The 245,658-nt window shown below is 50.3% G+C and overlaps 1 protein-coding gene and 2 pseudogenes across 1 annotated transcript; 2 read left to right on the forward strand and 1 right to left on the reverse strand.

Annotated features, from left to right (window-relative positions):
* Window positions 1-60,015: 60,015 nt before the first annotated feature.
* LOC149747203 (actin-related protein 2/3 complex subunit 1A pseudogene) lies at window positions 60,016-66,504 on the reverse strand (annotated as a pseudogene).
* Window positions 66,505-66,972: 468 nt separating this feature from the next.
* Window positions 66,973-241,441, forward strand: GALNT2 (polypeptide N-acetylgalactosaminyltransferase 2). Its single transcript, XM_022553181.3, has 16 exons — window positions 66,973-67,292; window positions 161,868-161,961; window positions 182,910-183,063; window positions 206,480-206,578; window positions 206,879-206,946; window positions 207,204-207,269; window positions 213,448-213,569; window positions 215,657-215,744; window positions 218,882-218,969; window positions 220,025-220,128; window positions 223,051-223,177; window positions 227,990-228,082; window positions 228,417-228,500; window positions 230,367-230,493; window positions 234,634-234,753; window positions 238,982-241,441. The coding sequence occupies exons 1-16, from the start codon at window positions 67,167-67,169 to the stop codon at window positions 239,135-239,137; spliced, it is 1,716 nt and encodes a 571-aa protein (XP_022408889.1). The 5' UTR covers window positions 66,973-67,166; the 3' UTR covers window positions 239,138-241,441.
* Window positions 88,618-94,375, forward strand: LOC149747204 (mitochondrial import inner membrane translocase subunit TIM14 pseudogene; annotated as a pseudogene).
* Window positions 241,442-245,658: the final 4,217 nt, after the last annotated feature.

The following is a 245,658-nucleotide window of genomic DNA, read 5'->3' on the forward strand; positions in this document are numbered from 1 at the left end:
GTGCTTATTACATGTCAGACATTGCTGGCATTATTTTTAGAATTTTTATTGGAGAATAGTTGCTTTATTTATTTATTCTGTTAGTTTAGCATATATGTGGAACCTAGAAAAATGGTACAGATGCACCGGTTTGCAAGGCAGAAACAGAGATACAGATGTAGAGAACAAACGTATGGACACCAAGGGGGGAAAACAGGGTGAGGGTGGTGGTGGGATGAATTGGGAGATTGGGATTGATATATATACACTAATATGTATAAAATAGGTAACTAATAAGAACCTGCTGTATAAAAAATAAGTAAATAGGGCTTCCCTGGTGGCACAGTGGTAGAGAGTCTGCCTGCCGATGCAGGGGACACGGGTTCGTGCCCCGTTCTGGGAAGATCCCACATGCCGTGGAGCGGCTGGGCCCGTGAGCCATGGCCACTGAGCCTGCGCGTCCGGAGCCTGTGCTCCGCAATGAGAGAGGCCACAACAGTGAAAGGCCAGCGTACCACAAAAAAAAAAAAAAAAAAGTAAATAAAATTCAAAAAATATATAAATGCAAAAAAAAAAATTCTGTTACTTTATACTTTACATACAGCATTCATTTTTCTTTAATTTTTTAAAAATTTATTTTATTTAATTATTTTTGGCTGCATTGGGTCTTCGGTGCTGCGCACGGGCTTTCTCTAGTTGCGGCGAGTGGAGGCTACTCTTCGTGGCGGTGCACGGGCTTCTCACTGCGGTGGCTTTTCTCGTTGTGGAGCACAGGCTCTAGGAGCACGGGCTTCAGTAGTTGTGGCACGTGGGCTCAGTAGTTGTGGCTCGTGGGCTCTAGAGCGCAGGCTCAGTAGTTGTGGTTCACGGGCTTAGTTGCTCCACAGCATGTGTGACCTTCCCGGACCAGGGCTTTAACCCATGTCCCCTGCATTGGCAGGCAGATTCTTAACCACGGCCTCACCAGGGAACTCCCAGCATTCAGTTTTGACTGAATGGAGATAAGGGAGATAAGGTTTATGATGAAAAATACGGACTTGCCATAGAGTTATTCTTGTTGCATTTATTTAGAATCAGACTACCTGTGTTTGAATCCCTGCTTGCACGTTCGCCATCTCTGTGGCCTTCAGCACTTAATGTACACAAACTCTCCAGACCTCATAGCAGGTGCTGTAAGTATCCTCATTGTATAGACTGAGCAACAAAGGCTTAGGAAAAGTAGATGACTTGTTCAGGATCACAGAGTTAGTAAAGAATTTGATCCCAGGCCGTCTGAGTCTGAAGAAACGTAACCAGCATGGGTCCTGGAACAGTTACAGTTACAGACACACCCTGTCTTAGTCCCCTGGGGCTGCCATAACAAAGTACTGGCTGGGGGGCTTAAACAATAGAAATTTATTTCTCACTCCTCTGGAGGCTGCAAGTCCGAGATGGAGGTGTCAGCAGCGTAGTCCCTCCTGAGGCCTCTCTCTTTGCTGTGCAGACGGCTGCTCTCTTAATGTGTCTTCACATGACCCTCCTCCCGTGGCTGCGCTTCCCTGATGACTCTGTGTGTTCAAATTTCCTCTTCTTATAAGGACGCCAGTCAGACTGGATTAGGACCCACCCTGATGGCCTCATTTTAACTTAATTACCACTTTAAAACCCTGTCTCCAAATATAGTCACATCCTGAGGCACTGGGGGCTAGGGCTTCAACATACGAATTTTGGGAGGACACAACTTAGCCCATAACACCCCCATTTCTCCGATGAGGAAACCAAGGCACAGATAAGTTCAGTCACACAGAGAGCAGTGGTAGGACCAGCATTTGGATGTGGGCAGAGCAGTTCCAGGGTCCCACTGTTACCTCCACACCAGCCCCTCGTGCTGGGTCAGACCATCCCTTTACGTCTTTGAGGCCATGACACTGGACGTTAGAAAAAGAGGATGCTGGGACTTAGGAGGGCTGGTAGAGTCTAGCATCGGCACCCTATACCCAAGGCAAGAACAAAAAGGTGCCTCAGGAGATTAAGTGCCTGATCCAAGGTCTTACAAGAAGGTCTGCAGGGAGAAGAGAGGTTTCCAGAAGGCAAGCCCTCTGGGTCAACTTCTTCCAAGGGGCCCAGGTATCCAGACCCTAAAACCTGGTCCTGTTGAGAGCTTAGGCTGGAGTCAGACCAGGTTTCTACCAGCCTCGGGGCTGATGGTGAGTGTGGCCTGAGCTAACGAGGTTCCAAGCCCTGTGCGCGATGCCCGTCGACCACGGTGCGCTCTCGTGACAGTGAGCCCACGTCCCAGGCCCCCTTCCGGTGCAGCCGAAGGAGCTGGGAGAGCGGCGATGCCCAGGCTGTGAGGAAGTGGCTTCAGGCTGCGGCCTCGAGCCTTGATCTAAATCACAGCCTCCCCGGGAGTGAGGAACCCGAGGCTGACTCTCCTGCTTCCAACCTTCCCGGGGCCGCAGGCAGAGCCAGATCTGCTGAGAAGCTTAAAATTCCAGATGGCTTTCTTCTCTCCAGTGGTTTGCAAAAGCTGTGAGTTTGAAAAGAAACAAACTCAAACTCTGAGAGCGAGAGGGGGCAGTGGGCCATGGCGGGGAGGTGTGGGGGGAGGAGGTTGATGGAATTTTCTCAACAAAGAAACAAGTGGCACAGGCAGTGTCCCAGCCTTACTCTTGCACTGAGGGGACAGCAAGATTGCTTTGGCCTGGAGCCGAACTAATCCTCGTTTCCTGCCTTGGAATCGCAGTGGGCCGGAGCAAGATGCTGGTCCACGCAAGAGAAGGAGGCAGCCCCCTGGGGGCTGTCCCCGAGGGCCGTGAATTGCGATGGGACCTCCCTGTGCCCCGGACTGAACAAGAGGCGTCCTGCCTGGGCTCTAGGCAGAGCGGGGTCTCCAGGTGATTGCCTCGTGGCCCAGGGGAGGCCCTGTATCTCCTTCCCCGGAGGAGCACCTCTTCGTCTAGGAAGCCAGGTTGATGAGGCCAGCACTGCCCACACATCCTGACACTGGCAGCTCTAAATAAGATGGAGTGAGTGCAAGAGACTTGTGAAAATAACGAAAAGGTGCTCCACAGAATCCAAGATGCTCCTGTGACCTGGTGCTTGGGCATCCTCCAAGAATGCAGCCCAGCCATCTGGGCCTCCCCACATACCCAGTGCAAGCTGCAGGGCCCTAAACAGTTTAGGGTGCCTGAAATAGTCAGCAAATACAATTGTCGTGAGCTCAGGGCCGTGCATTTTCCTTTATTCTCTCCCATAGGAAGTGGGTAAAAATAATGACACAAAATAAGATTGTTATAATCACAAGCTCCATCAAATCAACAAACATTTATTGAGAAGCAACAAGATATAAGACCAGGCTGTTTACTGCAGAGGACTCCAGAATAGAAGTGGCTTGCACTATACCCATTTGTCCATTCTTCCTTTATTCAGTCCATAAACATCTATTTATTACCCACTGTCAAGCACAGTGCCAAGTTCTGGGGCCTCACACACTGTGATACAATCATACATGAACATGATAAATGATTTGATAGATGAACAAAGTACCAAGGAAGAATACAGAAGGGAGTTAATCCTGACTTAGGAAATCAGAGAAAGCTTCCTGGAGGAGGCACCACTTGAGCTGGTCTTAAGTGATGCTGGACTTTTAACACCTAGAGACAGAGAAGAGCTGTGCAGACAGAGGGAAGTGTCAACACGAGCAATGAGTCAGGAGGGCCCCTGGTGCCTGTCGGGGAAGAGCAGGAGATAAGACAAGAGCTCAGGGCTTCCCTGGTGGCGCAGTGGTTGAGAGTCCGCCTGCCGATGCAGGGGATGCGGGTTCGTGCCCCGGTCCGGGAGGATCCCACATGCCGCGGAGCGGCTGGGCCCGTGAGCCATGGCCGCTGAGCCTGCACGTCCGGAGCCTGTGCTCCACAACAGGAGAGGCCACAACAGTGAGAGGCCCGCATACAGCAAAAAAAAAAAAAAAAAAGACAAGAGCTCAGGGTTTTCAGTCTGCCTCAGCTCCCCCCATCCTCCATCCCCTCGCTGGACCCTCCTTCTCTCTTTCCCCAGATTCAGCTCTGCCCCAGTTCCTGCCACAGGCAAGAGGTGAAGAAAGGAATCGTTCACCCCACTGCCCTCCACCCATCACCTCTGGTTCCTTTGGGGACCTGGGTCAAGCCCTCCTGCTGGGCTCTCTCCACGGGCCCTCACCTGACTTTGCATCACTACCTCCCCGGAAACTGAGGGGCCACGTGGGTGCCCCTCGGCTCCCAGAGCTTGTCCCAGCTTTCTGGACGCCCCAGCCCTGGGCCTGCCTGGGTCCAATTTGCTGTTCCCTCTCCGCCACTACTTCAGGCATCTCAGAGTGGAGCAGGTGAGAGCCTGATCTCGGAGAGATGGCAGTGAGTGGTCCTGAAGCAGATCTTACTTCCCTGGCCAGGAATTGAACCTGGGCAGCCTGAGTGAAAACCAGGAATCCTAGCCGCCGGTCCACCGGAAGCTAGAGGTGAGAAGCAGAGCCGCCCTGGCTCTTGTGTCCTTATGAAAACAAGAATTTTTCAAGGAGACAGAAGCTGTAAAAACAGGTACAAAGTTCATTATTAGAGACACAGTACAACGTGCGGGAGAGCACACAGAGAAGTAGTTTATTTATTTAAGACGGGAATACACACTCAAAGAAGGGTGTGGGCATCCTCTCTAATGAGGAGAAGTGCAGTAAAGGGGTGGTTAAATCACTTATATGGGGCAGGTCTTCCAGTCTTTGTTCTCCCCTGGCCAATCATCTCACTTCCTTTCCCACATCTGACCTGCCCTAAAGCCCTCCCCTATATGCGTGCACATCTTTTTGCCAAGATGGATTCCAGCACAGAGGCTAATGGGAGGTTTGAAAACACATGTTATGGGATGGCTCCCCCTTCCTTTTTGACCCCTGAGGAGCCTTCCTGCGCATGTGCAGTTGGGGAGGTTTCCCTGACCTCAGGAGTGGTAGATGTGGTCGTCTTATCTCTTCGCTCCGGCAGAGCTCAGCTCCTGCCATTAACTTGGTCCTGGGAGTGTCGTTGGAACACAAAGCTTCACTTTACTCTGCTTGACAAGCTCCAGCTGCCCAGCCCGGGGGCCCGTCTACCTCCTACCTCAAGCCCACCTGTGCCCCTCCTTAGAGCACAGACCTGGGGCAGTATTATGCTAACGGAGGAGCAGTTTCTTTCCTCCCTTCTGCCAAGTCCCCCACAAGGAGCAGGTGAGGGAAAAAGCCCTGTGCTCACCACACATGCCATACTGATCTCCATCCCAGATTGACAGCATCTCATAGACAGATCTTAGGAGCCATGGAGGGGATCTGGGCAGGGCAGGTGCACTTTCTGAAGGTGACTTGGAGTCCAGGGCCAATAGATCAGGGTCGGGGAAGGAGGGAGCAGGCAGTAAGGCAGTCTGGAGGCTTCCACGTTATCCAAGGGAGGCGTGGTGAAGAGCTGTACTCAGGAAAAGCCAAATGGCACGGAAAGAAATGAAGACGTGAGAGAGGCATCCTGGCATTGCCACGGCCTGCGGTTGGCAGATTCGGGGGAGGCAAGGGTTACAGACCAAGCTGAGGTTTTTGAGGCTGGAGGATGTTTGTACTGACAACTGAGTAAGGAAAGAAAGGGAAGGAGGAAAGCCTGAGTGTGTGTGTTGTGGGGAGAGGGGGCGAGGCAGTAGGCAGTTTGGTTGGGGCCCAGCTGAGGTGGAGCAGGTCTCGGCCATGCTCTGGAAGAGGCTGCAAGGTTGGTTGGATGGCCCACCTGGGGCCATTGGTTCTCCACACTCCGTACAAGGTCAAGCCACAGGCCGGGGAGGAGAAATGGGGAAGGCCAAGGTCGCTGGGCTTCAGCACTGGCGATACCATGTCCCTGCCCTCGGCCTACCACGCAGAGGGAGCTCCCAGCAAAGTCTGGTGTCCGAGAAGGCTGCCCAGAGCTCTGTGACCCCAGACCAGACCAGAGCCATTTCTGCCCATCACAGATGTCTGTCTTGCAGAGTCACATTCAGCACTGGGATTTTCCTATGGACTCCAGTGTGAAACTACAATTCTAGATAATGAAACCTCTTTCAGGGAGACTCTTTGGAAAAATGGTGAGTCACCATTGGGTTGGTCCACATGGCATGAGGACCAAAATTCATCAGCAAATCCTAAAAGACGGCAGGTTAGAAGCAGACAGAATACTGAGTTTTGCGGAAAGTGGGCTGGACGTGACAGGCGTTCTTATTTCTTCCCGGGGCTGGTTGTCGCCCATAGTGTTTGTCGCCATTCGGCCTCAGACAGCAATGAGTCATCTAAACTTCCTGCTTCTCGGCCTGAGCAGATGGCCTGAGGGAGATGGGAGGACCTTAGCTTTCCTTTACATCTTGGGTGAATGTCCAGCTCAGAATTGAAGGTAGGGGAGGCGAACTTTCTCCCCACTCCCTGGCCTGGCCCCTGACTGTCCCCCAGGACTGCGTGCTTTCACCAGTCACCAGCCTGGAGGAGCCTGCCCTGTGGCCCCAGCTCCCCAGGTGTGGCCTTTGTCCTCCCATGTGCCCCGTCCCCCCACCCCTGGGGTCCATATCCCTTGTATTATTAGTCAGCTAGGGTAACAGGGAAGAACAAACCTGACTCCACATTGGACGTTTCTTTTACATTAACCTTTGTATTCTATTGCTTTTGCTACAAGTTAAGAATGTTGCCTGTAGCCTGAAATATACAGGGTAGCCCATTCTCAAGGCCCTGACCTTTAAAGGTGTAACACTTTCCATTCATATAGAGACATAAAGCTGCAGAGCAGAGAATTACATTTGCCTTGTTGGAGGTTTACAGGGACATGGTGACCTGACCCACATGGCCGAAGATTCCCGCACCAAGAATACTGCACCAACGAACCCAACCACACTTCCCCTGCTTTTAGTATAAAAGAATCCTGAATTATTTCTCAAGTAAGATGGTTCTTTGGGACACTAGTCCACCATCTTCTCCGACTGCTGTCTTTTTGAATAAAGTCACTATTCCCGGCCCCAAGGACTCATCTCCTGATTTATTGGCCTGTCAAGCGGTAAGCACTGCAAGCTTGGACTTGGTAGCGCAAGGTGTTGGTAACAGAGAACCCCAGACTGGGTGACAACAGAAATTGACTCTCTCACAGGTTGGGGCACAGAAGTCGGAGACCAAGATGTCGGCAGGGTTGGCTTCTCCCCAGGGCTGAGGGGGACGTCTACCTCAGGGCTCTCCCGTAGTTTCTGGGGATTTGCTGACCATCCTTGGTGCTCCTTGGCTGTGGAAGCAACACCCTGATCTCTGCTTTCACCATCGTGTGGTGTTTTCCCTGTGTGCATGCCTGTGTCCAAATTTCCCCTTTTTATAAGGACACCAGTCATACTGGATTAGCGGCCCAGCCTCGTCTTAATGAATGACATGTGCAACAGCCCTACCTCTGATTAAGGTCACATTCTGAGGTACTGGGGGGACTTCAACATGTGAATTTGGGGGCTCACAATTCAACCCATAACAGCTCTCCTCTCTCTCTTTCAAAACCTTTTCTCAAAGCCCTCATTCCCAGCAGGAATAAAGGGTTGCTAACAGCCACAGTGCCCCAGTCCTTCCCAGTATTTGCACACTAAAGGGGGACCAGAACTTTCCAGCCACTGAAGGAAGCTCCAGGTTGGAAACTTAGGCACCTGTCAGGGCTTATCTGAGCTTTGGGGAGCGCCAGAAACCTTAATGCACCAGCACGTTGCTAGACCAGCTGTGCTTCCCTTCTCTGGAGGCCTTAGAGGCAGGACCCACATCCAGGATTATTTCCCCTGAGAGAATTTCAGTCAGTCCTGGGTTCAGATGTTTGCTGGTCTATCCACTTAAAATATCCCTTTGAGTAAATATGATTCAAAGAAGACTTGGAGCTTTGGTCAGTGTAAAAGGACAAATAATCTGTTCCTGGAGTTTTCTGCTAATAAAACGGTTTCCCCTTCTTCTTCTAAACTGCCTTCATGTTTGGTACCCTCCTCGGACCCCCTCATCCATGAGATTTCAGAAGGACACCCTGTGGTTCGGGGCAAGGAACTTGCATCTAGCAGCAGCTGTCATCTTAACTCAGAAGGCCGTCTTCGGAGACATGGCTCGTGTGATGCCTGCGGAGAGCCCAGCCCCAGAGAGCCTTGCTAGAATTTCTATGCAGACCGAGACCAGTTTGCTGAGCACCCCCCGCCATCTCCAAAGGAAGCTCCAAATTATCTATGGGGAGGGGGGATTTGGGGTGGCATCAGTGCTGGAAGGCACAGCTGGGGATTCATCTTGAAGCCACATTTGCATAGCAAACACAATGGTTTTGGGTGCAGAATGTTCTTCTTTGTCTGACAGGTGTTTATGGAGGGAGTTCAAGGCCACAAGAGCTTTGGTGGAGCGGTGGACCCCTCTTCAAACTGGGCTTTCTTCTCAGTCTCCAGCTCTTCCCTGAGAGCCTGAGACCCAGAGTCACAGCTGCCTCTCACAGTCAGGCTGATCGACTGTTCCCACGCCGTTCTCCCCTGCCCTTCACCGCCTTTTGCAGGCCACACCCAGGCCCACGCCTAAGAGTGTGGACACAGCGTAAAGGGGTGGTCCCTTGGACCCCTGCTGAAGGCATTCCTCCACAGGTCACCTTCCTGCTTCCTGGGAAGAAATGCTTTCTAGATCTCTACCCTCTGTTCTCAAACTGCTTGTCTCTGGCATCTTAAACTGGTTTTGCCCAGTTTAGGTTTGCCAGTCAGCTTCTTATTTCCACTGACTAGGAGCCCCACAGGACGTGGCCTGTAAGCCCCTTACTCTGCAAGCAAGAGCCCAAGCAGCACGAGGTGACCCATCTAAAGCTGGGACACTGCTCACCGGTCCATCCCAGCTCTCTGAGACTTGGACTCGGTGACTGCAGCCACCCCAGTTTTCTCAAGTGTAAAATGGGGATCAGAATAGCATTCGCCCTGCAGGTCGTAAGGATGATGAAATGGGCGCATCCCCGGAGAGCCCCCGGTGGAGGGCCTGCTGTGACACCGCTGCTGCGTCATCATCACTGAATACCACCGCTGCTGTCAGGGCGGCTCTCACGCTCGACACGGCCGTGCCAGAGCCTTAGGGACGGGGACCTCCAAGAGCATGCAGTTCTGACCGGGTTCCCTGCAAGGCAGACCCTGAGCCAGGTTCCTGGGCGTGGTTGTTTGTTTGGGTGTCGACCCAGAGCAGGCGTGTGGGAAGGAAGACCCATGGCGGGGGGCCCCTCTGTGAAGCTGAGGCTCCACCCACCCACTTCCCCATCAGCGTGGCTCCTGGGGGCTTTGAATCCCCCGGACTTCAAACTCAGGGCATCAGTCAGGGTCTGGGGTAGAAAGCAGAAGCACACAGGCCTGCGGCAAAACTCCAGGGTGGGCCGGTGGGCGCTCTAGGGGCGACCGCTGCAGGGCCTGAGACCCGAAAATGAGGCCACCATCCCCACAGCCGCTGAGTGTGTATATGGGTGAGCCTTTACTTCCTTATTTTAGTTTATTTGCTTTATCTTGTTTTACGAAAGAAATACACGATCATAGTAAAATTCAAATCATTTATAAGATTGTCAGATGTAAACCAGGTACAAGATGCCTCTCTTATCCAAATCTTTCTTCCCACTCTCTGAAGGACCTCATTTTACAGTTTCTTGCATTCCCTTCTCGGTGCTCTATGCACATAAAAACACAAATACCTGTGTCTACCCACTTTTGTTTTACCCAAAATGAATTCCAACCATACATACTGCTCTTCTCGTGAGATAGCATCTCCAGACCCTATTTCACGTCAGCACATAGAGATCTGGTTCATTCTTCTTAACAGTTGAATTATTATTCGTCCATCGTGTGGTTCTACCATAACGTGTGTAACTGTTGCCTATTAATAGACATTTGGGTGGGTTCCAGATCTTGCTATGATAAACAATGCTGCAAGGACCATTCTTATGCGTATATGCTTGGCTTGATTCTTCAAATATCTGTATATTTGAGTAAAATCTTGGAAATTGTTTCATGAAAGCTACTTTTATTTAAGATCTCGACATTCATTTAAAAGCTCTCTAAACAGGGACTTCCCTGGTGGCACAGTGGTTAAGAATCTGCCTGCCGTTGTGTTTTCATTGTTATTTGTTTGTGGGTATTTTTTGATTTCCCCTTTGATTTCTTCAGTGATCTCTTGGTTATTTAGTAGTGTATTGTTTAGCCTCCATGCATTTGTATTTTTTTACAGATTTCTTCCTGTAATTTATTATCTAGTCTCTTAGCGTTGTGGTCAGAAAAGATATTTGATTTCAATTTTCTTAAATTTACCAAGGCTTAATTTGTGACCCAAGATATGATCTATCCTGGAGAATGTTCCATGAGCACTTGAGAAGAAAGTGTATTCTGTTGTTTTTGGATGGAACGTCCTATAAATATCAATTAAGTCCATCTTGTTTAATGTATCCTTTAAAGCTTGTGTTTCCTTATTTATTTTCATTTTGGATGATCTGTCCATTGATACAGCCACTGTGGAGAACAATATGGAGGTTCCTTAAAAAACTAAAAACAGAACTACCATATGATCCAGCAATCCCACTACTGGGCATATACCCTGAGAAAACCATAATTCAGAAAGAGTCATGTACCACAATGTTCATTGCAGCTCTATTTACAATAGCCAGGACATGGAAGCAACCTAAGTGTCCATCGACAGATGAATGGATAAAGAAGATGTGCCACATATATACAACGGAATATTACTCAGCCATAAAAAGAAACGAAACTGAGTTATTTGTAATGAGGTGGATGGACCTAGAGACTGTCATAGAGTGAAGTAAGTCAGAAAGAGAAAGACAAATACCATATGCTAACACATATATATGGAATCTAAAAAAAAAAAAAAAAAAAAGGTTCTGAAGAACATAGTGTCAGGACAGGAATAAAGATGCAGACGTAGAGAATGACTTGAGGACACAGGGAAGGGGAAGGGGAAGCTGGGACGAAGTGAGAGAGAGGCATGGACATATATACACTACCAAACGTAAAATAGATAGCTAGTGGGAAGCAGCCACATAGCACAGAGAGATCAGCTCGGTGCCTTGTGACCACCTAGAGGGGTGGGATAGGGAGGGTGGGAGGGAGGGAGACGCAAGAGGGAAGAGATATGGGAACATATGTATATGTATAACTGATTCACTTTGTTACACAGCAGAAACTAACACACCATTGTAAAGTAATTAAACTCCAGTAAAGATGTTAAAAAAAAAAATACCCTTCTTCCCAAACGCTTCCAAATGCTGAATTCTAATAATGCTCCAACTTACCAGGACCCTCTCAGTCCCATGGGGTTCTGCCCAGTTAGGTTGTTGCATTTTCCCTAAAGCTGGGAAGAACCGATTGGCTGCAGACAACCTCCACTCCCAAACTGCCCGAGGGTGACTGCCTTTACTTCCTGCGACTTTGCCACTTGCACTGATCATCACAGATTGCCCCTTTGCGAGGAGGTCAAGGTGGCTGCTCGCAGTGACCTTTTCTTTTTTTAAGTCACTTTGGATGAGGAAAAAAAATGGCAGTCTTGCCTCTAAGATGGTGAAGGCAGAGACAGGAACAAAGTTTCTTACACTCAACTTTCAGGTAGCTTCTTACAGCTCTGCACGTGACCTTTTAGTTGACGGGACTCCAAAGTGAGGATGGAGCCTTGTTTATCCCTGTCCTCCTTTCCAACATTCCGACCCCCTCCCCTGCCCCTGCTTAATTTTTCTCCATTGCATGTATCATCCTGGAGCATACTGGACATTTTATCTAGTTATTTATAATCTTCATGAGGACAGGCATTTTTGGTCTGTTTTATTCACCATTATCTTACCAACACTTAAAAGAGTTGCTGGCACAGTTTACATGCTCCATAAATATTTATTGAATGAACAAATGTTGAGAATATTGCTCAAGTTCTCTCTGTGTTTGTTTCACATGGAGTATTTCTGTAGATTTACTTCTTTGCTGATAAATTTCCTTCTTCCGCATCCTTTGTGGCAACTTGCTCTTTCCCTGTGGGTTCAGTTTCCTTGCTCCTGAAACGTATATTTAGTCATTCTTTCAGCGAGTTTCTGTTAACAGAAAACCATTTTAGGGCGTCCCTGGTGGCGCAGTGGTTGAGAGTCCGCCTGCCGATGCAGGGGACACGGGTTCGTGCCCCGGTCCGAGAGGATCCCACGTGCCGCGGAGTGGCTAGGCCCGTGAGCCATGGCCACTGAGCCTGTGTGTCCAGAGCCTGTGCTCCGCAACGGGAGAGGCCACAACAGTGAGAGGCCCCTGTACAGCAAAAAAAAAAAAAAAAAAGAAAGAAAAAAAAATCATTTTAGTCCTTGTTTGTCTGGAAATATCTTTGTTTACCCTGATTCTTAAATAATGTTTATATTGACATAGATTTCTAGGATATCAGTTATTTTCTTTTAGTACTTTGAAATGAAATTCCAATGTATTCTATCTTCTGCTGTTGCTATCGAGAATTGTACTGTCAATCTAATAGTACTTACTTTTTATACTAGGTGTCTATTTTCTCTTGTTTTTTAGAGCTTTATATTGGGTATTCTGTAGGTTCTGTATGACGAGTCAGCACGTGAATTTACTTCTCCTGATCTTGCATGGGACACACTGTACGTCATGAATCTGAAGATGTGTGTCTTAAATCAATTCTGGAAAATTCTCAGCCACTTTTCTTCAAACATCAATCTTTCCCTCTTCTCTCTTGAAAGTCCTATTAGATAGAGTTAATTCTTGTTATTTGCGGTAGTCACATTCTGCAAAGTCGAGAATCACTGCATTAGTGAATACTGAATCATTGCTCCCAGGGAAAATACAATTAGGTTCCTGCGAGCCTCTGGTCACAACATTTTCGTCAACTGATCAACACATAATTTTGCTGTCTGTGTGTGTGTGTTTAAGGATAGTTTACTAAATATTTTTGTGTATTCATTAAAGTTGAATTCACAGCCAACAGTTCTATAACTCATGCCTGAATGAGGCTTATCTAACACATGTATTTTCTCCATAAGGCATGTCACAGCTCTGTCACACTTAGGAACACCAGACTGCACTTCAGCATGACAGTTGGGAGCCATTTTAAACAACGAAAGCAACAACACAGAGCACTTAAATGTGAAAATGTAGCACTAAACAGACTGTAGAAAGGACACCTGTCTATAGTGTGAGAGCCTAGACTAGAGCATCACCCTGATCAGCCTCAGCTGGACGTGCACACAGGGTGACTCACATTTTTTTTTTTTTTTGCTGATCTGTACACATCTGAACATGACCATGGGTGCTCCCCAAGTATTGATTTGGGAGTTACAAATAAATTCTGCAAATAAGTAAATTAGCAAGTATGGGATACACGAATAATGAGGGTCAACTGTAGCTATTTGGTTTTGCCTCTGGGGAGTTTCCCTAGTTGCTTGAAAGCTTGATTATGCATTTCAATAAACAGTTGTGTTACTGAACCAAACGTGGGTCCACTCGCCTGCAGGAAGTAAAACCAGTCTACTGACAATGGGTTGTGGTGAAGGAACGTGCAGCGTTTATTCCAGTTGCCAAAAAAGGAGTCTTGGCAGCTGGTGCTCGAAAAACCGGAACTCCCTGACGGGCTTCAGGGAAGCATTTTTAAAGGCCATGTGAGGGAGGGGGGGCGTCAGAGGGTATGTGAGCAGCTCATGCACAATTCTCTGATTGGCTGATGGAGAGGTAGCAGGGTGGTGTCACAGGGGTTCACATCATCAATCCTCAGGCTCCAGCCGGTCTGCTGGCTATGTGCTCATGGTCATCATGCAGTTAACTTCTTCGATCTGGTGGGGGTTTTAGCACCTGTAAAACAACTCAGGAATGTGCACCAGACACTGTTACCTATGTTCTTCAGGGAGGAAGTAAAGATTCTGTGACTGCTATATGGCTGATCTATAGTTTAAATTGTTATCATTTCTCCTGGCCCAACTGCTGTTTTTTTGTTGTTACTATGTGTTCACATTCTTTTGACCATTAATTCTTGAGCCAGGCTTTTGTGACTCAAGGGAGGCCTGGGAGACTAAGGTTTTCTAGAAGCAAGAGGCAGGTGGAGGATATGGGGTCTCTGTCCTGGGAAGGACCCACAGGGTTCAGCTTGGTTACAGTTGTAATATTTTGATCATTGTTTCCAGGACCTTCTATAAGCAGGAAAGTCTTCAGGTTGTCTAATCCAGTATATTGCCAGAAAAGAAAGTCTTTGCTATCACAAGTGAGTAATGAACAAATGCATCTTGGTTTCACTGTATCTGAACAAGCCACACAGGAAAGTGTCTTGCAAGTCAAGTGGGCCCACCCATAAAATAATCCGGAAGGTCTAGCCATTCCCCTCGGCAGGCTGCATCTGCTCATTCAGCTGTGTGTGAATGACAGCAAATGTTCACTGAGCACCTACTACATACGAGGCTCTGAGCTAGTAACTAGGAAAAAAGAAAATGCTGTGCATCCTTGGGGTCCTCACAGCCTAGCTGTGAATATATTGTGGAGACAACAGTGAATCAAATCACTTGGGGAACACACGGCCTGAGCAGCTCACTCTGGGAAGTTGAACTTGGAATTGCAAGCCTGGGTTCAGCACCTACTTTCCTCTAGGTACTACACTGGGCCTGGCAACAAGGTATAAATCAGGAAGACCCAGTCTCTTTCTGGAAGATGCTTCGGGTCCAGTGGGGGACCTGGGTCAGGCGTATCTCCAGACCTCTCGGTTCCGACATCCCCTGGACCTTCCAGGGACGGACCCACGGTGAACTGCCCTGGGGATCCAGCTCTCTCCCTGGGTTCAGAGTTGATGTCTTCTCTTGCCACTTCCAGACATGAGGTAAAGGCCACCACACTGGTCTGAAAGTCCAGCTTCAAGTGGCCGGACCATGCAGCCCAGGGACCAGTGGAGAGAGAGCAGGGCAGAGACCCCACGCTCCCTTGTCTCTGGGTGGCCTGTCTGGCAGCAGTGCTGTGCTGGGGGCGGAGCAGGGGCTCCTGCTGAGTGGCCGGCTGTGTCCCCTGAAGTCCCCAGAAGCTGCCCCAGTGAGCAGTGCATCACTGGGCACATGACGCCTGCCCCCCACCTCTCTTCCTTTCTCTCTCTCACTGCCTCGAACTTGTACCTCCCGAATACGTTGCCACTAAATCTTGGCCTCGTTCTGTTTTCCAGGGAACCGAAGCTAAGGCAATAATCTTAACTTGTGCTGGGTTCTCTGAAAGAAATAAAGGGAAAAGCCTTCCCTGACCATTGCCTTCTCCAAGGAGGTGACTTTTAGGCTGAACCTGGAAAGAGGAGAAGGGTGGAGCTAAGAGGAGCAAAGGTGTGTTAATCGTGTTTTTTAGTTTCTGTTTTCTGATGTGTTGACATCTGGGCCTTGCTGACCCCAGAGGCACTGCCCCCTGGGCTGCCCATTTCCTACAGAGTGGACAGCTCTCCTGTAGGGCACCTTTCAAATGCAAACCAACCACCCAGAGCCCACAGCCCACCACCTCCTCTGTGGTTCTCACTCTCCAGGCCACTGTCCCCTGCCCTAAGCACCAGGGCTGGGTACCAGACAACCAGGGCCAGCTCCTGTGCCCCAGAGCCTGAAATGATCCAAACCAGCCAGTCCTGAGCCTGCTGACCCTGCCTCACCTGTTCCTTCCCCCAGAAACCACAGTAAAGGCTCCTGCCCATGTTTCCCCCCTCCCTCTGCCCCCTGACCGACCCTCGTGCTTCCCCCACATGCCCCCCACTCACCCATGGCATGGTGTGCCCCCTTCTTTTGGGATGTGTGAGTACAACTGTCTGGGTATATCTGTCTCAAGGCTGCTATAACAAAAAACCACAGACTGGGTGTCTCATAAACAAGAGACATTTACTTCTCACAGTTCTGGGGGCTGGAAGTCCAAGATCAAGGTGCCAATAGACTCAGTGTCCCGTGAAACCTGCTTCCTGGTTCCTCTCACTGTGTCCTCAGATGGAGAAGGGGTGAGGGAGCTCTCTGGGGTCTCTTTTTTCAGGGCACTAATCCCATTCACGAGGGCTCCACCCTCATGACCTGATCACCTCCCAGTGGCCCCACCTCCTAATACCATCGAACTGGGCATTAGGTTTTCAATATAGGAGTTGAAGGAAAGATACAAACCTTCAGTCCACAGCAATAGCAGACTCTTTTCAATGGCAGTCGTCTCCTGATCTGTTGGCCTCACCATACTTGAATAGTGATGAAACCTACAGCTTAAAACAAAGGGAGGAGAGCACTCCTGACACTGAGAGCACTAAAATCAAAGAACCTGGTGGGTTCCAGAAACTACCAAGCCCAGTGGGGTTGCAGCAGGGAGAGGGGGCTTCAGGGGCCCATCCCTGGCACCCGGCAAGGCCCAGGCTTAGATGAGACCAGGGGCCTCAGGCCCTCTTGTTATCTTTCTGCTTCTACCACATTCCGCTATTTGCCAGACTCCGGCGACCTTGTGTTTCCAGGGGCCCTTCGCTATGGGACCTCGCTGGGCCTGTCCCAGCCTGGCCCCTGAACCCATTCCCCCTCCCCCCAGAAAAGTCTGTGACTTTTGTCCCACCACTTGATCATGGATTTCTAGGGTGAATGCATCCAGGCTAATTTATTGTTGGGTACCACTGGGTTACTATCACATTGCTGGTCCAGGAGACACATCCATCCATCCTTTCAAAGACTATGTAATGTATTTATTAAACATATACTATGGGAGGGCTATACCACAGTTACAAGAGGGCATTTCAGAAAAAAAAAAACCGTAAAAACAAAAAACAGCTGCATTCAAAAGAGTGACCCTAATGGGAAAAGAATAAGGACACCACAGGAAGCTGTCAGCGCAGAAGCTTTGGGGGCAGACACCTAAATACGCCAAGGGGCTGCCCTGCTTACCACAGTCCACTGCTCATGTTATTTCCAGGAGGCCCAAGTCCATCCTCTGGTCATTGTGGATCCTCTGTATCTCTACTTGTCTCCTTTATTTAAAAAGCAAACCCACCATCATCCAAAAGTCTACAAACAATACATGCTGGAGAGGGTGTGGCGAAAAGGCAACCCTCTTGCACTGCTGGTGGAAATGTAAACTGATACAGCCACTATGGAACACAGCATGGAGGTTCCTTAAAAAACTAAAAGTAGATCTACCATGTGACCCAGCAATCCCACTCCTGGGCATATATCCGGAGGAAACCATAATTTGAAAAGATACACGCATCCCTATGTTCATTGCAGCATTGTTTATAATATCCTGGACATGGAAGCAACCTAAATGTCCATCAACAGAGGAATGGATAAAGGAGATGTGGTACATATATACAATTGAATATTACTGAGCCATAAAAAAGAATGAAATAATGCCATTTGCAGCAACGTGGATGGACCCAGAGATTGTCATACTGAGCGAAGTAAGTCAGACAGAGAAAAGACAAATATATGATATTGCTTATATGTGGAATCTAAAAAAAGGGTACAAATGAACTTATTTACAAAACAGAAGTAGAGTTACGGATGTAGGAAACAAACTTATGGTTACCAGGGGGTAAGCAGGGGGAGGGATAACTTGGGAGATTGGGACTGACACATACACACTACTGTATTGAAAATAGTTAACTAATAAGGACCTGCTGTACAGCACAGGGACCTCTGCTCAATATTCTGTAATGATCTATGTGGGAAAAGAACCTAAAGAAGAGTTTCTACACGTATATGTACAATGGATTCACTTTGCTGTACAGCAGAAACTAACACAACATTGTAAATCAACTCTACTCCAATAATTTTTTTTTTAATTTAAAAATAAATAAATAAGTAAAAAGCAAACTCTTTACACTGGATGTTGCCTCAAACAGGGTGCATCAGAGGGCGCTGTCAAGCTTGGGTACCATTGGGTCTCCCGGCTTCTCGTCTTCTTCGGATGAGAAGAGCCTCTTGGCCCCGACGAGAGGTTCGGGTTTCAGTGGACAGGAGTCGATAGAGAGCCATGGAAGGGTCTCAATCCCAGGAGTGGCTTCAGGAAGCTCATCCGGGCAGCGCCTCAGAGCGTGTCCTAGAGGAGAGTGGTGAGGCGTCAGAGAAGGCGTGTGCTGGGAGGCAGGGCGGGGCGCGGGCGCGGGGCGTGAAGAGGAAGCGGCAGAGTAGAGATGGGAGCTGAGTGTGGGTGACGCCGTGAACGATGGTGGCATTCGTTAAAAGAGAAAAAATAGTAGGAGGATATTTAGAAAAGAGGGCAACAAGTTCAATGTGGGGCAGATTGAGTTCGAAATGTCTGGGGGACATTTGGTAAGAGATGTAATAGGTACTGAGCTTTGAGGGCCTGGAGTTGCATGGAGAGGTTCCGAGTCATGGCCTGAGGTTTGAAAATTGTAAGGGAGCCGCAGGCAGTTAGAGTCAAGAGAGCAGACAAGAAATACATCTAAGAGGCAGAGAATTCGGGAAGGAACAGCCTATAGATGAGAGGAAAGCAAGGATAGCTTCGGCCCCAGGAGCCGGAAGAGTCCAATAAAAAGGAATTTAAAGCTCTGCATTGGATGTAACAACTGGAGGGACTGGGGGGGGACAGTTTCAGAGGACGGTGTTGTGGGCCAGCGAGCAGGTGGGGTGAGCCAGGCACCAAGGACGCGTGTGTGATGTGGGGAGTCTCCAGGTTCTCCAGGTGGGAATGACGGGGTGAAGGGAGCCGCAAGGGCAGGCCGACTGCAGCAGGAACGAGGTCAGAGGAGGACTGCTTTCCCTCGGCATTGAGAGCATTCCTCTGTAAGGGGGAGTTTTCTTCCCCTCCGCTGTGCCTTGGAGATACAGTCGTCCTTCCCTCATGCCAAGGAAGGATAATGAGAAAAGTCTGAGAAAAGAGAGAAAAAGACAGTCTCGTGCAACAGAATTATGCTATGAATATTAAGGAAAGAAAGCTTGAGGGCTTCCCTGGTGGCGCAGTGGTTGACAGTCCGCCTGCCGATTCAGGGGACACGGGTTCATGCCCCGGTGCGGGAAGATCCCACATGCCGCGGAGCGGCTGGGCCCGTGAGCCATGGCCGCTGAGCCTGCGCGTCCGGAGCCTGTGCTCCGCAACGGGAGAGGCCACGGCAGTGAGAGGCCCGCGTACCGCAAAAAAAAAAAAAAAAAAAAAAAGCAAGCTTGGTCTGCCTTATGTGTGTTTCATCTGGAGGCTGCACCACGATGAGCCATTTTCCTCCATCCCCTCCCTCCGCCCTCAGGATCCAGCCCAGGAGGGAGACCAGCTGGCGCTCCAGAGCCAGCACCCTGGCCCCAGGCCCAGAGCCAGGAGCTGCAGGACCTGAGGGCGGAGGGCCACGGCCAGGGGAGGGGTAGGATGGAGGGGCCAGAGGGTGTCCTCTCGAGGTGGGCTGGACGGGCCGGGGGCGGGAGGCTGCCCCGCCCTGGGTCGTGGGTCTCCTGACTGCCAGGCACAGCTCTTCTGCCGTTAACACACCGTTCTTTCCTGTACGTGCTCCCCAGGCCAGGTGCTCACGAGTTGAAGGGAATGCGGCGGCTGAGAGAGGGGTCCGGGGCGCAGGCCCTAGGCCGGAGGAAAAGAACCTAAAAAAGAGTTTCTATATGTATATGTACAATGGATTCACTTTGTGTACAGCAGAAACTAACACAACATTGTAAATCAACTATAATTGAAAAGATACATGCAGGGGGAGCAGGGGGGAAGGGAGGACGTCGCTTCCCGATGGGCCCCGCTTTCTCTGCGGAGTAAGACAAGGCATGGGGAGGTCTGAGGAAAGTGGCGAAGCTGGAAATCCTGACGGGAAGCGGTGAGAGAAAGGAGACGGGCAGGGCCCGCGGGACCTGGACAGGTGCCCACTGCCTCGGAGAGGGTGAGGGCAGGAAGGACGGGCGTAGAGGGGGACCGAGTGGGGAGGGAGGAGGGCGGAGAGGCCGGGAGGGGGACCACATACTGCCCAGTGCATCTGAGAGCTGGAACCAAAGCTGGAGAGGAGGCCAGGGTTGAAAATTCCCCCCCCCCCAACTCCAAGAAGGCTCATGAGATGTCACTCCTTGGGGGCGATTTCAGTTTAGTGTCAGGGCTAACAATCAATTTAATTTTTTCAATTATAACTTGGTGACATCCTGAAATTTGGGGATTAGTGGTTTGTACCTCAGCATTCTTGCAGATTTATTATACACCCTATTCTGCATAATAAATTCTTTCCGCTGTTTCCTGGAAAATGCCAGTTTTTTATTGATTTCCTCTTTGGAGACAGGAAGGTCAATTCTGCTGTACTTGCCGTGGGGATGATAATGATCATATAGGAAATGGTCTGGAGTTTAAAAAGTCAACACGGGTTTTAGGGCAGCAGGGTGAGGTGACAGGCTCCCTGCGGCCCCAGCGTCCTCATCCTCTTCCAAGCAGCACACTTCCAGCAGGACCCACACCCACCTGGGGTGGGCGAGTTAGAACCTGTGGGCAGGGGCTGCGGGGAGGGGTCAACGCGGCAGAGCGGGAGTGCTCATTTGCACATACCTCCCCCATCCTCTGTGAGGCTGATTGCCCATCCCTCCATCACCACCTTCCAGGTGAGGACCACAGCTCTAACCCAACACCTCCAGTTTACAAGGGAGTGAACGGAGACCCAGAAGGACGAGGTGACTTCCCAAAGTCGTCAGACCAGCCAATCAGGGAGCCGCGAGGGACTCCAGGCCTCCGGATCCCTCCAGCCTCTGGTCATCTCCACAATGTACCAATTCAGCCGACAGTGAGAACCCTCCCTTACTTCTACCCAGTGCATGTGGGGTACGGAGGAACAATAACGGCTTGGGTTGTACCCATCTTATTTCCAAACCGAGAACGCATTGGGAGCAAGCAGGTTTGAGCGTCTCTGCCCACCCCCTGGCTGTAGGTGCCGCTCACTCGCCCACCTGGGCTGATGGGATGTGCACCAGGGCCGTGGTTTTGCCTTGACAGCAAATACCCTCCCCCACACCCCTGAAAGGTGTGGAATCCTATGCATTCTAAGAAGCTTCAAATAGAGGCTTTGGGGAGCTGGGACCAGGACTTCCACTAGGGCAAGGGTCATAGAATCAGGCCCCAGGCTTGAGCCAGCTGTGTGTGTGTGTGTGTGTGTGTGTGTGTGTGTGTGTGAGATCCGGCTGACTGCCCCGGGGGCAGCTCGGAACCTCCCCTGGGCTCCATCTGAGAACCCTCAGAAGCGCCTCTGCTCCGGGAACTCTGCTGCCCATCCACCTCCCAATCCACTCCCGAATCAGCCCTGACAGCGAGGTGAGCATCGCCGAAACCGAGGAGAGACTCATTCATTCTCCTTGAGTCTGCCTTCAAGGGCAGTGGCTCTGCGCCTCTGAATCAAAGTTGCGCACACGCAGGCCAGCTCCTTGATCCACCGCAACCTGCCAGCTCCCCCCACCCCCTCTTTCTTCTGGTGCGTTCACAGCTCTATTCAGAGGCTCCCAGCATGCGCTGCACATTCTTGCCTCGCGGCGGTTGCTCTCCTACCCGATCCAGATCAAACACACAATAGACATCTGTTGAGCAAATAATTTTTTAAATGAGTGAGTGAGCCCTGAAGAGATGCTTCCTCATCCTTATAGGTTGAAACTCCTCACGCTGCCCAGACGTTACCTCGTTCTCAGAACTCATCCGACACCCACTGCCCAAATTTATCCTGTGACCCCTTTCCAACAGGGCCGTGCGCACCACGGAGTATGCCCTTGGGTGTCCTGTGTTCCCTGAGCTCTGCCAGTGCGAGGTGCCCCTGACACATGGTCAATTAGCTTATACAACTGCTTTCTATGACTGTTTACTGTATAACCAGTCTCCTTTGATAAAGAATAACTAACATCTGTGGAGTGCTTTACTGCTTATGAATGGCTTGGGTTTTTGACCCAGGTGGTGCCTGTAACCACCATGATGGGTAGGAACGGGTTCCCCACTGGCTAGATAAGAAAACTGAGTATCCCATAGGGAGTCATAGATTATGAGACAGACCTTCCAGGGGCAAAATTCACTGCCCCTTCCACCGGACCAGGACTGTCAGATTAAGCCTGTTAGGACCCAAGATGGGCACCCTAGCTCATTCTCAACATCCTTGCCAGGGTGTCACCGGCTCTCCTGTCTGCCTGGGCCAGGGGTTCCGGTCAGCGAGTGGACACCTCATTATTCCCCAGCAGCGAGGTAACCCAGCACGTTCGTGATCTTCCCCCTGGATTATTCCCTCTGCTCCAAAGGGTCGCTCCCAGCAGGGAATGATTATTGGACGCTTTGAAACTACTAATTATTCCGGTAAATATATATTTTCTTATTTGTAATACATTATGCAGAGGCTGGAAATCCTGGATGTCCATATTGCGTTGATTGCTTTACCTGATTGTTTTAAATTAGATTAAGTTTTGCACAGTCAGATGGAAGGTAGTAATAAATTGATTGGCTGACGAGGTTTAGACTTGACAGCGGGTAGAGGAGAGGAGTACAAGGACACAGAAATGGTATCCATTTACATTGGCTTTAGTTGAGCCACTCAAAAAAGGGAACTCCCAGTCATTTTTATCTAGAATCATCCTGGGCCACAGGGAGTAGATCAGCAGCTGAGGAAGCCTGGTGAACCCCGAGAGTCTGGGGGCCCGAGGGAGAGCTCCTCCTGTCAGACAAGTCTTGGGTTTGATGGTTTGGGACAGTAAAATGCAAAGTCCCTAGGAGTGGCGACACCTAAGGGTATTATCAACAATCCTCTGGCCTTGGTGGGAGGTGGGGTTGGAGCCCCTGAGTTTTGCACATCAGTCCAGATCGGCGTACACCCCTTCTCAGTGGTACCCAGCCTGCACCCTAGAAAGATTAAGAACTAGGCCCTAATTCACTAGAAAAATTGTACTAATGAACCTATTTGCAGGGCAGGAAAAGAGACACAGATATAGAGAACGGACGTGTGTACACAGAGGGGGAAGAATGGGATGAATTGAGAGAGTAGCACGGACATATATACACTACCTTGTGCAAAACAGATGGCTAGTGGGAAGGTGCTGTAGAGCACAGGGAGCTCATCTGGGTGCTCTGTGATGACCTAGATGGGTGTGATGAGGGGGTGGGTGGGAGGAAAGCTAAAGAGGGAGGGGATATACGTATACATATGGCTGACTCACTTTGTGGTACAGCAGAAACTAACACAACATTGTAAAGCAATTATACTCAAAAAAAAAACTAGGCCCTAATTCAGTTTAATAGTTTTCCTTCAATGCTCTCATTTTATGAAGCCTGTGGAGGAAAGGGGGTGTCATCATATTCCTTCTCTTCCAAAAGCCATTTAAAGAAGGGCTGGGCTTCCTGGCTTGCGTTTCCCTGGTGTCTTCCTGGACCTTCGTTTGCAAGTCTCGGTGTGCACGTCTCTGCCTCTGGAGAAAGCCTACTGCTCTAGGAAATTCCACGTTTGTTCGCGACTTTCTACTTAACCGCCTGCTGCCTGGAGTCTCAAAGGCCCCCAGGTGGGGAGCAGGGAAGAAAGCCTGGTTCTTCCGGGTTCCGGGTGTCCCAGGAGGGCTGATTCCCCTGTTAGCAAATGACTGGGAACTCCCAGGCACTCCCGAGCACTGGGTCTGGAAACCTGGGTCTCAGGGACACCCAGCCTGTGCCCAGCATGGGGGATGATCGTTTTTCTCACCTGGCCACTCAACAGCTTGGTTCTCTCTCAGTCAACCTCACACCACATTGATTTAAGGAAATCTCACTGTGACATATTGCCCCATGCAAGAAGCAGAACCCAGTCCTCCTAAGGTCACCTCAAGGCGGAGGCCCACCATGACCACTGTCAGTTTAAGCTGTGCCCCATATTCTACCTTAGGAGTAAGCCCTGCCCAGAATGAATTACCTACTTCCTTGCTCTGGTATTTTCTGTTTGCTAACACCCTGTTCTGCATCTCAATTCCCCTGATATGCTGGTGACCAGACTGGTACAAGCAGAAGTGCTGCATCCTTACAATTTCCCCATGTGCAGGGCATCCTCCAACAGCTGCCACCCTGTGCTAGAGAGCCCACGCTTTTATATTACAAGGAGTTGCCAGTAAGTCCGGAAACCCTCAAACAACCCCCAGGGAAGATTTCGTGTTGTTTAAGTCTTTCATTAGCCAGATCTTTTCCCCCCGGTTTTATTGAGATACAACTAACATAAAACATTGTATTAGTCCAAGGGGTACAGTGTAATGTTTTGACATATTTATGTGACATGAAATGATTACCACAGTAAGTTTGGTTAACATCTATAACCAAGTTACAAATTCTTTTTTCTTGTGATGAGAACTTCTAAGATCTCTCAGCAACTTTCAAATATACAATATGGTATTGTTAACTATAGTCATCATGCAGTATATTACATCCTCAGAACTTATTTCTCTTATAACTGAAAGTTTGTACTTTTTGATCACTGTCACCTATCCCCGCCCCAAACACCCATTCTGGCAAGCATCAATATGTTCTCTGTAGCTATGAATTTGATTTTTTAAGGTTCTATATGTAAATGAGATCATATAATATTTGTCTTTCTTTGTCTGACTTATTTCACTCAACATAATGCCCTCAGGATCCATCCATGTTGTTGCAGATGACAAGATTTCCTTCTTTTATGGCTGAATAATATTCCATTGTATATATATGCCACATCTTCTTTATCCATTCTTCCATTGATAGACGCTTAGGTTGTTTCCATGTCTTGGCTATTGTAAATAATGCTGCAAAGAGTATAGGGGTGCAGATGTCTTTTTGAGATAATGATTTCATTTCCTTCATTTAAATACCCAGATGTGGAATTGCTGGATCATATGGTAGTTCTATGTTTAGTTTTTTGAGGAAGCTCCATACTGTTTTCCATGGTGGCTGCAACCAATTCCCATTCCCACCAACATTGCACAAGGGTTCCCTTTTCTCCACATCCTCTCCAACACTTGTTATCTCTTGTCTTTTTGACGATAGCCATTCAGACAGGTTTGAGGTGACATATCATTGTGGTTTTGATTTGTATTTCCCTGATGTGTAATGATGCTGAGCATCTCTTCATGTACCTATTGGTCATTTGTATGTCTTCTTTGGAAAAATGTCTATTCAGTTCTTCTGCCTATTTTTTTTTTATCAGATTGTTTGTTTTATTGCTATTGAGTTGTATGGGTTCTTCAATTTTTTAGATATTAACCCCTTATCGGATACATGATTTACAAATATTTTCTCTCATTCAGTAGGTTGCCTTTTAATTTCCTTCATGGTTTCCTTTGCTATGCAGAAGCATTTTAGTTTGATGCAGTCCCACTTGTTTATTTTTACTTTTGTTACCTTTGCTTTTGGTGTCAAATTAAAAAAAACAAAAATCATTGCCAAGACCAATGACAAGGAACTTACGCCTATGTTTTCTTCTAGGAGTGTTACAGTTTTAGGTTTTACGTTCAAGTTTTTAATCCATTTTGAGTTGTTTTTGTATATGGTGTAAGATAGCGACCCAGTTTCATTCTTTTGCATGTAGCTGTCCGGTTTTCCCAACACCTTTTATGGAAGAGACTATCCCTTCCCCCAGTATATTTGTGGCTCCTTTGTTATAAATTAATTGACCATATATGTGTGGGCTTACTTCTGGGCTCTCTATTCTGACCTATTCATCTATGTGTCTGTTTTACACAAAAACCACACTGTTTTGTTGAGAGATTTTATAATGAATGGATGCTGAATTTTGTTAAATATTTTTTCTACATCTATCAAGATGATCATATGATCTTTATCCTTCATCTTGTTAATGTGGTATATCGCATTGATTGATTTGCAGGTATTGAACCATCCTTGCATCCCTGGAATAAACCCCACTGGATCATGGTATATGATCCTCTTAATGTATTGTTGAATTCAGTTTGCTAATATTTTGTTGAGGATTTTTGCATCTATGTTCATCAGGGATATTGGCCTATAAATTTTCTTTTTTTGTGGTGTCCTTGTTTGGTTTTGGTATCAGGGTAATGCTGGCCTCATAAATTGAGTTTGGAAGTGTTCCTTCCTCTTCTGTTTTTTGGAAGAGTTTGAGAAGGATTGGTATTAATTCTTCTTTTTTAAATGTTTGGTAGAATTCACCAGTGAAGCCATCTCATCCTGGACTTTTGTTTGTTGGGAGGTTTTTGATTACTGATTGAATCACTTTACCAGTTAGTCTGTTCAGATTTTCTATTTCTTCACGATTCAATCTTGGTAGGTTGTAGTTTCTAGCCAGATCTTATCTCTGATTACTCTCTGATCTAATCTCTGATTTCTACTGGGCTTTTTAGGAAGTCTTTTAGAGACCTCAAGGCTTATTTTCCCCTCTGAACCTGAACATTGCCTCAGAACTCTGGCTATTACTAACCGATGTGGACATGGAAATTGAAACCCATTTTCCTTCTTTGAAATAACCTCTTTAATGACTAGAAGGACTCAGTCACCATGGCCAGAGAAATGTATTTTAGTACCATATGGTATAAAAGAGTAATTTTTTTTTTTTTTTGGCTGCGTTGGGTCTTCATTTCTATGTGCAGGCTTTCTCTACTTGCAGCAAGCGGGGACTACTCCTTGTTGTGGTGTGCGGGCTTCTCATTGCAGTGGCTTCTCTTGTTGCAGAGCATGGGCTCTAGGCACACGGGCTTCAGTAGTTGCAGCAGGTGGGCTCAGTAGTTGCGGCATGCGGGCCCTAGAGCATGCAGGCTTCAGTGGTTGTGGCGCACGGGTTTAGTAGTTGTGGCGCACGGACTTAGTTGCTCTGTGGCATGTGGGATCTTCCCAGGCCAGGGATCAAACCCGTGTCCCCTGCATCGGCAGGCAGATTCTTAACCACTGCTCCCCAAGGGAAGTCCTTAAGAGAGTAATTTTTGCAAAGAGGCAGTATATTATCCAGAAGGAAGGTAAACGTATAGATTAATGTTAGCTTATGATAAATTAAGAACATACATTATGATTCCAAGGGTAGCCACTGAATGAATAGAAGCAGACTGCATAACATCCCAACTAAAAGAAGGAAATTGTGAAAGCCTGACAGCTGGAGACTGAGCTCTAATTGAATAAGAGGTCAGAAGTCAGAGGTCAGAGCACCAGCAAATAAATTGGACTATGAGGTGGATGGTAGCCATGTTGCTCTTTGGGATGGGAACAAAAGTCATAGGGAAACAGGAAATGTAACTGGACAGCTGCAGCTTCCCCGGTCTCTACTTACACTCTATTGCCCCTCTGGATGTGTCACTAATAGCCAAACAGGCCTATTCCTTTGGTCCTAAGACGCCTTCAGCAAGGCGGTTGCTGCTGGTCTCAGCGTGGGCCCGTGCTCTCAGAAACAGTTTGATTTTGGAAAAATCTTAAAGGGTCATTTGCCAGGAGTTATTTTCTCGTTTATTTTTTAAAAATTTACCGATATCTTCACTTTCTGACCCAGAGCTTAGAGCTCAACGATTACAACTACTACCCCCACCCCATTAGAATCACAAATGAGAAGACTAATCTTAGGAAATAATTCCTGATTGTACCAAATGATAGCTAGAGAGCGTCTTCACAGCTTTACATGCAAATATGGAAAAGGGAACAGTTCAGACAAATGTGATTCATGTGTGCTGGCATTCACTCAGCTAACACTCACTCAGTGGCTACTATGTAAAATTTTAACAACTAGCATTTATTGAGCACTTACTATGCTCCAGACACAGTTCCAAGCATATTACATACATTGATGCATTTGGTCCTCCCCACAAACCTACGGAGTAGGTCTTATTATCATGTCCATTTTACAGATGAAAAACTGCGGTACAGAGAAGTTAAATAATGCACAGTATAGTAATGGGGCAGACCTGCAATTAAACACGGACTCTCTGGCATTGTCCTTGTAGTGTCCTCCACACTGGACAGTCTCTGCCCTCAGCAAGCTTTTGGTTTAGTAAGGAAGTAAGCAGGTACACGCACAACTCTAAAACCAGACAGGATGAAAAATATAAAAGAGTTACAGGTAGTGTAAGAGCAAGGGAGGGACCATGAACAATAAGGAAGAGAATGGCTTCGGGAGAAGAAGAGGATGTATTTCACCAGCCTCATCAATAAATATTAGCCGTAGAGTCAGTTGTATGAAGACATGGGGCAAGCACGCCAAAGGTAGAAAACTGTGAGCAGAGGCACAGATCAATAACCAAGCTGTGTTTGGGAAATGGCCAGTACAGCTGGTTCGCCTGGAATGTAGCAGTAAAAACAGCGATGATAATACATGCAATTAATACTTCCAATGTATCAGGCACAAATCTAAGCACTTCAAGTATAATGACTAAGTTAACCCTCTCCACACCCCATGAGGTGGGTTCGGTTTTTATCCACATTTTAGAAATGAGGAAGTAAATACAACAAGGACAATAGTTGCATGAGGTCATAAGACTAGACATAAGGCAAGTTCAAATCCAGACAGATTGGCTCCTGCAGTGCGATGCCTGCCCCTCTTCTGGAGGGTAGGTGGACGTTAGTGAGGGTCACTTAGGAAAAGAACACATGCTTCACTGATCTGAATTCAAAGACCCATCTATTAGTGATGTGACCTTGGGTAAGTGATGAAACCTCTCTCAGTATCAATTTCCATACTTATAAGCTGACAATAAGACAATACCACCAGCCTTGGTCCACTGTAAGGAATGGTAAAGAGCCTGATACATAACTAGAAGAAGGGTCTTGTAATGCCACGTTTGGAAATAAATATCTAATTCAGTACATGCTCTTAAAGGCCTTCCGCAAAGGACGGGATTGCAGCTGAGCCGTAAGAAGAATTATTGGAAAGTTTATTAGATGCACAGGCTCTTAATTGGGATGTCCTAGACCTTCAAGGGATATTCAGAATCCTACATTTATCTTGTCAAAAATTATAGCATATCATCCAGGAATTCATCCTATGGAAATAGAGATGTACTGAAGATAAATATACGAGGATGTATTATTTATGAGCAAATAAATAGAAACAACTGAAACATTTTTCAAAAAATAGGATCTGGGTTATAATGTCTTTAATGCTATAAAGACATTAAAAATACTATTTTGGAGGACTATATGATGACTAAATGCTCACAGTGAATTATTAAAAGAAGCAGATTATAGAACAGCATATATTGTATGACCTCATAAACAGGTAAATCTGTGTACATGTCCATTAAAAAAACTGAAAAGCTATAAAATAATGGTGACAATAATTCTTCACCAGTGGAATTATGGGTATTGTAGTTTTCTTCTGTGTATATTTTCTGTTTTCCAAATTTTCAGAGGGAATATTTACTACTTTTTATATTTAAAAAGTGTTTATATTTTTTAATGTATTAAAACCTTGGGTATATAGCTTTAGTTGGGAAATTTTTAGTAACAGTAATAAACCCATAAGAGGGAAAGTGATTCTGAAACATATATCTGATCAATATGGCAGGATAACAGGTGTTTTGTTTTGCTTTTACCTTGTTGTTATATGTTAGTTATCTTTGTTTTTAGGGTAAGGATTCAGAATTTGAAATTTTTTAAAAATAAATTAGCTAGGTCAAATGCAAATACTGAAATCCTTTTTCTTTGTTAAACTTTTCAAGAACTGGTGCTTTCGTCCTGATCAGCCAGGGAGGAGACGGGCATCCCAAATCAGTGCCCTGGTGTGAAGAAACTCTGCACAGCAGAGCAATATCAAGGTGACAGAAGAGGCATTATTTCTGCTGCCATGAAAATGGGGGAGATGTAGGCTTCTTCTTACCGCGGGCTTTCCCTCTGTTTCAGAAAATCTTAGTGTCACCGCAGAAAAAAACATTAAATTATTAAAGTCTGTGCTTCAGGAGCTGAGGAGAGGTGTTTTATGAACACCACTATGACCATTAAATCCATTTGACTGTGGACAGTGATTTTATTTTCTTAAACTCACAGTGACATGCTCCTTTGACTCATGTAGGGTAGCTGGCACATTGCTTTATGAAGTATTTTCCTGGTTTGCAGAGCAGCCTGGAACCCAAAGAAGAATGGATAGCAAAGGGAGGCTTGCTTGTCTGGACAAAGGTCCCAGCGGGCATGTTGTCTCATGATCATCCCTGCACCTGTGCTAAGGGCTGAGCTGGAGAAGGGATGGAGCTGTCATGGGGATGGGGACAGGGGTTGCAAGGCGCATTAATGCTGTCATATTATGGGGGTGGGGGTCTCCTCTATGTGGCTGTAAACCTTACACTGGATTAGATTGGAGGGTAGTGAGTATAAACTTTCATTGGACTTGCAACACTAACGTTCATTTGATTTTTACTATAATCATGTATTGATATCTCTCACACATCCCGTCTAGTTATACGGTATATACTGGGTTTAAATTAAAACAAGTTTAAACTCCTTTCTCTTAAGGTTTTCTTTCTATCCCTTGACAATTTAAGACACCCTGGGGTGCCAAGACTGGGTTGGGTCTGAGTTGTCATACTTGGAAGTGGTGAGTGAGATCCTGTGAGGGGAGGCATGTGGGATCTTCCTGGACCAGGGCTTGAACCCGTGTCCCCTGCATTGGCAGGTGGATTCTTAACCACTGTGCCATCAGGGAAGCCCGAGGTATAATTTTAAAGCCAGTTAGACCCACCAATTTTAAGTGTACATGCTGATGACTGTTGACAAATGTGTATATACAGTCATCCCTAAGTATCCTCGGAGGATTGGGTCCAGCCCCTACCCCCAACCCCGGACATGCTGGAGTCCCTTAAATAAAATGGCATGGTATTGGCACATAACGTACAGAATCTCTGTATCCTTTAAATCATTTCTAGATTACTTATGACACCTAATACAATGTAAATGATGTGTAATTAGCTGCCAGTGTGTGGCAAATTCAAGTTTTGCTTTCTAGAAGTTTCTGGAATTTTTTTTTCCAAATATTTTGGATCCAAAGTTGGTTGAATCCAAGGATGCAGAACCCGTGGATATGAAGGGTCGACTGTAGTTGTATAACTGACACCGTAATCATGTTACGGAACAATTTCATTTTTCCAAAAAGTTCCCTTGTGCTCTTTTCAGTCAATCCTCTGTTTCCTAGCAACAGTGATCTACTTTTTGCCATTATAGTTTGGCCTTTTCTAGAATTTCATGAAAATGGAATCATGTTTTTTGTATGTGTGTGTTTTCTTCTGATTTTCTCCACTTAGCATAATGCTGTTGACAGACATCCATGTTGTTGTGGGTTTCAGCAGCTTTCTCCTTTTTCTTGCTGGATAGTATTCCTTAGCATGAATATACCAAGAGGTGTTGATCCATTCACCAGTTGATGGATATTTGGTTGTTATCAGTTTGGGGCTATTATGAATAAAACTGCTAGAAATATGAGAACATGTGGACATATTTTTTTCATTTCTCTTAGATAAACACTTAGTAAAAAGATTTCTGGGAATAAGTTTACATTTAACTTTACAAGCAATTTGCCAAACTGTTCACAAAGTGACTGTACAATTTTGCATCCCCACCAACAATGGGTGAGAGTTCCATCAAAAATATTAAGTTTTGGCAAAGAGCTACACATCTTTGCTAAAACTTGATATTGACAACTTCTTTAAATTTAGCTTTTCTAACGGGTATGTAGTAGACTATTACTGGGATTTTAATGGGCATTTCCCTACTGATAAATAATTTGAACATCTTTTTATAGGCTTATTTATATGTCTAATTTGGTGAAGTGTCAATAAAAATTGCACCCACTTTTTAATTGGGTTCTTTGTCTTCTTATTATTGAGTTGTAAAAGTTCTTTGTATATTCTAAATTCAAATTATTTATCAGATCTATGCTTACAAATATTCTTTCCCAGGCCGTGGATTGCCTTTTCATTTTCTTACTAGCATTTTTAAAATAGCAAAATCTTTAATGTTAATGATGCTCGGTGTATCAACTTATTCTTCTATGGTTCATGATTTTTCCTATTTTTCCCTTCTAGGAGTTTCCTCTATAATTTTACATCTTAAATTTTGGTTTATTGTCCTATTTGAATTAACTTTGAATATGGTCCTAGATTCATTTTTATGTGATGTCCTAGTATTTGTTAAACAGACAATCCATTCCCCATTGAATTTATATCTTTGCCCCAAATCAATTCAACATATACATATGGCTGCCTTCCTGGTCTCTATTTTTTCTCTTTGATCTAATCATCGATTTCTACAGTTGTATTTTAAATCAGTCAAGAGAAAAAAGAGAATTAGAGCCAGAAAAATAAAAGTACATTTATATAGTCTTTTATATTTACTGCATAGTTACCTTACTGGAGCTCTTTGTTTCTTCATGTTGATTTGAAGCCCTTTTATTTCAGCCTGAAATGCTCCCTTCAGTAGTAGGGTGGGTTGGCTAGAAACAAAAAGCCTCAGGTTTTGCTATATGAGAATGTCTTAATTTTTCCTTCATTTTTGAAAGATTACTTTGCTACATACAGAATTTTTTTTTTTTACTTTTTTTTTAACATCTTTATTGGAGTATAATTGCTTTACAATGGTGTGTTAGTTTCTGCTTTATAACAAAGTGAATCAGTTATACATATACATATGTTCCCATATCTCTTCCCACTTGCGTCTCCCTCCCTCCCACCCTCCCTATCCCACCCCTCTAGGTGGTCACAAAGCACCGAGCTCTTCTCCCTGTGCTATGCGGCTGCTTCCCACTAGCTATCTATTTTACGTTTGGTAGTGTATATATGTCCTTGCCACTCTCTCACTTTGTCACAGCTTACCCTTCCCCCTCCCTATATCCTCAAGTCCATTCTCTAGTAAGTCTGTGTCTTTATTCCTGTCTTACCCCTAGGTTCTTCATGACATTTTTTTTTTCTTAGATTCCATATATATGTGTTAGCAACCCAATCCAAAAATGGGCAGAAGACTTAAATAGACATTTTTTTTACTTTTTATTTTTGGCTGCGTTGGGTCTTCGTCGCTGCACGAGGGCTTTCTCTAGTTGTGGTGAGCGGGGGCTGCTGTTCGTTGTGGTGTGCAGGTTTCTCATTGCAGTAGCTTCTCTTGTTGTGGAGCACAGGCTCTAGGCACACAGGCTCAGTAGTTGTGGCACACGGGCTTCAGTAGTTGTGGCTCGCGGGTTTCAGTAGATGTGGCTAATGGGCTCTAGAGCGCAGGCTCAGTAGTTGTGGAGCACAGGCTTAGTTGCTCCGCGGCATGTGGGATCTTCCCAGACCAGGGCTCGAACCCGTGTCCCCTGCATTGACAGGCAGATTCTTAACCACTGCGCCATCAGGGAAGCCCCATATAGAGTTTTTGATTAACAATCTTTTTCTTTCAGGACTTTGACTATGCCATCCCACCACCTTCTGGCCACCATAGTAAGAAGTACACTGTTGATCTTCACGCGGTTCCATACCGATGAGTTGCTTATTTTTTTGCTGCTTTTGTGGTTCACTCTTTGTCTTTGACTTTCAGTGGTATGATTATGAGGTACCCAGGTGTGGATCTCTTTAATTTATCCTACATGAAGTTTGCTGAGCTTATTGAGTGTGTAGATTAATGTTTGGCATCAAATTTGGGAAGTTCTCAGCCACTATTTCTTCAAATATTCTTGCTGCCTATTGCCTTCTCTCTCCTCTCTTTCCGAACTCCCATTATGCATATGTTAGTATGTTTGATAGTATCCCACAGATCTCTGTGGCTCTGTTCATTTTTCATTCTCTTCCTCAGACTGAATAATCTCAATGAACATATTTTCAAGTTTGCTGATTCTTTTCCTGCTCAGATGTGCTGTTGAGTCCGTCTAGCCCTTCATTTCAAGTGTTATACTCCTTGATTCTAGAAGTTCTATTTGTGTATATATACATATATAATTACACTAGATATATACATACATAATTGCATCTCTTTATTATTATTCTCTGTTGAAACATTGTTCTCATACTTTCCTTTAGTTCTTTATATGCAATTTCCTTTAGTTCTTTGAACATATTCAAAATATCTGACTTAAAGTCTTGTCTATGGGGCTTCCCTGGTGGCACAGTGGTTGAGAGTCCGCCTGCTGATGCAGGGGACACGGGTTTGTGCCCCGGTCCGGGAAGATCCCACATGCCGCAGAGCGGCTGGGCCCGTGAGCCACGGCCGCTGAGCCTATGCGTCCCGAGCCTGTGCTCCGCAACGGGAGAGGCCACAGCAGTGAGAGGCCCGCGTACCGCAAAAAAAAAAAAAAGTCTTGTCTACTAGGTCCAAAGTCTGGACTCCATTAGAGACGGTTTTCTGTTGACTGATTTTTCTTTCCTGTGCATGGGCCATACTTTCTTTTTTCTTTGCATCTCTCAAAGCTTTTTGTTGAAATGATATAATGTGGCAATTCTGGAAGTCAGAATTTCTCTCTCTCTAGGGTTTATGGTTGATGGTTTGTTTAGTGACTTTTCTGAACTCATTCTGTTGAGTCTGTATTTTTTTTTTTTTAAGTCTGTGTTGGGTCTTCGTTTCTGTGCAAGGGCTTTCTCTAGTTGTGGCAAGCGGGGGCCTCTCTTCATCGCGGTGCGCGGGCCTCTCACTATCGCGGCCTCTCTTGTTGTGGAGCACAGGCTCCAGATGCGCAGGCTCAGTAATTGTGGCTCACGGACCTAGTTGCTCCGCGGCATGTGGGATCTTCCCAGACCAGGGCTCGAACCCGTGTCCCCTGCATTTATAGGCAGATTCTCAACCACTGCGCCACCAGGGAAGCCCCGAGTCTGTATTTTTTGATCATGTGTGCACTCTGAAGTCTCTGCTTGGTCAGCTTAGAGGTCAGCTCATCAGAAATTTCCTTAAATGCCTAGAACCGATGTCTCCCAGTCTTTGCTGCGGAGTTCTGTGTGTATGTTGGGGAACACATTCAACACTCAGCCAGACAGTCTACATTTCTGCTTTGGCCTTCACTTGCTGCTTGCACACAGCCTGAAGGTCAGCCAGAGGTGAGAGCAGAGAGCCTTCTCAGGTTTTTCCTGAGGATGCACATAGCTCTGAGCATGCATACAGCCCCACGTGGGCATATGTCAGAGCTTTTCAAAGCCTCCCATGGCCATCTCACTGCTCAGCTTTTAATTAAAACTTTTGGGGAACACGTTCTTTCCCCAAATGCTAAATCACTCCTTCAGACAGCTGCAATGTTAAACAATTGCTTCTGACTGTCTCCAACAAACGTCCCTGGGGAAAAGGCTTTTTGCACTGGGCAAGCTCCTAGTCAGGTCAAATGAAGAAAAAGCTTGTGAGTGGTCTCTTTTAGGGAGCCACCAAATGGGTCGAGTAATGATAATCTCTGGGAATGAGGCTTCAAAAGAGTTCCAACCCCATTCTGCCCCGTCTAGTGGCTGTCAGGCTGCCGGTTTCCACTGTGATTGTGGGCTGTGTGTTTTCAAAGCTACTGAAGGGTTGGGGAAATGGGCATGGAAATTGGGTAAGTTAAAACATCACAGAGGCTGTGTTCTTACAGAAATTCAGCTATTTTTCTTCATAAAGACTCCCCGATTTGCTGCAAGTCTTTGGTTAATTTCCAGGGATAAGAAAATATTGAATCTGCCACATATTCCCAGTGGTCTCATTGTCCTTATGGAAGAGAAGAGTTTCAGAGGTTCTTACTCTGCCATTCTTGCTGCCATCCTGTCTCTTTGATCTATATGCTTATCTAAACACAAATACTGTATCTTTACAGTAAATCTTAATATCAGGTAGCACGGGTATTCCGACTCGGTTCTTATTTTTCAAAATGGTTTCGGCTATTTTAGATCATTTGCATTTACACATAAATTTTAGATACGACCTGCCAATGTTTACCCAATGAGCCAGCTGTGATTTTGAATAGGATTCTCTAACTCTATAGATCAATTTTGGGAAAAGTGACATTGAAAAATATCAGGACTTCCAACTCATGAACATGATATATCTCTCCATTTATTTAAGTCTTCTCTAATTTTTCTCAACACTATTTTGTAGTGTTCAGTGTACAGATCTTGCACATATTTTCTGAAATATATCACTGAATGTTTTTGATGTCGTTATAAATGGCATTATATTTTAAATATAATTGTTCATTGCTAGTATATATAAATACAATTGATTGTTTTCTATCAATATTGCTAAACTCGCCTAATAGTTTAACTGCCATTTTTGTAAATTCATTAGTATTTTATACATGTACAATCGTGTCACATCATCTGTGAATGCAATCAGTTTTATTTTTTACTTTTGATGTCTATGCATTTGACTTCTTTTTCCGGACTTACTGAACCAATGAGCACTTCCAGTATGAAGTGAAATGGAAAAAGCAGGAGCAGATATTCCTGTCTTGCTCTAAATCTTAGGGGGTGAAGCATCTGGTTTTTCATCACTAAGTATAATTGTTAGAGGTATCAGGCTGAGGAAATTCTCTTCCATTCCTGCTTGCCTGCTTTCTATTCCATTCCATTTATTTCTGAATTTTTCAGAATCATAAATGGGTACTAAATTTTGTCAAATGCTTTTTCAGCATCTATTGAGATGATCAAATGGTTTTTCTTTTCAAATCTTTTAACGTGGTGAATTCCATTGATTTTTACATGTTAACCAAACTTTGCATTCCTAGCATAAACCCCACTTCGTAATGATGTATTCTGGACCATATTACTAGATTTTATTTGCTAAACACTTGTTAAGAAATTTTCGGGACTTCCCTGGTGGTGCAGTGGATAAGACTCTGTGCTCCCAATGCAGAGGGCCCGGGTTCGATACCTCGTCAGGGAACTAGATCCCACATGCTTGTTACAACTAAGGATCCCATGTGCCACAACCAAGGAACCGGTGAGCCGCAACTAAGGAGCCCTGGAGCTACAACTAGGGAGCCTACCTGCCACAACAAAGGAGCCCATGTGCTGCAACTAAGGAGCTGGCAAACCACAACTAAGGAGCCTGCTTGCTGCAACTAAGACCCAGCAGATATAAATAAATAAATAAATAAATAGAAATTTTCCTATGTTCCTGAAGGATATTGGCCTGCAATTTTCTTTTCTTGTAATGTCTTTGTATGGTTTTGTTATCAGGACAACACTGGCCTCACAGAATGAGTTGGAAAATGTTCCCTCTTTCATTTTCTTGAAGAGTTTATATAGTATTGGTATTATTCCTTTTCTAAATCTTTGTCAGAATTCACCAGTGAAGCCCTCTGGGTCTGGAGTTTTCTTTATAAGTGTTTTTTTTTTAAAAAATACACTTTTTATTTTAGAATGGTTTTAGATTTACAGAAAAGCTATGAAGATAATACAGAGAGTTTCCATATACTCCACATCAAATATATCTTACCATTAACATTTGCATTAACATGGTACATTTATCATAACTATTAGCTGATATTGATACGCTATTATTAACTAAGGTTCATAATTTATTCATATTTAAATTTTTTTTACCTAATGTCCTTTTTTTGTTCCAGGATCTCATCTAGGGCACCACAGTACTGCTAGTCGTCGTGTCACTTTGTGATCTTGTTGGCTATGACAGTTTCTAAGACTTTCCTTCTTTTTGATGATCTTGAAGGTTTTGAGGAGTACTGGTCAAGGTACTTTATAGAATGTCCCTAAATTGGGACTTGTTTGATGTTTTTTCATGATTAGACTGGGGTGATGAGTTTTGGGGAGGAAGACCACAGAGGTAAAAGTACCATTCTCATCACATTATACTAAGGGCACATGCTATTAACATAACTTATCGCCATTGATACTAACTTTGATCACCTAGCTGAGATAATGTTTTTCAGGTTTCCTCACTGTAAATTTACTCTTTTTATTCTTAGGAAGTTTTAAACTATAAATTTAATTTCATTAATAGATATAGGGCTATCAATAACTTATCTCTTCTTAAGTTAGGTATGTGTTTGTCAAGGACTTTGCCTATTTTATTTAATTTGTTGAAGTTGTTGATGTAAATTGTTTACACTATTCCTTCATATCCTCTTCATGTTTTTAGAATCTGGAATACTGCCCCTCTCTCATTCCTAATATTAGTAATTTGTGTCTTTTCTCTTTTAATTTTCTCTGTCTTTTCTTATCCTTTTAATGTCTATTTATCCGTCAGGCTGAGGGGGTTATAAATTTTACAGATCTTCTCACAGAATTAGCATTTGGTCTCATTGATTATTCTCTATTGGTATATTTTCCATTTTATTCGTTTCATTTTGTTACTATTTATTTCCTTTTATCTGATTACCTTGGCCTTAATTTGCTCTTCTTTTTATAGTATGTTCAGAAGGAAGCCTAGTTCATTGATTTTTTTGAGCTATCTATATCATATAAGCATATGATGCTATACATTTTCCTCTAAGCACTGTTTTAACTGAAACCAACAAATTTTGATGTGTTATATTTCCCCTTTTTTTCCTCAGATATCTTCTAATTTCCCTTGTGATTTCTTCATTGACCCATGGGCTATTAAGTAGTATGTGGTTTAATTTCTAAATGTTTCTGCATTCTTCATTCCTTTGTATTGAGCCAAATTTCCATCTGGTACCATTTTCTCCCTGAAGAATTAACTTCCTGTAATATTTCTTATGGTGCAGGTTTGAGAGTGATAAATAGCTCCAATTTTGTTTATCTGAAAAAGTTTTTATTTCTATTTCACTTCTGAAAGCTATTTTTCTTGGGTATGAAATTCTAGATTGACAGTTTTGTTTTATCAGTGCTTTAAATACATCATTCCAGGGGCTTCCATGGTGGCACAGTGGTTAAGAATCCACCTGCCAATGCAGGGGACATGGGTTCGAGACCTGGTCTGGGAAGATCCCACATGTTGTGGAGCAACTAAGCCCATGCACCACAACTGCCGAGCCTGCGCTCTGGAGCCTATGAGCCACAAGTACCGATCCTGCACTCTGAAGCCCCCAAGCCACAACTACTGAGCCCACGCACCACAACTACTGAAGCCCGCGCGCTCTAGGGCCCGTGCTCCACAACAAGAGAAGCCACTGCAGTGAGAAGCCTGCACACTGCAACAAAGAGTAGCCCCCACTTGCCACAACTAGAGAACACCCACGCACAGCAACGAAGACCCAACGCAGCCAAAAAATAAATTAATTAATTTTTTAAAAAGAAAAAAAATTTTTTTAAATATGTCATCCCAGTGTCATCTGGCGGACATAGTTTCTGACAAGAATTCTTCTGACATTTTTATTTTTCTTTCTCTCTGTCTTTTTCTTTTGGCTACTCGAAAAAATTTCCCTCTATTTCTGGGTTTTAGCAATTTGATTATGATATTCCTTCACGTACTTTTCCTTGTTTCTTATGTTTGGGTTTTGCTGAGATTCTTGAATCTCTGGTTTACAGATTTCATCAAGTTTGGAAAATTTTGGCCATTATTTCTTTTCTTCTTCTCTCTCTCTTTTCCACAATTTCTGGGACCCTACTTACATGTTTATCAGACTGCTAGATATTTTCTCACACATCACTGATACTCTGGGGTTTTTTTCCAATCTTTTTTTCTCTCTGTACTCGATTTTGAAGAGTTTCCATTGCTATATCTTTTTTTTTCGGTGGTATGCGGGCCTCTCGCTGTTGTGGCCTCTCCCGTTGCGGAGCACAGGCTCCGGACACGCAGGCTCAGTGGCCATGGCTCACCGGCCCAGCCGCTCCGCGGCACGTGGGATCTTCCCAGACCGGGGCACAAACCCGTGTCCCCTGCATCGGCAGGCAGACTCTCAACCACTGCGCCACCAGGGAAGCCCCATTGTTATGTCTTTACATTCACTAATATTTCTTTCTGATATATCTAATCTACTGTTAATTCTAGTGTGTTTTTAAATTTTGGATATTGTATTCTCCATCTTTAGAAGTTCCATTCAGATATTTTTATATTTTCCATTTCTTGCCTCATCATACTTGTCTTTTCCTGTACTTTCTTGAACAATGAAGCATATTTATAATTCTTAATAACCTTGTCTATTTCTATCATATCTGTCATTTCCAGGTGTGTTTCTACTGATTATTTTTTCTCCTAATAATAGTTCACATTTTCCTGTTTTTTGCATGCCTAATAATTTTTGGTTAGATAGTGGACATTGTGATTTTTACATTTTGAGGGTGCTAGATTTTTTGTGGTTGTTGTTCCTTTAAAAAGTGTAGGACTTTGTTATAGAAAGCTGTTAAGTTCCATGGAGTATCTTTGTTCCTTTCATGCCTTGCTGTTAAGTTTTCTTAGGGCAGATCTCAAGCAGTCTTTAGTCTAGGTCTAATTTATCCCAACTACTAAGGTGTATCTTCCTGGGGATTGTACCTGATATTCTGCATGTTACAAAGTCTGTCCAGTCTCACTGTTGAAAACACAAGTTATTCTTGTCCACATGTGAACTCTGAGAATGTTTAGCTTTTTGTTTGGAGGATTCTTTTCCCATATTCAGGTAACTTCCTTTCACACAGAGGCAGATCAGCATTCATCGAGACACTGGAGTGGTTCCTTCTACAGATATCCAGAACTCTTTCTCTGGGAAGCTCTTTTTTTTTTTCCTTCAGCACTCTGTCCCACAAATTCTAGTCACCTTGCCTCCCACCTCCCCCAGTTCTGATCTCTTTATCCTGAACTCAGCATGATTGTCAGATTGTTTGGGACCCCTTCCCTGCAACACCACCTGGAAATTGTCTGCAGGCACGAAGCTGGAGCAATTGTAGGGCTAATCTTGTTTGGTTCCATTCTCTCAGCAAGATCAATCACGTATTGCCTGCCGTCTGATTTCTAAAGAACATTTAAAAAATAATTTTGTACAAATTTCTATGACACTTTGCTTAAAGCATGAGAGTAAATCCAGTTCCTGTATTCTATAATGGGAGAAAGCAGAAGCCCATGGTATTCTTTTAAGAAATTTTGTGTTGGAGGGGGGAGAAACAGTAGCTTAAAATTTAGACAGAGGCAAGGGAAACTTTGTCTTTCTGTTGGAAAACATGTTTCCTTCTGTGGGCAAGAGAGAATGAACAAAGGATAAATACCATTAGAGCTAAAGTCTGCAAGTAAAAGAAAAAAAGCAACAGTTTTTCTCTACCCTCACAGTACTTCTGACACTGTACATTAGACAATTCTCACACTAACTACCCGGAATCAGCACAGACCCCCCAGGTTAAGGGCTGAGCCCCACAAAGCTGTCCCCACTTTAGACACCAATTGCAAGTCTCACGTTGTGACCTGCACTTCTGACCAAGCAACTGTAAATCACGGCTCCCACAATTCCCTCCTTGGGTTCAATAATTTGCTAGAAAAGCTCACAGAACTCAGGGAAACACTTACTTACGTATTTTATATATTATAAAGGATACAACTTGGGAACAGCCAATGGATGAGATGCATAGGGCAAGTCTGGGGGTCAAGGTACACAGAGCTTCCACACCATCTCCAGGTGTACCACTCTCCCGACACCTCACTGTGGTCAGGAACCTGGAAGCTCCCTGAACCCCTTCGGTTAGGGATTTTATGGAAGCTTCATGACATAACACAATTGATTAAATCACACTATCAGTGATCCATCAACTCAACCTCCAGCCCCTCTTCCCTTCCTAGAAGTGAGAGGTGGGGCTGAAAGTTCCAACCCTCTAATCGTATGGTGATTGCAAAGAGTCCCCCATCCTCAGAGACCAGGCATAAGTCACCTCATTAACATAAACTCGGGTATGGTTGAAAGGGGGTCCTTTCACCTTGATCACTCCACTCCAAATATTATAACCAAAGATGCAAGAGCATCTTATCACTTAGGAAATTACCAGGGTTTTAGGAGCTCTGGCCAGGAGCCAGGGACGAAGACCAAAATACACATTTCTTATTATATCACAATATCACAGCAATACTGGGCAGAAAGTTCCAAGATGCTCGTTTCTGGTGACATTTATTTTCTCTGTGATGTGGGAGTTACAGTAATCCAGTAAAAATGGTAAAAGACGTAAGGTTTACAGAGCAGCTGGTGGAGGCACGGCGTGCAAAGTAGAGCTAATTAGGGAAGATAAAAACAGACTGGTGACCAGACTAGAGGACCCGTATTGGAAACCGTACATTTGTAACGATGCCAATCAGGGAGAAAGGTAAGTTGGCCGGCAGGAGCAAACCCTGTTTGAAATGATGTGCTTGACTGTGGAGATCACTGCTCAGTAAACCCAAGGTTCACATACGCTGAGTGCTAATGAAAGTCGCTCTCAGGGCTGCCTCAGCCACCAGACACCCAAGCAAGGGCGATGCACCATTATTGGAAGGGGCTGCATTCCCAGCCCCATTCTCAGGTCTGGCTGTAAAGCCTTCCTGGGGTTCCCGGCTCTTGTTACTCTACTAAAAATAGAATAGAGTTCATCCATGGTCAGACGTTGAGGTCAGAAACACACCTTTAACTCTTGGGAGAGAGCACGCACTGCGGGGGTGGGGTTGGGCTGCTGGAGCTTTCAGAGAGGTGCTGGGTGGACAGGCCAGTTGGCTTCACCTGTATGAACCACAGACGAGACCTTTCCTCTGGGCCTAGTTTGCCTGGTAGTCCTCCCCAGCTCTAGCTTTGGATTTGCCTATATTCTCAGTTTATTACCCAAGGTTTGCCCCAATTTTATATGACAAGTGTCTGAGCATCCCCAGCCAGGTCCCCATTCTTTCCTTCACAAGCTAAGGTCTGGCCTCCCATCAGGGGCTCTTCCAGACCTTGCATATGAATTAGTAAAATGTGCCCCTTTTTTATAAGTGTGCGTAGTCCCACGTGAGGGCCCCTAGCTTCACAGGTGGAATGGAGGTGAGATCTCAGCCCCTGCCCACCTCCTTGGCCAGTTGCCCTGGCACCGTGTATGACCCACACACCTGTGCACAGCGGCCACGTGCCCTTGATCTTTTTACCTTGTTTTCCTGACTTCTTTCTTGCTATTAACAATTCATAGTGGCTTTGCCTGCCCAGCAGGTCCCTGGACTCTTAATTTGCTGGTTGTTGTTAGTCAGTTCATTTGATCCCCCAGGCTGGCCCCAATCCCGCCCAGGTTTCCAAATGATACCTGCGGCCTATCTGCTTCGTACTGCTAATCCTTGAACCAGTGCTGGTCAGGACAAGAATTGTCTTAGGAGAAACCGCCTCTCCACTGGGGGCGTGAATCTAGTGTCTGCCAGGGTCTGCCGTCCAGGTTGCGTGCAGTGACCTGAGTTCCTGGGACCACTTATGGGAACTGAGCTGTGGCTTCCCCACCCACCCCACCCTCAGCTGTCAGTCCACACGACCAGCCAGGCCTTCCCCCCTTCCGTGTTCCGGCTAGCCACTCCCATTTCCAAAGGAGCCCAGACCATGCCCTTCAAACCCACGCTGATCAGCTGGCCTTGTTCTGACCCCTCCCCCGCATGCTGCCAGGCCTCCCCTGACCCTGAGCCTGACCCGCAGGGTCTTTGTGGGAGGACTTCATTGCTTGTGGGGTCTGGGCGTCCTCCTGAGCCCAGCATTTGCTTAGGGATCCTCCCCTGCTCCTGAGCTCCACCCTAGCGCCTGGGAGTGTTGACACATGCAAACGTGAAAGTCCAATGTCAAACTTCAGTTCTTTGAGAAAGTTCCAGTAGGAGAAGAGTCTGAAGCTGATAGCCAAAAACGAGGCCTGGGAATGGGCCAAGGCAATATTTCTCTATCGTGTCCTTTTGACGCAAAATGAATCAACAATAGACCTAAGAAAGAAATGGACCATTTTATTGGCGCCCGCCTGAGGCTGTAACCCGGGAGACAGTCTTTCAGAAAGCTATGAGGATTATTCTGCCCGCTAGAGGTCAAAGTAGAGTTATATAAGTTTTTGAGACAAAGGGTTATATCAATACATCGAATGACATACTGACAGCTTATACAATCCAGCTCTGTGTGTATAAAGCGAGGAGTGGCTCATCGTGAGCCCTTGGAGGATTAAGAAGGAAGGATATCTCCTGAGGAGGTCTGGTTAATACACACTAAAGGGGAGGGAGGAGGCCCAAACAGGCAGAGAAAATTCAATGCTTAAATTAAAATTCTATGCTTAAATTTTTCTCGTCTTGCCATAAAATATGAATTTCATTTTGTCAGTCCTGTGAAACACTAGTTCCACAGGGCATCTTACGGATGAAAAAAAAAGAATCCATCTGGTCAAATATATTTGAGAAATCTGAAATTAGAAGCGGCTAAACAGACTCCTTTGCTGCTGGACTTCTCAGGGCTGTTATTACGCTAATACCTGTAATACACCTGCAGGGGAATTGGAGCGCAGCAGTTCCCAAACTTACCTGATTACAGAGCATCTGCAGAACACTCTTGGGGAAAGTTGGGGCGTGGATCTTCGTCTTGCCTGTTTCCCGTTGTTGCTTTATCAGGGATTGTCACGAGGGAGCCCTCAGGTGAGGGGGAGCTGCCTGGGCCTCTCTGCGATCACGTCGGCGTCTGGTGAAGCTGAGAAATAACACACAGGACGGCGGCTGCTGCTCTCTGGATGCAGCCCCTTCAGCACCAGGCCTGGGTGATCTCTGTTTACATGCAGCGTTGATTGTCTCGCTTTTGCCTTCTCAAACCTGCCGTAACAATGCTGTTCTTGAAATGTGCTAATACATGCCTTTGAAACAACTGGCCTGCTCATTTCAGAATGATGGGTTTTCTCTTCCAGCCCTTATTGAACTCTTTGATTAAAGCTGTCTTTAAGATAAGTCCTCTTCTCAGTTCTCATCCCCACCCCACCCCACCTGTGAAAGAACACATCGGGGAGGAAAACCTTTTAAATCATGAATCACCACTTCCACCCCAGACTGCGTGCTCGTCTGATCCCACTGGAGGCCGCTTTCCACAACAAAACAGGTCTCCCACCCTGCGTCGCTCCATCTGTAATGAGCAGGTGAGGGCTCTGCTTCCTGGGATAAAGATGCTCCGTGGTGACTGACCTCTAAGGAGAGAAGTGCTCACGGGGGATGAAGAGCGTCCAGGGAAATCTGGAGGCCTGAGACCTCAGCACTGTGCAATAGACTTAAAAAAACACAAAAAGTTGAGATGTTCGTATTTCCATAGCGCAAGTTCTCACAAAACAGAGTTTCTGGTAGACCAGGCTTCAGACTCCCAGGAGGGGCTGGAATCAGGAACTTGGGGGACTGGGTGTTCAGCAGCCCCTCTCTCCTGTTGGGTGCACCACGGTCTGCAGGAAGGGGACTTGGAGATGTGCAAGGCAGGGCCCTGGCCTCTTCCAGCAGCACTGTCGGGGAGATGAATAGGTACAGGAATAGGTACCATAGAGTAACATATGGGCTATATGCACGCATGCTGTACCAAGTAGGCAGAATAGAGCTGGGAGGAGAAAGAGCCCCGTGGGGACGTAGAGAACAGACTGGTGGTTGCCAAGGGAGAGGAGGGTGGGGGAGGGATGGACTGGGAGGTTGGGGTCAGCAGATGCAAACTATTATATACAGAATGGATAAACAACAAGGTCCTACTGTATAGCACAGGGAGCTATATTCAATATCCTCTGATAAACCATCATGGAAAAGAATATGAAAAAGAATACATATATATATATATGTATAACTGAGTCACTTTGCTGTACAGCAGAAATTAACACAGCATTGTAAATCAACTAGACTTCAATAAAAAGAATAAAAGAAAGCCCCATGGCTGGGTCTGCAGCAGGGCTTATGCCAGAGGCCATCTCTGAGCTGAATTTCAGGTTTCGTGGGCAGCAAAGGCACTTCTTGGCGCCTCCCCTGCCCCCATTTCCCTCACATTTCCAATTCCTCACAGAAAACCGATTTAATTCTGGCATCTGTCTCTTGCCAACACAGTCCGTGTGCTTTGGGAAATGTTTGACTCTCCTTAAGCCAGTCAGCAGCTTCCGTTTCCCTGGCCGTATCATCGTTTTGGGGTGGGGAGTGTGCTCCATGTGGGTCTAATCAGGGTAAGTTTCTAGAGTCTTGCTTGGGATTCTGGGACAGAAGCACTGCTTCTCCCACTGGACACCAATGAGAAAAGTCTGCCGTCTTCTTGCACATGTGAGCCATCCAACAACCACAGGGGAGCCCCCTAAGCTGGACAGCTAACTGGAGAAATAGAAAGTCTCCAGTGCCACCCCTGAGCCTCTGATGAACTAAACCTGAAGCCTCTCTGTCTGGTCAGAGCTCCCTCCAGCTCTCAAAGGAAATAAAATCTTAGACAATATTCAGAAGCCCAGAAAACGCTGGGAAATTGGGTCTGTGGTGCATTTCGAGACACAACTCCCAGCACTCACTCCTCTGAGGGACTGGTGTGAAGGGAGCTGCTATAACCGTCAACCCAGGCCACCCCTGCCCAGGCCAGCAAAGTGGGTGCCCAGCCTCCGTCCACTCCACACACAGGAGGCCTCAGTTAGGGATCAGATCAGCCAGGGTTGCCGAGGACTTTGCCGATTCCAGCACTGAAAGTCTCACGTACCATCAGTGCCAGGGAAACCAGGACAGCTGGTCACCCACCATCCAATCGAGTCTGCAGGAGAGCACAGCTGACTGGCAGAACCCATGCCAGCCAGCAGGAAGGAGGTGGTTCCTCTGGGTTGCAAAGGTGGGGTTCACTGCCTGAACAAAAATCAAAATGCGGGGAGGGTGTTTGAGCGCTCTTGTGCAGCTGAGAATGACAAAAGTACAATAAACCACCATCTCCAGACTCCCCAGGTCTGTGAGCAATAGCCTTAGCCGCTTCTAACTGGGCTCACAGCCAGAGCATCCCACCTGAGCCAGGAGGCTTTCTGGCAGCTTGAGCTGAATTGCGAGTGGTTGCCCCAGTGATATTCACAAGGGGGTAGGTCACGTGGCTTTCTTCCTGGGATTGCAGATCTAGCACGTTGTACCTTGGGGCGCTGGGACAAAGGAGTGAAAACTAAGTTGAGTCGATAGAGAGGGAGAGTCATAAAATTTATTTTATTTATGAAATGAAACGAGATTTAAAGTTTTAACCCTCGATGAGAGTGAGTTGGGCCACCTTTCTGTGACTATGGTGTTTTGACTCTGGTGCCGAGGTCCAGACGACCAAGCAATAAACTCGAAGACCCTGAGCACAGATCTACATGAACCAGCATGTGAGCGGAGGAGGGGCGCAGGAGGCGGGGTCTCACAAATGGTTTATAAAACTGTCTCGCGGTGCATTCACCAGCTGAAGCATGCCCATCAGCGTCATTTACAGTTGCTGCTGAAATACGCGTGACAGGACCAGTCCCCTGCAGGCCTGGGCAGGCAGCCACCCAGCCTGCAGGGCAGTGACACCCCGTATGAAGCCCCGTTTGGGGCTCGTCTGATGGGACAGCAGCGAGTCTCCCGCCCGCAGCCGGCCACCACCTCTGACAGCAGCGGTTGTAGCACAAAAGCCACCAGGGAATGCCATCTCAGGGGCAGAAGGGCTGAGGGACGGATGAGCTCTGCTCTTTGCCAGATCCTTCTACCATGCTCTCAGGTAGCACAGGTGAGTGTCAGGTAGCCTGGCAAGGCAGGCAGGACAGGTAGTGTGATATCCGTTTTAGAGACGAGTAAACTAAGACTCCAAGGGAGTGTGACTCACCATCATCTACAGGGAGTAAGACGAGGCCCAGTGAGAAAAGATTTGTCACGGGTGACTCTCTGCCTTTCACGGGTTAGAGGCAGAGAAAGGAAGCAGAACTCATCTTATTTGCTAAAGTTCAATCAGCAACAGCAAAGTCCATCATTTTTAACTGTTTGAATATCTCCGAATATTCCCCTTCTTTGGGCAGATTCATTTCACTCTGCAGTGGATTGATTTCTGCTTTAGGGCCGAGCTGTCAGTATTTGATAAACGCATTCTCTGTGGCATTTTTTTTTTCTTTTATTCCACAGAGAAAGAACTAAGTGGCCTGAAGTTGCCCGACATATTCTAAACACAGGAAAGGAGCAATACCAGAGCAACTTGCCCGTATCAACCCCTGGAAAGTGTCTGAGGCCCCGTGCACTTCCCTGCCGTTCTGCCTCAGGCTGATGCACTCACGTTCTATAGAACTTCACCACCTGCCTAAATCATCTCGCCAGCGGAAACTTCACTCTCCTTTCTGCGCGTTTCTGGACCCCCCCTCCCATACCATTCAGAGCCATCTTTGCTGCCCTCATCCCTCACCGGCTGCCATCTGCTCTGCACAGGGGCTCTTCCGGGTTCCCTGCCAGTGCCCAGCTCTGACTCCTCCCCGCCCGCCCCCGCCCCTCCCCTCACTGGCAGGGTCCTTAGAGTCCTGCCCACACCGGCCCTCACCGAGGGCATCCCAGGATGGACCCTTCAGCCATACTTGTATTCCATGTGCTTAACTGTTTGGGGGAGGGGGATGCATTTTTCCCAATCCAGCCAATTGGATTTTCAGTTCCTAGGGATCTGGAATTGAGCCTCAGAGATCACCCCTAAAATCTGCTAGGTGGCAGGACTGGGCCTGGGAGGGCCACGGCTAGCCCATCAGCCCTGAGGTAGAGGGAGCAGGGACTTTACTTGAGAAGTGTGAAGCAGACCCGAGAGGCTCTGAGAGGTGGTGGCACGCCGGGCTTGTGGAGATCTCCGCCCCGAGAGCCAGCCCCTTTGCAGCCTGGCCCCATTGCCTGTCTTTGCCCTTATTGCCTACTTATGCTGGGGGATTTCTGTGTCTTGTCCCCATAACCATTGCTGCTGTCGACCTCACTTTTAATTTGGTGGGAAGATGTAGCTGACGGCCTCTGCCCCGTCTTAACTGCAGCTTTCTCCGACTCTAGCTTTGCCTTCTCAGGGGGAAATAGGATCTAATCTGATCTCTATGTGTTATGGGCTAAATTATGTTACCCCAAAATTCATGTATTGAATTGGTTCCTCAGGATGTGACTCTCTTTGGAGACAGGGCCTTTAAAGAGGTAATTATGTCAAAATGAGGCCATCAGGGTGTCCCTAATGCAATCTGACCGGTATCCTTATAAGAAGAGGAGATTAGGACATAGGCAAGCGCAGAGGAAAGAGAACAGGAGGATTTTGTGAAGACACAGGGACAAGATAGGCATCTACACACCAAGGAGAGAGGCCTCAGGAGAAACCAGCCCTGCAGACACCAGGATCTTGGAATTCCAGCCTCCAGAAGTGGGAGATAATAGCTGTTTAATCCCCTGGTCTGTGTAGCTTGGATGGCGGCCCCAGTGGACGCAACACTATAGATCTCCGTCTTCCTTGCCTGGGGCTTGCTCACATCATTCCTCACGAGGCCGGCCCCTGGCCCTTCAAGGAGGCGCTGCCCCTCCAACGTACCTGGGAGCCGTCACCCTGCCAGGCTCTTCTGCCCCGTCTCACGCCTTTACCTCCCTGCCCAGGTGAGGTGCCGGCCGGCTACCGTGCGCGGCTTCCATTTTCTCTCACCCTACAGACCCCGCCGGTGGCCTCGGTGGTACAATGCCCTCCTCAGTTGAGCACGACGCGGTTGACCTTGACTGACATTCCCACCGAGAGGGCCTCCCGCCAGCTCCCCTAACAAATGCCCGTCACCAAACACAGCATGAGTGTCCGGATTCCTAACTCTCCCATCACCCCGCTTCCTTGGCCTTCCTTACTGCAAAGCTCCAAAGAGTTCATTAAATCCTCTCCCTCATTTCCCCTCCTCCTTCTCTCTCTCTTTATTTGATGTTAGACTTCCAGCTGTATCTTATTGTGTTAGAGCCCAGAGCTCGGTCCCTGGCCACCCGTGCCCAGCTTCACTGCGTCCTCGGTGTCCTCAGCCGTCCCTCCGTGCCTGGGACTCACACGTCCATCTCAGGCCTCGCCTCCCTCCCAAACTGCAGACACTCACATCCACGGCTCCGTGACGTCTCAGGGGAGTCTCTGCAACGCCTTGCACTCAACACATGCAGCAAGCAGCCCCTGGTCGTTTCCCAAGAACCGGCCCTACCTCCCGCCTTCCTGCTCTGCTGAGGGCAGCTCGGGGCAAAGTCCTCAGTGTCAACCTTAGCTTCTTTCTCTCTCCCAGATCCCACTTTCCACCTGCAGGAAATCTTGTTGGTTCTACCCTCGAAACACACAGAAGCAGACCCTTTTCACCTCCTCTGCTATCCCCACCCTGGTCTGAGCCACCTCCCCGTCTCAGAACCTTCCTGAAAGATCCTCTTGCTCCTGTCCTGCGAGCGCCCCGCCATCAGACCTCAGCACAGCAGCCAGCGTCCATCAGGTCTCCTCTGCCCCCAAATTCCCCGAGGTTTTCGTTTTACGCAGAGTAGAAGCCAAGTCCCTACGGCAGCCCGCGGGGGTGCCACGTGTCCAACTCGCTGCAACCTTTGACCCGGCTCTGACCTCCTTCCCTCCACTCCCGTTTTGTTCCAGAAACACCGGCCTCCCCTGTTCACCCCGCAGGCCAGACAAGCTCCCGTGGGGAGCTTCCAGCTTCCTGCCTGGAAGGCCCTCCCCGGGGCTTGTTGGCTAATTCTCTCACCCCCCTCCAGTCTGGGCGCGGTGAGGCCTGCCGGGTCACCCCTTCATGCTGCAGCCTGACACCCCCCGTGCCCTCCCGCACTCTGCTTGCCCTTCCGTCCGCCCCACTTCCACCTTCCAACGCAGTGTTCACTAAGTGCCTTACTCGTTCCGTGTCATCTCCCGGTCAGTGTCATGGCTCATCTCATCGCTGTGCTGGAACGTAAACTCCCGAGGGAACCCGGGCCGCTTGGGGCTCTGATGCCACCCAAGTTCCCGGGACAGCGCCCAGCGCCGGGCCTGCACCTCAAAATACTGGTTGAACAAGTAAGCAGAACTCTTCACCCAGGCCACCCACCACTGTCCTCCAGGCCTGCAGAAACACCCTCCCCCGTGGGGACCAGCCCCCACTTCTCCACAGCCTGCCCTTGACACTCCTGCCTGGGAGCCCACCCAAGGTCAGACGCACTGCAGCCGACCCTGACAGGCGCGTAACCGCAGTATGTCCTGAAGTCATCTATTAATCTTTTTGAAAACCCTGAGCTGCTTTTAGTCTGTCACTCTGCCCCCCATGCCCATTGGATCAAGTTCAGACTACAGGCCTGCAGGCCTGCCTCCACCTACGGAGGCCCTCCATCCAGGGGCCGCCTGGAGCGCAGCTGTCCGCACACCTCCGTCGCCGCCGCCTCTCTGCCTGTCACCTGTCCCACTTTTTGCGTCCCCCATCCTGCACTCCTCCTCCCAGAATGCTCACACTTTTGGCTAAATTATACTCATCCTTCAAAGCCCAACTCAAACTCTCCTTCACGACCCTTCCCGGGCACTCCAGTCCACACTCACCTGTGCTTTTTCTGAATTCTCATAACCTCAATTGAGGGCGGCTTCTGATTTAAAGCCAGATCAATGCAGCGGCCAATTAAGGACAGCAAACCTTTTCTCGTTTGGAAACCCAAAAGAGGCTTTGATAGAAACCTGGCTTGCTCTCTATCACATACATTGCATTTAAAACTTTCTGTTGACCTCTTAATTGTCCTCGCCCAGCATTTTGCCACTTTATTTATTGCGTTCCTAGCTATTCCTTGTGTCTGTGTTCTGTCTTTCAAACAAGGCAATAAGTTCCTCGAGGGTAAAGGGTGTTTTATAGAGCGATACCTTGATTAGAAATTCCTCAGGAGCAAAGTTCATTTATTCAAAGTCGACTATGTTCAAAAATAAAAACAAAACCTCTTCAGGACTTCCCTGGTGGCTCAGTGGTTAATAATCCGCCTCCCAGTGCAGGGGACACGGGTTGGAGCCCTGGTCCTGGAGGATCCCACATGCCGCGGAGCAACAGAGCCCGTGCACCACAACTACTGAGCCTGCGCTCTACAGCCCGCGAACCACAACTACTGAACCTGCGTGCCACAACTACTGAAGCCCAGGCGCCTAGAGCCTGTGCTCCACAACAAGAGAAGCCCGGGCACCGCAACGAAGAGTAGCCCCCGCTCGCAGCAACTAGAGAAAGCCCGTGCACAGAAACAAAGACCCAATGCAGCCCAAAATAAAGAAATAAATTTATTTTTAAAACCCCCCCAAAACAGAAAACCCCGTCATAAGTCATTCTAAGCAGAGCTGCCTGCTTACAGCTGCATGTCAGAGATACTTCAGTGCTCTTTCTGCTTGTCTCTACCCGTCCTGGAGTCAGCAGGGCCTGCTGAGGGGGTGTGGGAGTCTGGAGGTTCGCCCTGGATGCCTGGAACCGCTCCGTTCTCAGCTGCAGCCTCAGCAGCGCCCTCTTCAGGCCTCTCGGGCTGATCTCCGGGACCCACCTTCACCTCCCCACTCCACAGCCCAGTCTGGAGCAGAGGGACCTGGGGGGCTGCCCTTTCTGTTTGGTGATGAATTGAAACCCATTTCCTCTGCCTTGTACACACTACACTAGAAGGTATGAGATTTTTCTGAAGGCAGAGATTTTTCTCTGTGTTCTTCATCCATGTTCCCAGTAATCTAGAATAGAGCTTGGCAAAAAGTGCATAGTCACAAAAGTCTTTGCAGAATGGGTGACTCGGCTCAGTGGGAGTTTATACTTTGAACCCTTTACCCCCCATTACTCAATGAAATGCTCAGGAATTATCTTCTTGGGGGAGAAATGTTCTCCCTTCCTGTACCTCTTTAAGCAAAAATACCCCCAGAAATGACCCCTAGGCCTGTTCACCTGATCCTGTAGCTGGCCTGACCGGGCCGGGGGTGAGCTGATTCCCAGACCAGCTGTGGCCGCCCCCACCACCAGCCGAATCACCAGCCTGCAGGCTCGTTAGGCCTCTCCCTCCGGCCCTCTTCTCTCCAGGACTACCCCGTCCCTCACCCCTACAGAAGTCAAACCTTTCTTCTGTTCCTTCATCCTTAACATTGACCCAGCTCTGCCCTCACCTCCTTCCTGGGACCTCTAGACACACCACGGCACGTGTCCAGCACCTTTGGCCTCACTTGGGATCTGATTCGAGAATTACTTTAGTATAACCTCTCTTTTCTGACATTCTGGAACATCCTGGATTATTTCTCTTCCTGGTTAAGAAGTTTCTAAAAAGACATTCTTCTTGGGGATGAAACATCTTTGCTAACAGAGGTATGGATAATTTAGGTGCTTTGTGTGAACCTCCAAAGGAATTAGATCCAGAGCAAAAAAATGCTGTGGAGCTGAGTTTAATCCTTAGCAGCTCGAGAACAGGAACCCCATAGCGTACATTTTTGGTTCCCTTTCACTCTTTAGAGAAGTTCTAAACCCAGCACAGACCTGTGATAAACAAGTGTTGAGTAACTGACTGACAGACAGCCGGATGTTTCTGTCTGTCTGCAACGTGTGAGTTTTTTTCTTCTTTTTTTATTTAAGGAAAAATTGTGATTATGTTCACTGCAATTATCCTTCAGATTTCCCTTCTTTTTTCTTTTTTTCTCCCGAGTTTTCAGTTTGAACATTTTTAAATAAACAACGTTGAAAGAACAGGATAGTAACCCCATTAGGCTCTCCACCTGGATTCAACAATGAACATGTTTCCGTATTTGTTTTCTCTATATATGTTTATAACTCTATATGTTTATAAATACTTCTTCGCTGGGTCATTTGAAAGTAAGTTGCATAAATAAATTTATTTTTAAAAAAAGAAAGAAAGGTGCAGACGTCGCGACACTTCACCCCTTAAGTACTTCAGCCTGCATCTGCTAAGAATCAGCCCATTTGTCGACGTAACTACAACGGCATTATCAGAGCTAAAAAGTAATCACCATTTCAAAATATAATCTAATATCCCTTCATTTACTCTTCAAGTGGAGACGTTTGCCTTTTGATTACACAATGACTTTGTTTTCCAAAATTGAATTCTACTCACTGTTCCCTACAAATTCACCAGATTTCACAGGGGTGGGAAAGACCTATAGTTCATTGCAGTCTCTGGTTCTGGGGTGATAACGGGTTAGTCAAGCCCAAAGGATGGGTTGTTTCTGGAACAGGCCATGTCCATCCTCAAGTACGAGCAGGAGTGTTGTTTTGGGCCACTGGGGGCTGCCTGGATCCCACATGGCTGTCGCAGCCTCTGAGCCCTACAGCTGTAAGTGTACGACCTCGCTCTCTCTTCAATCTGTTACGAGTGTCCTTTACCTACTTGCCTTGCAGAATTTAAACACTGTAAACGAGCCAGCTCCCCTCTTGCCAATTCTGATTTGGTAGGTGTGGGGTGGGAATCTCAGGACATTTTATTTTCACAAAGCTCCCCAGGATTAGAAGTCTGGCGGGGGGAGAGGGGGGATGGAAAACCCCCATGACACGGTCTGCCCACACGACACTTCTCTCTACATCTTACGTGTATGTGTTTGTGGGTTTTGTAAGATGATTCCAATTATCTTCGGATGTGAGTGGTGTATGAACTATAAATAAATGAGAGGCTTTCCCAGCACACCATGCACACGTTCCAGTCTTGGGACTCTGCAGCTGAAGCAGGGAGGGGGTGTTGCTGTGAACTCAGAGTGAACGACCTGGTTCTGCACTTGACCCTGCTAGGTTGTAGTTGCATGGACGATTTGGAAAACTCACCTGAATTCCCTGAGCCTCAGGTGGTCCTCCAAGATGAGCAGAGCAATACCTCATGAGGAGTCAGTGAGATGTGCCTGTGAAAGCACTTTATAAAAGATGCAGTAGGAGTCCAGTCGAGTTGGAAGTCTATTCACCCAGACCCCAGGTGTATGCAGGGGACCGCTAGGGCAAGTGTGCCAGGGGTTCAAGCACCCCAGGAACCGAGCCCTCCTGGGAAGAAGCCCGTCGTAAAGGAGGGCAGCAACCGTGGGCTGGAGGGGAGGAGGGAGAAGAGTACTTCTGAGGTTAGGGGAGTATAGCTGCTGGCCGCCAGAAGGTTCTCCCCCAAGCCCCCGCTCAGGATGTGCAATACAAGAGTGTACAACAACTCGTCATCTCTGTGGAGTGTGGACAGAGCAAGGCCCGCAGTGCTTCCTCGGCAGCTCTCGGGCTCACTCTAACCACGGGCAGCCCGCCCTGCACATGCTCCAGCAGAGATGGCACTGCGGGGAGCGCTGGTGGCACCGCCACCCCCGGGACGGGTTTTCTGGGAGCCCTGGGTGAGAGGATTCACATGGGCAGGAGGCGGGCGAGAAGAACACCCTGGGCTGACAACAGGGCTGTCGTGGCGATGTTCTCCTTGTCCCAGGCACTCAGTGGGGGAAGAGCCATCTGGAACGAAAGCGGCCATTGTGCTGACTCCCCAGCTCTAGTCTGGACCAGGAGAGGCTGGGGTGACTCCCGGCAGAACGATCCAGAATGAAGAGCAGGGATGAGGCGTGTAGCCTCCCCATGGCTTGATGTTCCCCTAATGTGGGACGAGGAGGCCGTGTGGACGCTTCCGGGATGCTCTGTTCCTAGAGGGTGGGTTGTGATGGCTGTTGAGGACGGGAAGTGGTGACGGGGGCGGCGATGCTGCCAGGATTCTGGACGGAGGCTGATGAGCGGGGCTGAGTTTCACTGACGTGTTACAGAGACTGAAAGGGAGGCAGTGATTCCTCATCCTTTCTGATTATGTTACTAAAGCATAACTTGCATATAGCAAGTGCATCTGTCATAGGTGTCCAGTCCATTGGACTTTTTCACAAACTCAGCACATCCGGTAACCAGCGCCCAGACCCAAACCCAAAAGGTCCTCAATTTCCCCAAAGACTCTCCTGCTCGCTGAGCTGGCTTGGGCAGGTAATACAACAGCGCTGGGCCGCACGATAAAACTGGAATAATAATAGTGTTTATTTCATCCGGCTGTTGTGAAGATTAATAATAATCACGGAAAGTAATACACGAACAGCACTTGGAACAACGCCTGGCGTGTAGTAAGCACATCGTTAATGTTTACATCTTCAGGGCAATTGAATTCTTTAACCTAAATGACATCGATGAATTATTTCTCAGTCTCAATTCAAGTCAGGAAATTTCTGGGAAGATTATAGCAGGTGGTCAGTGTATGTATCCACTGGGTATGGGAGGGACAGCAGTCCTCGACTCACCGTGGATGGGACTGTTGTACTTCAAAGTGTCCCCTCGCATTAAAGCCAGCTCGTGGGAGGACCCAGGCAGCACTCTTTAATATCTTCTTTTTACAATAGCCTCTGTATAAACACACTTCAAATTTTGTGGGGGAAAGAGTTCGGATTATCCAATTTCAGTGTATAATATTTTAGTCCTATTTAAGCAGTTAAAAGTTTGTTTTTCTTTTCTCTCCTAATTTCTCTCCTTATTTTCCTCCTATTAAAATACGTTAGAAAAAGGAAAATTGAACAATCAGATTACAAAAAAGGTTCTTGTTGCGTAAAGACACGATATACCAGCAAATTGTACAGGGCTCCTGACATCTCTACCAAAAACAACTGGGACGATGAACGGCTGCAGAAGTACCTCTGCCGCACTGATGTGTTGCTCTGAGTAAGCGCTGTTCCTGCTGTATCATACACTCAAGAAAAATGTCTGAGGGCTTCCAGCAGAAAAAGATGACCTGGAAGAATGACAGCCACAGAGCCGCCCAGGCTGAGCAGAGGACAAGGCAGCACTTAAGGAGAGTTTGCACTCGGCCCATCACCGAGAAAAACACAGGACCTGTGCACAAGCAGGTGTGTGGAGGTGTGTCGGGAAGGTAAACAGGCAAAAGAAACGGAAAGGAACCTTGCCTAGGGAACCAAGACGCAGTGAAGTTTAGAGGCCTGAGTTGGGTAGCTTTACCCAAATGATGTCAGGGTTCTGCATATTTCCTAATTTGTAAAATGCAACGAATCATCAGGCTCAACCACACTGTCAATTAAATCACTTTTTAAAGAAAATAAATCAGACTTGCAGGAAATTTGCCAAAACAATTCCTATACATTCTTTACCCAGACTTATCACCTTTAAAAATTATGCCATAGCTGTTTTGTTACCCTCTGTCTATATTTTTCCTGAGGGTGGCTTCTGTTTATCATGTCACTTTAACCTTTGATACTTCAGTTCCTATTTCCTAAGAACAAGAGTCTCCTATGTAATCCTGTTACAGCTATCACAACCAGAATACGTAACCCTCTACGTAAGCTGGCACATGCTATAGCATTGAGCTATGCTATCACCTATTCTGCATCTCTCATCCACTTTTGTTCTTTTGTGTGTGTTTTTTTTTGTAATTTATTACTATTTAATTTTGTCGGCATTCTTGAATAAGCTGAGGACGTCTAGGTGTATATCTTTGAATTTTACAAAGAGAAAGACAAAGGTGAATAAGACAAACCAAGATTTGACTAAACTTTACTTCGTTTTCATCCATTTTAAAACCACAGCATTCTTTCACATTTCCAAGAAAATTCCTATTCCAAAGCCATATTATCTCATTCCAGAACCCCAAAAAGATGCAAGGATTTTTCAAATCATACTACACAGTACCAAAACTCTTACTCTTAAACCTGATAAACAACAACAAATATGTGATCCATGTCATTTATAAACTTGGATTCTGAATCTAAAGAAACATTCTAGTAAAAGAAACAACATTTGAAACATACTAGTGTAAAACAGGAACGCAAAGAAGATATACATTATGATCTTTCCAGCCCCAGCTTAGCCTCTCACTACTTAAAAGATTGGCAGCGTTGGTCAAACACAAAGTGAAGAAGCTGCCTCAGACCTCACTAAGGGTGGGAGGAACTGCTAGACATGACCTTGGAACGCGCACTTGTCTCCTCCACTTTTGTAAATTGACCTCGTCACGTTTTCAGCCACTTGTAGGGCATCACGTACTCATGCAGTTATCCCGTCTCCTTAGGTCCACTAGTCTGGACCGGCTCCTAACCCTTTCCTTGTCTTGCATCATAGTGACATTTCTGAAGAACACAAGCCAATTATTTTACAGACTGTTCTTCAATTTTGTTTTTTTTTTTCAGTATTTATTCGCTATGAGATTCAAGTTATGTATCCTTGGCCAGAATACCAAAATGGTGTGCCGTGTCCTTCTCAGGGTATTTCTGCAGACACAGGATGTCCACCTGACCCTCACGAGTGAGTCATTTGATCACCTGACCAGGGTGCTGCCCAGTCTCTCCACTGTACAGTTACTGGTTTCCCTCTGTAACTAATAAGTATTCTGATGAAAGACATTTGCAGACCTTGTAAATATCCTCCCTCTCATCAAACTCCCCTGTTCCTCCCCTGCAAGCCCTGCCACACACACACACACACACACACACACACACACACACTTTAGAATCTATTGATGAGTCTTCTCCAATCATTACTATGATGGTTGCAAAACAATGATTTTCATCTTCACCTTCCCTTCACCTTTATCAGTTGGCATTCTACTGAAAGAGCCCTCCCATCTCCTCTATTTATTTATCTATTAATTATCAGCATGTACTCATAGATTTCTATTTTATTCAATATTTATTGTGACACATATATGTCCTAGATTTAGCCAATGGGTGCCCTTCAAGCTGGCTCCTGTGACCTTTTAACCAGCCCCTCCCCCTTTCTTTTTGGCTGCGCGCGGGCTTTCTCTAGTTACGGCAAGCGGGGCCTGCTCTTCTTTGCGGTGCGCGGGCTTCTCATTGCAGTGGCTTCTCTCGTTGTGGAGCATGGGCTCTAGGCTCGCGGGCTTTGGTAGTTGTGGCTCGTGGGCTCTAGAGTGCAGGCTCAGTAGTTGTGGTGCATGGGCTTAGTTGCTTCGCGGCATGGGGGATCTTCCTGGACCAGGGATCGAACCTGTGTCCCCTGCATTGGCAGGCAGATTCTTAACCACTGCACCACCAGGGAAGCCCCTCTACCTTTTTAAAACTCTTCCTAACTTTCTATTACAAGATGTTCTAGGCTTCTCTATTACCTTCTAAGCTCCAGTCATGGATCAAACGCTGCTCCAAGGAAACCTTCTTATAGTGGAGATCGGTATTTAGCAACCAAGATCTGCTTGCCAGGTGTGCTCATTGCTACCAGTGTATCATTGCTCTGGGCTCTTTCAGTGGGCAGATCTAGGAAATATGTACATATGGTATATGTAGAAATATTTGTTTACATGTGGACACATAGATGAGCATAGATATGTGTGTATATGTACATGTGTATATAAAACAATGAGTTCATACTGTTCTGATTCCAAATCTACTCCAAAGGAATCTTCCTTGCCTTCTCTCATTCCATACTGTATGTCCCTTCTTCCATGATGAAAACCCTAGATCTCTGAAACAAGGCATTTTCTGATTTGCTCAGTTGCACAATACGCATAAAATAGTTTAATTGAGGCAACGATAACACTATGAAAAAAGCCGTAAAGAAGAGTTCAAAAATTGTTTGTAGTTCTTTTGTTCTCTGGGCTGAGGGTATATAGCCCAAGTACTTTACTTAAAAGTTATTCCTATTAATCCCTTTATCCCCTTTCAATCTAGTTATATTATACATTTGCAATATAGCTGGGTTCAGGCATTTCTGTTTGGATTCAATTATTTAGCGTTCCCCCCATAGTTTTGCTGTGTTTACTTTAATTTTTTTTTTTTTGTTGCGGTACGCGGGCCTCTCACTTCTGTGGCCTCTCCCGTTGCGGAGCACAGGCTCCGGATGCGCAGGCTCAGCGGCCATGACTCACGGGCCGAGCCGCTCCGCAGCATGTGGGATCTTCCCGCACCGGGGCACGAACCCGTGTCCCCTGCACCGGCAGGCGGACTCTCAACCACTGCGCCACCAGGGAAGCCCTTACTTTACTTTTGGATATGTAGGACATTAACATGTTTCCAGAAGTCAAGCCTAGAAGAAAGGTGACAGGTGTCAGTCCTCCTGTCCCTTCTGCCTCTTCCTACCACTCCTTACAGGTAACTCATTTCATTGTTTTCTGGTTTATCATTGGTGTGTGTGTTGCCCAAATAAACAGATATTTGTATGTTTTCTTATTTTCTCTTCTTTCTTACACAAAAAGTAGCACGAAATATATAAGCTATTGCACTTTGCATTTAATATTTCATTTCATATTTAATAATATATCCTCTAAATCACTCCATATCTGTTCACAAAAGTCTTCCTTAGTCTTTTTTATACCCCTGCCAATACAGTATCTGGTCAAGTTTTCAAATTTTTGCCAGTTTGTTGGGGGGGATAACCCGTACCTCTGTAGTTTTAATTTGCATTTCTTTTATGAGTAAAGTTTAACCTCTTTTCACATATTTATGAACTCATAAGATCTTTACTGTGAATTGTCTGTTTATGTGTTTTGCCCATCTCAATGTTTAACTTCTTTATATATTAGTGATATTACCTTACCCCTTTATCTATGATAGGTGTGGAAACAATTTCTTCCAATTTGTCATGTCGTTTTATTGTGGTAAAATATACATAACATAAAATTTACCATTTGAATCATTTTTTAAAAATTAATTAATTAATTTTTGACTGCGTTGGGTCTTTCTTGCTATGTGCCGGCTTTCTCTAGTTGCAGCGAGCGGGGACTACTCTTCGTTGCGGTGCTCAGGCTTCTCATTGTGGTGGATTACCTTATTGCGGAGCATGGGCTCTAGGCACCTGGGCTTCAGTAATTGTGGCACGTGGGCTCAGTAGTTGTGGCTTGCAAGCTCTAGAGCACAGGTTCAGTAGTTGTGGTGCACAGACTTAGTTGCTCTGTGGTGTGTGGGATCTTCCTGGACCAGGGCTCGAACCCGTGCCCCCTGCATTGGCAGGCAGATTCTTAACCACTGTGCCACCAGGGAAGTCCCTGAATCGTTGTTAAGTGTACATTTCAGGGACTTTAAGCATACTCACATAGTTCTGCACCAGAGTCTATCTCCAGAACTTTGTCATCTCCCCAAACTGGAACTCTGTACCAATTAAACAATCACTCCCCCTTCCTCCCTCCCCGCCCCTGGCAACCACCCTTCTACTTTCTGTCTCTGTGAATTTGACTCCTCTAGGTACTTCATGTAAGTGGGCTCATAGTTTTTGTCCTTTTATGCCTGGCTTATTTCACTTAGTATCATGTTATAACTTACGTCAGAATTTCCTTTCCTTTCTTTCTTTTATTAGACATTAGAAATTATTTAATTATAAAACTTTGAAAAACAGAATCCAAACTTGAATTTAACTGAAAACATAGTTCCAGTCACAAATTATTCATGAAGAATTGATCATAAAACATGTAAAGACAGAAAGTAGGTCTCTCATTATGTAGGGCTAGGGGCAGGAAGAGGGAGTCACTATAAATGGGTACAAGGTTTCTTTTTTGGAAGGTTAGAAATGCTTAAAAACAGATTTTGGTGATGTTTGCACAATCCTGTTAATGTACTAAAAATCACTGAACGTTACACTTAAAATGAATCAATTATATCTCAGTGAAGCTGTTAATAAAAAATCAGAGCATTTTAAACAAAGGCAACTTGTCTTCTAAAGGGGTGTGTGGCCATTGAGCTCTTCTAATGGCATGCATTACTTTTTTTTTTTTAACATCTTTATTGGAGTATAATTGCTTTACAATGTTGTGTTAGTTTCTGCTGTATAACAAAGTGAATCAGCTATATGTATACATATATCCTCATATCCCCTCCCTCTTGCGTCTCCCTCTCACCCTCCCTATCCCACCCCTCTAGGTGGTCACAAAACACCAAGCTGATCTCCTTGTGCTATGCGGCTGCTTCCCACTAGCTATCTGTCTTACATTTGGTAGTGTATATACATACGTCCATGCCACTCTCTCACTTCGTCCCAGCTTGCCCTTCCCCCTCCCCTTGTCCTCAGGTCCATTCTCTACGTCTGCGTCTGTATTCCTGTCCTGCCCCTAGGTGCATCAGAACCATGTTTTTTTTTTTAATTTCCTTTCTTTTTAAAGCTGAATAATATTCCATTGTAGGTCACATTTCACTGATCCATTCATTTGTTGATGGACACCGGGCTGCTTGCATGTTTTGGCTCTTGTGAATAACGGTGCCATGAACATGGGAGCACATGTTCAAGTCCTTGCTCTCACTTCTTTTAGGTATATACCCAGAAGTGGCATTGCTGAATCATATGGTAATTCTAGGTTTAAGTTTTTAAGGGACAGCCAAAGTGTTTTCCACAGCAGCTGTACCATTTTGCCTTCCCACCAGCAACACACAAGGGTTCCAATTGCTCCACATCCTTTTCCTCTTTTTTTTTCACATTCAGTATTTTCATTTAAGTTTTTAGCAGACAATTTACATATTTCCCCTACCCCTTCCTTTAAGCTAGTGTGACAATTTTCCATAATATACTACTTAAAGAGAAGCTTTGGTCAAGAATGGAATGAAATAGCAAAACAAAAAAAAACAAAAAATAAAACCCAAATCACTGCTGCTTTTAAAAAACCGATACTTTCACCAATTATTCTCAAACAAAACACAGAACAAGGTTTGCGCCATATGTGTCTTCAGTATTTCCTGGCGGCTGGCTCTCCTCCCCATGATGCGAATGGCGGAGCTGCCCGGCGCAGCCTGTCCGTCCTCATGCTGGATCTGGGAGGCTCGCCCTGGATAGAAGACTCTAAGGTCTTGAAATCCCAAAAGGTCATGGCTCCATCGATGCCAGTAGTGCAAAATTTGCGACAATCTTGCCTGTCTACCTCATAAATAGACATTTGAGTGATACTGTCCTGGTGCAGCATCTCCAGGGCCGGGTTGCGGTCCTCGGTCGTGGCCTGCTTGTCCATGTTGCAGAAGCACTCCGTGGCTGACACGTTGCGCTGGATGCTCTGTTTCGGGATGTCTAGCTTGGAGACAAAGGTCAAGCAGCCGCGGTCGGTGCAGCTAAAGAGCATGGGGCAGCAGTCATGGCCAGCAGCCAGGACGCTGTCCTCCGAGATGAAGGACACACTCAGGAGGGGCAGGAACTCTGTCTTCAGAGTTGAGATCTGCATGCTTTTTGAGGCATCGGCAACAGACACGGTGCCCTCGTGGCTGACCCAGGCCAGGCAGCTCCCGCTGGCGGAGAAGCTGACCTTGCGCACCCAGCCGCCAGGGCCACTGCCACCAAACTCTGACATCAGATGACCAAAAGGCATCTTGCTGCCCCAGGGCGTACTGGCTGGCTTTTCATCCACTTCTTGAATGTAGGCAGAAAACACTCTGCATTTGAAATCACAGGATCCTGCTGCCAGCAAGACGTTGTTGGGATCCAATCCAAGCTGAGGACTGTGGAGCGAATGGGTTTTTTAACGTGCTTGCTTACCCACCGGTCATTTTCAGACTCGAAGTAACAAACAGAAATGAGTCATGCTCCGCTGCCCACAGCAAATTTGTTCTCTAGCGGGGACCACTTGACAAAAGTGGCTGCACAGTTAATACTCAGAATCACCAGGGTTGGCTTCCAGACACCATCCTCCTGACCCCAGACGTAGGCATTGTGGTCAACCCCGCAAGTGACGACGCGGTCACTCTTGGGAGCCCAGTCGATACCTGTGATGTGTCTGTTGTGCTCCTTGAGTTCATGAGTTTTCACCCACTACCTCCCGTTCTTCTCATAGATGTGCATTTCGTGGTTATTGGGGCTAAGGGCAATGGGTACGATCCCTGTTCCAGGCATGACAGGTGATTGGCTCTAGCAAAAATTGAGGCAGGGACATTATTCTTCGTGTTTTCAAAGGACAGAAAGCTGGGGGTCGGGGCCATCCGGATGGGCTCGGAGTGTGAAATTCCCGGATTCTGGTCAATCAACGTGAACAGGCTCCAGAGGGCGTGGGCAGAGGACCGAGGCCCACATCCTTTTCAATATTTGTTATATTCTGGTTTTTCATTTTCGTTTTTGCTTTTTAAAAAAGAATAGCCATACTACTGGAGATATCTCATTGTGGCGTTTGTTTTGTTTTGTTTTTTGCATTATCGATGTTGGAGGTAGGTTCCAGTTTGCCCTCATGGATTTTAGTGGCTGTCACGAGGTCTACTTTATTCTTGCAGTTTCTTTGTCCTTACGCTTCCCCACGTCACTTCTAGCCTTTCTTCTGACTTCAGATTTACAAACTACAGTGCTTCAGACCCACTGCCATGCACAATGGAGTTGAAGCTTTGGCCATAGATCGTCCTTCTTCACCTCGGATGCTCTTTAGCCTGTCCTACTTTGTTTGATACCAGGATCACAGCTTCTGCTCTTTTAGAGTTGGCTTTTCCTTTATGACCAAATTTGGAAATCTTTTAACAGGCAAATTAAGTGCATTTGTAAATTCATACACTGGTATGCTTTGGTCTCCACTCTGTCCTGTTCTTTTCTGTTATAATTACTGCATGTATCATGGTATACTTATTGTGTTTCTTTCACCACTTGGTGTGTATTCTTTGCTATTTAAAATTTTTTTTCTTTTAGGGTTTTGGAACAGGGTTTCCAATATTTATGTTCTGCTTTAGTGGTTAAGTTTCTATATTTTTACATTAATTCTTTTCTTTTTTCTTAACCCTTTAACATCTGGCCTGTCCATTTTATATGGTGTCATTTGATCAGTAACCACTACCTATTTAACAGTCAGTTGCATGATTATGTTTCCCCTTTTCGCTCTCCCTTCTCCTTCAGTTTTTTTCAGTTGCACCTGTTCTATTTGATTAGAAAGTATGTGTATCTACTAGTCTTCCCATCCGTCATTTGGTGGTTCCCTCAGTTAGCTCTTGTTTGGGGGAAGCTCATTCCCCAGGAAAGGCATAGGATGCTCTCTAAATTTCTGTACTCAGTCCTCATCTGTTTGTCTATAGCTTTGATCCTTAAAGGCTGGACACAAAAATCCTTGGCTGGTACTTTCTTTCCTTAGTGTCTTGTAAATACTGCTCCACTGTTGCGTTGCTCTGTATGTTGCCAGCCTCAATATTTTTATTTCTATAAGTAATTTGCTCTTTTTGCCTTTAAAATCTAATAGTTTTACTAAAACATGTTTTGGAGTTGATTATTCCACTCAGTTTTCCAAGGTACATGGAAGGTACTTTCAATATATAATTTAAATTTTCTCTTATTTCTGGCTTATTTTCTGGGATTATAGTTCCCCCCCTAGTTTTATTGAGATATGATTGACATATAGCACTGTGCACAGCATAATGACTTGACTAACATATATTGTGAAATGAATATCACAATGTTTAGTTAATATTCATCATCTCATTTAGATACAAAAAAAGGAAAGAAAGAAAAAATATTCTTTTCCCAGTAATGAGAACTCTTAGGGCGCACTCTGTTAACCTTCAAAAGTACCATACAGCAGTGGTAACTATCGTCATCATGCTGTATGTTACATCTGGGATGACGGTGTTAATATTAATTTTGCTTCACTGTTTAGTGTTTCTACTTTAGAGACTCCAGTGACATGTATTTTGGTTCTTCTTTCCTGGCTTTCATTTCAACCACTTATCTCTGAAAGCTTCTTACTCCTTTATTTTCAACTTCTTGAATATTTTCTTGCCATTCTTCAGTGTCCTTTTACATATCTGTATTTGATATATTCTCCCTTGGGCGTCTTGTAATTCTTCTTTGTTTCTGGGATAGTTTTGTCTTTATTTTCAATTTCTATCCTGAATCTTATCAACTCCTGCTGTATTTTTTCCTAATTTTTGCCTAATATATTCTTAGGTTTTGAATTTCTGATTCTATCTGTGTGTGTGTGTGTATGTGTGTGTGGGGTGTATCCAAATATATGATACTTTGTTCAGCTTGAGAGTTTGACATAAGGTCTTACAATTTTCCTCTGCTTTGTCGTTTTATTGATGGGGGGATTTTCATCAGGGGAAATGTTATGATTCATCTTCTCATCATAAGAAATGTATTTTTTTCTTTTTGCAGTAGATTTATATACAGCTATTTTGATGTTTTAGTGCTACTAGGCATTTTGACACAGGGTTCATAGTTCAAGAATGTCCTCACTGTATACTGAAGTGCAGTTTTTAATAGATAACCACACTGAGGGAGGGATTGGTTGTCTTTTATTTCTGCGGATCTATAATTCTCACTTTTCCTTCACCACAAGACCTCCGAAGGGCATTGCCCTTTCTCTATTTATCTGACTTTTCCCAGAAGCAAGGCTTCTTCAAGGCTGCCACCTCCTGTCCCATTCTCTTTCAAACCTCTTCTCTTTTCCACTCAAGTATCCAACCTGTGTTCAGTATTTAGTCCTTGGTGTTGGACTTTCTCTTCATAGAAGGATTTAAGCCTGGGTTTCACTTAAGTCCTTGGCAACAGTGGAGGGAGCTCTGTTGGAATTTGAGGTATTTTCTTTCTTCTACTTAAGAAGTAATTTGAAGTTCAGTTCGTGGCATTTGCTCTCCTAGTAGAGCGGAAGGCTTGTTTGTTTGTGCTTGTGTTTTATTGAGGATGTGAGTAGAGATTCAGATGCAGGCAGCTGCTTTTGTCCTCTGGACTGGTCAGCTTCCGGAACCCCTTTTAAAATATCAAGCGCTAAGTAACATTTCTTTCTTCCCTAGGAACACTGGAAACTTTGCTGTTACAAGGGCATCGTCAAGGTTACACAGATTCTGTTACAAGACAGGTCTGTCTTCTTGCATCTTTAAAGCTGCTTCGTGTGCTGCCTCTTCTTTCTTCTTTTAATACAGCAACCAGTCACAAAGAAAACAATTTAAAAATATATATTGCCTTCCTTCTTCCTCATTTCGTGTTTAATTAAAAACAAAAAAGAAAACCCTGCTATTCAGCACTCCGTACATCCCTGGAAACATGCTCCCCTGAAAAATCACCTCTCGGTTTCTACCTCCAGGCGGCCACCTCTGCCTAAATAAATAAATAAAATGGGCACCTGGGGATCCATCCCCACCAGGGATGTTTTGCTGCAAGATTAGTAAGAAAACTGCAGCGAGCGGCAGCCAAGTCGGGTCCCGGAGGGGGATTTGCACCAAAAAACTCAGGTCGGTGGGCCAATAACAGCGAGCCTGCCAGGGGGCTGGGGTGGTCCCAAAGACCGAGGACCGCGGAAGTGGCGCTCCCGGCCGGGCAGCGCGCGGCAGCAGCGACCGGGGGTCCCTGGTGCGGGCGCCCGTGTGTGTGTGCGCACATGTGCGCGCGCCCCGCGGGCGCCCGGCGGCCACCTGTCACTCACGGGGGTGGCGGGGCGGCGGCCGGCGGAGGCCCTCCCCGCGGGGCCGGCGCGCCGCCGCGGTGGAGACGCGGTAATTCCCTCCTCCGCCCGCGCCGGGCCCCCGCAGCCGCCGCCGATTGGTCGCCCTTTGCTCCCTGACCCCCTCGCTGCCTCCGCGGCCGCCGCTTCCTGCTCGGGCGCGGCTCGGCGCTCCCGGCCGGGGCGGAGCTCGGGCGCCGGGCGCGCACCGCCCTCGCCGCCAGCCGCGCCGGAGGAGGAGCCGCCGCGCCCTTCCCCTTCTTCCGCTCCTCCCCGGCCCGCGCCCGCCGCGGCCCCAGGCAGACTCGCGAGCAGCGGCCGCTGCCGGCGGCCGAGTCGGGAGGATGCGGCGGCGCTCGCGGATGCTCCTCTGCTTCGCCTTCCTGTGGGTGCTGGGCATCGCCTACTACATGTACTCGGGGGGCGGCTCCGCGCTGGCCGCGGGCGCGGGCGGCGGCGCCGGCAGGAAGGTGAGTGGGGCGCCCGCCCGCGGCCCGGCCCCGGAACCCCCGGCGCCCACGCGCCCCGGCCGCGCCGCGGGGCACCGAGGGGGGGTTCCTGGCCCCTCCTGCCCTTCTCCGCCCGGACCTCCGCTCCGGCCACCCGCCCCAGGTCTCTCGGCCATGTCCCCGAGGCTGGGGGCGCCCCCGGCCCCTCTGCGCTCGCCTGGTTCGGGAGAGGGCGACCCGGCGCAGCCCCCGGGACTGGGGCCGCCGACGCCTCTTGTCGCCCCCCGCCCCAGCTCTCCGCTCCACGTAATTTGAGTTGAGTTTCGTCCGGCTGCCGGGAGCCCGGTCCCCTGCGGTGGGACGTTTGGGGGTGGGGATGTTGAGAAGCACAAAAGCGGGTGGGGGGGAGGGCGAGAGGCGGCCGCCTTTGCGACGTGTCACGTACCTGGGGAGACAGGAGTCCAAGTTTCTTTTCAGCCCTTTGATACCAGCCGCCTCAATGTCCCCTCCCCCTTGTCGCCGCCCCGCGGGGAGGGGGCACTTCTGGGTCTCGGCCCGGTACCTCTGGGGACGGGGGCGCCGCCAGCCCCGCGCTCGACGGAACGGACCTCCCCGGTGATGCAGGCGGAGGGCCCCCGCGCCCCTGCGCCCCGGACGAGGCCGGCCACCCACCCACACCCCGAGACCGTCCCCTCCGGCCCCCGCGCCCGACTCGGCCGGCCTTCCCGCGCGGCCCCCGGCGCCCGCCTGTCCCAGCCCCACGCCCCCGTTCCGTGGGGTGGTCCCTCTGCTGTGTGTGTCCCGGAGGGCTCCAGGGGCCGAGGGGTGGGCCGTGGGCACCGCGTGAACCGCTCTGGACGGCCGGGAGCCCTCGGGAGGAAATGGAGCGCCCAGGGCGCCGGGGCCCTGCGATCCCGCTGGGAGAGCGGGGCTCTGGGCTGTGCACTTGCCGCCAGCGGTGTTTGTGGGGTTTGGTGGCAACCAGCCTTTGAAAGCGGCCTCCACACGGTGTAACCCCTCTGCTGTGACATTTGGTGTCACCGCAAACCCAGGAAATTCTGAGTTAATGGAGGTGGACCGTGGGTTGGGCAGGAACCAGGGAACGGTGTCCTGGAACAAGCAAGCCAGAGTAACTGGATGAAAAGACTTTAGCCCTAAAGTCAGACCATAAACGGCAACGCTGAGGTTCAGCTGCTTCCGAGGTTTCCTTCCTTCCTTCCTCCTTTCATTCATGCTTAGCTGAAGGTGTTAGATTCATGGTAAATTTCGTAGGCTTGCTTTATCTAGAGGGGCAGAAATGAAAAGTCTTTCCATGTGCAGAATTGGCCTAGCTTATTTCTGAGCTGACATGTGCTGTTAGCCCTGTTTTTTTCCCTATTTTAATCCAGGGAACTGTTGTTCACATGCATGAAGTCTCCGTTCATCCTTGAATGGTAAAGAGCAGTGCGCCCAGCGGAAGCAGTGCAGCCCTTTGAAAACCGTGGCCGTGTTAAACTGGAATTATTTCAAAAGCTTTGCTTCCCAGTAAACTGTGCCTTCGCAGGTCCACGTAGCCTGGTGTGCTGGTGAGACCTGGCAGAGCTTCCTGCCTTTCATGTGAAAGAAAACCGAATACATAAGCCATGCTTAGTGTTGCCTTTCCTTGGTCTGCCGCTTTCATTAGCACATGTGATTGGAAACAGCAACAGGGTGGCATTAGCATCCGGAAACAGCAACAGGGTGGCATTAGCATCTGGAGAGGTTGGCTTCTCCCTGGTGGGCTTCAGCTGGTGGATGGTTCTTGAGGGGTCTTCCATTTGATCCTTAGTTAAAAAAAAAAAAAATCCGAGAACTCCTTGTGGCCTGGTGGCAGTAGGAAGGTACAGAGACCTCGTAGAAAAAAGTGTGCGAAATGAACAGTTATCCATGGATTGGTGATTTGTCAGTTGGGGAAGAGGTGTGTACATGCAATAGCTTTTGAAACTGGAGGAGACTCGTTAACGTAGTGTTGACCCTGGTATTAAAGTAACCGCCCTGAGACTGTCTCCGGAGGGGGGTCAGTAGAATCTGCTGTCCTGAATTTCCTAATCTAGAGTATAAAGCCGCATAGTCTTTCTTCCTCCTGAGTTGTTTCCATGGATTCAGAGACCAGAAAGTCTCTTCAAATTTAGTTCATCCTCGTGATAAAAGGAAATATATAGATTTTCTAGCTTGTAAAGTATGGACATAAAAAAGATACGGTAGCATGCGTGTAAAGGCAGAATTTGAATACTAGCTGTCGTTTTTTAGGTGTAAGTGGACTTATATTTCTTCTCTCGTTTCATACCGTTCAGGTCAAGGGTCTAATTCCATATTTAGCCGGTTTCTCTTCGCCCTGATGTTTTTCACAGGGTGCCAGGCTTCAGTGTTAGGCTTTGGGGGGTTGTTTGTCTGATGGGAGCCTGACTAGAGTTTCTGCTGCTTCAGCACCTGGCCGGGGATTGTCACTGTTAAATTACCCTGCCTGTTAAATTCCTCCCCTCAGGATGGTTATTTATTTCGTTTGGCGAAACTTAGAGAGCCCACTCACCTCACACTGCAGAGTTCATAAACTCAACAGGGGCAGGAGCTGCCCTACCCAGGACTCAGCGCTGAAGTTCGGGGTGTGCGGTTAATCATTTGATGGCATAATATTGTTTGAAATTATATTTTATTTACATTGGCAGAGAGCCTTCCCTCCCCCATATTTCACTCTTTCCCCCTAAATTGATGATTTGCACTTCAAGGATGCCTTTCCTTTGAGCATCCTTAAATGCTTTAAAATTTTAATCATGTCACGTCTCCCCTGGGCCTTGGTATGTTGGCAGTGGATGGAGCTGCAGAGAGAGGAAGAGATTTCTGTCGAAATAAACCTGCCTCTGGGTGAAGTGTGGCTCTTTAGGTTGGAGAGGGAAGGGTTTTCCAGTATGTAAAGCATGGTCTCTCCTGAGAGAGAGTGTGTGACGCCCAGGACCCCTTGTCTGTGCTCCCACCGCACGCCCTTGGGAGGCAGGGAGAGCATTCCCGAGGGGCACGGCCAGGGCCCGGTTACTCCCCCGCCCTTCCTCGATGAGTGGATGCTGGAGGCCTTTGGGTAAGACCTGGAGGAGGCCTTCTGGGAGAGCGGGCTGGGCCTCTTCTTGGGGCAGTGGAGGGCCTCGCTTGGCTGGAGCGGGTACGCGTGGAGGATACAGTTGGAGGAGTTTGGGACTAAATCATAGAGGGCCTCGGATGCCAAGCTGGCTTGTTGGTTCTTCTACTGACCACAGGGAAGCACTGGTGTTTTTTGAGCTGGGCGGTGGATACTTAAGGGGAATGGTGTGGATACATTTATCGACATTAAGACTAGCTTTCTGCTCCTTCCTGCTTAGTGACCTTTACTAATTTACCGAACCTCTCTGACCCTCAGTTTCCTCATCTTTATAGTGGGGATAGTTCTTGTAGCCAAAGACCAACTGCCACTAGGAGGTGTTGGCAAATAGTAGGCGCAGAATAGATGCTGTTTGGAGGGCTGGGGGGAAAGGAAGAAAGCCTAAATATCTACTTGAAAATGGAGTGAACTGTGACGCTTAACTGTCTTCTTCTTGATCTCTGGAATTTTTTTTAAATCCCTCATCCGTTCCTCCCAGGTCGATTTGGTTGGTTCGTTTGGGCTGGCAGCGTGACCCCGACTCACATCAAGGACTGCCTTTTTGGGAAGTGACCCGGACGTCTTGCCGGCTCTCTTGTCCCCAGCTGTGGTGTCAGAGCGGGGTTCCCGTCAGTGGACAGCCAGCGGGAAAGTGGGTGCGGGACACACCGTCGTTTGGTGGCCGTGTGAACCATGGGCGTGTTGCTGGTCACGTCCCTGAGTGGGGCTCCCACGGTTGGGAGGCCGGCCTGCCGCCCACTCCCTCCAGGCTCTGGGCACCCAGTCGCCCTCTGCCCGCAGCCTTGCCCCTCCTGGTGGGAGAGGAGGTGGCTCTCATCACCCACGCGCTTTCGTGGGCATCAGCAGATCTGTGAATGGGTCTGCTGGGGGTGGCGGTTGGGAAGGGGGACCTAGGCCGCACCCGGCCAGCTAGAGTCAGTTAAAAAAATTCCAGTTGAAAGGAGAGTTTGAAGTTGAGGTCGGGAGTGCAGTATTGGGGGAAAACCACCGCAGAGCCAGAGAAGCTGACAAACGGCCCTCTATGAGAAACTTTTCTCTAAAGAAAATAAAAGTTTCGCTCTTCTGGAGTGATGCCATGCTGTCTCCGGGGCTCACACATGGTGGAAGCCGGCTGTGACTGACGGCGCACAAGTGATGGGCTCTTCCCCCAGCCCTCTGGTGAGAGTGGGGAACACTCTCCTGCCGCCTCCTGCCCCCAGCACCGAGGGGGCCAGCTTGCCTGGGCTGCGGCAGACCTCGGGGTGGAGTCCGGGGCACCCAGGGGGCCGGTAGTGGTGTGGGGAGGCTTCAGGCCCCCTGTGACTCTCCCCACCCTAACTCCTGGCGAGCGGTGGGTCCCCTGTTTGGATCAGAGGAAGAGGTATTTGAGAGAAGGCCAGAAAAACAATGGGACGGTGAGCGGGGAGACACATACATACATATGTAGTTTCATGTGTATAATTTCTCGTTCCTGCCATTCATGTTTCTGAGATCTTTGGGGAGAGAGAAGTCACTTTGGGAAGGTGTGAGTTTCAAAGCGGGCAATGCCCCGCTGCCTAACTTCCAGCAGATCCAGCGGCTGTTGGCTTAGTGGAAGGAGGGGCGTGGTGAGGCTGCCTGGGGCAGAGACCCGGCACGCACAGGAGCTGACTGCCCAGGTTCTGGCCGGGATCCCGGAAGAGGCAAGGTGTTCCTGGGAGAAATCTGTGAAGTCTCCTCGCTGGCCCAGCAGAAATCATGGGGTGAGAAAACAGCCAAACCTGGCCGAGCCCACGTCCCCTTTCGGTTCTTCCACTTTTCTCCTCATGGACCCTCTCCTGGAAGCTCTGCTTGTGTGGGTGATGCTGAGACATACAAGCCGGGCGGATGTCCAGGTGGAAACACACCCACAGGCACGCTGTACACATGCCATGGTGAGATCCTTCCGTACGGATGTTAAATAAACGCCACTCTCTGGGGACCCCCAGCCCCCGGCAGCCCTGTTCATCTTCCCTTGGGACCCCCGCTCCATGGTCTCCGTCCCCACTGCAGGGCCTCCTGGACCTGGCCTCCGTGCCCGTGCCACAGTGGTGCTTAGACACGCTGAGCGTGGCTCCTGTAGAGATGCTGCTTGAATCAAAGCAGGTGTTGGCCTGGTCTCACTGGCGTGACCTGAAAGGTGGCCTCCCCCTCGAGGCCACCTTTGCCTCTGTGTTGCCGCCGGGGACCCTCGTTCCAGTGCTGTGGTCTTGGGCCCTTGCCTCCGCACTGCCCTATGGTGCGGTTTCTTCGGGAGGACCTCCTGGCGCTTCCACAGGCAGACCTCCCAGGTGGGATCTGGCACAGGCCGGGCCTGGCAAGGAGCCCTTCTCCGTGGAGCGTTACGCTGAATGCACTGGTGCAAGCCTCCCGTGGACACTCCTGCCCTCGCAGTAGAACTTGACCTTGCTTTCTAACTGCTGTGAGGACGCTCTGACCTTTGGCCACGTGCTTGAGCTTAAGGGTGAACCCCCAGTGTGGAGGTTCCCGTTTATCTGTCCAGTCGGGAGAGCCTCCCCCATAGGCTCGAGGAGCCAACGAGTCCTCCCCTGGGGGGCACCGCCCCCGCCCCCCCCGCCCCCCGCGTCCCTTGCCCGAGGCGGGCGGGTCTGGGCCCCTGCTCGCATCTATCTGCCTCCTGCGGGGCAGGCTGAGGCACTTGGCATTTCTGCATTTAGTCATGACCGGTATCTTAGGCCCGGGAAGCATGTGTCATTGTGCACGGATTGAATTTCTCAGCGTGCTGGGACGAAGACGGCAGTGATTCATCGTGGCTGGATTTGAAAAAACCACACATGGTCACATTGAATCTCACTCCTGGCCTTCCATTTACATAGCTTTCCTCGGCTTTGGGAGTCCTGTGGCCCTTGTTACGGCTCTTACGGGGGCTGCCTGGTCACCCGTGGCTCAGCCTGCCCTTGGGCTGCCCGCCCCGGCCCCCCAGGCCCCTCCTGCTGGCCACCTGGTCCTGCCTGCTGACTCTTTGGGAGGAGGAATGGCCTGGACGGCTGGAGATAGAGTCGCTGAATTCCCAGAGCCCAAATCATGACCAGCGTTTTGGCAGGGACGAGGGTGCTTGGGGGGGCAGCGGTCACTCTAGCTCAGGGCCTCTCAACCTCCACATGGTTGACACTTTGAGCCGGGCAATGTTTGTTTTGGGGGCCGAACCCCGTGCCCTGTGGCCATTTAGTAGCTTCCACTGGATGCTAGGGGTACCGCCCGCCTCAGTGGCAGCCACCGACATCATCTACAGGCATTGCCGGGTATCCCCAGCGGGCAGGGTCGCCCTCACTTAAGAAGCACTGCCGTAGTCAGTGTTAAGTGTGATTTCTTTTTGTTTTCTGCTGTCTTCCTGGAGCCGGACTGCCTCTCTGTGTGGTCTGGGGTGGACCCCTTGGAAAGGGTTTGCACTTAATAAACACACTATTAGCCTCCACTGTGTGCCAGGCGTGGTCCTAATACTTTACAGATACTAATTCATCGACTCCACATCACGGTCCTTTTATTCCTCCCACTTTACTGATGAAGGCTGAAGCACAGAAAGGTTCAGTCACTTTCCCAAGGTTGCAGAGCTAGCGGGTGGCACTCCCAGGGTGGTCTGGGCGGCCAGCGGGGGGGATGGGGCTCGCTCTGGCTTCCCAGGCTTCCCGTGCCCCTTCCGTGCGCCGGCAGTGCCCGTGTCCTGCTGATGGTGGCGGGACATTCCTGGAAGGCGTTCTGGAGCAGATGCGCCCACAGTCATCCTCTCATGGGAGGGTCCTTTCTCCGTCTTAACCCTGTGCTCTGTGGAAGGTCTCACGTGTTCTTGTCCTCAGGTCTCTGCCTGTCCTGAAGTCCTCAGCTGCCCCCTGGCAGGAGCAGACATGCAAACAGGCTGGGGTCCCTTTCACATGTTCTTTCAGTGAGTATTATCGAGCACCTACTATGTGCCAGGCACTGCTTGGTGTTTGGGGTGCAGCAGTGAATAGAACGGAGACAGAATCTCGGCCCCTGGGGAGCTTTCCCCCTGGGCGCAGCTGGATTAAGCACCATAGGTAGTAAGTGACGTAGTGTGAGAAGGGGCTGCGTGGGGGCGGGAGGGGTCAGGAGCAGGGGAGGGGAAGGTTACAGTGAGCGCAGGGCCCGTGGGCGCCGTGGGGAGGGGTGGCTTGAGCAGGTTGCAGCCGAGACCCAGAGCAGGTGAGTCCCTGGCTCACTCTGCCCGGGTGCAGCCCCCGGCTTCAGGGCGTCCAGCCTGTTGGGTGCTCTCTGTGTTCCTTGGTTTCCTTTGCTAAATAAATGAGCCACTTTTCTTTCCGGGAGTCTATCGCCTCTGGTCTCCCAGTGGTGGAGTTGCCTCCATCCCGTGGCAACGTGGGGTCTTACATTCTTGCCCCGCACGGAGTCCTGGGCGAGGAGCGTTCTCATCCTGGTTAATAGCGCGGAATGCACACCCCCAGGCCACCCGCTCCCACCTGGGGCCCGGGACTGCTTTAGGTGCCGCAGGTTAATTTGCTGCTTCACTTTGTGGAATGTGCTTGTGGAACGGTCTCGTGGTGTGATTTCTGAGCTGATCTCTGCAGGGCCGGGCTGGACTGGGCGAGCATCCGTACCCTGTTCACCGTCAGGCACGCCGTTCAGTCACATGGCTCGTTTGCAGGGTGCTTTCCACACACAACACCATTTAATGAGAAGTCCCGCTGGTCCCCACTAGGATGGCGTCTCGGCGAGTTGCTGTGGTGATGGGACTTGCGGGTTTCTCATCTGCAGGAAACCGGAGGTCAGGGGCCTGCCCGGTCCCTGGGCTCTGGAGAGGTTGTTCTTGGCAACGGGGTCGTGGTGAAGCACTGCGATTTGTGATGTTTGTGGGAAATAAAATGGACGTGTGACTTCGTTGCCCACAGCCCCTTGAGGGAGTGGGATGGCGGGAAATCGCAGGTCCTCCTGTTTCTCAAGGGCGAACATCCAGCTGCTTTTCATAGTAGCCACCGGCGTTTGTGAGGGGCCATCAGATGCCTTATTGGGGTGTGGTGTGTGCCGTGCGTCCAGCGTGTTTCTGGATCAGAAACGAGAAGGTGGCTGTGGCTGCAGAGAAGAGGTCCTTTTAAAGGCCTCAGACTCGGGAGCCCTTCGAGGTTTCCTCGTCTCCGCTTCAGGGGCCGGCCCAGAAAGGGAGCACATCTCTTCCTGAAAGGGTCCTGTTCCAGACGGGGGACACCCTTCACACGAGTCACCCTGCGGGCGCGCAGAAGCTGACGCACAGTAAAGGCCTGTGTTTCAGCGACGCCCGTAAATTAACACTGACTCTCGTGTGGGGGGCTGTGTGTGACTGTCCTGGATGCGGAACCGGCTGGCCCGGCGTGGCAGCCTTCAAGTCAGCGCCCTGGTCCTTCCTGCCTCAAGGGCTTCCCCATTGACCGAGACCCTTGCTTTGTGACCTTCGAGGCTTGTCCCCTTCCTCCTTTCCCTCCGCCCCCCCCACCAGTTCCTCTGTGCAGTAAGTGATGCACCTGTTTTTCTTCCTGTCTCACTTTGGATGATCACTGACGTCCCCCTGCGTCTGGAATATACCCTTTTTCGTCAAATCTAAGATGCCATTATTTGTAAAACCATCATTTTATGTACCACTAGGAAAGAAAAAACACTGTTGAACTGTGACGCAGTGGTTTCTTATCAATGTTTTTACTTTCTACTTATTTAAAGAGCTCTTTTAGACTTAATTAGACATCGATTTTTCCATTTATCCCTCTTGTGCACAGATAAAAAGGAAAATATACGTGAAATACATCGGGTAGTGTGGTCCTTAAAATTTTCGAGTGTCTGCTTTTTGCCTCAGAGATATTAGTGCCTGTTTTCCTGAGACAAAGTCTTCCTTCCCCTGTGCCACCAAGCTCTTTGGTGGAGGCAGCATTTCCTACGAGCCCTGAGTTCTGGGCTCTCACCATCGCTTGGCATTTTATAGAGTTGGCCACCTTTTGACTCTTCTGGGAATTTTGCCTAGCTCCCCAATTCACCGTCCACTTCTGTCCCACTTGATTTGCTGTCTGGGATTACTAGTGCTTGAGTGTTGCTTCTGGGATTTTCTTCCAAGGCACCAACATGCATTCCACAGACTCTGCTGCTGGCGTGTTTTGTGTTTGAGGTAGTGCTGGTCATGACGGTGCGTCACGGCCCAGACCTGGCCGCGGCATCAGAAGGTGTCACGAGCTGCACCCCAATTGCATGTCAAACTGTGAAAAAAAAGCGCATCTTAGAATTCGTGAGTTAGGGTCTTTCTTTTTCTCAAGTGTCAGTTACTTCCCTCTCTGAGATCCCAGCTCCAGGCCCCCTGGCCTTGATAAAGGGAAATGGTAGCCTCATCAAAATGTGTACATTCGCATCTGTTCACTCCCAATCCATGTAAGCAGAAGGACTTCCTGGTTTTTATTGTTGAGAGATTAGCAGCTGGTGAGTCTGAACCCGTGTCGAAAGGTTTTTAAGCATTTTCTGGCTACAAGTTACCCTCTTGAGTGCTGGGATCTGCAGAAGTGAACACGGTGCTCCGTCACCCTTTAAGGAGCTCACAGTCACTGACCAAACCAACTAGAGAAAGATCTAAAAAAATAATAATTAGGGGTAAGTTGACTAGGGACTGGATAATAGATGAAATTTAAGGCATTGTTATTAATTTTATTGAGTGGCAGTAATGGCCTTATGCTTATGTTTTTGAAAATCCTTATCTTTTGTATTGCTTGGCCAAAAAGTTTCTTCAGGTTCTTCCGTAAGATGGTACGGGAAAACCCAAATGAACTTTTTGGCCAACCCAGTAGATACAAACTGAAGTATTTATGGGTGACGCTGAGCCTGTGGGAGAATTATGAGGGAACAGGATTGGCCGAGTGTGTTGTTGAATGACTGATGGGCATCTGGAGTTCATCATGCTATTTTATTTTTGCCTACTTAGAAAATTTTATTTAAAAAGCTAAAAAAGTTTATAGATGTATGTAGCTTAAATTAGCAAAGCAGCAGAAAACTAGTATTTTTTTAAAAAGCTAATTTAAGGCTTTGTAATATGGTCAGTGAAAGGTTTCTACTCCCAATTTCAATGTGTGTGTGTGTCTGTGTGTGTGTATGTGTGTGTGTGTGTGGTGGGGGCTGGAGGCTTCCCCTGCACAACCAGTCAGTGCTCAGACACCAGCTGAGTGTCCTGCAGTTCAAGCCAGTTCTGACACTATCCACCCGGAGATACATCAGGTCCCACAGGTCAAGGGCTCAGTCCTGCAAGACTGCCCCCCCGCCCTCCCCGCCCCTTCAGATGCCCTTCGCAAGCACAGGTGGTCACCTCTAATTCTGACCAACAGGCTGTCAATCAGAGGTTCCCATCAGCCCCTCCTTGGGTTCGATTAGTTTGCTAGCGTGGCTCAGAGAACTCAGGAAACCAGTTTATTTATTAGATTTCTGAATTGTTACAAAGGATATTCAAGGATACAAATTAACAGTCAGATGAAGAGACACACAGCAGCTTGAGGTACCTCGTGGTGCTTGGGGTCCAGCATGGTGGCACATGGACGTGTTCTGGCTCCCCAACCTGGAAGCTCTCTGAACCCGTCCTTTTGAGTGTTTACAGAGGCTTCACTCCATAGGCATGATTAATCAAGTCATAGGCCATTGGTGATTGAGTCAACCTCCAGCCCCTCTCCTCCCAGGAAATCAGGGGGTGGGACTGAAAGTTGCACCCCTCTGTTTACGGTTGGTTCCCCTGGCAACCAGCCCTCATCCGCAGGTGCTTCCAAAAACCTCATTGACATAAGCCCAGTAGTGGTGGAAAGGGACTTGTGAATAACAAGACACCCGTGTCACCTTTGTGGCTCAGAGGACAAGAGACCAAGTAGAACAAAAGATGCTCCTGTGGCTCTTACTGCTCAGGAAATTCCAAGGGTTTTGGGAGCTGCGAGCCAGAATCAGGGAGAAAGACGAAATACACATATGACAAATATATATTTGGTTACATCTGAATGACCAAATATATATTTCTCATAAATCAAAATGTCACAGTCAGTAAAAACATACATCAGCCTCAATACCTTCTGTAATTTAGGAATATCCAGCGATGATTCTTTTAAAAGGATACTTCAGAGGTGGCCTAAGATCCTGAATTGTCAGCTGTATCACCAGGAAAATATTCTTACATTTGGTACTGTTCCTTCTCTAAGAATTACCAAAGTTCTTTGGAAATTGCTACTTCTCGTGAACCTTTTGATGGTAGAGCAGCAATTTAGGTAGTTTGTCGGATTGCTTACTTTTGACCAGACCTCTTAGTGGCCCGGAGACCCTGTCGCACAGCAGCGTTTGGTGTTGGATGTTTTATTACATTGCCGACCGCTTCTCATGTGACAGGTGTCCGGAAGGCGGAACACACACGCCTGTACATTCACACATCGCAGGCAGTTTGCCTGCTGTCATACGTGACCCACTCGGGCTGTGGATGATTTGGGAAGCCACAGTGGGAGACCTGTAATAAATATATATTATTCCTTTCTGTTTCCCCAACAGGATATTAATGTGAAAGCCTCATAGTTTACATTGTATTTGTAAATGAGAGGTTTTTGACAGATATACGGCGCTGCATGTTTTCTGTAAGGTATAAATTCCTGGTGCCGCAAATTTACACCAGCGCCGTCTCCGAGACACCTGATTGGAGCTGCCGCTCGTTCACCTCTCCTCCCGGCCCTCTGCACTCACACTGCAGTGTCCTGTGGACCCCGAGGTTCTTAACTTGCTCCACCGGTCATGTGGTAGCAGGGCTGGGGCTGGAATGTGTTTTTTAACATCTTTATTGGAGTATAATTGCTTTACAATGATGTGTTCCTTTCTGCTGTATAACAAAGTGAGTTAACCGGGCTGGAATGTTAACGTTCCCCAAACTGCCTTCGGCCCTGGAGAAAGTCCGGCTGCGGCCGTCCTGGTCTCAGAACTGCAGTCCTGAGTCACCATCAGCTTACGAATGGCAGGTTTCTCTCTTGCTGTTGCAGAGCTGCCACTTCAGCCTGGAAGGTGCTGATTACCTGGGCCGGTGATCACTCCTTAACCTTTATATTGCAAAGTGCTGATGTCAGGATCCAGCCCGAGCTGTTCTTGGGTGGTCTGAGCTGTGGGTCTGAGGCTGGGTGGCAGAAAAGGCCACCCAGATGGGCCCCCCAGCGGCGGATGAGGCTCACGAGGAGCCGCCTGTGCAGAGGGCTGCTGAGGCCTGTCCTCCGTCTATGCTTGGTGAGTTGCAAGGCCCCAGGCCAGTCTGCATCAAGATGTGACTCTTCTGTTTTCAAAAGAAAAGGAATGTAGGTGAAGTATCCCATCCCTGGGGAGTGAATCTAACGTGGCTGTAAGTGTTTGTACTTGAGGTATAATTTTTAGCTGAAAGAGTTTTTCTCGGTCCCCAGTGGAGAGGCTGTGGTGGCATCTTGTCCCAGAGGGATTTCCTGATCCCTGATGACCTAACGCTCCTTCCCGCTGCACAAGGGGCGTTTGAAAGTCAAGCTTTCCTGCTCCTGGGAGAGTTTAGCTGAGGTTTCTGCCGGGAGAGGGAGGCTGCCTGCGCCATGAGTCCGATGCCCTAGGCGCCCCCGGGTGCTGAGGGGCAGCTCAGCGCCCCCATGCCGGGCGTTCGGAGACCGTCCGGCTGGCTTCTGGCTCCGGCGCAGGGGTCTGCCAGGAAAAGCCCAGGGCGATGCTGCCAGGTGGGTGGCTGGCTCAGGTGATGAGGCCGAAGGGGCCCACAGGATGCATCGCCCAGGGGCCACCGCCTGGGTTTGAATTTGCCTTCTCTAGTTGGCTCTGTAAACTCAGGCAAGTTACTCGAGCCGTCTGCGCCTCGGTTTCCTCATGTACCCATCTCCTCACTTTTTTCAACGGGGAATAAATCAGAGCAGGGCCTGGTACCCATGGCATACGTGTGGATGTGAAGTCTCCTGGCGTCAGGGCAGGAGAGGCTGGTGCCCCGGCTGGCTGGGCCATCCTCTGGTTGGCATCACCAGCCCAGGGCATCTGGGCCCACTGAGCCAGCCCTCCTCGGCCGTGTTTAAGCCAAGAGCCTCCTTTCCCAGGAAGCACCTCCACCTCTGTGGACCTTGCCTGGGGCTTTTGCCCTGGACCGAGGGTGAGGCCAGGGGGCCTGCAGCCCTTGCCCCTCTAGTGAGGAAACCGAGCCCCAGAGAGGGTGGCTGAATGCCAAGTGGACCCCAGGTCTCTGTAGGGAGAGACAGGAAGCTGTAGGCCAGAACCCTCTCGATGCCCCCCGCCCGCCCCCAGGACATTGTTTCCCAGTTTTACCCCTTAGTCTCTTGTCTTTGAAAATTGTTCCGGGACGTGGTTTTTCACTACGTGGCTGTGTAATTAATTTTTAAAAACTAATTGGCGATTGGTTGTTTTCTGTATCTCGAGCTGTTATTATCTGAATACGGCATGTTATTTGGAAACTTTCCCACAAGGTTTTAATCAGTAAATATTCTTTTAGTTTCATGTGTTCAGTTTCTGACTTGCTTTTGAAACCGTAGGTGAGTGACAAGTGGAAGACAAATTAATAATCGTGGCAACACCGCAAAGCACCCCTGTGAGGGCCTTGGACTAGTTCTGTCAGTTAGATCACTGTTCATGGGATTTCTCTGATGGCCCTGATTAAGACAACTTAGAACTAGATTGCAGGTTAATAGATACACTGTGTGATGATTTCAAGGAGAGAAATCCACATGAAAACCTGGTGTTTGGTTATGATAATCCAAGGAGCCCGGCTGTGACGTCAGACCCGGATGCAAATGCCGCTGTTACTGCCTGTGACCCTTCGTGTCTTTGTCTGTGAGAAGGGGGTTGATGGAAATGAGTGAGTTGGTGGGGACGATGCCGGTGCAGTTTAATGAGGGCTCCTTTTATTTTCACTGGCGCGTGTACTCACCCTTCTTTCTCATAGATGCTTCTGGGGCGACGCTGGGCCCCTCTGGCGGAGCAGGGGCCTGGCTGGGGGCAGACACGCAGGTGGAGGGTAGCTTCGCGGTGTGCATCGGTGACTAGAATGTAAATCAGGGCAGAAGGCTGAGGAAGGAAGCTCTCCCGCCCTCTGTGCTCTCCCTCCCGCTCTCGGACCTGCCGTGGACCCGGGGAGCTCCCTGTTTTTGTTCAGGTTGAAGCTGTGGTGCTGAGCGGGGCCAGAAATGTCACGTTTGGGGCACGTTTAAGAGAGATAGACTGTACTTGGCCAGAGTGCAGTGTACGTTCCCAGGGACACCGAGAGCAAAGCAGACCTAATGCGTTAATGGGCGTGATGGAGCAAGCTGGTAGGATGGTAGTTTCGTGGGTGTCTGGCTTCAAGTCCTGCCTTTGCAGTTCGCAGATGTTCCGGCGGGCAGTCTCCTCCCGGGGCCTCAGAGCCGCCCCCTCCATGGGATCCCCGTGCTCCATGCCCCTCCCCCTTAGTGCTGAGCGGGGGGACAGTCTGGCTCTGGTACCTTCCGTATTTTCTTGGTTACTTATTTATTCCGGGAAGGGAGTGCTGGAGCTGTGAGGAGAGTACTAGTTTCAGAGGTCTGCACACGTAGAAACAGTGGACAAAGCCTAGAAACCTAGCCGTTGCCCCAGCTGACAGTCAGGGGCCTATATGCACAGACCATGCACTTTTTTTTTTTTTTTTTTTTTTTTTAATTTTTGGCTGCGTTGGGTCTTTGTTGCTGTGCGCGGGCTTTCTCTAGTTGCGGAGAGCGGGGGCTACTGTTCCTTGCGGTGCGCGGGCTTCTCATTGCGGTGGCTTCTCTTGTTGCAGAGCACAGGCTCTAGGCGTGCGGACTTCAGTAGCTGTGGCACGCGGGCTCAGTAGTTGTGGCGCACGGGCTTAGTTGCTCCGCGGCATGTGGGATCTTCCAGGACCAGGGCTCGAACCCGTGTCCCCTGTATTGGCAGGTGGATCCTTAACCACTGTGCCACCAGGGACGTCCCCAGACCATGCACTTTTAAGTGCTAATTAGGGACCCGGGATGTTGGAGCTGTGGGTGGGCCTGAGCTCTCTCCATCAGCCCTCGGATGTTGGGCCAGGTGCGCGTGGGTGGGGGGGTCTGCATCTCCGGGATCCTGCTGGTTCAGCAGAGAGCAGGGCTCGCAGCCCTCCGTCGTCCTGGGTCCCTCACCAGGTGCCGCTGTTGACCCCCAGGACTCCGCAGGCTGCTGGGCATCTGCATCCACTAGACTGTGAGCGCCTTGGGGGCTGGCACCTGCTCAGCCCCTCCCCTTTCAGCTCTGCTTCCCCACGGAGATGCAGCAGCAGCCGCAGTGATGCGCCTGCCCCAGGGCGGTCAGGGGAGTGAGGCAGATGAGGGCCTGGGAACGTGTGTTCTGGGAGGGGTGAGCGTTGGCGGCCACCAAGGCAGCATTGGGCAGCTCTACGTGGAGCTCCAAGGGAGCTCACAGACTCATCACAAAGGACCGAGGAGGGCACCTTTGGGGGAGAGCTCATGACTAGAAGGATCCAGCCATGAGGATGTGGTGGAAGACTGTCCAGGCATGGAGAACGTCATGTGCAAACGTCCTGGGGCCAGAATGAACTTGGTGTGCTTGGACAGTCTAAAGCAAAAAGGTCAGCGAATAGAAGTGTGGTGGGCAGGGGCCACACAGGGTCAGAGGGTGCTCAGGGCATGGTATGCATTTAGGAATTTATTTGTGCATGTCGCCATGTTCCCTGGGTGTGGCCTGGCACCCGGCACATCATTGGTGCTCTGGTTGGTGTTCCGTAATATCGGTAAGTGAGACGAGGCTGAGACTGGTGGGGTCGTGGTGGTGAGAAGGGCCACGAGCCTGGGCTCAGCAGAGGGTCTTCTGCACTGTTGTGAGACGTCCTGGCCCTGCCATCCCTCCCCTCTGGGCTTTGCTCCTGCCGCCTGTTACAGCCTGGGGTTAGAGAGCCACTGTGCCGCTTTCACACCGAGCCTCCCGTCCGCGACAGCCGTGGTCTGGCGGAAGTGCTCAGCGTAGGGAGTCGCCGTCATTTCTGGGTGCAGATCTGGCTTCTCTGCACTTGCAGCGAGAATGTGGACCTGAAGACAAGGACAGCGTCCACCTTTCCCTCCGGAGGCGCTGCATTGATGCTGCAGCTGCGTGGGCCTGGCTCTATTTGTAGGTTAAGCTTTTAAATCATCGCCCCTTAATTGGTGTTGGTGCCACTTCACCTTGTCTGAGGACAGGGGGCTGTGCAGGGACTCTGGGGACAGGAGAGAGGTCGCGGGTGATAGGATTTAAATTGTGTTTAAGCAGCCTAGTCCCTTCCGGCTGTGTTTAGAAAAGAGTTTTTCGTTGTTAACCCTCCTTCCACTGATTCATCATCGTAAAGCGCTTCTACATTTAGACGGTCATCTCTGGACAGACACCTGGTTACAGTGGGTTCTGAGCAGCCTGGCCTGCCTGTGTGGGGACAGACCGCTAGACTGGGGGCTAGGCGTCTGATGTTCTTGTATCATTACATTCCTGAGTGTTTGGAGCGACCCCTGGCTCGTCATTTTAACGCTCTGTGCCTTGGATGAGCACTTGTAAAACTGTGGATATACTACTGGCTGGCGGTGTAGGGGCTTGGAGCTGCAGGGACATTGGACAGACAAGATGGAGGTGGATTTATGTTTGTGAAGTGTTGGGGCACCTCTAGGCAACACTTTGAACCCATGGGGGTGGGCACCCAGTCCGCACTTCAGGCAGTGCCCCTAAAGTCATTTGCGGAAGGCAGCGGGCCCTTCGGTAGCATCTGTCGGAACGCCGCAAGCGACCTGTGAAGGGTCTGAAGCCAGCCTCCCAAGTTGAGGGAGGAACGCGGGTGCCGCCAGACCTGTGCCGAGGGACCGGCGAGATTTGTCCACCTTCGTGGACTGTAGAGAACCAGTGATAGGATTTATCCCGGGACTTGGCGTTCTGAGGTGCGAGAGGAGGAACTGAGGAGATTGTGCCCTCAGTTATTTGGAGAGGGGGGCACAGAGTCCTGTGAGCCGACGGCATCTGGCGTCGTTGGAGCGAGAATTTAGCGAGAGGGCATTATGGCGGTTAGTGATGCAGTAGCGTCACTGCCCTGGGCACTGAGTGGCTAGCTCGGCCTCTGAGAACTAGCAGGGCTTCTCCTAGCTATTCTCCCAGTCCTTTGGTCGTGGGCATGGGGGTTGGAAAAATGCAGAGGTCCAGGGGAGAGACGGGAGGGCAGCATAGGAGGGGAGGACTTCCTACAGCAAGACAACTCATCCTTTGGACATCAGGCTTTCTCTCTCTTACATTTTTTTGGGGGGGGGGTTTCTTCATCGGCCGAGGAGGAAAAGAGCTTGAAAATGAGTGGGTTTCTTTGCGTGCTCAGGAGATTTATTTTCCTTTTCACCCCTTGTTCCTCCTCCTTCGTTTCACCCACATACAGCGCAGAACTTTTGCAGCGACAAGGATTCAGTTGTAGCCTGGCTCTCTGGGCGGGATCTCTTGGAGCGGGTCATAACTTGTCATTAATAACGGCTTGCTCAGGGCACAGCCCTGTCTTCCCAGCTGTGTGTCTGCCCTGCTGTGGTGCCTGTGGGACACTGAGTGTGCCCTGGGGGAGGGGGCGGAGGGCGCCTGGTCCCTGGATCCCCCTGGATCCAGTCTCAGCCCTCCTTCCTGCTGTGTCCTCGCACAGGTGCCCTTCCAAGACAGTGTCACCTCATCTGTGAGGTGGAGACAGGAACAGGGCCTACTTCACGGGGCTGTTACCAGGATTAGGTGAGGTGTTGCCTCTTAACCCTTTGCCCATCGGTAAAAGTGTTCCGGACATTGTGTGTGTGCAGGGGTGTGTGTGTGTGTGTGTGTGTGTGTGTGTGCGCGCGTGTGTGTGCTTGCACCTTAATTCAGCTGCTGGAAAGTTGTTTTATGTCTGCAGCTAGAGACACGTACACGTGTGCACACAGATGCCGACACGTGCATGCCTCTTTCCTTCTTCCTGGCCAAAAAAGGCGTACACGGCAAATTTCGTTAGAAATGCAAAGTTGTTTTGTGGAGGTCAGCACGTTTTCTTCCATCCCAGGGAGCCACATTGTTTCAGCTGGGAAGGTGCCGGCAGAGGTGCAGGTGGAGGCCCCCAGCTGGGTCCTGGTTTCCGCGCTCTTCTTTCACGTGCCGGACGCACAGCCCCTTCGAACCCAGCACACAGGCGTGCTTAGGGTTCATATTTTAAGAGCTGTCTCATCTGACGACCAGCCCTAATTACTGAATTTCACAGATGAAAAACCTGCAGGGTGAAGGACTTTGCCTGTTGATTGCACTCACATTGCTGCATTAGAGTGAAATCTCAGGACTGCAGTAGCCTCAGACCGGCTGCTGTCACCTTCTCTCTTCTCGCCCTGGTCCTTCTCCCCTGGGTCTTCGTCGGTTTTCCTTGCAGCTTGTGTCTTTCATCCTTTTACCCCCCTTCCCCCGCCCAGCCTGGGTGCTGCGCCCCACTCCCCCCAATTCACACTGTAGACCAGTGGTTTTCAATCTGGCCACATGTTAGAAACAACTAGGGAGATTTTAAAAATACAGATGCCTAGAACCTACCCCAGGCCAGTTAAATCAGAACATCGGCTCTTGAGCTGAAGCGTGTTTTTAAAAACTCATGGAGTCCAGGGACTTCCCTGGTGGTCCAGTGGTTAAGACTCCGCCCTTCCACTGCAAGGGGCATGGATTCGATCCTTGGTTGGGGAACTAAGATCCCGCATGCCAGAGGGGGGAAAAAGAAAGCGCATGGAGTCCTCACATATATATTTGGTCTATTTTGTAGGGCTTTGAGCTTGAGTTTGGTCTTTCTTTTGGAAGACTTGGGTGCTTGCTTTTATATTCAGGGGTGAATATTGATGGGTATACAGTGAAGTGCCCGTTGGATTACTGAGTGGTGCTCTTGTCATAAGCACTTATTCAGGAGGCTCTGAGAAGCTTACTGTTTACAGTAAAAGTAACGAACAACAGATATGAAAATGACAGTTTGGAGCGTAAAGAAACTACAGCTTCCTTACTGGACTGAATGAGTATTGGGAGTGGCTTGAGGTGTTCGGTGGTCGAGCAATCTTGGATTCTATTCTCCTATCTTATTTTAATCTGGGGTTGCTTTGTTTTCGTTGTTGTTTGCAGGGGGAGGTATGACCCTATGTGTGAGGGTCAGTGGCCACGTGGATGTAATTCTCGAGGAAAACTCTGGGTCAAGTACCAGCTGATTGGAAGGAAGCACTGGGAACTTTTTCATGATTAGAGGGCTCTGGTCATTAGTGTCCTGTGAGCCACTCAGGGAAATGAACAGAGCCATCCCTTCCAGTCTGACCTGGAATCGGTGGGTGACGCGCAGCGCCCCGCACGGCACCCCGTCTGCTCCCCCCGTAGCCCTGCACGTGCCCCCTTGAGTGAAACTGGAGGCTGTCCAGCAGGGTCCTTTGCCCAGTAGCCGAGACCCTCGCTCGGGAAGGATCAGGTGGTGCGGGCTGGACATGAGGGGGCGTGTGGAGTACCCGCCCTTCCGAGGTTTCTGACGTCCCTGGACTTGGGCTCATTCCTCTGTTGGAGGATAATAAACTGCACAGAATTTACAAATGGCGAGGTAGGTTTTCCAGGGGGAAGTTGGAGTTCTTTGTCTGTTTTCTTTACTTCTGTACCATTGTGTGTGTGTAACACATTTGTAGAAACAGTCGAGGCTTACGTGATTATTTTCTTCAAAAGACTTCTCTTTACCCACTGGTCCGTTTTCCAGTGGGTAAAGAGAGGGCCAGCGAGCTGTTTCAGACAGAACTTAAAGAGAGAATCACCCTGGGTCTCTGGGTTTCATAGGTTTGGAAACTAGATGGTATTCGTTCATCTAGAAGGTTATCAATCAAAGCCCGGGGTTTCCATGAACCAGTATTGTAAAATGTTGGTAAACAAGGATTCTGGGTCATGAATTGCTGATGGGAGCGGAGCCTGGGGGAGAGGGCTCCGGGGTGCGTGTGCTCAGGAAACCAGGGCGAGCAGCTGTTCTAGGCATGTTTCCCCTCCCTCTGTGGAAGCTGGATCTGCCTTCATTCTGGGGATGTTTCTGTGCATAGAATCAATACCCTCTCCCTAGGGTGCTGATGGAGATTCATTTTTCAAAAACCCAGTGCGTAGCTTGTTAAACTGTTGTCTCAGCTCCAAATCCTTCTAGGCTCCCCTCTGTGCCGCCGGAGCTAGGACTCTGCACAGCGCGTCTGTGCCCTCCGGGGACGGGTGGCGGTCCAAGCACCAGCCCGGCGGTATGCAGGGAAGGGGCTTGGTCCCTCCTCTCTGTTCCCCCGCTCCGGAGCAGCCCCCGGGGACACGCCTCCCCCTTAGCTGCCCCAGAGAACCCGCTGTGCCCTCCTCCCAGCACAGAAAGAAACAGCCTCATCGCCATCCTAGAGACCCCAGCACCAGCTGAGCAGACCCCCTTCTCGGGGCGGCCTCAGGCCCTCCCTCTGAGTTTGTAAGGCTCACTGATTCCACTTCTTCCCTTGGTTCCCTCCAGCCCAGGGGTGGTGGCTGCTTCCTGCACTTGCTGCCTGCCTGAAGCCTTGGAGTTTTCCTCGTGCCCTTTCAGTTACCTAGTTAACAGCTTGATACCGAGTTAACGATTGACGGTGAAGCCTCTGTTTAAAAGCTTGTCCGTTGTCTGAATTCTAGAAATCGGATCCTGACGGACGCATCTGGCATTCTTCTTAACATTCTTCAGTAAGCAGTCAGCAGAACTATTTCCCAAATGTATTATAGTTAGATTACAGCCTACCTTACATTCCTTGGGTGTTTTGCTTCAATTTTTCTTTGCGATTAGAGTGAGCTATTTCCTGGAAAGATGGCCACAGATGGCTCGCATCATTCATTCCTTTGGTTCTCTTTGGCTTTATTTTTGGAGGGCGACATCGTACCACCTTATCTCCCACTTCTGTGTCCATTATGGAGCAGCTCTGAAATTTCCTTCCACTTCTAGATGATGGCTGTTGTGTACTTAAGCTCCGCATACTTCTAAAAAGATTTGAGGCACTTTATGGGAAAAAAGCATATTATGTGTAAACACAGATTCATTAGAACAAGAGTTCAAAGATCTAGGGCCGGCCTTGTGGTAGAGGTGTAGAGTTGGTGGGTGGGCTGGGATGAGCCGCGCTCCAGGTGGTGCCTGGGAGCCCAGTGGGAACCACGGCCAGTACAGTGGTAGCAACTGGACTGATCGTTGCTGCTGCAGGAGTTGTAGGCCGTTACGCTTTGCAAGCCATGAAGCCATGGAGCCTCAAGTAAAACAAGTTTTTCAAAGTCTACCGAAATCTGCCTTCAGTGGTGGCTAGTACAGAGGTGGGTTTGAGCCCCAAATGGCAAAGCGGGAAGCAGCATTAATACTAGCTGTAAGCCCTACTGCTAATAAAGGAAAAATAAGAGATGCTCATCGATGAGTTGTGCTTTTAAATCACCCAGACAAGGGAGGATCTCCTTATATAGCAGCCAGAATCAGTGACGCTAAAGATTTACTAGAAGGTCAAGCTAATGAGTGAAGTCAATGTATGATGAATTTTGAGTTCTTATTCATTTATGTATAGGAGTACCAGCTTTTTATAATAAAATAAAACTACAAATTTAAAAAATGATTTAGCACAAGCTAAGTCAAAACCTTGGTATAAATTTGAGGATTTTAAACTGGATTATAGAATATTTATAGGTTAATACTCAAGAATTATGGATAAATGCATACCAAAAAAAAAAAATCTAGGGCCATATAATGGGGGAGAGGGGTAGGGCGGGCAGAAAAAGGAGAAGAAGAAAAGAAGAGGATGGAGAAGAAAGGGTGAAGGGGCACCCGTACTGAGTGTCTCCCTGGGCAGGTCCTGGGGGTGTTCCCGTCTGTGTTGAGTCTGGTACTCAGCGTAACCCTCGGGGAAGGGTTGTTGTGGTCCCCGTTGACAGAGCAGGAGCCCGGGCCCCAGAGAGCCGGCCGAGCAGGGCTGTGTACACATGCCTCTCAGCGGGCCTGCACCCAGGAGACCAGGACCGGTTCTTCAGTGCAACGCGAACTTGTATCTTGGTAGCCGAAGCACATGGGAACCGTGGTGGGTTGCATAGCTTTCATTTTCTAATAAAATGAAGCATTTCTTGTGAACAATAAACATTTTCTTAGCCCTCATACTTGATAAGAATCTCGTAGACTTTAAGATCAGTGAACAACATCCTAATGGCGTTGGGGAAAAAAATACCAAACACCAGATGGAGAGATGCAAACGTGGCCATTTATTTAAATCAGTACCTATACTGATTTAATAAAATCAGTATTTTATGTTATGTATGTTTTACCACAGTTTTTTAAAATTTTTAAATATTTTGAAAATGAAAAAAGGTAAGGAAATCTACTTGGTTCACTGAAAACTGATAATCTCAATATGATAAAAATAAAGACCTCCTTATCAGCCGAGCCGAGGCCGGGAGCGTCGGGTCATTGTCGTGTGAAGGCAGGTCTGTGGAGGGGAGACGGTGCCTCTGTCAGTGGCCAGACCCGCAGCTCTGACCTGGTCAAGGGCAACGCGGGCTGCGTCCCTCAGCCTCCATGTCACTTCACGCCTCACAGGCAGCAAAGCATGTTGCTAAGAGGGCAGGCTTTTGAGAAGTGGGTTTGAATCCACCCTGCACCATTTATTGGCCACGTGAGGTGCTTCATCTCTCTAACCTTAGCTTCTCCACTTATTAAATGGGGGCGATCATAGCGTTACGGTTCTTTGGATCGAAATACATGTGCTTTTCCCGAAACATCTGGAGAGCTTATGTTCAAAGGAATATATATGGTAGAGCTAAAAACTATCAGAAGAGACATAAACAGAGCCCGACAATTTGGGGAGGAGCGATAAAGATGGGGCGGGCGGGGGCTGACCCTGAGTGTGGTTAGGTGCCTGGTACGTGTTATTCCGCTTTTTAGACTGGGAAACAGGCTGAGACATGCAGAATCTAACCCTGCGTCCGGTGTGCTTGCAGCCCCCTTCGTGGTGGCGAGGATTAAATAAAGAGATGCAGGTACGGCTCTCGGGCTGGAGCCCCTCGCAGAGTCCGTGGTCCCTGGGTTTTCATGGTGACCTACGCTGGCGCCTCTGTTCAAGCTGCTCTGGCTTCTGAATCGCCCCTCCGCCTCTGGTTCCAGGGGTTGGGTAGAGCCTGGCTCTTCCCCAGGCCCCCAGCGGGGGGGGGGAGCTGCTGCAGCAGGTGGCCCCCGGGTCTGTGGCTGCCCTTGCTGCCCTGGATGGGCTTACGTGTGACCCCTGCAGCGGCAAATGAAAAGCAGCGCTCACTGCAAGCAGGGCCAGCGCCCGCGTGCTCTTTAAAGCTGTGTGTGTGCGCGTGTGTGCGCGCGTGTGCGCGTGAGCGCATTTAGTCCTTATGAGACTCTGCGAGGTGGTGCTGTCATCCCCAGGTTGTGGATGAAGTGTCCGCGGGGTGGAGAAGGCTATATGGGCTGCCTTGGCACTCGCGTGGACGCAGTGGGGTTGGAGCCCACCCGTGCCGGCCCCGGATCGACCCTCTCCGCTGCGCTCTGCCCGGCGCCCACTCAGACCAGCCGCCCGCTGGGAGAGCTCTGGGGGGAAGTGGCCTACGGGACACGGCCACGCCGGTGCCCATGGTGGCAGAGGCCATCCGGCCCTGTCCCAGCAGCCCCCTCTCCCCCCGGCCTGTGCGCTCTGCCCGCCGCTTCCCCATCCATCAGCCTTCTGGTGGCTTCCTTGCTCAGTGGCTGCGGGGGGGCGGGAGGTGGTGTGACCCCAGGCTGGCGCGGCCCCGCCGTGAGAGGCCTGGCAGCCGCCCTTTGCTCTCCTGGAGCCCAGCCGCCGGCCTTGAGCCGTCCAGGCTGCTGCACCAGAGAAGGGAGCCTCCGAGCTGCCCTGGGGTGAGAGGGGCCCCCCGGAGGATGGAGCAGAGGCTCCGCCCCCGCCAGGTGCCACCCCAGGAGGACAGGGTGGCCCCAGGGCCCTGAGAGGCAGGAAACCGCGGCTGTTTTCTCGCAGTAGAGTGGCACGCACCGTGCAGAGCGAGGACCCTGCTCAGCCTTGTGTCAGAAGGAGTGTTTGCTGGAGTGACTTCTCACTGAGCCGTGCCAGCTCCTGCCCCGCTGGCTTTCCGTTTTAAGAAGAACTACACACCAACTACATCTGTGGAGTTTTCTCATTCTAGGACCTGCCAATTTAGGTTGAGCCGTGGTAGAAAATTATCCCCTTTAAGAAGATTTTAATTACTGAACCAAACATATTAAAAACGTACTTATGTGTGATAATTATGACTAAAGAACTCCTTATCAGTGCAGATCAGTCATTTGCTTAAGTGATTTCTTTGTGATGTTTGTTAATATGAGGATCTTGTCAACGTGAATCCCTAGCGGCAGGTGACTGTGAGAAGGGATGGCTGCTTACTGCTGAGGGCGGGGATGGGGCTCACTCCCCTCCTCCGTCCCTCCCTCCCTCTGTCCCTCCCTCCCTCCCTCCCTCTTGCTCACCAGGACCTCTTAAATGTTTCTGCCTTTGACCCTCATCTTATTTGAAGTTTTTTTTTTATCTATTAGGCAAAGTCCTTCTTAATTCCCAATTAATTCCATTTTTCCAGCCTTCCCTGGTAATCCTTAGCAGCCTGGGGGTGCCGGGCTGGGAACTGCTGCCCCTGTTGAGTCTCCTTAATATCCCTTCTCTTCTCAAAGATAGACTCGGTTTGGTCTGAAGTATGTACAATCACAGAATCAGAGATTTGAAACCTCGAAGGCATTTTTTCTTTTTGGGTCTAATTCATGCAGAGGTCCTCCAGTTCAGTGAAGACTTCCCTTCAGCAGCAGATGGTAAACAGATTCTGTAGGCTGAGTAATTCGTTCATTTCTGTCTGAATGGTTTGTTTAGAAGCAAACAGAATGATTCCCTTTTCTCATTAAATATGTTATGAGAACATCAGGATCATACTGAGTTACTGTCCAAAGTTGCGTCTGGGAAGGGGGGAAGGAAAGTAACCAAAAATGAAAGGGCTCGTCTGGCATTTCACAGCTCAGACCCAGGATCACGGGAGACCTTACACACCAAACTCTTAATTTAATGAACCATTGATCCAAATTGTTAAAACTCTGTGTACTTGCTCAGGAGATACTTTTTTTTTTTTTTGGCTGAGTTAGATCTTCGTTGCTGTGTGCAGGCTTTCTCTAGTTTCGGCGAGCGGAGGCTACTCTTTGTTGTGGTGCACGGGCTTCTCATCGCGGTGGCTTCTTTTGTTGTGGAGCACGGGCTCTAGGCGCGCAGGCCTCAGTAGTTGTGGCACGCGGGCTCAGTAGTTGTGGCATGTGGGCTGTAGAGCGGAGACTCAGTACTTGTGGCGCACAGGCTTAGTTGCTCAGCGGCATGTGGGATCTTCCCGGACCAGGGCTCGAACCCATGTCCCCTGTATTGGCAGGCGGATTCTTAACCACTGCGCTGCCAGGGAAGCCTCGAGATACAATTTTTATCATATTGAGATTATCAGTTTTCAGTGAACCAAGTAGATTTCCTTACCTTTTTTCATTTTCTTTTTAAAAATATTTAAAAATTTACAAAAGTTGTGGTAAAACATACATAACATAAAATATTCCTTAACTGTTCTTAAGCGTGCAGTTCAGTGGCATTAAGTAGGTTCACATTATTGCTGCAGCCATCACTACCATCCGTCTCCAGAACTTTCTCATCTTGTAAAACTGAAACTCTGTCCCCGTTAAACACTAACTCCACATCCCACCCCGGCCCCTGGGAACCACCACTGTACTTTTTGTTCCTATGAATTTGACTATTAAAGGGACCTCATATGAGTGGAATCGTAGAATATTTGTCCTTTTGTGATTGGTATATTACTTCATTTAGCATAACGCCTTCAAGGTTTATCCATGATGTAGCATGTGTTAGAATTTCCTCTTTAAGGTTGAATAATATTTCATTGTATGTATCCATTCATCCGTTGGTGGACAGTTGGCGTAGTTCCGCCTTCTGGCTATTGTGAATATTGCTATTTCTTATATTTTAACCTGAAAATGAAACATCATAGTTTAATCTCTCCTTGGTATCAGCAAAGTTTAGAATATCTTTTTAATAGTGGAAAGTTACAGTAAATTACCAAATGTACATCGTGTCACTGATATTTAACTGGCTGGCAATTTCGGGCAGCTTTTACATTTCTGAGTCGTTAGGTTTGGCATCGATAAAACAGATAATGATACTAATTCTACTAAGGTTTCAGGGGTAAAAATGAGTTAATATGTATGAGTGTATCATGTAAAAAGGAGTACATAATTCTTAGTAGTTAATACCAGAATAAATTCTGAATTTTCTTGTTTGTATTCTGGTGAGCAGGTGTTCATAGTAGAGATTTGGAATAACTTCCTTCTTCCAGAAACTTCAAACCCTTACACTCTTTTTAGCACAGACTTGAACTGCATGGGGGTAGTTCGTGGGATTGGGAGGTTTGGAGGCCTATCTGGAGGCAGTGTAGGTTTCTCTCGAGTCAGCCCCCGCCGAATCAGTCTTCGTTCTTCCCCGTCACTTGGTCTGTCTGCTGTTATCCAGTGTGCGGCCCCTCCTGTGAGACAGCATCTCTTTAGACTTCGTGGGCGTGAGTTGTGTAGCTTGTGGATTTGCCGGGGTGTTTCCAGGAATCTGCTTCCTGAGCCCAAGGTGAGGCAGGGCGGTGGGCGGGGTAGCTTTCACTCCATAATGGGGCTGCAGTTCTAGCTGAGCTGGTGTCTAGACCCAGTCATTAAGCGAGTCCACCCGCCCCGCCCTGGCTCAGATGCTCCCGGCTGTGCCGAATCACCTCCTCGTCTGAGCCCTCGCCGCAGCCGTCCTCTGACCACGTGCTTGCTTGCTTGCTTTCTGAGAAGAGTTGCGCTCCTGTTGCCCGTATCCACCGGTGGTTCTCTGATGCGGGTGTTTCCATGGAGCGCAGGCGGCCACCGTGTGCTTCCGGGACGGGGGCGGGGTGGGGGGGGGAGGGAAGGGGGCTGCACTGGGCTGCAGCAGTGTCGGTGCCCCCGCCTGGCTCACCCGTTTCCTCACCCCTGTCGGCAGGAGTGGGGGCACCCAGGCTGGCTGCCATCCTCGGGAGCCAGCCCGGGGCGCCCGGGGCCGGGGTGGAGGGTGCGTGGCCGGGGCCCGGGGTTGGGGCCGCCGTCCTTGGGAGTCTCGGGCCGTCAGGAGGCTAGTGCGTTCATTGTTGCGAGTTTCTCGAAATCATTAACACCCCAGTGTGTTTCCGGAACCTCCAGCGAGTCCACACAGCTCTGGCTTGGCCCCGGGAGGGCTTTCCTCCGCCGTCTGAGCTCTGACGCCCAGGAGGTGCCGGCTGGAACCGGGCTGGAGGTGCTGCGGCCGCCCAAGGCTCAGCAGAGGGTGCTCGGCTGCATGACATTCTGGCCTTTGTTCCTCGAACGAGACGTTTTCTTCCTCGTGTTGTGACGGCTGCCAGGGGGGCTCCCCCCAGTCATGTCCTGGAGTCCCCGCGCCCTTGGGGCCCTGCAGATGGCCTTGCGCACCCAGGCCCGAGGGCCCGGCCCTCCCCTTGGGCCTGGCGCCTGTAGGAGGGGCCAGTCTGGTTCCCGGCTCTTCTCGGCTTCTGTCCCTTCTAGGGTCTGAGGCGTCCGACAGCCCCCCCCCCCCAGGAGCTGTCATACCCGTGGCATCACCAGTCCTGCACAAGTGAATACTTAGCGTCTTCCCCCGCCACCAGGCCCGCAGCTCCTCGAGGGCCAGGCCCGTGGTTTGTCTGCTGGCTTGTCCCAGCTGCCCACACGGTCCATGGAGAAGAGCAAGGGGTTCAGTGTCTTGGTTGTTCAATGAACGATTTTAAAAATGAAGGATTGAGTCCTGGAAGTAGTTTAATTTGCTACGATTCCAGGCCGCTTGCCGCACCACTCTGTACCTCAGGTTTCTAAATTCTGAGGTGTGGCTACTATACCTAAAATGATTCCACAGGGCACGGGAGAGGCTTCCTTGCTGTGCACCTACTGTGCGCCTCGTGCTGTGCACAGTGGGGCCGCCCAGCGCTCCTTTTCAGCATCGACAGTCCTGTGAGGCATAGGTATTACGGATCCGGTTCTGCAAGTGAGCAGCCGTAGGTGCTGAATAACTTACTCAAGGTCACACGCTCTTTCAGCAGAGAGGTGTTACGACGATGAAAATGCAGGGCTGCCTCACTCCACAGCCTTTGTGTGTGTATGTACATACACGTGTACGTACGTATGTATATCTACACACTCAAGTGTCTGGGGGAAATACACATGGACACACAAACCTACACACACATACCCATGTAGGACACACTTAGGAAGTGTGGGAGGGAAATATACACATCTATATACACGCGTGTGCACATACACACGCGCGTATATATCCATCCACACATGTATGTAGATGTGTGTGTAGATGTATATTTCTCCTGACACTTCCTAAATGTGTTGTACACATACATGTATGTGTGTATATGTGTGCGTGTATGTATGTATATATGTATACGTGTGCATGTATATATAATCCACCCCTTCGCTTCCTAAACATGTCACGCCAGGGGTGCCTCCTTGTAATTCCGGCTTTTGCAGTAAATGTTAAATAAGCATCTCCCCCCCCCACCCCGCCCTCTACCCCTGCCCGTTCTTTCCTCCCTGGGAGGGGCTGGGATCCTCGGGCCTTGTGGTCAGCTCCGTCAGGGCTGCCAGGGGGCTGGCCGCTCTCACCCACGCCCTCCCCACTCCCAAGTACGTCAGGTGCCAGCATGTGTTTATTGAACTGAAATTCTTAAGCCTGCAGAATATACTCCCGGTCTGTCAAGACAGATACAAACAACGTGCCTTTTTTAGACTACTTAAAGGCTTCTTGACATGATCCTGATGGTGTTTTAACAAGTTTTCAGGTCCTGGTCAGCCAAGCTCAGGACCAGGCATAAATGTTTGATAAACAACGTAAGGGCGATGGAAAAAGAAATGTGTCATAAGTGGGACTGTGAGTTCCGTAAATCTGTGATGGGCTGTTCCTGCTGTTTTTTGTATGTGATGATTCCTGTTCTGATATTTTCTTCTCTTCCACATGAAACTCTATAATCTGGACCCCTTTCCTGGTCCTTTGGAGCAGGGTGGCCTGGGGCCGAGGATCGAAGTCCGTAGCAGAGATTTGGGGGACAACTTCCTTATCTCCCGTTCTGCCCCTTTGCCAAACAGAAGTGCAAAGAGTGGATGGAATGAGATGCTGCCTCCTGAGATGAGCTGTCCCCGGTGGTTCCCGATGCTTGCTTGGTTGGCAAGGTACAGTTCGCCCTTCCCCTGAGCCGTCTTCATTGTGTGAAAGTGCAAAGACAAATTGTCTGTCCGAGGAGCTAATTTTAAGTGCTAGTACGTTTTAAGGACTTACAAGGCTCAAAACATTTTGGTTCTCTTAGAAGAATCTCTTTTTCTCCTGAAAAACAGGCTCGACTCTTCCTTTTAAAGTCAGGAAAGGGGAGATGAGCTGAAGCCACTTTGGGGACAGGTATGTTTTGTTTACTGTTGAGTCTCCGGAGCCCGACTGGTCCCCGGCACAGTGGGCACCCCCAACCATTGGTGGGAGGTCGGATTTTCCATGCTGTAAACGCAGGAGCGAAGAAGCATCATGAAGGGAGCACCTGCTTGAGACGTAACCGTGGCTTCACAACAAATGCAGCAGTTTTGGTCTCGAGAGTGAAGTTGTGTCTCTCTGGAATTATAAGCCTAAATGGTTGACTTCCTGTTTTAGAATTCCCAGTTTATTTTCTGGAAGAGTTTGCAGCAGATGTGGTTCTATGGAGAAGGTTTATACCTCAGGGGTTCCAGTTTGGGGTCTTTGAAGTATTCGTATTTGCAGGAGCCAGGTAGAAGCTGCTTATTGATCTGACGTGAGGCCGCACGGGCTTTGTGGCAACTGCCTCTGCGTCCGGGTGGAATGACACGTACTTAGTGTGACAACTGAGGACAGCTTGTTTTCCCCGCAAGAGAGACAGAGCAAACTAAGGCACTCCCAGTTCTTTCCCTAGGCATTGATGGAAACAGACTCCATAGGGGAAATAACAAAGAGAGTGTTGGGTAGTGGAGAGTGAAAACGTCCAGCTGCTGGGACAGTGGAACTCCAAGGGACTCTGTCTTTGGGGGGGCCCGTGGGGGGTGGGCCACAGGAGGAGCATGGACAAGGTGTCATCTGAGGACTCCCTCTGGGGCTGGAAGAAGTGACATTTTGCTCCGATGGGTCTCACTGAGGCTGAGACCGGCATCTGTTGGTCTTCCTGAGATGGTGTTTAGAGCACAACGCTTCAGGGATTCTCATAACCCTAGTCATTTGCTTTGCAGAATTTTTAGCAGCCTCAACTTCCTCCGGGGTGAGCCTGTCCAGAAAAACAGTTGCTTGAAAGAGCCATTGACAGAGGTAGAGAGACAGCTGTGGTCCTTTTTCCTTTAATAATCTTTCCTTAGGTTTCACGGAGGCCAAAATCCCCTTAATAGATTTTAATAACATTCGTGGAATCTCGGTTTGCACAGCAGAGACCCTTAGTGTGGCTTTTACTCTCTCCACTGCGGTTTACTTTGTATCCATGAGCGACCCTGCTTTTGTGCGAAGGTGACTATCTTTATTCAGCAAGAATTGGCGCAGGGGTGAGCGTGGAGATGCTTTCCCGCATCCGCGGTCTTTCCTCCAGGACAAGAGTCCACCACCGCGAACACGTTTCCATCCTCAGCCCCGGGGTTGGGAAGAAATGCCAGTCGGCTCTCCTGCTCGATTTGAGGCAGGTGTCGGTGGGCTACAAGGCTGCCTGCATCAGTGGGGCTCTCTGAGGACGCATTTCTACTTCCAGGAAAGAGCTCCCTGCAGGATATGTGTGTGGCTCTAAGGAAAGGAGTTGGTGGCTTTTAAAAACACCAAAAACCAAAACACACGTAATTATCGTGTCGGCCCTGTTGCAGTTAACCCTGATTTTGGCCTCAATTCTGGAATGAGTCAGCCGATGTAGACGAACCCTTTATCAGGTCACGGGTTGTTATTTATTCTTTCCCTTCCCCTAGTCATTTACTTGGCGAGTGATGACCTGACCTTCCCCGAGTAACGATTCCCTCCTCCAGCAGAGTTCGCTGCTCAGGGTGGAGGCGCTTACCCCCGTAAGTCACGGACTTGGTGTCGTTAATTAACTGATTCAGCCACTGCTCCCTGTACACCCACCGGGCTGGGCGCACACCCTGCCCCTGCTCAGTAACTAGCGGCCTTTTCCCTCTAACTCCCGAGCATCCTTAAGCTCCTCGTATTCTCTCAGGATGTAGGATGCCTGCACAGACTGGGGGCTCTGGGACTGGAAGGGGCAGCTGGAGCCGGGCGGGGGCCTCTCTCCCCACCCCCCGACCCCCGGTGTCTCCTCCACTCCTTTCTCCAGAGCTTAATGGAACCACTGTCTAAAAAGGCTGAAACCCTACTTTCTGGGGGATTTGGGCATAGACAGCCCTGCAGTCCTTTCCTATCATGGTAAAATAGGTCATCAGAAGCAGCTGGTGGGCCTCAGAGAGCAGTGGCTGTCGCTGTAGCGTGATCATCAGGCATTCAGCCCCCTGGCTCTCTAGCCTCAGAAATGGGAAGCTTTAAAACCCCTGCCTAGTTGGATGCCTTGAGTTATAAAATAAGTGAGATGTGCTGAGTGAGGGCGGGAGGAGGGAAACGGGTGGCCAGAGCTGCATCGCGCTCGCTACCCACGGAGGCTCTCCTTTCTTAATAGGCTTCAGAAATCCTGGAGTGCATAATTCACCAGCCACGGAGTCCCACCCGTGTCCCCGTTGCTCAAAATGCAAATGAACTTTGCCGAGCTGGGAAAAAGGAGCCGCGCGCCTGTTCTTTCTCTAGGTCTCAGGAGGTGCTGGCGAATGTGCTTTGAGCAGTGATTTGAGCCTGCGATTACTGGTCTTTACTGCTCGCCGAGCTAGTGAAGGGGCAGAAGGCGGCCGCTGTAACGGCGCTTGGGGCTTTGCCAGGCTGAGTCACAGCCAACTTCGGGAAAGGCTGCCTAGCACGCCTCCAGCCCCCCGTCCTAATTGGAGGTCTGCAGCGGCACACTCAGAAGATGAATCAGAATCGGGGAAAGTGTGCGGGAGAGACGAGCCAGGAGTGAGGTGTGGGAGGACCACACAGCGTGCGGGGTTGGATCCCCACCTCTGTTCTGGTGGGCCTTTCTTCACCAGAGGGGTGTCCTGATGCTGGAGGCCAGGGGGAGAAGGGGGGCTCTGGTGGGCAGACCCCTCCTGTTGGCTTTGCTGGGCTCTGCGCACTGACGGGCACAGGGCGCCGTAGGCACAGACACCTTGCACGTTCTCAGCCCAGGGCATGGCAGTGGGCGGGGCATGAGAGGGCTGGCTGATGGGCGGCAGGAACCCTCTACCGTCTACCCCTTCGAGAGCGTGGCGTGTCCCTAGCCCAGATCCACTGAATGAGAATCTCCATGAGGGACAGGGAGCCTGGAATTCGAACAAGGTCCAGGGTTATTGAAGAGCGGCCCCTGCTGGACGCCACCTCTCCATGGGCTCAAACTGGCCTTGGACATTGCCCAGTCAGGACCAGACCCTGAGCTCTAGGGCCCCCTGGGATTCTCATCGCACCGTGCCTCATTGATTTGAAAACGCACTTCTTCCCGCTCACATTTTAACATCTCTGAAATCAGGTTGCATCTTGTCATGGATGGTGCCTCATGGTTTGCTTGCTAACATTTTTCCTCCCGAGAGTTAGGTGAAGTTAACGGCCCTGCAGTTGATGGGTCTTGGATTCGATGAGCTTTTTGCTGCCTCAGCTCTGGTAGGGACGTGGTCTCTCTCAGCCAGCTTGCCCTCGTGGTGGTCAGCGTGGATGAAGGTACACAGAGAGCAGCGTACAAAAGCGAGGGCTCCTGTGGGTGCCGCTGCAGCGCGGCTTTACAGGACACTCGCCTGTATTTGCATCTGCTTCGGGGTGAGCGTCCTAGGGGCTCATAAGTATGATTTCCCCTCTTTTACACGTTGGGGTGTGGGCAGCAGACTCGTTTAGGATGGACAGCTAGTAAGTGACAGAGACCTAGCTCTGTCTGACGCCAGGTCCAGGCCTGTCACCCGTCAGCGCGCTCACTGTATCTTTCCAGCCTCTCCCACTCACCTTTCTTCTCAGCCCTGTCGGTGCCTCAGCGGCCGTCGCAGCGGATGCAGTAGAGATGATTCATTTCTTTAGGTCAGTCTTCGAACCTGACTTCTCAGAGGCTGGTCTTGTGCGATAGATGTGTATTAACCACGTGCCAACTCCATGCCAGCTTCTCCTGCTCAGGGCTGCGCACGCATGGTGACCGGGCATCGTCCTCTGTCTGCTGGACTCTTGAGTGATAGCAGAGTCCTGGGTTCTCCGCATGAATGAGGCACGTACCTCTGGACAGCACGTTTATTCCTCTCTGTGAGGTTGGCCATGCCTGTGGGGGAGGGGGGGTTCCATCGCCCAGAGAGCTGCGGGTGAGGAGGGGCACCAGCTGGAGAAAACAGCACGGTGCCTGCTGCTGGGAGCTGCAGCATCCTTGGGGCCTGGGTGGGTCCCTGGACACCTGAGGCCCTGCGTCCCTACAGTTTGCTGAAACCATTGGTCATTTGGCCACTGCCTTGGAAACCCAGCCACCCCTGGAGGTGCTTCAGTGCTTTTGTTTTGTGTTCGGCTTTAGTGCCTGTCCATTTCAGTTGGCATCAAGGGCTTTTGGGGGGTTGAGGTGGGACAGGATGATGTAACAGGAGTGAGTGACCGGGGAGCGTCTCCTGTGTGCCAGGCGTTCGTGAGAGGGCATCTGCTGATAAAACCTATGGCTGGCTTCTTCTGTCCTTGGTCCTCCTTTAACAGTCAGTCGTGCCGAGCACATGCCACGTCCTCGGACGGCAGGCGGGCCGTACGCGCTGGTGGCCCAGCACAGTGCCTCTGGCCCTCGGTGGTGGCCAGCGCATGTTCTTCAGCTGGCAGAACATGCTAGAGAGTCTTAGTGCTTCACATGTGAGGGTGATGCGCGGCCTGAGGGTGCCCCCACCAGGTGTGGCTGGAGCTGGGGGTGGTGGGGTGCTGCCTGGAGCAGCAGGAACAGCATGGGGATGGCGGCCTGTTCAGTGGGGACCGGGAGCTGGTTCCAGAAGTGGTGGTGGAGAGTTCCGTGGGCTGCGAGCCCTGGTCCTGGGGAGGCGGCTCTTGAAAACTCTGCCCGCCACGCCTCTGCAGGCTGCTCGAGCCGTTGTCCACTGATGACCTTTGATGTAAAGGACATTGTCTTTGGGAACCCCGTTGCACTGCGAAACTTTGCTGCTTGGCTCCCAGGCCTGGTCTGGCCCTAGTAGAGAGGATTTGATGATCAGTTAAATCATCCTCTGGAAGAGCGATCCAGAAAGCGTCCCTGGGCGGGGAGCGGCGGGGTCTTCTCTAGTGGGCGCGCTGCGCGGTTCCCAGGGAGGGGCCAGGTGTGTGTGTGTGTGTGTGTGGGCCTTGGAGGTCAGGGCCTTGGATGCAGCAGGAGAGGCTGTGGAGGCAGAGGAGGCCAGTGGGGCTGATGGAGAGGCAGTAGCCGGGAGGAGTCGCAGAGATGGGATTGGTCTGTGAAGCAGGCCCAACACCACCCCGGGCGAGCTGGAAAGAAGGGCCAGCAGCTGTGGGGTGGGGAGGGGAGGGGGCGCAGTTAGTCGAGCAGGCCAGGAGCCCCAAAGGCAGGAGGCCGGCACGTTCATCTCATGAGTTTGCTACCCTCTGCGTCTTTGGACACGGTGTCCACGTGCCAGGCTTGTTTCTGATTCCTGCAGTGGCATCACGGGTGTGGAACAGGACCCCGCGTGCAGCGTGTGGCACCGGCTGGTGGCCTTGCGGGCAGAGCTATGCAGGGACCAGCGCCCTCCCGCTCTGTGCCCGCCCGTGCCGGTGACCGCGACACCCTGACTCAGGGTGGAAGTGTTGGTCTAAGTTGGGTGGCCTCGGGCCCCACCTCGTCCCCCCCGCATCTGGCTTGCAGCTCTAGGTTCCGGTGCTGCAGGGCTTTCAGTTCTGTGGCCTCCTCCTTCACCCCCTCTTTCGCGTCTTCCTGTGCAGAAGGCTCATTTGGAGGAAGAAAGGTCTCTGTCTCTGAGGATGGGACGGAGACCGTTCTGGGCTGTCCTTGTCTGAGTCACAAACTCTGAGGGCCGGGGCGCCCCCCATGTCCCGTGGGCCAGGACTTGTAAAGCGGCTGGAGCGTGGCTCCTTGGGGTGGGGGCCTGACCCTGCCGCCAGGTGCCCTCCCCCTCCTGGGAGATGCCAAGGCGCGTGAGAGGGTGGGTGCGCGAGTGATGGGAGCACGTGGGGCAGTGTGTTGTACACGGAAGTGACGCGGCACGCTGCTCCCTGCTGCTGCCCGCACGTTATTTACCTGTTTCTAACTTCTTTGCCTGAGCCCTGAGGGTCCCTCTCAGCTGTGCTTTCCTGGGTTTTATTTTTTCTCCAGCGGATCGGTCTGGGGACTTTTCTGTTGAGGTGAGACTGGCAATGCGGGTGCATCGAGTGTGAGTTGAGAGGCTTTGGGCGTCAGCCAACCTTCCTGGAGGGCAGCGGGGCTGCTGCAGTGGGGGAGGGAGCGGAGGTGCAGGACAGCACCATGCGCGCAGCACCTGCCCTTCCGGCCGAGCTGTGCACAGGCCAGGAGAGCAGGTTAGTGGGAGACCGTGGGACCTCGGGGGGGAAATTCACACTCTTCTCTCCAAATGCAGGAAGCACCACTACCAGGCGAGGCTCATAAAGGATAAGTCGAAGGTGTTGGTCATCCCTGACTTGTGGGAATATGTGTGTGTGTGTGTGTGTGTGTGTGTACCTGTGCGTGTGTCTCTGTACCTGTGTGGAGGCACGTGTGTGTACCTATGTGTCTGTACCTGTGTGGAGGCACGTGTGTGTACCTATGTGTACATACCTGTGTGTGTGTGTAGAGGCACATGTGTGTACCTATGTGTATGTACCTGTGTGTGTACAGGTGGGTGTGTGCTTACGAATGTATGCTCCCAGGTGACTCTTCCCGGCTCAGTCTGACCATGATGCTCTCAGGTATTCAAAAGCAGCAACACGAGAAAGCACTGCATCCACAGGAAAGGAACCCAGGTAGGCTTTCTCTTGCCAGCTGAAATCACGAGGGCTTGTTTCAGAGTTTCAAGTTCTGATTTTCACTCCTTTAAATCCCAGACCCAGCACTTGGATGGAAACGAGTTTGCTGTTGTACCTTTTACTTTGATTAGCTTGTTGCATTGAATTAATTGTCAGGTTGCCTGAACCAGAACTTCTTAAAATGAAGACTGTATCACTCAGATAATTTATGTTAGATTGAAAATGGAAGATTGTGTCGTTCAGGAAAGAGAAAAGTATCTTGAATACAGAATCTACAGTTTAGGACCTGAAATCTGGGAGCAAAATGTTTATTGCCCTTTTCCTGTATCACCTGTGCGGAGGCCCCCAGATTCTCATACCAGCAGTCTCTTTGCTCTTCTTTGATTTCTAATGTATTTCCTTTAAAAAGATCTTCTTGGTTACAAGTAAAAGCAGCCTATTGAAGGCTAGCTTCAGCAGAGAACGGAGTTTATCGTGTGGCTGTTAGGGTGTCTCATGGTACTGAGAGTAGGAGGGCTTTCTGGCCTCAGAAGGCCGGGTGAGAATACGGGCCTGGGAACAGCCCAGACCACCGACGGGGCTGCAGCCCAGACCTTGGTGGCCACACTGCGTGCCAGCTCCGCTTCTCCAGGCCTCCTGGCTGCTCTCTCCTCCCCCTGCAGAGGACCCCTACGTCTGCTCGTCCTGAGCTCAGCCCCCAGCCTAGGCGGAGCCTGCACTTCCCGGGAGGAGCCGACTGGCTTAGCTCGGCGTGGGCGCCCACTCCCGGTGCGTCTGGAGGGGTGTGTGGCGTGCCGTCTGCGCACGCGGGGCAGGTGCTTCACAGAGGAAAGAGGCAGTGCCTCAGGAGGTGCCGGGAGCCCTGCGTTTGAACGAGTGTCCGCAACGTCCAGGCGCTTTAGTTGTCCTGGAGTCTGAGGGTCAGGCAGCGCTCCGCCTCCATTTGTGGGTTGTGGGATGGCCTCTGCTCTTGTGTGGATGGGAGGGCTAGGAGGGGACAGGAGGGAGGGGCGGGCGGGCTGAGAGGAAGCTCCATCGGGCTCCCTGAGCTGCAGGCCGCCTTGCGAGGGCTCGCCTGGGAGCAGTCAGCCCTCGAGGTCCAGGTCTGGGCTGTCAGCCGGGGCAAAAACCGAACACGGGACAGGTGTCTCTCCCAGGAAACAGTGTCTTCACGCACCTCCGCAATGCCAGTCACTGTGGTCTGCCCACGGCGTTTTGTATTTTCTTTGCGGTACGTGGGCCTCTCACTGTTGTGGCCTCTCCCGTTGCGGAGCACAGGCTCCGGACGCGCAGGCTCAGCGGCCATGGCTCACGGGCCCAGCCGCTCCGTGGCATGTGGGATCTTCCCGGACCGGGGCACGAACCCGTGTCCCCTGCATCGGCAGGTGGACTCTCAACCACTGCGCCACCAGGGAAGCCCCATTTTTTTTTTTAAGGTTTTTTTTTTGGATGTGGACCAATTTTAAAGTCTTTATTGAATTTGTTACAATATTGCTTCTGTTTTCTGTTTTGGTTTTTTGGCCGTGAGCCACGCGGGATCTTAGCTTCCCAAGCAGGGATCAAACCCGAACCCCCTGCATGGGAAGTGCAGAGTCTTAACCACTGGACGGCCAGCAAAGTTCCCGCCCAGGGTTTTGTTGGGGTCTCTGATGACCGGGAGCGGGACAGGGCCCTGCAGAGACCACGCACGTGCTCGTGTGTTCCCAAGTGCGAGGCTCTCCTCCAGCGCTGCTGGCCTCGCGGGAAGCTCTGCACCCACATGGCTTGGGCGGCAGCTGGACAGAGACCCACACGGTCCTTCCCCTGCCAGGCTTGAAAGCTGGGTGCGAGAAGGTCGCAGTGCGTGGGGCCTGGCGTCCGGCGGGAGGGAGCCCGAGAGCTGCAGGGTGGCCTGGCCTGGTCCCCTCGCGTGACGCCCAGGGCTCTGACGGGGGCTGCGACAGTCCAGCCTAGAGCCGGGGGGCCGGGGAGGGTGGGCCTCGCTCTCCTGTGGGCCTCAGTTTTCTGTGTGCAGCTTCTTCCTCTCTCTCCTCCCTCGTTCAGCATCTAGTCTGCCCAGCCTCTGTGTCCAGTCTGTACTCGGAGCCAAAGGGTGCAGCCATTCTTGCCGGGAGCCCTTGGGAGGGGATGCGGGGGTCCCTCCCTCAAGGACAAGAAGCCTGCACAGAGCAGCTAGAGACCATCTTGGGGCAAGAGCTGAGCTCTTGTGAAGATGTAGAGAAGCATCCCAGGCAAAGTGCAGAAGAAGGGGCTGGGGATGGGGCCGGCTCATCGCTGAGTGCCGTTTGGGAGCTAGAGGTGCCCATTGGGACTTTGCCCAGCACAGACAGCGGTGGGGTTTCAGATGCTCCTTCAGAGTTGCCTTCAGAGCCCAGGGAGTGCTGGCAACTTCTTTGTGCCTGATGAGGTAAGTAAGAGTCCATGTTCTCTGAGAAGGAGATTCTGGGGGGAGGGGACTGGTGCCTCCAGGCTTGCGGGATGGGGCACTGATTTGGGAGGTGGGGCCTCTCTTCCCGTTGCTGCTGTGACTCAACGCCATGGCGAAGGGCTGGTCACTCATCGCCATGGCGAAGGGCTGGTTTCTTTTTTGCAGAGTAATGTTGACATGTGCTGTGCACCTGGCAGACAGCTGAGGCAGTGGACGAAGGACTTACTCTCTGTGCTTCTCTGTGCAGCACTTGACGTGACAGCACGAAGGCCATTGTGTTACAAGCCTTGGGTGTCAAGAGTCTCATTCTAAGGGAAACCCGTTTTGTCGTATGTTTCCTTTAAGTTCAGAGCTGGCTTCCATTAGAGTTGGAGGTTCCCGTGCACTGAACTGCGTCCCTGGTAATCTGAGGTTTTTGAAATGGGCCACAGTGATTCCTTTTTGACCACATTGAACATCAGGTTTTCTGTTGAGTTTCCTGTTCTTTTCACACCTCATTCCAGTGGGAGGTTTAGTCATTCTTGCCCTTTCTCTGCGGTCACCTGGTAGCTTCAAGCTGTTACTTGTGAAGGAATTTTCCCAAGTGAATCTTCCTTGCTGAAACTCAGGAAGGCATGTGAGGTTAGTAAATTGACAGAGATTTTCCATGTTATTACCTCTTTAACTTTGAAAGAATTATTTTTGAGTGGTAGTGAGGTGGAGGGATTTCTTAGCCAGAGGAGGGTGAGTGGGCTTAAGCGGCAGCATGATGACCTCAACACCGGTGATGGGGTGGGAGGGGGACGGGCAGGAGTCCACTGAGCTGGTGGTCCTGGACCTGACAGTGAGCTGGCCTGCTGCGGTGGAGTGTATGCCTGACCTGGGAAACGTGTCCTCAGCCCACCTTCATCTGGTCTAGAACACAGGATCGAGCTCTTGATCTCTGTGGTGAATGTGGTGTGGCATTAATAACAGCGGTAAGGACAGGCCACCATCTCCAGCGTGCAGGCCAGCCGTTGACAAGGGGCGTTAGTCATGCGTAGTGACCGGTGCCACCATCTTCAGGGTCACCACAGTGACCTGCGGTATTTCAATCATAAATAAGGCCAGTCACCCCATCGCGGAGTCCCAACTTAGCGGCTTGGGAGGAAGGGCCCTGCGTGACCAGGTTTTCCCTGCCCTCCCCAGCCTCAGCGTGGCCTCCCTTCCACCCTGTGAGGACCATGTCTTACTTTGTTCAGGCTGCTGTGACACAACACTGCAGACCAGGTAAACAGCAGACATTGGTTTCTCAGGTTCTGGGGGCTGGACGGCTGAGCTCAGGCCAGCAGGGTGTGTTTTGTGGGGGGCCCTCTTGTGGGTTGCAGGCTTCTGTGTCCTCACAGGGGAGGGGACAGGACTCTTTCCTTTATAAGGACATTAGTCCCATTCGTGCCAGCTCCCCCCTCATGACCTGATCACCTCCCAAAGGCCCACCTCCTAACACATGGCGTGCTAGGCTTTCCACCTGTGAATCTGGGGACACAAACGTGCGGATGGCAGTGGGCAGGCTGGTGGTTCTCCTCTCGTGTCGCCCCTCCTGCCCTGCACTCAAGCCACCTCTGTGAGGATGCCACCCCAGCCTGCAGTTCTGATCTTGCAGGACTTGGTCCAGATCTCACCTCCTCTGGGTGGACCTTGCTCTTAGCCCAGCCTGGTTTAAAAAAAAAAAAAAACGTCTTATGGAGAAGTTCAAATAGACGTAAGTAGACAGAATGGTATTATGAACCCCACGCACCTGTTACCCTGCTGCAATCACCAACAGCCTGTGGTCACTCCTGCCCGCCCCCAGGTCCACTCCAGGCAGACCCCAGAAATGATTTTTTCATCCGTAAATATTTTAGTATGTACCTCTCAAATATAAGGACTGTTTAAAAAACCTGACAATGCTGTAGATCATACCGCCAAAATGAACAGATTGCTTAATATCATCAAATATTCGATTATTGTTCACATTTCCAGTTGGTTCATAAATGTCATAAATTTATCTTATAGTTTTTCCTTAATTCAAAATTCGGATAGAGAGGGAGATTGGTTCAAGATGGAGTAGACGGATGTGCGCTCACTCCCTCTTGTGAGATCACTGGAATCACAGTTAACTGCCGAACAATCATTGACAGGAAGACAATGGAACTCACCAAAAAAGATACCCCACATCCAAAGACAAAGGAGAAGCTGCAGTGAGATGGTAGGAGGGGTGCAATCACAGTAAAATCAAATCCCATAACTGCTGGGTGGGTGACTCACAGACTGGAGAACAGTTATACCACAGAAGTCCACACACTGGAGTGAAGGTTCTGAGCCCCATGTCAGGCTTCCTAACATCTGGCAATGGGAGAGGAATTCCCAGAAAATCAGACTTTGAAGCCTAGTGGGATTTGATTGCAGGACTTCGACAGGACTGAGGGAACAGAGACTCCACTCTTGGAGGGCACACACAGGGTAGTGTGTGCATCAGGACCCAGGGGAAGGAGCAGTGACCCCACAGGAGACTGAACCAGACCTGCCTGCTACTGTTGGAGGGTCTCCTGCAGAGGCGGGGGATGGCTGTGGCTTACCGCGGGGACAAGGACACTGGCGGCAGAAGTTCTGGGAAGTACTCCTTGGTGTGAGCCCTCCCGGGAGTCCACCATTAGCCCCACCAAAGAGCCTGCAGGCTCCAGTGATGGGTCGCCTCAGGCCAAACAACCAACAGGGAGGGAACACAGCCCCACCCATCAGCAGTCAAGCGGATTAAAGTTTTACTGAGCTCTGTCCACAAGATCGACACCCACATATACCCACCACCAGTCCCTCCCATCAGGAAACTTCCACAGGCTTCCTAGATAGCCTCATCCACCAGAGTGCAGACAGCAGAAGCAAGAAGAACTACAATCCTGCAGCCTGTGGAACAAAAACCACATTCACAGAAAGACAAAATGAAAAGGCAGAGGACTACGTACCAGATGAAGGAACAAGATAAAACCCCAGAAAAACAACTAATTGAAGTGGAGATAGGAAACCTTTCAGAAAAAGAATTCAGAATAATGATAGTGAAGATGATCCAGGACCTCGGAAAAAGAATGGAGGCAAAGATCGAGAAGATGCAAGAAATGTTTAACAAAGACCTAGAATATTTAAAGAACAAACACCTCGATGAATTAAAGAACAAACGAACAGAGATGAACAATACAATAACTGAAATGAAAAATACACTAGAAGGAATCAATAGCAGAATAACTGAGGCAGAAGAACGGATAAGTGACCTGGAAGACAGAATGCGGAACTCACTGCTGTGGAACAGAATAAAGAAAAAAGAATGAAAAGAAATTAAGACAGCCTGAGAGACCTCTGGGACAACATTAAATGCACCAATATTCACATTAAAAGGGTCCCAGAGGAGAAGAGAGAGAGAAAGGACCTGAGAAAATATTTGAAGAAATTATAGTTGAAAACTGCCCTAACATGGGAAAGGAAATAGCCATCCAAGTCCAGGAGGTGCAGAGAGTCTCAGGCAGGATAAACCCAAGGAGAAACACGCCGAGACACATAGTACTCAAATTGACAAAAATTAAAGACAAAGAAAAATTATTAAAAGCAACAAGGGAAAAATGACAACATACAAGGGAACTCCCATAAGGTTAACAGCTGATTTCTCAGCAGAAGCTCTGCAAGCCAGAGCTTCTGCTTGTAGCACAATATATTCTGTGGCACGATATATTTAAAGTGATGAAAGGGAAGAACCTCCAACCAAGATTACTCTACCCAGCAAGGATCTCACTCAGATTCGACGGAGAAATCAAAAGCTTTACAGACAAGCAAAAGCTAAAGAGAATCCAGCACTACCAAACCAGCTCTACAACAAATGCTAAAGAAACTTCTCTAAATGGGAAACACAAAAGTAGAAAAGGACCTACAAAAACAAACTCCAAACAATTAAGAAAATGGTAATAGAAACATGCATATCGATAATTACCTTAAATGTGAATGGATTAAATGCTCCAACCAAAAGACACAGGCTCCCTGAATGGATACAAATACAAGACGCATATATATATATGTTGTCTTCAGACCTAGGGACACATACAGACTAAAAATGAGGGGATAGAAAAAGATATTCCATGCAAACGGAAATCAAAAGAAAGCTGTAGTAGCAATACTCATATCAGATACAATAGACTTTAAAGAATGTTACAAGAGACAAGGAAGGACACTACATAATGACCAAGGGATCAATCCAAGAAGAAGATATAACAATTATAAATACATATGCACCCAACACAGGAGCACCTCAATACATAAGGCAGATGCTAACAGCTATAAAAGAGGAAATCGACAGTAGCACCATAATAGTGGGGGAATTTAACACCTCACTTACACCAATGGACAGATCATCGAAACAGAAAATTACTGAGGAAACACAGCTTTAAATGACACAATAGACCAGATAGATTTAACTGATATTTATAGAACACTCCAACAGAAAAGAGCAGATTACACTTTCTTCTCAAATGCACATGGAACATTCTCCAGGATAGATCACATCTTGGGTACAAATCAAGCCTTGGTAAATTTAAGCAAACTGAAATCATATCAAGCATCTTTTCCGAACCACAACACTATGAGATTAGAAATAAATTACAGTGAAAAAAAAACCGTAAAAAACACAAACACGTGGAGGCTAAGCAGTATGTTAGTAAATAACCAAGAGATCACTGAAGAAACCATAGGGAATCAAAAAATACATAGAGACAAATGACAATGAAAACACGACAATCCAAAACCGATGGGATGCAGCAAAAGCAGTTCTAAGAGGGAAGATTACAGCAATACAGTCCTACCTCAAGAAACAAGAAAAATCTCAAATAAATAATCTAACCTTACACCTAAAGGAACTAGAGAAAGAAGAACAAACAAAACCCAAATTTAGTAGAAGGAAAGAAATCATAAAGATCAGAGCAGGAGTAAATGAAATAGAAACAAAGAAAACAATAGCAAAGGTCAATAAAACTAAAGACTGGTTCTTTGAGAAGATAAAGTTGATAAGCCTTTGGCCAGACTCCTCAAGAAAAAGAGGGAGAGGACTCAAGTCAATAAAATTAGAAATGAAAAAGGAAAAAAAAAAAAGAAAAAGAAGTTACAACGGACACCGCAGAAATACAAAGCATCCTAAGAGACTAATACAAGCAACTCTAGGCCAATAAAATGGACAACTTGGAAGAAATGGACAAATTCTTAGAAAGGTGTAACCTTCCAACACTGAACCAGGAAGAAATAAACAATAGGAACAGACCAATCACAAGTAATGAAATTGAAACTGTGATTAAAACTCTTCCAACAAACAAAAGTCCAGGACCAGATGGCTTCACAGGTGAATTCTATCAAACATTTAGAGAAGAGCTAACACCCATCCTTCTCAAACTCTTCCAAGCAATTGCAGAGGAAGGAACACTCCCAAACTGATTCTCCGAGGCCACCATCACCCTGATACCAAAACCAGGCAAAGATACTACAAAAAAAGAAAATTACAGACCAGTATCACTGATGAATATGCAAAAATCCTCAACAAAATATTAGCAAAAAGAATCCAACAACACGTTAAAAGGATCATACACCACGATCAAGTGGGATTTATCCCAGGGATGCAAGGATTCTTCAATATACGCAAATCAATCAATGTGCTACACCATATTAACAAATTGCAGAATAAAAACCATATGATCGTCTCAGTAGATGCAGAAAAAGCTTTTGACAAAATTCAACACCCATTTATGACAAAAACTCTCCAGAAAGTGGGTATAGAGGGAACCTAACTCAACATAATACGACAAACCCACAGCAAACATCATTCTCAATGGTGAAAAACTGAAAGCATTTCCTCTAAGATCAGGAACAAGACAAGGATGTCCACTCTCGCCACTGTTACTCAACATAGTTTTGGAAGTCATAGCCACGGCAGTCAGAGAAGAAAAAGAAATAAAAGGAATCCAAATTGGAAAAGAAGAAGTAAAACTGTCACTGTTCGCAGATGACATGATACTATACGTAGATAATCCTAAAGATGCCACCAGAAAACTACTAGAGCTCATCAGTGAATCTGGCAGAGTTTCAGGATACAAAATTAATGCACAGAAATCTCTTGTATTCCTATACACTGACAACGAAAGATCAGAAAGATATATTAAGGAAACAATCCCATTCACCATTGCAACAAAAAGAATAAAATACCTAGGAATAAACCTACCTAAGGAGGTAAAAGACCTGTACTCAGAAAACTATAAGACACTGATGAAAGAAATCAAAGATGACACAAACAGGTGGAGAGATATACCATGTTCTTGGATTAGAAGAATCAACATTGTGAAAATGACTATACTACCCAAAGCAATCTGCAGATTCAGTGCAATCCCTATCAAGTTACTAATGGCATTTTTGACAGAACTAGAACTAAAAGTCTTAAAGTTTGTACGGAGACACAGAAGAGCCCGAATAGCTAAAGCATTCTTGAGGGGAAAAAATGGAGCTGGAGGAATCAGACTCCCTGATTTCAGACTATACTACAAAGCTACGGTAATCAAGACAATATGGTACTGGCAGAAGAACAGTAATATAGATCAGTGGAACAGGATAGAAAGCCCAGAGATAAACCCATGCTCCTATGGTCAACTAGCCTATGACAAAGGAGGCACGGATATACAGTGGAGAAAAGACAGTCTCTTCAATAAGTGGTTCTGGGAAAACTGGACAGCTACATGTAAAAGAATGAGATTAGAACACTCCCTAACACCATACACAAAAATAAACTCAAAATGGATTAAAGACCTAAATGTAAGACCGGACAGTATAAAACTCATAGAGGAAAGTCATAGGAAGAACACTCTTTGACATAAACCACTGCAAGATCTTTTTTGACCCACCTCCTAGAGTAATGGAAATAAAAACGAAAATAAACAAATGGGACCTAATGATACCTAAAAGCTTTTGCACAGCAAAGGAAATTATAAACAAGATGAAAAGATAACCCTCAGAATGGGAGAAAATATTTGCAAACAAATCAGTGGACAAACGATTAATCTCTGAAGTATATAAACAGCTCATGCAGCTCAATAGTTAAAAAGCAAAGAACCCAATCAAAAAATGGGCAGAAGACCTAAATAGACATTTCTCCAAAGAAGACATACAGATGGCCAAGAAGCACATGAAAAGCTGCTCAACATCACTAATTATTAGAGAAATGCAAATCAAAACTACAATGAGGTATCACCTCACACCAGTTAGAATGGGCATCATCAGAAAATCTACAAACAACAAATGCTGGAGAGGGTGTGGAGAAAAGGGAACCTTCTTGCACTGTTGGTGGGAATATAAACTGATACAGCCACTATGGAGAACAGTATGGAGGTTCCTTAAAATACTAAAAATAGGGCTTCCCTCGTGACTCAGTGGTTAAGAATTCGCCTGCCAACACAGGGGACACGGGTTCGAGCCCTGGTCCCGGAAGATCCCACATGCCGTGGAGCAACTAAGCCCGTGTTCCACAAGTACTGAGCCTGCACTCTAGAGCCCACGAGCCAGAACTACTGAGCCCGCGTGCCACAACTACTGAAGCCCACGTGCCTGGAGCCCAAGCTCTGAAACAGCAGAAGCCACCGCAATGAGAAGCCCGTGTATCGTAACAAAGAGTAGCCCCCGCTCGCTGCAACTAGAGAAAGCCTGTGCGCGGCGACGAAGACCCAACACAGCCGAAAATAAATATGAATAAAATAAATAAATAAAAACACAACTAAAAATAGAATTACAGTATGACCCAGCAATCCCACTACTGGGCATATAACCAGAGAAAACCATAATTCAAAGACACATACACCCCAGTATTCATTGCAGCATTATTTACAATAGCCCAGTCATGGAAGCAACCTAAATGCCCATCGACAGGTGAATGCATAAAGAAGATGTGGTTCATATGTAAAATGGAAGATTACTCAGCCATAAAAAGGAACGAAATTGGGTCATTTGTAGAGACGTGGATGGACCTAGAGACTGTCATACAGAGTGAAGTAAGTCAGAAAGAGCAAAACAAGTATGGTGTATTAACGCATATATGTGGAATCTAGAAAAATGGTACAGATGAACCGGTTTGGAAGGCAGAAATAGAGACAGATGAAGAGAACAAACGTATGGACACCAAGGGGGGAAAGCGGCGGGGGGTGGAGGTGGTGGTGGAATGAATTGGGAGATTGGGATTGACACGTATACACTGATACGTGTAAAATAGGTAACTCATAAGAACCTGCTGTATAAAAGAAAATAAGTAAAATGAAATGCAAAATTCGGATAGAGTCACCCTTTACAATTGAAGTGTGTATGTCTTTTTAAATCACAGTTGCCTCTTTTATCTCTCCTGTGTTGTGTGTTTTGGGCTTGTTGGTTTGTTTTTGTGATGCGTTTGTTCAGCAGGCTGGGCTTTGCCTACTGTTCTCAGTGGTCTGGGTTTTGCAGGGTGCGTTCCCAGAGTGGAGTTTAGCCCGTTCCTCGGTGCCCTTTGATGTCCTGCAAATTGGAGCTTGGATCTGAAGTATGGTGAGATTCAGGTTTGGGTTTTATTTTGGTTTTGGAGGGGTGGGCTAGCCGCCCTCATGGGTGGGGTTGTGCTCGTCAGGCTGGGGTCTCCAGTTGAGCAGCTGTTGGCGTTTGTGCCTGCACCCCCCCTCCCTGGGTTACAGCACCTCATTCTTTAGCCACTTTACTTCCTTGTTAGAGGACGTCTGGAAAGGACAGCTCTCTCTCGTCCGACTGTCTGCTCACCTTGGGGTTCTGCCTGGCTGGGAAAGACTGCACACTTCTGGGTTCTTTCTCTCTTATTTATCAGTTTCCAGTCAATGGTGACCAAGCTGTGTGTTTGGTTTGGTTTTGTATCATTATGAACTCGTGGATTGAAACATTTGTGTTTCCGTTGATTGCTGTTACTGCTCTTGGTCACGTTAAACTTGTCCCAGCTTTGCTCAGTCGGAGCGTCTTTAGGTGGCTCCTGGGTCCTTTTGCTGTGATCCTTGTGTCTTGCTGTCTGGTACGACAGGGTTTCCAGCGTCACGATGTGTATTTCCTGCCCCAGACCTGGAATCGGCCTCTTTCAGGGAGTGGCGTTTGCAGCCCCCGTCTGGGCCTTCCTCCCCGGTGCTCTCTGTGCCCCGGCTGATACTTCTGCGGGCACTGCTGCCATATAACGTGATGATCTCTCATCCCATGGTCCTTTCCTGAGATGTACGTGTCCGGGCTCAGTGTCAGGTTGGCCCGCCTTTGGGTTCTCAGCGCGTCAGTGCTGTCACGCAGTTCCATCCATCGTGCCGGGCGCCGCTCGCTAGCAGCCTTTGAGGTGCTTGGGTCTCGCGCCGCCTTGTGGACGAGTGCCTGCGCCCGTATCAGCCTGGCCAGGACTTTTCCTGAGAAGGGTGTGGTCCGTGCCCGGGGCGTGTGTCTGGAGCTGCCAGGCTGCAAATCCTCCTGGGGCCTGAGCCCCATCCGTGTCTCTCCAAGTCTCTGCTCTGCAGAGCACTGTGTTCTGTGTTAAATGGAGCCTGTGCGCCTCTCCCCTCTGGCATCACGGGGCCAGCTGGACACACCGTTTAGGCCCTCGTGGCTCAGAGCCGGACACAGCTGCTCTTTCAGCTTCCCCTCTGCGCTTCCCTCCACAGGACTCAGCACCCACCCTTCCTCCCCTCCCCAGGCTGCCTGGGGGAGAGGGTTCTCCCTCACACACACACACCCCGTCCAGGGTATTGCTCCCCAGTGGCCTTGCCCCGGGTCATCAAACGTGGCCAGGCATGGCGAGGCTGTACCAGCACAGCTTCTGCCCGGTGGTTAAAATACAGTTTCCAGTCATTTCCTTCCTTTGCGGCAGGCCGAGCATCTCATCAGCAAACTTGGATGTAGGCGCCGGGCTAGACGTGGATTAACCTTGGTTTGCGTGTCTCACCTTTTCGCACGTCCATCAGAAGCCCCCTTAGGATGGGTGCATGGCAGGTGCCTCTCCGTGGCGCTGCCTTGTGTGGCCACGCAGTCCCCGTGCAGGGGCGACCTTACAGCAGCTGCAGCCAGTGTCCCCGTGGGATGGAGCCACTTCCCTGTCCGCCTGGGCGTCCGCTCTGGCTCATCCCTCTTGTCTGCTGGGGTGGTGGTCCTCCGTGCAAGGACGTGAGGGGTCCCAGAGCCCCCTGGAGGAGTGCTGTCTCTGCCCCGGGCCAAGGAGGTGCCCAGCGCTGGAAGAGGCACCAGCAGGGTTTTCGCCCATGAACGGACAACTCTGTTTGCTTCCTGTGCTCTCCTCTTCATTTTCCTGATTCCCCCTCTTATTCTTCTGCTTCTGCCGCAATCCGAGTTTCACTCTCCGGATCTCACCTTCCTTTTGTTCATCAGTTTTCTGATTGGCTGCGTCGCTGACAAGGAGAGCTTTAGCGCTGTCCCAGCATCCTCGGGGCGGGGGTCGGAGAAGAGAGGGTTAGGCAAGTGCGCAGTTAGGCGGCTTGCAAGGCTGTGTGTTTGTTGCAGGGGGCACCAGCGTCAGCCTCGGCTCTGGGCAGAGATCTTTTCTTCATGTTGAGCCTCTTGGAGATGGGTGGTCTGACCTTTGGAACCATTAGCGCTATGTGTCCTCTAGGAGGAGGGCCACGCTGGGGGGACTTGTGACATCATCATAAGGAAGATGGGCTGGCTGGATCCCAGCTACGTCTTTTCTTGGAGAAGAAAGTGGCATAACTTTCCCTTGAAAGAACTCACTCTCCATTAGATCCAGGTTTACAGAATCTGAATCCCAAGCCTTGAGGCTCCCAGATCAGTGACCCCCCCGCTGCCCCTGCCTCTCCCCCAGCCCCATCTTCTCGGTGAAACCCACACAGTTTCACTTTGGGAAGCAGGTGTTCTGGGGAGGTCCCGCGTTAGGGTTTGTGTTTGCGCTTTACCTCATGTTTCTTAGTTGCACCTTTTTAATGCAGATTTTTTCTTCCAGGTATAGAGAAACCAGAAAACCCCAGCCAGCCAGTCAGTGTGGAGGGATGTGCAAGGTGGGGCTGCGTGTGTTTTCCTCCAGAGGATTCCAGAGGTCTCAGCTATTATTAACATTGAATTTATTATCTGTATTTAGGGTAAACCCACTAAAGATGATCGGGGTGAGCTAGGGGTTAAGTCTGTGCAGCGTGTGTGTCGGCCCCCGTGCGTCATGCACACCGGGTCTGCACGCGCTCCTGGGCGCTGGCGTCTGTGCAGCGTTGTGGTTCCTGACCTTGATTAGCGGTTCAAGCACTCGGAGTACCCTCGTTAATAACAACTCGTTAGGGGTTGCTTTGAGTTGAGGGTGTGCGGTAGTGATTTATCACGGGGGACTGTAAACCGGAGGGCTGGATTTCAGACTCATCAGAATGCGTGGGTGCAGAGAAGGGGCGACCTCCCCCACGTCCTGCTTGGGGAGGAGCCCCCCTCCCCCCGCAGTATCCCTGCACAGAGCGAGGTTGGAGGGCTGCTCTCGGCGTCACCACCGCAGCTGGGTTATGAGCCATGTGAGAACACGCACTGGGTGTTTTCAGCCCACTGTGAGTTTCTGACCAAGAAAGAAATTACTGAGCTGAGTCACCCACCTTCTTCATGACTCTTGGCTCTGAGCGGTCATTAGCTGTTTCCAGAAAAACAAAACAGCCTTAAAGGATGAAAATTATGCTGTGGGCTCTGGGGGCCCCATCTATGAGAGGAGTTCCAGAAATGTTTTGAGTCATGGCACCATCCCGGGCGTGCCAGAGGTCTACCCTGGGACCGTTTGGTTCCCACCACCGGCATACGAGTTCCAGGACCTGAAAGCAGCCCCCCTGTGCTGACTCTCAGAGTTCAGCGCAGGCTCCCGAGCCTTTCCGGCCCCGGAGGGCTGGTCCCTCACCACCGTCCATCTTGTCTTTCACTCTGTACCTATTTGAGATGGTCCCGCCCGAGCCCATGTTGGGAAAGGCCTTTACTTCATTTTTTGGAGGTCTTTTTTGCTTCTTCGTTTTCTGCTGATATGGAAAGGGGGAACATACATAATAGTTAGAAGTCAGCAAGTGTGCTTCACCCTTCTCCTATACTGTGGGAAACAGAATGTTTCAGTTGCCTTCTTTTGTCTCCTTTAGCCCCACGATCGTAACCTTTGTTTGTTTCTCGGCATCTGCGGTTTTGAAAATGACCTTAGCAAATGTGTTATAGAAACCACACCCCGAAACCACACTGTGCGAGCGCTCTGAACATGTGAGAACACCGCAGTGCTGGTTTCTTAGTCTTCTGCTCACTTGGTGAACTTTGGAGGCCCCAAAGCACAGTTCCCACCGTGTAATTAAAACATGCAGGTGGCAGCTTGCAGGTGAGCTGAGATGCTGGTCCCTGCCCTCTGGACTTCCAGCAGCACTTAAACTAGCCAGGTGCCCGGCTCACATCTGAAAAGAAAAGAAGATGTTGTCATCAGATCTGTACAGTGTAAACAGTATTACCCAGCGTAGCCTCAGAGGGAATTAAATTAAGTCAAAACACTGATAGGTACTTTCTCGGAGTCAATTTGATTATTTCCTTCTCTTTAATTTTGCTGCAAACTTGGAGGTGGGGAGAGGGGACGACGCCAGCTCTGAAGAATGCAGTGTGATGCTGTGTTGGTGATCATGGCTGAAAGGGCTGTCCCTTGACCGGAAGAGCCCTTCTGAGCCAAGCTGTGGTTGTACTGGGCTGTGACAGACTGGCATGTCCCCTTGTCACTAGTGTTATTAAACGTTATTAAAGAGCAAAGGAAGTATAATTAGGAATTCTCCCCAAATCTGCCCGTGGCATGAAAAATCACCTGCTTGCACTGTGTCCGGAAGTAGCTGAGGAATAGCGCAAAGGGGGTTAATTTCAGGTCTCTGGATGCTTCCCGGCGATAGGCGGCAGTTCTCGTTAGATTGGAAAGTGCTTGCGGTATTCCTGAACACACTGACTTGTTTCAGGTCCTCGGAGAAATAAAGGCCAGGGTCTTGGAACCTTCTGCTTACTTTTGGTCGGAGTCCTTCCCATGAATCCAGCAACCCAAATGGGGGTCATGGGGGAGGGCGAGACCTGCTTTCACGGCGCCGCCTAGGTTCCCCCGTGGCAGGTTAGGGTCCATTTGGTCTGGGAATATGGTCTTTCCCTCCAGAACCCACCTGTGTGGTTATTAAATTCAGGTTACTGCACTCCAGTCAGTGGTCTGAGTGTTGGAAGATGCCAGCTTTTCTGCACCACCTCCCTTCAGATTCTGCTTTATTTGTTGAAGAAGTTGGAAAAACTTGACTCATCATGTAACCTGATTTCCACCAAGTCCTTATTCTCTATTCTTGTCAAACGGGAAGACGTCTTAAGCCTGGTTTAAAGTCAATAGACGGCAAGAGAAGACGAACAAACGTTTGAAGATGTGATAACCCATCGCAGAATTACAGTGTTGGCTCCCTTTCCCCAAATCAAACAAACTGAAATGGGGCCAAGGATGTTGTACAGGGTGGGGAGAAGGTGCGGAAGAAGAAAGGACATCTGGTAAAAGGTCCCTGTGCTTTTCAGATTCTGCAGTTAGCTGGGCGCCCCTCAGCCTCTTCCTGAGGAGTGTCACGCCAGGCCCGGCTGGAGTTTGATAGCATCACGAGTTTTAAATTAAAGGCAGATCAAATAATGAAAGATGAAAGGTTGACTTACTGCGTTTGGCTTGTGAGCCTTCCAGCCAAGATTGTGTCTTAAATTTTGTATCTTGTAATATCGCACGTATGGAAATGTCAGTAGTTTTGAAAATATCCCAAGTTGTGTAGCAGGAGGATGGGGGTTTCTCATCAGAGGTCCTAAATTTCGGTGACAGGAGAGCTGTGCATTTGGAGGGGGTTGGTCGCAGCCTTCAGGCACTGAAAACTCTGAGAGTTTCCAACAGTGACATTCCCGTCTTCCGTTTCCGTGAAAACCTAAGCTCGTTTTAAACACTCTTGTCATGCTTCATATCATCTTTTCTTCAGAGCTGGAACACACGTGCCCAGCCCTTCTAGAAAGGATTTTCGTCAGAGTTCTGATTTCTCCTCCTGTCTTTCCTCAATTCTGTGTTTCCGTGGCCACAACTTGCCAGACAGTGGGGAAGGGGGTGGCTTCTCCAAGTGCCCAGAGGCTGGCGGAGGCCACATGTGAATAAAGGGACTGATAGAGAGGGAGATGGGGAAGCCTCTTGGAGAGGGGACCCCGATGAGGGGCATTACCCAGATGGTGGGTGGGGGTGAGATAGTCCTGGCTCATGAAGCAGTCCAGGGGAGACCCCGGGATGGGGAACCTCACAGGGTGAGGTGCCTGGGCAGGGGTGGGCACCCGGAGCTCGTGGTCCAGAGCCCAGGGTGGGTGCACGGTCAGGGAGAGATGGGGGAGGCAGGTACCCCCTGCTCTGCCAGGTGCACAGAGGGGCCTGAGGAAGAGTGTGGTCCAGGACGGGGGTCAGCCTGCGGGCTTTGGAGCTCCCTGGGGCGCTCTGAGGAGGTCAGTGGGACACGGAGGCTGCAGCCCAGGCAGCCCGTGTTGCTCTTGGATTATAAAGGGACTGCAGTTGAGGACCAATGGATGCTGATGCTGTGAGAAGATTGGGCTGAAGAGGAGAGGACCCCCGATCCCACCCGACAGCAGGAAGAAATCTGTTGGTGCTCCCGGGCCAGAGAGCAGGCGTGAGAGCACAGCCCGGGGTCCGCGCCCTCGGACAGGCTAACCTGTCAGCTCACGGGCGCACCTGGCCTCCGTGGTGCCCTCCCCCCGAGGCCAGGAGAGGGACTCCAGGGGATGACGCCGTCCAGCACGGGGTGAACAGTGCCCAGGACGGCCCTGCCCTCAGCGTCAGGAGGAAGGAGAGGCGGGGCTGAGTTTGTCCCCAGACCATAGCCCTTCCCTCCTGTAAACGCACAGCCCCGTTGCTCCTGCTGGGGCTTCTTGTTCCTGGTGGCTGGTCATGGGCATGCCCGGGAGTGTCTCCTCACTCGGAGGATGCTGATCTCTGCACATCAGCAGAGCCTGAATGAGAGGCAGAAAACGCACGCTCCCCCTGCAGGCCGGCAGCACCTGCCCAGGGGCCAGGGCACCCCTGGGAAGAGGGCCCGGAGCAGAGGCTGCCGCTGAGTCCCGCTCTGTCACAGGCTGACCCCTCCTGGGTCCCCTCGGGGGCTCTCCCGGTCGCCTGCTTTGGAGGCCTTAGTGTTTGATTTCAGATTCATTATGAAGTTTTCGAGAGAACGGGCCGTAGGCGCCCTAGCTGCGTGCCCTCCTTGCCGTTGGCCGCCTGCCTGCCCCATCCACTCATCAGTGCCCTCCAGCCGGCGCGGGGGGCACGGGGCCTCTGAAAGGGGTCATCGTGCTGGACGCACTCGTGGCCACAGCGTTGCTTCCGCGGTGTGTGACACAGCGCGTCTTCGCAGGAGAAGACAGGGTGTTCTCGTGCTCCTGCCCCGAAAGCGGTGCTGTGACCTCAGTGCTCCTGCGGGGTCCCTGGGCCCCGGACTGCCTCTGCGGGCTGCGCTGGGGGAGCGAGAACAAGTAGGACCCACCGTTGGCCTCAGAGGCGGTTTTTCTGTCCCTTTTCTGGCGTGTCTCATCTTTGCGGGGGTCGTGTCCACGTCCTCTAGGCCGTGGGCGCAGGACTGTCATCCCCACTTATCACGGTCCCAGACTCCTAAGTGCCGGGGTGCCCGAGCGGGGCCTCTTGTAGGACCTCAGTGGTCCCAGCGATGACGGGGTTGGGGGCACTCGGTGCTGGCCCGGGCGCCGGGGGTCGACGCCGTGCTGCCCAGAGTGTCCCCCCGCTGGGGCCGTGGAGCCCAGGCGTCTGCGTTCCCGACTGTGCAATAAAAACCCCCAGTTGGTTCTCATGCCCTGGGGTTGGAACCACTGGGTTCCAGTTTGTCTCCAGAGAGCCGCCACTTCTTGGGGGAGGGGAGGAGAGAAAAGCGGAAACTATCTCGGAGCGGAGAAGGGAGTTTGCCAGGACATCCGTGTGGGACTTTGCTCTTTCCCGGGTGTGTCTCCCTGAGTGGTCCAAGTACCTGAGCTTCGGCTAGGAAGCCTCTTTCTCCCAGACCCTTCCGTGCTCAAGTTCCAGTCTCCCCTTCTCTGGAACCCCCTCTTCCCTATGCTGGCGTGCTCCCCTTGTCTCCTGAAGGGGCCCCGCTCAGGACAGCCTTCTCGAACCCCCGTCTTTCCAAATCTGGGCTGGTGCCCCAAACCACAGGGCAGAGCACCTGTGCTCTCCTGTTCCCCCGTGCCTTTCAGGGCCGCTCAGCCCAGGCGTCCTGGGCCCATAGGGTCAGCGGGGTCGGGGGAGACTTTCTGGGGGACCAGCATTACTTCTGCACCTTTTCTCCTGGGCCCCGGGACACGGGTCAAGTGCCGGGTGTATTTTGAGCGCTCGTGGTTTTGTGATGAGTTTGCTGTTCGTTTGTAGTCTGTTTCTAATCTGGCTCATCGGGAATTAGCAAACTTGTCTCATGCTCAAAATAGAGTCTGTTGCCAGGGTTTAAAGCCAAATTCTGACTGCAGATATGCTGTGAATTTTTCTATTTCTTACTACTTGTTTTCTTTCCTGTCCTATAGCCTATATGCTATTTGGGGACAAAATCCACACACCTAAATCTTTCGAGAGGAGACAGTGCGCCCGAGCGTCCTTCAGGAGTGGCTGCATGTCTGGTTCCTCCCTCTGTTGCTCATTCAGCATCAGAGCATTAGGTCTGCGAGCTCCCACAGCTGGGCGCAGTGCAGCCGTTTCCCCCTCGGCCCCCCGAGGACCCTCCTGCTGGAATGTTCTGAGCAGGCAGGACCACAGTCCTGTGTCGTCCAGTCTGTGGGGAAAGGTGTGTGTGACCTCAGTCTTCTGAGCTGTAAAGTGCAGGGCTCAGTAGAGAGTCCTCTCTGTCTCCGAAGCTTCTGGCTGGCCGACCTCTACCACCGTGGAACTTTCCGCTCCTAATGCCCATGAAAATGCGCATGAAAATCTCCTGAATATCTGGAAAGCACCACCTTCTCCGGACACCCACATCTTCCCTCTGTAAGCTGAACGTCTCTAATTCCTTCACACTTTAGGGTTTGAGAAGTTCTTTCAACAGCCCCTCCACTGCCTACCGCCTGCGTGCTCCTGGCGGCTTCTGAGCTGGGGCCAGAGCCCTTTTTATGTGAGTTGACCATCCACGCAGAGCACAGGCCACGACTGCCTTCCGTGTTAAGGAAATAACGTGGCCTCAGAGAAGCCTCATTAAATGCCCATTTCTGGCTGCCGCTGTGCGTGGGCTCGGGAGAAGGACGCGCTGTGCTGGGAGCGCGGCTGGAAGGGGTCTGGATGCCTTGTGTGGAGCCCACGATTGGGTGGGTGCCTCAAGGAGCACCCAGGGGACACAGGCCAGGAGGTTCGGGGTCCACGGGGGAGGCAGCCGGCTTGCGTGGCACTGTGTCTGGAGCACGACGGGCCTCGCTCCTCCCGCGTGGGGCGCTCCCGCCCACTTGCCGCGAGGGTCCTCTGCAGACGGGCGGTCTGGAATTTCCGCTTAGCCGGATTTGGAGGTCTGAGCTCTGTGTGTTTAGTCGAGCTTGACTGAGGATGGCTGACCCACTTTGATGAGTTTGTGGGCCACCAGCGGAGCAGCAAACCGGGTCAGGATGGAAGCTGGGGGGATGGGGGCAGAAGCAGCAGAGGGGCTGGCCCCATGCCCCACCCCCAGCTGACTGCTCTCTGTTTCTTAGGGGAGCAGACAGCTGGAGGGTGAGTCTCGGAGAGATAGCGGGGGCTTGGCCGGGCCAGGTGCGGGTCCAGCCCTCTTCTGATCTGGTTTCACAGCCCCAAAGGGGACAGAGATGGGGGGATGCCAGGACCTCCAACCCAAGAACCCGGGGGCTTCTGGGGAAAGAATGTCCCGACTCCTCTCCCGGGAGGGCTAGGTGGCCGTCTGTCCGGCTGATGATGGCGTCCACACAGTGGGGCAGGCTGCCTGGTGGGCATTGAAGCTCCTGGAACCCGGGGAAGGCCCCTCCAGCTGGCTCCCAGCATGGCTGTGGGACAGGAGAGTTGTCTGCCAGGTTGCCCTGCCCCCATCGCCAGTTTTGCTGCAAGGCTGAGTCTTGCTGATAAATGTGAAAAAAGGAGCCTTAAGGAAGGGACTTTGTGAGCCGGGTGACTTGCAGAGTGTCTTGGCGCTAACTTGGGGAAAAGAAGGAGAGGATGGTGATACTTAATTTAAGAAAAGGGACGTCTGTGCATTTCTTGAAGCAGGTAGAGCCGGTGGTTGAAAGAGTTGTGAAGCGGTGATTAAAAATGTTTTGAGCGGTTTGTTGCAAAATAAAGAACGACTATGTTAGATGTTTCTCTTCTTTCTGAATACCACTAAAAATATTCTAGTGTCTGTTGTGACAGCCTCCCTTTGCCTTGGATGAGAAGAGAAGGATATTTGTCCCTTACCCGCACCCCCATTATAGAACTGATGCATTTAATTATAAAAATAGGGAAGAGCATCGTAGGACGCAGCAAGAAGTAACACGTAGTCCATGCCTCAAAAGCAGCGCTGCCATGGCTCCTTCTAAGCTTTATTCTCTTTGTTTCTTAATAGCCTTGAGATAATAACATGTACAGTTTTTTTCCTGCCTTGAAAATTTTAACAGTACATCATAAGTAAATTTTCTTGATCTGAAAAGCTGTAACAATGTGAGGATATCTCCCAATCTACCTAGCTAGTTCTCTGTCGGTCATGTAACTTACAATGAGCACCTTTTTACACAAACCTTGGCTGCATTTTTCACTGTTCCCTTAGAATAAATTCCTAAGAGTAGAGTTACGGGGTCAGAGAGTTTGAACTCTTCCGAGGTAGATGTTGTCACCTCCTTTTCAGAAAGGTTGTACCAGTTTATCCTTGGACCAGAAGACTCTTTTGTACCTTTGCCACAATAAATGTCAACATTTGTAAATAAAATCTTTGTTCATCGTGTACATGGTAGTTGACATGGCCATTTTCAATTCTTTAGTCCTGTTGAATGGAACAGCTTCCCACACGTATTAACTGATCTCATAGCCTGTTTTCTCTCATTATTTTGTATTCGCTGTTGAATAAATATTACAGATTAGATCCCTTTGTCTATTTCTAAGGGCTAATATTTCCCCTGACTTTCTTTTTCTTTTTCTTTTTCTCTTTTTTTTAAACAGGAGGCCTAACTTTGTGTAGTTAAATTCTCATTCTTTTCATTCGTGGTTTCTCCCATTGCCTTCAAGCTCAGAAATGCCTTTCTCGTCTAGAAATCAGGTATCTAGTATTTACTTACACAGTGTTCTGGTGTTTGGTTTCTTTGCTTGCTTTCCATATTTAACTCTTCATCCACCTGCATTTGTTGGATATTGTGGGAAGGGGAGCTCTAAGTCCACCAGACTCCCAGTAGCTACCCTGTTGTCCACACGTGACAGCCATTCATTCTGTTTCACGGCCCATTTCCAGCCTTCCCTCCCCAATCCTCGCATCCTTCCGGGCTGGGGCCAGGTGGAGGGCATCCCAGGCTCGGTGGGGAGATGATTTCCTTGACTCAGCCTCTTCTGAGACCGGCTCTGCACACCCCCTTCCCGCCCCCCGGGTCAGCGCGCAACGTCTCTTGGTTTTGATCTTCAGACGGCACATGGCACAGGGGTGAAGGGGGGTGAGGCAGCCGCCAGTCCACCTGCATTTTGCCTGCGGCATCTACGCTGAACTTCCAGGCTCCTCCGCACGGGCCCAGCTCAGACAATTTCAGTGCGGTCTCGGTGCTGCTACTCGTTTAGAAACACCCCGAGCAGCCTGCCTCTGTCTCTCCACTTTTATTTAAGAGCAGTGGGAATTAAAACATCTATTTGACTGACTTCTGGTTACGCTCCAGTGAGACAGAGTATTTGAGAGGCTTTTGCCTCGTCTAAATGTTAAGGAATGAAACGTTATATCATTTCAGAGCTATATATTGTAACACGTAAGTTCAGTCTTCGGTGTGAGGGATTGTAAGGTTCACCCTCATTTTATTATCTCTAAGAAATAGACCATGACACAGTGTCCCACCGGCAGTGCTCAGACACTCGTCTTCATTTCAGAGCTGTTGAGATCGGAACAGTCCTGCATCCAGGAGCAGGTGACACTTGGTGTGTGGCCCTGACTCTCCTGAGGAGGGAGCGATGGTGGAGATCCTGTCCTGGCCGCAGGCGTGGGTCTGGATGCTCGTGTAAGAATTGCAGTGGAGGACAGTCACCGATAAACCCATACTTACAGGATCTTCATTTTGCACCGATTCCTGAGGTTTGACCTTTCTCCTTGTGATTCTACTTGGTGATGCTTGTTTGAGAGGAGAAAGTATTTTCCATATTTCTTCACCTCGCTTCCATTGTGCTGACAGAGAAACTCTGAACTTAGCCCAGGTGCTTTCCCCCTTTCTTCCTTTGAATTGTCAGGCCACAGATGCTGCCATCGTACCTGCCTTCCCCGTGGAGGGTGGAGGGAGGTGTCGGGAAGGTGACATCTCTTAATGACCCGGTGACGGTGACTTGCCCTTCATCCTGCCCCCTGCGGGGTGGAGGTGGGGGTGGGGGACGGAGGGGCCTTTTGAGCCCGCTGGGCTTGGCTGAGAATGTGTGAAATCTGTCTCTGTCATTTGTTGCTTGAGGGATCTGAGACAAGTGGCATCTTTCTGACCCTCAGTTTTCCCTTCTGTAAAATGAGAATAAAAAGATTTACTTAGGAACCTTGTCAGGAGAATGGAGTGAGCTGAAGTGTGTAAAACCCTGGGCATTCAGGAGACACTGCATAAGCGTCACTTTCCTTCTCGCCTGTCCTGGGAGTTGGGGGCGACACAGCGGAGAGCAGGGGATGTAAATCCCACTCTCGTAACTGCTGTTGAGCCCGTACTTATTTTTAACACCAGATCAGAACACGCCTGATCCGTTCGCTCCAGTCTTACTGTCCAGGCATGTTTGGCCGCCCACCGTCTGCAGATGACCCTGCCATCGAGCTCCGAGGGATGTGGGATCTGTACCTTGTTGATTAAGTGTCGGGTTGTATGCTTTACATTTAACCGAGCATTTCAGGCACGCTGCGTCCCTAAGGCCCGTTTGTCCCGGGTTCCCTGCCCGCTGTGGTTTCTAGGAGGCGGTGTGGCCTCCCGACCGCCACCTGGCCCAGGCCACGGCCTCCCCTCCCTGGGAGAGTACGTCCACCCCGAAGAGGGGGGCGTCACTTCACGGACTCGGGGGTCCTGCTCGCCCTGGAGACCTGGGCACCAGAGCCCCGTGGAGATGATGGGCCGAGTCTGCTGACGCCGGCCTTAGACTCTTCAGAGCACCGCTGGTTTGGAGCCTCCCAGGACTTGGAGCGGACCAGTGGGAGGACGTTCCTGGTCGTGCCCTTTACAGGAAGCCAGGCTGTCAGCATCTGGCCCAGTGTCATCTTGCAAGAGCCTGTGGAAATCACCCTGAGACCCAGAGCCTTTCCTACCGCCTAGCTGTCTCTTCCCCGCCTTCCCCCGCCTCTGGCTCATTCCTGCGTTAAGACTGTCCTCCAGGCAGAGGACTGATCCTGCCCCACGGGCTTCTGCTTCACACCCCTCTCCTGGGGCAGAGCTCCTGGCCAGGGGTGCGAGCAGGGAGGAGGCAGGATGCTTGTGCAGGTGAGTCGGGGTAGCTGGGATCCCTGCTGTGCAGGAGTGGCTGATGCAACAGGAGGATTTCTCTGGGAGCCGCGTCCAATTCTGAGTCACACTGTGCTCAGGCGGATGTCACCCTGCGCTGTTACCCAGAAGGTGCACTTGGCCAGGTGCCGGGGCCAGGCCAGGGAGAGGGTCTTGCCTCTCCTCACCTGCTACCACCCCAGGGGCTACCTGCCCTCAGCTGGGCAGCCCGCAGCAGCTGTTCCAGCAACCAGGGAAAGAATCACTGTCTCTCCCAAGGCTGAGGGGTGGATGTGAATTACTTATTTGCAGAAAGGCCATTGCTCTCTAGTTAAATTCTCCTGGCTCTGGGGCCCTCCCTGGCCGGAGTGTCAGGAACCCACTGCTGCAGACCCCGGTGTCCTGACACAGCCGAGGGTATCTTCCGGCCTTTCTGGAGGTGTCCAGCTTGGATTGCAACCCAGTTAACTAAACACTGAAAGGAGGGAGGAACTAGTGATAAAATAAGATTGCCTCAGTGTTGATGTTGTATAGGGTTCAGCTTTTATTTTCTTTCATGAATGAAAATGGAAACACTTTCTCCTCTGACTTCTATTGACTTTATGGAAATGAAGATTTCCTACAAGCCTTTCAACATCATCATCGTTTTCCCGTTATTTTAGTTGTGATTTGTTTTACCAAACAAATTGCCTCATTCCAGTCCTTCGCTCATCTCTTTCACCTTTTTCGCCTTGGACTTTGTGCAGTGGCGGCTTGATGGAAAGCCCTTGCCTGTCACTGCTGACACCTTTCCCAAGTCCTCTGGCTGCAGCCCCCCTCCATGGTGCCATCAGCTGTCGGCGATGACCGCCGGTATCCGGTCTCCAAGGGACTGTCGCCTGTTGGGACCAAGCAGGAGCCTCGGGCTTTTTCTAGCTGCTCTGCACCATGGACCATTGCAGTCACCTCACTTCCCTGACCCCTTTCCTCACTGTGTGAAATGGGTAATTCATCCGCATCTCTGTATATTTAAACAAGGAAATTTAGGTGAGGGCACTGAGGTCTCGTTGCTGCATCTGAAGAATCGTGATTTAGCATTGAGGCCTGAGCGCTGTTTCCTGTCTGTGTGTCTTTCTGATGGTGAGGGGTGCATCCATCTGTGTCTGCTGCCCCCGTCGCCACCCCCAGCTGTATGGGCTGCACAGAGACGCCTGCTCTGGGCTGTGTATCCCGCTCCCCCCGCCTCGAGGGGAGGATGGTGTACAGTATTCTGCGCACGGAGGAGATTCATGTACTAGTCCACAGTCCCTGCCAGGGAGGTTTGGCTGAGAACTTGTGTTTGGTTTCTGCCCCTGCCGCTTCCTGGCTCTGCCACCTGGGCCGAGTTCCTGACCTTTCCACCACGGTCTGTGTCCGGCAGTGCCCGAGTGGACGCGCCTCGGCCTCTGGGTGCCCATGGGGGTGGAAACACAGTGACTTGTGACGTCCCTTTGAAGCCCACTGCCTGTTGCTATAGAAATTCTGAATTGTGACTGAGTGATGCAGCGGTGCTGGGGAAACTTGTCATTTCTTCAGGCTGCATTTCCTGGGCTGGCTCCCTCCCACCGCTGGAGGCTTCTTTGCAAATGTATTATGGTTTCATCCTTCCCCCTCCTACCCTAATTCTTTCTGCATCGGTGTTTAGATACCATCTTGTTTAGGAACCTCCCCTCGGCCCCGCCTTCCTCTGTTCCTCGGGGAGAGGCTGTGTGCGCCTCAGTGGTAAATGAATTGTCTAAGTCATTTAGTGAAATGTACAGTAAGGTGGCTCTCAGAGGTATGTGCCTTTATATACCCACTTATACAGTATTTAAATTTATTCAGAGGATCTCCTGTCTGATTACCAAATGGTGGTGTTGAAGGGAAGAAAAATTAAGACTTCTGCTTTCCTGGGGTCTGAAAGAGCTGTATCCTTATTTCTCTGGTTTTGTGTCATCATGGAAGAATTTCAGCATTCCTTGCAAACGTGTACGTTTTGGAGCAAACTACAAACTAAGCAAGAGTGCGTAGCTATGTACATAAAGTTCCTTAACAACATTCTGGTTTTTAGGGGGTGGGGTGGGTGGGTGAATTAGGTCCCGGTACAGGAGAAGAGTAGGAGCTGATATGTTTTGGAAACAGTGTGCCGTGGAGTCTTAACCTTACAGCTGAAAGGAGAGACCTTACCCGTCATTCAGGATAGCCTCCAGCTCTGGGTCAAACCTGCACCCCCTGCATTGGAAGGCGAAGTCTTAACCACTGGACCGCCAGGCAAGTCCCCCACCTCCAGAACTTTTTCATCTTCCCGAATTATAACTCTGTCCCCATTGAACATTAACTCCTCATTTCGCGCTCCCCCCAGTCCTGGCAGCCGCTCTTCTACTCTCTGTCTCTGTGAATTTGACCACTTTGGTACCTCACATTAATGGAATCATACGGTATTGGTCCTTCTGTGACTGGGTTGTTTCACGGAGCATAATGTCCTCGAGATTTCGTCCGTGTCGTAGCAGGTGTCAGAATTTCCTGTCTTTTTGAAGCTGAATAACATTCCATTGTATGGATGTATCACGTTTTGTTTGTTCATTCCTCCAATCAGAGGACGCTTGTGTTGTTTCCGCCTTTAGGGTATTGTGAATAATGCTGCTGTGAACTTGAGCATACGAGTCTCTGCCTTCACTTCTTTTGGGTGTATACTCAGGAGTGGAATTGCTGGATCGTACGGTAGTTCTACTTTTAACTTTCTGAGGAACCTCCATACTGTTTTCCACAGCGGCTGCACCGTGTTACATTCCCACCAGCAGTGCACAGGTGTTCCAGTCTCTCCACATCTTCGCCAACACTTGCTGTTTTCTGGGGGGTTTGGGTAGGCTTACTTTGCTTTTTGACCTTGGGTTGTTGAAAGAAATGAGTTAACACATGTAAAGGGCTCAGAGCCTGGTAAACACTCCAAAGCCTTGCCGAGCAGTTTGTGTTGAGTTTCAGCTTGTGGACAGGGATGCCGAGGAGAGACCCTGGCTGCACCCCACGTGCCCTCCCTTGTGGCTGCCCGCTGAGGGCCCGTGACAGCGCTGCTGTCACCCCAGGGCCGTGTCCTGCTGGTAGGTGGAAGCAAGTGATTTCAAAGGGTCCGTAAAGGGTTTTCACTTTTCCGTGAGTTGGTTGTTTGGAACTTGGAGAATCATCGTACTTGGTCTTGGTGTCGGTCAGTCCATCCAGAAAAGCCACGCACTGCTTAGCAAGAGACAGGGCTGTGTTTCAGGACCAGGAAGCCCAGCTGAGGCCAGAGCTGGAGGAGACAGAGGCCTTTGTGAGGGGGAGACTGCAGACAGGCAGGGCCTGTGGCCGGGGAGCCCCATCTGCCGGGCTTTGGGGGGGTGGGATGGTGCGCTCCCGGCCAGTCTCCTTTCCACACCTGCAGAAACTCCAGGTGTTTCTTAAAGCAGCACTTACCCACTCCAGTAGTCCTGGGGGTGGTGGGGAGCCGCGTGGTCAGGGGTCAAGGCTGGGGTCTGGAGCCAGAGGCTGAGTTTACATTGCACCCTTGGGGAGGTGGCTTAACCTCCCTGTGCCTCTGTTCCTCCTGTGTGAATGGGACTAAAGCAGTCCCTGCCCACGGGGCCGATGAGGCCCAGCTCAGCTGGTTTAGCTGAAGCACCTGCCATGCACGGGGGAGCACCATGTAAGCAGGGACTCTGCTGTGGGTGAAGGTAGGCCTGCTTCTGCTGCGCCCGCAAGTCTGGAATTTAACTTTATAAGCAGAGCGTTGCCTGTCTGTTTACTTCCGTAATAAAATACATTCGCTTATTTGCCGAGTGCTCCCTGGGTACTTACAGGACAGCGACTTGCGACTTCTCTTCCCCCTGCCTTACCTGGGGGCCTGCGTATGCTGGTTTTCCTGAATACTCACTTATCAATTATCCTTTTAATGTGCACAGCGGGGGTCGGCTTGGGTACACACTGGAGGAGATGCTGCACCCTGGCGGGGGCTGCCCAGCCAACACCACGTGGGAGGAGTGGGCTGCAGGGCTGCCTGTGTGCCCGTGGCTGCAGGGACAGGGGACGTTCGGCGTGGCCCCGGTATCCAGGAGCCCGGCCTGGAGGCAGGACCCCCAGGGGTCTCTGAGCGGTGGACGCTGGGAATCGGGGGGCCAGGCCACTCTGTCTCATTGCCCGGGAGCCTGGTGACCGGGGCAGGGTCCCCACTTTCCTGCTTTTGGTTTCCACCCCTGAAAGCACAAACCAGGCGGGCTCTGTGATGCATAGTTACCTCCTGGTGAGGGATTCGAGGGGCGCCCTGCCCGGGGGTGAAATGCACAGAGCCGGTTCCGGATGTGTGGGTGTGGGTAGCTCCCGCCCTTCGGGTGACCCTCCTGCCCCAAAGGCAGCACTCGGGGCCAGCTGGCGTCCTGTGAGTGCCAGTGCCACTGTTGCTCTGTAAAGGGTGTGACAGATGCAGAGGGGCCCGCGAAGGAAGGCAGCCCTCAGCCGGGCCCTGCTGTTTGCTCCGGCCTCCCTGCGGCTCGCGTGACTGCAGCGCTGGTTCCCCCAGGCCTCTACTGCGCTCTCGTCATTCAGAGGGTGTCACGCCTGCCTTTATGTGTGACACCACATAGGGGACGTCCGTGAGACGCCCAGACTTTCCAGCTGCGCCAGCTGTTCACGGATGTTTCTTCGGGCGCATTTGACTGGCGCCGAGCTCGGCAGTAAACGGCTCGTTTTGTTTCTCCCTGGTGATGTCCCTCCGGTCATTTGGGCATTTGTCAGATTCCAAGAGTTTTATTTTTAGGGGCTTTAATTGCTAACCTTTCAATCTTAATCATATTAGAAACAGCACCCTTTCCAACAGAGGTGGGGCTTTTTAAAACGGTCAGAAATCTGAATGCTCCGAAAGCTGCTGAAATGTACTTGATTTACAAAAGCACCACCCGTGAACTCTTTGCAGGCTGACGCCGGCGGGCGGAGGCGTGTGAGGGAAGACCTGGCCGGCATTTTGACCTGGATCGCTATGTACATACAGCATTGGGGGGGTGGGTGGACGTTACTGTGCTGCTTTGGGGCCACATTTCAGAGATGACCTTGTTGTTCCCCGGGTTCAGTGTCCGACCAGGTGCTTCTGAGCATGGAGGCCGTGGGTTGTTAATTACACGAGGACCGTGGCTGGAGGCCAGGACGATGGGGGCCACTTGTCTGTAACCAAATGACCACAGATCCAGTGGCCTCCATCCCCTGCCTGGCATTATAATTATGGCTACAGATTCCTAGCATTTTTTCTTTAAAATATTTTTATAGACTCCTAGCATTTTTTCTTTAAAATATTTTTATTATGGAAAATCCAGAGAAGTTGATGCTGTGAACTCCTGTGTAGCCACCACCCCACTTCGGCAGCCATCAGGATTTTGCGGTGCTTGGTTTGTCTTTTCCTGTATGTGCTTTTCTTTCCCCTTCGGCCACTGTACTTGCAAGCAAGTCCCAGGCATTGTTTTTCTTCTTGTGATGCTTACTGCACCATTAACGTGTGTCTGAATTCTCATATGGGGCCAGAAGTACGGGAGGATTAGTGAGAGACCAGAAGCTCTGTTTATGAGGTACAGGAAACTTACGAGAGGACGTGGCTGGGCTGGCGCAGGGGGTACGGTGAGCATTTCTGAAGTGGTGGCTTCCAGACTTGTGGGGATGATGGGACTCTGAGTTAATCTTCTGCAACCTTCAGACACCTGCCCTCGGGCCTTTGGGAGAGATCTTTGGGAGTGACGTCGGGCTTGTCTCGCTCAGTAACCTATGGGACCAAGGAGAGGAGGGGCCGAGGCCCCAAAAGCAGCCCTGGCGGCACCCCAGAGCCAGGGCGGCTGTCGTGTGATGGCCAGACTCTCACTCATCCTCCTTCTTCCCCTTGGTACCGGGATTGTCCTGGGACCACCGTTTCTCAGAGTGTGCCCCACCCCTCAGCCGTGTTGCCTGAGAACAGGCGAATTCCGGTCCAGGCCCTGGGGTCACAGTCCCTGGGAGTGGGCCCAGAAATGTGCATTTGAACCTCCCCCTGGGCACCCAAAGCTTGGAGTCTGGGTCTAGCTTTGTCCTGGAAATCTGGTCTTGTCTTCTGCACCCCGTGGTTCCCCGCGTGTCTGGTGTTCGAAGCCAGTCTCCACCTCCTGTTATATTCTGTGCTTAGAACGCTCTGGTGCTGGGTGCAAAGATGCAGCCAAGCTGCTGGTCTTCAGCCCGTCAGAATCCCCTGGGGGTCCTCAGACCCAGCTCAGACCCTGCATCGCAGGGTTAGGGCTGGGGCATTGGCCAGTGGATTCTGATCCACAGCTAGCGGGACTTTGCTGCATGGTGCTGGGGGACGGGGAGTGGGTGGAAGCCCCACAGAGCATCAGCTGTCGTCCCGGTGGCAGTGATTCCGTCTGGACGTGGAAAGGTCACATTAGAAACATAGACCTTGCCTTGGGTGTGGATGGCGCTCTGCAGTCTTCCCCCTGGCAGCACTGGAGGGAGGGCATCAGGGAAGCCGGCCTGGGGCCAGGTGAGCCATTGGGAGGGTCTCGCAGAGCCCAGGTAAGAGAGCAGATGGGCCTTCCGTGTGGCTGTGAGAATCGGGAGGGAGGGGCCAGAGCTAGAGAAATAGGAGGCCGAGTCCGTCGGGCCAGACGGGTGGTGTGGCATGGGGTCTGGGTCTGGGACTGGGGCTAGGTAGGGGCATCACAGAGCAGGGGGCGGGGAAACAGTAGGGCCGATCCCACGTGATGTTCTGAGATTTTACACCATCCTCAGTTTGGAGGAATTGTTTGTGCTCCTTCCTGGATGTCGCCACTGGATGATAAATACAGCAATTAAAACGAACACCCCCAAAACCCTTTCCTCTGGCGTCTCCTTTCCTAGTTTAACTGACCATGAGTTGTAACAATTTAATGTTTTATTAAAAACATTCATTATGGTGAAAACATTTCACAGCACGCTACCTGCTTCAAGGTGAAGGTGTGGTTTTGCCTGTGTGCCCACTTTGCGAATCCTTGACTCCTGGTGGAAATTACTGGAGAGCTCGTCATGCAGGGACGGCCCCGTGATCTGAGGCTGGTGAGTGCCTCTCCTTGGGAGGGAGGAGAGGAGCCCCAGGACTTATGCTGCTGTATGCATATCCTTCCCTGGCCCTGCCCACCGCTTCCCCTCCCCTGACCACTTCCCTCCCCTCCCCCCTCTCCTCCCCTCCCCCTTCCCTGTCCCTTTTAAAATCTCAGACGGAGCTTGCTGGCTGGTGACGTCGCCCACTCCTTTTTGGGGGTTGAGGCTGCCTTCCCCCCTGCCCTGCCACGTTCCTCCCTTCCGTGGTGGGCTTCAGTCTCACGGGAGATGCCTCAGCCTCACCTGGTGGGTGGGCGTGCCATCGGGGGCTGGCAGTAAGCTGGGTTCCGAGGTGCCATTTCTCCTCACCGAGGCTGCCCTACAAGTGCTCAGGAGCGAGCTTGCAGCCCAGGTCTTCACGGCAAACACTCCCCCGCCCCCCCCAAACCCCGCATCATCCCTCTTTGTTCCTGAAACTGTCCCCACTTGCTGACCCCAGGACGGGTGTTGACAGTAATAAATACAGGTGCGACCTCTTGCACACCTGGCTGGTGTGCCCGGCCCAGTGGACACAGGCCTCCTTCCCCATTTTTCGGCTTCAAGTCTTAAAAGACAGAGACGCCGTCTGGCCGAGAGGTGGGCGATGGATAGTGTGAAGGCCGCCCGCGAGGAGCGAGGTCACCCGGGAAGCTCATGTGCCGTGCGCTCTGCGGGGGCCGAGTGCTGGCGGGGGTCTTCTTCAGCTCCGGACGTTTCAGCACAGTCTCTGTGACTGTGGAGTCCTCCTTGGAGTCTATGAGCAGGGTAGTGGGTCCTCCAGCCCCACAGGACGGGACCAGCCCTTGTCTGGCAGGCTTGTGCTGCCTCCATCCCCACCCTCCTTGCTGCAGAGGCAGCCGGAGGCCTTGTCCTGAAGATGCCCCCCTCCCTCCTCCCTCCTCCCTCCAAGCCAGCGCCCGGTGCTCAGCCTCTTACAGGCTCTCCTGTCTGATTTCGCAGCCGCCTGGCTGCAAACGCTGCTGCTTTTTTTTTTTTTTAATTAATTTGTTTTTGGCTGCGTTGGGTCTTCGTTGCTGCGCACGGACTTTCTCTAGTTGTGGCGAGCGGGGGCTACTCTTCGTGGCAATGTGTGGGCTTCTCACTGCGGTGGCTTCTTCTTTGCAGAGCACGGGCTCTAGGCACACGAGCTCAGTAGTTGTGGCACACGGGCTTAGTTGCTCCGCGGCATGCGGGATCTTCCCGGACCAGGGCTCGAACCCGTGTCCCCTGCACTGGCAGGTGGACTCTTAACCACTGCGCCACCAAGGGATCCCTGCTGCTGCGCTTTGACTGGACCTCGTCTCTCCTGGGAGGGGCAGTGCGGGACCACCTAGGGTGTAGGAGCCTCGGTCATGGTGGCTGCCTAGTCGCTAGCTCACAGTGTGCTCTTCCATCAGCTGTCTGCAGTGTGTGTAGTTACTGGGGTGGCGCTTGGGTCTGGGTCTCGGGGAGGGAGGTTCCCCCTCCTCCCAGTGGTCCTGGATGGGCCATGCTGGACTGGACTCCTTTGGTGTACGGGAGTCAGCAGAAGGTTCGAGGACCCTTACTTGTATTAAGAGGAGTGAGAAAACCACTCGCGTGTGTGTGTGTGTGTGTGTGTGTATCCTGCACACTGTCCTACCTAGGTCGGCTTAATGAGGCAGGTGGCAGGCTTTGTTTTGGTTTTGTTGTTTTATGTCTCAGCCGTGTAAACATAAACAGATTCATTGAATAATTCCATGTCCAGGGTGGGAAATTGCAGCCAAGCACCCTTCACGCTCAGAACAGCGCAGTGGGATGGAGCCCCCAGGACACCGCCTCCAGTCGTGCCCCCCCAAGAGGACTGCCTTGCTGGGGCCGGGCAGCGGCCCCGGGCAGATCGCTGGACTAGCTCCTCAGAGCTTCTCTGGAGGCTTCGGAGCAATCGATCCTGACGTGCAGGGTGCCTATTCGGGCCTCCCACCCTCGATTTAATCCTTAGAAACACTTGGTATCACGCTGGTGTCGTCCCTAATTATGCCACCATGTAGCGTGACGGCTGCACGGTGTGACAGCCCCCAGGGTGAGGATGACTGCCAGGCTCAGAGCCCTGCAGGGCCGCGCCCCATCCCAGGGCTTTGGAGCAGGGAGCATCAGCTCATTTGGTGACTCACGTGCTGCCTGGCCGGCGGCCCACCTCTGTACCTCCGTTTCTCTCCCCTCTCATTCTCACCAAGGAGGCCGGAGATAGGACACCCAGGAGAGACTTCACAGGCAGTATTTCATACATCTCCCAGAAACTTACGTTTGGACAAAACAAACGAAAATCCTTTTTGGAAACTTTTGAACCTATTTCTGAAAGCCACTCTAAGAAGATACACTAAAACAACTTCAGTTTCCTCTGTCCTTATGGTTTGTTTTTGTCCGCAGTCTTCTCCGAAAAATGCACGTCTGCACTGGAGTTTGAACTGGGGACAGGGAGGGGACGTGTGTCTTGTTTTATTCTGAAAGCAAAGTCTCATCCCCTCTCTGGCATGAGCCTTTCTTATAGAGTTCCCTTTTCCCTTTACAGTTTCGGAGTTCTTCGGGGGCTTTTTTGCTTTGTCTTGTTTTGAGACTTCGCACTCCACTTACCGTTCTGTCCAGGGCACCTCTGTAGGGGGGCTGCGGGGTCTGGCCGCCCACTAGAGGAGGTTTGGGGACATCCAGCCCTCCCCTCCCCCTTTCGAGGTGGCACGGGGACACAGGAGCAGCTGTCCAGGCCGTCAGCCTTCTGAGCTGGGGCTCTGCAGCTCATTTCTGACTGTGTGGCTCTGTATGGAAGCCTGCTGTCCTCCGAGCACAGAGGAATCCACCCACCTTTGCTCCTCCTCCCCTGGGGAATCTGTCCTCATGGCCTCAAAGCAACTCCCAGAACCCCCAGGTAGGGCCACTGATGGCAGCTCTGAGGACCAGGCTGGATGCAGCGGGAGTGCAGGTGTGCTTTTGTGTGTGTCCACTCGGCTTTTCTCCACTTAAGCTACACTACCTGAGTTGCTCCCTGGAGCGGTGGATTCTTTCTCTTGCGGAAATATATTCAGGATTTTGTGTGGCCTCGTGGACTGGACTTCGTTCTTTGTCAGCATAATGATTACAGGGCGGTTGTGTTACCGAGTCCAAGCTTCCTCTGCTTACTGCACGACAGGCCAATGAATTGGGAGACTGAGGTGCTGAGGCAGGGAATGTGACTTTATTCGGACAGCCGGCAGACCGAGAAGATAGCAGACTAGTGTCTCCGGAAAACCATCTTATTGGGGCCTGGGTGCCAGTTTCTTGAATAGCATCAGAGAGGGAGAGGCGGTGAGGGAGTAAAGTAAAGGGGCCATTGGTCTTGCAAAACATCTCCTGGAATGACCAGCCTCGGTGAGGGGATGTGTTAGCTTCTCCTTTCTTGCAGCCATCCACAGGTGGACAGGGTCAGATGATCTCCCTGTGAGCTGAGCAGCAGAGGGGCAGGGCTCCCTGAGGCAGGCCATTATGTATGATTATAATAACAAAAGCAACGAAAAGCAAAGGGTTAGTCTAAGAAACAGATCCAACGTGGAGTCCCATTTAGCTCTTCCCTGTCACAGGTGGTGATCACCATGGCCTCTGTCTTCTCTCTGCTTCTCCTGTCCCCTGCAACTCACAGGGCCGCCAGGATGTCCCCCTGCGGGGACGAGCCCTGAGGGTGTGTGTCCCAGTAGAACCTCAGTCGTGCGTCTCTTGCTCTGACTGCCGTTTAGATCCAGACCCGGGTGAGAATAAAGGTGATAAAGGGTCTGATCCTCCATATAGGTGCCCCCAGGAAGCCAGGGGGGATGGCCCTGCCAGAAAGGTAAACTGCCTTCAGAGCACAGGGTGCCACAGAGGAGATAATGCGAAGTCCTAAAGCTCTAAGATCCTGACCCCTGTCCTCTCCACCATGGCCCCCCAGGTGGTAGACTTCCTGTTCTCTGATTAGCTCAGACTTACCCTCCCTGGGGCATCCTCCCTGCTTTGGCAGGGCTTCTAGAGGGCAGGCCTGAGGCCAGCCGAAGGGCCCCTGGAGTTCATCTGTGATCTCAGCTACAGGCGGGAACAAAAAGAAAGCTCTCCGAGGGCTCAGACCAATGGCTTCTTCTACCTCTTAGCCTCGGGCGTGGACTCGTGTTGTAAGCGGACAGGCTAGAATCTTGAACGTGACTTTTCCGAAGACGAGGGCAAGCCCCAAATTCTTAAGTCTCAACCCACTGTGTAGATCATGAAACTGACTTAGGAGTATTTAAAAGAAAAAAATAGAGAAGAGAGAAAATACTAGCACGTCGCACAGTGTAAACGCAGGTAGTATTTTATGAAGCTTGTTACATACTTATGTATGTGTGTGCATATGTGTGGGTATATATGTATGTACCTGTATATTTATTATATAAATTGTGTGCTGTTTCTCTACATCAGATTTCTCTCTTACTGTGCGTCTTGACAAAAAAGTTTGACGGCTGCTGGGCTGCTGGTGCGTAGCCAGGAGAGCCCGTGAGGGAGCTAGCTCATCCTCTTGTTTTTGTGCGCGACGAGTGTCATACACCTCCCCAGCCTCGGTCCAAGCCTAAGATCCGCCTGTCTTCACGGGGCAGGGCCTGTCTACTGCCCACCTGTCCCCCACGTCTCCTGGTCCCCAGTACTGGCAGGAGGGGACTTGCCACCTTCCTTACGTCCCCAGGCTCTGGCTTGCTTCCCTGTTACCTGTTCTGTTGTCTTCTTCCTGGCTTGGCTTCTGGAAAATCACTCCCATCTTCCTGTACCTCGGGGTCTTTTGTCCACTGCTGTGAGTAAAACTTAATACTTGACTAAATGCGTTCAGTCCTTTTAAATATATTTAAATGAGATAAAATTAAATGCGCTAATGAAACCAAATATGCCTGGTGCCATGCCTGGGACCGCAGATTTTCACTGGTGGTCCCTTCTGTTTTTCTTACAACCAGGAGTATTTCCGTAGTCAGATTTGACAGACACTCTGAAACAGTCATTTATGAGGGCTCACCCTTAAACATTTTAGAGATTTTTCTGTCTTCTTTTAAATCTCGGCCAGTACACTTTAATTCTCCTTGTTAGGGAAAGAGAGGAAAAAAATACCCATAATACTTTCTACAGAGAAACAAGCATTACAATGACCTTGGTGTTAATTTACCCCATCCTTTCAAAAAATAATTTGTAGAGAACGTCCAGTTTTGTCTGAGGACGCCTTCTAATTCACCAGTCATCAGCCCCCCGTGGCGCCCTCCCAGCCCCCAGCCCTGCTGTCTTTTCATAATTCCAGCCCCAAGGTCTCGGTTGTGAACCTTCTTTTGTCAGACACAGTGAGCTCAGCCGTCTCCCGGCGGCCTGCTCCCCACTCTGGTGAGATGGATTACACCCTTTGTCCCGCAGCCCAGCCCTCCTGGCAGGCCGGCAGCAGCAGGGGGCCAGAGGGCCTGGGGGCTCCCGCCGGGACCCCTTATCGTTCCATTCATTATCATTCAGTCGCTTCCCTTCATGGGGAGGGGGGGAGCTGGTGGAATTGATACGTTAATAAAAGCTACTGGAACCCCGGCCCTCTTACCAACTTTTATGCAGATTGATTGTGTGGGCCTGTCTGCCTGGGTGTCTGTCTTACAAAGACTCAGAAATGGTTTCTTTTTTCACCCATTATTTGGAGAGAATAATAAGTCTCTGTCAGATTAGCTTCTTGGAGGCGCGCAGCTTTTTGAAAAGACCTTGCATAATCAGTGCCTGATGAGCTGCTTCCCGAGAGCTTATCCCTGTTGTGCAAGGAGAATGCGTATTTTGTATGTTTTAAATTTTTGAACGTCCAGTCTCCTCAGAAATCACGCAGCCGCACACCCTGTGCTCGAAGGCAAGCTGCAGCCCGAGTCGCATGGCGGGTGATGACGTTTTTTTTTTCCGGGTGGGACGTTTCCTTAATAGAGAAGAACCTCGGCCCATTAGCACACTGGCCGCTCCAGCTTCCCTAGGAGATTCAGAGCCCGAGTCACCCACCTTTTTAAGGAACAGTGTTTATTTATTTGTTTATTTATTTATTTTTGGCTGCGTCGGGTCTTCGTTGCTGCGCACGGGCTTTCTCTAGTTGCGGCGAGCGGGGGCTACTCTTCGTTGCGGTGCACGGGCTTCTCATCGCGGTGGCTTCTCTTGTTGCGGAGCACGGGCTCTAGGCGCGTGGGCTTCAGTAGTTGTGGCACATGGGCTCAGTAGTTGTGGTGCACGGGCTTAGCTGCTCCGCAGCATGTGGGATCCTCCCGGACCAGGGCTCGAACCCGTGTCCCCTGCACTGGCAGGCGGATCCTTAACCACTGCGCCACCAGGAAAGTCCTAAGGAACAGTCTTGAGTCAGATGGTCCCTGAACAAATAGCCCAGGTCAGTGAGAGAGAGTATTATCTGTGTTCCCCCAAAAAACAGCCCCAGGACCTCAGAATGTGACCTTATTTGGAAGAAAGGTCTTTACAGAGATAATCAAGTTACAGTGAGGTCATTAGGGAGGGCCCTGCTCCATTGGGACTGGTGTCCTTATAAAAAAGGGGACATTTGGACACAGATACAGGCACACAGAGGGAAGTCCATATGAAGACTCTGGGGCCCCAGAGCAGACTCTCTCCTCGCGCCTGCAGGGGGAGCGGGCGCTGCCCACACCTTGACTTTGGACTTCTTGCCTCCAGAATTGAGACAGTAAACTTCTGTTTTTATGCCCCCCAGTCTGTGGTGTGATATACTCTGTTATGGCGGCCGCAGCAAACGCATTCAGGTAGTGTTTGTCAGTTTATCATAAATCAGCTTTATGGAAGGTTTTACCATTCGGCATGCCGGTCCGAGACCTCTTGCAGTTATGGTAGTTAACCACTAGTACTTAAAAGATTGCTGTGACCTCGTGGGGTCTTTGCCAGGTGGGGCCTTGGTTTGGGGCTTCGCTTTCCACACCAGGGCCCTCCCAGCTAGGGCTGGCCCTCTGCTCGGTTCTCAGTACGTTCTTCAGCTTAAGTGTACCGCCTCCGGCCGTCCTCCGGACAGTTTTCTCTAAAAGTATTTCCCCAGATCCGTGGGTTCCCTCCTGTCTGAGAGCATCACCACAGGGCAGCAGAGGGCAGTGTCCCCCGCTCCCATGCCCCCTGCCCGGGCTCTGCCTGAGGCTCGTGGAAGCCCCGGTGCCGAGCTGGGCTCTCCTGGCCTCTCCTGCTGCCTCTGGCCTCCAGAGAGGGGCCTCCTCCACCCACCGTCCGAGTCACACCTCCCCTCTGACTCCAGGCAGTGCTGCAGCTGGGCAGGAGCTTTTTTAGAACAGCCGTTAACTCAGAAATCTAAGGTAAAATTTTAACTTATTCCAGGACCTTCAGAAACAGGTTGGGAGTTGGGATGCCTTGGGAGAGGTCATTCAGTCCCCTTCCCCCCGAGCGTTACGGGTGGAGGGGTTGACGGCCAAACAGGGTCGCGTCCCAGGGGCCGATGGCGGCAGTGCAGGACCCTCAACACAGCCCCACAGGCAGAGCCAGGCTGTGGGGGGCTGCAGCACGTGTAACCCGAAGGCCGTTCCTGAGCTCGCGTGCTCGTAAGCCCAGAGCGGGATTCCCAAGTGAACAGCCAGGTAGAGGAGCTCAAGACTGACCAGAGGAGAGCGATGAGACGAGCGGCCGGGTCCAGGGAAGGCCGCGGGGGTTGCAGAGCAGTGAAGCCTCAGCGTGCGGACGGTTGCTTGCGGGATCCTGAGCAGGGCTGAGAGCGTTTCTTCCAGGGGCCTGGTTCCATAGTGGCTCGCTAGACAAGAGAGGAGGGAACCATTGAGTCAGGCCGGGGAAAAGCACCGAGTCCACGCCGGGGACTGGGGCGCACTGGCCCGTGGGGTGGTGAGAGGGAGACCGCTGTGGCACCTGTGGAACGTGGGTTCCCTGATGGGGCAGGAGGGGAGGGTGGAGGGAAGGGTGCCGGGGGCTTCTGTGGGTGACAATAGACAGAGGATAAGGCTCTTGTTTCTTTCAGCTGTGAGGGCATGTGTTTGGGGTCGCTGCTTTGAACAGCAAGTAGGCCTGGCCTTGGTGAGGTGACGCCCTGGGGCCCGGCTTGGGAGAGGGGGAGGGGCAGAGTCTAGAGAGGTGGGCGTGGAGCAAAGCCCTGGCTCCTGCATCCCAAGGGGAAGAGTGACCTCGTGGGGACAGCACGTGAGGGATCACTGCATGCACCATGAGGCTTCCAGTGGGGCTGCTTTCCATCACCTTCCAGGGACAGGGCCAAGGCCAGCTGTGTTGTCAGGACCGTTTCTGGCTTTAGCCCTGGTTTCCATCATCACCCTGGGGTGTCTGCTTGTCCCTGGGAGGATGTTAGTTGCTCAGTTAACTCTAGGAGGCTCCGTCTTGTGTTTCTTTTGCCTTTAATGTTTGTTTTTAAAACAGTGATTCTTCCCTCATGTCAGCAGCTGTTTTTACCCTGCACTGTAGACTGGCTATTTTATTACCATTTGTCATGAATCAGTTTATGGTGTTTTCGGGGGTGGGGTGTGTGTGTGGGGCTTTACCTTGACCCCAAACCTACCACATTTTCTGCAACTCACCTGCCCTAACCGTCTGACGCCCCTGGCAGGGCAGATGCGACCCGCAAGTTGTGGGACCCTGGGGCCGTGGCGTGCAGGTGGGCAGCGCCCGCTTTTTAGAGCACACCTCTGCCCTTGGTCTCCACACACCTTCTACATATTCTGATGCGTTCCTGTCAGTCCCTGAAATGCGCAAGATGGAACGGGTAGTGGTGGGGAGACAGGTGCTCTGGCCCCAGGAAGAAGCATCTTGCTTGGGAGACCAGAAGCGTGAGTTATTTTGAGAATACTTTGGTTCTCCATCTAGAGATCAGTGAGGCAAATTAGGGAATTGATTAAGTGCAATAAATGGCAGACTGGGACGTATCATGTTAGGATTTGGAGAAACTGTCACACAGGAGGTAGAGTATTAGCCAGAGCACGAAGGAGCCCCGGTACTTCCTGAAGGAATAAATAAGGTCGTCCTGGGAGAGATCTCGCTGGAGACCGTGAATTTTGCAGTCATTTGACCCTGGATCAGGGGTCACCTCAGCGTCCTCATTTGAAAGCCCTTAACTGTAGAGTTCAAATGAGCATTAATTGAGATATGTGTGAGCCATTAACATGGTACTTGGTGTGTACTGAGTACATAATTGCAGCAAACAAGAAAACTGCGTCATGTCACATACACCTATTAGGATGACTTAATAAAAAACCGAAATGGTAACGGCACGTGTGGTGAGGGTAGAGCAGCAGAGCCGCCACTCCCTGCTGTGGGAGTGCAGAACGGCACAGGCGGTTTGGAGGACAGTTTGGCAGTGCTTACAAAGTTAAACACACGCTCCCAGGCCACGCAGCAACCCCACGTAGATATTTATCTGAGGGAAATGGAAATGTATGTGCTCCCAGAATTCACAAGACTTTATTTGCATTTGCCCCAAACTGGAAACTCCTTAACTGGCCCTCCTCCAGGGAGTGGATGACCCAGCCGTGGGCGCCTGTACATGGGATGCGGTGGCTGGCGGTGGAGACGGCCTCACAGCTCGAGGGAGCAGCACACGCGGTGGATCCCGGGGCGTCATGCGAGCCGAGGAAGCCAGGGTCAGAGGTCACGTGCGGCCTGATTCCGTCTATATGACATTCTAGAAAAGGCAGCGCTCTAGAGTCGACACAGATCGGGCTTGCCTGGGGTGGGGTGAAGGTGCGCGGGGACTTTTTCTGGGTGGTGAACGGCTCTGTGTCTTGCTTGTGGTGGTGCTTGTGAACAGTTGTCAGAAATCAGAGTTGTACACGAGAGTGAATTTCACTGTATTTTATACCTTACTCTAAAAATGAAAAAGAAAATCTCGAGCCTAGGTAAGGAAGTGAGAACGATCTCGGTGTATCCGGGGTACCTGCGGAAACTAGCCCCTCTTACTGAGGGTCCGTGGGAAATGAGCTCAGGGGGTGGGGTGGAGTTGGGGTCTGACTGCAGGGACATCGAAGGAGCAGCTCTACCTGATGGGACGTAACACGGCGGGCCCTCCGCACTGCCCGGGCAGCGGGTGGCAGGGTGAGGGTGGCATTGTGTGTTGTGCAAGGACGGATAAGGGCCCAGTCAGGGGCCGGTGTGTTTCTCCAGCACGTGGATGCGGCCTGAACACAGTGCGTCTAGCAGGGGACTGTAGGGAGGCATGAAGCTGTCGCTAACGTGGACTCCCTTCCTTAGATGGGGAAACTAAGCCGTGAAGTCACCAACTTTCGTTTTGGAAAAACCACCAGAAACAGGAGTGAAAGCCAGGCCTCCCAGGACACTCTGCTGGACGCTGGGCCAGTGGATGGTCTGCAGGATGATGTGCGCCAGGGACCCCCTGTTGGCCGAAGAGCGGAAGTGGTTGGCTGAAGCCGCAGAGCCCGAGCTCCTCATTAGACGGGCAGCCAGGCCTCCTGCAGTGGTTCCCGTCACTCCTCCCTCCGTGTAAATCACATCAGGTCGCAAACCGCCAGACTTGCGGGGCCTGTCCTTTTCTCTCCGTCAGGAGCTCTCGCGTTTTCCGTCCCAGTGGCGTGGATGCAGATTCTGCACCATTAGCCTCCGAGTCAGTTGGATGGATGCTGCCTGGAGGGCTTGTCCGTCCGCAGAGAGCTGCGAGTCTGTGGCGCCAGAGTGTTTCTGAGCAGCGCCCCAGCCCCTCGCCGTCCAGGTCTCCACCGCCGGACGGGGATTTGTTTACTGACAAAGGATGTTTGAAGTGGGTGAAGGGGCAGCTTCCACGTGTCTGGCAAGGCTGCCACACCGCTTTTAGAGGTGGCGGGGAGGGCCAGCAGGTGACGTAGAGCTTCGCACAGAACACCCTCTGACCCACCGTCTGTCAACTCTGCTCTGCGGTTGCCCAGCCCTGGAAAGGGCACCCTCCATCCTGCACTTGGCCGCTGTGGACGTGCTGTTGTGTTTACCTCGGAAACTTCCTTTTCTCTCACTAGCTTCCCCTTCCTCCATAGAAACGTGAACTGTCCCATGGCACCAAGTCCCTCTATTGCTTTTCTCCCAGCGTGTTTACTGCTCCCTTCAGTTTATTAGGGTCTCCGGGCCCTCAGTGTGAGGCCGGGGTCAACCAGAGAATTTCACCCAACTCCCCTCCTTTATCTGGATCCCTGCTTGGCATTTTGGCCCAGTCTGAAGAAGACCCTGAAAACTAGTCTAGTTTGGGACCAGATGCGCCCGACTTTTCTCTTCGGGGGAGGGAGGGTTCTTTGCTCGTGTTTGGCCCTAGGGCTGCGTGCCGCACGGGACCACACACGGAGCCCTCGAGGACCCTGGGGTGTGCTCTGGCCTCAGGGGCCCAGGTCGCTCGGGGCCTTCTTGGTCCTGCCCAGGCAGGCGGCACCACTGACCCGAGGGGAGGCCTGTGCAGGGTGAAGGCCGCCAGTTGTGGAGCGGGGCCGGCTGAACACTGGTCAGCACAGAGGGATGCCTCCTCCCGCCAGGCTGGCCAACTCTGGCCACAGCTGCTCCCTCTCTGAGTCCTAGGCCAGCGTCCTAAGTCTTTGCACCCTCAGCAGACCTTCCTCTCTTTTTCCCCAGGCAGACCACTGCCATCTGCTGACAGCCCCTCCTCACGTCCTCCCTCCTGCAACTTCTCCAGCCCATCTCCGTGTCACAGCGCAACGATGCCACCATTAGTATCAAGATTTTACTTGATGCTACTGGTGATATCGTTAGTATCAATGCTAGGGTTACTGAACATGTAGCCCGTGTCATTGGTAACATAAGTATCGATACTAGTGTTATTGCACGTGTAGTGTGTGTCAGACACTACCAGGAGCCTGCAGAGATCCTGTGCAGTGACCATTAACCGCTGTCCCCAGGGAGGGCACAGATGTGCCCAGGATCACACACCAGGTGTCTGATACTCTTGAGGGCAGGGCCTGACCATGTACAATTATCTCTTCATCTCTGCCTCCTAGGAGAGGACCTGGCCTATGGTAAACATTCAAGAAAATACCTGTTAAATGAATAAATTGGTTATATCAGAGATGGCTTCTGAAACTCAAAAGCTCTCTCTCTCGCTCGCTCTCTCTTTTTTTTTTTTTTTCTTTTCTTTTAGCCCTGCTGATGCACTGGCTCCCTCAGATGCTTTTTTATATTTTCCAGGGGGGAGTCTAATATTCACGATGCAGGCTGTTGCTCAAGCTGTGTGTTTGGCACTGGTTTTGCTCCACGCGGAATCCTTGGCCTGAACTGCCCTGGCATGTCTACGCCCAGGGTGTCTGTGGGCAGCAGCCATACCAAAGTGGCTTCCTGATGCCGTGGAGCCGTTGTTGGGGATTTCCTACTTGGGCCTGTCCTGCATCCTTGTGGCCCTTACCTGCGGCTGCCCAGCCCACCCTCCTGAAGCAGGGCTGGTGTATGACTTCCCACAATCCTGTAGGTCGCCGGACAGTTCTTTGCTGGGCTCCCCGAGGCTCACCTGCATCCCTGCAGTCAAGTGACGGCTGAGTGGTCTGGGTGTTCGAAGACGGCCTCACCCGCGTGTCCTTGCTGCCTGTTGTCTGGGGCGCCTCGGCTCTCCAGGGTCCTCAGCCGGCTTTCTTACATGTGGGGACCACAGGGCCGTGTTCTGAGGGGCTGACGAGCCCCTCCTTGCTTCCTGGTTTCTGACACACAGTCGGCTACAGCAAGTCACAGGGCCCAGCCCGGGGTCCAGATGGCTTGGGGCCGTGCACTACAGCTCCTTGGGTGGGGGGAGCAGCGAAGAAATGAGGCCTCAGGACTCCCCTGGTGGCGCAGTGGATAAGAATCGCCTGCCAATGCAGGGGACACAGGTTCGAGCCCTGGTCCGGGAAGATCCCACATGCCGTGGAGCAACTAAGCCCGTGCGCCACAACTCCTGAGCCTGCGCTCTAGGGCCCGCGAGCCACAGCTACTGAGCCTGCGAGCCACAACTACTGAAGCCCGCGCGCCTAGAGCCCGTGCTCTGCAACAAGAGAAGCCACCGCAATGAGAAGCCCACGCACCGCAACGAAGAGTAGCCGCCGCCCGCCGCAACTAGAGAGAGCCCGCGCACAGCAACGAAGACCCAACACAGCTAAAAATAAATAAATAAATGTATGTAAAAAAAAAAGGAAAGAAACGGGGCCTCTTTCCTCCAGCACCACCTGTGATTCCAAATCCATTTCGTTCACGACAGATTTTAGGATTTTCCACCAGAAATCCAGTGCGTGTTAAGGTACTTAGCACTTCCCGTGTGATGAGAACGTCTGGTCTGAATTGGGCTCTTGCCTGATCATGTCCTGTTCACCTTGGGCAGATTCCTTGCCATTGACTGGTCCTCATTACATCTTAATTCCCGTTCCTGTTACTTCTTTTACTTCTGTTTCTGCGAAGTTCAGAGTGAGAATTCAGATTTGCTTCCTCCTTCCCTCAATCCTGATGTTCCATTTCTTTTGTGTTTCTATTTAGATCTTTTGTTTTAAGCTGCCCAGTCCCTTTTGGAAGAATATGAGCCTTTTGGTGAGGCTCCCTAGGGGAATTTCTTTAAAAACAAACCCTGGCGCTCCCAGTTCGTGGGTTTTGCCGGTGGGATGCAGGATTATGTGCTGTTGTGTAGGCCTGGGTGCACATGAGTGAGAGGGAGTTTGCATGTTGTGCTTGATTTCACTCAAGTCAACTCTGCGGTTTCACACCCATGTAAGGCCCGCCAGCCTTCTGATGAGTTCTTTCCGGCGCTTCATTCATCTGGTCCAACACATCCTCAAGGTGGTAACATCTACCGTGTTCAAAGTATTTCACATTTACTTTCCTTAATCCTCTCAAAATCTAGCATTCTGGGTAATGCTACTGAGAATTCGAAAGATTGATAATTTACACATTTCTGGAACCCAGATTTGAATCTCGTTCTTTCTACTTCCAAAGCCAACGGACACGTGAATGTTTGGGCTGCAGAGAGTAAATTAACAGGTAAACTGGCTGTTTGAAACTCAACATTTAAAAATGCCTGTGTCAGAAGAGGTGGTTCAATTGTCAGACTTTAATTAACATGCATTAGCAGTGAGAGGCAAGCACCGCTTAGAACAAGCTCCGTGGGGCTGGCATATCTCGGTTAACTAACATGCATTAGCAGTGAGAGGCAAGCACCGCTTAGAACAAGCTCCGTGGGGCTGGCATATCTCGGTGCTGATTCCTGAATTCCACGGACTCTGGGTCTGCAGTGGATAGAAGTCTCATGACTGCTCTTTGTACCTGTGGGATCTTGAGTAATTTGGGTGATTTTTTTTGTGGTTTACTTTGCTCTGCCCTAAAATGGAGTGCCTTAACCTTCCAAGGCTGTGGTGTGGGACATGGCTTACTTTTTTTTTTTTTTTTTTTTTTGCGGTACGCGGGCCTCTCACTGCTGTGGCCTGTCCCGTTGTGGAGCACAGCCTCTGGACACGCAGGCTCAGCGGCCATGGCTCACGGGCCCAGCCGCTCCGCGGCATGTGGGATCCTCCCGGACCAGGGCACGAACCCGTGTCCCCTGCATCGGCAGGCGGACTCTCAACCACTGCACCACCAGGGAAGCCCTGTTATGTGCTCTTGATTCAGTTTCTTTGGTTCTCAATTTTCTTGTCTTTTAAATGGAGACGTTAATACTGCCCCTCAAGGATGCCATGAAGAGTGACTGAAATATGTGCACGCAGCTGCCCTAGGGCCCCTGCTCACAGGGAGTGCTCAGTGAATGTCAGGTTTGTGGAGACGGCATCACTGCCATTGTGATCCGCCCCCCTGCGTTCTCTCTCGAGTTAGGGACGGGCCTGGTAGAACAATGGGCTTTGGTCTCTGCACGTAATCACCAGGGAACTTGTGGGAAGGTCTAGCTGCCCCTTAGTTTAATAGGTCAGTGCCAGCCGTGGCCACAAGCACGCAAGATCAGTTCGGTCTTTTGTTGTCCAGTTTCTTGGAAAAAAATGCTCAGTAGGGAAAGGGTTGGACACAGAGAGCTGGGCCCTTCAACAGGCCTGTCGGGGCAGAGTCCAGCAGTCCCTGCCTGGACAGCAGCCCTCTCTGGGCCCGTCTCCAATTCCAGGGCAGGGGAGACCTCCGCGGGCTCTAGAACAGCGCCTCGACCTCACACCTTAAAAGCAGGGCCAGGCTCACACCTGTTTCTAGACCTTGGGCAGCTTTTGTAGCCTCAGGACATATGTGAGCCTGATGCCTTAATGATATGAAATAGTGTGTAGGTTTGAAATTCCAACCTAAACACGCCTGTGTTAAAATTTATTATTCACGAAGGTAATTTAAAAATACGACGGAAAGTTTGAGAAGTGGAAGACAACAGTCATCATTCTCCACTCTCAACACAACCATTTTTATTTTAGTGCATTTCATTCCGGGCTAATCTATATGGATAACCTTTCTTTTTATAGTTTGTTTCATTGTGTACATAAAATTTTGTCTCCTGCTTTTCCATTTAATGTATTATATGCATTTTGCATATGGTTGTGTGGTCTTTATAATTCTTAATGGTTGCATAATATTCTTTTGAGAGGCTGTACCATAATTTAACTCACCTCCTATTGGTGAATGTTTTAAGTTTCTTCTTTTTTTCTTTTATAAACAATGCTGCAACATCCATGCATAAAATCTGTTTCTTATTTTGGGTTAGTTCATGAGGATAAATTCACAGAAATGACGTTTCTCAGCTTAAAAGTTACACGTCTTTCTAGTTCTTGGGATGTGGTGTCAGATTGCTTTCCAGTCAAGTTCAACTAATTTACATTCTATCCTTTTGCTTTTTTTTTTTAAGATGTTGGGAGTAGGAGTTTTAGTAATTTATTTATTTATTTTTGCTGTGTTGGGTCTTCGTTTCATTGCGAGGGCTTTCTCTAGTTGTGGCAAGCAGGGGACACTCTTCATCGCGGTGCGCGGGCCTCTCTTGTTGCAGAGCACAGGCTCCAGACGCGCAGGCTCAGTAGTTGTGGCTCACGGGCCTAGTTGCTCCGCGGCATGTGGGATCTTCCCAGACCAGGGCTCGAACCCGTGTCCCCTGCATTAGCAGGCAGATTCTCAACCACTGCGCCACCAGGGAAGCCCTGCTTTTTTTTTTTTTTAAACATCTTTATTGGAGTATAATTGCTTTACAGTGGTGTGTTAGTTTCTGCTGTATAACAAAGTGAATCAGCTATACGTATACGTATGTTCCCATATCTCTTCCATCTTGCGTCTCCCTCCCACCCTCCCTATCCCACCCCTCTAGGTGGTCACAAAGCACTGAGCTGATCTCCCTGTGCTAGGCGGCTGCTTCCCACTAGCTATCTATTTTACATTTGGTAGTGTATAGATGTCCATGCCACTCTCTCACTTCGTCCCAGCTTACCCTTCATAACCTTTTGCTTTTAAATAAGGGAGTGAGACATCTGTAGCCCATGTTGTAATAGCACATACTTGGAATTGTGTGGAAAAGGCCCCCGGGCAGAGAATGGACATGTAAATAAGTGTGCCAGAGGTAAAGAATCCAGCAGCCTGTCCCTGACTGGGACCGTGCACCTTGTCCCAGGGCAGAACAAAAGAGGGAGGGGCTTCTGTGCAAACAGCACCCCTGGAACCTGCTGGCGGCCAGTGCCCAGCGGGGCTGGCTTTCCTGCTCATGGGGGCAGGTCTCTCCACACGGAGTCCTGCTCTCGTTAGGGGCTGGTCACTCACGTTAGGGGCTGCATGTGAATGGTCCACCTGGCTTCTGTAATCTGATCTAAACAACCTTGGAGGAAAAGGGCTTGGCACTGTAGAAAAACCAGCATTTTGGAACAGGCTCAAGTGGAATCCAGGCTCCGGTGGTACCGCCTCAACCCCCTTTCCCAGGTGTCACTTCTCTGTGAAATGGGCTAATGGTGCATGAGTGTTCAGTTTGCACAAATCCATCGTGAAAGGGGAATTTGTAATTAATAAAGACCTTATTAGAAAAATAGATTTAGGACAACCCTTCTGGAGTGTGTGGGTAATATTCACCTGGCAAGTAGCCGTTGAACTCTAACTCAAGAGAATGTTGATGAGGACATGTAAATTTTAAATTAATAACAATGCTGAACAGTTCCCATTTACTGTTGCTCACGTGCTTGAAATTTCAGAAAATCTCTCCCTGCCATCTCACTGAGATGCTCACGAGTTTATTTCCTTGGTTGCGGTGACATGCATCTTTCAAGATGTACCTCCTACGTGGTGTTTCTGGTACTCTAGGCACATCACTAATTCCCTTTAAAAAAATCCACGTGGTCACCTTCATTTTACCTGCTGACCTTGACGTGAATTTTCACAGATCCTTCAAACACCACCTCCTTCCGCCTTCAGGCTGCCGGGCCTCGCCTGGCTTTGGCCTTGGCCTTGGGCGTGGGCTGGGCCCTCTGCCCTCCCCTCTCCCAGGGCGGCTCTGGGAAAGCTGCCTCCCTCCCCTACTGCACCACGTCTTCCCTTTTCCCGACGCCAGGTCTCTGTGATTCTGGTTGTCTCAGAAGAGAGGTGGATCGACATCCACATTCTCCCTGAACTGAGACTGTTCCCCCAGTACCGGCTGCGTGCACCGTGGTGGGCGGTTACCTGCTCCTGTGCGTTGGGTGTCACTGGGTGATAGGCCTTCCCGCTCATGCTTGGTCAGCTGTTCCTGGGCCACACTTCTAGGAATTTATGATTCTGTGAGGATTTGCGATTAGAGAAGGGGAAAAACACTTAGTTACAAATTTTCCATTTCATTTGTAACCCTGGGCCCCCTTGGAGCCTTCGCATCTCATTCTAGGACCCACTTTTCCCCTGGAGCCGCTCTTCAGAAGACTCAAGATCTGGTGCCCATGGAGGGTCTCGTCTCACCCATCCCTCCCCGGAGCCAGTTCTGACTCAGGTGTTTACCGAGCTGAGCAGGGCAGGGACCTGTGGGATGAGGACCCGAGGCCCCAGTGGAGGGGACGTAGTGCGAGCTGGCGGCACCTACTGGTGACAGGGCGGCGTTGCAGCCGGTTCTGCGAGCCTGCATACACCTGGGAGCCCAAGCAAGTGGGGAAGCCGCTTTGCCAGAGCGTCGAAGCCGCCAGGCTGGGCGTGGAGAGGGTCCTGGAGGAGATGAGAATGCGGGGAGGGGGGTGGCGTGGGCGTGGCCTCTGGAGGTGGAAGGGAGGACGTGTTGGTGCGGGGCCGCCGAGGAAGCGCTTGCTTCTCCCTGCAGCTCTGCTCAGCGCCTGGCCAGGCGGCTACATGCTAACCTCTCTCCTGCCACTTTTTTCCTCATCTATTGGGAATTACTGTTTTTCAATATTAAAAAACAATTGACTTTTACATAAGTCACGGGGGAAAGAATTTTCTAAAATACATTGGGGTTTTTTTTGTTTTTTGTTTTTTTTGTAAAAAGACATTTTCTAGTCAAGTTTGCTGCAATTCATCATTTACCTCAAGTAAGAGAACCTGCTTCAGCTAATGTTGAGAATCCCAGAACATGAGGGGCAGCAGTTAAGAAGGGACTTTGTCCAAGACTCCTAACAGGAGAAGCCGTTTCTCTGTTTACAGGAAGAAAGAGGTGGAATGAGAGCCCGTGATAAAGGAGTAGGCCATAAATGTCAGACGCTTAGCCCAGCTGTGGCCTCTCCTTTGTCATCTGCTTTGGGACCCAGAGCGGTCTTGCATCGTAAACTCTTGCAAGGAATAAGGAATGTTAATAGCCCTCCTTGTATTCCCCACCTGCCCACCCCGCAGGGCCACCTGCCACTCTGCCGTGAGCACAGGCGTTAGGATTGATGGATTGCTCTTGAAAAGGGATTGTGGCGTGAAATAGGTTGCCCCTGGGTGTGTGTCTCATTGCAAAATTGGCTTTAAAATCAGGAAATGCTGACCCACACCTTAGTTCCCTGAAGGGAGAGGGCTTAAAATTGCCATTAAAAATGGAGACACCCTGGAAATACATGGTTGATAGGTGTTGGCTCAGGAGTGTTTAATATGATTATTTTCCTTTTACGTAAATAAGATCTACGGGCACACTTTATCTTTAGAGCTGTTTTAGATATACAGAAGAAAATGGGAACACAGTGCAGCGTTCCTATGCACCCGTAACCAGTTTCGCTTATTATTAAAGAACCAACGTTGGTAATGTTATTATTAACTACGGTTCCTACTTTATTCTCATTTCCTGAGTTTCTCCCTAATGTCCTTTTTCTGTTCCAACAGCCTGTCCAGGTAGCACATTTCATTTAGTTATCGCATCTCTTCAGGCTCCTCTGGGCTGTGACAGTTTCCCGCCTTCCTTGTTTTGATGACCTTGACAGTTCTGAGGAGGCCTGGTCAGGGATTTTGTAGAATATCCCTCATCTGGGGTTTGTCTGATGTTCTTGCCCAGAGGCTGGGATGCAGCGGGCGGGGGCAGGACCAGGCCTCAGGGAGACTGGCCTTGCCGTCTCGCTGCCTGGCTCGCTGGCCGCGCAGGCCCTGATTCTTTAACCCCCAGCCCGTTGACTGTCACCTGAGTAAGGGTTGGGACTCTGGCGGGAGCTTGCTGTTGGAAGCTCACCTGAGCTGTTGCAGCTCCTGCAGCCTGTTCTACCAGCTCTGCCCGAAGTGATGAGACAGGATGGGCTGGGCCAGGACTCACTGCCGCCCACACAGTGTTCAGAAGCGGTGGGGTGCCTGGGCCCAGCACTACCCCTTCCTCTTCCAGTGACGACCAGCAGGGAAGAGGACATTCTTCCTCTTACACCAAGTCACCGTTCCAGCGGGTCTCTTACTTAGAAGCAGCAACCACGCTCTGACTTTATAAATGCAGAGATGTGGGTGTTTGCGGACTGCAGGCTCCCAGTGTTAGGAGACGCCTAGCCTAGCTGAGGGGCCTCCCCAGGCGTTCCGGCCTTCTTTCCTCAGGACCCTTTCCCAGTGAGTTAAAACTACCTTTGTCACTTTGTCAGTGGGTTACATGCCCTAGGTAGAAAGCAGAGGTTTAGATGCTGTCACCTTGTATCAGAGCCTTCCTCACCCTCTGGAGAGAAGACCTCGGGATTCGTCCCCACCCTGACCAGTTAGAAACAAGGATGAGCCCTCTGTGGTTCCCCTGTGGTCACTTCAGAGGGAGAATGCTGGGCGGGGAGGGTCTAGGTCTTCAGCCGGAAACTAAATCCACTCTTAAACGTGCTTTCAAGCAAACCCCTTAACTAGTTTTCAGTGTCTTAGCTTGGCAGCGCGCTCTTAAGAAGTGGGCTGTGGAAATAGAAATTATCGCATCTTTTTAACACATCTGGCAACCTGGCTTTCTTTCCTCAACCTGGCATGTTGCTGTACAGATTGGTCATGGTGGTGGTAATCACTGAACAGTCATCAAGTAACAGTGAAAGGTAGACAGTTGGTGAGAAAGGAATCAGGTAGTCATTCAGATGGTATTTTTGATAACTTGATCTGCCTCTGAGCATACGGTCTAGTCAGCTGAAGGAATTTGAAGGTGACAACATGTATTTCCATAAGCAGAGGGTGAAAGCAACCTGTTTGTTTTCTTTTTTCCTCCCCAGCGTTGTTTTTACCTTTGCTAACAAAGCGTTAGGCATTTAAACTTAATGAAGGCATCCTTTGATGGTTTAGCTGTATACATTTATTCTTTGTTATCTAGTTTTCCATGTGTAGGCATGTTTATTCTGGTGGTGGTTCGTAATTCAAACACGTTACCGTAGGCGGGAATAGTCTTTATATCGGGCGGTGGGTAAGGGGGCAGCGTGAGGTGCGATGACATTTTTACTGCACAGACTTGCACACGCGAATCGCCGTTGGGGTACAGTGGTGTTCTGTCTGCCTGCGGGATTCTCTGGCCTCATCGCTGCCATTGTCAAGTCTTACGGCGTCGGTGAACGTGGTGGTTTTAGAATCTGTGCACCTCCTCTCGCCAGGGGGTCTAGGCCCCTCCTCTTGGGTGCAGGCTGGACAGGACTGGTGACGCGCCTCTCATGGATGACACGGAGCTGCGACCGCGTGTGGTTTCCAGGACCGGGCCTGGGGTCCTCCTCTCTCCCTCGACTCCGCCTCCCCTGCCCCTCTTCCCCTCTCAGGTCACTTACTGGGGGAGGCCAGCAGCTGTGGGTGAGTTCTTGGTGAAGAACTGGGCCTCCAGTCAGCAGCCCTGGAGGGACCCGTCCTGGAAGCATCCCTGGGCCCCGTCGGACCTTCAGATGGCGGCGGCCCCAGCTGACTCATGGGCTCACGAGAGACCGTGGGCCGGATCCAGCCAGATTCTTGACCCTCTGAAGCTGTGCAAGATACTAAGTGCTTTCTGTTTTAAGTTACTCAGTTTTGAGGGTGTTGGTTTGGCAGCAGGTGGGAACACAGAAGTCACCTGGCCCTTCTGGTTCTCTCCTCATCTGTGACATGAGGGTTGGCCTAGTGCCCTTAACAAGTTGGCAGCTATCTGCCGAGCCTCAGGGGCAGCCCTGCCAGCCGGCTGTGCCCGCCCCTCCCACGGCGGCCTCCCCGCCTCTGTCCCACCCGCTTCCCTCTTGGCCCTGGCTCACCCACTGCCGGGACTGGAACTTTGTCTCTGGCAAAAACCAAGTGCACGTTTTATTTATTTCCTCTCTCTTTTTTTTTTTTTTGGCTGCGTTGGGTCTTCGTTGCTGCGCGCGGGCTTTTTCTAGTTGCGGCGAGCGGGGGCTACTCTTCCGTTGGCGGTGCACGGGCTCAGCAGTTGTGGCTCGCAGGCTTCAGTAGTTGTGACTCACGGGCTTCAGTAGCTGTGGCACACGGGCTTTAATAGTTGGGGCTTGCGGGCTCTAGAGCACAGGCTCAGTAGTTGTGGCACTCGGGCTCAGTAGTTGTGGCTCACGGGCTCTAGAGCACAGGCTCAGTAGTTGTGGAGCACGGGCTTAGTTGCTCCATGGCACGTGGGATCTTCCCAGACCGGGGCTCGAACCTGTGTCCCCTGCATTGGCAGGTGGATTCTTAACCACTGCGCCACCAGGGAAGTCCCTTTTTCCTCTTATTTTGAAACAGAGACGGATCACATTGGGAATAGAGTGGAGAAAACCATTTTAATAACTAAACCTATATTTACACTTAATTTTCATAACTGTTCAAGAAACCAACCTATCGGATTTACTGTTTCTGAAAATAACGTCATTTTGTTAAAAGTCGTTGCTGCTTTACCTACTTAGAAATAGGATGGATTTTGTCGGCCGAACTCTTTACTTATGGTAGATAAATAGACGTTCCTCAGTCGTTTATTTTCATTTGGTCTCACTCATGGCCTGATTTAATTCCTCTTGTGCTTCAAGCAATAGACTGTTTCTGTTGTATGCATCTGTAAGAATAATGCATGCCTTGGGCTCTTGGACTGAAAACTAATCAAATTCAAATATCTAATAATAATAACTACCAGCTAGGTAAGTTAGTGAGTAGGGGGAATTAGCGTTTGCAGTATCTGGCCCAAATGCCATCTAACAAGGAAGAGAGGGTCTCAGTGCGCTAGTCGAGGCTCTCTGGGTCTTTCCGGAGGCTGCATGTGGATGTAGCAGCCAAGCCTGTAAAGTCGAGTAGGCGGACAGCGGAGTCGTCTCAGTCTGGTCAGTAGAGAATCCTAGTTCTTGGGTTACATTTCCTGACAGAATTCAGTTTTCAGTGAGAACCAGCTAGCCTTCCCTGGTCTGCATTTGTCTGCAGCATCTTCTGTGTGTGGGTGAGTCATTACGTATTCATAGTATCAGCATCCCTCTGAGGGCGGGAGAAGCAAAGCAGAGATGGGTCTGCATCCTGGGAAATAATAGCGGGCTTATGGATCGGATCACAGGCTTTGAATTCTCTGCAACTTTTGACCCAGCATCAAACCACATCATTACTCCTCTAATCCCAGCAGTTTATGGTTGTCACTAAAAAGAGGACCTGTCTGTCCCTGAGTCTCTGAACACGGAGAAAACCAGCAGCGCAGTTGTGGCGCGTCCTGGATACCAGCAGGTACTGGGCGAGAGAGCCTCTCCATATGTTTGTATTCGGTGCATTTCCATTTTTAAACGGAGCCTCCACTGGTGTAAATTAGTCTTATAATGTATGCAAATGTATGGGAGGGGGGTGGTTATAATGAAAAGCTTCCACTGCAAAGTGAGCAAAGCCAGTTAAATCAATCTGAGTAAATAGGATGAGGGTTTTCTTCAGCTGCATTTATTATTGAGCAGTTACCCTGAGACCACCGCCACGCTTTTGTGGGTACAAAAGAAATGTGCCCGAGCCCCTACCTTGAAAGGACACCTGCAGTGCTTCTAGATACCGACCCTTAGCGGATTACAAGTAGCACGAGTGATCAAGTGCTCCTGCGAGGGGCTGCTCCCCGGGACTCCGAGGGGACCTCCAGGCACTTAGCCCCCGTCCCTGCCTTCGAGAAGACAGGTCACTTGCTCAGCCCCCCAGGGTCACCGGCAGAGCCGTGGCCAGAACCCGAGGCTCTGGCTCCCAGGCAGGGGCTCGTCCCAGCGTGCCGTGGGTCCTACTTGTCCCTGAAATGCTGGCCTCTCCTGCCACCCTGGACCCTGTCCTCACTCGGGTCACCCCCGCCATCCCCCCACTCCGGGCCATTCCAGAGCTCCAGTCACCAATCCGCATCTCTTTTCCGCCTCTTGGTATCTCGCGGTAACCCCAGCATTTCTAGAACAGACGGGTCTTCACTTCCTGGCGCCACCCCTCCCCCACCCAAACGACTTCCCCCGTTTCTTGTGGGTCACTGTCACCCCCTGCCAGCTGTGCCGCCCCGCCCTGGCTGCCTCGCCCTTCGGGCCTCCTGGCCCCTCTCCTGTCCCCTCCATCAGCCCCTCACCACGACCAGAGTGACGTTTCCAGAACACGAGTCTCAAGTCTCTGAGTGTCTCGCCTCTCCTCCCTGTCGTTCTGTTTCCTTGTTTCTCTTGTGGGGTCCGGTCCAGACTCTCTGCTGCGGGGCGGTGACACGGGCACGGGCCATGCTGTCCCACGGGGGTGTCCCCTGGGCCCTCGGCCCTTCCCTAACGTCCGGCAGAGGCGCGGGGCGGTGACCCGCAGAGCAGGCATGACAGGCGGGTGGCAGGCGGTCGTGCGGGCACCGTCTCAGCCGGTGGATCAGGTGGGCCGGCCCGAACTAGAGGAATTTAGAGTGACCTGGCGTGTTCTGACTGGGAAATGCACTGTTTTCCTCTACTTTGGGCTGCCTTGGTGCTGGAGGGGAGCTGTATTCTCCGAGGGCGGGGCACTGGGATGACCGAGACCCTGGAGGCCCTGGCACTAAATTTCCTGCAGCTCATCTCTGACCTCACTGTGTGTTCTGTGTGACTCGGTGTTTGGTGCACCAGCTTCCTCAGCTGTAGAATGGGGCAGTACTAGCACCTTAAGGAGGATGAACTTGTGGGCAGGGTCTAGAATGGGGCTGGGCACCTAGGAAGTGCCCTGTATTAGCGGCAGAGGTGTTCCCCCTCCTCCCCCTGCGCCTCCCTCCTCCCCTCCTCCCCCTCCCCTCCCCCTCCCCTCATTCTCCTCCTCCTCCCCTCCTCTCCCCTCCTCCTCCTCCTCCCTGTCCTCTCCCTCCTCCCTCCTCCCCTCATTCTCCTCCCCTCCCCTTCCTCCCCTCCGCCCCCTTCCCTCCCCTCCCCCTCCCTCCTCCCCTCCTCCTCCCTCTCCTTCCTCCCCTCCTCTCCCCTCCTCCTCCCCCTCCTCTCCCTTCTCCCTCCTCCCCTCATTCTCCTCCTCCCCTCCCCTTCCTCCCCTCTGCCCCCTTCCCCTCCCCTCCCCCTCCCCTCCCTCCTCCCCCTCCCCTCCCTTCCTCTCCTCTCATCTTCCTCCTCCCCCTCCTACTCTGGGAATTGGCAGTGAACATGGTGATTTGCACTATTTGACTTGGAGTCCAGAACAAAACAGTCCTTTGTGGATGACTCCCTAGAAACGTATTCTTGGATTTTTCTGACATTGTGAGAATCACGCTCTTGTAACTTGGTTCAAACTGAGCCCTGGGCTGCCATTCCCATCCTGATTTATAAAGGGCCAACTCGAGCTGCTCGCCCACTGTGTAACCTGGACAATTTGCGTAACTTCTCTGATCTTCTGTGTCCCCATTGTAAGATAGGAATTATAAAGTGGCAGGCTTGTTGCCAGGATGAAAAAGTATCTTTGTACAGTGCCTGGTGCATAGTAGGTATTCATAAATAGCACGTAGCATCATGTCACCTACTGGGACCTTGCGGTGCCCTCGTTATATAGCAGGTCCTCATCCTCGGCCTTAGTTCCATGGTGGGCTCAATTCACTGTCCCAGGGAGTGGGGGGGGGAGGGGAGACAGGTTAGGGAGTGTTACATATGGACCAGTCAATCTTGTTTGTGGGAAGAAGGAGACATTTATTTTCTAAGAAAACATTGATGATTGACTTACAGATGTTGATTTGGTGAATTACAGTGCGGTGGCCACACCAGCCATGTTCACTTTTTTTTTTCATTCACTTTCGATTTTATTCGAGTACAAGGTTAAATGGTGTGATTCATTAGCCAGTGTGTGTAGTAGGCCAGATGCCTGAGGGAAAAAGTTGTTAGCCACAAAATGTTACAAGCAAGCTGCAAAATAAAAATTAATAAGCTTAATTAGAAGTCTACCCAGTGTGACTCTGCTAAAACTTCATTACTTGCTGGGTTTAGTGTTCGCACGTTTCTTTATGTCGTGAAGGCAGAGAGTGGGCCAGATTCTCTCCATTGCAGGCGCCAAGATTGTCTGGAAATCTTTGCCCATGGTAAATTGAAAGTTTATTTATAACCAAGTCATCTCGAAAGCCAAATTACAATTCAAAACATTTTTTTCGCAGCAAAAAGTATTTAAATTGGGATACAGATGCATTTCAATACATTTGTTACAATGTGGGCTAGGATCTTCAAAAGTCGGAGCACCTGGGCCCCTTGAAAGCCTGAGAAGGCCTTGTGACAGGTTGCCGGGGTGGGCTAGGACCACCCAGGCGCAGGGCGTTCCTGACCTGCGCACTGTGTCTACAGGGAGTCATCCTCCCAGTGCCCCCGCCCATCATCCCCATGGTGGCCTTGAGGGGATAAACCAGCTTCACTTCACCTCAGAAGCAACTGAAGGAAAAGCTGGCCTCCAGAGGAGGAGACTGAGGCCATTTCTCTTTAATTACTCTACTTTTTGAGTAAAAATGCAGATTACTGGCAGAGCAAGTTGCCTTTGGGAAAAAGATGTCTGATTTGGCCTAGCCCCTGAGAATGAACGCTTCCTGCAGATCTCGCTTCTCGTCTTAGGAGCCAAAATGCCCCCAGCGGTCCCGCAGCCCATGCTGGTTGGAGGAATGTTAGTGGAACAGACCTGAGCAGAACTGGTTGGGTCTCCCCTGAGGGAGGGGACCTAAGGCCGCCAACATCCTAATAGCGTCTGCTGGGGAAATGGCCAGTTGACAGGGCTTGGCCCACCAAAGTCTGTGTGGGAAAATTACTGGCCGAGGGGTATTTCTTATCTGGGTTATATACGGAAACCTTTCTTATCGTGTTCACAGAAATCAGATCCTGGGTGGTTGAAAAATATATTTAGCTCTGTGGTCATGGGGTTGTTTGATTAATGTTGATAGATTAAATTGTTCATGTAGATGAGTTGAATAAATTCTACCAGAGCGTCTCTCTTCTTCTGGTTTTACATTAAGCCCTTAGTTTGCAGCTCTTTTCCACTGGCAGCCCTTCTAGAGGAGCGGAGGAAAAGCTCCGCCATCCTTTGCCCTTCCTCCACTGTTATTCAGTGGGATGAAAGGAATCATTTAACAATCTCTGAGCAGGGCTCAATGGCCCTGAGGGAGACTCTGATCCTAAGGTGCCCTTAAGCCATAGAAGACATCTGGAGAGCTACCCTTATTTTAATGGCTTTGATTTAATTAACCACTATTGAATTCTCTTATTTAATCCAGTTTCCCTATCTCCCTTCCCCACCCTCCCAGATCCTCAAAGCCCAGGGAGTTTCCAGAGTATTTCTTTCCATAGATAAGTGATACACGTAGACAATGGAGAGAGAAACACAGGTCCTTCCTTGGAAAGTTCACGCCAAGAACTTGGACAGACTCACTTCTGTCCTTGGGTCTCCACCACTGAGCAGGTCTGGGGTGCAGTCCTCCGGATGGGAGGACTCATTGTTTATTGACCTGATGAATGAAGGTGGGCTCCAGGAACCTGTGGACTCATTTGGTGTCTTTGCTCCCCCAGGAGGACTGGAATGACATTGACCCAATTAAAAAGAAAGACCTTCATCACAGCAACGGGGATGAGAAAGCACAGAGCATGGAGACCCTCCCTCCAGGTACTGCAGCAGCTCCCAGGGCCAGGCCAGCCTTGGGCTGCTGGTGGGTGGTGGGGACCTGTCTTGCCCACTAACTGTGAATGAGCTGAATGTGGCATCTGGAGTGTATCGCCTGTGGGGTAGGGAATGCACTTCCTAGGGCAGCTGGAGACACTGCCCTAGAGCAATGTTTTGCTGTCTTCCTTCAGGCCCTTAGTGGGTGGTGAAATGAGTTTACTGGGAGGTGACAAAAATTTCTTGGAAGAAAAAATATCAGTAGAATAAAAAATACAGGATGGGATGTATCGGTTCACAGATTTTTGTTTTTTTCACAGACTTTTTTTTTTAGAGCAGTTTTAGGTTTGCAGCAAAATTGAGCAGAAAGTACAGAGGTTTCCATAGACACCCCCCACCCCCCCACCCCCCACCCCCGCACAGACTCCACCACTATCAACATCCCCCACGAGATGGGACATTTGTTATCGTCAGTGAACCAACACTGATGCATCATCATGGCTCAGTGTCCATAGTTTACATTAGGACTCACTCATGGTGTTGTATATTCAGTGACATGAATTCACCACTACGGTATCCTACAGAGCAGTTTCACTGACCTAAAAACCCTTTGTGCTCTGCCTATTATCCCTTCTCCCCCCAATCCCTGGCAACCACCAATCCTTTTACTGTCTCCCTGGTTTTTGCCTTTTCCAAAATGTCACATAGTTGGAATCAGCTCAGACGTAGCCTTTTCAGACTGGCTTCTTGCACTTAGTAACATGCATTGAGCGTTAATCTATGTCTTTTCACGGCTTGGTAGCACTTTTGTTTTTACCGCTGAATTGTATTCTGTTGTCTGGATATATCACAACTTATTTATCCATTCACCTCCAGAGGACATCTTGGTTGCTTCCAAGTTTTGGCAGTTATGATTAAAGCTCCTGTAAACATCCACGTGCAGTTTTCTTGTGTGGACATAAGTTCTCAATTCATTTGGGTAAATTCAAGGAGCGCCACTGCTGGATCATATGGTAGGAATACATTTATGTTTATAAGAAATTGCCAAACTACCTTCCAAAGTGACTGCACCGTTGTGCGCTCCCACCAGCAATGAATGAGAGTTCGTTTTGCTGCACACCCTCACCAGCAATTGGTGTTGTCACGGTTTGTTTTTTTTTTATTGTGGCCCTTCTGATAGTTTGGAAGTGGTAGCTTATTGATGTTTTAATTTGCAATTCCCTAATCTGTAAAACTTTGTGGAAGTGTCCGTTCAGGTCTTCTGCCCACATCTTAATCAGGTCGCTCCTTTTCTTATTGTTGACTTTTAAGAGTTCTTTGAGTATTTTGGATAATAGTCCTTTATCAGATGTGTGATTGCAAATATTTTCCCTCAGTCTGTGGCCTGTCTTCTTATTCTCTTGACAGTGTCCTTCCCAGAGCAGAAAGTTTTAATTTAATGAAGTTTAGCTTTATGAGTTCTTTTGTAGATTATACCTTCGATGTATCTAAAAAGTCATCGCTATACCCAAGGTTACCTAGATTTTTTTCCTATGCTGTCTTCTAGGAGTTTTATCATTTTGTGTTTCATATTTATGTCTGTGATCCATTTGGTTGTAAGGTCTGTATCTAGTTTTTTTTTTTTTTTCTTGCATGTGGATATCCAGTTGTTCCAGTATTATTGTGGAAAAGGCCATGGTTGTTTCATTGTGTTGCCGTTGCTCCTTTGTCAAAAGTCAGTTGACTATATTTATGTGGGTCTATTTCTGGGCTCTGTTTTCTCTTCCATAGACTTATTTGTCTGTTCTTTCCCCAGTACTGTGTTGTCTTGATTACTTTAGATTTATATTTGGTCTTGAAGTTGTTGAGTAATGTCAGTCCTCCAACCTATTCATTCCCTTCAGTATTGTGTTGGCTTTTCTGGGTTTTTTTTTGTTTGGCTGTTTGTTTTGCCTTTTCATGTAAACTTTGGAATTAGTTTGTTGATACCCATAGAATATAGCTAGCTGAGATTTTGATTTGGATTGTGTTGAATCTACAGATCAAGTTAGTAAGAACTGACCTTGACAATATTGACTCTTCCTATCCATGAACATGGAATATCTCTCCATTTATTTAGTTCTCTTTAAATTGTTTCATCAGAGTTTTATGGTTTTGGTCATATACACTTCGTGCCTATTTTGTTAGACTTGTACCAAAGTATTTTGATTTGGGGGACGCTAATGTAAATGGTATTGTGCTTTTAATTTTAAATTCCACTTGTTCATTCTTCATATATAGGAAAGCAATTGACTTTTGTATAACTTGTACCCTCCAATTATAACAAGCATTGCTATAATTACTTATCGGTTCCAGGAATTTTTTTGTTTGTTGATTCTTTCAGATTTTCTACCTAGACAGTCATGTCACCTGCAAACAAAGACAGTTTTGTCTCTTCCTTCGCAATCTATATTATACCTTTCGTTCCCTTTTCTTGTCTTACTGCATTAGCTAGGAATTCTAGTATGATGTTGAAAAGGAGAGATGAGGGAGGACATCCTTTCCTTGTTCCCGATCTTAGCAGGAAAGCTTTTAGTTTCTCACCATTAAATATGGTGTTAGCTGAAGGGGTATTTTTAGATGCTCTTTATCAAGTTGAGGATGTTTCCCCTCTATTCCTAGTTTGCTGAGAGTTTTTATTCATGAATGAGTGTTGAATTTTGTCAAATGCTTTTTCTGCATCTATTAATATGATCATGTGACTTTCCTTCTTTAACTTCTTAATGTGGTAGATTACATTAATTAATTTTCATATTGAACCAGACTTGCATACCTGGGGTAAATCCTACTTGGTCATGGTGTACAGTCCTTTTTCATTGTTGGATTCAATTTGCCAATATTTTGTTGAGGATTGTTACTTCTATATTCACAAGAGGTGTTGGTTTATAGTTTTCTTTTCTTGTCTGGTTTTGTTATTAGGGTAATGCTGGCCTAATAGGATAAGGTAGGAAGTGTTCCCTCTGCTTCTATCTTCTGGAAGAGATTGTAGAGAATTAGTATAATCTCTTCCTTAAGTGTTTGGTAGAATTCACCAAGGAACTCAGCTGGGCCCGGTGCTGTTTGTTTGTGGAGGTTAATAATTGTTGATTCAATTTTTAAAATAAATATAGCCCTGTTGAAATTGTCTATTTTTTCCTGTCCTAGTTATGGAGATTTTGTCTTTCAAGAAATTGGTCCATTCATCTAGGTTATCAAATTTGCAGGCGTAGAGGTGTTCATAGTATTCCTTTATTCTCCTTTTAATGTCCGTGAGATCTGTATTGATGTCCACCTCTTTCATTTCTGATATTCTAACTTGTGTCTTCTATCTTTTTTTCATAGTTAGCTTGGCTAGAGGCTTATTGATTTTATTAATCTTTTCAAAGAACCAGTTTTCAGGGTTTTTTCCTATTTCTTAGATTTATAATTTTTATTATTTATTTTCTTTTGTTTACTTAGGGTTTATTCTGCTCTTCTAGTTTTCTGAGGTAGAAGCTTAGATGATTGATTTCAAGTCTTTCTTCTTCTCCGTATTGTATTCAGTGCTGTCAGTTTCCTGCCAAGCACTGATTTCACTACATTACACAAATTTTGGTAAGTTGTATTCTCATTCTTATTTGGTTCAAAATATTTTTAATTTCTTTAAGATTTGTTCTTAACCTGTGCATTCTTTATAAGTATGTTGTTGAATGTCTAAGTAATTTGAGGTTTTCCAGTATTGAGTTTTAGTTCCAATGTGGTCTTAAAGCAGATATTATATGGTTTGTGTTCTTTTCAATGCGTTCAGGTGTGTTTAATGGCCCAGGATGTGGTCTGTCTTGGTGACTGTTCCATGTGAGCTGTTGGATGAAGGAATCTATAGATGTCAGTTGTATCACCAGTTGGATGATGGTGTTGTTGAGTTCACCTGTGTCCTTACTGATTTTCTGCCTGCTGGATCTGTCCCTTCCTGAGAGAGAAGTCTCCAGCTATGATAGTGGCTTCATCTGTTCTTCCTTGCAGGTCTCTAAGTTTTTATCTCATGTGTTTTAATGCTCTTGTGAGGCACATACACATTAAAGATTGTTATGTCATCTTGGCAAATTGACCTCTTTAGCATTACGTATTGCCCTCCTTTATTCCTGGTCACTTTCCTTGTTGTGAAGTTTGTTCTGTCTGAAGCTAATATAGCTCCTTCTGCCATCTTTTGATTGGTATTAGAATGGTATCTCTTTGCCATCCCCTTTACTTTTCATCTATGTGTGTCTTTATATTTAAAGTGGATTTCTTGTAGACAGCATGTAGTTAGTTGGGTCTTGTTTTTTGATCCATTCTGACAGTCTCTGTCTTTTAATTGGTGTATTTAGACCATTGACAATGTAAAGTGATTATTAATATAGTTGTATTAATGTCTACCATATTTGTTATTCTTTTCTATTCCTTGACCTTGTTCTATGTTCTTTTTTCTTCCACTCTTTTTCTGCCTTTTATAGTTTGTTTTTTTTTTTATTTTTGCGGTACGCGGGCCTCTCACTGCTGTGGCCTCTCCCGTTGCGGAGCACAGGCTCCGGACGCTTAGTCTCAGTGACCATGGCTCACGGGCCCAGCCGCTCTGCGACATGTGGGATCTTCCCGGACCAGGGCACGAACCCGTGTCCCCTACATCGGCAGGCGGACTCCCAACCACTGCGCCACCAGGGAAGCCCTAAATTTTTTTTTAATGTAAATTTTATTTACTTATTTATGGCTGCATTGGGTCTTTGTTGCTGCACGTGGGCTTCCTCTAGTTGTGGCGAGTGGGAGCTACTATTCATTGTGGTGCCTGGGCTTCTCGTTGCAGTGGCTTCTCTTGTTGAGGAGCACAGGCTCGTGGGCTTCAGTAGTTGTGGCTCATGGGCTCTAGTGCGCACACTCAGTCGTTGTGGCGCCCGGGCTTAGTTGTTCTGCGGCACGTGGGATCTTCCCGGACCAGGGATCAAACCCGTGTCCCCTGCATTGGCAGGTGGATTCTTAACCACTGCGCCACCAGGGAAGTCCCTGCCTTTGGTAGTTTTAATTGAACATTTTATATGATTCCATTTTCTCCCTTTTTTACCTTTTTTTTTTTTTTTACAGCTAATCCAAGTCTAACTTCAGACAACACTGTCCTGCTTCACAGTTAGCACAAGTGTATTACAGCAAAATATTATGAATCTCTCCCTCCCATTCTTTGTATCATTGCTGTCATGCATTTCATACGCCATTCATATATATAAACATGTATAAGCATACAGAATCAAATACACAGTTGCTATTATTATTTTGAGCAAACTGTTATCTGTTAGATCAATTAAGAATAAGAAAAATGGGACTTCCCTGGTGGCACAGTGGTTAAGAATCCACCTGCCAATGCAGGGAACACGGGTTCGAGCCCTGGTCCGGGAAGATCCCACATGCCGTGGAGCAACTAAGGCTGTGTGCCACAACTACTGAAGCCTGCGTGCCTAGAGCTTGTGCTCTGCAACAAGAGAAGCCACCACGATGAGAAGCCCGTGCACCGCAATGAAGAGTAGCCCCCGCTCGCCACAACTAGAGAAAGCCTGCACGCAGCAACAAAGACCCAACGCAGCCAAAGATAAATAAATAAAATAAATTTATTAAAAAAAAATAAGAAAAATTACAAATGTAATTTTACTTTCACTTATTCCTTCTCTGATTCTCTTCCTTTCTTTATGGAGAGCTGCATTTCTGACCTAAATCAGTTTCCTCTCTGAAGAGCCTCTTTTAACGTTTCTTGCAAGGCAGATCTACTGGCAACAGATTCCCTCAGTTTTTAGAAAGTCCTTATTTCTCCCAGAACTTCACTCTTAGAGATTAATTTCACAGGGTCCAGAATTCTAAGTTGATGAATTTTTCTCTCAACCCTTGAGTTATTTCATTGCATTCTCTTGTTGCTTGCATTGTTTATGAGGAGTTGGATGTAATTCATACCTTTGTTTCTCTAAAGCGGTATTTTTCCCCTCTGTCTTCTTTCAAGATTTTTTTTTCTTTATCATTAATTTTCTACAGTTTGAATATGCTGTGCCTGGGTGTAGTTTTTTTCGTATTTATCCTGCATGGTGTTCTCTGAGCTTCCTGGATCTGTGGTTTCGTGTCTGACATTAACTTGAGGAAATTCTCAGTTATTATCACTGCAAATATTTCTATTCCTTTCTCTCTTCTCCTGGTATTCCCATTACACATGTTTCACCTTTTGTAGTTGTCCCACAGTTCTTCAGTATTCTATTTTGTTTTGTTTTGGGCTTGTTGTTTTTTGTTTTTTTTTTCAATCTTTTTTCTTTCATCTTTGCTTTTTATTTGGGAAGTTTCTATTGTCATAGCCTCGAGCCATGAGGTTCTCACATCAGCCATGGCCAGTCTCCCAATGAGCCCCTCAAACTCATTCTTCATTTCTGTTAGTGTTTTTAACCTCTAGCATTTTTTTATAATCCTCCCTTAGAATTTTCATCTCTTTGCTTACAGTGTTCGTTTGTCCTTCCATATTGTCTACTCTTTTCATTAGAGCTCTTAACGTAGTAATCATAGTTGCTTTAAATTCCTGGTCTGATAATTCCAACATCCTGCCATACCTGAGTCTGGTTTTGGTGCTGGCTTGTCTCTTCACACTATGCTTTTTGCCTTTTAGTGTGCCTTGGAATTTTTTTCTTAGGAACCCAGATACGATGTCCTAGGTAAAAAGAACCCCAGTAACCAGGCCTTTGGTGATGTGCTGATAAGGTGTCGGGGAGGGGAGGCGTGCTGTCCTTATGTGGCAGGTGTCAGTCTCCTAGTGAGCCTGCGCCCCAGGTGTCAGCTTCACAACCGCTTCTCAGCTGTCCTGCCGCTCAGGTGGGACAGGATGGTTAGAGTCCCCCGGAGCTGGGCATTCCCCTTCCTCCGGGTTGATTAGCTCTCTCGAGGGCTGGCTTTGTTAACAACGGAGTGCTTCCGCTATTTCAGAACGGCTCCTTCCCCCCGCCACTGGATGCCTGAAGGGGTGAAAGTCACGGAACTGTGGGATCCCTGGGCCTCCCCCGCCGGAGTTCTTACCCGTCAGGCTCGCCCACAGTGAGCCTCCGGTGGTTCATCCTGCTGCTCGGGTCCCTCCCCGGCTCTACCTCCTGCAGAACTTGCTGCCCCGGAAATTTTGACCCTCTGTATTCACCTGCTGGTCTCCCCAGTTCTGGGAGCAGCGGTTTGCCCTGTGAGCTCACTTCTCCGAGGGATCTACGAGGACTTGACTTTTCAGCCTGTTCAGCTTTTTATTTGTTGGAATGGAGTGATGACGTCCAGACTCTTTACATGCAGGACTGGAACCAGGAAGTTAGTTCATGAAATTTTGCTTTGATGGTGACAGAGAATTTGATTGTTAGCGTTTCTTCTTGGGGAGGGATGGCGTCTGCCCAGGGAGTCCAGACCCTCCTGTGTTACACCCTCCACATGTCCCAGCTGCACTAGACTTGGGGGCATGTGTGTGCGTTAGATGTCTCCATTAGGTCTGCCTCCTCCTTCCCCCCCGACTCCGAAGCCCCGAGCCACAGTCCCTTCCTATGTGATGGGCATTACCCGTGCAGTGGAGAGCGTATCTGAATGGAAGAGTTAGCTCTTAAGCGTTTCTTTATTATAATAATAGGATGTACTTCTGCTGTGTGGATTCATGAGAGATTTCCTGTGGGTTGTCTCCTATTAGCAAAGCCAAGTGTTCTCTTGAATTTTAAGGCATATGTGGGGAGTGGGGGAGAAGTCATGTTCAGGGCATGTCCTAGACGTGACCACTTAGAGTCAGACCCCGTAGTTAAAATCAATGTGGCATTGACCCGGGTTTTCATGTCCTTAACTGTTATACAGTTGATTTCCCTATCTTCAAAGGCATAGGAATGTACTGGTTTTCCCCTTTTTTTTTTTTTTTTTTTTTGCGTTACGCGGGCCTCTCACTGTTGTGGCCTCTCCCGTTGCGGAGCACAGGCTCCGGACGCGCAGGCTCAGCGGCCATGGCTCACGGGCCCAGCCGCTACGCGGCATGTGGGATCTTCCCGGACCGGGGCATGAACCCGTGTCCCCTGCATCGGCAGGTGGACTCTCAACCACTGCACCACCAGGGAAGCCCCTGGTTTTCCTCTTTTTTAAGTTATTACTTAATAACCTTTGATGAATGCACCATGTCCTTTTATTTTGCCTTTGAAGGACTTTATCTTCGTTTTTTGTTGAAACCTTTTTTCTTACTCAGCCATCATACACATGATTTTTTTTCCTTTAGAAACTATTTTGTTGTGGTTAAGAAATACATTTTCCCCAAGAATCCTGGGCACAGCCAGAATTCTGTGGTCTGCAAGGAACCATGGTCACAGCACTTTCCACTCTGTGAGTAGGCTGTTCAGGAACTCAGCGGCTTCCTGTGTTCTAGGTGTTGGGTATCTGGTATGTGTAGGTGGATGGATGGGAGGAGGTAGCACTCAGTCCAGTGTGGGCAGGAAATCCACTGGCAGATGGAGAGCCTGATATAAGAGCGCAGTAACGCCCCCAGGCAATGGCCTCCAACCTTTTTTAACCGCTCACCCTATGAGCGAAAAGCATTTGCTCCACATTGCAGGTCCAGGGTGGAGAATGTTTGCCCTTAGATTCCGTGATTATTGTTGCTAATTCAGCATCATGTTTTCTAGCTTGAACCATTGAATTTTTTTTTTCAATGCTGATTTTTCAAGTGTTGTTTCAAATAGAGTATTTATTTGTCAGTTTTTTATTTCTGAAAATCTGTCTGATGGAGATGAGTTTTATCTTTTTTTCCCTGGGTGCAGAAGAATGCTCTTGGGTCTGAAAATCAGTTTCTCCTCGTAATTCTCCCTCCTGTATCCTCTCCTCTTGTCTCCGCAGCATCTCTGATCTGACCGGTGAGACCCGTTGGCAGGGTAGTGGTGACGCAGAAGACCAGTGAAGGAACAGGCCAGCCAGGGGTTGAAGGGCCGAGGTCTGGCTTTCAGGACGGCCGTGGGTGGAGGGAGCCAGGGAGCTCCCATCCTTAGAAGACGTGGCCTTTGAGAGCAGATTTTCTTCTGGCCTTTATGAAACCTCAGGGTCATTCTCGTCATGTTCATTGGGAACCTCGTGTGAGGGGGTGAGCCTGAGAGAGCAGGTAGGGAGAGCGTTGAGGAAGGAGTCGTGATTAGGTTTTGGGTCTCCGGGAGGTCCCTTCCGTCCTTGGCTGGGTCTTCATCCCGCCCCTCTCCCACCCGCTGCTGCTTCATCACCCATGACAGTTGATGTCTCAAAACAGAAATTGCTCACGTTCATGTAAAGATGAATGAAATGGGAATGGCGAAGTGTGGAACAGGTCTTCAGTCCCGGCTGTGAGTTGCCTCTGATGCTCACCACACTTAACTCTTCTGCTTCCCAGCTGTTGGAAGAGAGGTGAGGTGAGCCACCTGTGTGTGTATTCAGCCCGTATGATAAACTTGACTTGAACCAGTGATGTTTCAGATGAGTTAGAAGACCTTGAATACAATTGGCCAGAATTTCCACTGTACATTTTCTCAAACAGGTTTTCCAATACTAACGCTGCAGGGTTGGGGGTGGGGGCTGCTCCCCTGACCTCTCACCCTTCTTCTTATCAAGTGCAAGCTCCCTCTGCTCGCCAGTGAATCAGAGACAAGGTACTGAGGTAGAGAACAGAGAAGGGGGGGAGGGGATGAGGAAGTAAAGTAAAAGGGCCATCAATCTTGCAGAACATCTCCTGGAATGGCCAGCCTCCGAGAGGGGATGTGTTAGTTTCTTTTTCCTTGCAGCCATCCACTGGTGGACAGGGTTCCCTGAGGCAGGCCATTGTGTGTGATTATAATAACAAAAGCAACAAAAAGCAGAGGTTAAATAAAAGTCAAAGAAACAGATAATGTGGAGTCCCATTTAGCTCTTCCCTGTTACATTCTGAGAGGTTTTGTGGGTTGCAGCATTGTGCTTTTTAAAAATTGTGGTAAAATATATATAACGTAAAATTTACCATTTTAACCATTTTCAAGTGCACAGTTCAGTGGCATTAAGAGCGTTCACCTTGTCTTGCAACCATCACCGTCATCCCTCTCCAGAACTTTCTCATCTTCCCAAACTGAGACTCTGTCGCCATTAAACACTGACTCCCCGTTCCCCTACCGAGCCCCTGGCCCACCATCTACTTCCCCGCTCTCCTCCAGGCACCTTGCATACAGGAGAGTCACACGGTATTTGTTCTCCTGTGACTGGCTTCTTTCCATTGGTGCAGCGTCCTCAGGGTTCCTCCGTGTGGTAGGTAGCGTGTGTCAGTGTCTCCTTCCTTCTCAAGGTTGAACACTCTTCCATTTCGCCCCTGCACCTGGACACTGTGAGCGCATCCTCCTGGGTAGCACGTGCGACGCCTGGGGGTGGCAGGGCAGCTAACACCACACAGCTCCTGCGACCCGGACCTGAGGCCCCGGGGTCTGCACAGTGTCCTTGCCAGGAAAAGAAGTACCTCTGAGTATCCCGAGAGAAACATCGCAAAAGCAAGCATTGGACTTCCTTGGTGGCACAGTGGTTTAGAATCCACCTGCCAATGCTGGGGACACGGGTTCGAGCCCTGGTCCGGGAAGATCCCACATGCTGCGGAGCAACTAAGCCCATGCACCACAATTACGGAGCCTGCACTCTAGAGCCCGCGAGCCACAACTACTGAAGCCTGTGTACCTACAGCCCGCGAGCCACAACTGCTGAGCCTGCATGCCACAACTACCAAAGCCCACGCACCTAGAGCCCACGCTCCGCAACAAGAAGCTACCCCAATGAGAATGCGTGCACCGCGATGAAGAGTAGTCCCCACTCGCCACAACAAGAGAAGGCCCAGGCGCAGCCACGAAGACCCAACGCAGCCAAAAAAATAAATTAACAACAACAACAAAAAAAGCAAGCAGCATTCACACATAATTCGATCACCTCTAAATAACCACTCTTCTTCTCCCACTGCGGTTCCTCCGGCCTCGTCCTGAGTGTGCATCTGGGTGCACTCACCCCCGTGTCCGAGGTGAGCTGTCTCTGCAGCCTCTCCATGCACCGGGCCCAGCACCGGAGGCCCCGAGTCCTAGACACCATCTCTGAGTCAGCTCCTGGGCCTTTGGGCCCCTCTGTCCGCTCGTCCATGTTATCCCACCTTCAAAGTTCAGTTTTCTCATGAATTCTTAGAAAAAAATATCCAAGTCGTCTACTAGATGGGTAACATTGCCAAAGACCTTGGGCATAACTGGGAAGTCTACCCACACATGCCGCTCTCTCCCGCAGTATCACCTCGGGGTTCTCCCCAAGCCTCGTGGAGGGCCCCCTCCACCTTCCTCCTGAGGCAGTTTGGCAAGGGCTGCAGGCAGCCCCTACCAGCTGCTTACATCGAGATTCTTACAGCTTAGATACCACGCTGTCCTTTACCTGTTTCTTCTTAGGGTAATATGGCATTAACACCTCTTCATGTCCTTAAATATCTCCTACATTTTTAAAAAAATTTTGTTTATTTATTTATTTATGGCTGTGTTGGGTCTTCGCTTCTGTGTGAGGGCTTTCTCTAGTTGTGGCAAGCGGGAGCCACTCTTCATCGCGGTGTGCGGGCCTCTCACTATCGCGGCCTCTCTTGTCGCGGAGCACAGGCTCCAGACGTGCAGGCTCAGTAATTGTGGCTCACGGGCCCAGTTGCTCCGCGGCACGTGGGATTTTCCCAGACCAGGGCTCGAACCCATGTCCCCTGCATCGGCAGGCAGATTCTTAACCACTGCGCCACCAGGGAAGTCCTCTCCTACATCTTGAATGACAGCAATGTATCCATTACTATAAGCTTATGGGACTTTTCCTATAGTATAGGACATATGCAGGGTTTCCAGCCAGTATCTTTATATGTAAGCCTTATAAATCTTTGTGTGTCCCTAATTATTTCCTTGAAACAAATTCCTAAAAGTGAAATTGCAGGGTCAATGGCAACACATGTGTTTAAGTATTTTTTTATATTAATTGCCAAGTTGTCTTCCGGAGGGCGCCAATCCCTTGCACCATAGTCAACATTAAAAACAAATCTTCCAGGACTTCCCTGGTGGCGCAGTGGTTAAGAATCCGCCCGCTAATGCAGGGGACACGGGTTCGAACCCTGGTCCGGGAAGATCCCACATGCCGCAGAGCAACTAAGCCCGTGCGCCACAACTACTGAGCCTGCGCTCTAAAGCCCGCGAGCCACAACTCCTGAGCCCATGTGCTGCAACTACTGAAGCCCACGTGCCTAGAGCCCGTGCTCCGCAACGAGAAGCCACCGCAATGGGAAGCCCACGCACCATAACAAAGAGTAGCCCCCGCTCGCCTCAACTAGAGAAAGCCCACACAGCAACGAAGACCCACCGCAGCCATTAATTAATTAATTAATTTTAAAAAATCCAAAAAACAAGTATTCTGTTGTCCTTCCCCCATTCCAACGAGTAAGAAAGCAAAACCGAGGACTTAGGTCGGTAGCCGGAAAACAGGTGGAGCTCTTAAAAGAGCATGATTTTGAGCTGGGTTAGTAGAAATATAGCGCCCAAAACAATTCCGGTAGCATCCAGTGCCCTCCGTGCTGTCACCCACCCCTCCGATATTTCATTCTGTTCGGGGCACAGGGTGTTCAGAGATGCTCGTAAGTTCGAGTCGGTCCAGATGATGGTGACTCAGATGGGCAGGAGGCTGGAAACAGCATCTGGTGAGAGCACTTAAAATAAAATGGATGTTTTTACGGCGGGCCGAGAAGGGCGAAGTGGGATCGTGATGCCCAAATATTTGAGAAGGTGCCACAGAAGACAGGCTCATTGTTTTCCTTTTATTTGAGACTCTGGAGAGTGGAAGTTGCAGGGAAGCAGCATTGCTGTAGAAGGGAACCAAGGCCGGCAACTCCAGCTGGCTTCATGTTAGGGGTTTAGTGGGGAGATTTTCACACGTGCATCCCTGGGGCCTTCTGCCTCCAGCGTTCAAGAGAGGCCCCACGCCCTCCATCCAGACTGCACTGGGCCGGGCCGGGGCGGGGAGCGGGTGCCCTGGGGAAGGAATGGGACCTGCACTGTGAGGCTCTTTGGTGCTTGGTTGCAGCCCCACCCACTTCAGAGTGAGTTGTCATCTGCAGTGGGAGGAACATGGCTTTGGGAAGAGAGAGACCTGGGCTTGACTTGTGGTTCCATCTTTTTTTAACAAAAAAAATAATATTTATTTGGCTGCACCGGGTCTTAGTTGTGGCACACGGGATCTTCATTGCCATGTGAGGGATGTTTTTAGTTGAGGCTCTCAGCTGCGGCATGTAGGATCTAGTTCCCTGACCAGGGATCGAACCCAGGTCCCCTGCGTCGGGAGTGCAGAGTCTTAACCACTGGACCACAAGGGAAGTCCCATGGTTCCATCATTTTAGTTTAACTTCCAAGTCTCACTTGCCCAGTTAGTACCATGGAAACAGTAGTGGTCACACGTACTTTGCAAGGTGTTGGTGTACTCCATTCGGTCTGTATGCAGCGCCTGTCCTGTGGGCGCTGGTTAGCGACGCCCTCTTTCTGTCCTCCTGCCTTTCAAGTATCAGCCCCAATTCTGCGTAGTAGGTTCACTTTGATATTTTTATTAATATTTGGGATGAAAAGCCATGCACAACAAACTAAATTTATTGTGTGTAGACCCTGTCACGCGTAGAGGCAGAGAGAGGAGTTTCTATTTAAAATTTGGAAAACAAGTATGTATAGGAAGATTCCGTCATTTCAAGGCAGGTGTAGATCTCAGAATGCAAATCAGACTCTTTCATGGTGGGTTTTAGTTATTTTGACAGCACAAAGAATTTTAAATAAGTTGAGTATTTACCCTATAGCGTCTGATTTTTTTCTTATATTTTCTTCTAACTAGCTTTTAATCACTCCTTTGAATTTTCTTTTTTTTCATCCTTAAAAATGAGTTGTGTAGGATCCCTTATTTCAGGAGACAGTTTCTCACAGGTGAACAAGCCTGTCACACGAGCTATCCAGTGACAAATAATAAAGTATTATTTACATATCTTTGTTACTGAAATGGATATATTTGTCTGTAATCCCGGCCTCACCCTGGTCTTCTCTGTTTTGGTGTAGCATTATGACCTTCTAGAGGAAGAATATGAGGAATTTTTTTCCTTTTAAGCATAGTAAAATTACATTCAATCTGAGATCAACTGAGAGGCTACACTAAATCAGAGAGCTTTGTCCTGTGATTTAGAATTCATTCTCTTTCCCTCCTCAGCCCCTTTCCCGGAAGAGGTTCGCTGTTTCACACAGGCTAGCTTTCAGTTTGTTCAAGCCGTCCTTCCCGGGGAGGACTTGAGTGAAGGTCTGCAGCCTGGCCGTGCTGCCCCGTCCCCTGGCTAGAGGGACCCCAACATCGGGGGCCCTCCCTGCCCCTTGTGCATCTGTGGGTGTGGACAACAGGGCTGCCCTCGGCAGGTGGTATCAGCAGGGGGTCCTGGTCCCCCAAAGGAGTGTCACACCTGAGCGGTCTCTAATCTGAAGACCACGTGTGTCTTGGTGTTGCCGTACGTTCTGTGGGGTTAATCCTCTGAACGTTCATTTTCATAGATTTACATCATTGTTTCTTTAAATACGAGGTTTAGTAAAAATGAAAATTTTAAGAAAGAGATGATGGTGTTTGGAAATGTTTAAACTTATTTGAAAGTTAATTGAACAAGTCGTCCAAAGGCAAGCAGTTTCTTGAACATAAAAGCGTCTTTTCTAAGAGGTAATTGGAGGATTGGGTATTAGGAGCCTAGAATGAGCTTTCCCATGGCAGTGATGTCCCGAGTGGCACCTAGGACCCTGCGTGAGCCAGCCTTGCCCTGAACCCACAGGGCACAGAGCTGGGGCCCCCCGACCTCTGCGCCCTGTGCAGGCTCCGTGGACCGTGCGTGGCTGTGATCCCCGGCTGGCCTCTGCTCCAGGGATGCTGTGCTGTTCTGCAGTCTGGTTGAGGTGGGCAGAAGGGGAAATCCCAAAACTCCACTAGGAAGAAGAAGATTCTGGAAAGACCGATGTAACTCAAGGCCTGGTGGGTGGATAAGGGGAGAGAGGAGAGACTCTGGGTTCCAGAAAGTAAGTGCAAAGGCTTGTGAGGGACATCAGGGGTGACAGAGGAAGAATGTTAGTGGCCAAGCAAGTCGGAGATGGGAAAGGAAGAAAAGAAGAATTGCTGGGCCAGGGAGCTGCGGGTGGTGAGGGCGGGGCGGCCAGTGGACAGGTGTGTGTCCTGCGGAGGGGACCACGGCAGGAGTGGCAGGAAGCCGTCTTCCCAGCCCCCACCTTTCTCCTGGTACTGGCGCTTTTCTCCCAGAGGCAGCTACCCCGGGCCCCGGCTTCTCCCTGCCTCTGGATGCTGTGTGTCTTGGCTGGAGGGCCGGAGCGGCTGCACCGCGCCCTTTCCTGCTGCCCACCTGGACGGCTCGGGGCCGCTGGGTGAGGAGCTCCCATCAGAGACCAGATGAGCAGAAGAGGAGGCCAGAGTGACCGCGGGGCCCTGGGTCTCTGGGTGCGTCCACAGAACTATCGGAGGCTGTATGGGATGCAAGGTCGGACGTGGGCTTTGCAGGGTGTGGTTTTAAACAGTCATTAAACGTGTGCTGTGTGGCGGGTTCCAGCCCTGTCGGCTCCGGAGAAGCAGAGAACTGGGGGTGGTTGGTCCCTGAGCAGGTGACCGTGACAGGGAGGTGCTTGGGGCCAGCGGGGGTGGTGGGGGTGACAGGCTGAGTCGTCGTCCAGCTCGCCCCACCCCCACCCCACCCCCGCCCCCTCCCCCGGCAGGAGGCAGAGGAAGCCGAGCTGATCTCCGGCCTCTCCATCTAGACCTTGATGTCCAGACCGGAAAGCCTACAGCTATTCTATTAGGAGAATATTGAAGGCTGAGCGGCTGAAGAGACCTCAGATGCTTTAAATGAGTGCGTTTCCGAGTCCAGACCGTAAACAGACAGGGCACGTGGTTCCTGGGGACCGCTGAGCCGGTGAGGTGCCGGCAGAGCAGGGCAAACAGCAGTTAGAGGTGAGCCTCGGCAGGATTTTGAGTTAGTTACTAGATGGAGGAGTGGTAAACCCTGTGAGGCCCTGCGACAATAAGTGTGTGAGAAAGCCGTTGTCAGGATGGAGCAGCGTGTGAGGAAGGCCCTGGGGAGGGGCTGCAGCTGGGGATGCCAGGGAGGCTTCCTGGAGGAGGTGGCCGCCCTGGGAGGCTGCTGGCAGCTGGCAGAGCGGAGTAAGTGCGTTTAAAACCAAACAGCCCTGGGCTTCCCTGGTGGTGCAGTGGTTGAGAGTCCGCCTGCCGATGCAGGGGACACGGGTTCGTGCCCCGGTCCGGGAAGATCCCACATGTCGCAGAGCGGCTGGGCCCGTGAGCCATGGTCACTGAGACTAAGCGTCCGGAGCCTGTGCTCCGCAACGGAAGAGGCCACAGCAGTGAGAGGCCCGCGAACTGCAAAAAAAAAAACCCCCAAAAAACAAAAAAACAAAAACCAAACAGCCCTGCCTTCTAGTGTCGCAGTTTTGCCTGGGCTCTGCGTGGATGGTGGGTCAGGGAGGGTTTAGTAAGAGCTCACGGGCCTCGCCCCGTGGAGGGCCGAGGGGTGAGGCTGGCCAGAATGGTGATCAGATCTCTGTCATTAACGTTCACAGAGCCAGAGGTCCTGTCCCTGGGGCCCGGGTTCTGCGGTGGCTCCTGGCCGAGGGGACGGGAGGCCAGCTTGAGAGGGCGCCATTTAGAAAAAGCCTGTAAACCAGTGGAAGGAGGTCTAAGGCCCACGTCCAGCGCATTCGAGAACAGTCCTCAGGTGTGGGTATCAGCAGCGGGAGACCACGTGTGGGAGCCGGGACTTCTTCCGAGAGATGCGCTTCCCCACGATAAGCCCGGGCCGCAGGCAAAGCAGGAGGCTGGTCCTTGCCGGTCAGGAGCCCCTTCCTGACCCTGGGAGAAATGGAACCACAGGGCCATCAGGGGACGATCTTGGCCTCGAAGGGTGGTTGGCGGGGGGGACTTGGGCGGCCACGGGTGTCTGTGGAAGGGGCTGGGAGGCTGCCTTAGGGCTGTCAGTGGGGCGGGGGGTGTCAGCCTGACGGAACCATCAGGAAGCCTCACCTTCGTACAGAACCAGAGGTGTCAACACTCAGGGTCACACAGTCCCTCTTTCAGCTTCACAGACCACGTCTAGGAAGGCCTGTCTTCTGGAAATGAATCTCCTCGCAAAGACCTTCAGAGCCTACTGTAATAAGCGAGCGGTTTCCACAGCCCTTCTCAGGGCAAAGGTCCCTCCCTCCCCTCCTGTTGTTTCAGCACCTGTTCTCTTTTCCTGTCATCTCGGTGATGAAGCTGGCTTCTGTCTTCTCATGAGAAGTTTCATATCTGGGGGGTATTTTCCATCCACTGCTTCTGCTTAGCCAAGTCCATTTTCACTAGATTTTCGTGTAGTTTTTGGAAACTCTTATTCTAATGCTCTCTCTAAGATTTTAAAGCGGTGATAAAAATACAAGATGTTTTATAAGTGTCGTTTTTAAAAAAGTCAATATATTCAGACGCGGTATCTACAGTTTTGATGGTTTCTCTCCAGCCTCTGACTTGCTGCTTCCCTTCCTGCCTGGGGTTGGACCCAGGCATATATTCCCTCTGAGAACCCTGCTCTCGCTGCTTTTTCCTGACTCTGCTCCAACCCTAGCAATTCTGTGTAATACAGAAATAACTGAGATCTGTAATGGTTCTTTAGCCCGGTGGGTCTGACCCATTATTAGTGTGTGGAGCCAGTTTTATGAGTCACACCCACATAAAACAATAGAATATTATTGTGTTCACATGTAGCAAGGGGAAAACCTTCGTTTCAGCCGTGTGTGCGTTTACAGCATGACGTCCGGGCCACGATGTGAGATGTATGTCATAGTCGAACATTTTTGAAAGTCACTGCTGTGCTCTAACATATCACTAAGCTATAAAGTCATTTATAATCTGTCTCCAGTAAAATGGTGTGTGCCTTGGGAAATTAACTGTCACCGGGTCAGGCAGGGCCCCCAGGAGTGCTATAGAGGATGTCATGTCAGAGGGCAGGGGTCACTGTGGGGTGCCTCCGCTGGGGGGGTGTGTCACACCCTCTTCGGAGGTTGAAGAAAGATGTGTTTCTGTGAAGTCACAGAGGGCTTCTTCTCCACTGCATTGCTGGCTGCTGAGCTCTCAGCTCAGATGCTCCTTCCCCAGGAGGCTCTCCCTTCCCGGCACCCCCTTTCCGTCCAGACCGGGCTCCTCTGTTAGGTGCTTCCGTAGAACTACAGTCCTCACCGTCTGAGCACTTAGCTCAGGCTTCAGTGGTGCAGTTGTTACCATGGTCATTATCTTCTTGTCTATATTGCAGCCCCCCGCAGTCTCCCAGAGCGTGACCTCCACAGGTGGGCATCAGCTCTGTGTTCGCTGTTGTACCCGCGGGAGCCAATGAGATACCTAGCATGTAGTCGACACTTAGTACACAGCAATGGCTTGGGGCCGAGGCAGGGAAAACCCCAGCCCCGGAGCGGATTGACATGAGGCATCCATGAAACCCCGTGCTGCCTTATTGCAGAAAGGGGTCGGGGGTCTGATGGCACAAAGAGATTGAAGGTCCAGGAGCTCAGCAGAGGCCTTACCCCCCACCCCCACACACAGACGCCCGACGACCAGCCCTCTTCCTGCTGACCCCAGTTCTCCACGCAAGAAGCAGAACTAGAGACGAGCATCTCTTGGGTGATGGTCCTTCCTCTGGCCTTGGATGGGGCGACGTAGTTCCAAGTTCTTTGTGGCAGTGAAGAGTTTTCAGGCCATTAAACAAATCAGTGGGAGCCAGCTCATTTGGATTCTGTGGTCGGCGCAGCTGGGGTAGATTTTGGCCGAGGCTCCTGCCTCACGTAGCCTGTGAGGGGTGAGGTCATGCAGTGAGAAGGGGCTGGTGTGCCGAGCACAGGGTGAAGGCAGAGAGGTGGGGAGAGTGGATGATCCATAGGTATCTCTAGGGCTGTCAGCGCGGAAAACGTGTGCTGGAAACATTTCATCTTAGATGGAAGAGAATGTGGCACGCGGGCCAGCTCCCGTAGCCAGACATTTATCAGGGGCACCCTGTAGCCTGGGAGCTCGTGGGTTTTGGAATTGCTTTCCTATTTGAGAGGCTGGACCTCTGTGACCCTGAGCATCATTTCCATGGCAACCAGCTGTGATGAGATGGGGGTTTTGACCTCGCAGGACAGTTGTAACAAGAACGTGGATGGGCTTTGAGATAGAAAGTTTTCTTACGACCTGGAACAAATCGCAGGTGACTTGGATCTCAGTTTCCTCATCTCTGAAATAGAGAAAGGAACATGGCATTCTTTTGATGGTGTGCAGAGGGGCCTTTGTTGGGCAAGCACGCCTGTAGGTACACACGCTAGTGTCAGAACTCACTGTTGATCTTAACCAAACGCCCAGCATTTGACACGCTGCAGAAGGGGCCCTGCCCCACCCCGGTGCCTTGGTGCTGCGGCTCCCGTGCTCTTCCCCAGGGCTACAGGGCCACCCTCCCTCGTGAGGGCATCTCTCAGTCAGACCAGCCCTTGCAGAACAGCAGCCCCCAGCTGCCCGCCCCTTGGCCTCCTGTTTCTCTGTTTCGTCACGGCACTGTGGCCACTAGAGCGTTACCACTTCAAGGGGACAGGGGTTGTTGTTACTGTTTTTCTTTCCCTTTCTTTTTTTTTATTTTTTAATTTGGTTTGAGGTTGCACATCTACTGAATTGGCATATTAAATCCTCATGAAAAATCTTTTTTCATTTTATGTATTTATTTATTTTTAGGAAACTTAGTTTCAAAGAATGAATAACTTGCCCAAGGTCATAGAGGTAGCAAGTGATAAACAGATTTCAACCCGGGGTGGGGCAGGTGGACAGTTAAGTCCCAGCTCTGTTTGGTCTCGAGTCACTCTTTCCTCCTACTGTTCTCCCTCTGAGTATCGGTGCATTTGCTCGTCTCTCTGCCTTGTCACGCCCAGGCTTGTCCAGGCTCACCCCACCCAGCAGTGCCCTTCCCTCCAGATCCCAGGCTACACCAGCACTGCCCCTACGCAACCCTGGCACAAACTTCCCGGCCAGTGCGTGTTCTTGGAGAACCCTGTGCTGGGTCCTGGAGCCGCAACAGCTAATCCAGGCAGTGGAGTCAAGGTAACGTATGTGTGGCCAGGCCAGACTACCTCGGTGTCCGTCCCCTCCTGCTGAGAACATGAGTGTGATCGGGGTGAGCGTGCCAGGGTGTGAGCATTCCAGGACATGAGTGTACAAGGATGTGACCGTGTAGGGGGTGTGTGCCAGGGCGTGAGTGTGCCAGGGTGTGAATGTGCTACGATGTGAGGCTGCCAGGGCGTGTGTGTCCCAGGACGTCAGTGTGCCAGAGTGTGAGTGTGCCAGAAAAGACTTCACGTACCATGTCATGGGGTCGATGTGGCAGTGGCTGCAGGAAGTATCTGTGAGGAGGTCTCTCCGGGGTTGTTTTGGTGTCCTGTTCTTTGGGGGTGTTATTTTTGTGTAAACACTTATTTTGTGCCGCCTGATGTCACACGATGGGGTGCCTTACTTTCATTTGTTCAGGATCTTTGTCACCGTGTCTGAGGTGCTTTTTGGCATTACTGTAATCCCTGGAAAGGTGGGACAAGCAGAGCGTATCTCCTTTCGTACGGAGTGTCAATGGTGCCATTCTCAGGGATACTTTGACTGGCGTAGAATTCTGTTCAGGGACAAATACTCGAAGTCTTGGTTTTAACTTTCACGCTGCAAACTGTTGCCAGTTTACAGGCATGATGCTGCCTGCTCTCAGGTGGTTTGCTGGTTAGAACTGCCAGCAGCGGCAGCCCTGGCGCTGTTCCTTGAAGTCGCACTGACGCGTGGCCTTGGGGCCGAGCGCTCTGCTCCCTCGTGCCCTCGTCCCACACCCTGTGCTCTGCTCCTTGCAGGGAAAGTGCGATGGCGGGACTTTAACCAGGAGGCTTACGTTGGCGGGACGATGGTCCGCTCCGGGCAGGACCCCTATGCCCGCAACAAGTTCAACCAAGTGGAGAGCGATAAGCTGCAGATGGACAGAGCCGTCCCCGACACCAGGCATGACCAGTAAGTGTCAGCCCGTGGCCGGGTGCCACCCTGGCCACTTCCTACCTCACAGTGAGTAGCTTCCCCCGGGATGCTCCTTTTTTCTGTTGCTCTGCAAAACAGCGTGTGCCGTGTCTTTACGGGGCCGGAAAACTAGGAAAATTCCGAGGCACATGGTAAAGGATCTTCACCCGCAGGATGTGAAAGGGCTGCTTGGGGCCAGGTTCCAGTCCTCGCGACGCGCCCGGCATGTCCAGAGGCCGCAGGCTGCTGGTCAGAGCATGAGAGTCACCGAGGGAAAGTGGTGTGACTGCCCTCCTCTGTACTGGTCCCTCGTTGTTTTTAAAATCCATTCACAAAATAGTTTTCCATCGTTCACAAGCTCAACGGGAGGAAGTGCTAAAGTCTTGCTTACTGGGAAGCTTTCGTTGGGAATGTTCTAGAGACCAGAAAGGGGAAAGAAACAGCTCCGCAGGGTCGATGTTAAACTAAGCAGAACTCGGAGGCGGGGGCCCGGGGCCATCTCCCCACTTCGAGTGCTGGGGCTGGTGGGAGGCTCTGCTCTACGTCCTTCCCTAGATTCCTCGGGGACCTGGGGGTTCTCGGGCCTCCAGACGCTCAAATGTGCATTTGTCACCACTGACTAGGAAAGTGATAGCATGACCCTCGCTGCCACTCTGTACCTCTGAGCCTTGCTGGTAGCGATCTTTGATTGGGAGGCTGTCCACAGTGGGGTCCTTAGACGGTTAGTCTTGTGGTATTAAAAAATAAGGAGCCACATTTGGAGGGCAGCTGTTGCCCTGGGTCGCTAGGCCTTCCTGCTCACCTGGCTACTTGTAGAGCCCTTCATCCATCACGTAAAGGTACGTGGATCCCACGTCCACTGCAACTCAGACGCTGCACTTGGGTCCCAGGATTCCAGCCAGAGAAGCCTCCCCTGCTCTGGCGGATGGGGAGGTGACGGGGTGGCAGGAGGTGAGGGGGCAGCACTGCCCTTGGACAGTCTGCTCCAGTCCAGCGCGTTCAGGGCACCCGGGTGACGGGAGTCCAGGTGAGTCCTGAGCTGGAGGCATCTGGGTAGGAGGCCAGCGACCGGGCTGTGACAGGCAGCCCTGGTCCCCCAGAGGGCCAGCCGGGTCCCATTTCTCTGGGTGTGAGTTCCCGGGAATGAGGGGCAGGTGAGCTGAAGAGAGACAAGAGCGACCAAGCTCCCCGTGAACACGTGTTGATGCTTGGCTTTGTTTTCTAAGTTAAATAGCACACCTTGAAAGAGGATTTTCCTCTTGTGCTTTCAGGGGAACTTTGTAACCATGTAAGCACCACCTAACCACACAGGCGCTCTCTCCCTGCCCTTACCAAGCTTTTGGGGGGTTGTAGTCAGCTCTGTGTACCCAGAACAGCTCACAGGTGTGTGGAATTACAGTTCTTTCAGACTCAGGATGTGTGTGTGTGTGTGTGTGTGTGATATAATATGTGAAACATATGATTGATATATAAACATATATATTGCACATGATACTAAGAATCTCATCATTTTTCTGAATCCAGCCCAGAAGATTGTCTTTGCTTAATATTCCCTGTAACCCATTAATTTATATTTAAGGCAGCTTTGCTCGGCCCTGTGCCAGGCTGCTGCTTCACGTCAGCCCGGGTAACTGGTAAACACCCATGTGGAATAGGGGTTGCTGAGCAGGGGTCCAGGGACCACGTGGGCTCCGGGAGAGTCCTGAAGCCGCCTGCACGTCACGGGAGGGTCCCAGACGCACGCGTACCCGCCACCCTCATCCCCAGGCTCGTGGGCCCACCGCAGCCAGCCTGTGCCAGCCGCTCCCCGCAGCTCATGGATGGGACACGAAGGTTGTCCTTGCTGCACAGAGAGCAATGTCCATAACTTGCCTGGTGGTGACGAGCAATGGCTGAAGGCCACAAAGGGCCAGAGGGGCTTGGCCTAAACTCAGGAGCGGGTTCAGGTTCTAGCAGAATCTAGCTCAAAAATCGTGCCTGGGGCTTCCCTGGTGGCGCAGTGGTTGAGAGTCCACCTGCCGATGCAGGGGACACGGGTTCGTGCTCCGGTCCGGGAAGATCCCACATGCCGCAAAGTGGCTGGGCCCGTGAGCCATGGCCACTGAGCCTGCGCGTCCGGAGCCTGTGCACCGCAACGGGAGAGGCCACAACAGTGAGAGGCCTGCGTACCGCAAAAACAAACAAACAAACAAACAAAAATCATACCTGGCAACTGGAATTGACCTCCTTGAATTACATCTCCATGAGATGGTGTGGGTTTCACCTCACTGGTTTAAGAGCTGTTTTCCTGCTGTGACCTTCCCTCAGAGCTGAGAGAAAAGGGTGTCCTTTCTGATGGCTCATCAACGTGTGGGCTGGGGCTCTGTCTCCACTGCAAGTCCCTTAAGTGTCCTCAAAACTATATTTTTTTTTTTTTTCAGTTTTTGAAATACGAGTTTGTCCAAACAGATGTTTGAATATTCATCCCGCAGTGGGCTGTGTTTTACGTGGCTTTAATTTTAGTTCCAGCTACTGTGTCACATTCATTTGCATGTGTGAAAGTAGCAGCTGGGATGCCTTCCACGTTTTTTGGGTTTGGGCTAAATTAAAATCTCCCCAAAGTCAATTTGATGCCTGGAACTGAGGCCATGTCTGTCTTCAAAGTATCAGCTTTAGAACAACCAATATTATTGACTGTCAGGTTCAGGAGATCAAGTTACTGCTCTGCATCCATCCCGTCTCCTTCCATATCTAACAGAGGGCTGTTAAAGTGTGTGACCTTCCTATATAAATACAATAGTTTTTGGCTCTGCAGTATCTCTCTTTCTATAGACCGATGGACATGCTTGCCCAGTAGAGTTCAGTCTTCACTTGTGATAAATCTGACAGCAGTGCAGGTGGAGGTTAATTAAGAACAAGGGATTTGGAGTCATACAGACCTTGGTCGCAATCGGGACTCTCCAGTTCCGGATCTTATGGCCTTTGTCTTTCATGAGATGCTGTAACATGATGACGTCTGGTCTGGCTACTGTGAGGGTTAAAGAAATGTTCCCAAGGGCTGTCTCCTCCTCCCCTGAGATTTTGTTCCAGACCCTCCCTTGATCTCCTGCCCTAGGAGTGAGGCCCCGGCCCCAGCATCTCCCTACCCGATTCTTCTCCATGACCCTTACCACCGCCTACACAGCATGTGTCTTGCCTATTTACATGATCATTTGAATGTACTCATTAGAGCAGTGGGCTACACCCGGGCTTGTTATTCATTCGGCCACCTCCCGGCACTTGGTAAACTCAGTATTTGTTGAGTGAATTGCCTAGCCCAGTGGCCAGTATATGGTGAGTGCCCTGTAAATCACTAATAACATGAAGAGTCATAAAAGAACAAAGGCAGATGAAAGGGAGATTTCTAAGCAGTAAGGGAGATCAGATGAACCCCCAAGATGAGTCTTCTGTGTCGGGTTCTCCCAGGACTGGAAAGTGACACGGTTACAATCTACCCCTTCTTCACTGTCTTCTGGGGTAGATCCAAGGAATCAGGTTCAGAGCCTTGCAAACAAACAAAAACCCCATACTTTGGGGTTATGCTTTATTTACCTTTTTTTAAGTATATAACAAAGAATGTGCCAAGAAAAAATATTTACGTGAAGGAGGAAGCATAGAAAAGCCTTCTGTGTGTGAAATACTTGATATGACATACAGGAATTCTTAGAGTCTCTTAGAAATTAGAAAGACGGTAGCCCACCCTAGTCTTGAAAATACAGTTGAGAAGTCAAAAAGAAAAAAGAAAAAGAAAAAAAAAGATTTTCTACCTCATTTAATGTTATTTGAAATTTCAAATAAATTATCAAGACTTAAAAGCAAATTAAACCAATGGGAATTTAGAAGGTGCCTTTTCAGACAGCTTGTTTCTCCCCCGCCTCACCTTTGGAAGCTGTTGTTGCTGTCCTGGCAAAAGGTAATGGGACTCAGCATCGAAGGTGGGAGTCGGTCACACCTGGGCGTATTCTGAAGGCAGGGCCGACAGGATGGGCTGATGGGTAGACAAGGAAGGTGGCTCAGAGCGAGGCCCCTCGTGAGACGGAGGAGCTGTGGGTGAGCAGGTCTAGGGGACACGTCAGAGGGTGAAATCCAGACACGTTAAGTCCAAGGTGCATTAAGCATCTAAGGTGGGCAGACCTGCTGTGTAGGTGTTTGGAAATGTGTCAGGAGAAAGGTCTCAGTGGGGATGTGAGTTTGGGAATGCTCAGTGCACAGGTGGTACTTAAAGCCATGATGTGGGGCATCATCCCCCAGGCAATGAACAGAGACAGGGAGGAGAGCGGCCCAGGACCAGCTCTGGATGCTCCAACACTGAGAGTGAATTTAAAGCCCAGGCTGACTTGGTCCAGTCCAGCATTGCAGGGGCTCAGACCTCACGCGGTGCCGAGGCCCCGGCAGAGATGCTGTGCCACCTTTTAGAGCAGAGTTGTCGTGAGGGGAGGGCCGTCTCCCTGCTAAAGCCTTTCCAGAATCTGGCTCAGAAGGGTTTTGTGTTGTGTTCTGTTTTCTGGTGTTCTGTTTGTCCAGAGTTGCGTCTGATGGGGAAGTGAAGCGTAGAAGTGGGGCGGAGCCCGGGAGGTTTATGGAACATCGTTCTGTCTGCCGGGGAGAGCTCGAGCTGGTTTATTTTAAAATTGTTTATGTAAGTAAAATCGAATAAACCCTTGGGGGAGAAACATTATCTTGTTTTCTTCTCTCCCCCGTCAGCCAGCACTGTTCGTTTTCATTTACTTATGTATTAAGTCCCTTAAAAATGAGAACCACTTGGTCAAGAAACAGATTTCCTTCGGCTTTCAAAAGTTAAATCGTTAGAGAGTTCCATCTTTTCCCTTTTCTCACGAAATTAAAAATGAAGGGTTTTGAAACATCTTTGTGTCTAAAACTGAAGTATTGCTCCTGAGACCAGAGCTGCCTCAATCAACCACGACCCCACGAGGGTCCTTCTCTGGGAGAGGACTTTGTGCAATTCCCACACCTGGTGGGTTTATCCGGCAGCCTTTCTATCAAGGACATATCGTGTTGACTCAGCTTACAAATTACGGTCGTAAGGTTTGGTTTTGTTTCCTTGAAAAGAATCACTAAAGGACTCTGTTTTGACCAGTTTTTAAATGTCTGGCTTTAATGCCGCCCAAACAGAGATCAGAACTCGTGAGGGGCTGGGTTGTTTTTTTTTTTTTTCTCTCCTTTTCTTTTGTTTTTTAGAAAATGTCATCCAGTGGGCAGGCACTTCAGTAATGGGCTGTGCTGATTGCTCTGGTGGAGCGTCCGGGTGGATGTCGGTTGTCTTAGGAGAGCGGCTCATCAGGATGAAGGGCTGTAAGAGGGATGCCGTCCAGACTCTTCACTGTTACTTGGGAAGAGTAAACATTGTTGAAGCCAAGGAAAAGTTCTCAACGTAAACTCAGCAGCTTGGCGTGAAGCTTTGAAGGCCATTATTGTGAGATTCTGTTTTATTTTTAGGAGAGCAGATCTGGGGGAGGAAGAGGAAGCCCAGCTCCGAAGGGCGTCTCCGCTTCTTGTCAGTGGGGTGCCGGAGGGGATCTCATTTCGGGGGCCAAGAGCCTTGTTTGCTCGTTACATTTTTCTTACGGAAGTCGTGTTTCATGAGCACGCACAACCAAGCCTCTGGCGTGGCCGCTGCCCCACCTGCTCCCCATTCGAAGGGCCAGCTGGGGGCATGGCGGACCCGCTCCGGGCCCATGGGGCCCCGTGGGCAGGGTCCTGGTCGGCGGGGCTGGCGCTCCGCGGAGCGGGGCCTGCTGCTTGCTCTGGGCTTTGCTGGCCTCGGAGGCATCTTGGCTGTCGGGGCAGTGGGTTGGCTGTGGCGTGACAGTGAGCCTTAAACGCCTGTTCCACAATGACCACAGCCACGCACTGCCGGACACTGGGTGGTGTCCTGGCCTGCGCTCAGCTTTTCTGTGCTTTCACTGTATTGTCAGCGGAGGCTCCTTCGGAGTCAGCAGGGAGATTCTTCTCTGGGTGACATCGCACGCCAGTCCCCAGAGGCCCCCGACTGCGGAGCCCACGTCCGGCAGGGCAGCTCAGGCAGGGTGGCCCCAGCCTGCTGGGCAGAGGCAGGTGAGATGGCCCGAGGCCCCTGTCCAGGCGCCCCTCTGTGTCTGGAGCCCTTCCCCAGGAGTCCTGGACGTTACTGTCATTGTGCCATGTGCTTTATCCCGGTCCGTACGGCAGGTGGGAGAGCCGGGCCACCGCTGGGGCGTGGGACCACCTGCCTGAGGTCGCACAGGGAGGGGAGGGAAGGAGCGATGGAGCTCTCGGTGGCCAGGTTCCTGCTGACAGTTGTACGTTCTAGACGCAGCGCCTCGCCATCCGCTCTGCACAAGTGCCTTGTCTGCTCCCAGTTTTCAGGCAGGAGTCTTCGGCATGAGGCCCAAAGGCACCCAAAAAGCAGGAAGGCCTGGGTGTTGGTAGCTTGCAGCCAGACTCCTGAGAAATTGTGTTTGCAGCTGACCACATGCGGACAGAATCCCGAGAAATTGAGAAGAACTGAGGCTTTTGTTCCTCTTTTTCCTGCCTCAGGTTCTCCAGGGCAGTGTAATGGCAGAATGTGCTGTTTCCGTTCCCCTGGAACGTTCTCGTGCCCTGAGGGGGGTGAGGCTGCTGCCTGTGTGCCATCAGTGTGACCTCCCTGTCCCGGCGTGAGAGGCGGGCAGGTGCAGGAGCCGGTGTGGCCAGGCAGTGGGAGGGGGCCAACTGCAAGGCTCTTTGCTTCACACCTCCCCCCAACTCAGTGCAGGGGCTAACATGCACCTTATGTGCAAAATTCAGACCAAAACCATGCCATTATTCACCATCTGCCGCTTTGCTTTCTGTTTGTTCAATTGTTTTTATTATTTTTAGTGTTTTTATAAAACCAACTCCAAGTTTTTAGCACCAGACCACTCTTTTTTTCCCTTTATATGTTCTTTTGGGACCGTTTTAGGCCTTGTCTGCATCTCGATTAAAGAATACTCTGAGCATTGAAAGAACATATCTCAGTGTAATAAAAGCTATTTATGACAAACCCACAGCCAACATAATACTCAACAGTGAAAAGCTGAAAGCCTTCTCGCTAAAATCTGGAACAAGACAAGGATGCCCACTCTCACCACTTCTATTCAACATAATACTGGAAGTCCTAGCCACAGCACTCTGATAAGAAAAAGAAATAAAAGGTATCCAAATTGGAAGGGAAGAGGTAAAATTGTCATTATATGCAGATGACATGATACTATATATAGAAAACCCTAAAGACTCCCCACAAAAACTATTAGAACTGATAAACGAATTTAGCAAAGTAGCAGGATACAAGAATTAACATACAGAAGTTGGTTGCATTTCCTTACACTAACAATAAAATATCAGAAAGGGAATGTAAAAAAACAATCCCTTTTAAAGTCACATCTAGAAAAATAAAATACCTAGGAATAAACCTGACCAAGTAGATGAAAGACTTATATTCTGAGAACTACAGAACATTTAATAAAGGAAATTGAAGACGATTCAAAGAAATGGAAAGATATCCCATGCTCTTGGATTGGAAGAATTAACATTGTTAAAATGGCCATACTGCCCAAAGCAATCTACAGGTTTAATGCAGTCCCTATCAAATTACCCATGACATTTTTCACAAAACTAGAACAAATAATCCTAAAATTTATATGGAACAATAAAAGGCCCAGAATTGTCAAAGCAATCCTGAGGAAAAAGAACAAAGCAGGAGGCATAACCCTCCCAGACTTCAGACAGTACTACAAAGCTACAGTAATCAAAACAGTGTGGGGCTTCCCTGCTGGTGCAGTGGTTAAGAATCCACCTGCCAATGCAGGGAACACAGGTTCGAGCCCTGGTCCGGGAAGATCCCACATGCTGCGGAGCAGCTAAGCCCATGCACCACAACTACTGAAGCCCGTGCGCCTAGAGCCTGTGTTCCGCAACAAGAGAAGCCACCGCAATGAGAAGCCCACACACTGCAATGAAGAGTAGCCCCTGCTCGCCGCAACTAGAGAAAGCCCGTGCGCAGCAATGAAGACCCAACCCAGCCAAAAATAAATAAATTTATAAAAGAAAACAACAGTGTGGTAGAAAAACAGACATATGGCTCAATGGAACAGAACAGAGAGTCCAGAAATAAATCCACACACCTATGGTCAATATTCAGCAAACAAGATAAGAATATACAATGGGAAAAATACAGTCTCTTCAGCAAGTTGTGTTGGGAAAGCTGGACAGCTGCATGTAAATCAATGAAGCTAGAACACACCCTCACACCATACACAGAATAAACTGAAAATGGCTTAACGACTTAAATGTAAGACATGACACCATAAAACTCCTAGAAGAAAACATAAGCAAAACATTCTCTGTTTTCTTAGGTCAGTCTCCCAAGGCAATGAAAACAAAAGCAAAAATAAACAAATGGGACCTAATCAAACTTACAAGTTTCTCTACAGCAAAGGAAACCATAAGCAAAATGAAAAGACAACCTAAAGACCAGGAGAAAATATTTGCAAATGAGGTGACCGACAAGGGCTTAATTTCCAAAATATACAAACAGCTCATGCAACTCAACAACAGAAAAATAAAAGAACCAATTGAAAAATGGGCAGAAGACCTAAATAGGCATTCCTCAAAGAAGACATACAGATGGCCAACAGGCATATGAAAAGATGCTCAACATCGCTAATTATTAGAGAAATGCAAATCAAAACTACAATGAGGTACCACCTCACACCGGTCAGAATGGTCATCATTAAAAAGTCTACAAATAACAAATGCTGGAGAGGGTGTGGAGAAAAGGGAACCCTCCTCCACTGTTGGTGGGAATGTAAGTTGGTACAGACACTATGGAAAAACAGTATGGAGGTTCCTCAGAAAACTAAAAATAGAGTTGCCATATGATTCAGCAATCCCACTCCTGGGCATATATCTGGACAAAACTATAATTCAAAAAGACACATGCACCCCTATTTCACAGCAGCATCATTCACAACAGACAAGACATGGAAACAACCTAAGTGTCCATCGACAGATGAATGGATAAACAAGATGTGGTATACACACACACACACACACACACACACACACACACACACACGAATATGACTCAGCCATAAAAAAGAGTGAAATAATGCCATCTGCAGCAACATGGATGGACCTAGAGATTATCATACTAAGTGAAATAAGTAAGAAAGAGAAAGACAAATACCATATGATATCACTTATATGTGGAATCTAAAATATGACACAAATGAACTTATTTATGAAACAAACAGACTCACAGACATAGAGACCAGAGCTGTTGTTGCCAGGGGGGAGGGGGCGTGAGGGAGGGATGGATTGGGAGTTTGGGGTTAGCAGATGCAAACTATGACATATTGAATGGATGAACAACAAGGTCCTACTGTAGAGCACAGGGAACTATATTCAATATCCTTTGATAAACCATAATGGAAAAGAATATGAAAAAGGATGTATATGTGTGTATAACTGAATCACTTTGCTGTACAGCAGAAACTGACACGACATTGTAAATCAGCTATACTTCATTTGAAAAAGAATTTAAAAAAAGAATGCTCTGGGCCTGGGAGAGAGTCTAAGGCTTACACAATAGCGATCCAGCTTGTGTCTGTGTTAGCATCTCTGAAGGGCCCAGCATAGGTCTCTGGAAAGACCGTGAGCAAACATTTGCAAAGCTTCATCCCCGAGTGCCTGTCCGCACTTGTGGCCCCGTTTCCCAGCTGTGCCTCCGGGTTAGCACTGGGGCAGAAATGGTCAGATCGCTCTAAACGAGCAATATAGTCTTCTGTCTTTATCTTTGGTGCCCCTTCCCACCGTCACCCTGGGAACCCAGCGATGACAGGAGCATCATCTGTGGACTCCAGGAGCTGGCCATGCGGGGGGCAGAAGCAGGAGGGGTGACACCCCGCTCTGCATTGGGCTTCATGGAGCTCTCTCTAGCCTTTGTATTTAGACCTGCTGGTGAGTTTCTGTTGTGTTCGTGGGGACTGTGACCCTTTGTCGTTATGAAGTGCCCTCTTTATCACTAGTAACGCTTTTGTCTTGTTCAGCATCAGTGCAGACACACCACCTTGCTTTAATTCAGTGTTTTTGCAACTTCCAGTCGCTTTGTGTCCTTATATATATTTCAAGTGTATCTCCTATAAGTAGCAGATGGTTGGATTTTGGATTTTGATCCCTCTGACGGTCTTGTCTTTTAATTGGAGTTTTTAGTCCTTTCCCGTTTAGCGCAAGTGCTGGTGGGCTGTTGGGGGCTATACCACTAGCGTCTCGCTGTCTGGGTTCTGTTCGTCCCACCTGTTCCTTGTCCCGTCCTTTCATGCTTCCTTTGGATTAAGTATCTCCCCAGCTGTTAGCTTGTTAATTGGAGTCTAATATAAATGAATACTCTTGTTTTCTCCTGGATAATGCACAGACCACTCCCCCTCCTCTCCCTTTTATGCTTTATTGTCATACGGTTCAATTCCCTTTTCATGTGTAAACCCTACTGGACATCTTTTATTGTTTTTTTGCAGTAAATATCCTTTAGAGTTACCCGCACATTGTTATTTCCATTTTGCCTCATTTCTTACCTTTTCATTTTTCCCCCGAGACTGTTTCCCCAGTTCTCATCCAACTTGTGTATTTCTCTTAGTGCCAATTTGTTGGCAATGAATTCTGTCCTTTCATTTGCCTGAAAAAACCTTTTATTTCACTTTCATTTTTGAAGAGCGTTTTCACTGAATAGAGACTTCCAAGTTGACGGTTACTTTCTGCGCTCACGCATCGTCATTTACTCATCTTCTGACCTCCACTGTCCCTGGAGAAATAGCAACTGTTGGTCTTATTGTTGCTTTTCGAAGGCATCTTGACCTTGTCCTCTAGTTGCCTTGAGGATACTTAAGCCTGGGTTGAGCCTGGGTGGGGCTTGTGCCTGTTCCTGAATCTGTAGCTTCGCGTCCGTGTGAGTTTTCTTGCGCCCCGTCTTCTCTCCCCACCCTGGATATTTCCACATGTCCTGTGTCCCCCTTTACACTCTTTCCCATATTTTTTATCCTTTTTCATTCCCTGAGCTTCAGTCTGGACATAATTCTCTTGGCCTTCCTTCCAGTTCACTAATTCTTTCCCCTGCTTTGAAAATCTATTCTGCTTTCAACTCCTCCGATTGAATTTTAATTTCAGTTATTGTATTTTGTTGTGTATGAACAGATACGGAGATATTTAAAGTCCGTAGCTGATGTTTTCATCCTCCAAAAAGGATCTAGTTTTGCTCTCTGGCAGGCAGTTAAGATAGGGCAGATGGCCTTGATCGAGGCTGGAATTGAGCTGGAATAGAGCTGGGGTTCTGTCTTCTGTGAGAGAGCTGGTGAGCGTCCAGATCTCTGTGCTGCTGGGCAGCAGCCCTTTGGGATCCTCCCTGGAAGTCTGGGCTGTTTATCAGAGGCCCTCTTCCTCGGCGCCCTGACCCCCAGCCCCATGCCTCTGGCAGGAGCCCGGCGTGGCCGCCACCTGCAAAGCCATCACTTCTCCGGGCTGGTTCAGCCTCTGGGCTCCACACTGCTTGGGGGATGAGGGTCAGAGAACGTCTGACTCATTCTCAGGGCTCCTGTTCCTTCCTGGCACCTGGCCCTACAGCCCCAGGCTGCCTTGTTAAATAAACTCCAGTGCCTTCAAATAGACGTTCTGGTGTGTTTCATCAAAAATTTCTAGTTGCTTTCAGCAGGTAGGTTGGTCTACAGCAAGGAACTTGACTATCACTGAGAGCAAGAAAAAACCTGAGTATTTTATTTGGAACTAAATTCAGTATGAAGTTCACAGGTCATAAATTTTGCCCTGAGCCGCAATGTCTGTTCCAAGTGAGAGTGCATCGAAATAGCAGTGGAGTTGAAGTTGGGAAGTGTAGCTTTTGTTAATGGCTTTACTGCTTACTACCAGACGAAGGTGGAAGTAATCTCTCTAAACCCCGGACTTGTGATCTACAAAACAATGCCTGCCCTGCCCATCTTACACATTGTTCTTAGGCTCAGATGTCTATGAAAGGACTTCATAAACTGCTAATAACGACACAAATATAGGATGTAATTGTATTGTTGTATGTGCCTAGTGGCATGTGAGTTTGTGAAATCGGCTTTGAGTAGAGAGTGAACTGTTATTCTATTGAGCTTTGCTCCTGACGTGGATGTGGCGTGGAGGGCAGACATTTAGCCTCCCGCGTGTGACACCTGTTACACTGAGGGGCACCTGGGTCTTCTCACTGCAGTGCGAATTGGAGGGTTTCATTATTGACCAAAAGCAGTTGGAGAAACACCTTTGAAACAGCAATCCTACCTATTTCAGAAGAAATCAAAGCAATTCAAATGGGGTCAGCAGAGTATTGCTTTGTTCTGTGGGTCTGAGCAAACCATCCTGTTTGAGCCACACTTTTAAATGAGTTGCTTCACCATCACCATGGAACCATTAAAAAAAAAATCTTTTGTATATTTTAGGAAATAGCCAAAGCAGTATAAAATGTGTGTCAACCTCGTCAGTCATTTAGGCCCCACATTTCACCTTTTCTGAAACAGTGTGATTTCAGGGATTCCTTTTAACTTTTCTTTTGAGCTTGACAGCAGCCGTGTTGTCAGTGGACGTACCCACACTCTTACCCCAGAACATCTGCTTGCTCACTTGTGGAACTGACCCGTCCACACGTACTCTGAGGTGTTGAGTGCTAGGGATGGAATCTGCAAGAACCCAGATTCCCTTTTCAATCTGTAAAATTAAAAGTACAGACTTAAAATAACACTCATCTTTTTAAAAATTTTTTATACAGCAGGTTCTTATTAGTTACCTGTTTTATACATTATGAGTATATATATGCCAGTCCCACCACCGTCAACACTCATCTTAACTATATTGGATCAACCATGACTTCCTCCATCTGACGATGAGAGAAGAGAGAAAATTCATGTCTTTGGAAATTCAGTCTATTAAAAAAGGAAATATCCCAATAGGAATATCGCACTTGGATTCAAAATTTTATGTTATTCAGGGTTGATTTCTTTTGATTCTTGCGTTCCTTTATTCATTCTGCAAGGATTTGAGTGCTTGCCGTGTGACAGGTATTTTTCTGGTCACTGGGGAAACAGTAATGAACAAAACTGATAAAAAATCTCTGCCTTTATAGAGCTTACAGTGAGGGAGTGAAAGTAGAAGGGAATAAAATAAATGATTAAATTATATGGAATAAGACAATGTTAAACGCAATAGAGAGAAAATAAGGATGGAGGTCATGGAGTGTGCAGGTCAAGCTCGAGGGTCCAATAATAAACAGGCGGTGAGCACAGCGAAAGGAGCAACCAGCAAAATGAAAGAACAACCGACAGGAAATATTTGCAAATCATATGTCTGATAAGGGGTTAATACCCAAAACATATAAAGAACTCATGTAACTCAATCGCAAAAAATATAATAATAATAATCCTATTAAAAAATGGGCAGAGGGCTTCCCTGGTGGCGCAGTGGTTGAGAGTCCGCCTGCCGATGCAGGGGACGCGGGTTCGTGCCCCGGTCCGGGAAGATCCCACATGCCGCGGAGCGGCTGGGCCCGTAAGCCATGGCCACTGGGCCTGCACGTCCGGAGCATGTGCTCCGCGACGGGAGAGGCCCACACACCGCAAAAAAAAAAAGGGCAAAGGACCTGAATAGACATCTTTCCAATGAAGACATACAGATGACCAACAGGTACATGAAAAGGTGCTCAACATCGCTAATCATCAGGGAAATGCAAATCAAAACCACAGTGAGATACCTCACACCTCAGATTGGCTTTCATCGAAAAGACCAGAGATGACAAGTATTGGTGAGTTTGCGGAGAAAAGGGAACCCTGTGCACTGTTGGTGGGAATGTAGACTGGTGCAGCCCACTCTGAAAAACGCATGGAGTTCCCTCCAAAAATTAAAAATGGAACTACCATAGACCCCAGCAATTCCACTCCTGGGTATACATCCAGAGGAAACGAAATCACTGTCTCAAAGAGATAATCTGAACCCCCATGTTCATTGCAGCATATTTATAATAGCCGAGACATGGAAGCAACCTAAATGTCCATTGATGGATGAAAGGATAAAGAAAGCGTTACACTCTCACACACACACACACACACACACACACACACGCGCACAATATGGGATGTTATTCAGCCGTAAAAAGAAGGAAATCTGCTATTTTTGACTACATGGATGGACCTTGAGGGCATTATGCTAAGTGACATAATTCAGACAGAAAAAAACAAATATTGTATGATCTCACTTATATGTGGACTCTAAAAAAAAAAAACTCATAGAAAAAGAGATCAGATTTGGTTACCAGAGGCAGGGGTAGAAGGCGGAGGAATTGGATAAAGGTGATCACAAGGTACAAACTTCCATTTATAAGATAAACAAGTTCTGGGGATGTGATGTAGTTAACACCACCATGCGGTATATTTGAAAATTGCTAAGAGAGTAGATCCTTCCTGAACTGTCTCCTATATCCTCCAGTAGTTAGATGCATGTCGTTTTATATAAACAACACAATACTGCAGTTGCTGTTGGGCAGCCTGCTCTTTTCACTCGGTACTACATAGGAAACATTTTAAATCTAGCTTTCTTTTTAATTTATTTATTTAATTTATTTTTGGCTGCGTTGGGTCTTCGTTGCTGCACGTGGGCTTTCTCTAGTTGAGGTGAGCGGGGGCTACTCTTTGTTGCGGTGCTCGGGCTTCTCATTGCGGTGGCTTCTCTTGTTGTGGAGCACGGGCTCTAGGCGTGAGGGCTCAATAGTTGTGGCATGCGGGTTCAGTAGTTGTAGCACACGGGCGCAGTAGTTGTGGCACACGGGCTCAGTAGTTGCGGCTCGCGGGCTCTAGAGTGCAGGCTCGGTAGTTGTGGCGCACAGGCTTAGTTGCTCTGCAGCATGCAGGATCTTCCCGGACCAGGGCCCACGCCCATGTACCCTGCACTGGCAGGCGGATTCCTAACCACTGCGCAACCCGGGAAGCCCTCTTTTGGCTTTTGAACCCTCCTGGCCCCGCCGTCTGAGCTTGACCCCCACATGAGCCCTTTTGGTTTGTCTCGCCCGGACTGAGGGTACACGTGGAGACTGGCACCTTTTCAGGTGCTGGGTCTGCTGGAGAGACCGAGGTCAGAGCAGCCCAGAGCTCTGTTTGCTGTCCATCTCCCCAGGCACCGCCCTACGTGTGTACCTTGGTGCAGGGCAGAGGCAGGTGCCACGTCGCTCTTTCCCAGAGTTAAAGCTACTCATTACACCTACTGGCACCTCTCCCCGGTTCACCCTATCCTCCTCTCTGTTGAGTACAGAACTGCCTTTGTTTCTCCAGTGATTGAATTCAGTTGGATTTAAAGCCGTAGGGCAGCTCTGTGAATCAAGAAGTTACAAAGAAAAACAAAAAACCAGGGTAAACCTCAAAATAGAAGGAAGGACGTAATGAAGGAAAAAGAAAAAATTAATGAACTAGAAAAACAAGAAACAATAAGAGGGTAATATAAAGCTTGATTTTCAAAAATTAGAAATCTCTAAGAATACTGATAAAAATAAAAACTACAATTAAAAAATATCAGGAAGGCTTCTCTGGTGGCTCAGTGGTTAAGAATCTGCCTGCCGATGCAGGGGACACAGGTTCGATCCCTGGTGTGGGAAGATCCCACGTGCCGCAGAGCATCTAAGCCCGTGCGCCACAACTACTGAGCCTGCACTCTAGAGCCCGTGAGCCACAACTGCTGAGCCCACGTGCCACAACTACTGAAGCCTACATGCCTAGAGCCCGTGCTCAGCAACAAGAGAAGCCACCGCAATGAGAAGCCCGCGCACCACAACGAAGAGTAGCCCCCGCTTGCCCCAACTAGAAAAAGCCCACGCACAGCAATGAAGACCCAACGCAGCCAAAAATTAGTTAATTAATTAACTATAAATAATATCAGGAATAAAAGAGCAAATATAACTATAGGTAGAGTTTGTAAGGATCGTAAGAAAATTGTAAGCATACTTTAATGCAAATATAATACATTTAAAAACTTATATGGAATGCTTAATTTTCTAGGAACATGAAAATTACCAGAGTCATTCAAGAAATAGAAAAATATGAATACATACAATCCATGAAAGACATTTTCAGCGATAAAAAGTTTGCCTTCCCCGGATTCACGAGGCTCAAGTGGGTTTGCATTGAACACAGACTATTTTAGAGAATTTGTAGGAAAAGAGGGAAAGCTGCCCTGTTTGCTTCTTGAGAACAGGAGTGCCTTGCTGTGAAACTGGAAAAAGAAAGTAGAAGAACAGAAAATTGTAGATCAATTACTGTTATGGTTACAGATTGAAAAAATTCAAAGCCAAATACTAGCATATCTAACATAGCTATATTTTTTTTTAAAAAAGCCATAGCCAAGTAGAGTTTATTTTAGGAATGCAAGAATGATAGAACACCAGGAGATATATTAATATAGTATTCTTTCTCAACGGATTAAAGGAGAAAAGCTATATGATCCCCCTAATAGATGCAAGGGGAAAAAAAAATCATAAAATTTAGCACTTGTAAGGGAATTTCCTTAACCTGATTAAAGGTGTCTGTAAAACATCTATGGCAAACATTACACTTCATGAAAATCTAGTTGCATTCACCTTGAAGATGGGACCAGGGCAAGGGTGTTCTCTACCACCTTTTTTATTGCATGTTGTGTTGCACGCCATGAGCAGTGCCTTATCAAGACAAGAACCGCAGATGTAGAAGTGTAAAGCAAAGGACAAAATGTGGATGAATTGATGAATGGAAAAATCCAAGAGAACCTACAAATTCTCAGAACTAAGAGAGCTCAGTGAGGTTGCTGAGTGAGTGCAGGGTCCACAGCCACAAGCCAGGGCCAGCAGTAGCCTGTGAGCAAATGTAAGAGGAGAGACCCCGTGCACTGTAGCAACAGGGCTGTGAGACTCTTAAGAGCAAATGCAACACAAGATGTGTAAGGCTTTTATGCAGAAAACTAGATAATTACAAAACATAACTGAAGGACGTTAAAAAAAACAATATTATAAAGAAATTATTATAATAATTCCCTTCAAATTAATCTATAAATTCAGTGCAGTATCATACGGTGCTTAAAGACCTGATCCTTAAATTCATAAGGAGAAGCAGATGGCCACAAATAGCCCGTAAAGTCTTGAGGAACACCGCATGGGGATCAGCTTACCTGTCAGATGTGAAGGTCTACTTCAGAGCCACAGCCAGGCAGCAGTGGGGGACAAGTACAGAGAGACGCACAGAGCAGGAGGGGACCAGGGGTCAGCGTACACACATAAAATGTGGTGTGACAGCAGTGACAGCACAAGTCGGCAATGACGTAGTAAACGGTTAAACGACACTGGGACAACAGGCTAACCATATGGGAAAAAATGAGATTACTTAGTCATACCATTCATAAAAATATGTCTAGGCAGGTAGATGGGCAACCTCAATGTTAAAAGCATTTGTAAAAGTTAAAATATTTGGAAGAAAATCTACTAAATTATATTAGAGACCTTAGGTTAGAAACCCTTTTTCTGAACATTACCCCAGGGCCACAGTTTGAGAAACCAAAATTTAAAAATATGTTTGACAGAAGACATCTTAAACAGAATTACAGGATCTGCCACAGACTTGAAGATTTTTGCAGTGCATATGGCTGACAAAAAGGATACTATCCAGAATATATAAATTCCTATCATCAAATTATAAGGATGGGGCTTCCCTGGTGGCGCAGTGGTTGAGAGTCTGCCTGCCGATGCAGGAGACATGGGTTTGACCCCTGGTCTGGGAGGATCCCACATGCCGCGGAGCAACTGGGCCCGTGAGCCACAACTACTGAGCCTGCGCGTCTGGAGCCTGTGCTCCGCAACAAGAGAGGCCGCGATAGTGAGGCCCGCACACCGCGATGAAGAGTGGCCTCCGCTCGCCTCAACTAGCGAAAGCCCTCGCACAGAAATGAAGACCCAACACAGCCAAAAAAATAAATAAATTTATTAAAATAATAACAATAATAATGATGTAAAAACCTAACAGAAGGTGGACAAGGGTATGAGCAGGCAGTTAACAGAAGAAACTATCTAATCATCTCATAAACATATGAAAAGATGTATGCCCTCGCTAGTAATCAGGGAAATGAAAATTAGAATAATAAGAGGCTATTTCATACCAACCTGGTGGGCAAAATGTAAAAATCTGATGCTCTCAAGAGATGGTTAGAATATGGAGCCGTGTGAACCCTTGTGGATGAGATGAAGCTGGGAACAGCCTTTGGAGATCAGCTTGCTGAAGCAAGTAAATCTAGTAGTCCTACCTGTGGGCAAATGATGCAGAGAAACTTTCTCACATATGTAAAAAGACAGTGTCCATGGCTGCATTACTCCTAACAGAGAGAAATTGGCCATCAGCAGAAAGGGATTGGATGTGGTGTGTTCCTACAAGGGACAGCTGTGCAGCAGTGGGCGTGAATGAAATAGAGCCGTGCATGTCAAGACAGGTACATTCCCAAAGGCGGAGAAGCAAAGCACAGTGCATTGTCACCCATACACGTTTTGAATATATGCAGAACACGGCTCTATGTTATTTGTGAAGATGTACACATGTAGTTCGTTGAAGACATACATAGGAATACTGATTTACCAGACTTAGGGTAGTGGTTACCGCTGGTGAAGATGGGATTTGAGGTGGGAAGGACATCCCAGGCCTACAACTATTACATGTCAGGTTTTGTTTCATATTAAAATCTGAATCAGGGACTTCCCTGGCAGTCCAGTGGTTAAGAATCTGCCTTCCAATGAAGGGGGCGCGGGTTCGATCCCTAGTCAGGGAACTAAGATCCCACGTGCCGCAGGGACTACTGAGCCCACGCATGCGCCTCAACTAGAGAGAAGACCGCAATGAAGAGCCCCACGTGCCGCAACGAAGACCCAGCGCAGCCAGAAAAAAACCCAGTTATTTGTGGCACTCTCAATAACAGTAAAATAAAACTTTGAAACATGCTAAGAGAAAAATCTGCATCAAATGCCAAGGTTGCAAAATATTAAGATTTGAAAAGCTGAGTGGAGGGTGTGTGGGCACTTGTATAACATCTTATAGATTTTTTTGTTTTGTTTTGTTTTGTTTGCGGTACGCGGGCCTCTCACTGTTGTGGCCTCTCCCGTTGCGGAGCACAGGCTCCGGATGCGCAGGCTCAGCGGCCATGGCTCACGGGCCCAGCCGCTCCACGGCATGTGGGATCCTCCCGGACCGGGGCACGAACCCGCGTCCCCTGCATCGGCAGGCGGACTCTCAACCACTGCGCCACCAGGGAAGCCCCATCTTCTAGGTTTTATGTTTGAAATATCTTGCACACGTAACCACGATGATGGGGGTGATGACCTGGGAAAAACAGGCCACAGGACATTCATTACCACACTGAGTTGATCACGATCCAAGACTTGATCCTTAGCTTTGTGAACCCAGGGAAATACATTTTTTTTTTTTTGCTTGTTTATTTTTTTCCCCCATGCTTTGCTTTGCTTTGTTTTGTTGTCAGCAAATCAAAGCTAAATTTTCTCTCAGGGGCAGACTCAAACTAAAATCATAGGCTGAGTGAATCCAGAATGCCTGTTTAATAATTTGTAAAGAGAAATGCATGTGACAGCAACCGGAACCTTGAAAAATCGTGACTGATCCTGGTGTCTCCCCTTGAGGTGTCTCCTGGGAAGCTGAGACATGGTGGGAAGACCTGCTGTGGATGCGCAGTAAGAAGTCACTGCCGTGGAGACTGACACTCAGGGTCCCCATTTGCCAGAGGTTTCCCCCTACGGGGGACTCCAGAGCATGGTCAGAACGCGGGCTGGGTATTGAATGCTTAGGGTCGTGGGGTCTACACACCCCTCTCTGGGGACCCTGCTGGCTTAGAGGGGTGGGAAAGATGCCTAGGTAATCCCCACAGGCACTGTTGGCACACAGCTGCCCCATGCATATGGTAACCCTCATTAGGACGACAGGGACCTTTCCAGTATTCAGAGTCCTTCTTCGCTATTTGATTGTCCCAACAACCAGGCAAGATTGTAAGGGCCAGGCCTCCCCGGTGGTCCAGTGGTTAAGACTCCATGCTTCCACTGCAGGGGGCGCGGGTTCGATCCCTGTTCGGGGAACTAACATCCCACATGCCACGCAGTGCGGTCAAAAAAAATTTTTTTTAATTTAAAACAAAAAAGAAGAATAACATATTAAAAAGAAAAGATTTACAGGGATGAAGTGCCTCGGATCACTCAGTTACCAAGGCTACCACAGGCCAGATGAGCTGGGGTGGGGCTGGGGAGGCACCCTGGGGGTGTGGGGTAGAGGGTGTGTTTCTGTGCCCCTCTCCACACCACGGAGCAGCCTTCCACCATATTAAACGGAGCCTCTCGCTTCCCAGTCTGAGGACGTGTGTTTGATTGTGTCATCAGTGTCTCGACCAACCGCAAGTGTAGCATCTGCGTCAGAGACAAGGCTCCCCGGGTTCGTTCTGCACCCCGAGGGCTCAGGAGCTCCCTGCACTTGATGTCAGCTGTTGCAGAATTCAGATTTGATGGCCATGTAGTCTCAGAGAAATGTAAAGCTAAATTAGAGATTTAAAAAAAATCACTGTGTCCGGTTTTTTCAAGTCCCCATTTGACTGGACAGGGAGTTACCAGAATGACCGTTGGAAACCCAAGTGAACTTGACACCCAAAGCCCATCTTCAGCATCACGCTGCTTCAGCCGCATCATCCGGGAGGGAGAACAGAACTGACTGCAGACTCTGCTTGATGCCGACTCCAAATAAACCCCAGCTTCTATCAGTTCCCAAAGAAGCTCAAGGATGAAGGTGCCCCCGGCAGCCAGCTCCCCTGGCAGGTTTCTATATCAGGCGGGTGTTCTTCCCCCAGCTCCGGAGCAGAGAATTCTTCTTGGCAGGGACAGCGCTCTTTACATGCAAGATTTATTCTGTTTCTTTTTAAAGAAATTCTTCAAATACCACCCCCCCCTTTTATCTTGGCACAGTGCATGGACTTAGGATCCGAATTCATATACTAAAGCTGTAACACTCAGACTCACAGGGTATAAGATACTCCTCAGTCTTTACTTGTCATCCCTCTTTACCTTAGGAATGGGATATACCTCTGAAATTTCCTCATTGCCAGTTCCTAGCAAAACTAGGTGCCTGATGCCCTGTGTTATGGAATTTTAATAAAACGATGTGAATGCAGCAGCCCTGTGTGTTCTGAAAAATGTTTCCAGAGCCCCTTGAGAATTCCAAGTGCCTGGAGATGAGGCTTCCTGCAGAGAAACAGGAAACGCGAGAACAGGACCTGATTGGATCGGCTGAGTTTACTATGATTTGAGCCTGAAAAATGCTTCCTTCTCTCCTTTTGATTCTCACGTGGCCTCTCCAGCCCGAGCTCAGCAAGTCATTCAGCGCTGTCTGCTCAGCTCAGCCCTCGCCACTGGGTGGGTTGGGGCCAGATTGCAGAGGGCGTCCCATTCTGGGGTTCTTTCATTAGCATTACAAGACTGGGTTCTTGGGAATGACATTCGTTGGTAATTTGTTTACAGTTCAACCTTGCAGCATCTTATTACTTCCTTAATCTAACAATTGGCGGATTCTTGAAATTAAAAAACAACAACAAAAACCCAGCCTTACCAATCTACTTGTCGTTAAATACTTAGCTGTCAGGAGCTATAATGATCAACAACAGTAATTCCAGAATTCATTCTTTTCCGAAACAACAGCGACTGGTATATTACGTTGTTTTCTCGTGGTTAATTAAAATCCAGCTATCCACATAACTGACATAAACAAAAGAAGCCCATTTTGTGATCTGACCTAATTGCTTTTTAATTTTGCTGCTTTTCTTGTTCATTTTCAAAATTTGCTCTGAAGTAGTTTTACCAGTCACGAGGGAAAATCAGTGTCTGTTGACTGTCTTCCTCTGAGGCGCAGCTGAGCACCAAAGTTTTTTTTTTAATCTTTCTCCTTTTCCTACTGATTTCCCATTTAAGATAGATACCTTTAATTCTGGGAGCAGATCACTTACAGCTGTGGTCAATTCCATTAAGAGCTAAGGAGTAAAACAAGTTCTTGAAAATGTATTGGCCCCATGGAAGGTTTTCCAGCTTCTCCAGTGGAAACCACTGAAGTGATACCTGTGCAGGGACCCCCAGATGGCGAGTGCAGCCTGGAGGGACCACGTCCTGGGCGCCGGCTGGTGTTCCCTACCCTACTGCAGGCAAGACCGTCACCCTCTCCACCTTGGGTACAAAATTACTGGTTGAGAACTGCTTCCAGAGGCCAAAGATACTTTAGCTGTCTGCCCCACCCCTTCCCCCTCCCGGCTTCAGTAGTACCACCAGCCTGGTAACTCCCTGAATGCACTCACGCCACGATTTGACTGTTCACAGACGTCCTCGCGAGCTGTGAGCCCGCCCAGGGGTCTTGTTCTCTCATGGGAGCATCACCTCGACACTGCCATGTTCTTCAAGTTGATGGAGCCTTCAGGGGGTTGAAGGGTCCCTTAGTGATGGGTTCTGCAGAGCCCAGTCTCCCTTTACTGTCGCCTAGTGGGTGATGCCTCAGCATCTTCAGCCTAGGCCCATAGCGTCCTGTGTTTTCAAGCAGCCGTTTACGGCCGTGGAGCCTTGCGTCTGCCTGCAGGGACCAGACGTGACAAGTGCCTGTTGTAATCTGCCCGTAGTTTGCAGGCCTGAATCAGCTTTATTCAGAGCGGTCCTGGGTTCTTTCAGTACTGCCGCAAGTGGAAGGGGGAGCCGACGGGCTCAGGTGCCCACCCATCCTTCCCTCGCTGGCAGCAGCCTGCACTGCTGTCACCTACGTCGTGTGGACGGGGCCTGGCGAGGTGAGGGACGTGTGTCCTGCATTCCAGGATCGGGGGCGCTGTCAGTGGGGTAGTGCCAGGTACCACATGCAACTTTGGGAAGAATCCCAGCGGTTCACGTGCTTGCTGCAGGCAAAGTAGAAAACGAGAAAAGAGCAGCGGTGCACAGTTGGTTCCACCGCTCAGAAATAACCACTGTGAACTGTGAAAAGCACATCCGTAGAGGTGTATCTGCATGTGAGACTAAATGGGATTTCACTGTTTTGAAACACTTTTTTTCAACATGTTAGAAAGATGTTCTCAATATGTTACTTTTCACTGAAATCTCTCATCTTTTAAAATGTTGCTCTGGTTGTGTTTTTCTGTGTCCTTATGTGCCGTTGTCGCCGTATCTCAGAATAGGCCAGGGCCCCCTGCAGACGACAGGTCCACCCCGAGTGCCCATCCTGCAGGGCCACCTGCCCGCACTGTCGGGGGCGCGCCGGGCTCGTCGTTCAGGTCACTCTTTCTCCTCCTTCAGGTGTCAGCGGAAGCAGTGGCGGGTAGATCTGCCGGCCACCAGCGTGGTGATCACGTTTCACAATGAAGCCAGGTCGGCCTTGCTGAGGACAGTGGTCAGGTGAGGCCAGCGGCTGCCATCTGTTGCCACCCGTTGCCGCTTATGCGGGCAGGGGACGTCCCCCGGCAGGGATGCTGAACGAGGGCCGGATCCCCAGCGCAGCCGGGCTGGGGCAGGGGACGTCCCCCGGCAGGGATGCTGAACGAGGGCCGGATCCCCAGCGCAGCTGGGCTGGGGCTGTCTTTGGGGGTGCAGACAGGGCACCTGACTGTGCAGCACCGCAGGGGCCAAGGGGTGAGAATTGCACACCCCAGTCATAGCCTGAAAGGCCTGCAGCTTTATCTTTCTGCCTTTCCTCAGCGTGCTTAAGAAAAGCCCACCCCGCCTGATAAAAGAAATCATTTTGGTGGACGACTACAGCAATGACCGTAAGTAGAGACCGATTCCCCCCGCTTCCAAGCATCCCCCTCCATCTGGCCCTCTGGGTACCAGCCTTCCTGGGCTGTGGGTGCTAAGCATGAGTTTCAAGAAAAGGCCAGAAGTAGGGGCCGCAGAAAGAGGGTGCCTCTCTGATGCCCCGAGGGGCTCACCAGCCCGAAGGTGATGGAGAATCACCGTCCCTGCCCACCGAGCCCTCCGTTAGTTAACTTGAGGTTCAAAAGCTTTGCTTCTTTTCTTTTCCTAGCGGAAGACGGGGCACTCTTGGGGAAAATTGAGAAAGTGCGGGTTCTCAGGAATGATCGGCGAGAAGGTAAGACTTTTCTCAATTCAGTACCAAGACAGTTGAATTCTGACTTTTCCTGAGCCCAGTAATAATGTGAAGAAGCGTTTCAGCTCCAAGAACAATGAACTGTCTCGTGTTTTGTCTGCCTTCCTCCAACAGAGCCTCTTGGGAGCCTCTCCCAGCAACCCTAGGAAGGATATCGAAAGCTTAACTAATTGAAATTGTTTGTGCACCAGGGCAATAGTTCAACTTACGCTTTTATTTATGTATTTAGAAAACTGGCTTCTCTCTTTCTTTCACAACCTACGAAGTCTTATCAGTCCCTTGAGTACTAGGATTTAGAAGAAAAACAGAGATTTAGCAATGAGAACTTTAATGACCCCATGCTGCAGGCATCTGATAAAACAACTGGGGTTCCAGTTTGACGGCCTGCCCAAGGTGAACCATCGAAAACAAGGGAAAGCCCACCGGCGTTACGTGCTTACTGGATTTTGCAAATGCCAGCCTCGAAACCTGATGTCAGTCTTGTCGTTGCTGGAGCTGGGCTCATCGAGCCCACTTTATTGGTAGTTATAAGAGAAGCCCCAGAGAGGAAAGCATTACTTTGAAGTGTCTGGAAAGGAAGCCGGACTCATAATGTAATTAACATCCAGCGCATCCATGCTGGTACAGAGCTGGTGGCTGGATTCTCGGCTCCTCCGTGGTCCTGAGAAATCTTTCTGTAGGAAAATGGCAGAGCTTTAAAACGTGCCGTTTTGGCTGTTTGAGGCTGACGGTTGATCTTGGAGTGGTGGCTGTGCCGTTTGGTCAGCGAACATTGTCTTTCTTCTGGTCCCCTGTGCAATCGAGCTGGAGTCGGGAAATACAGTTTTTCTTAGCAAGAATCTAATCAGCCAGTAAAGTGGGGTGAGCCCGTTAGGGCGATGTCATCAACACCGTATTTTAACCAACTAAGGTCATCAATCCAGATGTTCAAGATGCATAAACAATGGGGTCAGCCTTGCCCCTAAGCAAGCTGTTTGCTGGACTCACATCTGCCCCCCAAGCTGAGATTAAACCAGAATCTTGCATTGCATTTGCCCCTAAAGAAACTACATGATAACTTGTTGAATTCAAACCCAAAGTGTCTGCTGGCCCAGGGGAAAAAAAGAAGATGAGGCGGGAGGAGGGAATAAAAGAAAGAAATTAGCTTTCATGTGGGCATTTTGTAACTGACAAACCACATGCTAGCTTTCAGAGAGGGCCTTTAACCTGCTTAGAAATCAAAAGCAGTCCTTCTAAATATGAATTGTGCATTTGCTTCACGTTAGGCTGTTCTTGTGGGTAAGAACCCACATTAAGGCATTGTTTTGGGAAGGAATGAAGAGAGGCAGCTGTGGGAAGCCAGATTATGATAGAACTATATGGAACAAGTGAGGAATGTGACAGTCAAGTGAGAAAATGCACACACACAAATGTATGTGTGCTTGTGTGTGTGTATCCCAAACAGTTAAACATATACACAAATGCTCATAGCAATGCTACTAGGTGACAGAGAAAATCAGTTGCATAAAATCATGGCCTTGGGTTCATTTAGTGTTGGGGATTTAATTGTGCCAGCGATTCTTAACCTGGCTATTCATTACAATCACTTGGGGAATTTAAAAGAAGACCATGGGGCTTCCCTGGTGGCGCAGTGGTTGAGAGTCCGCCTGCCGATGCAGGGGACACGGGTTCTGTGCCCCGGTCTGGGAGGGTCCCACATGCCGCGGAGCGGCTGGGCCCATGAGCCATGGCCGCTGAGCCTGCGCGTCTGGAGCCTGTGCTCCACAACGGGAGAGGCCACAACAGTGAGAGGCCCGCGTACCGCAAAAAAAAAAATAATAATCATTAAAAAAATAAAAGAAGACCATGCCTTGACCCGACCCACAATTGAATAAAAATTTTTGTTTTTCTAGGGGTGGGGCCTGGACATCTGCATTTCAATAATACTGATGTACTTTGAAGGTTGAAAGCCTAGTCCTTCTTGTTGTGCAGATGGACATATTAAAGCTGAAAGAGGTTGTGTCTTTTTCAAGGTCATCCAGCTATTTAATAATGGTAGTGGAGCCAAAACCGTGTTCGTAGGCTAAGTTCTCTATTTGTCCTGTGTGCTTTTTATTCCTCCATTCCCACTGTCCTGCCTGATTAATTTATTTTTTCCAGTTTATTGAGATGTAGTTGACATATAACACTATGTGAGATGTACAACATAATGATTTGATATATGCATATATTGTGAAGTGATCACCACACTAAGTTTTTTGGGGTTTTTTTGTGTGTGTGTGGTATGCGGGCCTCTCACTGTTGTGGCCTCTCCCGCTGCGGAGCACAGGCTCCGGACGCGCAGGGTCAGCGGCCATGGCTCACGGGCCCAGCTGCTATGCAGCATGTGGGATCTTCCCGGACCGGGGCACAAACCCGTGTCCCCTGCATCGGCAGGCGGACTCTCAACCACTGCGCCACCAGGGAAGCCCTACTTTTAATTTTTGAAGACCCTCCATACTGTTCTCCATAGTGGCTGCACCAATATACATTCCCACCAACATTGCACAAGGGTTCTCCTTTCTCCACATCCTCACCAACACCTGGTATCTCTTGTCTTTTGATGACAGCCATTCTGACAAGTGTGAGGCGATATCTTATTGTAGTTTTGGTTTGAAGCCCCTGATGGTTAGTGACGTTGAGCACCTTTTCATGGACCTGTTGTCCATTTATATGTCTTCTTTGGAAAAAAAAGTCTTTAAATTCCTCTGCCCATTTTTAATCTGATTATTTTGCTTTTGTTTTTGTTTTTGTTTTTGCTGTTGAGCTGTATGAGTTCTTTATACATTTTGGATATTAATCCCTTATGAGTTATATGATTTGCAAATACTTTCTCCCATTCCATAGGTTGCCTTTTCATTTTGTGAATACTTTTTTTTGCTCTGCAGAAGCTTTTTAGTTTGATGTAATCCCGTTTGTTTACTTTTGCTTTTGCTACCTTTGCTTTGGTGTCAAATTAAAAAAATTATTGCCACCACTGATGTCAAGGAGCTTACCTATATTTTCTTCTAGGACTTTTATGGTTTCAGAACTTAATGTTCAAGTCTCTAATCCATTTTGAGTTTATTTTTGTGTGTGTTGTAAGATAGGGGTCCAGTTTCATTTTTTTGCATGTGTCCAGTTTCCCAACACCATTTATTGAAGAGACTATCCTTTCCCCATTGTGTATTCTTGGTTCCTTTGTTGTAAATTAATGGCCATATGTGTGTGTGTTTATTTCTGGGCTCTCCATTTATCCCATTGATCTATGTGCCTGTTTTTATGCCAAGGCCATACTGTTTTGATTACTATAGCTTTGTAATGTAGTTTGAAGTCATGTTTTGTGTTTTTTTGTTTTTTTTTTTTTAGTGTTCCATTTTGATTTTTCTCGTAGCTTTTTAGCTATACATTTCTTTTAGTGGCTTCTCTGAGGATTACAACATGCATCTTTAACTTATAACAGTCTATTTAGAGTCCATACAACTTTACCTTAAATGTAAGACCTTGCAACAGTTTTAATTCCATTTCTGTTCCCTGTCCTGTATACTGCTGTTGTCATGTGGTTTCCTTCATATGTTGTTAATGATGGTTTAAACCCCACAGTGCAGTGTTAAAATGTTTGCTTTAAATAATCAGTTATAAAGAAATTAGAATGTATATATGGACTCTAAAATTTATCCTCGTATTTTTCATTTCTAGTATCTTCATTTTTTCCCACAGATTCAGGTTTCCATCTAGTGTCATTTCCCTTCAGCCCAGAGAACGTTTAGAACTTTATTTTTTCTTGTAGGCAATAAAATCTCTCAATTTCTGTTTATCTGAAAAGTCTTTCTTTCTCCTTTATTGCTGAAGAGTATTTTCTCTGAATGGAATTCTGAGTTGACCGTTAGTTTTTCTTTTAGCACTCTGAAAATGTCATTCCAATGTCTTCTGGCCTCTGTTTTTCTGTTTAGAATGTAGCTGTCAGCTTATTGTTGATTCCTTGTGTGTTATGGGTTGTTTCCTCTCACTGATTTCCAGATTGTCTCTTTATCTTTAGTTTTTAGCAGTTTGACTGTGACTTGCCTAGATTTGATTTGCTTTTTATTTATCCTGCTCCAGGTTTGCTGATCCCTTTGAATATGTAAGTTGAAGTTTTCACCAAATTTGGGAACTTTTTGGCCTTTTATTTCTTCATATATTGTTTTATGCCTCATTCTTGGACTCTAGGCGCACCTATGATATACCACTTGATGTTGTCCATAGGTTACTCAGGCTTTTTTTCTCTTTCAGTATTTTTTCTCTGTTCACCAGATAGATCAATCTCTATTGATCCATCTTCAAGTTCACTGGTCCTTCTGACATCTCTAATCTGCTGTTACGCGCCGTCAGTGAATTCTTTCATTTCAGAAAATTGCAGTTTTCAGTTTTGGAATATCCATTTAATTCTTGTGGTTTTCATTTCTCTGCTGAGATTCCCCATGTTTGCTCATTCCAGTGATCATTTCCTTGGAGTTCTTGGTTATAGTTATCATAGTAGCTGCTTTAAAATCCTCATCTGTTAATTTCAACGTCTGCGTCATCTCAGAGTGAGTTTCTATTGACTTTTTTTCTCTTGGATATGGATCACATTTCTCTCTTCTCTTGTCTACTAATTTTTTAAATTTTATATTGGGTATTGTGAATGGTATGTTGTAGAGACACTGGATTCTGTTATCTTTCTCTAGGGTGTTGATCTTTGTTATACTGGGCAATTAAATTACTAGCTCATGACTTTGAACTTGTGTAGGCTTGTCTTTATACTTTGAAAGCATATGTGTATCTTGGATGAATCCCTTATTCCTGAGACGTAGTCCGTATTCCTAAATGTGTTCCCTCTGGAGTTTCTGTAGAAATGAGGTGTTTGCCAAGTCCTTCTAGGCACAACTCAATTGCCAAAAATTGTGTCCCTGATTCCAGCTGAAATCTTAGTTCTTTCTGTCTTCTAATTGTTTCTCTTCCTGGACTCCTTGGGGTCTCCCCTGTGCCTGCAGGTTCAGGCGTCAGCCAAGGATTTAAGGGCAGTTATCACCAGATTTGGGACTTAGCTCCTTCCCAGGATCTCCTCCTTCTGTTTCCAGCCACTCTCCAGCCCCAAACCCTACCCTCTGACGCCTCAAGCCAAAAAAAGCTGCACTGCAGTGGATTGGAGAGTAACATCGGGGGCAAATACCATGTTTACAGGGATTTCACTCTGTGATTTTCTTCTTTTAAGGGTTGAATGCCCTCTAGTTTCTGCCTGCCCTCAGCTACTCTAGCCCTTTCCTATAGTTGCATTTTCTATTTTGCTCAGTTTATACTTGTTCTCTGAGAGAGGGTTTGCCTGTTACAAGCTGCTCCATAATACCAGAACTTTTTCCTACTCTCGCATGCAGCCCTTTAAGAATCATGGAAAACCCTTTCTGACCACCGTGCTGCCTAAAGAACTCACAACACTGTCCTTACCGGTTGTGAATAATCTCACATCTCCATGCATAGATAAAAGCCCAGCATACATAGCGGAAGCCACTTATGACCACACCATCTAGTGATGAATATTACTATGTGTGATAATAAAAAATGATATTACTAACAGATCACAGCTATACAAATTGTGTAATTTGACCAACAGTGTTACTAATTTTGTGTAAAAGCCAAACGACTGGGCTTTACCAGTGATGTTCATTTGGCTTGTGTCGAGTCTTAGGACACACAGATATTCACAACACTGTTATCATTAAATTATCACCGTTAAATTTGGCCCCATTAGCACTTGAAGTCTCTGGGTGACACGTGCCTTAGCCCAGTTAATTAGAAAACTGTTGCTGTGTCAGAGGAAAGTAGTTTTAGAAGTTCCACATTTCCATTGCTTGATAAAGGAGACTTCAGTTATGTGAAAGCCTTCCTCATAAGGCAGGAGTTCCAAGTTGTTTTCTCAGTCATCCAATTAACTTAAAAAAAAAAAAGGTCCTGACAGAACTCTTACCTGGGTAAACTGCAAGGCGGTATTGATCCCTCCACGCACGTTGGCGATAAACTCCGTGCCCAGCAAGAGGGCTGCGTGGGGAGGTGTCGGTGCAGGTGCTGGGGGTACAGTTCTTGTTTGTTTTTCTCGCGTTCCCTGGGCATTCCCCCGCGACGACGTGTTTTTGACCTCACTCCACAGGCCTGATGCGCTCGCGGGTGCGGGGGGCCGACGCGGCCCAGGCCAAGGTCCTGACGTTCCTGGACAGCCACTGCGAGTGCAACGAGTACTGGCTGGAGCCCCTCCTGGAGAGGGTGGCCGAGGTGAGGATGCGGGCCAGGGGAAGGGCCTCTGCGACATGGTCCTACGAGGATTTTATCCTCCACAGGAATCTATCAGTAGGGGAAATTCATTTGTCAGGTAGGAGGCCAGGGTCAGCAGAGGCTACGACAGCCCTTCCCCTAGGGGGGGTCTTCCTTCCCTGCCTGAAGCTTTGCACTGACTCTCGGAGCTCAGAGGGGGCAGAGAGCTGAGGACAGAGGCCGCGGGGTCCCCAGCCCGGCCGCGCTGCCCTGAGACCCAGGCTGCGGCTCGTGGGGAGGGGCAGAGTCCCAACCACACAGGGGCGCGTGAGGCTGTCAGTTGACCCGAGATTGTGCACCTTCGCCTTCTAGAAACATCATCACTAGTATGACCTTTGGCCTCTTGTGATATCTCTCTCGCCTTCTGCTTGCTTTATTGACTTTCTTTCCTCCCTACTAAGAAAGCACTTCCTTGAGACAGTAAAGTAGATGTAATGAAAGTACTAGAGAAATAGTAAAGTCATTCTTTTTGCACCATAGCAGGGATCGCGGTTGGACAGTGAGTCCTGAGACATGAATAAGACAAACTACTAGTGCTGTGACCGTCACGTTCACTGCCGTTTACTGAGCGCTAACTACGTGCTGGATGCTTTACACGTTACCTTAATCCAGGGTTTCGCCCCCATTTGACAGTTGAGGGAACTGGGGTTCAGGGAACTTTAATCACTTAACCAAAACTCGTACAGTGGGCAGAGCCCAGGCTGCAAAGCGGGATTCGCTGAGTCCCTCCCTGAGTCCTCTCACACACACACGCATGCCCATCCCGGGGGCCCCGTCCCCGGCTACTCACTCCACCAGGCTGTGCGTCCCAGGGACGCAAAGGCAAAATGAAAGCTGCCAAGATACCCGGGCACGTGGAGGCTGCGTGCTTCGCGGTCAGACTGTCAGGGTTATTTAAACAGCCCCCCCACCTCCTAAGGAAAGAATGGGAAGAGTTGAGAATGGTCGTTCTCCCTCATTCTAGTCCCATCAAAAGAAATCAAAATAAAGGGAGTGGACTTGGACGTGGGGCAGTTTACGATCTGTGGCGCCATCCCCGGGCTGAGCCAGGCATGGAGGACGTCACCCTCTGCGCTTGGGGCTCCACACTGTAAACCTGCACCTGGTGGTGGCTGAACTTTTCCCTCTGTTCTCTGATCGTGGTCCTCTGACGTGTTATGTTCTTAGCTCTGCTTGCCCTGTTACTAATTTGTTTCTCGAAGTCTTTCTCTGGCTGATTCAGGTTCTTGCCATGGCTCAGGGAAGCGTCACCCTTGTGTTCCCTGTCGGCGGGGCAGAGTTCCTCCCCAGCACCAACTAGCCCGGTTTAAAGAGGGCAGGAGAGTTCAAAGGTCTTGTGTTCGCAGACTCTAACCAGAGCAGTGGCAGTGTGGCCTAAAGAAAGGCCTCAGCCTAAGGGAATGTTTTGTGTTTGGTGGAACCACGGGTAAGACAGACTCGGGCTCCGGGTTCTCTAGTCAGTTCGGTTGCCGTCCGCCGTGATGCGGTTGGAGCCTCTACACCACACTCGGCTCCCAGGCCCGGGGTCGCATCTGTGTGGGCGTCGCAGCCGTGAGTCCTTTCCTGAGGCTTCCTGCAACTCACACATTACTGGTGTTTAAGTACAGCCGAGCTTAGATCCTGTTAGAATGAAAGTTCCTCCGTGGTTGAGGTTTGACATTTGGGAAAACACTAAATAAAACACTACAGTCTCACGCTGGCGCGCTCTGAGAACTCCTTCTTTGGAATTAATAAAAATTGACATTTGCTCCTGGCTGTTAGGGGGAAAAAAAAAAAAACTCAGGAACGGTCCCAGGAGAGGCTTGCTCTCAGCCAGTGAACACCCGCAGGGCGGCCCCGTGCGCTCGGGCGCCTCCTGGGGGGCAGCGTCCTCTGCGCCCCCGACACCCAGCGCAGCGCAGGGCTGCAGGTGCCCAGCCGGGCCCCTCAGGGCGTGGGGTGGCAGGGGACCGGCGCGGCCGTCTCCCCGTGAGCGGTGATGCTCAGGCCTCCGCCTGTGCGGGTCCCGGCTGCCTCTGACACCTGCTGTTGCCTTCGCTGCGTTGCAGGACAGGACCCGCGTCGTGTCCCCCATCATCGACGTCATCAACATGGACAACTTTCAGTACGTGGGCGCGTCTGCGGACTTAAAAGGCGGTAGGTGCTGCGCGGGTCCCAGGGACGGCGACGGCGCCTGCACGCGGCCGAGCCGGGCCGCGGCCAAGAGCGCCCCTGTGTTCAGCCGGCGGGGTTCACCAGGGGACAGAAACGGCCTTGCCTCCCCTAGACGGTAGGCGTGGTTCCCGTCCCTGGCACCGGCTTGGCGTACGGAGCCGGTGTGGAGACGCCAGGCCGATGGGGGTCTGCCCTCTCCACCCTCCCCCTCACCGCAGCGTCCATCGCCTGCTGGAAGCCCATCCGCCCTTCTCACCCGTGACTTCTGGGCCCCGAGGCCTGCAGAGCGCAGCCCTCCCGCGGCCTGGCTGTCAGCCTCTCCTGCCCGCCGGCCACCCACGTTCCGCCGTGGTGGAACCTTTATCTGAATGACCCTGCCAGCTTCCGGGGGGTCCTCGCGGCTCAAGTGCGACCCCTCAAACCCTCCCGCCGCGGGGTCCCACAGTGAATTGTCTGATACTCTCTTTACCTTCTTAAAACTTCAAATTGAAGGCCCCAGAGAGCTTTGTTCACGTAGGCCGTACCGATCAGCGTTTGCTGTGTTAGAAGGTAAGGCTGGGAACGGTGAGGACACCAGGCGGTGCAGCCACGTGGGCGCTGCCCGTCCTGCAGCTTCCAGAACACTCCTTCCTGCACTTTGGAAAAATGAGATTGAAAGGGGCCTGTAGAGCCTTAGCATAAATCTGAAAGCAGTTTTAACGTCACACACCCGCTGAAAGGGCCTGAGGACCCCAGGGGCTCCTGGACCCCACCTGGGGAAACCGTGTTCTCGTGAGGAGCTTCACGAAGCTGATGGGAGCACGGGAGTCCCGCTAGCCCCGCCTGAGGAGCAGGCTTCTACTGTTGTCTGTGTGTACGTGGGGGTGACCTGTGTCCCTTGGACTGTGTGTACGTGGGGGTGACCTCTGTCCCTGGGGACTGTGTGTACGTGGGGGTGACCTGTGTCCCCAGGACTGTGTGTACGTGGGGGTGACCTGTAGCCCCAGGCTCCCCTGTGTCCCAGGGACTGTGTGTGTATGGGGGTGACCTGTGGCCCCAGGGCTCCCACACAGCCCAGTAAATGCTTCACGCTCTGAATCTCAGCTGGCCGGCAGCCTTGCCTCTCAGACCTCGGCTGAGACCCAAGAATTCAGCAAAGCCTGCTGTAGAGAGAGGTATAAAAGAGATGTCAGAGCCTTTACCTTCTGTGTGTGATTTATTCACTATTGATTTTTCATGCCTGAGATGAGTGAACCCTTTTCCAGCATCCTAGCACCCGTTTCCTTCTCTACAATGAGGGGCTTCTGCTCCCATCCCCAGCATTTTGAGCTGCTTAGGAGATGGACTGTTCCAGACGGACACACAGACTGAGGGTCAACTGACATCCAAAAAAGAACACAGTAGAACCGTGGCCTGGGACGGAACCTCAGAAAGCAGAACCCTGGGGCCGGCCAGGGAGGCCCGGGCTCTGGTGCCTCTTTCAGGCGGCGTCGCCACGGGAGCTGTTTTTCCTCTGCCCCTCGGCGTCCCTGTCTGAGAAACAGGTTGATAATAGTGCAGCCGCACAGGGCGGCCGGCAGAGGGCAGGGCTGTGACCAGGCAGCTCCCCAGAGGCCTCTGGCCGGGCCGTCATGCTGGGAGGACACACTTAGGTTGGGAAACAAGAGTCAGGAGAGTCTTAGAAGATGGTAAGCACGCTGGGGCTATAAAGAGTTCGGAGCCTTGGCTGACAAGAAGGCGTCAGTGTCCAGAGTGTGTCCCCCCGAGGATCTGCCGGAGCTGAGATGTGACGGTTCTCCATCTCCCGTGGCAGCTGCTCACGGCAGAGCCGGTGCAGGACAGTGAGACGCCCTGCGCGGGAGCGGCCTCCCGCTGCCCCAGGGCCAGGCCAGATTCACTCTAAGAGCATTTCACCAAACCCCTTTTAGGAAAAGAGAAAAATCAAGGATGATGTTTTTAGCAGATTTTTAAAAATCTAATACAGCTTGGCTCTTTGGACCAAATTGATAAGCTAAATAATGATGAACATTCCCCCCCAAAATGCAGGTAATGTTACATCAGCTGGCCAGTTGAGGCCTTTGTGTTCTGTCAACAGTGCAGCCGGGACGTCTGCTTTTCCCTGGCTGGCGGTGCTTGTGTGCGCAGCGGGCCGTGTCTGGGGAGAGCCGGGCTCCTCAGACAATCAGCCTGTGTCTGTTTCCTCTCCGTGCATCACTGGTGCCTGGCCCTCCAGCCCCTCACTCGCATTTGCCAGCCCGCTGCGCTCTACAGGGACAGCTGGGGCACCTTTCTGTCCTCTGGTTGAGCCATAATGTGTGCCACGCCGGCCTAGGAGCCCCCGAGCCCCTGTGCCATCCTACCCTGTTCAGGCTGCAGGGCAGATAAATGCTGGATTCAGAGCACACAGACGGAAAGTCTGAACTTAGGCATTGCACCAGCCCTGCGGACAGAAAGCCTGATGGCAGAGGGCTGAGGGATGGACAGCCCTGGAGCAGTGAGGCTTGGCTGTCAGACCCTGGGCAACGCGGCCCGTGCTCTGGAGAGCGTCCGCGGGTTGGGTGTGCCAGGTACCTTCTGAGTAAAGACAAGACCCGACAGCTGTGGACCAGGGGCCAGGCCCGGGCTCTGCCACCCACACGGCCTGTGGATTCTAGAAGTGACGTGGGGCAGGTGCCATGTTATCAGAAGTGAAGCTCGCTTGCCCCTCCATTCCCACCTACTCCTGCCCCCCCCCCCGCTGTCCCTTCCCTGGGACCGTGTTGGGGGCACCTGGCAGATTTTTTCTTAAATCGATCCCTCTTCTTTGTCGCCTCCTTACAGCCCTTGGATATGTCCTCACAGACTCCAGTTCTCTTATTTCACATTTATTCTTATGCATTTTGGTTTTAGAAAAGCCTGACCCACACCTTCTGTTTTGGGTGAGCTTCTTGGGGAAAGAAGATTTCAGTGTGCGTCCTCGCGGCTGGTCTCCCTGCCCCCCCCAGTCACTCTCTTCCCTCTGCGTCGTTTTTGTTTGTTTGGGTTACAGTGAGCGCATTCCAAACACCAAATATTTTTAAGCTGTGACGGACAGCGGTGCCAGGAGCAGACAGCCTGTTCTCACAGCATTCTGTGTTTCTTCTCTCTTCTGTGACCAGCAGGCTTTGACTGGAACTTGGTGTTCAAATGGGATTACATGACACCTGAGCAGAGACGGTCCCGGCAGGGGAACCCGGTCGCCCCCATAAAGTAAGTGGCAGGCAGGCGTCCTTCGGGTGCCCTTCTCTGGGGTGGAAGATGAGACAGCAGGCCCCATGTTCCCTAGGGACCTAGTCGAGCTCTCACCTTCCAGCCACACACCCATTTCCCCTCATGCTAGCTCAGGGGACAGTCTCTGCCTCCAGTTTATAGGGTAAAGTATTTTGAGATTTTTTTTCTATGTACGTGTATCAAATGTGCCAGTTCCACGTCCTTCGTGTCTTGGTGGCGTAGAGCGTTTTCCCTCACAGGGTGGGGTGTCGGGCTGCCCTCGGGGACTGGGGAGGCAGTGGGCAGCAAGTGGGAGCCTCCTGCCCGCCCCCGGTGGGCTCCGCCCTCCTGTCCCCCAGAGGAAGCAGTGGGTTCACTACCAGCTGGCTTTGAGCCGCGCCCGGCTGGGGTGGGGACGCCTCCCCAGGGACGCGTGGTTACGGGGAACCCCGTGGACACCGGCGCCGTCTGCACTGCGGCGATTGTCCCCCGTGAGCAGTGAGCTCCAGACGTGCGGCCCGGGGCCCTGACTTACCATGGCGACTCCGCAGGCACAGGGCTGGGGTCCTGTCGCTGGCCTGTCCCCAGGCTGATGGGGACGCGAGAAGATGACGGTCCCGTCCAACAGAGGAGGAAGCTGCCCCGGGATGAGGTTGAGGACACGGGTAGCTGCCATCATCGAGCGTTCCCTACGTGCGCTGGGCGCTTTAGCCTCTTACTGTTTGTCATCCTCCAAGGAGACCGCGGCACAGAAAAGCCGAGCACCGGCCTAGGGCGCTGTCAGCAAGTGTCCCAGCCCCAGCGGCTGCTCTCTCGTAGGGAGGCTCCACGCAGCCCCTCGCTCTTGGGAGCATCTGAGCATCCGAGTGGGGGGCACTTGAAGACAGCAGGGGTCAAGCAGAGAGGGGCACCCAGAGCTCTGAGCCAAAGACCATGGCTGTGCTATTGTTCTTAAGGTCGGCCTGTAGGCTTGACCTTGGCATTAGAATGCTGGCGATCTAACCTTGACCTTCAACCTCTCCCTCTCTTCCCTTCTACCCTCTCTGCCTCTTTAGAACCCCTATGATTGCTGGAGGGTTGTTCGTGATGGATAAGTTCTATTTTGAAGAACTGGGGAAATATGACATGATGATGGATGTGTGGGGAGGAGAAAACCTGGGTACGTATGAGCCTTGTGTCTTCGGACACCAAACCGTTTCCAATTCTGCTGAAACCGTGATCTTTTCCTGCCCACCAAGAGGGGTAGAAATGAAAAGTGGAAGCTTTGGAAGGACTGTTAAGCAAGAGTTTGTGGTATGCAGGTGCCACTTGGAAAAGGTTTGTAAAGACATTAAAGTGACCGTTTACTGAACATAATTAGTCCCCCGTAAGGTACAAATAGCACCCTTTTTATTCTTAAAAGTGTCTTGGGGAAAAAAAAAAAAAAGTGTCTTGGGTTGGGCATTATGCTAGATACATATTAAGTCTTTGAAGGGAAATGCACACTTTTTAATGTCACCTGAATCCAAGGTCTGGAAAGCACGCTGACAAAAATGGGGGGAGGATTTCAGCTTCTAAGATTCATTTTTAGCCACATAGGGTGGAAAGTGAGCCCTGGCGAAGCCTGTCGGACTGGCTGAATTGTAGTCATGGGAATCAGATGGGGTGGAGAGGCCGTGGCACTTCGTCCCTTCTTGACTACTTTGTGAATGGTTCTAATTGGTTTTCGTGTTGTTTTGTTTCGTTTTGTTTTTTGTAATCACACAAATCATTTTACCTATGTTTACGGACATTGGAATTTTATAGACTTTGGTCTTTATTGGTAGCTGCATTGTATTTACTCCATAAAGATAAAAAGACTTTTAATTTATTTGTTTGTTTAGGGGTTTTTGTTTGTTTCACTTGAAGCTTTTGAGTTGTCTCCTTGGCTATTGGATGCTGTTAAATTACATTCTCCCCTGGGTAGACGTACCCTGGGAGGAGGGGAGGGGGGCGAGGAAAGGAGGTAAAAAGGATGCCACTGTCACTTTTAGTGGTTTTTACTTGTAACAGAGACTTTGATTTTTTTTAAATTTAAGAGACTAGACAAGCGCATTATTTTTCTCTCATTTTATGATATCAATGTTAGTGATAGCATCTCATCTGTGGAGAGAGCTTGTTCCCTTTGTTGATTCTGAAAGCTTCTTTAGACTCAGTAACTACACCAGGACGAAGGTTCAGAGTCAGATGCCTTTCGGTTTTGTTAACAGTACACTGACAGGCAGGGCTTGATTGAAGGCCGTGGAGCATGTAAGGCTTCAGAGGGATTGTTAACCTTTTGAAGGGAATTCTGAGTCACCCTCGCCCTGCAGACATCCCTGGGGAAGCCCAGCCAGCCAGGACCACCACTGGGGGGACCAAAACACGGTGGGGTTCGCAGCAGTATGTGCCATCAGGCTGACGTGGTTGGAGGGCAGGTGGCCTTTTGTATCAGGGTGTAGAGAGAGTGTTGATTTAAGTATCAAAGGAGACCTTGCACCCAGAGACCAGCGGGAGGGGAAATAATCTTTTCTGTTACCTAGTTTATTGTTGGTTTGGTTTGTATGTTTATGTAGCTGTGCCCTGTGCGAGGTTCCCTGGAAGGGCTCAAGGGGCTCAGGTAGGGTGACGCACGGTGGGCGGGGAGGAAGGGCTGGGGCCACCCGGCCTGAGCATCCTGGCACCTCCTCCCGTGACAGGCTCTGACACGGCCGCTCTGGAGGGGTCTTCTCTCATCAGGGTTAAACAGGCACAAGGGTTTCAGCAGGAAGAGTCCGTGATGTGAGTCTCCCTCTCTTCTTGGTACTGCTCAGACTGGATTTTCTGGGTGCTGCCTGCACACCCCCAGCCTGAGGGCTTGTGTGGGCCCAAGTTAGGAGAGGCAGGGGACAGGGATGCCCGAGTCAAATCCAAACACCCCCTCCAGGTGTGCCCTGCCAAATCCACTAGTGCTGCCAGACTGCCTGACCAACAGTGTAAGTCTAATTGAAGCAATTAAAAAGGACAAAGAGGCCTTCCCTGGTGGCGCAGTGGTTGGGAGTCCGCCTGCCGATGCAGGGGACACGGGTTCGTGCCCTGGTCTGGGAGGATCCCACATGCCACGGAGCGGCTGGGCCCGTGAGCCGTGGCCACTGAGCCTGCGCGTCCGGAGCCTGTGCTCGGCAACGGGAGAGGCCACAACAGTGAGAGGCCCGCATACGGGGAAAAAAAAAAAAAAAAAAACAGTTTTAGAGGAAGATGGCGTATATGATTGCCTGTTACATCAACCTTAGGGCTGATTGTGGGCATTTCATGCCTTTTGATTCACAGCCGTGCGCTGTCCGTTGCCTTTTCTAACTCAGGGCTGATTCCCAGAAGGCGCATGTAATGCTCCACGATGGAGAACCGGCCAGAGAGGAGTTCCAGGCCATGTCTCATGCACAGTGTTTGTGACATTATAGGGACGCATGGTCTGATGCCAGGCGTCTTTCTGTTCTCAGTAGACCAGGGAATCACTCTTGTCTCAGGGCTTCTAGTCTGAATTTGAAAAATGTTTCCGTAGGCTCACTCTTACTTCTTTTTAAATTTCAGATAGAATTCTTTCATGAAAGCATGGGATTTGGTGACACAGGTAGAGCTGGCGTCTGTAATTCTGATCAGTGCTAAAATCGAAGGGAGTACATGTCCCAGTGTGGCATGAATTCTTTCTTTTTGTCTCCACTACTTTACATGGTCTGTAAAATGACACAGTGCTGTGCAGACACCCTCTTAGTGAACTGAAGTAGGACCTTTCATTCAGTCTTTTTTTCCCCTCCACCTTTATCGAGGTTTCAGTGACAACTTAAAATCGTACATACTTCGGTATACAGCTGGATGGTTTGATGTGCCTAGGCACGCCCCGCCCCATAACCCTCGCACGTACTTTCTTGATTGTGCCCTGGAGCCTAGAGACGAGGTGTCAGAGGTCCCCACGCGGGACGTTCAGGACCCTCTGGAAAGGGAGTGCTCCCTGGGCATCGCCTCAGGCCACGGGGGTAGGGTGGGCATCTGCACCCCATGGGGGTGGCCCGGGCTCTCGGTCACCCCGTGTCGTTCACCACCTCAGAGATCTCGTTCCGCGTGTGGCAGTGCGGCGGCAGCCTGGAGATCATCCCCTGCAGCCGCGTGGGACACGTGTTCCGGAAGCAGCACCCCTACACCTTCCCCGGCGGCAGTGGCACCGTCTTTGCCCGGTAAGTGGCCGAGAGGCCGAGCAGGGCCCAGTGCACCACTGACCGCCCTGTACGCAGGGCTGACCGTGGGCTGTGTGGAAACGTGTGCTCTAAGGGGCCGCCACTCGGCGGTGACGAGGGCAGCTGTGGGGACTGAGGACAGCGGCATCCCGCTGAGTGACAGATGCTGGGCTCGGCAGGTTCCATGGGGCACGAGGTCACGTGCAGGACAGCCTCAGAGCGACACAGCTGTCCTGATGGAGAGCAAACAGGGGTGGCCGGGGGTGAGGGTGGGGCGCAGGGTGGGGTAGGGCCAGTGGGACTGGTCACCGAACCGTGTGCCAAAAACGTGTTATGGGGAGATAGGAGAGAGGAGTGCTTGGACTTTTTAAATCACATGTTACCCTTCAAGGTGCAGTATATGAACAGCGCTAAAGGCAGCCACACAAGTTCAAGCCCAGGACCCACTGGGCTGTAGAGGCAGATAACACACGATAGATAATAGATAACACACGATAGATAATAGGTAGATTTTTGCAAACATGAAGACACCAAATGAAGAGTTTTCTGAAGAAAAAACAGCGAATTACCAGTGCGGGGGACGCCGTTTTTTCCTCAGGAATTCTTTCAGATGCGCAAGACAGAACCGTACACAGGCCAGCCAGCCTGGCCCAGGGAGACGGGGGTGTTCAGCTGAAAAGATGACTTCAGACTCCGAGAGATGCTGCGAGCTAGGCAGAATGTGGTCACGCGGCCAACATGCTGGGGCAGGAGGACGGGTTTGCAGGGTGGGCGGGCGTGCGCTTGTCCCAGAGCCAGAGGAGCCCGTGGGCAGCGGCTCCTCAGCGCCGAGACGAGCCTGCACAACAGAAGGCTGCCCAGTATGGCTGGAGCCCAGAGAACGAGGGGACAGTAGGCACCGAGGGAGACTAGACCAGCTGGGTCTGCACCCTGTGCGTTGAGGGAAACTGGGTGTCTTTCGATGCAGGAGGAGGGGCAGCTCCTGTGGGTTTTACGCAGATACTCGACTTCTCTGTTGTGAACTTTAAGGGGGTCCTTCTGTCCCCTGGGTGGAGGGCCGCGAGGATGATGCCAGGAGGAAACGATGGTGCGAGTGACGTGTCCCCCCTCCACTGCAGGGCCGGGCAGAGCTGGGTGGCCAGGGCCAGGTGCCAGCTGCGGCCCCAGGCAGGCGTGTTTACCAATGGACGGGAGGGGGCCGGGGGGACTCAAGGGTGACCCCCAGGCTGCCGGTCACACACTTTGCTAACAGGATGCCCCTACGGACACAGGGAAACCTCAGAGCAGGGTGGGCGTGCACGGGGGGAGGATGGCCAGCTTATCTTTTATGTGGCATTTGAAAACTACTAAGTACAGATTATAAGTATACCTGTGTTGTACAGAAGGTGGATTCTTAGCGTAGCGCATCAACTTTCTAGGGAACCTTAATAGAAGCCAAATGTCAAATGATGCTTCTGACCAAGTTACCTTCTCCTCAAAAGTAGATCCTTCCCCAAATGTTGTCTAAACATCATTTCTGCTCTGTTAGAAACAAAAATATGCTCTTATACGATGAATTCTACAAAATCAAACAAACGGTGATAATGTACGTTTTCCTCCGGGGCAGCATGAGCTGCTTCCCAGAAACCTCTCATTAGAGACATCAAATACTTGGAATCAAAGCACTGATACCTACCAGCAAAGCGTGGGATTTCAGAAAACAGTGTTAAAACACACAAAACATGGCTTTATGCACTTTTTTTTAAAGGAAAAAAGAGGCGCTTGTTTTTAGAAAGAAAACTTTTCCGTTGTATTTTACAGCCCGGGAGTCCCATACACTGGAGATGCGGGGAGGAAAGGGACCCAGGCTTCAGAACTAGGGGGCAGCGTGGGTCTGTTAGGCCTTCAGCATGGCCGTCGCGGCCCCCGCCCTCTCTCTCTCTCTCTCTCTCTAGGTTGACTCACCTAAAAGATAAAGAGGTGGAATGTGTTATTTCTGAGGTCCCTTTCCAGTTCTCTTTAATTTCCTCTAATATGTGGCATTCAATGTATAAGTATTTCGCCACTAAACATTGGGACTTAACAGCAATAGCTAATATTTATAGAGTGTTTCATGTGTGCCAGGCTGTTGAGTGCCTTACAAATATTCACTTACGTACTCTTTATAAAACCTTATGAGTTAAGTACCATTATTAATTTGCACTTTGGGGGCAAGGGAGACTGAGGCACAAAGAGGTTCGGCTCCTTTGTCTAAGTTCACGCAGGTGGAAAGTGAGCTTCATCTCCGGCCCCTTGGCTCTGGAGTCCATGTTAGGTTTTATCTGGACCCCTAAGCACAGTTAGTGCCTGTGGCTGCTGGAACTCCGGGATGAGGTACAGGTTCTAAAAGGCATTCGAGCGTAGCAGGTAGAGGACCACCTCATTTGTGTAGGGTCACTGTGTAAGAGAAGCAGGGGGGGATGAATGAATGGAGAAGTGGCCTCGTGGGGTCCTGCCTTGTCTGCCCCCCAACCCTAGCTGTGCCCTGGGTGTGCCCTGGGCGCCTGTTGCTTTAGGGAGACCCAGGTGATGACACACCTGCAGGATCTTACATACCTCACGTCCCTGGAGACCAGTTGAGAGAGAACCGTTGGGCGGTTCCTGCCTTTGTTTTTTACACAGCTACGTTTCCAGTTAGCCCCTTACAAGCCTCTTAAATAGACTGTTTGGAGAGTGTCGCGTGTGTGCTTGCGTGTGCATGTGGATTAGAGTTTACCCAAAGGCCAGGGGAGCTCCCAGTCAGAATAGCCATGAGGCAGGTGCCTTAGAAGGATATTTGGGTTCATGTTGAGTAGTTAATGGTGAGACTAATTCATGGCGAGGGAAACTACAAATAAATTAAACACAGGAAACAGCGGTTTAAACTTACTCTCTTACTAGACTTTTTTCTGTTATTACCACCAGGCAGTGTAACTGGCCAGTTCTACCCTCTCTGTCTCCTGCTTGCTTCCCGCTAGAGCTACCTTACCTGCACCTAGTGGGGGCAGGAAGGGAGCAAAGGCAGGAAGAACCCGGATAGACGAGAGCGGGCCCAGGTGCCCAGTACCTGCAGCCCCTGGAAGACCGCGTAGCGTATAGGAGGCGCCTAAGAAACATGTGAATAAATGACCTGAAACTAGTGCTGAGCGGCACATGAAGCTCATTCTCTGAAGCTACCTACGTATCTTTTTTACTAAGTAGACAGAGAAAGGGTGGTTTTATATTTAGGAGTTGAGAAATGACTTAATCACTTAATGACTTAGGTGATTTAAAACCACTGTGTGATTGCAATTCATAAAACCTTATAATTTGGAGAAAACATCCTTCAATCTCCCTCTCCCTCTGTCTCCCTCCGCCCCACGCTTCTTTTCCCTCCACACACGTGTCGACTATGTACTGTCCTGCTATCTATTGTAATTTCACCCGTCAAGTCAGGGCCGTCAGTCCATGGCAACAGGCAACATGTACACCAGTATCTTTCATGGCCACGGAGGAGTCCATGTGTTTGACCACTTTACTGTTAACGGTCATATAGTTTCTATTTTTTCTGCCATTATACACTGTGCTAAATTGAGCGTATTTTCATTCCTGGTTGATTATTTCCTTGAGGTAAATTTCTAGAAGGTGGAACTGCTGGATCAGAGGACGGGTGCTCTCAAATTGTCTGCCTCTTACGGGGCTTTCTAAACAGCAATCCATCTAGGTACATATGTCACTTTATACGAAGGATATATGCCCCAAACAAATTATTTTAGTCATTGTAACTCAGATGATTTGAAAGGCTCACCATTTAAAAGAGACCTTTCTAATAGAGGGAAGGTATTCTTGTAAAAGGTGAACGATGCCTTCCTAATGTGTTTATCTTGGAAGAACAGAGCGCCTTCTATACGGGTTCTGAAAGAGCATTGGCTCTATCTAAACCTAAGGTGTGAGTCTACTTTGGACCAGAGTCCAGGGGTACGGAGCACAGAGACTCACTGTCGTAACGCTGCTTCACAGATGCTCTGAAGAGAACTCCGGCAGGAGAAGACGCTGATGCCGTGTGTGTGTGGCAGCCTTTAGTACATGTCACACACTCGAAGGCCGCTTGTCCCGGTGGCCTTGTTGATCGTGGGTCACGGTACTCTCCACAGTTGTGAGATGTAAGCACGGATGCCTCTGGCCTTCTAGAGGAGCCTGTTCCATCTTGCCCCTTCCAGCGCAGGGCAGTAAGAACCCCAGATGTGGGGCACACACTACTGCCCCCACTATTCCTGGTCCAAACAGGACACTCCCTCAGCTCAGCTCTGCCAAAAGTAATTTTTAGAGTAACTGTGGTGTGCTCTTCGCTTCTCCCCGGAGCTGTCTAGTGGTAGCTCTCTATCGCAGCCGCCTGAGAAAGGCTGCAGCGCAGAGGCCAAGGATTTCTTGGCCGTGCGCCCTGGCACCAGCCTTCTGTGGGATGCACAGTAAGAGTTACTGCAGAGTGATTCACTTGTGTCCTTCTCGATGGTACAGCCGCAGTCCCTGCTGTAACATACCTGCCTGTGCTGTAATTCTGACTTGGACTTGTGCTGTGTGACAATCTGTGTTCTGTGAAAGACGAGGATGCGGGTTCTGTCGTTCAGTGAGCGCCTGCAGAACGCCAGCTACCCCAATACAGCCCGGGGGCTGGGGAGCAGCCTGCCCTCTGCTCCGCGCAAGCACCACCGCCGGGCCAGCAGGCCCCGCTCCCCGCCAACGCACCCTCCTCAGCGGCACTTCCTCGGTGCAGACAGGACGCCGCCGACAGGAAGATGGCAACGCGCAGCTCAAGGAGATGTGTTTTGTTTCTAGTAACACGCGCCGGGCAGCAGAGGTCTGGATGGACGAATACAAAAACTTCTATTACGCAGCAGTGCCTTCTGCCAGAAACGTCCCGTATGGAAAGTAAGTGGGACTCACGCCCTCTCTTGCTGCTTTGCCTGGGATCCGTGCATGTGTGTGTGTGTGTGTCTCAGCAGGGTGGTCAGCCCACACCCCAAGCAGCGTTCTGTGGCCAGAGTTGAGAAGAGCCGCCAGGTGTTAAAGGGGGGCCCTACCCAAGGCCGGCGAGGGCCCTCTCGGGAGGTGCTTGGGAGACAGCGGGGTCCTGGGGACAGAAGTGTGGACGGTCCGGTCTCCACCGCCTGCCCCAGCTCTTGTCTCATCGGCAGATCTCCGGCTTTGACGTAGAGCCCGTCTGTTCTTTGCATTTATAAAGAAATCTTGTCCCCTTCTGCAGTATTCAGAGCCGATTGGAGCTCAGGAAGAAACTTAGCTGCAAGCCTTTCAAATGGTACCTGGAAAATGTCTACCCAGAGCTAAGGTGAGGCCCCGGGGCTGGGCTCTGCCAGTGGGTGCGGGGCCTGGAGGTGGTGGAGTGCAGACCATGCTCGGGGCGAGAGGCTGGGAGCGGGACCTCAGTGCTGGCCCCAGCCCTCCCCCCCCCCACCCAGTTCCTCACAGACCTGGAAACCCTCCCAGGTGTCAGTTCATGCAGCTCATCCCCCTGGCGAGATGACGGGGCTCCGTGAGTGGCCAGAGAGGCAGCCCCCAGCCTCCCGAGGGGTGCCCTGTGCCTCCAGCCCTCAGGTCCTCCCAGCCCGGGCCTCACCCTCCCGGCTCTTGCCCTGGAGACCCCAGGCTAAACCAGCTCCATCCCCTCCCCGCCTGTGGGCCAGCAGGTGACGATGCCCAGCAGAGGCCCGGAGGATGGCCTGTCCGGGGTGCCCCCTCCTCCAGGCTGGTTTTGACCTCATGTGTCACGGGAGTGATGATGCTGGCCCCCTGCTCCCCTCCACGAGGACTGATGACACAGAAATACTCCTGAGCTGCCCTCTACACCTGGCCTGTCCTTTTAAAGGACTGCCCGCTCGAAGCCTGAGGGAGCACTCGGAAGACCTGCCGGTCTGCGGGCTTCAGGCTGCACCTGAACTTCCTCTTCTTAAAGGGCTTGCTGGACGGGTTTACGGGTTTTGCCTCCAAGTGGCACATTCCTTTTTCCGAATATTCCAGCGCACCTTATAGCAGGTCACGTGTCTCGAGCATGGGGTCTGTGACTGCAGGAGTCACCACCATCCTCTTGTGTGCTGACGGGCCCTTGAGAGCCCTTGTCGCAGAGATTTGAGAGTCGGGTCCCGCGGCCTGTCCCCTGCTGTTCACTCCCGTCGCTCTTTGGCTCCCTGTGCTTTTAAAGGGAAGCCGTGCGCCCCATGCCCCGAGGGGAAGGACATCACCCGTGGGGTGCCCCTGGCCGTTGCCTCTCCCCTGGTCGGCCAGGGGCTTCACAGCAGTGGGCTCTAGCCCCTAACGGCGCCCACTTCGCTTTTGCTGTCACGGTGGCCTGTGACTTGGTGACGAGACGCCCGATGCAGTGACATTAAAGCACAGTTTCGCCCTGAGGTCCCCTGTGATTTGGGGTGACTTTGGGCCCCGCACCACCTGAGACCACATCTCAAGCGTTCACGCCACGGCGGTGGGTGGACCTGCTGCCCTGTCCGTGCCAGGCAAGGGGGGCGCCAGCCTGACGTTCGCGTGTGTCAGCGACACTTGCTGCCGTCCACTGCCTGCTTCCTGCGGGCCTGGCCCTGCGCTGAGTGCCGGGGTGCGGTGCCCCACGGCTCTTGCGGCGGCCCTGCGGGGAAGGACCGTGCGAAGGGGGCACGGGGCTGGAGAGGATGTGCCTGACCGGCGCACGGCTGGTCCGCGGCCAGGACGGGGCCCGGGCTTGAAGCCTGCCCCGTCCCCCCATTGTGCTGCCTTGCCCTGTTTATACGAGGCCACCCGACAGACCCACCTGTGGTCTCCCCTCTATTAGGTAAAGGCCAATCCTGAGTCTACTGGAAAGTTCCAGGCAGCAGGATCTGACCACATTAACTGCTTTCCTAAATGCCTGTCAACAACTAACCCTGATGAGACAAGGGGCTTTTTCTTTCCCGAAAACTGTCCCTGGTACGAGATAGAAAGAATGCTTAGACTTAAAACCTGCACTTAGGGTTAGGAGTCGAGAGGCTCAGAGCCGTGCTGTCTCGGGGCACGGCCAGGCCTGCGCTGGGGGCACGTGGCCTGGTGGCAGCCTTCTTGCCGCCCGGCCCCGTCGTGAGGCAAGGGCTCTGAGCACGGGGCGGGGTGGGGGGCAGGCACGGAGCCTGCGGCCCTCGAGCCCAGCGAGTGACTCTCTCCTTGGCTCCAGGGTTCCTGACCACCAGGATATAGCTTTTGGGGCCCTGCAGCAGGGGACCAACTGCCTGGACACTTTGGGACACTTTGCTGACGGCGTTGTCGGAGTTTATGAGTGTCACAACGCTGGGGGGAACCAGGTATGTGCACGGGGGCACCAGGGAAGGGGGCCCGAGGCCATATGTCCCACTGCCACCCTCCTTCTGCGATGGCTGCCCCCTCACAGCCGGCCTCGGGGCCAGAGGGGACATCCTCCTGGAACTGCCTTCCGCCTCGGACGGGCTTGTCTGCGGCTGCAGGGCCGTGTGGCCCCCCCTCCCCATCGCCTTCCTGCCCCCTCTGTCCTGCCTGGCCGTGTGCTCCTCCCAGGGCCCCTGTCCGCGTCTGCACCTGCCCGTGTCCCTGCTCACAGACACTTAACCACGGCCGCCAGGGCTGCTATTAGATGATAGAAGCTTAGATCTGAAACGCCCACCCCCTCGGTCCTCGTGGAAAAGGAGGGAGGTAAGTGAGGGCTTGACAGGCCCAGCCGTGGCCTGTGTGTCCCAGAAGAACAGGGCTCTAGAAGGTGCTTTTCCCGTGAGACAGTAACAGGTATTTGGTAAAATGAGGGCCTCATGCCTGAAAATGGCCGGGTGATGCTGGGAATGCTCACCTACTCGGGGGGCGGGGCGGTGGCCATTTTAAACAAAGGCTCTTTAACTCAGTGTATCCCAGAGCCTCCTTTAAATAGAACCGTTTCAAAAGGGCGCCTGCCTTTGTGTGAAGTTGGCTGACCCCATCCTCCCGAGGAGCATCCTAGCAGACGGCAGCCCCGGACTCTTGGCCTCCTGTCTCTTGGTGGTGCTGTCTTCGCAGCTGCCCGGCGTGGCCCAGGCCTGGTGGATTAGACAAGCGAGGCACAGGGAGGGGGCAGCCCCCAGCCGGCTCTGGCCGCTGTCCCAGGCAGATGACCTCCCTGGCTCTCGGCGGAAGAGCCGAAGATCTTCTGGGAAACACGGGTCCCAGGTCCCCCGCCCGGATAGCCTAATTTCATGAGTCTGGGGTCAGAGAGCATCAGGGTATTTGAAAGCCCCCAGGGTGGGTGACCCCACGTGAGTGCTGGGCAGGAGGGCTTCCCAGCAGGAAGGATGCAGGGGCAGGTCACAGCGAGGCGGTGCGCTGCTTCCTCGCTTCCCGAGGACCAGTCTGGGCCAGCGAGCCACTTCCGAGATCAGGCCGCCCAGTAGTCCTTTGTGTGCTGACAAGAATGTTCTAGATCTGCACCACCCAGCACAGCAGCCACCAGCCACCAGCCACCTGTGGGTGGCGAGTGTGACGGGATGTACAGTTCTCACTTTGTTTAACTGTAATTCGCTTAGCCACGCGCGGCTGGGGCCCCGGGGAAGCATCCTGTGGAGGTAGGAAGCCAGGGCCGCAGCGGCTGCGCCAGGTGGTACCCTCGCGAACCTTCCAGAGCGAGTCCCGTCTGAACTGAGGGCAAGTGGGTCCTGGGGATGAGAAGCGAGGGGTAAACGGCATTTTCTTATGGTAAATCGGGCCCATGCTCCGGAAGAAAAAGGTGTGTCATGTGGTTTCTGGCTGGGCCTCAGCAGACACACAGGAAACGGGGAACTTTAAGAGTGGCAGCTCAAAAGAGCGTTTCTTAAATATTCGTGCACTTTAGTTTGCAAATTCCGATCACTGAAATGCGCCAGAAGAAGAAAGTGCAGCTCTCTCTGCTGTTCGCAGAGCTGAGCTCGTTTCTCTGGAATTCAGTGTAAAGCCTGCTTTAAGATAGTGAAGCACGCCATAGCGAGAAGGTTGTAGCAACATTCAGACGTGAGCTTTCACTGGGGATCAGCACCCCCCCAATACCTTCCAACACCTGCTTCCAAGAACAACCGAAAACCCCTCTCCGTACAGAGTCATCCCACCCGTCACTCCTCTTACCCAAGTGGGGACGGGGTCTTTTTGTCACTGGATCACACAGATGGTCTGCTCCTTCCTGGGACCTCTGTGGTACCTGGTGGTGCTTTGAAAACACCCCATTCCACCCCACCCCCCTGTGGAAGGACAACATTGTGGAAGATTGGAACCAACCCTCAGGGCCCGGCATGTGGCCCTTCTGACGAGGCACTGCAGACTCAGAGCCAGGAGCCCCCAGGGACAGGTGGACACAGGTGGACACAGGTGTGCACAGGGCGTCCGAGTTTGGGCAACGGTGGAAAATAGACCAGACAGGACCTTTCAGAGCCTTTGGTAGGCTACTAGTGAATCTGCAAGAGAGATGCGGGGTCCAAATGCAGTGTTTCCCTAATTTACTTGACCTAGAACCAGCTTTTCATAGAATTCCTCACAGAGTACGCTTGGAGAAACCCTAATTAAAAGGTGAGAGGGCTTCCCTGGTGGCGCGGTGGTTGAGAGTCCACCTGCCGATGCAGGGGACACGGGTTCGTGCCCCGGTCCTGGAGGATCCCCACATGCTGCGGAGCGGCTGGGCCCGTGAAAAAAAAGAAAAAGGTGAGAAAGTTGAAGCTGAGGGGACTGCCCAGTCTGACTCCCTGTTAGGGGACAAGGAAGCCTGCCCACAGGCCAAGGGGCTTGCCCTTCCTCTCCTGGACAGTGGCCCGAGCCCACCCCTCCCAGCTGGACCTGTGTCTCACCGCTGGCTGGGGGAGGGGTGCGTGTGTGGCCTCCAGGTGTTAATGCTTTCTTCTTTTAAGATTTGATGAAAGTTCATAATAATGCAATTGACAAGGAAATTTAGTTATTTCTGAGGTATACATTTTAAAGTAATAACTAGAATTATGACTTCTAACATTATGCCAGAACAGAACATATAAGATTTTTAGAAATTTCATGTAATGTCTGAAACATTTATATGAACATATTTCCATACAAATAACCGAAAGAAAGTTTCAGTATGAGTTGTTTTTTTGACACGTATGCAGTGATGTGTATAAAATTGATGACTCATAAGAACCTGCATTTAATGCTTTCTTGGTAACAGAGCATGTGCTCCAAGGTGATTCAGGTACTGAGCAGTGAGGCTTCTCAGAACGCTCTGTATTCCTTCCCTTAGCTCTGTCCCCTGAGGACAGAAAGAAGAAAAACAACATCTCCCTAGCACTTAATCATGCCTAAAGTTACATGACACAAGCACTAGCGTGATACCCGCTCTCCCACGGGGGAGGAAGCCTCCAGCGGGCAGGGCCTGGCCTGTGTGATCGCTGCCAGGAGTCTGAGTCATTGCAGGCGCTCAGCAGACAGTCACTGGGTGGATGAACGGACAGACGGATGGACAGATGACTTGCAGCAGCTTTCCTGGATGTCCAGCAGAAGCAGGGCATGGGGAGGGCACCCCCTGTGGGATTCTAAGTTGGAAGAGGCCTCGCTGCTTCTAGATCCTGAGGGCTCACGTGGGTTTTATCCCTTTGCAAGGGTCAAGTCCTCGAGTGCCGGTCAGAAGCCTCACCCTCCTGTCTCCGTCATAGCCCTGCCAAGAGCAGGCTCCCTACCTCCTCTCCCGCCTTCCACCCTGTGACCCCACTCACCCATCGTGTCCCCTCCCCAGCCTCCTGCCCTTTCAGACGCTTTTGTTTAGTGTTCAGAATACGTAGTTCCGCTCTCAGCTCTTAAGGGACGTGTGTCTGTTTTTTAAGATCATAGGCAAGTTACTTCAGCACTCTCTGGCTCAGTTTTCTCATCTGTAAAATGGAGATAATAATAGCTTCTCATAGGGCTGCTGTTGAAAGGGCTTAGAATAGTGCCAGGCACATCACAGGCACCCAGGGTACAATACCTGGATCCATTCCTGGGGACCTCACGGAGCTTCCCGAGCATCGGTAGGCCAGTTTAGTGCTCAGTGATGAGGCACGTGGTTTATAACTTCACACGTGACAAGCCACAGTCATAAATGCTGTTTCCAAACCACACCCGTGTCAGGGCAGTCATTCCAAGGAAATGTTGACCCTGAACTGTCCACCTTGTGGGTAGCCAAGCTGGAGCTGCAGTGTTCACAGCCCGTGGTTCATGATGGGAGATGGGGTGTGGAGCTCTCACCTGCGTTTGGGCTTAAGTTCTTACTACTGTTGGCCGAGTGCTCAGTTAGTTATGAGGCTCCCCAACACCCCCGGCTGGAGACTTGGTCTTAGGCACAAAGTCCTTTGTTGGCCCTGAGCTGGTCAGGGCTTCTGAAGCCTCTTCCCCGCGTGCCGTCCCCTCTGGGGCCCTTCCTTGTTGCATCCTTCACCCCGCAGCCCCGCGGGCCGAGCCCTGACCTTGGCTTTGTGTTGCAGGAGTGGGCCCTGACAAAGGAGAAGTCGGTGAAGCACATGGACTTGTGCCTGACCGTGGTGGACCGGGCGCCTGGCTCCCTCATAAAGCTGCAGGGCTGCCGGGAGAACGACAGCCGGCAGGTAGGTGCCCGCCGGGGCCCAGCCCAGCAGGCCCAGCTCCCCTGTCCCCCCAGGGTCTGGATCACAGCGGGGATGCTGGGTGTTCACAGGCGGCACCTCTTGACTCGCGCTGTTCTGCGTCCCCGCGTGGAGCCCCTGGCGAGCGCTGGGATGCCTGAGGGGCGCAGGGCGCGGGCTGGTCCTTCTGCCGGGAGGTCACCGTCCTGGTTATTATTCCTCCCCGCTTGCATCCATCTGTTTATGTTTGGTCTGTCCTCTAACAGGCTGCAGAGGCAGGGCTGTGCTTTGAGGCTGCGTGTTCAGCTCCTGCACGGGTCTGTAAGGGCCTCCCAGGCTGGGCACTGGGGCAGGGGGTGGTCCCAACACCAGAGGCGGCTCCCCTCACCCTGGCGGCCAGCTGAGCCGGAAGGGGCCCTTCCTCACACGCGGCCCTCGTGCCCAGCTGTGGGTGCTGTGCCCAGAAAGGCTCTGTCTGGTGATGCCCGAGAGCACCCAAAGGACGGGGATGCTGGTGGCCAGTGTGCGTGGGTCAGCACGCCACCGACCCCTGTGTGGAGGCACAGACCCCTGGTCCAGGAGGGGGTGGGGTGACCAGCGGTGTCCCTGGCCCCTGGCTTCTCTGTAGCTGGTGCAGCCCAGCCAGTGCACCCCACCAGGAGCGGTGCTGGCCCGAGCCAGCCAGAGTTCAGCTTTGCTTTAAAAATGAAAATGTTTGACTTTACTCACGAGAAGTTAATGAAACACTGACCTACAAACCAGCCTAGAAAAGGTGTTGAGGTTCGTGATAATGTCTCACCCCGGTTCACTTCCATTGCTGTTGAACCCCCCAAGCCCGAAAGGAAGACCTATACTTTATAAAAATATGTATAAAGCGGCTTTTATTTCTGAAGCCAGAGGCCTGCTGTGGCTTATTTCCGATTATGTCCTCATTCTCTTCCCCACACCGCTGGCCACATTAAAGAGAAATTCCGCGTGTTTTTGTTTATTTGTGAAGTATTTTTCCTTTTTAAGTTTACAAATTGTAAACGGTTAAGGTGCAACTGGATGAGACGTTACACGCACACTCGTGTTACTTTTTTCCAAACGGTTCAGAACCTATGTTTACCTCTTTGGCCAGTTTTCTCTGACCTGCGCCCTGAGGGTACCTTGGGGGCAGAGCCTTTCTTGGGCCTAGGGGGAGTGGCTAGTGCCACCCCCAAAGGACTTTCCCACGTGCCCACACGGGGAGCCGGGCTTGTCCTCTTCCGTCCCTCCTCACGAGACTCACGGGTCTGGGGAAACTGAGGCCTGGGGCTGGCTGGAGCCGGGAGCCCACGTGGGCTTCCCACCCACCACTCCTTTCACAGAAGGGAAGCTGAGGCCCAGAGCCTGGGGTCCTCTCCAGGGTCCCCCAGGAGCACCGAGGCCCACACCAAGGTCCCTTGCTTGGAGCCCAGTTGTCAGGAAACACTTGAAAAGGGCCGTCTCTCCTCTGTCCCCGCCCCCCACCGCCTGCTTCCAGGTGCCCCCCGCCCTGCTCTGCAGAACCCCAGCAGGTCCCTAAATGCCCATCTGTGTTGACAGCTGTGGCACCCGAGTGAGAAGGAGAGGGGCTGGTAAACACGGAGGCCACTGTCCCCAGCCCCAACCTCCTGGGACCTGCGTCGGGTGAGCACGGTGCTGGGCCAGGTGCCCTGCCCCGGCTGTAAAGGCAGGGGCGTCTAGGGTAAAGGAGGGATAAAGTGATGACTTTATCTGGGCTCCAAACCTTTGTTAAGAACAGACAGATGCTCCATCTCTGGAGGGGTCTCCTTTAGTGAGAGCTTGCTGTACGTCAAGGGCTGACGTGTTCCTGCCACCGTCTGGCTCTCACCCTGAAAGGCTCACGTCATTAAGAGGGAGAAAGGCCTGCAAACAATGAGCTCTTCTTCTGGGTGTGTGGTGAACATAAGTGGGGATCTCTTAAACTGTCAACCCCGAGCCCTTCCTTGCCTGGTAGAGAAGGTGTGGCCCTTTCAGTAGAGCCTCTGCATCTGGGAATCTGCCCACCCCACCACAGCCATCTGGGCCCAGGGCTCCGGGCTGCCGAGGCCGCCTCCCACGGACGGAGCTGGGGTTTGGGCGTTGTTGAGGCCTTCCACCTGGCTGACGCTGTGACACAGGCAGCGCTCCCCAGGGAACGGAGTCAAAGTCCACCCATTCCAGATTCTTTGTCAGGCAAGCCCTGGCCACTCAGTGACACGTGGATGTGGGCAGCGTATGACAGCGCAGGAGGAGTGGCAGCAAAGAGGGAACAGGAATGAAGGAGGAGGTGATGGGCAGGTGACGGGCAGCCCCTCTCCCCGTGCCCATCGGATTGCACTGCGTTTCAGTGTTGGCGGAAACTCCAGGCCGGCAGGCTGGCTTCACAAGCGGCCCAGGGTCCCCACGGGGGTGTCCTTGCAGGGCCCCTCCCTGCCTTGCTTTGCCTCCTTTGCACCTCATTCACTTGCCCTTTGAGAGGAGGCTTCTCAGCTGGTTCTGTCTCAAGGCTGCGCTCCTCTTGCCAGTTGGAACATTGGCTTTCCAAGCACATCTGTGTGTTTGTGTTAGGTGTGCATTTGCAGAGTCAAGGGGGAACGGAAAGCAAGAGTAAGAAAATGTAATTCCACGACGTCCAAAGGATTTGCAAAAATACCAACGGAAGGGAGCTTCTGTGCATAGTGCAAAAAGTTAACTAGAATCACAGACTGCATTAATGAAGCGAGAGCTTATGTAAGAAAAAAGCATGTTCCTTTTTTTTTTGGTAAAGAACAGACATTCGAGATTTTTACATGGGGATAAACAACATGAGAGGCCCTCAGGTTTCCCACGGCTGGGCTGTGGGCCTGTTCGCTGCTTTGCCTGGCCGGTTTGGGTTTAGCGGGGCACAGGTGCGTACCCACAGGCGTACAAAGGCGCTACGCCCTGGACTGTACGGGTGGCACACGCAGAACTCGGCAGGTAGCGCTCGGGGACTGAGGGTAGCTGAGACAGGCTTCCACAGCCGCCAGGGTGGAGAGGGTGCAGAGACCGACAGTGGAGAGGTGATCTCCACAGCAGGGCATTCTGTGCACACGAGCATCCCTTTCCCTCCCATTGGCCTCACCCCATCCCTCTGGCGCAGCACGAGGCCCTACGTGTACGCGGGCACGCTGAGGGGCCCGGGCCCGGCACCGGCCTCAGCAGGGCTGCTTTCAGCAGCCAGGGGCAGGCAGCCCGGGCCCTCCTGGAGCTGACCTGGTTCCTGTGGCTGCTTCCTCCAGGGGAGATATCCGCAGATGAGGCCGTCTTGTGAAAGAACGCCAAGTCTCTGCAGGAAATTCCCCCATGTGTCGAGTCCTTAAGACCGAGGAGGGGCAGGGGCCCAAGCATGGGGCGTGGTCGAGGAGATGCCCGAAGAGGGGGAAGGATGGGGCAGGGAAGCGGTCTCCAGCAGGGCCCGGAGAGGAGGTTTGGGGCTGCAAACTAAGCGGAGAGTGCTGGTTTCTTCCTGGGCCCTCAGCGGACCCTGTTTTGTCCCCGTGAGACAGCAGGGAAGGGGGCAGGGCACAACCTTTGAAAGAATGACGTAGCCCGAGGACACGACATAAACCGATTAGAACCAAATGGGTCCAAGATGGCGGACGAGTCGACTTCCACTAGACCTTGAGCCCCAGTATACGCTCACTGTAACACATCAGCAAGCTAAATGACACACCCACAGGCGCCGTGACAGTTCCAAGAGCGACCACAAGGGTCAAGAAGAGGGCGGTGGCCCAGTTCCTGGAAATCCCCGCCCCTTCCCCCAAACAGCTGGAATACTCTCACCACTCATTAGACTGTGCAATGACCCACCCCTATTAAAACGGACAACCCCAGACCCTGGTGCCGCTCTCGCCTTCTGAGATGGCCCACGCTGTCTGTGGAGTGTGTGTCTCTGAATAAATCCACTTCTTACCTATCTATCGCTTTGTCTCTCGCTGAATTCTTTCTGCGATGACACATCAAGACCCTGAGAAGGGAAGTGTGATCTCAGCTGGAAGCCTGTGGGTTTTGGCCGGGTTGGAGTTCCAGCCGCGTGGGTTCAGGTCCCAGTCTGAGGTGCGTGGTTTCACCCGGGCTGCTGCGATGCCCGTCCGTCCTGGTCAGAGACCTTGTGGTGAGTGCAGGCAGCAGACCCTGAGAGCAGCCCCGCTGTGCCCTCTCCTGGCGGCACCCCTGCTGTAAGGTGTTCTCCTGTCTTTTGCAGAAATGGGAGCAGATCGAGGGCAATTCCAAGCTGCGGCACGTGGGCAGCAACCTGTGTCTGGACAGCCGCGGGGCGCAGAACGGCGGCCTGAGCGTGGAGGTGTGCGGCCCCGCGCTGTCCCAGCAGTGGAAGTTCTCGCTCAACCTGCAGCAGTAGAGCGAGCCGCCCGCGTCCTCCCGCGCCGTCGGGCCCGACGACGAGCCCGACGTTATTGATTCTGTTTCTTAAACTTTCGGAGAAACTATATACCTCAGTATTCCATCATGGTCTGAAGGTCGGAGGACCTCGGCGCGGGGCGGGCGGCACCGGGGCGGCGAGGAGGGGGGAGCTGGCCCACCCCGACCCCGGGCCCCGCTGCCTCTCCCCGCCCCGCACCACGCGGATGGATGCGGGAGCCCCACGCCTGCGGGCGGCCGGACTGGGAGGGAAGGGGCGGCGGCCGCAGCACAGCGAGCGGAGCTCTCCACCTCCACTCGGATCCGCGGATAGCACGTCCGGTTTCCATCCGGGTCACGGTCACGGTCACATCACGGCGTTCGCCCTGCCCCGCCCTCCCAGCTGTCTTCCCGGTGCAGACCCCCTTCCACGTGGCGTACCTGCTCTCTTTGGATATGAACTTTGCTGTGGTGGGACATTGCACACAGACATGTATGAAGAAAGAATGTACGGTCAGTTCCTATGGTTTCTGTAGGTCACCCTCATCCTGTAAGTTGTCCACAAAGCAGATCACAGCATCAGGAGGAGGGGCTGAGCCCTTCAGCGCCCGAGGGAGGAAGCGCCTCCTTTGCCCCCGGAGCCTTATAAGTGGGTAGGTCCTGCTGTGGCCGCCACCCCGGGAGGCTAGCCCTGCCCCGAGGCCCGGACCCCGGCGGCATCTCGGTTTGGCTTCAGCTGGGAGTCGTGTCATGCTCTGTGTCGGAATCCACTTTTCGTGCCCTTGGTGTCTGTAAACCCTGAATGGGTTACTTAATTTGACAGATTATTGCTTTGGGTCTTTGTAAATTAGATTTCTTTTCTCTAAGGATAAAATGAGTAAACAAGAATCTGCCGGCTCCCAGTGACGGTGGGAAGCTGTCCCAGGCAGCACTGGGCTCATGGTGAGGACCCTGGTGTGCTGGCACCACTGTGAAGGTCACCTGGGCCCAGTCCTGCCTGCCTCAGGGGCTTTGGGTAAAGAGTTAGGAAAAGTGAAAACCAAACAACACCCGCTCAATGACGCTGACGACTCGGGGCACAAAACGGGAGCTTTGTGGCTTAGGAGGCGCAGGTCCGCATAAACCACAAGACGGTCGTGAACTAAAAGTAAAGCAGGAAGAGTGGCCTGGACACGGCCCTGACACCCAGGCGTGTCCCCGCAGAGCCCTCCTTGCCTCCGAGGTGCACACACGCATGGGTAGCCCAACCGCAGACCCCACGGGGCGCCCCGGTCACTCTCGTGGCCACTGCCCTCCTGCCTTCCTGCGCCCCCCTCACCCAGCACTTCGTCACACAGATGCCCAGTGTCCAAGAGGCGTCACACGGGCACTCCTTCAGGCCCCTCTGGGAGGGCCTGGGAGGTCACAGAGAAGTGACCCCAGAAAGTTCTGCCAGGTTGGCACTTGGCCAGGTGCAGCTCTCTCCTGCCTGTTTTTACTAGGAAAGGGGACGTTGGTCTTTCTTCCTCCACTGCAGAAGCCCCCCATGTGTTTGCTTTATGACGGTGGGCTTGGGCCTGGAGGCATGGCTGGGTGACTTTGTTCTGCGTCTTTTTGCCCCCTGCCGAGCAACCAGGTGTATCTTCGGTGGACCGGGAGGCCGTAGCTGGATTAACTCGGCACAACTGTATCTTCAGAGGCTGATCGTGGCCACCAGTAGGCTGTTAGGGGGAGTCCTGGGTACCTGTGCAAGGCTGCTGAACACAGGTGGGGCAGGAAGCAGCCACCCAGACCCTGGGTTCCGTTGTCAGGCAACTTCTACTGTTAGGAAAAAAATCCCATGGACGGAAAACAAATTTGGCTTTAAAGTAACACAAATTTTAATCAGGTTCTTGACAAATTCTTTGCCCACACACCTCCACCCCACCCAGAAGTCTTACCAACCTTTGTACCATTGAGATGCGTCCCCCCGGGGCCCTTGGGCGGCAGCTCCACCATCCCTGAGGTGGTATGGTTGGCGGCCTTGGCAGGTGTGGGCATTGTGAGCTGAGGTGGGCTGGGAGGGCTCCCTTGGGTGAGCTATGTTTACATGACACAGTGTGCCAAAGTGACTTACTGTGGCTGCATTACTTTTTAGTCATCGGGACTGTCCCCCTCTCCCACTCTTGTTTTTACAAGTAAAGATCCTTTCCTAAAAGCCCTTGGAGCAAAGCGTGGCGAAGTTAGTTGTCTTCTCTGTGCTGGTCTTTCTTATGTCTTCATAAAAGCTAAAATGATGGTATCTGTGATATGTTTTGCAAATTCAAAATATAGTTTGGTAATTTTTTTTCCAGTTGATTTTTAAAAAGAACTGCTGTACAGAGCTTGTACTTCGTCCATTTTATAGATGGAAACCATCCTTGAAAATTGTTTAACTTAAATAAAGAGGAGATACTTTATAGATAAGCTCTGTGGGCGGCTGCAGTCACTCTTGGTCTTTATAGGATGGACTTGACTGGTGTCTGGGGGCTGTGATTATGGTCTCTCTTGGGAGAGGGGTGCTGCTCGATTACCATGTCTTATCACACTTTTAAAATGCGCTCACCTTTTACTGCCGCACCTTTTGATGTTTATTCTTTTTTTTTTTTTTTTGTGAGGTACGCGGGCCTCTCACTGTTGTGGCCTCTCCCGTTGCGGAGCACAGGCTCCGGATGCACAGGTTCAGCGGCCATGGCTCATGGGCCCAGCCGCTCCGCGGCACGTGGGATCTTCCCGGACCGGGGCACGAACCCGCGTCCCCTGCATCGGCAGGCGGACTCGCCACCGGGGAAGCCCCGGATGTTTATTCTTATTTGGAATAATAGCCGTTATCATCTGTGGAGTGTTTATGATGTGCCAGGCCCCACTCCAGGCACTTCAATACATCCTCATTGCCTTCTCACAGTAACCTGGGAGATAGCATTACGGGATGCATTTTACAGTTGGCTGGGGAAGCTGGTGCTTAAAGCTGCTGGCCTGCTCAGCGTCACAGGCTAACCTGCCCAAGGTCACGCCACTCCTAAGTACTCCCCTGGCCAGCCCCAGGCGCTGAGAGCCAAAGCCTGCCCTCCAAACCAGGGCAGGGGAGAGGCTGAAGGGCCAATATCATCACAGCTTTTAGAGTATTTTAAATGCTTATTCTATTTACCAGTTACCAGGGCTCTCCAGTTCCATTCCAGGCGAACTTGAGTCCTTGCCCCTCTTCCTGGGCCTTTAAAACTACCTTCCTTTGGACAACCCCACAGGTGTGTCAAGGAAACACAATACTGACCAATTCTTTAGCAATTTGGGTTGCAACTGGGGAGGCTGAAAAGATGGCCCCGATGAGTGTTTTGAACCTTCTGGAGGCCCTGTTTCTGCATCCTCTTTCTCCATTATTTGAGACAACCAAAATTTGCTCCGCTGCCATCTGAGAAACAGGAAGAGCTCTTAGCGTAATTGTGCAGGACCCATCAGAGGCCTTTAGGAACTGTGTGTGTGTGTGTGTGTGTGTGTTTACCGCTTTGACAACAGGAATTTTCTGAGAAACTCTCTATGTTGCCCTGATGCCCTGGAGACCTAAGAGCAGGGGGAACGTGTTAAATGCCAGAAGAAGAGGATGAGCAGAGTGTCTGGCAGGCTCAGGGTGGGGCGTTTGGAGACAGGATTGGGTCAGTCTGGCCAGAGGTGGAGTCCTGCATGCTGAGAAAAGACTTTGGGCCGATTCTGGGGGGAGGGGAGCTATATGAGCCTTGGACTAGAGCAGGGAGTATCAGGTTTGCAAAAATATTTAGAGTAAGGGACTTCCCTGGTGGTCCAGTGGGTAAGACCCCGCACTCCCAGTGCAGGGGGCCTGAGTTCGATCCTTGGTTGGGGAACTAGATCCGGCATGCATGCCGCAACTAAGAAGCCCGTGTGCCGCAACTAAAGATCCCATGCGCCACAACTAAGACCCAGCGTGGCCGAAATAAATAAATATTTTAAAATATATATTTAGAGTAAAATACTTAACCCACCTCGGCTCTTTGATTCTGCAGTATATTTCACGTTTTAAAAAATATTCAGCCAGAAAAATAAGATGTTTGCACGCCCTCTTCTGTCCACGGACTTACCTGAAAGAAAAAAGAAAATTTTCTTCCTAGATGTTCTTACATATTCCTGAGCAACTTACTAATAATACAATATATATGTATTTGATTTTATATATTACGTGTGCCTGCACATGATAAACATGTTTCCAAAAGCCCTTGCATCTGTGGGGTCCCAAAGAAGTAATGAGAAGTATTCCCCCAGCAGTTCCTGCCTGAGCACCTGCGGGGCCTGGCCCTGGGTGCTGGGCAGGGGCTGCGGAAAAGACCGTCATGGTCCCCGCCACAGGTTACACCCCCAGGGGAGTCCGACTTGGAACCAGATCTCGAACACAGGAAGATAGACTGAGTCACAGCAAGGTGCTGGCCTCCTGAAGGTCATGGAAGGAATCCTCGGGGTTGACGGGGGGGCAGGGGGGGTGTTGAGGGGCGGCGGTTTGGTTCACCGTCGAGGGCCAAGATGTGAGAACTCAAGAGTGGCCGGCGCAGGCTCACTGAAGAACTTCCAGACATTAACTGCCCACGATGTTCTTGAAGTTGTGAAGAATTCTCTGCTGAAGCACTTTCAGTGAAGGGTGTCAGAAATCCAACTGAACGTAGTATAAATGGAGACATTTATTATCGCATAGGACAGCAAGGCCCAAGGTGACAGGGTTCTGGATTGGTTCTGGGACGTGACTTCATTGTGAGCAACTACCCTCGTCTGCCCGACCGTGCCTTCCCCTGTCCGTCCCAGACGCGGGAAAACCCTCTGCGAGAAGGAAGCGTTTCCTGCTGCCCTGTGCGTCTTTCTCCTTCTTTCCTGCCCTCCCGCCAGCGCAGACGCCCCTTTCCCAGTGATCACCCCCCCACCCCCGCACAGAACCTCTCGGGCCCCACTGCCCAGAACCCGGCGCCCAGGTGTCATGGGGTGGGGTCTGCCGGCGGGGAGGACAGGGCGGGGCAGCCGCTAGGGCGGGCGCAGCACCTGCCGCATTTGTCGTCCCTGAAAGACGGCTGTACGGCCGAACGGCTGGGGCGGCCACGTGGTCACAGGCTCCTGCGTCCTCGGTGGAAGGCGGCTTCACCCTGGTCCGCTGGCGCCTGCTGGCCACGTGGGGCCTCTTCGTTTTCAGGTGAGTGAGATGTATGGCTTGGGGTCGCAAAGACAAATGATGCCGAGACGGTTATCAAAATATGTTTATGTGTTTCTGAATGCGTTAAATAACGAGGCCTCATGTCTGATTGCTGCCATAATTTCAAAGTAGTAATGCGCGTAAGCAGTAGTTTGAAAAATCTAGTTAACGTGATGTGAAGATACCTGTGATGTGTGTGTGTGTGACCAAGTTTCCAGTTCATTGGCTACGTACGTTCAGTTGAAGGCAAAACAAAATAAAGCTTCTGGAAAACTCTAAGAATCTCGGAGTAGATGACACCTGTCACCCACAGCTGTGCTCTGGGACCAGCTCTGCGCCTCGGCGGCCGCCTCTTCTCCCTGCAGGACAGAAGGAGGTGGGGCAGCGCGAAGCAAGGGAGAACCGCAGGGCCTTCGGGAGCTGCACAGGGCCCGAGCTGACCTTGACCCCGGCCCTGGCTCCAGCCTTCTTTCTGAGGGCCAAGTGGGACAAGCCTGTTGCCCAGGTTACCCACAGTGAGACTGTCCTCCTCCTGGTCCAGCGGGAGGGCAAGGAGCCCGGGCAGGACGCCGTGGGGCGGGGCGGGCTGGCGCCCGGGAAAGCTGGGGAGGGGGCGGGGCGGCGGGGGGAGGGAGGCTTGGGGCGCGCGGCGAGCGCCGGGGGGCCCTCAGCGCCGTTCTTGCCTCCCAGCCCCCAGGTCAGCACAGGAAAGTCACTTCACTGGGTCTGAGAGGGGGGCACGGTCACGGTGAGATGCGGCTCGTGAGATGTGAGAGCCCCGGCGGGGCGGGCCTCACGGCGGGCGGGCGGTGGGCGCGTGCGGTCGTACAGGGAGGGCCCTGGACAGGGGTCCCGGGGGAGGCTTGTTACAGGTGCTGAGTTGCCCGCGACATGTCACTGCCTGGCTGGGGGGCGTGGAGACTGCTGTCGCGTCGCCCCCGAGCGGCCGCAGAAGAGGAGGCGGGAGGCACGGGCCCGACGGGGAGGCTGAGTCCCGGCCGGGGAAGGAGAGACCCCGACGAGGGCCGAGCGAGGCGGGGAAGAGGCGCGTCAAGCCAGGCCCGGCCGCTGCCGAGTGAGCGTGGGCGCAGGGACATCGAGTGGGCTCGCCACCAGGGCCGACGACCAGCGGGCAGCGGGTGACGGCGCGTGGGGTGAGCGGACAGAGGCCGCGCACGCAGTCAGGCTGGGGTCTGCGGGCCAGGCCGGCGGCCCTGGGGGTTTGCAGAAGACGGGAGGGAGGGAGGATGGACCCCACTGCCCTCCAGCCCCTCCGACAGGACGGCTGCCGGGACTCAGGGCGGCTAAGCGCCCCTGGGTTTCCAGGGCTCCCCTCCCCATGG

This window comes from Delphinapterus leucas, chromosome 16 (assembly GCF_059928025.1).
Source record: "Delphinapterus leucas isolate spDelLeu-1000000601 "Yukka" chromosome 16, BTC_Dleu_Yukka2, whole genome shotgun sequence".
NCBI lineage: Eukaryota > Metazoa > Chordata > Mammalia > Artiodactyla > Monodontidae > Delphinapterus > Delphinapterus leucas.

Excerpts from the sequence above, each read along its gene's own strand:
- GALNT2 (XM_022553181.3), top strand. The coding sequence starts at position 67,167 with ATGCGGCGGCGCTCGCGGATGCTCCTCTGCTTCGCCTTCCTGTGGGTG. Across the intron at positions 220,129-223,050 it reads GTGGGGAGGAGAAAACCTGG|AGATCTCGTTCCGCGTGTGG; the intron begins GTACGTATGAGC and ends TCACCACCTCAG. Across the intron at positions 223,178-227,989 it reads AGTGGCACCGTCTTTGCCCG|TAACACGCGCCGGGCAGCAG; the intron begins GTAAGTGGCCGA and ends TTTTGTTTCTAG.